This window comes from Pongo abelii, chromosome 19, assembly GCF_028885655.2.
Source record: "Pongo abelii isolate AG06213 chromosome 19, NHGRI_mPonAbe1-v2.0_pri, whole genome shotgun sequence".
Taxonomy (NCBI): Eukaryota; Metazoa; Chordata; class Mammalia; order Primates; family Hominidae; genus Pongo; species Pongo abelii.
In genome coordinates this window covers 75,917,350-76,137,700 of record NC_072004.2, presented here as the reverse complement: position 1 = coordinate 76,137,700, position 220,351 = coordinate 75,917,350, and the positions used below count along the sequence as shown (strand labels likewise).

The 220,351-nt window shown below is 41.6% G+C and overlaps 2 protein-coding genes across 21 annotated transcripts; one reads left to right on the top strand and one right to left on the bottom strand.

The window, feature by feature from the left end:
* Nucleotides 1-5,132: 5,132 nt before the first annotated feature.
* On the bottom strand, nucleotides 5,133-198,074 carry KANSL1 (KAT8 regulatory NSL complex subunit 1). 20 transcript variants are annotated; one of them, XM_024234493.3, is made up of 16 exons: nucleotides 197,992-198,073; nucleotides 196,323-196,456; nucleotides 145,588-146,965; nucleotides 69,810-69,951; nucleotides 57,606-57,707; nucleotides 42,904-43,022; nucleotides 41,895-42,090; nucleotides 25,787-25,958; nucleotides 14,922-15,104; nucleotides 14,247-14,435; nucleotides 13,758-13,906; nucleotides 9,397-9,521; nucleotides 8,641-8,698; nucleotides 8,318-8,430; nucleotides 7,283-7,535; nucleotides 5,133-6,939 (listed from the first exon to the last, which is right to left on the bottom strand). In XM_024234493.3, the coding sequence occupies exons 3-16, from the start codon at nucleotides 146,874-146,876 to the stop codon at nucleotides 6,712-6,714; spliced, it is 3,318 nt and encodes a 1,105-aa protein (XP_024090261.1). In that variant the 5' UTR covers nucleotides 146,877-146,965; nucleotides 196,323-196,456; nucleotides 197,992-198,073; the 3' UTR covers nucleotides 5,133-6,711. The 20 variants fall into 20 exon arrangements, with proteins under 20 accessions (XP_024090261.1, XP_024090262.1, XP_054393124.1 ...); XM_024234494.3 differs by having other exon boundaries at nucleotides 9,397-9,518; XM_054537149.2 differs by lacking the exon at nucleotides 197,992-198,073 and adding an exon at nucleotides 197,212-197,642.
* Nucleotides 198,075-215,964: 17,890 nt separating this feature from the next.
* LOC100441261 (C-Jun-amino-terminal kinase-interacting protein 1-like) lies at nucleotides 215,965-218,617 on the top strand (the record flags this gene model as incomplete). The annotated part of the gene is given in 2 exon segments (XM_063719067.1): nucleotides 215,965-216,645; nucleotides 216,647-218,617. Coding segments are annotated over 2 exon segments (1,908 nt in total), but the record flags the coding sequence as incomplete, so codon positions are not given.
* Between the last annotated feature and the right edge of the window lie 1,734 nt (nucleotides 218,618-220,351).

Genomic DNA, 220,351 nt, shown 5'->3' with positions numbered 1-220,351 from the left:
CACTGGGAGGGCCAAGGCCTATGCCACCTGCAGCGACTGAGCGGCCGCCTGTCCTTGGTGGCCGGCGGGGGGGCGGGGGGGGGGGTGCCTGCTGTGGGTCAGTGTGCCACCCTCTGCAGGGCAGCCTGTGGGAGAAGGGACAGCGGGTAAAAAGAGAAGGCAAGCAGGCAGGAGGGTGGCACCCCGTGGATGACCTCCTTGGAAAAGACTGACCTTGATGTCTGAGAGCGCTGGCCTCTTCCTCCCTCCCTGCAGGGTAGGGGGCCTGAGCTGAGGGGCTTCCCTCTGCTCCACAGAAACCCTGTTTTATTGAGTTCTGAAGGTTGGAACTGCCACCATGATTTTGGCCACTTCACAGACCTGGGACTTTAGGGCTAACCAGTTCTCTTTGTAAGGACTTGTGCCTCTTGGGAGACGTCCACCCGTTTCCAAGCCTGGGCCACCGGCATCTCTGGAGTGTGTGGGGGTCTGGGAGGCGGGTCCCGAGCCCCCTGTCCTTCCCACGGCCACTGCAGTCACCCGTCTGCCCCACTGTGCTGTTGTCTGCCGTGAGAGCCCAGTCACTGCCTATACCCCTCATCACGTCACAATGTCCCGAATTCCCAGCCTCACTGCCCCCCTTCTCAGTAATGACCGTGGTTGGCTACGGGAGGCACCTACTCCATACTGAGGGTGAAATTAAGGGAAGGCAAAGTCCAGGCACAAGAGTGGGACCCCAGCATCTCATTCTCAGTTCCACTCATCCAACTGGGACCCTCACCACGAATCTCATGACTGGATTCAGTTCCCTGCCTCCTCCTCCCGTCACAGATGTGAGCCAGGGCACTGCTCAGCTGTGACCCTAGGTGTTTCTGCCTTGTTGACATGGAGCGAGCCCTTTCCCCTGAGAAGGCCTGGCTCCTTCCTGTGCTGAGCCCGCAGCAGGAGGCTGGGTGTCTTGGTTGTCAGTGATGGCACCAGGATGGAAGGGCAAGGCACCCAGGGCAGGCCCACAGTCCCGCTGTCCCCCACTTGCACCCTAGCTTGTAGCTGCCAGCCTCCCAGACAGCCCAGCCTGCTGCTCAGCTCCACATGCATAGTATCAGCCCTCCACACCCGACAAAGGGGAACACACCCCCTTGGAAATGGTTCTTTCCCCCCAGTCCCAGCTGGAAGCCATGCTGTCTGTTCTGCTGGAGCAGCTGAACATATACATAGATGTTGCCCTGCCCTCCCCATCTGCACCCTGTTGAGTTGTAGTTGGATTTGTCTGTTTATGCTTGGATTCACCAGAGTGACTATGATAGTGAAAAGAAAAAAAAAAAAAAAAAAAAAAAAGGACGCATGTATCTTGAAATGCTTGTAAAGAGGTTTCTAACCCACCCTCACGAGGTGTCTCTCACCCCCACGCTGGGACTCATGTGGCCTGTGTGGCGCCACCCTGCTGGGGCCTCCCAAGTTTTGAAAGGCTTTCCTCAGCATCTGGGACCCAACAGCGACCAGATTCTAGCAGTTAAGGAGGCCATTCAGCTGTGAAGAAGGCCTGAAGCACAGGATTAGGACTGAAGCGATGATGTCCCCTTCCCTACTTCCCCTTGGGGCTCCCTGTGTCAGGGCACAGAGTAGGTCTTGTGGCTGGTCTGGCTTGCGGCACGAGGATGGTTCTCTCTGGTCATAGCCCGAAGTCTCACAGCAGTCCCAACGGAGGCTTACAACTCCTGCATCACAAGAAAAAGGAAGCCAGTGCCAGCTGGGGGGATCTGCAGCTCCCAGAAGCTCCGTGAGCCTCAGCCCACCCCTCAGACTGGGTTCCTCTCCAAGCTCGCCCTCTGGAGGGGCAGCCCAGCCTCCCACCAAGGGCCCTGCGACCACAGCAGGGATTGGGGTGAATTACCTGTCCTGGATCTGCTCTAGAGGCCCGAGCTGCCTGCCTGAGGAAGGATGACAAGTCAGGAGACACTGTTCCCAAAGCCTTGACCAGAGCACCTCGGCCCGCTGACCTTGCACAAACTCCATCTGCTGCCATGAGAAAAGGGAAGCCGCCTTTGCAAAACATTGCTGCCTAAAGAAACTCAGCAGCCTCAGACCCAATTCTACCACTTCTGGTTTGGGTACAGTTAAAGGCAACCCTGAGGGACTTGGCAGTAGAAATCCAGGGCCTCCCCTAGGGCTGGCAGCTTCGTGTGCAGCTAGAGCTTTCCCTGCAAGGAAGTCTCTGGGCCCAGAACTCTCCACCAAGAGCCTCCCTGCTGTTCGCTGAGTCCCAGCAATTCTCCTAAGTTGAAGAGAGCTGAGAAGGAGAAGGAAATGTGGGGTAGAGATTTGGTGGTGGTTAGAGATATGCCCCCCTCATTACTGCCAACAGTTTCGGCCACATTTCTTCACGCACCTCGGTTCCTCTTCCTGAAGTTCTTGTGCCCTGCTCTTGTGCACCATGGGCCTTATACGGAAGGCTCTGGGATCTCCCCCTTGTGGGGCAGGATCTTGAGGCCAGCCTAAGATCATGGTTTAGGGTGATCAGTGCTGGCAGATAAATTGCAAAGGCACGCTGGCTTGTGACCTTAAATGAGGACAATCCCCCCAGGGCTGGGCACTCCTCCCCTCCCCTCACTTCTCCCACCTGCAGAGCCAGTGTCCTTGGGTGGGCTACATAGGATATACTGTATGCCGGCTCCTTCAAGCTGTTGACTCACTTTATCAATAGTTCCATTTAAATTGACTTCATTGGTGAGACTGTATCCTGTTTGCTATTGCTTGTTGTGCTATGGGGGGTGGGGGGAGGAATGTGTAAGATAGTTAACATGGGCAAAGGGAGATCTTGGGGTGCAGCACTTAAAGTGCCTCGTAACTCTTTTCATGATTTCAACCACATTTGCTAGAGGGAGGGAGCAGCCACGGGGTTAGAGGCCCTTGGGGTTTCTCTTTTCCACTGACAGGCTTTCCCAGGCAGCTGGCTAGTTCCCCATTCCCTCCCCAGCCAGGTGCAGGCGCAGGAATATGGACATCTGGTTGCTTTGGCCTGCTGCCCTCTTTCAGGGGTCCTAAGCCCACAATCATACCTCCCTAAGACCCTGACATCCTTCCCTCTAAGCCGCTGGCACCTCTGTGCCACCTCTCACACTGGCTCCAGACACACAGCCTGTGCTTCTGGCAGCTGAGATCACTCACTTCACCCTCCTCATCTTTGTTCTCCAAGTAAAGCCACGAGGTCGGGGCAAGGGCAGAGGTGATCACCAGCGTGTCCCATCTACAGACCTGTGGCTTCATAAGACTTCTGATTTCTCTTCAGCTTTGAAAAGGGTTACCCTGGGCACTGGCCTAGAGTCTCACCTCCTAATAGACTTAGCCCCATGAGTTTGCCACGTTGAGCAGGACAATTTCTGGCACTTGCAAGTCCCATGATTTATTCGGTAATTGTGAGGGTGGGGGGAGGGACATGAAATCATCTTAGCTTAGCTTTCTGTCTGTGAATGTCTATATAGTGTATTGTGTGTTTTAACAAATGATTTACACTGACTGTTCCTGTAAAAGTGAATTTGGAAATAAAGTTATTACTCTGATTAAATAAGGTCTCCATTCATGGATTCCAAGGACAAGAAAGTGATATAACATGTCTATTTTTTAAGTTCTTTCCCACCCACCCTTATAGATAATTTAGCTCAGAACAGGAAATGACAGTATTAATAAAAGCTGGACGTCAGGATTAACAGCGCTCTCTGGGGCCCTGAAGGTGAGAGTTTTCAGACTTGCTCATTTGCAGTTGCTTCTCATTGTGATGCTGGCAAACCATCCTAGTCCAATTCAAAGGGCAACACAAAGCCTTGTGACTGACCTCACGATGCAGCACTCAGTTTGCAAGACCGGTACCAGTGTATGCAAACCTGAGAAGGTTGGGGATGAGGATATGGGATCTTTCGTCCCTGGAAATTTAGTCCAGAGGCCTGGGGCTGGAGCAGAACACTAAGCCAATCAGCTTAATGAATGGCTTAGATTCCTGCTAGGTTTACAGAGCTGCCTTCTTTCCTTTACCACCTTATTAGAGATTGAGGAGTATTTCTGCTAAACCAAGATAGGGACACCAGATAGCGTCTTCGTAGCAATGCCACAAAGGAAAACAAAAACAAAAGAGCAATCCATCATATTATTCCTTAGTAACTATGCCAAGGTCATGATACTGAATCCTTAGATTGTTTCAAAATATACTACTTTTCTTTGCTCTTCCTGACGTATTTGCCACTGCAGGCAGATGTTTAAGTAAAACAGATTTTAACTGCAGCTACAAAAGCAGCAACAGGCCCGCAAAAGAGAAGTGCTATCTCAGAAAGCATGGTTTTCAGAGCCACAAGAGACAGCCTCACTGGCTGTTTCAGCTTGACTGCCATGCAAAGAAGAGAGCAGAGGGAGAACCAGCCCCACCCACTTATTCATCTTGGACAAAGAAAAGTACCTACCAGCCTAGGCTACATAGTGAGACACTATCTCCACAAAAAAACCACGAAAATTAGCTGGGTATGGTGGCACATGCCTACAGTCCCAGCTACTGGTGAGGCTGTGGTGGGAGGATCTCTTGAGCCCAGGAGATCCAGGCTGCAGTGAGCCAAGATTGCACCACTGCACTCCAGTCTGGACAATCGAGCAAGATCCCATCTCAAACAATAAAAAAAAAAGAAAAGAAAAGCATGTAACCTCCTCAGAAGAAAGATGCTATAATCTCAGGCAGCAGGCAAGAACCAATCCAGGCTCTAAGCAAATTATGTATCTCACTGACCCCACCAAACCTCAGAAAAATTTAACGGTGAGAAGCAAAATCTCCTTTAAAGAGCAACTTAGAACAGACAGAAAATATGATACAGCTGGCTTCACTAGAGAGAAAGTAGATCAACTGCTTTCACTCAACAAAAAGAAAAAGGAGATGATCAATGCAGATCCCCTGGCAGCCCTTACCCTCAGTGAAAAGCCACCACCATTCTCTCTCTGGTGGCCATCAGATGAACCTGCAGCATTCCCACAAGACAGAATGGAGATTTTCCAAGGTATAGAGCAAGTCAGAGTACCCAGTACCCCAAAGAATGGCGGCAGAGAGCCAGCTCTGGAACTGCCAACGCTACCATGCATACACAGCTCCGTGCGTCAAGAAAGGCTGGCACACAGCATTCTGTAACTTTTTTTTTTTTATTTTTTTCAATTTTTCCTTCTTTTTTTTTAAGCACTAGTCTGTGCTTTGCGAACAGAATCAAGACATTAACAAAGATCAGCTTCTCTGAAGAAAAGCATTTCTATAGAACAAAGACAGCTACATGTTTCGCTGCCATTACACAGCTCCAAAGCAGGAAAAGAAAATATTTACAAAATACAAGGGTTTTTTTTTTTTCATTTTTTGTTTTTGTTTTTTTTTTTTCAATGCTAAAAGGGTTATTCAGAATTTTCAACCTTATAAATAGAAGAAGCACTTTATGCATAGGGATATGGTGCATTATTGTATTTTTTTTTTTAAAGAAACAATGACAAACCCTTTAACTTGCAAACAGAAAAAAAAAATCACTAATGTTGAAAATTGTGAAAAAACCCCAACCATTAAGCAGTTGTCTACTATTTTTATACGATTACAAAATGGCCAAAAAAAAAAAAAAAAAGTCTTCTCCCCCCTCCCCCTTTTTGGTGATGTGATCATACAGGAGACAGGCACAAGGTTAACAGAGAAGGGTGAAGGGGGAACAATGGGAACCACAGCTAGGACCAGACAATGTTCCACAGGCAAGGGGAGCGTGAAAGACCAAGAGTGGAACTAACACCGACAGGGATCTGGATGTGAAGGAAACATGGCAAAGTAAATCAGAGGGGAAAAAAAAAAAAATCACACAGGGAGATGGCTGCTCACTTCCCACAACCCCCAGTTTGCAGGGGAGTGGGAATAGAGGTTAAGTAGTCCTAACCCTACCTTCAAACATCAGGATAGGTGGTAAAAACATTCCAAGTGGAAGGACGGGTTGTGGGTGTGTACATGGCATGAGAGAGCAGACAGGGAAGGGTACCAAGGGGCATGGGGAGGGGAACCTGAGCAGCCACAGCCAGGTTACTGCAGTGAAAGAGTCAAAACAGAGAAGACCAAATGCAGATGAAACAAAAAATCGGTCTCTAAGTTCTGGGTGAGAAAGGAAAGGTGTTCTGCCAGCTGAGCACTTGGGGAGAGCAGCTGGCAGTTATGGCAGAGAGGCTCTGGTGGGGATGTTCCAGCACGAAAAACCAAGGGGACCCAGCCAGGAGGGCCACAGCAGAGCCAAGCCACAGATGGGAGGGGAGGGGGTAAGAGTCCAGAACACCCTGCCCCATTCCACCCTAGCTCAAGAAGGCCAGGCTCAACTGTAGCCCTCTGACCGCCAGGCTGTTCTGCCCTGCCCACAGGTGTGAGGGAGGGGGTGGTCATCTAAGATCCGTAAGTCCAGTGATTCAACAGTGCAGAGGATGTGCCAGGACCAGGCCAGCAGGGTCTCATCCTGAACTTCTGTTTGCCAACAGGAGGAAGTGCTCAGGTGTGTGACAAGAAAACATGGAAACAAAAACAAAACAAAAATTAAAACAAGAAAAAAAAAATACCAAAGTAGGATCTAAATTCCTTAAGTTCACTAAAAACTGTGAAAATTTCCGGCATATGATGTTTGAATATCAAACGCAGAGATTTCTGAAGCTTTAATGCCAATAGTTAGTGAGTCTGTTTAGATGCCTGTCTCCCGCTCATCTGTGAGTCGGGCGCTGAGCTGTGGCTGCTGCCACCAGATGCCGACTCTTGAGGGGGACAGTGGGAGGCGAGGTGGGCGCTGCCTCTGTCTCCCGGCCAGTCTTGCTGCCTGAGGTGCGTCGAGTGCAGCGGGCTGCTCGCTCCTGTGCATCCAGCTGGTCCTCACACTCCGCCTGGGGACTGTGCGCCAGGGGGAAGGTCCGCCGCTCCCAGGGCTGGACAGACTGTAGGCAGACAAGTTGCTCTTTGAGGACCCAGTCCCAGCCAGCCTGCTTCCTGCTCCAAGGCCCTGCCACAAACCTTGTGGCCTGGAGCCTAGGACCAGTCTATCTAGTGTTCCTGGGACAGTCTGGGAACACTCCTTCTAGGGTGTACCCAGACAACTGTATTGATCATTTAGCAATGATCAATACAGTTCCACTGAACGTTGAGGAGATCAATGTAAGTGCAGCCCTTTGTCCCTTCAAAAGGGGGAGGGGATGGCTAGGTCCCCCTTCAGCAGATGCTGTCCCTTCCTGGTTCCATCCCCCAACCATGCCAACCCCACCCAAAGGCTGCGTCCCTTACCTGTTCATCCAGCCCCAGCTCTGGCGTGGAACAACGGGTATCCTCACTGGCTAAGTGTCGCGGAGTGTCCCGAGCCACAGGGGTGAGGGGTGCTGAGTGCAGTTCCGGGCTAATGGGGCTCCTAGGGGACTGACCATGGGAGTATTCTGACAAAGAGTGGCTACTGCTGACATCAGGGGAGGCAGGCTGGGGGGTGGAGGGGTTGGCACTGCCCAGCTGGGGGGTTGTCCGGCCGTCTGATGACCTGTAGGACCTGCACACCAAGGAATACAAATCTGAGTGCCTGGGAAATGTTTACTTATGTGGGTAGAGGGCATGGAAAAAGCATCCCCACTGGAGGAGTTGAGGCAAACAAAGACCAACAGATTTTCCTTAGGATCCAGCAACTCCCATTTCTTCCCACTACTCTCTGGAGGAGTAGGTATACAACATCTACCATCCCAAGAAAAAAGCATGGCTGAACAATGCCAGGGGTGAGTCCATAGCAAAGTGCCTAGTGAATTCAGGAGGTTAGGGAGATTCATGTAGACTTTGAAAACTGTAGTCAAAGAAAAAAAAGTAAAAGTAAGAGCTCCCAAAACTTTCTACTTGAGAATCCAGAGGGTTTCTGCCACTGTTAACAATAAATGGAGACAGGGTAGTGATGGACGTTAAGCGGGGGCAGTTTCTTCAAGTGGCATCACAAAGCCACTGTCCAAAGGAAGGTTAACTTGTAGTGAGGCCTTCCGAGCTCCCCTGGTTGAATCACCATGACCCCCCAACTGTCTTCCAAATGCCACAGATCATGGGAATTCAGAATTGAACAGTGACTTCTCAGCAAGGATCTAGCACTTGGCTCCTTATATCTCCACTAGTTCCATATATCTCCACCAGTTCCAACAAACACCAAGGAAATTCTGAGCTCTTTGCCACAGCCAGTAGATGAGTATGATGAGTAACCAAGAGGCAGTAGTAATTCCATGGACTCAAGTAGGGCCCAAACTCCCTATCCACCCTCTCTCCACAGGCCCTGGGGACCCAAGCCTGCCCCATCACCTGCTACCCCGCCGCTGGGGTGGCACACTCGTGGTCCACAGCCACCGTGCCCTCTCCATCTCCTCACATTTGGCATGCAGGGCGGCGAAGGCTGCGTCGGATAGGTCCTCAATCTGCAATAGAGCAGCTTCATCAATCCCCTTTTCTCCAGGAGTTAAGAACCAGTCCCACCCCATTCTAGGTTCTTCCTGGTCACGGCAGGAATACAAGGAGCTTGCACTTGACACCCACAAGTCTTCAGGCCATTTAGGGTGTGTGCACTCATATGTGTGTGTGTGCATGTGTACACACGTGTTCTTCTAACAGAAGAACCAGGCCATTACCTCCTCATTCTCCTCATCAGGACTCCCCTTCAGAGACTGAAGATCAACCTCCCGCCAGCTGCAAAACCAAGAACAGACAATCGTGAGATGGCAAGCAGGCTAAAACTGGGGGCAGGGTCAAAGTGTCCACACAAGGATGAGAATCCTGCACCTGTGGGTGACACTGCTCCCTGCCGGGTAGGCTCTGCCCTATCACAGCTCAGTCTCCTTAGCCTGTCAAGGCCTGTGAAATTGGCCACCTACTCAAATGCCCAAGAAGGCCTAATGAGAGAAGTGGCCTAGGGTAGGGCTGAGGCTGAGAGACTGTGACAAACACAAGAAAAGAAACCTGTTTAAAGGGGACCACCACTGTTCAGGACTAGCTGATTGCTCCCATATGGAAATGCATATCCAGGGTTGCCTAATCTTCTGTTTGGCAACAAAAGCTGGAAACAAAGATTTTTATGTGAAATCCAGCTTTGATGTTGACAACAAATTCAGTATTTTAAAACATACTGTATGTGTTGACAAAACCGGTCTCTAGACCAGTAAGTGAATGGCCTACCAGGCTGTGACTGCTGGTTCGTTTGGTGTATTCCTATAATGGAATGAGAGAGAACTATATACAGAAATAATTTCGTTCTTATCAGATAAGAATTTCTCTTAATGAGAAGACAGAACCAAAGACTAGGGCCCAAGTCTTGGTCAGAAGAGAAGAGGGAAAAAGGGCAATAGCAGGAAGAATGGGGAGAGGAGCCAACTATTCTGAGCTTCTACCTGGGAGTAAGGATTTCCTTGTATTGCAGTTTCTCTACGCGAGTTGTTGCAGCAACAGACATTGGGATGACAATGTTGTTAATATCGAATGAGCTCTCTCCCCTTCTCCTCCTTACTGGCTGCTGCTGTAAGATAAAAATTAAGTTTAAAAGGGAGGTACAGTTTTACAGACATCAAATAATTCATCTAAGACTTAAAGCAGGATCACCAATAACCAGGCATCTGGGTCCTTGGGTTGAAGCTGAGTAATGACCATAGCAGCTGCTCCCACCTAGGAGTCAGTCTCCAACAGCAAAAAACCTCGTGGAGAAATACTAGGTGGTCATGAGGAGTTATTCCCATTCATAAGTTCCACTGGTCACCCTCTTCCTTTAAGGGCTCATGCATAAATTTCATAGGGGTGGGTACCTGGGATCTTAACTGTTGGGGTTCCTACTCTATATACACCTCTATTAACCTCCTCTCCTTTTACAATCTTCATTTCCTTCCTTTATCCCTGTTTATGACTTAAGACTCATAGTGGCCCCTCCCCTAAAAGCAATGCTTGAAAGCTTATCCTGAAAGAGGCCCAAAGGATAGGCCCATCTCAATAGATCATCTAACCTTGGTTGTCATGAATGCATCTCCTTCTCAAAGATCTGAACTCTTCGGCTAAATCTGCACCCACCATCTGCCCAGTCTTTATGTGATTTCCCCTCTTTTGATGATTCTTGGGGAAAGAGCTGAGAACTTTCTAGCTGTATCAAAGGAGATGAATGGAGGGAAACTGAAGAGGAGAACCTGACTATACCTCACATTCCTGGTGAAAGGAAATTTGCTTCTATAGGAAATAGCTGAGAAGACCAAACTCTTGGAAAAATAAGACTTCCAGGAATCGAATATCAGAGGCAGAGGTAAGCATCTACAGTAGCTGGGAGACTAGGGAACTAAATGGCTTAGTCTCTTGGATGGAGGAAAAAGTCTACTAGCTGCTGCTGCCCAGATAGTTAATACCCTATCCTGAAACAGAGACTAGCAACTGAGCTGTGAGAGGCCAGAAGGAAACAGTGGCATAACAAACACACTGCCATGGCAACAAAACAGCTGGAAAACACCTAAGAGGCTGCATTTACACCTAAACCACCAAGTGTGGTCAGTCCACAGGGAAGGGGCTGGTGGCGTAAGAAGTCCCCTACAACCAACCCCTCTATCCTCTGTTCCTGGATGGTGAGATACCATTTATTCATCCTATCATCTTAGGACATTCTCAAAGAATGTTAAAAGTCAGCACTTCCTGGGCCAGAGTTTCAGTCACTGTCATTTATAACTTCAGATGACCACAATGCCCTTTTCACTTCTATTTCTTTCCCTATCAAATCAGATGACTGCCATTGACCTCAGAAATTTAGGATATCTGGTTAACCAAAATGGTTAAACAGACTTTTGGGGATCTTGCCTGAGTTCTGTAGCTGAGGATTAGTGATCTCATACCCAGAGACCTCTGCCACTGTCAGATCTCTGCTGAAATTATACATCCCACTACAAGAAATGCATCTTAAGAAAGCCTCAAGAGAGATAGCCTTCCCAGTATCTTGGTCAAGAATAAATGTGAAACTGCTGGCAGAAACAGGTATACACTTTCCCTGAAACTTCTTGGGCTTGTTGTTAGTACCTTCAAGAAAAAGATACTGGAGCAGGTTGTGGGATGGTTCAACGGGCTCTGTATCTCATCCTCCACCTAGACACACCCCCTATTCTGTCAGCTACTCATTAGGTCTAAATTAACTACTATCTCCTATTTAGAGCCAGAGATAGAGAGCAGGTGATGAGAATAAAACTGGTTCCCAAACTTGGTTGTGTAACAGAAGCAACATTAAGGAGTATTTAAAAAAAAATAAAAAATAAAGGTTCTAGGACTCCCCCTGCTCTTTTATAAAATCAGAATTTTGTTTGTTTGTTTGTTTAAGAGATGAGGTCTCACTATGTTGCCCAGGCTGGACTCAATCTCCTGGACTGAAGAGATCTTCCTGAGTAGCTGGAGCTACAGGCTTGCAATATCACAGCCAGCAACAAATCAGATCTTTAGAAGTGTTTGGTTGGTTGGTTTTGTTTTTTAAAGCTGCTGAGGTGATTCTCATGCAGCTACTGGCCTTTGGGAAGCTTTGACAGAAACATTCGCTCTCCTCCCTATCTTTCTCCAGTGTCCTCTGGCTTCTTTACTTGATTTCAAGGACAGCTGGCCCTTTGTATCCATGGGTTCAACCAATCGTGGATTGAAAATATTTGGGGGAAAAAAATTGTGTCTGTACTGAAAAGGTACAGATTTTTCTTTTCATTATTCCCTGAACAATACAGCATACTATTTTTATAGCATTTACATTGCATTAGGTATTATCAGTAACCTGGAGATGATTTAAAGTATATGGGATTTAAAGCATACACATAGGTTATATGCAAATACTATGCCATTTTATATTAGGGACACTAGCAACAATAGATTTTGCTATCTATGGGAGGTCCTGGAACCAATCCCCACTGCAGATACTGAGAGCCTGCTGTTATCTGGCCTATCTTCTTTCTTTTTTTTTGAGACGGAGTCTTGCTGCGACGCCCAGGCTTGAATGCAATGGCTTGATCTCTGCTCACTGGAATCTCCGCTTCCCAGTTGAAGTGATTCTCCTGCCTCAGAGTAGCTGGAACTACAGGCCCATGCCACCACGCCCAGTTAATTTTTGTATTTTTAGTAGGGATAGGGTTTCACCTTATTGACCAGGATGGTCTCGAACTCCTGACCTCAAGTGATCCACCCGCCTCAGCCGCCTCCCCAAGTGTTGGGATTATAGGCGTGAGCCACTGCGCCTGGCCTATCTTCTTTTACGTAAATCCAGAGTCTTTGAAAAAACTTGGCAATGAGAGCCTCAGGGGTTAGCATAGTGCTATGAACAAAATTTTTACTCAATAAATGGTAAAAATTTCAAGTGATCCAGGCCTAAGTTAACATTCTCCAGACACAGAAATAATGAAGTGCTCACCAAGTCCTGAATCTCTGAGTTCAGATTTTCTATCAGAATTAGTTTAGACTCTTTTTTATAAATACTTTGGTTATCTGAAACCCTTTGCTGCTGGATAACTGAGTATGTGAGGGACACTACACACCTATTTAGATAAAATTTGTGGGTTAGGGGGGTAAAGAAAGGGCAAGAGCAAACAGACCATTTGGAAAAGATTGATTTGTAATAGCAAAGTGAGAACAATGTGAATTCCTACCTGATCACAGGAGCCTAGTGAGTCCATTTTATGAGCTTGGAAGTTTCCTGATCTAGACTCTGAAGGAACTTCCTAAGTTGCCTCTGCAATACCCTCATACAGGCTTAGCCTGTGTAGTGTAATGGTAAAAGAGCTGGCTCTACAGTCAGGCTGCCTGAGTTTGAATCATAATTATAACCCTCACAAGTTACCTTGACAGTTTTCATGCATATAAAATGAAATCCACAGTACCAACCTACATCTCAAAAGGCATTATAACATGTAACACATGTAAATCACTGATCACTGGCATGTAGTAAATGTTCAATAAACATTACAGTTGTAGAGTTTTACATTTACCATTACATTACATTGTAATTATTATACCAAAAGGACCCTTTGAGTAGGTACATAGCAGCTACAGGTATATATGTTCCAAGAGGGCACACTTGAGGAATTAAAATATTAGAATGAAATTAAAGGAAATGTGTCTGGAATAGCTGTGCAAACTGCTTCCAGATGGAGTGTGGTATCGTAAAATCTGGTGTGTGCATGCCAAATGTCCTGCCATGGGGGCCTGCTGGATCTGTAATTCTGCTCTGTATACCTAAAAAGCATGGACTCTGCCTTCTCCCTTCCCTTCTCTTCTGGTACCCTCACGCCTAGTGTTTATTCTCAGTAATTCACCTCCACTCACCCGGAGAGTAAAACCAAGGAAATCAAACACTGCTTCCAACGCCCATGGGAATCTCCCCTCTACCCCTCCTCTCTTGTTCACTTCTTGGGCCAACAGGATTAGGGCCACGGAATTGTTGAGTCCTGTGTGAAACTTAGTCCAACAGATCTTGAATAGTCACAGATCACCTTAAGAGTTTGTCCCTGCATCAAGCTTTCTATGGATGGCTCAGCATAAATCCATCTCTGCTATGAAAAACAACTCAAGAAAAACAACAGAAAGTCAAGCACCATGACTTTGACTTAAAAATGGTACAGACATACATACATACGTCATGATGAGCTGAGATCCTATAAATGCCCTGGGCTTTATAACCCACCCTCACACTGTCCTCTGGAGCCACTTGAGTGAGCTGTGACCTGCAGAGGGGGTGTCCGGCCAACCCCACACAGGTACTTACCGATGTGCTGGCTGTAACCTGTGAGCTAGAGCTGGCGGGTGCAGGGGAGTCTGAGGAGGTGGAGAGCTGTCGCACCAAGGGACTGTGTGGAGGATGGTGGGTGGCTGCCAAGTAGCTCGAACTGCTCATGTCTGTGTGATGCTTCAACACTGCAGAAGTCAACAGAAAAGAGAGAAATACATGGCTATCTTAACCAGAGTTACTTCTAACACAAGCTTGGAATGGCAGCAGTACATACTAAAGGCAAAAATGTTTTCTATGCCTAGAGGATAAAAAGGTGAAGCACACTAGTTGTGGGAAGTAGGGGCAGGGCAGAGGTTGCTGTAGCCATTAAGAAGTGACCTCCATTTAGAAGCAGTAGTGTCCCTCTACTCTGCTTTCCTAGAAAGTGAAGGACAAAGCTGGGGGCAATTAAGAGAAGCCTAGGCTGCCCCAGAAAGCCCTAAGCAGGTGCAGTTGCAGGTAGAGGTGCCATGGGCCTGGCCCTACCTTCACTTCTCTCAGATGAATGGTCTCGCAATCTCATTTTGCTGTGGTTTGGGTCATGCACGGGTGGCGGTGGGTTGAGCAAGCGCTCTGCTTTTGGCGCTGTCACTCGCTCCACCATGGGCACGGCCCCCACATCGTCTAAGTGCTGCCTGTGGGTCCTGTCAGGCCGGGTTTGGTGATGGGACAGCTCTGAAGAGGGGAACAGAAAAAGAGCTGTGAAATATGTCCTCTCAAATATTTTCTTATTCGAGTTCCAAGCTCTCGAGTTCTCTCTAGGCCAACGCTGTATACCCAGGGCAGCAGGACAGTCCTTCAGGACTGAAGTTTCTAGTAATTTGCACAATGGCTAGGTAAGGCACAGGGAGCCCAGAACCAGAGAAACATGTCACCAGGATACAGAAGACACCTGACCGTAGATGAACTCAATGCCATGCCATTGCTGGCTGTTCACTGAGCATTTTGGGTCTTGCTCCAAGATCCATGGTGTCTAGAATAGCTCCCGAAGTCCATCTGAGAGCATCCAAGACAAGCAGAAGCAGTCACTGTGAGCTGAATTTGTTATCAGTCAACTGCCTCTCCCAACCCCGACATGCATGCAAACTACAAATTTGAGAATATAAAAGGAATGAAAAGTCACTGATACTCTGGGGGACTTCCCGGCTCCCTGACACTTACTGGCTGTTGTTAGGAAGGAGCTGACCAATTTGTGCCTGTCCTTACGAGCTGGATCTGGCAGACTGCCCGGCATGGGTGCTCTGTGCTTAAGCGATAACTTTTTGGGAGGTTTGATTTTGTCAAAAGGCTTGTTCTGCCACTGAGATTTCAGCATGCTCTGGAAATGCAGGCTTGTGGGAACATCTGCAAGAAACATAAAATGCTACAGATTAGTCCAAACACCTGGCCTCTCTAGTGTTCAAGACCTACACTCCACCCTCCTTTTATTTGCCCAGTGACCTGACACTTGGCAGGGCAAGTGCTGTCATATGGAAGATCTGTTTATGTGAACATTACTGAAGGTCATTCTTCCATTTGCAAGCAGGTCACTTTAGCTTTTTACTTTCAAGTCCCAAGGCGAAACAAAACAAAACAAAACACCTTTTTGTTTTGGTTGATGGAGTTTTTGTTCTTGTATCCTTGTTTGTTGAATTTACTGGTTTGAAAACATCCTGTTTCTATTCTAGAGATTTAAAAACATATTTAAGCCTACTTCTTTTCTATCAATATAGAGTTAATCGGGATGCAATTATTCAACAATATTCATTATCTTTTATCAGGCACTGTACTGAGTACTACATACTCTCTCCAAATAACAACTACACACCATTCTCCTTCCTTCCCCTGCGGCTCTGCCAATTCCCATCATGAGATTATCGGGGATTTTTAGCTGACTGGTTCATGTTCAGTATCACAAATCAACACCTTTTGGACTGAATTTTTTATGCTGTTTCTTATCTTTCAATTTTCTTAGATTTTTCCCAAGAATATATCCTTGAGCAATTCCTCTAGAAAAGGAATTTCTAGATTTAAGCCATTTTCGTCTCAAACATTTAAAGCTATTCAATTCTTCCGTGTATTCTAATATCCAGTGCTGTATTTAAGAGGGAATCGGATTCTTTCTTACTTGTAGGTGGTCTGGTTTTTGCCTTTTAAGCTTTTGCAAAAAACAGCAACAAACTTGTGGTATTACACTGACTATACAGATCAATTTGGGGAGAACTTCCATCTGTTCCACCACCAATACTGAATCTTTCAATCGACTGACGTGGTATCTCTCTCTCCATCTATTTACGTTTGTCTTGATTTTCTCTTGACAGTGTTTAGTTATTTTTGATATACCGGTCTTAAATACAATTTGTTAAGTTTATTCCTAAGAATTAATGTTTTCTGATGGGCAGAAGTTGGAAGAGTTTGCAGGGTTCAGAAGACAGGAAGATGAGGGAAAGTCTGGAACTTCTTAGAGACTTGTTAAATGGTTTTGACCAAAATACTGACAGAAATATGGACAGTGAAGGCCAGGCTGACAAAGTCTCAGATGGAAATGATTAAAGACAGTACCTTTTAAAATTTCAATTTCAGTTCTTCATTACTAGTATATAGAAGTGCAATAAACTGCTATATAATGACCTTGTAGCCTGTGAAACTACTTCATTATAGACTTTTTATTGTTTATTCAGTAGGATTTTCTATAGACATAAGTACGTCATCTACAAATGAAGACTGTTTTACCTTTTCTTTCCAATCTGTATTCCTTTTTTACTTCTTGCCTATTACTCTGTCTTGAACCTCTGGTGCTGATGTATAACTTTTAGATTTTCCTTTTTATGTTTTCAACATTCTGACATTTCACCACCATGGATAGCGGTGTGAGTCTATTTTCAGGCTTCTGCAAAGCTTTCCAGGGATATTTAAATCTAAAGGCCAGCACATTTTTCCTCACCTCCCAGTTCCTCCTGGGAATCGGTAACCACTTGGGGCATGCTCAGAAGTTCCTGCCAGAGTCCCTATCCACTGCTTCAGAATAGAATGAAACACCACTACTTCAAGGAAGAAGGCTCTGGTGGGGTAAGAGGACAGGAAAGGAAAATCTAACCTAGCTATTCCAAAATGAGTCCAAATTTATCACCCACACAAATGCCCAGGTCCTATCACTACTCCTTCTGCCCTTTAATTCTGGGTCAAAAACCTCCTCTAATCAGTTCCCACCTCACAGCAACTTACTCCTGGCATGCACTTTGGGCTATCTTTCTATTTATTTCTCCAGTTATCTTGTCTTTATCCATCTTTCAAAAATAATTATAAATTCGTCACTGATAGCATGTCTTCTAGAACTATTAGAAATTTATACTGTTTTTTATATATATATATATATATATATATATATTTTTTTTTTTTTTTTTTTTGAGACGGAGTCTTGCTGTCACCCAGGCTGGAGTGCAGTGGCGCCATCTCGGCTCACTGCAATCTCTGCCTCCCGGGTTCATGCCATTCTCCTGCCTCAGCCTCCTGAGTAGCTGGGACTACAGGCGCCCGCCACCTCGCCCGGCTAATTTTCTGTATTTTTAGCAGAGACGGGGTTTCACCGTGTTAGCCAGGATGGTCTCGATCTCCTGACCTCGTGATCCACCTGCCTCAGCCTCCCAAAGTGCTGGGATTACAGGCATGAGCCACTGCGCCCAGCCTGTTTAATATATTTTCTAAAAGCTTATGGGGTTTTGGCTCCCATAGAGCACATAGGATATGCTCAATCTGAACTGGGGATAAGAAGGCAGGGAAGAGACGTCTAAATTAACATTACTGAACCCATTATTATCTGCCAGGCACTGTGTGTTTATCATCATGCGTGTGCCACTTAATCTTTGTAACAGTCCCATGAGGCAAGCACCATTATGCTTATTTTAAAGATAGGGAACAGGTGCAGAAAGGTACATTAACTATGTCCAAGGTTACATAGTTTAACGAGTAACAACCAATTTTCAAACTCAGGATTATACAACCCTAAAGCCCATACTCTTAGACAATATAATATACCTTGAGGCTACTCACTGATCCAGAGGATGGAGAGGATTCTGTAGTAAAGTCAATTATTTCTCAAATTACTCCTAAGAAATAGATAGTACAAAATATTTTCCAAGCCAGTTCTGCAGAGTAAAAGAAATTTAGCCATTCCTGCCTATGGTATAGATGATGAATTTCATGACACTGAATGTTATGCCTTCCAGGACTGAATGTTAGGCCTTCCAGGACTGGAATAAAAATCTGAGTTGGGAAAAAAAAAAAAAAAAAGCTAATATTCTCAGGGATGATTTTTCCCAGTGGGTAAGCAGCCTCAGCTCCATGATTTCTCTAAGAATAGACTGCTGGACTTTATGACAGTGAAACAAATTAGGAAAACTATTGAAGTTTTAATGAAAACAAACATTTGCTACCTGTCCAAGTGTAAAGACACAGTCTCTGAGGACAGTGCTGTCTTCTCAAGCATTTTTCATAATCACTCTTTTCCACACTTAAAAACAAACTCAGCCATACCAAATCCTAGGAAATAAAGCATTGTCTAGAAGCACTCAGCCCTGTAGAAGAATCTGAAAGCTGGGCTGAGCTGAAATGTATAAAAGAGGCTCAAGAAAGGAGAGGAGGTCACTTCTGGCCATCCCACAATACCCCTTTGTCAGCAGAAGAGTTACTCTCACTTGGCAAAGGCTGTGTATATTTTGTATATATACGTAATGGAACTCCAAAAAGCACAGATTTTATTTTTTCCTTTTATTTTCCCCCATCGTTCTCCCAAATCTGAAAATGAAGCCAGGAAAAAAAAAAAGGGACAGGGATATGAGAGACCTGGTTATAGTGAAAACAACAATGACTAGAAACAAGTAGGCCTGGATTCAGGTCCTGGTTCTATCTCGAGTAGACGGAGAAAGCAAGAACAAATCATTCAGCTGGGCTTTAGTTCCACCTGTGAAATGAGGCAGTGGGGCTAGATCAGGGCTGGCAACATTCTAGCATTCATTCTCTAAACCTCCGCTCCAAACACAGCTGTCTTTCCTGTTGTACTGGACACCTCAGATTCTTCCCAAACAATACATTAAATAACTCCAGACAGTTACTGTCAATTCATTTGAATAGGCACAAGAAAGGACATCTATTTGTTACTGCTAGATTATATGACTGCTGTGAGTCTCTCAACTCTAACATGTTGAGTCAATGACTCTTCAACTGGAACTCCACTCCTAAACCCTTCCCCTCAACTAAATGCTCTTAAGTGCAAGTTGGCACGTTGTAGAACCCAAGTCATGGAACACTACCTTGTATTCTCCAGTTGACGTATTAAGCGGAATCAAGAGCAATTCCTCTTTAAACCCAGTATAAACAGTTTAAGGAACTCCAGCTGCTAGACTTTGTTAGAAGTTTGCTGTGTTGCCTTTTAATTGCTTCCATGTTAAGAGTGAACAGGAACCCAGTTAGATCCTCCAGTCAGTAAAAAAAAAAAAAGATCTCTTAGGAATTGCTGGTCGAATTCACATACTAACTAGTAAGTGATAATACCTAGGTTCTGTAAAGAGTTGAAAATCTAAAACAGACTGGATACGGGACCTGAAAGTAAGCAAAAAAAGGGATTTGAAATGGAAGAGAACACACTAGAGATCCATTCAGCTAGAGGTCTCCTACATTCCATACCCACATAGGTAAACTACTATTTTCAGAGAAGAGGGTGCAGATCCTTATCAGGTAAATAACAGGAAAATAAGATGAATTACCAATGTCATCCTTAAGTTATTGTTTCCTCAAACAAAATGAAAGATGAATGAGAAGACCCTGACTTCAGGATGACTAGGGTCTGACATTCCATGATTCACCTGGCTGTCTGGCTCCTTACTTTCCACCATTTTCTCAGGCGCGCTTTTTCCGGGTGTTTTGTAATGCTCACTTCTTCCTCCTGCTGGGAAGTTGCTGTAGCCTCATATGCAGGGTTTGGCAAGCTCTCTCAAAATACCACAGATCTTCATGGCCAGCAGGTGGTGCTCTTACTAAGCCCCTTTTACAAAGTTAATAAGCTTTTCTCCAAGGTTATATATCCTCTACATTTCCAACTAAGGATTAACTGGACTTGATTACTTGAGGTGATAAAACAAAGCCCCCTTCCTGCTGGAATACTAACAGGTTATTATACCCTAGTCTCTCCACCTTCCACGGCCAGGCGTAGAGTTGGCTATAACACAATCCCTCAATTTCTATCACCCACACACACTTAATGAGAGGGGCTGAGGTACACAGTCAAGGTGCAAGGCACAACTCCAGGATGAAAAGTAGCAGTTGGTTGTTGCCATTCTAACAAACTACACAAACTGGTTAGGAAACAGCATTAAAACTACTTAAAAAAAAATCTGTCATATGGGGCCAGAAAACTGCTAAGTATCACATTCAAACAATTTTCTGCCTTTATGTCTGGTATAAATGTAACTATATGGAATTAATGAGTCAAAATCATTTTTAACCTTGTTATGAAAAAAAAAAAAAAGTTGGAAATCCTGCCACTTTAAAACATCTTCTAGAAAAGAGATTGTAAAGGGTGGCCCAGTAGTAAAATCTACCACACAAATGTTTGACCCACACAGTAGTATGCCAAGCTGCTAGCCTTCACTGTTACTGCTATACAATGATGTACAGGGAATCCCAATACTTCAGGGGGTGTGTTATTTACACAGGATATTATGTGAATGGTGCCCTTTGGAGTTGGCTATCTCTGCAACCATGGGAATCTTCCGATTTCCAAATGGATTGCATTCTGAATGTGGCAGTTGTTTGGGTCAAAGCAAAATTATTCCAACAGGAATAATATTAGATATGGTAATCAGGTCTTCAGGTCAACCAACTAAGGTGTAATTAATCCACAAGCAAATACAGTAGTTAATAGAGCCTACATGTAAAAAAAAAAAAAAGTGTATATATATATATATATATATATATATATATATATATATATATATCTCTCTCTCTCTCTCCATAGTCTCATAAGGAGAATTTAGTGACCAACTTTTTCGTCCAAACCCCAGGGCCATAGCTAGAAGCTCTTTGTATGTGTGTGAGACATAGACAGAAAAACAAATAGGATTAGATGCAGGAAAATAAAAATCATAAAGACCAGAAAAGGGGGAGTGTTCCCTATCTTTCTTTCCATTCCCCCTCATTGCTGCCTGTAGCTGCTTTGAATGATGCTGTGGGAGGTATAAGGTATGAGGCAGGGCAGCATTCATGTCAGATCTATAGTGTCCCGCAGTCAGCAGGACAGAAAATGTTCAAGGGAAATGGAACCTCTTAGTAGAGATGCTGAATGATGGAACAGGAGCTGAGAGACACACAGTCTGGGTATATTTGAGGGTGGGGGAGATTATTTGCAACCGTATATGGTAATGCTGTTGACAAATGACTGTTGTGTTTAGCAGGTGATATCCAATGAGTGTGCTTAAGTGTCCGGGCTTCCTGTCCTTCTTCAAATATGAGACTATACAATTCAACACGGTAATTCAGAGAGTAACCCAACAAACATTCCTAAGTCTTCCTAGTGGCGCTGTTTGTAGCCAGAATCCCAGAAAGGGTAAAAATCTGACTCCTCTTAATAATCTGTCTGGAAAGGAACTTGAAATATAGCAAAAGGAAGGACAGGCATCAGATAATCTTGGTCTGAACTGTGAAGGCATTCAAACCCATTAGCCATTTAGTTTTAGATAAGCCACAACCTTACCAAGCCTGTTCCTTGAGCACTAAAACTGAAGTAACACCTTACAAAATTTCTGGGCCGGGCATGGTGGCTCATGCCTATGATCCCAGAACTTTAGGAAGCCAAGATGGGTAGATCGCTTGAGCCCAAGAGTTTGAGACCAGCATGGGCAACATGGGGAAACCTCTTCTCTACTAAAAATGCAAAAAATTAGCCAGGCATGGTGGCATGCACCTGTAGTCCCAGCTACCCACTGAAGTGGGAGAATCACCTGATCCTGGGAGGCCGATGCTGCAATGAGCCAAAAACCATACCACTGCATTCTAGCCTGAGTGACAGAGTGAGACTCTGTCAAAAAAAAAAAAAAAAAAAAAAAAAAAGCCAGGTGCAGTGGCTCACGCTTGTAATCCCAGCACTTTGGGAGGCCAAGATGGGTGGATCACGAGGTCACGAGTTCGAGACCCTCCTGGCCAATATGGTGAAACCCCCCCGTCTCTACTAAAAGTACAAAAATTAGCCGGGTGTGGTGGCGCGTGCCTGTAGTCCCAGCTACTCAGGAGGCTGAGGCAGGAGAATTGATTGAACTTGGGAGGCGGAGGTTGCAGTGACCCGAGATTGCACGACTACACTCCAGCCTGGGCGACAGAGCGAAACTGTCTCAAAAAAAAAGAATTTGAAAGCAGCATATGAGACAAATATGAGAAGAGTACTACAAACTTTAAAATGCCATACAAATAGTAACTGCAGTTACATGGGCTATATAAATCCAATGGCAAGGGAAGGTAAAAGTCAGTGACTCTGGAATCTGAAGCACAGAGGAAAATGTTTTAGTGTTTTCCACTCATTGTGTTCAAGTTTATTTATTGCTCCACCAACTCCTGACTATCCATGTGTTCCAGGTTTTCTGTTTCCTTTCTCTTACAAGAAATTACATGGCCGCAGGAATATTACACCACATCCTTATCACAGTCAGGGGGTTTTGGTAACAAAAGCCAAAAATCCCAATATCTACTGGATTTAGGTGGCCAGAAATGCAATCATTTGGAGAACAGATGCAGAACAGGGGATTATAGTTATCTAATGTTTGATCAACTGTCAATTAGAAGGATTCTCTCTAGGACAAGGGTTAGCAATGATTGTTTTTATAAATAAACTTTTGTTGCAACACAATCAGGTTCACTTGTTCACATATTATCTATGGCTGCTTTTGTGCTACAATGACAGGGTTGAGCAGTTGTGACATGAACTGACATCAATTATACGGCTTGCAAAGCCTAAGGTATTTACCACACAGCCCTTGAAGAAAAAGTTCAGGCTGGGCGTGGTGGCTTACACCTGTAATCCCAGCACTTTGGGAGGCCAAGATGGGTGGATCACTTGAGCTCAGTTCAAAACCAGCCTGGGCAATATAGCAAGACCCCATCTTTGTGGGGGGCGGGAGGCAGGGAAGCAGGTTGTGGTGGTACACACTTGTAGTCCCAGATACTTAGGAGGCTGAAGTGGGAGGATTGTTTAGAGCCCAGGAAGTCAAGGTTGCAGTGAGCTGTGATCACTCCACTGAACTACAGCTTAGGGCACCAAGCAAGACCCTGTATCTAAAAACATGAAAAAATAAAAAAAACTTACAGACTACCTGGGAGATATGAAGAACAGCATGGAGCCCTTATCCTCAGGGAGATTACATCCCATCCCTTCCCCACCCCCTAGCCGCCAAGACAGGGTCTCACTACCATTCCCCAGGCGGCAGTGCATTGGCTCAATCATGGCTCACTGCGGCCAAGACTTCCTGGGCTCAGCTGATCCTCCCACCTCAGCCTCCTGAGTAGCTGGGACGACAGGCGTGTGCCACTACGCCCAGTTAATTTTTGTATTTTTAGTAGAGATAGGGTTTTGCCATGTTGCCCAGGCTGGTCTCAAACTCCTGACCTCAGATGATGAACCCGCCATGGCCTCCAAAAGTGCCGGGATTACAGGTGTGAACCACTGTGCCTGGTCCCTAAAATTTAAATAACAGAAAGCAAATACACAAACAGCCATAACATAATTCATTAACATATTGATAAAACACAATAGGGTAGGCGCAGTGGCTCATGACTGTAATCCCAGCACTTTAGGGAGGCCGAGGCAGGTGGATCACCTGAGGTCAGGAGTTGGAGACCAGCCTGGCCAACATGGTGAAACCCCATCTCTACTAAAAATACAAAAAAATTAGCCAGGCGTGGTGGCATACGACTGTGGTCCCAGCTACTTGGGAGGCTGAGACAAAACTGCTTGAACCCAGGAGGTGGGGGTTGCAGTGAGCCAACATCACACCATTGCACTCCAGCCTGGGCAACAAAAGCGAGACTCCGTCTCAAAACAAAAAAACAACAACAACAAAAAACCCACCAGTGATTTGAGAGGAAATTCCTACCTTCTGTAGGCTGGGCACAGATCATGAGATTACGTGAAAATTCAATGAAACCTATCCAGATTATGAAAGCGCTGGCTTCCATCTAGAATAGTGGTTTCAAAATGTTTTTGCTCACGCACCCCCATTTGATATGTAATTTTTCAAAAATCACAATTTCAGATAGTTGTAAAGATTATATTTGCTTGAATACTACATATGCTTTAAAAACACTTTTATCAAAACTTTGTCATGTAAATATATTTAGCTTAATTGAAAAAAAAACTTTTTTTAAACTTATTTAGCTAATCAGACTTTAGGTATTAACTCAGTATTTATTCTAAGACAGACAAGGAACAGAACCATGTAACTGAGCTCAGACCCATCCTAGCCACTTGAAGAGTTGGAGGGAAATCTCTTAGTTGCAATCTTTTAGTGGCACCCTCTGGTTTGGTAGATCTGTTGCAGTCTTTTGGAGAATTCTAAGAGAAGACTTGGTTGATAGAACTCCTGAGTTATCTCTATTTTATTTTTAAAATTCAAAACTTTTTTTTGCTTAATACCTGGGAGATTCTCCTTCAGGTGCTGAGAACTCTTAGAAATGATCTCTTTATTTGTTGTCCCCACCATCCAAGACCTTTTTTTTTTTTTTTTTTTTTTGAGACAGTCTTGCTCTGTCGCCCAAGCTGGAGTGCAGTGGCGTGATCTTGACTCACTGCAACCTCTTGCTTCCGGGTTCAAGCGACTCTCCTCCCGAATAACTGGGATTACAGACATGTGCCACCACGCCCCGCTAATTTTTGTATTTTTAGTAGAGATGGGGTTTCACTATGTTGGCCAGGCTGGTCTTCAACTCCTGACCTCATGATCCGCCCGTCTTGGCCTCCCAAAATGCTGGGATTACAAGTGTGAGCCACTGCACCTGGTCTCGAACTCCTGACCTCAAGTGATCTGCCTGCCTCGGTCTCCCAAAGTGACGGGATTAAAGACGTGGGCCACGACACCCAGCCTCAAGATTTTTACACTCTGGGGCAAGACCCATAGTGGGACTCAATATGGCCAAAAGGAATGCTCTTCTTTTGTCAAGTGGGAGAGGTACAGGTATGGGAAGGGAGATGGGAAAGGAGGGCTGTCAGACACAGAGATTTAACAGGAAGGCAAACTTTAGAAAGACAGTACAAGCTAACAACGAAGATTTGTGCTTATCTACACCCTGCAAAGCTGTCACGTTACCACATAAATGCCAGTATGAAGATATTTTCCTAGAACACTGCCGTCCATCCTACATTATATCATGGCACACACAGACAAAACTTTTTTTTTTTTTTTTTTTTTTGAGACGGAGTCTTGCTCTGTTATCCAGGCTAGAGTGCAATCGTGCAATCTTGGCTCACTGCAACCTCTGCCTCCCAGGTTCAAGCAATTCTCCTGCCTTAGCCTCCCAAGTAGCTGGGATTACAGGCAAGCACAACCACGACTGGCTAATTTTTTGTATTTAGTAGAGACGGCGGTTTCACCACGTTGGTCAGGCTGGTCTAGAACTCCTGACCTCAGGTGATCCGCCCACCTCAGCCTACCAAAGTGCTGGGATTACAGGTGTGAGCCACCACACCTGGCCCAGACAAAACATTTCTAAAGACATACTAAGCGTATTTTGGACCAGATTACTGTGGCTAGAGGCAACTGAGCCCAGTTCCCTCCTAGCTACTTGAAGAGTTAGAAGGAAATCTCATATTAAGTTGCAACCTTTTAGTGGCACCTTCTGATTTGGTGGATCTGCTGCAGTCTTTTTGCAAAATTCTAAGAGAAGACTTGGTTGACGAAAGTTGTACCTTGAAAGTATCTGAGTTGTAACTGGACCTTGGCTGATTTTCTTTCACCTAGAAGTCTCTCAAGTCTCTTTCATTAGACTTTCTAGTCTGTGGTCTTTCTTACCATCTGGAAATGCTAGAACAGGGTGAACACAAGAGTCCAACTGGGAAAGACGTTCCAACAGAGGGGCTTCATAGTGAATTTCGGGAGGCATGGTGTTGATGCTGCCTGAACCACACAGTGCACAGGAGGGATTCACATCACAGCCAGGGCGGATTGTGCTGTTCCGGTGAACCTGTGAAAAAAGCCAAACAAAACTGACAATTCAGCATCTGATAAAAAGCCAGCTCCCCATTTGTTATCCCCATTTGTTATTGAGAAGTTAGCTCCCCATTTGTTATTGAGAAGACCTTTCTAGATACTTGTGTGACACTACTAAAAGGCTGTTTGATTAGTTTGTTAAAAGATTTCCATTTGTCTAACACACTGACCTTCAAAGTGGGTAAGGAAACTTGCTTCCTTTTCATTGATGAAATCTACCTACTTGAAGCTCTAAGTGCTTACCTAGGTATCAAACTTCTGACAGTTTAAAAAGATACTAAAACTGTGCTTTCTGAGAACACTATAAAATCTGCATGCTTTCACGACCTTGATGGTCCGTCTGCTAAGACGAACAGTTGGTTCTTGATTCCCAGGTGGGACATTACTTGCTTTCTTCGGCAAATTTATCCACCTAGGAGCCTTCAATTACCAACCACACCTCTTCTCTTCTTTTCACACCTCTTCTTCAAAAGACTTTCAGGTGGTCTCAAGCCAGGTGGCAAGCTTCCCTGAAGCTTGTAACTTAAAAGTAACTTAGTAACTACTCTTTAACCTGGCCTAAAATCCACTGTTACAAAGCTCATACCTAAGTAATAAAATAACATTTTGTACAACAAATGCTCACTTTCACAGTCTTCATGTTAGATTAATTCCAAAGGGACGGAAATTATTTCCACTGAACTTCCTTTGTGCACATGTGGGCAGAATAATTGATAACCTCTCCAGGTAAGTCCAGAATTAAATATGAACTAATTTAAGTCTTCAAAAGATTGAATTCTGTAAAAAAAACTGAACATCTACAATTTTATACTTTGAGCAAACTTCAGGTCATGCTGAATGCAGGATCCCTACATTCTAGTGTTAGGATGAACAAGTCTGGCATTTGCCAAAGCCTAACTCATAAAGTCACCTGGACACACAGCCCCGGAAAAAGAAACTTGCATGTTGAATGGCACTATAAGAAGGCATCCTAGGAGCAAGCTCAGTCGTGGAACAAAGACAAAAAGTATCAAAACTCTACTAGCAAAAACTCTAACATTTACTAGAGCTCCATTTATTTTCAGCAGAGACATCTCGAAAGCCTTTTACGGATTTGTGTAAGAGAAAGATATACATAAGAACAATGTGGTCTTTATCAACATTCTGCCGACATTCTATTGCAACCACATAGAGAGGTGGCACGCAAATAAGGTCTTTTAAAGGTTAGACTGGGCAAATCACACAGAACTAGAAGCCACTGAAAGGGAGTGATACCAACTAGGCATGCTACTTTTGTGTAGACAACATTAACTGGTATTGTTTTGGGAAAAAAAAAAATCCCTGTATCTATGTAATCAGAGCTGGCTTTCTGGAGAGGATGACATTTTGAGGTAAAGAGAAATAAGTAGGTAGAGATGAAAATGAGATCACACAGTGGGTGAGTGGGAGGATTTAGGAAAATTGGTTAGGATCCAAAAATTACACTGAAACTTTCAATATTCAAAAGAGATTATCTCACTTCAGTAGGTATAGCAAATAAAAAATAAAAAGAGAGAGACTAGAAACCGACCCATGACATCAACTAGCTCTCCATATGGGACATTTAACAACACTACATTTTATGGCTAGAGTGTATCACTTAAGTCAAAGTCAATATTGGGAGGCAAGGCGGGTGGATCACTTGAGGTCAGGAGTTTGAGACTAGCCTGGCCAACATGGTGAAACCCCGACTCTACTGAAAATAGAAACATCAGCTGGGCGTGGTGGTGGGAGCCTGTAATCTCAGCTACTCGGGAGGCTGAGGCAGGAGAATCGCTTGAATCTGGGAGGCAGAGGTTGCAGTGAGCTGAGATCACACCACTGCACTCCAGCCTGGGCGACAGAATGAGACTAAGTCCAAAGACAAACAAACAAAAAAACAAAACAACAACAATAAAAAAAACTCAATAGATGTGGCTAGGCATGGTGGCTCACAACTGTAATCCCAAAACTTTGAGGTGGGAGAGAGGACTGCTTGAAGCCAGGAGTCTGAGACTAGCCTGGACAACATAGTAAGACTCTCTTAAAATAAAATTAAAAATTAAAAAAAAAAAAAAATTTAGCCCAGCATGGTATTGCATGCCTTCAGTCCCAGCTACTCAGGAGGCTGAGGGAGAAGAATCGCTTAAGCCCAGGAGTTCAGGTTATAGTGAGCTATGATCGCACCACTGCACTGCAGCCTGGGAAAAAGAGTAAGATCCTGTCTCAAAAAAAAAAAAAAAAAAAAAAAAAAAGGCTGGGCATGGTGGCTCACGCCTGTAATCCCAGCACTTTGGGAGGCCAAGGTGGGTGGATAATCTGAGGTCAGGAGTTCAAGACCAGCCTGGCCAACATGGTGAAACCCCGTCTCTACTAAAAATACAAAAAACTGGGCGTGGTGGTGGGCACCTGTAATCCCAGCTACTCGAGAGGCTGGTAAGAGAATCACTTGAACCTGGGAGGCAGAGGTTGCAGTGAGCCGAGATTGCACCACTGCACTCCAGCCTGGGCAACAAGAGCAAACTCCGTCTCCAAAAAAATTTAAAAATTTTAAAAAATAAAATAAAATAAAGGGTAGAAATCCTACTTATAACTTGACAAAAGGGTAATGTGCACACATGTAACTTAAACAGTAATCTCATTTTTAAATTAAAAACTGTAAAGTACTAATAGAACCCGAGGAGTATATAAAAATATATTTAATACTTCTTTTTTTTGAGATGGAGTCTTGCTCTGTCACCCAGGCTGGAGTGCAGTGGCGCGAGTCCACCTTCCAGGTTCACGCCATTCTCCTGCCTCAGCCTCCCAAGTAGCTGGGACTACAGGTGCCCGCCACCACACCCAGCTAATTTTTTTTTTTTTTTTTAGTAGAGACAGGGTTTCACCATTGTTAGCCAGGATGGTGTCGATCTCCTGACCTCGTGATCCGCCCGCCTCGGCCTCCCAAATGCTGGGATTATAGGCATGAGCCACCGCACTCAGCCAAAAATATATTTAATATTTATTAAAGGATACATTTTGGAAAATTTTTGAAAGAAAACTTGAATTCATACCCATGTTGCACAAATCCACACCAAGAATCTATCCTGCAGACAAACTTAAGTGTACACACGCACACACTCTTTCACTGAAACAAGATGCCAAATCATCTGCACGAATTCATTTAAGTTAAAAACAACAAGAACACACACAATATTGTGTTTTACAATAAGAAAACAAATTTTTAAAAATATCACAACAGGTGGTGTGCACGTGTAGCCCTAGCTATTTGGGAGGCTGAGGCGGCTCACTTGAGCTCAGGAGTGAGGAGCTATAGTGATCATGTCCACTGCACTCCAGCCTGGGAGACAGAGTGAGTCAGTCTCTTAAAAGAAAAAAAAACCAAGGATCTCCTGGGCTCAAGAGATTCTTCTGCCTTAGCCTGCTGAGTAGCTGGGATTGCAGGCGTGCACCACCACGCCCAGCTAATTTTTTGAATTTTTAGTAGAGACGGGGTTTCACCATGTTGGCCAGGCTGGTCTCAAACTCCTGACCTCAGATGATCCACCCATATCAGCTTCCCAAAGTGCTGGGATTACAGGCCTGAGCCACCATGACCGGCTCCAATCATGAAACCCTATTGGCAGAATCCAACCACTTCATACCACCTCAACTACACTCAATCTAGTCCAAGTCACTATCTTTTCTCAAATGGGTTTCTTCAAGCCCCCTAACTGATCCTCCTCCTACTGGCTCTTACTTCCAAATCAATCAACACAGTAATCAGTGTAAATCTTGTTTGAAAATCTCAATCACATCATACCAACCTCATAATCTTCCAAATGACTTCTCATCTCACGAGGAACAGAAACCAAACTTCTTGCATGGTTCCCACAAGGTCCTATAGTATTTGTCACCTCTATCCCCTCTCTCTGACTTCACCTCATTTTTTTGTTACTCTCCTAGCTGACACTATCAGTTACTCTGATTTCCTTGCTATATTTCTCCAAGATAGCAGGCAACCTTCCAGATCACAGGCCTCTGCACTTGGCTCTTCAACTACTAATTCCATGGTCATTCTCTCACATCATGTCTTTTTCTTTAAATGTCAGTATTCAAAGTAACTTTTTTTTTTTTTGAGACGGAGTCTTGCTCTGTCACCCAGGCTGGAGTGCAGTGGTGAAATCTCAGCTCACTGCAAGCTCCGCCTCCCAGGTTCATGCCATTCTCCTGTCTCAGCCTCCCAAGTAGCTGGGACTACAGGCACCCGCCACAACACCTGGCTGATGTTTGTATTTTTAGTGGAGATGGGGTTTCACCATGTTAGCCAGGATGGTCTCGATCTCCTGACCTCGTGATCCGCCTGCCTCAGCTTCCCAAAGTGCTGGGATTACAGACATGAGCCACCGTGTCTGGCCCAAAGTAACTTTTATTTAGAAATACAAGTGAAAGGCCAGGCGCGGTGGCTCACGCCTGTATTCCCAGCACTTTGGGAAGCCAAGGCAGGTGGATCACCTGAGGTTAGGAGTTCAAGACCAGCCTGACCAACATGGTGAACCCTCATCTCTACTAAAAATACAAAAAATTAGCCCGGCGTGGTGGCGGGCGCCTGTAATCCCAGCTACTCAGGAGGCTGAGGCAGAAGAATCTCTTGAACCCAGGAGGCGGAGGTTGCAGTGAGCTGAGATCGCACTATTGCACTCCAGCCTGGGCGACAAGAGCAAAACTCCCTCTCAAAACAAACAAAACAAAAAAAAAAGTGAAAAAAGATTATATTCTTGACTATAACAACAAAAAATGCCCTGGAATAAGTTTAACAAGAAATTTAAGCACAAAGTTTAAAGATACTGATATTCTACAAATTAATGCAGAATCTTAATAGACTTGAGGGGGGAGGGAAGACAAGGCAAAGGGGATTTAAACAAATAATCTAAAAGATACAACTGAAAGAGTGTGAGGAACCATTCCCCAAAATTTCTGATAAGCAAAAATACAGGGGAGTGATCTGGCCTATTACATGTTTTACAGTTACAGTAATTAAAATAATCTGCCCTTGGTTAAGAAACAGAAAAATTAAATAAAAACAAAAATTGACCAAAATATATATGATAGTTTATTGTTTAACTAAAATAATACTTTTAAATCAGTTTCAAAAAAAAGGAGATATTACTTTCTCAACAAATGAATCAGGAAAACCAAGAGGTCATAAAGAAGAAAACAGCTGGATTTCTGCCTCACGCCAAAATTAATTCTAAATAAAGATTTATTCATTTTCATTTTATTTTATTTTTTTGATACAGAGTCTCACTCTGTTGCCCAGGCTAGAGTGCAGTGGTGCGATCTCGGCTCACTGCAACCTCCATCTCCGGGTTCAAGTGATTCTCCTGCCTTAGCCTCCCGAGTAGGTGGGATTACAGGCACCCGCCACCAAGCCTGGCTAATTTTTGTATTTTTAGTAGAGATGGGGTTTCGCCATGCTGGCAAGGTTGGTCTCAAACTCCTGACCTCAGGTAATCCACCCACCTTGGCCTCCCAAAGTGCTGGAATAACAAGTGTGAGCCACCGTGCCTGGCCCCAAATAAAGATTTAAATATAAAAATAAATATTACACTCAAATCTAAAAAAAAAAAATTGTGCAGCAATATATAGTGGTTAACAGTATGAGCTATGGAGCCAGACTGCCTGGGTTTGAACCTTGACTCCGCCACTTACTAGCTGTGTGGCCTTAGACAAGTTACTGTGTCTTCATCTTTACTAACAGGATAGTACCTGATAGAGTTGTTTTAAAGATAAATAACTCACAACAGTATCTGGCTCTCGACTCTTAATCACTTTTGTAAAACCGTAAGAATAGCTATTGATAGAACATTTACCATCAAACTTGATAGAACATTTACCATCAAAGATCTTGATTTCACAATTCTAGCCTCTTAACACCATATAATATGATCATTGATAAGTCACATGACATCCTTAAATTTTCTCACTTGTTAAAAAGGACTGATAATACCAATTTCATGGGATTGTAGGAAAGATCAAATGACTATGTAACTGTTAAAACATTACACAAATGTTAGCTAAATTAGTATACCGCATGATTTCTCAACAGCTGGCACTTCTTTGTTGTGGGGGACAGTCCTGTGCACTGTAGATATCTAGCAGCATCTCTGTCCTCCTGGTGCATGTGCCTCCCTACTCCCCCAATTTGTGAAAATCAGTAATTACTACAGACATTGCCAAATGTCTCCTGTGAGGACAATATCATTGAGAACCATGAGGTTCAAATTATGGTCATCCCTTCTAGAAAAATTCAAAGCACAGGCTCCCATTAAATATTAGTGGTGAGTCACAGTAAACATCAGACTCAGTAAAAAAGGAAAACAAAAAAAATAAAAATTAATAGTGAGAACAAAGCTCTCAAAGACTACTGCAGTCAAAGCAAAAGGACTCAAGAACAAGCCTGAAGAGAGCTTCCACTACCAAAGATCAGATAACATTAGCATCATAAAGAAAAGACTACAATGGCTTGAAATACCTCAAATATGTTTCAATCAATGACTCACAGCCCCTTCATGAAAAACTTCAGTGACTGTCCTTAGAGGATAGTAGAAAACTAATTTGTTATTTTGAAAATTGGTTAAAAAAAAAAAAAAATCATGCTTTCTTCTGTACGAACTGTACCTCAGGGTAAACAAATACTTGAAAAGGACAATTTTCCCCTTATAAACATATTCTAGCTAATAAAAGAAAAACAGAAATGATACAAGCAGAATATCACCATTCTTCAACTTCCAATTTAACAATGGGTCCAGGCAATGATCACCAGTGGTTGATAACGAACAGTTTAGTCATTACGTGTCTTCTGATACAAGCATAATAAGGCCACCTTGTGTTTTCTCACAAAACTAAAACTGGACTTATTCAAGTTTCTACTAGTTTTCAAGAAACACAAGGGACAGAAAAACACTGTTTTTTAAATGCACTAAAAATAAGATGGATTAATAAATGGAAGGATGACTGTATGCTAAAATGTTAGTGTTACCTAGGGAGTAGCTACGTAGGTGTTCACTGTAAAATTCATTCAACTTCGTATCTGAATAATTTCATAACAAAATTTGGAAAAGAAAACAGTGACACCACAGGACTTCTGCTTCTAGCAGAGTAATAGTGATCAGATTTACCTTTCAGTCATAAACCAGAAAACTGGACAACAGGCAGTGTAACACTGAGAAATAAATGGGGTGGTCTCTAAGACTGCCCTGGTTTTCCGCCTGGAAGTACATTCCAGACTGCAGGGCAGGGAGAGAATCTGAAGCAGAGTATAATAGCCTCACTAAGTTGAGGAAGCAAATTCTCACTAGATCAGAATTCAGAGACTAGGGAAACTGAAAATTGCAAGGCAGAATTCTGAGAGGAGGAAGCTTTACAGAAAAAGAGCCCCAGAAATCTTCATTAGATCCCCCTGAGTGTTTGCTAAATATTAAAAGGTGCATGTAAAGGGTGAAACTATCAGGCCAGGCAAGAGCAACTAGGGAGCTGTAAGCTGAAATGGTTTCCACAGCTAACACAAGCCTGAGAGGCTTTTAAACTGTGACCAGTCAAAGTTGCACAGAGAATTCAAGACAGAAGATCCTGCTTTAGTTGTGGAGCCAGACTACTAAGGTGACCAACTCCTCACCTGACCTAACAAATGAGAAGGAATTTACCTGCCAGCAAAACAAAGCCTCTTTAAAGGAAGATGGCACAATCCACATGCTACAAGCAGGGAAAATTATTAATTGGATTTTCAGCTTAAAACATAAATAAAACATTGTTAGATATGCCAAGAAGCAAGAAAATACTACTATAGGGATAAAATTTTTAAAAGAAAGTAGGCTGTGGGAAACTAAGCTATCGGATAAATGAAGTTTTCTCAACAAATAAATCACCTAGTATGGATAGCTTATATCAAACCAACACTCTCACTAATTGGAAAAGCCAGATTTAAAACACACACACACACACACACACACACACACACACACACACACTCTCTCTCTCTCTCTCTCTCTCTCAAAACATAAGAAAAATGCTGACATAATGACAATATTGAAAGCTAAGATTCCAGAGAGGAAAAGAACCTGGCCATCATGGCGAAAACCCGTCTCTACTAAAAATACAAAAATTAGCTCGGCATGGTGGCACGTGTCTGTAATCTCAGCTACTTGCTGAGGCAGGAGAATTGCTTGAACCTGGGAGACAGAGGTTTCAGTGAGCCAAGGATGTGCCACTGCACTCCAGCCTGGGCAACAGAGCGAGACTCCATCTCGAAAAAAAGAAAAGAAAAGAAAAAAAAAGAGCAGAGCTTTTGGTGGTCTTGTGGGGCTGAATGGATAACACTAGAGACTTGAAATGTCAAATTATCAATAAAAAGAGAGGACAGGGAACTAAGCATGACACATTTCCAAGTACCCACTCTCCCAAAGAAAACGCTGAAGCTGTGAATGGTAGGAGGCTACAAAGCTAAGTGGAAAGTCTCTGAAAAGGACAGAGATGCTTCTAGCAGTCTCGTGAGGAGACTAGAATTAGATCTCAGGATATGCTAAGAGGAAAGGAGGCTGGGCGCAGTGGCTCACGCCTGTAATCCCAGCACTTTGGGAGGCTGAGGCGGGCAGATCACCTAAGGTCAGGAGTTTGAAACCAGCTTGGCCAACATGGTGAAACCCCGTCTCTACTAAAAATACAAAAATTAGCTGGGCATGGTAGCATGCGCCTGTAGTCCCAGCTACTTCGGAGGGTGAGGCAGGAACGAGAATCATATGAACCCGGGAGGCAGACGTTGCAGTGAGCCAAGATCATGCCATTGCACTTCAGCCTGGGCGACAGAGCGAGGCGAGGCTCTGACTCAAAAAAAAAAAAAAAAAAGAGAGAGAGAGTAAAGGAAACTGATCAACACATGTTCTCAGCTGGAACTAAGAGAGAGAAACAGACTGTTATCTTTTTGAGACAGAGTCTAGCTCTGCTGCCCAGACTGGAGTCCAGTAGCTTGATCTTGACTCACTGCAACCTCTGCCTCCCAGATTCAAACCATTCTCCTGCCTCAGCCACCTGTGTAGCTGCCACCACAGCTGGCTAATTTTTTATTTTTTTAAGATGAAGAGATTGCACCACTGCACTCCAGCCTGGCAACAGAGTGAGACTCCATCTTGGGGGAGGGGAGGGGGACAAAAAACAAACAACAACAAAAAATCAGCCTGTGCAACACAGTGAGACCTCCATCTCAATAAAATAATAAAATAGAGATAAAATACTTGATACATGAAGAAATTCCCATGTTCTCTTAATTAATACTGCAATGCTATCAATTCTCTTTGAAGGAACTCCCAAGAAATACTCAATTTAATACTTATGAAGGAATTAATACCAAAGTAAAACTCTATTCACCATTTTCTGTTAATCATAGCATATTCGTCCAAAACACTAAAAAAATTCTTTTGGCTCATGGACAGGTTATAATCATTTGCTTTTGCTTTGCATTTGATATTCGTTATCTAACTCATCCATTGTTAACATTTGGAAAGATTTTCATAGGTTTGGCAACTCTATCACAATCAAGCATATCCCACAACTGGCTCTTGAAGATCCATCAGAGTGAAGAAACAAAACGTGTAAGCTTCTACTTTATCTCAGTCTTTCAAAATTTATTTTGTATGTGTTTTATAATGTATATATAAAACACCCTTATAACAGTTTAGAGGTAACTGTTCCAAGCACAGAGTGATTTCTGAGTATTCTTTTAATAGCTTTATGTCCTAAGGTACAATTTTCTACATGGCACGCTTGCTCCCTTCCAAATGTCTAACTAGTATCAAAAAGTTGGTTGGGCCTCCAAGGTCTATTGCACTCTGTCAAGGAAGAACGTATCAAATTATTAACTTTTAATACTGACTCATATTCTAGTTCATTAGTCCTCAATCATGGTGTCATGAAACTGGATTTAAATAGGTGGAATCAAAACTAGGAGGCCTAGAATTATATATTAACACCTTTATTTACCCTGATGTCTACAGGAAACCTGGTCATAGCCATAAGAGAATGCCCTGTACAAACATGCCACTCTTCAAGTGTGATACAATGGGAAGAAGAGGAGGACTACTCGGAATTCTATGGAAGCCAGCTTTAAAATTTAGCCCAGAGCAATCCCCCCTATGATAACACAGACTACAAAATTCTAAAATGATGCCAGAACATTGCCAATTTGTTAGGAAATTGCTACTTTTTAAAAAATTGAAAAGAAATGCTATTAAGGGCAATAAAAATTTCAAGGGTATGTTAGTAATAAATGTAGCCATTACCTATTCTACTGGTTATTAGTACAAAAAAACCCAGCCTTTTCAACCATTCATTTCCAAACACTGATGGTTTCCACTGCCAGACTATACACAAGTTTCTAATGGTCCACAGTAAATTGAGAATGAGAACAATGCAGTAAATTATTAATAAAACTACATTCCTTTCTTTTTAAAAAAAAATACTATTTGTCTTATGGTTTAATTATAAACACAATTTTACTTAAAAAATAAAAAGCAACCTTATTTGAAAATTGGCTGGTACCAATTTTATTATAATAACTTTATTGATCTGAAATCTTGGTACGTTTAGGTTAAGTTATAAACACCTACTTCACTTAGGCACTGGGCCAGGAAAAGAACATAATGGCATATAAGAACTTTCCACTGGAGTGCTTCTTCATTCACTTAGATAATTACTAACATCCACCATACTAGACCCCTAAAGTGATGAAACACACAATAAATAGCAATACAGGCTATTCAGTAATTACAACTAGTAATTCCGTCATTTTATAATAAAATTATGATTTAGGAAGTACTCCATGTTCTCCATGAGCCTTACTCTGATATTCAGTTACCACACCCTAGTGGTTATTCCTTAGATTACATTTAAAATATTCCACATTCAGAGTTGTAGAGGCCTTAAGACTATTATCTCCTCCAGGATTACTACTGTTAGTCTGTCTTTCCACCTCCAGTCTCTTGTGACAATCCATCCCAAACATAATAGTAAAAGACTGGCCGGGCGTGGTGGCTCACGCCTGTAATCCCAGCACTTTGGGAGGCCGAGGCGGACAGATCAGCTGAAGTCAGGAGTTCGAGACCAGCCTGGCCAATCTCATCTCTACTAAAAATACAAATATTAGCCAGGCGTCATCGTGGGTGCCTGTAATCCCAGCTACTCAGGAGGCTGAGGCAGGAAAATTGCTCGAACCCGGGAGGCGGAGGCTGCAGTGAGCTGAGATTGTGCCATTGCACTCCAGCCTGGGTGACAGAGTGAGACTCCGACTCAAAAAAAAAAAAAAAAAAAAAAAAAGAAAAAAGTTACAGATTTACCTCCCCCAAAATAGCTTACAACACTTCTCTGCTCAAAACATTAAAACTTATAGACTGAAACCCAAATCATCGGTTTGGGCATTCAAGGCTTCCTATTTATTTACTGATAGATCTCATTTCTGTTTATTCCCAACAAGTTTAACTTACTGAACTCCTTGTTTTAGTCATTGATTTTAAGAAGTACAAGTGATATAACAACAGCCTTTTTTTTCTTTAGACGGACTCTCGCTCTGTCGCCAGGCTGGAGTGCTGTGGCGAGATCTCAGCTCACTGCAACCTCTGACTTCTTGGTTCAAGCGATTCTCCTGCCTCAGCCTCTCGAGTAGCTGGGATTACAGGCACGTGCCACCATGCCCAGCTAATTTTTGTATTTTTAGTACAGATGGGGTTTCATCATGTTGGCCAGGGTGGTCTTGATCTCCTGACCTCGTGATCTGCCCACCTTGGCCTCCCAAAGTGCTGGGATTACAGGCAAGAGCCACCGTGCCTGGCCAGCCTTTTTAAGGACAAAAGAGTTACTGCACTAAATGTGCATCTCCATTTTAAGATATATTCCAGCCATAATTCAACTAAGCTGACAGCCCTTTAAAAACACAGTAATTGGGCTGGCTGCGGTGGCTCACGCCTGTAATCCCAGCACTTTGGGAGGCCAAGGCGGGTGAATCACCTGAGGTCAGGAGTTTGAGACCAGCCTGGCCAACATGGTGAAACCCTGTGTCTCTAAAAATACAACAATTAGCCAAGTGCGGTGGTGCATGACTGTCTGTAATCTCAGCTACTTAGGAGGCTGAGGCAGGAGAATTGATTGAACCTGGAAGGCGGAGGTTGCAGTGAGCCGAGATCGCGCCACTGCACTCCAGCCTGAGCAACACAGGGAGACTCCGTCAAAAAAACACCAAAACCCACAGTAATTGGGCCGGGTACAGTGGCTCATGCCTGTAATCTCAGCACTTTGGGAGGCTGAAGCGGGCGGATCACTTGAGGTCAGTAGTTCGAGACCAGTCTGGCCAACATGGTGAAACCTCATCTCTACTAAAAATACAAAAAATAGCTGGGCGTGGTGGCATATGCCTGTACTACTCGGGAGAATGAGGCAGGAGAATCGCTTGAACCCGGGAAGAGGAGGTTGCAGTGAGCCGAGATTGCGCCATTGCACTCCAGCCTGAGCAATAGAGCAAGACTCCCTCTCAAAGAAAAAACAAAACAAAAAAAACCTCAATGAGTTCCCTCACGTATGTTTTATTTGGTTCTGGAATGCAGTAGAGATCATTTAAGATGTAGGTAAGGAAAAAATATTAATCACTTGCTTTGTGTGTTCTGTACTCTGTACTCACAATAAATGTGAACTCACTGTCATGTAACATTAGAACATAATTTACCTGTTAACTTCTTTGCTGTCATTAGAAAGTAAGCTCCATGAAGGTAAGGGCTTTGTTTTCCTTACCAATGCAACCTGGCTGCCCTGAATAATACTGTGGGCATTCAAAAATGCTGTTGAATAAATCTGCCTGGAAAACTGAGCAATTCAAGATTACAGAAGACAAGATGCTTGCTCATCAGCAAATACCACTGAGGTCATGTCATGAGCGAGGAGCCATGTGAGACACAGAAAACAACCTAGACAGAAGGAATGGGGTGTGTCTCCAACTCTGGAAGAACTCCAGCTTTCTGCTAGATCTAGTACATGGTATATTTCCCAAAGTCAACTAATTTCTCTGTCTTATTTTTCATGCAGCTTTTGTGTCAGGATGATTCTGTTTTAGAAACTGGCATTGGAACAAAAGGATATTTAGTTTTATGCCTATCTCTTGCCTAAGCTACCTTTTATAATTTTATATGTATATTCAAAACTACATTCGTTCATAGGCATGGATCAGAAGAAGGTTGGCTACTTCACATATTAAAAAACAAAATGCAGGAGGCCACCACATACTTCAGAAAATTTTTATACGACTCCCAGATGTCACGCCATAGTGGCTGGTAAACTGCCAAAACAGAGGAAGGGTGCTTTATTTTCATGAGGTGGTGCTTTTTAATGTAAAAGCATTCTGTGTTAAATTCATCAAGGAATTGACAAAAAGCTACTTTCCTACACTTGACAGTAACATACTGTTTTCTGACATTCCTGTTATCAACTCCTCTGAAAATCTTTTAGAGATATACGACTATTAGTAAAAAAAAAAAAAAAAAAAAAAAAAAACTGAGAGACTGAAATGTCAATATGAAAATCCTGCCAAATACCTTATTGTTGTCTATTTCTGCTATTTTGATATTTCAGGTAGAGTCCGAGGAATAGACAGGAAGAAATGGTATCGCCTGACAGTCAATTCTAACAATTCTTTTCTTTAAAGAGAACATGGCAAACTTACACAGTACAACTGCATACTAGAATAAAACAAGGAAAGTACTGAAAATTCACCATGCAAATACTAATTGTTCCAGCAATTCTCTCATCTCCCTTATTTGTCATTAGCAAATATGTTGCTAGTGGCTCTCTTAAGAAAAATTCCCATTCTCTGCTCTCTTTCACAGCAACATTCTTTGAAAGTGTTATCTACAATGGTTCCCTCAATTCCTTCTGTGGCCTTCTCTCCTGAAACCACTCCAACCATGCTTTCATTCACCTTTCTCCCTCTACCAAAACTGCTCACCAATGTCTGCAACAACCCCACCCCACTAAATTCAATGGTCTCAATTCTCAGCCTTCATCTTACTGATCCTGTCGTTAACAACTGACACAGACAATCCCTCCTCCTCCTCCTTCTCCAAAACACTTTCTCCCCTTGCCTTTCACATACCACACTCTCTTGGTTTTTCTTCTACTTTATTGGTCACTCCCTTCCCAATCCTTTCCTCATCTTTCACAGGAATGAGGAGGAATACCTAAGCTCTGGAATACATCAAAGGGCTAATCCATATACTTCTTCTTTATCTGAGCTCTCCAGCACTCTCTATTCCCTCCTCTATTGCATTTCTCTCTCCAGGATTATTATTATTATTTTTTTTTAAAGACAGAGTCTCACTCTGTTGCCCAGGCTGGAGTGCAGTGGCACAACCATGGCTCACTGCAGCGTTGACCTGGTGGATTCAAATGATCCTCCCACCTCAGCCTCCTGAGCAGATGGACTACAGACGCTCGCCACCACAGCAGGCTTTTTTTTTTTTTTTTAAGACATGGGGTCTCACTATGTTGCCCAGACTGGTCTCAAACTCCTGAACTCAAGTGATCCTCCTTCCTCAGCCTCCCAAAGTACCAGGATTACAGGTATGAGCCACTGTGCCTAGCCTCTCTCCAAGATTTAATGCTATAGGACACACTGCAGAGTTCATTTATTATTTTCTTTCTCTAACAACTAGAATATTTCATAGGGTAAGCACTTTTGTCTGTTTTGTTTAGTGCTGTATACTCAGTGACTAGACAGATTCAGCTTGTTGCAGGAAGCCAATAAATATTTGTTGAAAGAATGAATGAACAACAACAAAAGTGGTAACAGTAACAGCCACTTTGTACTAGGAATTTATCAACCAGACATCCCAATAAGCATGTTACACATATTTCATTTAATCCTCAAACAACCCTATGAGATCTCTGAGGCTTTGGAGAGGAGTGGAAGTCAGGGTGGTTAACATGCACCAAATTACCAAACTACTAAGTGGTAGTACCATGATTCAAACCCAAGTTTACCATCTTCAAAGATAATGCTCTTAATTCCTGCATAGTACCAATTTTACTGGAATATTATTATTTCATTAGTTTTGGAATAAAGGCAACTGCTATTTGAAGAGTCAGCAATCTAAAATTCCCTACAGTTTGTGAATTAATCTCCATTTCCTTTGTGAAGACAAACTTTTTTTTAGTAATATCAATTTAAAAACTTTAGTGAAGATTACTTTTTTTCTCAGGCAGGGTCTCAATCTGTCACCCAAGCTTAAGTACACTGGCACAAATACAGCTCAAAGCAGCCTCCACCTTATGGGTTCAACCAATCCTGCCTCAGCCTCCTGAGTAGCTGGAACTACAGGTGTGCACCATCATGCTTAATTTTTAAATACTTTGTAGAGATGAAGGTCTCACTATATTTTCCAGGCTGGTATTCAATTCCTAGGCTCAAGCAATCCTCCCACCTTGGCCTCCCAAAGTGTTGGGGTTAGAGGCATGAGCCACTGCACATGGCCAAGATTCTTTTTTAGGGCAAAGGATTCTATACTGCCATTTTCAGTGATAACAGTGAAGGTGAGAGGGCACACTATTCTCCATCAAAGTGTTAATGGCAGTACTTAAATCTCTCCCATTTCTATTAAAAAGCTCAAGACAGTGGTTTTCAAAACTAGCTGCAGAGTCACCTAGGAGCTTTGTGTTTTCTGAAAAAAAGATTCCAACACCCAACTCCACAGCAAACAGGGCCCAGGAACCTAGTATTTTATAAAGCTCCCCAGAAGACCTTGGTGGTTTGCCAAGTTTAGAAAACACCAAAGTGGCAAGAGACTAACTCTATCTGAGCATCTGGCTCACTGCTTGACAATGACCAACTCTCATCTGTACCGACCTTCTTGGAAAGAGGAACGATGCTGTTGGGTCGAACAAGCCTCCGTTTCTTACAGCTCAGTACAGGACGTGTCCGGGCTGCCACACAGGTGCCATCAGATGACGAAGAGACGAGATTCAGTCGTTGCTTCTTATGTAATTGTTCCTCAGCATCAGAGCTGTCACCTGGAATGTGGTCTGCCAAGACAGGCTGAAGACTATACAAGGGGAAGGAAGAGTATTCTCAGAACATACAAAGAAACAAAATAAATAAACAACAAGAAAACACAAAGAAACAAAGCCTCTTATACTGGTTCAACCTCTATTTGCTAATGTTCAGACACGAAGCATTCTAGAGCAGAAGCAGGTCTCCTCTTGATGTCTGCTAATCTACCTGTGTGTGCTTATGTGTAAGGTTCTTGGTGCACATTAACTACATCACGTCTGAAAGATAAAAAAGTCAGTAAATAAACTCAAATTCTAGTGATTGAGTTCTCCTCTACATCAAACACATGAGTAAATAAAGTCTAGAGAACTACAATTGGTTAGAAAATGACGAATTTTGCAAATGTTAATGAGCTTCCTTAGAATCAGTTCTATGAAACTTGAATTTTAAGGGTGTTGTACACATCATTCACTTGTACAGGATCTCCCTGAATCTTTTGTTCTCTCCCTTGAATCTTCATAAATACAGATTTACAAACATAGCCCTTGGAGATCTAATCTGTCCTAGAGCAGAGGTTAATATAAACACTTCTGAGAAATTCCTGCAAGATTAAAACAATAATAATTCATAGTAACTGTAGTGTCTTTTATTTTACTCCATGCCCACTCCATTTTAGTAGGTAAAAGGAAAATACACAATTAATTAAAATGCACTGCTTCATTATACAGTGAAGATTAAAAATGTTACTAAGTGATAAGGCTTCCGCTTCTTTAAACCAGGGTCAGTCCTGGCTAAAGAGAACTAAGAGCTCCAAAACACCTTTACAAGTCTACTAAGTGTAGGAAGTAGAAGAGCTACAACTTACGTGTTAATAACTCCATTGACAGGTCTGAGTGCTCCACATGATTTGGTAGACAGTGACTCTGAAATATGACCAATAATAGGGGCACCATGGTTTTCCAATGGCTGAGAAACAGACTCAATCTGAGTAAGAAAAAGGAAAAAAAAAATTAACATGTACCCAACAGCACCCCTGCCTGAAAAGCACCACCACTTCATTTGTACAAAGCACCTAAAACTTCTGATGATCAATTTGAAAAACAAAACTTGAATGACTGAGGAAAAAGAAAATAAGAGAATCAGTGGTCAGGTATGGTGGCTCGCAACTATAACTGCAGCACTTTGGGAGGCCAAGGCAGGAGAATCACTTGAGACCAGGAGTTTTGAGACCACCCTGGGCAACACAGCGAGACCTCATCTCTAATTAACGAGAGAGAGAGAGAGAGAGAGAGAGAGAGACGTTGACAGAGAGAAGGAGAATATGACATTAGCTTTTGCTTTGGGGGAAAGAGGGATGAGGAATCCAAATGTACAGACTAAAAGTAAGTACCTATTGACAGGAAAATGACCTGAACAATTCTATGGAACAGAAGCTTAGCAGAACAATTACACAGTAACATAAGCTTTCAACTAATGATCAAGAAGGATATACTAACATCAGTATCAAGATGACTAAGAGGAAATTTAAATGTAGTTAGTATCTGCTTAACTCTAACACGGTATGCTAGAAGCTTCTTTTCTAAAAACTATGCTTTGCTTAAAAATATACACACAGACCGGGGATGGTGGCTCATGACTGTAACCCCAGTATTTTGGGAGGCAAAGGTAGGAGGATCTCTTGAGCCCAGGAGTTCAAGACCAGCCTGGGCAACATGACAAAACCCCATCTCTACAAAAAAAATACAAAATTAGCCGGGCATGGTGGTGCATGCATGTAGTCCCAGCAACTCAGGAGGCTGAAGTGGGAAGAGGATCACCTGAGCCGGGAAGCAGAGGCTGCAGTGAGCCATGATCATGCCACTGCACTCCAGCCTGGGTGACAGAGTGAGACCCTGTCTCAATGAATAAATAAATAAATAAATAAACACACACACACACACATTTTTCCCTGACAGAAAACAAAGTTAATATAAATCTCAATGAATCTAATTATCTGATGCTATCAGGTACTATTGTCTTTAGAGTATTCAAATCAAATATGTTTAGAATATAAAATGAAATAACAGATGAGAAAGAATATTAAAAGTCTGATTTGCAGTATTCAAAACAAATTATATATTTACTAGGCTCAAAAGGGATAGGAACAGTATGAATGCCAGTCATATGGCACTTCTGAGGTATAGGCAATAAAGCAACAGATGCAGCCATCCCTCAGTTCTAGCAATTGTTGAAATATCCCAGAAAGGCTATGGGTCTTTGACTCCTTACTTTATTTTTTTGAGATAAAGTCTCGCTCTCCCGCCCAAGCTGGAGTGCAGTGGCATGACAGCAGCTCACCGTAGCCTCCACCTCCCTGGTTCAAGTGATTCTCCTGCTTTGGCCTCCTGAGTAGCTGGGATTACAGGCACACACTACCATGCCCATGTAATTTTTATATTTTTAGTAGAGACGGGGTTTCACCATGTTTGCCAGGCTGGTCTTGAACTTCTGACCTCAACTGATTTCAGGGTAAATATTTTGAGGCTGAAATTCTACTTTTCAATACTGATTTTTTTTTTGTCTTTATACCACCAAGGAGAAAACACCAAAGGACTGAACCTGAAAGTAGTCCTAGACAAGCATCAAAAAAGAACAGATTGAGGCTGGGTGTGGGGGCTCATGCCTGTAATCCCAGCACTTTGGGAGGCTGAAGCAGGCAGATCACCTGAGGTCAGGAGTTCGACACCAACCTGGCCAACATGGTAAAATCCCATTTCTACTAAAAATACAAAATTAGCTGGGCATGGTGGCGCCTGTCTGTAATCCCAGCTCCTCCAGGAGGCTGAGGCACGAGAATCCCTTGAACCCAGGAAGTGGAGGTTGCAGTGAGCCAAATCACGCCACTGCACTGCAGCCTGGGAGACAGAGAGAGAGACTGTCTCCAAAACAAAACAAAACAAACAAACAAAAAAAACAGATTGGGAAGATAATCTAAAAGTTTTAATACAAATTATCCTAAAATACAGATCAAACTATATACACAGACAAGTCACGTAAGTATGCTACAATGAGTGAACACTGAGAAAAGGCTGTCTTTTTTGTTGGATAACCTGTACATCTACTAAGATATCACAAACATCTTGAACAATGGTCAATGCTATCAAAAATTACAGTAAATCTGGCATAGACACATTGCCTTAAGCTCTATGCAGATTTCCCTTGGAAAGCAACACAGTATTAAGTAGCAAGAGCTATAAGGATATTCCTATCTTCTGACAAAATATTCTAACCAATTTTTAAAAATCTACCCTAAAGGAGTAACTCAACAAACACACCCCCAAAAATCTTATTCACAAAGGTGGTCACTGCAATGATATCTATCAATAATCTAAATGTTATAAGCATTATAACTATAGTTATCAGTTGTGGTACACCAAATCAAAATACAAAAAAGAACCATAAAGGATATTTTCTCCTCTTATGCAAGAAGAGATTTCAAGAGAAAAAAATAATAGTTTAATACAGTTGTAGTGACTAAAAATATACATACACAGATAACAAGACAAAGAGTGTTACAGTTGTAAAACTATTCTGAAATTTCTTTACATTTTAGGTAATAGTTTTATATTAAAAAGAAACCCCCATAAAACCAAATACCCTCCTGAATGCTAGTAAGGATTTACTACACAGGGGAAACCTCAAAAAGGCTAAATAAATATGGTATGACAAAGAACAAGAAAAATCAAAAGAATTTAAGATTTAGGTTGGTATTAACTAACAGATGTATAACTTCAGGCATGTTATAGGTTTTCTAGATTTCAGAAGTTCTGGTTTAGATTAAAAAGTTTCCTTTCAATAGAAAAATGCTGTTTAAAAATGCTGTTTGTTTTTATTTCGGCATTAAATTATGGCAGTGATTTGATTTATATATCCACATGTTCTAGAAGGCACTACGTTTAAGTAATGGGCTGAATGACTCCATTTGATTAAGTTTTTCTGGTAGGGATTATGAGATTTAACTGCAAGGACACTTGTCAAGATAAAATGTTGCCATTCTCTAACAAAGTCTCATTTCAAAACATTTATCTTTCTTATAGAAAGTCTAAAGAAAAATATGTAAAGTAAAATCACCAGTAATGTCACCATCCATATAGCTAACTACTACTGCTATAACAGCCTGTCTTGTTTCTCATGTCTGCAGGTGTATATATAAATGCTATTCAGCTTTAACATGAATATTATTGATTTTCTTATAGAAACCTGAATCTTCCTGGAGTAATTCAGCCCCCAAATCAAAATTGAAGTCAACAGGCAACACATTATTAACATGGAAATGTTGTCAAGAACATAGAAGTATACAGAGATCAAGAGCATAAACATCAGAAAGGGACTGTGGCTGGCCTGCATTCCCAGCCACACAAAAGGAAGCACTGGATACTCAGGAAGGATCTACTTAAGATCTTGGGAAATTCTGTAATCAAGCTAGTATCCAAAAGCAGGCATTTGGACATGTCCTGCAACCCGTCATCAATGCAAAGAGCTTAAAATATTAATCCCAATCATAGTGTTCCATTTGGAAAAAGAAAAACATAACACACAAACACATGTAATTTCACCTAGCTCCTTAAACGCAGGCACTCTCCCTTGAGAAAAAATGAACACTTCCTATCCTGCAGTCTAAAAGGCTGCAAATGCAGAGGACAGAGAACATTAACAAACACTTCAGAAATATTAAATCCGCATACTAATTTCAGCTTCATTACTACTACTGCAGTGGTTTACATCATTAGTGTTTTTAGAAAACTAAAGCATGACTGAGATATCTGCTATCCAATAGGCAACTGCAAAAAGGATGAAAGGACTTAAGACTCTCCTACCTAGAAAATAGGGATTATCACTGAAGCTTCCATTTGAATTTTATTTGATGTTCAGATGAACTCAGGGTTTATGCATCCCACAGCCAGAAAGAAAAGAGTAGAAAAGCTAAAGTAGTAGACAGAGTGCCTCTGTAATCCCCTCCTCTCCAAAGCAGGGCCCTAGGGGATTATCTTTTGGAGTAATCTTACAGTTAAAGGTAGCAAGGAGGGTTGCTGAATTGTTTTTCCTCCTGATTGAAAGGGCCAGGTGTACAGCATAAAATTACTAACACAGCAATGAGATTCAAATTTGTTATTCACATAAAGCAGGCATCTGATTCATTACTCCACTCTCTGGGCCAGATCAAGTAAGCGTGACAAACAGGCCTTGAATGAAAAGCTAAGACTAAATAGTTTTTATGGGGGTGGTTTTTTCTAGGGTCTAAGAACCAACGTCTACTAGATTTGTTTTACCAAAAAGTAGAGAGGGTTAAGGGGTAAAAAGAGAGAGCCACACACTTAAAAGCACACAATAAAATTAAACTCTACCTGCAAATATGTATTTTTACTTTAATCAATTAATGCCATGTGACACCTGCTTGCAATGTCATTTTTTAAATGTATCACATTCGTCTGGCTAGAAAAGTCAACAGTTCAGTTTTGGTTAGTTATTCCCTTTCTGACAAACATTAAAATGGAAAGAAAATGCTAACTGGGTGACAGGAATTTAACTTTTATTCCTGGCTTAAAGTAGTTTTTGATTTTGCATGATTGATTTCATGTCTCAAGCCCACCCCACCACCATTTCAATGATACTGAGCATAGTTTCGCTTAAATTCACCAAGATATCGCTGGCCTATAAACAGTATACTAGCCATTTCCATTAGCTAGCACCATGGCCATAAAATTATACTAAACAAGGAGTGAAATGTTCTGAAAATTCCATTTTCACCAAGTTATTGCCTAGGCTTTAATTTCTGCCTATGTGGGGCTATGTGCCTCACTTTCCTGCTTCTGCAGGTTGAAGATAAAAGAAAATCTATACAATTACATGAGAACAATTTTGAACTCATTTTTTTAAAGTTTTGATTAGCATAATGCTGTTCCTAATCCAATGGTTCCTAAACCTAAGATTTATGTTTACCAACACTTGAAAATAACTATCTAGGATTTAAAGAAATATAGCAAATGCAAAAAGGCATCTTAAATTCTTATTGTTCAACTTATTTATCCATAGCCCAATTTATTATAAAAGACCTAACTTGTCAGTGTTTTCTAACACTGTGGGTCAAATATTTCTCGGCCAATATCTATCCCTTTACCTTCTATCCCAAAACTCTTGTCAGGCCAATGAACCACTCACTGTCCCTAGTGACTGCAAAACTTCAAAGAAAGGAAGAGTATTCCTACTTAAACCAATGGAATTAAGATGTATCTTGGACTGTGTAAAAAGAAACAGCAATAGCTTACATTTTTAGCATGCCTTTCTTCTGAGAAAGCATTAGCTCTTCACTTAATAGTACACTTGTTTTTCTCATCACTTCTGTGAAGTAGGATGAGTAAGGAAAGGGTAAAGGAGCAGGATCATTTTACAAACAGAAACTAACACACAAATAAAGTGTTACTTGTTAATTGCCACAGAAGCAATGCTTTTGGCTAAACAAAACCCTCCTTAACATCAAATCTAGTATTTTAAAAAATATTTATCCAAGAAGGAGATTTTAAAAAATATATACATGTGTCTGCTCATCGGTGCAAAAAAATACAGGAAAGATAATCCAAAACGCACTGAAATTGCTAACCCACAGGAAGTTGAGTGAGAAAAGGATATAAAGAAGAGAGAATGTATAGCTTTTTAGAACCACAGTAATGTTTCCCATACAAAAATAAAAATTAACAATGCGGGGTGGGGAAAACAGGGAAGGCTAGAATTGAATATTGTAGTAACAAATGAACCTAACCGTATTACAAAACAACATAACCATACTGAAAGATTTGGTGGAAGGAAATAACTAACCTACGTAACTTCAGAAAACTGTATATTTTGACTGCCTAACAGTTAACATACTGTACAAAAATACTGTACTCTAGTTAGTAAATGTGTTTTTCACAGGGGTACTAGATGACAACTGTGAGACTATATGGGTACTAGGATTAAAAGAGCATCAATAAGGAAGGGGGAGGCTGCTGTGTTGAACTGGTATGAACTTACGGTTTTATATATATATACACAGGTTAAGTAGATACAGAAATATAGATGTGTGTGTATGCATGTGTGAGCATAGATACATTTGTTTCCCTGCTTTGCCTTTTGAGACATCCTAGAAGCAGTGACACAAAGTCACAATGAGCACAACTAGTACTCAGATTTTAGTTTCTAATAAAAGGAACCTGAGCTGAAGTAGGCAAAATACAAGAGGAACCTGGAACATCTAGTAGTAGAAAGTATTTCAAAATATAAGTGGTACATGCTAAAAGGACACAGGAGCCAATCTGAAAGAGCGCCCAATACCCAAAGTTGAGATAACTGGAGCAACTGTATAACAGTAACAGGTTATAATCTATTAAATAAAATAAATATCCATGGGTCCATCCTGATATTCACAACAGAGTGAATGAATGAATGAGTAAATAAATGAGGGGGGAAGACATCTCTTCCTAACAGAATTCCATTTAATACAGGTAGGAGGTAGAACAACCACCCTTTAGTAAACAACACAGCAATAATTGCTGTAGGAAAAAGTCATCAGTGAACAATAAAATTACGGGTAAAAATATAATGAGCAACAGAATATTTACATAGTGTCTCCCTATAAGACAGTCATTTATTCCAGCCGGGGCAAAATGGCAAAATCTTGTCACTACAAAAAACATAAAAATTTGCCAGGCACGGTGGCACATGCCTGTAATCCCAGCTACTTGGGAGGCCGAGAGATGGGAGGATAGCTGAGCCAGGGAGGTGAAGGCTGGAGTGGTGACTGCGACAATGCACTCCAGCCTGGGTGACAGAGTGAGACCCTATCTCTAAATAAATAAATAAATCTCTCTATTGTCATTTATTACAAAGGGAAAAATGCTAATTTTACAGAGGAGAAACCTGTCAGGCACCACCTTAACCAAGGGAACAAACCTATCATCACTATTAGAAAGACAAGTCAACATCATGAACCCCCTGTGGTGTAGAGAAGGGTACAGTATCTTCTGTGGCATTCCTGTAAAACAATGCGTAACTTCTTTAATAATGAGAAAACACCAATTTGTGGAACGCTATACAAAATAACTGACCAGATATCTTGTATCCAAGTAATGAAAGACAAAAACTGAGAACGCTCACATATTGAAGGACATTTAGAGACGCAAAAACTAAAAGCAATGATAGATTCTGGACAACAGAAAGGACATTAATAAGAAAACTAATAATACAGAAATTCAAATAAAGTATGTCTATTACTTTGTATAAGTTCAATGTTAATTTCGTGGTTCTGATAATTAACGATTATTGTGACAAGATGTGTTAAGATTAGGGAAAGCTCGGTGAAAATTATACGGAGACTCTGTACTACTATTTCAACACACACACACACACACACACACACACACACACTCTCTCTCTTTCTTTCTGACACAATCTCGCTCTGTTGACCAGGCTGGAATGCAGTGGCACAATCTTGGCCCATTGCAACCTCCGCCTCCTGGGTTCAAGTGATTCTTGTGCCTCAGCCTCCCGAGTAGCTGGGATTACAGGCGCACACCACCACACCTGGCTAATTTTGGTATTTTTAGTAGAGACGGGGTTTCACCATGTTGGCCAGGCTGGTCTCAAACTTCTGTCCTCAGGTGATCTGCCCACCTCTGGCTCCCAAAGTGCTGGGATTTTAGGTCACCGTGCCCAGCCTAAAATCACATTTTAAAGGAATGAAGAAAAAATGTATCTAGCATAAATAAAACAAACTTCATTCATACATAAATCTGTACAGTCTACAGGTTCCTATCAGTTACAGTACTCACTTAAGATAAATATAGAATCCATTCTGAATTGGCCGAAATATCCAACACTCCATCACAGAAAAGTATTTGCAGTTCCCCGATAATGCCAGGCTCTTTCAAGCCTATGCTGCATTACACGTTACTCCCTACACCATCCTTCAGCAAGTCCATAAGACTCAGAAAAAAGTACATCCTTCCCTAAGAAGCTGCCTTTACTGACTCCCTCCAGCACTCCCATTATATGCTTGTTGGAAGAACAAGAAGCACTCAAGAAAAGATAGATACCTGGTTCTACTTAAGAGTCTTTCAGACACAAAGTGCAGTCTGGAACAATAACAATTAGCTTTTACTAACTTTCATTATCTATCGAATATTGTTAAGAGCAAATTATAAATTTTAAATTAACTTTGTAAGAAGGCTGGAAATCAGGTAGTGGGAGGGGAGTGTGACTCCTTCAATTTGGTTCTTGTTTTTAAAAATTGTTTTGGCTATTGGCCAGGTGCAGTGGCTCACGCCTGTAATACCAGCACTTTGGGAGGCCCAGGCAGGCAGATCACTTGAGGTCAGGAGTTCAAGACTAGCCTGGCCAATATGGTGAAACCCCCATCTCCACTAAAAATACAAAAACTAGCTGGGTGTGGTGGCACACGCCTGTAATCCCAGCTACTCAGGAGGCTGAGGCAGAAGAGTCACTTGAACCCAGGAGGTGGAGGTTGCAGTGAGCCCAGATCACACCACAGAACTCCAGCCTGAGTGACAGGGAGAGACTTCATCTCAAAAAAAGAAATTGTTTTGGCTCTTGAAAATACTTAACGTTTCCATACATACTTGAAAATCAATGTTCAATTGTTACCAAAAACAACACAACATAAACCAAAAAATCTTGCTGGGATTTTTCACTGGGTTTGCATTGAATCTGTGTGTCTAACATTGACTCTTCTAACACATAAATACAGCATACATCTCCATTCACTTACCTATGTAATCTTTTTCAGAAGTTTTATGGTTTCAGCAATAAAGTCATTAATGTCTTTTGTTAGATTTATTCCTAAGTATTTTATGTTTCTTGATGCTACTGCAAATGGAACTGTTTCTCCGGGTTATTTTTCAGTTGTTTGCTCTAATAAATAAAAATAGAATTGACTTTCATATATTGACCCCGTATCTGGAAACCTTGGCTAAATCTAATTCTCATAGGTTTAGGCAATTCCATGGGGTTTCTATGTATCACATCTTCAAATACAAGCAGTTTTGCCCTACCTTTTCCAATTTCCATGCCTTTAATTGCTTTTTTCTTGCAGTATTGCATTAGCCAAGACAGAGTATAATGTTTTTGTTTGTTTGAGGCAGGGTCTCACTCTGTCGCCCAGGCTCAAGTACAGTAGCATGATCTCAGCTCAGTGCAACCTCCACCATCTGGGCTCAAGCAATTCTCCCACCTCAGCTTCCAGAGTAGTGAGGACTACAGGTGCACGCCCCCACACCAGGCTCATTTTTGTATTTTTTGTAGAGATGGGGTTTCGTCAGGTTGCCGGAGCTGGTCTTGAACTCTGAGGCTCAAGCGGCCCGCCAACCTTGGCCTCACAGAGTGCTGGGATTACAGGCGTGAGCCACTGTGCCCAGCCTACAATGTTTTTAGGATATATTTTTTTCCTAATTGTAGGCCAACAAAAAAAGCACTTTCACCAAGTAGTGTGATGTCAGGCGTTAGTTTTTTTTCCTAATTTTTAAACAGCATCACAGCTCAGGAATAAGGTTGTCTTCACCTTTGATTTTCACGATTTTTACTACAATGATGTGATTCTCATGGTTATTATTCTCGAAGTTTCATGATTTTTTAATTTTATTTTTCAGACAGAGTCTCACTCTGTTGCCCAGGCTGCAGTGCAGTGCCACGATCTCGGCTCACTGCAACCTCTGTCTCCTGAGTTCAAGCGATTCTCCTGCTTCAGCCTCCTGAGTAGCTGGGATTACAGGTGTCTGCCACCATGCCTGGATAATTTTTGTATTTTCAGTAGAGACAGGGTTTCACCATGTTGGCCAGACTGGTCTCAAACTTCTGACCTCAGGTGATCCACCCACCTCAGCCTCCCAAAGTGCTGGGATTACAGGTATGAGCCACCATGCTCGGCCTAAAGTTTCATACATTTGTAAACTGACTTTTTAAATTCAAAAATCCAGCCATTAAGTTCCTCAATTTTTTTCCACCTTTTTTTTTCTTTTTCCTCATGACTAAGAATCATATTCTCGTGTTTATTCATATGTATGGTAATTTTCTATTGTATACAGACAATGTATGCAATACATTATAGAGAATCTGAATTTAGTTAGCTTTTCCTAAAGAGTGTTGATTTTTGTTCTAGCAGGCATACTACTACTACCTGGTTACCTTCATTTTGTGGAGCTAGTTTTGTTTTTATAAAAGCATACTGGAGTCTATTTTGGTTCCCTCCTTAATCCTATGGTGAATGCCTTCGTCCTGGGAAACATTCTTTAACTCTTTAAGTGTGAGCCTTTATTGGTTTCAATCAAAGCCCTCAGGTTTTTGCCAAGTCTAGTTGGAATTCAAACTCCAAATTCTGCCTTCCCTGCATTAGGCAATGATGATCTTCTCTGATCAGCTCTTTCAGCCTTCCAATTACTGCTTTCCACTACGCCCTATAAAATCTTCCCTAAACATGTGCAGGTCAGGGGTGAGTACAAAGATCTGAAAGGGGCTCAAATAGATTGTGGGCCTACGCCCCTCCCCATCTCCCATAGCTCCCTCTTTGCCACTATTCCCTCCTTCAATTTCTACCTACTTGGCAGCCCTGAACTCCATCCTCTGATAATATACAAGCCCATGAAGCTGTGACTATTGAATTCTAGAAGCTCTGGGGCACATGGACTGAGAATGCTCTCATCTCTTCCTGGCAATACTTTCTGTCTGAAATTTTGCTGACACTGTTGAGTAATTTACCTAGTAATATGCACAGGTTCCAAGCTTGCCCTTCTTTGCTCATTACCTTTTCTTAAGCAGGGGAAAGCAGGCTTCTATTTATTGAAGAGAGAGAATGAGAAGGTGGGGAAGATAAAAGGCATGTTTCAGAACACTAGAGAACAACTCTCAACCGCTTTTTACATGCTCTCTTTCCAAGGGCACACCCTCTTTGTTCAAAAGGAGTCTTAAATTTCACAGAAGCATTTATCTGTACACACGACTTATCGGCAGCTACCAAGCTAGAGGCCCATAAGTTTTCTCTCCCTCAGCTAGCTTTATACCTTTAAAAGTGCCTTTGAGTCAGAAGTCAGAATGAAGAGGTTAAAAAAAAAAAGACGCATTTTTCTAGGCATTCCTCCTTAGGCCTTCCCTTTCTATAACCCACTACTCTGTGGTATAAAAACAGTACCCACTTCCCTAACCCAGAAAATATTCCTTGATTTCCTCCATGACTCAAAAAAGGTTCACCCATGCATTCAGTCTCCAGTTCTTTTGCTCATAGGTTGGGTCCTTTTAGAACAACTTAGTTCAATAATATCTGTACTGTATTCAAGACCCAAGCAGATATATACTAGTTCTGTCAATAAACAATCATCCTGTTTGGAAATAAAGCAAAAAGACTATGTATCCTTGCAGTGTACCACTGGGACATTACCTAACAAGCCCACCTAGGAATCATCTGACTCTCCATAAATTATTTAACTTTGTTTTACCTACTATCTATAATTGATTAGGGCCCAGAAGTGTTACTGGATGTTTATTTTAGAATGCTGACAAGTTAAAGTTGGTTTGCATCTTGTTGAAAACAATGTCCAAAGTTACAGCTTTATTGTTCTATAGGATATTAATAACTTTCGTATGCTGTGTAATCATATTCCTGCATTCTTCCTTTTTATCTGGTATTAAAATACTGTTAACAATTTGGCCACCATCATGATTCCCTCGTTATTCAGTAAATCACTATATATTTAGGAATTATGTCTAGGCTGGTGCAGTGGTTCACACCTGTAATCCCAGCAGTTTTGGAGGTCAAGGCCAGCGGATTGCTTGTGCTCAGGAGTTTGAGACCAGCCTGGGCAACTTGGTAAAACCCCATCTCTACAAAAAATACAAAAATTAGCCAGACGTGTTGGCACATGCCTGTAGTCCCAGCTACTTGGGAAGCTGAGGTGGGAGGATCGCTTGAACCTGGGAGGTAGAGGCTGCAGTGAGCCAAGGTCGCACCACTGCACTCCAGCCTGGGTGACAGAGTAAGACCCTGTCTAAAAAGATGGAAAGAAAGAAACGGAGAAAAAGAGAGAGAGAGGAGAGAGAGACAGAGAGAGAGAGAGAGAGAGAAAAAGAAAAGAATTATATCTAATGTTTTGAAACTATATTTTGACAATTCTAAAGACACTGATTTTTTTGTTAATTCCAGCTGAGTTTCAGAAATGAGAATACAAAAATTAAACATAACAGAAAATACCTCTGACATTATTATTTTTAAACTACAAGTCTTCAAATATATTTTTGGGTAATAAACAAGCGCAGTCCAGGAGTTTGAAGCTGAAGCGAGCTATGATTGTGCGATTACACTCTTACACTCCAGCCTGGGTGACAGAGCAAGAGCCTGTCATAAAAAAAAAAAAAAAAAAAAAAAAGGAATAAATACACCTACCTCCATTTGGGGAAAAATTTAACAAAATGGAAAACAGGCTGGTTACATGTGGGTATGAAAACTTACAGTTGCTCTCTGTCCCGGGCAACCTAATTTTTTTTTTTAAGCAAAACTGAGAAAAGTCACTTTCCTAAAATTTAAAACAAAACAAAACAAAAAAACCTGGGGAACAAACAAGCAAAGTTAAATACTGCCTTCTTATACAGAAAAACTTTGCCTGGCAATTGACATAGGCACAGCTTTGCAAATATTTGGCATTTTAAAAATTTAAGTCAATAGCTTTTAAGAAACATATGCTCTGCGCCCATTCTACTAATAATAAACAATGGAAATGTATTGTCCCTGCTCCCCCCCACCCCACCCCCTAGCCCCCGTCTTCTCTTAACACTTTCTGAACGCTTTTCAGAAAGCATGAATATATTCATAAAGGGTAGATAATTCATGAAAACAGGGAAGGGGTAATCTCTCCTTGACAAAATAGTGACAGTGTATACTTAGTTGCTTTCATTATTTATTTTACTCAATCCAAAAAGCATTCTATTGCACAATGTAGAAACTAGTATGGCCAACACAAAGGGAAAGACGGTCTTGACCTTCAAGAATCTTACAATTTAATACACACACAGGAATCTTACAATTTAATACACACACAGGCATCTTACAATTTAACACACAAGTAAATGAATGAAGGGTAGGGAAAGGAACAAGCTCCTAAAGAGTGTGTATGTACAAGTGAATCTGTATAAACTGTCTCACAATCACTGTGGATTTTTTAAGACAATGAGAATCAGTAACACAATGGAGGACTGTTATGCCCTGTCCCTCAGAAGTGCTGAGGTGAGAGAAAACATGACTATAGGGAGATTACTCAAAAAAGTTTGGAATCCCTAAATTTTATATACAAATATATAAGTATCTACATAGAACTTAACTCCCCTATCACATATGCCTCATGTTTCATGTTTCCTGTACCCATACCACCAATTTATCTATGTTTCCTTTCTCACTTAACAATTTTTACCCTGATTAGACCATTCACTAAAAGTTTCATTAATAACTTAAAAAAATTCTGTAAACAGCATGCAATGAACTTATATTACGACTTAAATAGTGGCAAAACTTGGCATTCTGCTCTTTAATTTATTCAAAACTACTTTCCAGTTAAGAAATATCAATCTTCTAGTGTCTTCACATTTATCTCTAGCAACAGTGGCTGGCTTGCAAAATTAGGTGAGAGATCTTTCCAAGTTCTAAACATCTCCAATATCTGCCTCAGAGAAAATTTAGTTTCCACCACATCATGAGTTCCTGCTAACAATGATTAAAATAAATAAAAGAACTATAAGGCTGGTTTATTTGCAGATAGAAGAACAGCTTGCTTAACTCACCATTTAAAAAGCCATCACTTCATACTAGCTTTATTATCTGAAGAGTAATCAAAATAATAAACTACTGTTGTGGGACTCTGGAATTTCTAATTAAGTTATGGAGACTTAAATCAAGAAATATGAATATTCATAAAACCCAGTAACCTTTTAGGCAAAGTAAAAAAGTGAAAGAACAAGTGCTCTTGGAATTCAGAAAGAAAATTAACTATGGTATTGAGAGAAACCAGGAAAGAGAAGGAATCACAGTAGAGCTAGGATACAGAAGGAAACAGAAAATAACAGTTTAATGCTCATTATAGAATAAAAGTGAGTCACCATAGAGACCATTTTCAATGTTCTTGTGAATTTAACCTCTAGTCTAACCTTTTAATGAGAAGGCTATAATATATTAGAGTGGCCCAGAAAGGTGACCTTATGTCTCAGGTGTCAGAGCCACACCCAGGTCTCTTGATTCCCAATGATACTCCCTAATGCCTTACTTGCTCTGGCTGTAGTGTCTTGAGAGTTGGAGCTGCTTTTAATCCTATGGTCAGCTACACAGCTGCAGGAGGGGCCCTAGGTTCCCTATTCAGGAATTCAGATCTTAAAATGCCAAAAGTGATAAAAGTAGATATAGTTCCCCTCCTTCAGCCAATGCAAGGATCCTAGTTACAGAGAAGAAACGGTGTGCCAACACCCTTAATTCTCACGCATGTCACCCTTTCTATCTTTTATACTTACCAATTTATCAGTCCCATGATCTGTCTTCACCTCAGAACTAAGTGGAAGAAATAAGTCTGTTGTATGCTCTGGGGGAGGTACCTCCCCAAGAACTATCAACCCCTGCAGGATAGAGAGGAGAAAAATAGCATAAGTGAGCAGTATAAATTTCAAACTTAATTTAGGAGTTAGTCTCAAAAGGACTGTTGGTGTACTAGAGGTCCCCTCTTCCTTACCCTATGGTTCAGAAACAAACTACACCAGCAGCAGCTTTGTTTTCCCAAAGTGCTATTTCAACAAGAAGCAGACCCAGGCTCCCCTCTCTGCCACTTGACTGCTCTGACCTACATGGTTCATCAGCCATTTAGCATCTTTATTCATATCTTTCAGATATGAAATCTTTACCAGATTATGGCATTTATACCATATTACTAGACTCCACTAGATTAACAGCAGCAATGCAGTTTTTGTAGCCAACAAATGCAGTTTATGACTTACTAAGCTGAAAATGCTACTATTCTTAATCATGTACTCAACCCTACACCTGCACAAACAAAACTGAATGAAACAAATGTGGAACAGTCCCCTACAATTTATCAGAAACCAACAGCTTCTTAAAAGCTGGCCCAAAGGAACCTACTTTTTTCATAAGCATAAATATTACTTCGGATTAAGTTCCTGCTTGACAATTTCAAATTCAGACCTTTGGAAATTCATTCCAGGAAACAATTTACATAAAAAGAAATTAAAAATGAACCCATAAGTCCTCCCCATTGTAGGTATAATGAGCCAGGATGGGTAAAGGCAGAAGTTATCTTATTATGAAAAAAACAAAATACTACGTATGAATCCCACCATGTATACAAGAAGAGGTGACAAAAACAAGGCTATGACACTATATAACCGAAAGACTGGGATGCAAGTGATCAGGGTTCCCAATCTCTTTCTCTGGCCTAAAAAATAGAGAACTAGATTAAGAAGCTCTTAACGGAAATTTAATATCAGAATCACCTGGGGAACCTTATCAAATTATACTGGCTTAGGTCCAACATCTACTCAGTACCTCTGGGGGTGGGGCCAGGTAGTCTACCTTTTTATGGGGGGAAGGGGGGCAGGACATGGTGGGTACATGGAGGTAGGTGTCTCTCTCTCTCCTCCCCCACCCCCCCATCCCCACTATGTTACCGAGGCTGATCTCAAACTCCTGGCTCCAGCAATCCTCCCACCTCAGCCTCTGGAGTAGCTGGGATGACAGATGCCTACCACCATGCCCAGAGGTGTATATTCTACTATTCTTTAAAATCTCCCCTGGTAAGTCCTAAACTCGCAAAGTTGAAAAACACTAGACTTGATTAGTTTGGGCTCAAAGAACATCCTAAAGAATAGATTTGGGGGACTAGGGATTGTGACTATTAGTCTGAGCTCTCTAGGCCATACAACAGACTCTTATGAGCCACTAAGCCAGATGATCCATCCCTGGGGTCCTTGTAACTAAAAAACCAATATGAAATACGAGCTGCAGAAAAGGGGGGAAAACATTAAGAAAGAAAAATGGAATTTTATTTCAGTTTTTTAAAAAGAAGTATGTATCTCTTTTTCTCTTGAAGCAAAAGAAGCACTGCCTACCTATTCTGGAATACGACTACACTTAGCCCATATCAAAAATGAATTGGAAAGTCCCAGCATGGTGGCTCACACCTGTAATCCCAGCACTTTGGGAAGCTGAGGCGGGTGGATCGCCTGAGGTCGTCAGGAGTTCAAGATCAGCCTGGCCAACATGGTGAAACCCCATCTCTAATAAAAATACAAAAATTGCCCAGGCGTCGTGGCACATGCCTGTAGTCCCAGCTACTCGGAAGGCTGAAGAAGGAGAATCGCTTGAACTCAGGAGGCAGAGGTTGCAGTGAGCCAAGATCGCACCATTGCACACCAGCCTGGGCGACAGACCAAGGCTCTATCTCCAACAACAACAACAACAACAAAAATGAACTGGAGGCTGGGTGTGGTAGCTCACACCTGTAATCCTAGCACTTGGGGAGGCTGAGGTTAGGAGTGTGAGACCAGCCTGGCCAACACAGCGAAACACCGTCTCCAGTAAAAATACAAAAAATAGCTGGGCATGGTGGTGAGCCCCTGTAATCCCAGCTACTTGGGAGGCTGAGGCAGGAGAATCGCTTGAACCTGGGAGGTGTAGATTGCAGTGAGCCAAGATTGCGCCATTGCACTCCAGCCTGGGCAACAAGAGCGAAACTCCACCTCAAAATTTAAAAAATTAAAAAAAAAAAAAAAAAAGAATTGGAGTCTCCTCAGAAACAAGAGAAAGGCCATTAACTAGTAAGCAAGAAACATTAACCCTAGCCTTTAAAATGAAGTTTCTCTGGTTAAAAGAACTTCTGCTTCAAAATATTTTCTTCCCTAAATCAAAAGCATAAAATATACCTTACAAACTTTATCACGTCCAAGTAAAAACTATTTGCAAAAGACAGCTATCTTGTACACCACTGCCTTCTCAAAATGTATTCAACAGATATTCCCTACTTAAGGGCCCAAACTGCCTTCCTGCTTCCTGTACAAAGCAAGCCAAAAATCATTTTATTATTCAAATTTTCCCATAACCGGTTCCTAACATTTTAAAGATCAATTTCCAACTACATTCCCCAATTATTTCTGTTAGTGTTATACCAATCTCATCATCTCCTAGACAAATGTTTCAATGTATGTGAAGCTGTTGCTGCTGCTGGAGGTAGGGGTTATTAGTCAGCAGAAGGTTTAAAAAAAACTGAATTAAAGGTTAAAACATGAGCTGTTCATCTTTATTTATACTGATTTTTATATTTTATCAGTCCAAATTGCCATTCGTCCTTCCAAAGAGATTTTCAACAAGTCCCACCTCCTTCCAAGAAAATGTCCCAGGTTAATGAGTTCCTACTTGCTTTATCCACACTGCCAGACCTCCTAAAGCATGGTGATTGTATCTTACTTTCTGTGTATTTAAATCTCATTTCCAGAGCATTCATAATTTTATGCCACATTATTTATTTCACTTATTATTGCCTCAGTTTCTTGTTTGTTGAGACAGGGTCAAGCTCTGTCACCCATGCTGGAGTGCAGTGGTGTGGTCACGAATCACTGTAACCTCCCCCTCCCGGGCTCAAGTGATCCTCCCACCTCAACCCCATAAATAGCTGAGATAACAGGTGCATGCCACCATATCCAGCTAATTTTTGTGTTTTTTTGGTAGAGATGGGGTTTCACCAAGTTGCTCAGGCTGGTCTCGAACTCTTGGACTCAAGTAATGCACTTGCCTCAAACTCCCAAAGTGCTGGGATAACACGTGCAAGCCACCACACCCAGCTAATTATTCTATTTTTTGGTAGAGATGGAATTTCACCATGTTGTCAAGGCTCGTCTCAAACTCCTAGACTCAAGCAATCCACCTGCCTCAGCCTCTCAAAGTGCTGGGATTACATGTGCAAGCCGCTGCACCCAGCCTTTAATTGTTAACTAATGTTAGTTTATTGAAGATGTGGACAAAATACAAATATATTTAAATGCCCCATGTCCCTTAGCAGAGTCATACACCAAGAAAATAAATGCACAGCAAATATTTGTTGAGTTGTATAATTTTTTTCCTAACAGGAAAATATTAACTTTATAATAATTATCGCCAGAAGACAGATAAATCTAACAATTAGATATAAAATTACTCCTTCAATTTTTCTTTTTCAGTTATATGAAAGTAAGGACACAGTCAGTATTTTCCAAAGGGAAGAATTTTTCCTTAAACTACAGAATAATTTCTAAATACAACCCTCAGATAGATTATAAAGACACCTTCTCCTAAGAGAGTATAATAAAACTTGGTAGGGACCATCTATTCATTGACATAATTTTATAGACCCACAGAGGATGTAGGTCAAAGCTTATGTCTCTACAGGCCAATACATGGCAGAACTGGGGCAAAAGTCTGGATCTAACTAATATTTCATTTCTCTTTTGTTCAGTTAATTCAATCATTTATCCACTCATCAGCATTTGTTAGGTGCTAAGGATACAAGAAAAAATGAGAGACCTATCCCTCTCCCCTAACCCATCCTTCAAAGTGCTTATTACATTCTAATACTGGGGCAAAGAAAAACAATGTAAATAGGTAAATGTTATGTACTACATTAGAAAGTATTAAATGCTAAAGAGAACAAAATATAGGATAGTGAGGGGATTAAGAAGTGGAAATGGTGGGGTTGGTAGTGACGGCTCATGCCTGTAATTCCAGCACTTTGGGAAGCCAATGCAGGAGGACTGCTTGAGGCCAGGAGTTCAGGACCAGCCTGGGCAACATGGCAAAACCCTGTCTCCACAAAAAAAATAATTAAAAAAATTAGCCTGGTGTAATGTCACACCTGTAGTTCCAGATATTCAGGAGGATCACTTAAGCCCAGGAGAGAGAGAGAGAGAGATACAAGTGGGAGGGGGTACTACAGGCACATGCCACCACGCCTGGCTAGTTTTTTGTATTTTTAGTAGAGAAGGGGTTTCACCATGTTGCCAAGGCTGGTTGCAAACTCTTGGGGCCAAGAGATCTACCCGCCCTGGCCTCCCAAAGTGCCGGGTTGCAGGCATGAGCCATCGTGCCCCTGCTTGAATGTTTATTTGAAGACAGAATCAACCAGCTATGCCAATGTGCTTACAAGATAGGAGGGAAAAGAGTCAGAGACACTGCCAAGGTTTCTAGCTTCCACAACCAGAAGAATGGAACTCCTCTTAATTTGTTCAGAGGACATTTGAATACACATTAGTTTTAATTAAACCTACTTTTGAAAATATGTGCTCAAGTGTTACACTGAAGCAACCAACAATCATCTATACACTGTCCACTGCCCCCAAGATATGTAAGTTCACTACGGCATTCAAAACCAAACACTGGATCCTCTAATTTAATACTGTAACTCACACCAAAAAGGATGAAAACAGCTAAAAAGAGGCTGAGCAAATAAAAAGCATCCAAGTAGGTAAGAGTCATTCATGCAGGTAGCATCTATTGAGTGGCTACCATGTGCAAGGTAGTGTGAAAACACAGTAATAAAATAAAAACAGATTCTACCATAAGGAGCTTATGTTCATCCAGCCTTGAACAGACAAAGAGACAAAGTATTATGACAGTACTATAACAGAAGTTGAGAGAAGGTGATGTCAGAGCAGAAAAGAGCCTAACTGAAGAGACTGATGGAAGTGAGGCTTTAGAGAGGAGGTCTACATAATTACTTAACATTCCCCGAAATATATTTAATATATTTTGAGCTATACTTATTCATTAACTATATACTTAATGACTTTGCCCTTTTCTGTATACAATGTTTCATATGCCACAATAACATTTATTTCAGATAAAGTTTACTCATGTTTAATAACCATGAAAAGAAAGGTTAGCATTAGCTGAGAAAACTTCATAATGTTCTACTCCACACCTGTCATGGCTACCCCAACGTGGGCTTCCCTAACATTCCAGGTTTAAACTGGGTCAATGTTGAATAGCTGTGGCATTAGCCTGGGGGCAATAAACTTAGGGCTGCTGTACTATGAAATAGCAACCGGTAGAAGCCGAAGAAAAAGGTCAAGAGTCTCCTTTTCCTTCACCATGTCCCGAGTCAGAGCCAGGATCATGCTTAGGCTGCACAGGCCTAGAAAACTCCAAGAGTGAAGCAAGCTTCTGCTTTACACAAGGACCAAAGGAACTGGAATGGGTCACAATTACATGCAGCCTTAATACCTCCTAAGTGATTCGTCTGTGGATGAACCCTGTCTTAACTGTATTTGCAATACAGCTAACAGGCAATTTCACACACTTCCTTACATCACTCTATCAGGTCAATCTTCCCTATGCATCTCAAGATAAACCAGTGAGCCCACTGCAGACCAGTTCCACAAGAATCACCCTGGGCTACCTGGAAAAGATAAGTTGTCTAAAGCGCTTTAAAAACCCTATTAAGATGAGAACCTCAACAACTTTACAAAAATTTTGAAGAGAAAGGTGTTCTAAGCTTCTGCGGTTCCCATTCAGCTCCTTCCCTATTCAAAAGTTTCAATGCTCTTCCACTTCCCATCCTCAATAACATTTCCATCCTCAGCTACAGCTGTGTAATCTCAAAGAGCAGTCAGAAGAGGAGATTTTAAAAAACAATGTAGAGTCAAGCCAGTGCTTCTGGGAGGCCAAAGCAAGGAAGATCATTTGAGATCAAGAGTTTGAGACCAGCCTGGACAACACAGCGAGACCCCATCCTTTAAAAAAAAAAAAAAAACCTTTAACCATTAGCCAAGCATGGTGGGACTTGCCTATGGTCCCAGCTACTTGTACTTGCAAGGCTAAGGTAGGAGGATAGCTTGAGCCCAGGAGTTTCAGGTTACAGGGAACTATGATCTGGCCATTGCACCTCAGCCCGGGCAACAGAGCAAGACCCTGCCTCTTAAAAACTGCTTAGTCCCTATTCTTTCCCCTTATTTACCAGGTGTGAAATTTCAATAAACATGTTTCAGTGAAATGATGAAAAGGACACAACAGCAAAGTATGTTAGAAAAAAAAATGCTTTGGAATCAGATAAAAAGTCCTGAGTTTAAATTTAGCTCTGCCTTTTACAAGCCTCTGAAGATTTATTCTGATCATTAAACAAACATACATGAGTAAACCTTTAATTAGTATACACTCAAGGTACATATATTGTTTTCCTTTCTCCTTCTAAAGCATGGAAGAGTTTCTTTTTAAAAAACAAGCTGACAAACTATGAAAATTAAAAGAGCACAACAGCATGCAGAAGTAGTACAGAGGAGTTCCTAGAAGTTATATTCTTTCTCCAGAGAGCAATATTATTCCCAAAAGGGACTCTACTCACTTCACAGCTTGGAAGGTAATACCTACCTTCTGACAGAACAGAAACTGGTGTCTGGATCCTAGAATCTCCTAGCAGTAGTCACAAATATATATATATTTTTGGTAATATGCCACTTAAATAAAATAAATGTTAATAAGCAACAAAGTAAATCTTTAAAAAGACAAAGCCCCACCATCCCTCCAATCTCCCACCCAAAGACAAATTATAACTCAACAGCCTATCACCAAGATTCAGCCTGTCACCTAGGTTCATCTCAAAATAAAAAGACCTGCACAACCCAGGAAGCACTGGGAAATCTTGGTGCAGCATGGAAAATATGAACACCAACCCACTTAACCAAAACACGTAGGAAAAAATTTCTTCCATTTCAGTAACTAAAAAAAAAAAAAAAACCCAAGCACTTAAAGTGATTACTAACTTGAGCAACAGCTCTGCAGCCTGATACTCAAATCTGAGCTCTGCACTCACTTGGATGTATAACCATGAACAAACTACTTGACTGCTCTGACCTTCCACGATTGAAAATCGTGAATGAGAGTAAAATGCTTAGCACAGTGCCTGACATATCACAAGTGCTCAAAAACTTCTGTTAATTACAGTGTTACATAAAGACTAAATGCATGTGAATATATCATTGGGGAAAAATTCCATGGCTTGTTAGAGCAAGTTGAATATTGTCTCTTCCAAATTTATGTTCACCCAGAACCTGTGAATATGACCTTGTTTGGAAAAAGGGTCTTTGCAGATGTAATCAAGTTATGAAGATGTAATCAAGTTATGAAGAGCCATATGAAGCCCCATTTAGTGTGGGCCCTAAATTCAATATGACTGGTGTCCTTCTAACATGGAAATCTGGACACAGACGCAAAGAGAAAGATGGTCACGTGAAGATGGAGGCAGCAACTGCAGTGATGTAGCTACAGGCCAAGGAACACCAAGGACTAGCACAATATCAGAAGCTGGAAAAAGACAAGGAAGGATTCTTCCCTAGAGCCTCCAGAGAGACCATGGCCCTTTTGACACCATGGTTTCAGACTTCTGGCCTCCTGAACGGTGAGAGCACACATTTCTGATTTTTTAAGCCATCCCATTTGTGATAGTTTCTTATGGCAGTCTAGGAAACTAATCCGTTTGTTGAAAAAGAAATATATAAATACAACAAGGAAAGCTGTGAATTTTCTTGATGCATTACTTATTGGAACTATCAATCTAGTTTTATTCTTCCTATCGGAATTCTGAGAAGTAAAAGATTATCTATGATGTATTTTACACATCAAGAATCTGAAGCTCAGAAATGTTAAGTGACTTTTCTTCTCAAGGTTCATGTAAGCAGCTGGTAGCAAAGCCACAACTAGAAGCAAAAATTTACCAAGTCCAAGTATAGGTGCTTAATACAATACTCTTTGAATGATGAAACTCTTGGATAATCAACATACATTCATGTGCCAAATAGCATTATGGTCAATGACAGACCACATATACAATGATGGTCTTATAAGATTTTAATACAGCTGAAGAATACCTGTCTTAGCACAAAGCACTACTCCTGTGTTTGTGGTGATGCTGGTGTAAAGAAACCTACAGTGCTGCTATTAGAAGTATACCACATACAATTATGTACACTAAGAATATGATAGTTGATAATAAAAAGCTATGTTACGGTTAAAAACACTTATTTCTTATGATAATAAAGTGTTATGTATTTACTATACTATACTTTTAATCGTTATTTTAGAGAGTACTTCTACTCATTAAAAAAAGTGAACTGTGAAACAGCCTCCAGCAGGTCCTTCTGTTGGCACTGTCACAGGCAATGAAAGCTCCGTGTGTGTTGTTAGCCCTGAAGACCTAACAGTGTAACAAGATGCAAAGGTGGAAGACAGTAATATCGACAAACCTGACCCCGTGTGGGCCTACGTTCATGTGTGTGTTTGTGTCTTAGTTTTTAGCAAAACAGTTTAAAAAATAAAACTTTCATTTTAAAATGGAAAGTTTTAAAGATAGAAAAAAGCTTGTAGAACAAGGTGCGAAGAAAATATTTTTGTACAATTACAATGTGTTTGTGTTTTAAGCTAAGTGTTATTACAAAAGAGTCAAAAAGTTTTAAAAACTTAAAAGTTTACAAAGCAAAAAGTTACAGTAAGCTAAGGTTAATTTATTATTGAAAAAAATATTTAAAATAAATGTAGTGTAGCCTCAGTGTACAGTGTTTATAAAGTTTATAGTAGTGTACAGTCATGTCCCAGGCTTTTCACATTCAGTTACCCTTCACCCACCGACTCACCCAGAGCAACTTCCAGTCCTACAATCTCCATTCATGGTAAGTGCCCTACACAGGGGTACCATTTTTATCTTTTCTACTATATTTTTACTGTATTTTTTCTATGTTTAGGTATGTTTAAATACATAAATCTTTACCACTAATTGCCTACAGTATTCAGTATAGTAGCATGATGTACTGGTTTATACCCTAGGAGCAATAGGCTATACCATATTGTCTAAGTGAATAGTAGGCCACACCACCTCAGCTTGTATGTATTAAGTATGTATGTATGTAAGTATGTATGTATGTATTTGAGACAGAAACTCGTTCTGCCTTGCCCAGGCTGGAGTGCAGTGTCACAATCTCAGCTCACTGCACCCTCCGTCTCCCGGGTTCAAGTGATTCTCCTGTCTCAGCCTCCCGAGTAGCTGGGATTATAGGCACCCGCCACCACACCTGGCTAATTTTTTTGTATTTTTCATAGAGACAGGGGTTTCACCATGTTGGCCAGGCTAGTCTCGAACTCCTGACCTCAGGTGACCCACCCACCTTGGTCTCCCATGCCTCGGCCTCCCAAAGTGCTGAGATTACAGGCGTGAGCCACTGCGCACGGCCCTCAGCTTGTATTTAAGTGCACCTTATGATGTTCACACACCAACGAAATCACCTAACAACACATTTCTCAGTTTCCCTTTCGTTAAGCAATGTGTGATGGTATACACAAAACTCCAGATTATTTTCCAGATATTTAGAAATACTTTTCAGATATTTTGATATTTTCAAAGTTTCTGAAAACTGCTCTGTCATTACTTCTGAGTGATGAGCTGAAGAATAAAGCATGAACCAAATGAGGTGAGTATCTTCTTATACACAGCTAGTGAGACTATAAACTGGCACTGCCAAAATACTTCTCTAAAGTATGCATTAAGAACATAAAAGAGCATTCATACCTTTGACTGAGATAAAGATATTTATCATGGCATACTTAATTTTAATAATAAACGTAACTTAAATAGTCAACAAGGAAAGCCAATAGCATGCAGCCATTAAAAATGTTTTCCAAAAACCAACTGGGAAATATTCAGGGCACATACGTAACATGACTGTATTTGAACAAATTACTTATGTGCTAGGAAAATGTACCATAATGTTGGTAGCGAGATAATTTTGAGCTGTTGGGTTTTTTGTTTTTTGTTTGGTTTTTTTTTGGGGGGTGGGGGGGTGGGTGTCTTTTATACTTCTATGTAATTTCAAAGTTTCCTGATAATTGATACACAGTATTTCATCAATTCTAAGAGGTACTCTCCCCACATGTCAACAACTTTTAAATCAAGATGCATTTTACCATTTCTGTTATGCCCTAGTTTAACTGAAATAACTTCTTTGTTGTACTTAAAATAATGGTACATCTTACAATCAATAGCATCTTAAGTTATATGAAATGTGGCAGTTTTATAACAGGGAACTAAGATGATATAACATATACACATATATAAACCCACATATATATTTATGAATGTATATAAAAAGATGAAGCAACACTTATGACTACTATTGTACTAATCTCAGTTGTTACTAAGAGACTCTAGTTCTCAAATATAGAAATTCCCACTTAACTACTGGCTATAAAAACCTAGAAACAGACACTGAAGAGGTGTCTCTGATAGAGAAAGACTTTGTTTTTCTCCTCAGTATAGGCATATCCAGTCACCTCCTAGTTATTCTTAGTCACCATTCCAGTTCAAGTTCTACAAATCTCACTTTAAAATTTCCTTTGTGAAGACTTGGGAAAGCAAAATATTCACCAAATCTACAATGTTTATTAGTTTTGTTCCAGCTAATTTTTAAATAAGTAAATCAGGATTTAATTTGTACGCTACCCTAAGGGAACAAACTAGTAAGAATAAAAAAGTGAGCCCTCTGGACTGTGTCCTCAATTAAAGTATGCTCTATTGAACTTTTGGGGGGAGGGGGAAATATATATATACATATATATATGTATGTGTGTATGTATCTCCAATCTGGAAAGAAGCTAAAGTCTGCAGTGACATTTTTAGAATAAAAGTTTAATGATTAGATAGCCCACAGAACTTTCACTTCAAACCCTGATTATTCTGTTCATTTTATCAGTTGATCAACCTTTAACTTCTGGCCTACTAATTAATTTAATGGATACTGATCACAGTAAAGCCATTTTCTTAAGGTTTTGACTAGTACTAAGGTCAAAAAGGCATTTTGACCCTTATTTTTAGTAGCAATAGACTTTTTCTAGACACGAGTCTAGATAAAGACAGAGTTCAGCCACACCAAGCTAATATAAAAAATACTTTGCAAGAATGTAAGCTTCATGAAGGTAGGATTTTTGAGAACACTGCTGAGACACAGTAAGCACTTAAAATAATGGTACATCTTACAATCAGTAGCATCTTAAGTTCTACGAAATGTGGCAGTTTTATAACAGGGAACTAACAAATATAAATCTAACAAATATGACAGTTAACATCAATGGCTTGTTTGCATTATTCAGTCTGTTTTCCTTGTTTCCTGTTAGCTCAGATACCCACACAGTTTTGTTCTAAATACACGTTCAATTAACCATTATATTCTAATAGTGTTTTCCTTTTTATGAGACAGGTCTTTCTTAGTTGTCCAGGATGGAGTGTGGTGGCACAATCTTGGCTCACTGCAACCTCCACTTCATGGGCTCAAGCGATCCTCCCACTTCAGCCTCCTAAGTAGCTGGGACTACAGGCACATGCTATCATGCTCAGCTAATTTTTGTAATTTTTGTAAAGACAAGGTCTCACTATGTTGCCCAGGCTGGTCTCGAACTCCTGAGCTCAAATGATCCTCCTGCCTTGGCCTCCCAAAATGCTGGGATCACCACAAGAGTGAGCCACCACACGCAGCTGCATCAGGTTCTTAAACAAATTAAACCACTATATCAGGTCATTAAACCATTTACTTTGCAATTGTTAAGAAGGGGGTTATGGGGGTTATGAGGTGGAAGGGGATGTGAGAAAAGTGATATTGATAGTTTCCGGCAGCATTTAAAAACACCAGATACTTATCCCTTACCTTATTAGCACGTATCTGTTTGTAAATGTCTGTTTGCTGACGAATTCGATATTCCAAGTCAGAAACATGAGCCTGAAGCCAGTTCCAGCGGCTGACAATAGCTGCCCGATCTGCAGCCCATTTCCATTCTGACCTGCGTCTCCTAAAAGGAAATAAATTGAGTGAAATCCAAGAGTAGCAGTAATATCTATACCAGATTGGGGGGTGGGGAGTGGAATTTAACTTTTAAAGGCCCTTGGAGACTAACTCTAGTGTCAAGAAAAACCCAAGAGAGAGACACACACCTCCCACTCCTCAGGATGCACATGGATATAAACTTCCAAATAGGTATTTCCCAAATTAAGTGGAGCTGCCTTCTAGCATCCTGATCCTGTGGCACACAGTTTCTCTGAAATCTCATTAATTTCTCTGGGACAATAAAACTATTGTTGTCTGGGACAATAAAACTATTGTCCATGCCAAAATAAAACATACATTAAGAATAATCTATACAGGAAATCCAACCGACACTAAGAATTATTAAAACTAATAAAGAATTCAGCAAGCGTTCAGTAAAGAATATTTAAAAACTAATAAAGTAGAAAATATTCATTAAGTACCATTCATAACACCAACAAAACTAATGATATATTAAATATCTTTACAGAGAAAATAACACCTGAAAGCATGAAGATCTATACAAATGGTAGGATACATTTTTTCAGGATGGCGATTCTCATAAACATCTATAAATTCAAAGAAATTCCAATCAAATTGCCTACAGTATTTTTAATGAAAGCTGAGAAACAGATCTAAAAGTTCACATGGAATTAAGGACCAACAGCAAGAAATTTGGAAGAAGAAGGCATGACGCAAATACACATTACCAGATAGCCAGATTTGCTGCAAAACTATAGACAGCCTCAAAACGTAGAACTAGATACATAAAAGATACCAGGAAATTTTTTAAAAATCAGATCACTGCAGAAAAGATTAAACTACTCAATAAATAGTACTAAACTGGCCAGTTCTTTAAAGGAAAAAATAAAATTAGTTCCCTTCTTCATGATATAATTACAAAATTTTGGCATTTCAAATTGCTAAATACGAACAGTCAAACTTAAAAGAATATCTTCGGGACTTAGAGCAGGGAGCATTTCTTAGATAAGACACAAAGATATCACCTACTTTTCAACATACAATAGAAAATCTAATAAAGTTAAAAGGCAAACTACATTTTGGTGGAAGATATCTAACACATATAACTGACAATTAAACATCAGAATATGTAACAGAACTCTCAGAAATAGGTTAAAAGAAAAAAAGACAATCTTAACAGAAATAGGAAATTCATATAAAAGGCAAATAATAAATATATAAAAATGTGTCATCTCGTTAAAATTTGGTTAAAATATCAATATTAGGTAAAACATTAAGATGCTGTTTGAAATCTGGATGGGAAAACGCATAGTCTGATAAAGCCAACAGGTGGTGAGAAATGGAAAAGAGCAATTAATATATTGCTGGTAACAGTTAAAACTGGAACCACCATTTTTGAAAAATAATTTGAAAATACTTGGCAAGGTGTAAAATGTGCATACCCAACCATCATGATATTGTATTTTTTTTTTCCTGAGAGGCAGGGTCTCACACTCTATCACTGAGGCTGGATTATGGTGGTGCAATCACAGCTCACTGTAACCTAGAGTTCCTTTGCTTAAGCTATCCTCCCACCTCAGTCTCCCAAGCAGCTAGGTTCAGGAGCATACTACATACCTGGCTTTTTTTTTTCTTCCTTTTTTTTTTTTTTTTTTTGAGACGGAGTTTCTTTCACTCTGGTTGCCCAGGCTGGAGTGCAATGGCGAAATCTCAGCTCACCACAACCTTCGCCTCCCGGGTTCAAGCGATTCTCCTGCCTCAGCCTCCCGAGTAGCTGGGATTACAGGCATGCGCCACCACGCCCGGCTAATTTTGTATTTTTAGTAGAGACAGGGTTTCTCCATGTTGGTCAGGCTGGTCTCAAACTCCCAACCTCAGGGGATCCACCCACCTCGACCTCCCAAAGTGCTGGGATTACAGGTATGAACCACTGCACCCAGCCCTGACTAACTTTTTTTTGAGACGGAGTCTTGCTCTGTCGCCCAGGCTGGAGCGCAGCGGCAGGATCTCGGCTCACTGCAAGCTCCGCCTCCTGGGTTTACGCCATTCTCCTGCCTCAGCCTCCCGAGTAACTGGGACTACAGGCGCCCACCACCACGCCTGGCTAATTTTTGTATTTTTAGTAGAGACGGGGTTTCACTGTGTTAGCTAGGATGGTCTCTATCTCCTGACCTCATGATCCACCCAACCTCGGCCTCCCAAAGTGCTGGGATTACAGGTGTGAGCCACTGAGCCTGGCCCCACTGGCTAATTTTTAATAAAAAATGTTGTAGAGATGGGGTCTTGCTATGGTGTCCAGGTTGTTCTCAAACTCCTGACCTTTAGCCTCCCAAAGACAAGAGCCACTATGCCCAGCCATGAAATTCTGTTTCTGAGAACATAAACTACACATTCCTCTGCATGAGGAAACAGGTTCACTGGAGGAGAGTCTGTAATAGATTAAAACTAATTATATTCTAATTCTGCTGAAATTGGTAAATTATAATTTATTCATTTAATAGTTCTATAGTAATAAAAATAAAATTTAACGGTATCTATATGTATCAACATGATTAAATCTAAGAACACAATGTTGAATGAAACAACTACAAAAAAAACTAAACAAGATTAAGTACACACAAGTAGTAAAGGAATTTGATGAAATACTATCTAGCAATTTACTATATGTATCAACATGACCTAATCTCAACAATGGGGAATGCAAAAGCTGCACAAAAACAAATAAGCAAATAAACATTAATAAGGATTGTTACCAATACAGATAAGTGATGAATATATTTCAAAATGCACAAAACTGATATACAACAAATTTACAATCAAGCTCCTCATTAGCTCTGGAAAGGGGATGGAGAAGTTGGATTTTAGCTCTACCTATAATGTTTGACTTCTCATGTAAAAAAACAAAGATGGAAATGTGACAACATTAACACTGTTTAAATATTAGACTGGGGATACATGGTGTCTACTATATTCTGTAATCTAAATATTTCATAATCTACCACAAAACTATTTTCCCAGAAAGCAGCAGCAGTCACACAGCCCTCAGTCCCACTTCCCATCAGGATATACACATTCACTGCTAAAACTTATGACTACAGGTGAACTTGAACACAGTCTCCCATAGGCGCAAAATACAAAATGTCAAAAATAAAGAAGAACAAATCTGACCACGACAGAGTAAGACATTAATTAATACTTAATCATACCATAATAATTAAGACCAAGGATCGTAATGGTATTTTAACTTTTGTATGGACCAAACATAAACCATTCAAATCAACCACTGTGATAATTATCAATTATGTCTCTTCTTTTAGAAAGAAGACATTTTACAGTTCCCTAATTTTGATGGAACCACTTCAAGATAAAAAGATACTTTTAAAGTACAGTTATTTGCTTCAATGTTGGCTGCAGGTCCAGCTCTACCCTAAATCCAGGAAATGATCTCAAGAGATGAATAAGAACCTAGGGATCATTCTTGAACAAGAAAAATGCCCCCTACCCACAAAGAGACAAAACTAGTTAACCCTTGTATTTTATTCCCACCTTTGCTTACTCTTCAAGGCTTACCACCTTTCTATCCTGCAAAATCTTTTGGATTTATAGATTCCTTTCATTCCTAAAACTACCACCACACCAGGTCCCCATCTATCACCACTGGGCAACCCCAACAGCCTCCTTAGTTGCTCTTCCCAACACCAGTCAATCATGCTACTATTCCTCAATCAACTCCCCTCAAACCTTTTTCATCCTGGCATTCTAATGTTTAAGGAACCATGCAGCTCCTTTGTTTGAAAATACAAAAGGAAAAGAAAATTACTTAAAACATTTTAGTTCACAAGAACTTTGATAAATACACTTTTTCTTGGATATTAATGAAAGTCTTATGTCCCCTACACAGGTATTTACCTAAATAACAATACAAAGTGAGCCTCCTGATAATATGTTTTGGATAATATGGTTAATAAACTAATTAAAGAAAGGCAAGGCAGCACTAAGGAATACTAACAATTCCCAATTTATGAACAAGTTTCATTTTACAAGTGTATCTGTGATATGATGGTTTAGAACTCGAAGTGATTTCCAGGAGAAAGTTGTTACAACATTGTTCTTCCATAATGCTGCTCAAACTCTGATCATCTCCAATGAAAAATGGAAAACCTCAACTCAAGCGTCCAAAAAGTATCTTGTTCAAAATACCAGCAATATGAGCAGAAAGCTAAGCTGTTATTAAGCGTGAGAGGTGTACAGTTAACAAGTCTGGATAAGATATGAAGATGTTACCATACTCCAGTGGCAGAGCAGAGCACCACAAAACAGTAACACAAGAATAAGAGCTTCACATCTTTTGTTCCTTAACAAAAACAAGCTATATAAACTCAGCTTATCAGAGGTAAAGACAGACTTCCTCCTCAATATTCGAAGTGTAAATTTATCACTCTGACAATTTACACCTCAAAACAAGGGACACAGATTGAACATTAGGGACATGTTTAATGTTATACCATACAGACTTCAGGAAAGAACACAGGACTAAGGTTGCAGAACGATACTTTAAATACAATGAGGACTTGGTTTCTAATACAGTCATTATCAATAATGAAGAAAATCACGTGGATTCTAACACTGATAAGTCTACTCATTCCTGTTGCTTGTTTCTGTGCTATTAGTGAAATAACTGTTTTAACTATGTGTCTGAGTAGGACACTAGAATGCCTTAGAACGTTTGATTTTAATGTGTGCTTTATCCTAGTCCATACAAAAATATGCACTATATATACTGTAGTTATCACCTGAGTGGGAATTCTTTTCCACTCGTATTTTGCTCCTTGCTTTTATAAACTTTTTATTGGTAAAAGTGGCTTTGTCTGCATGTGCTGTACAAAAATTCATTAAAATGTTACACGATGAATTACTTTTTGGTTACCTAAATGCAGTATCAATATTTGCTTTTGTGACACCACATGAATAGTACATCTTAATGTTAACCAGCTATGTGCTAGTATTGGTTTACATAAGAAATATTTGTTGTATATAAATATTTCATTAGCTATGAACTTATACTTTAATCGTTCTTTTTACACAGACTATTACCACAGAGAATTTAGAATGCTCTGTTGACTCTAAGAATATAGATCTTTCCTGTGTTTGTTTCACACTGCTTTTGAGCTAGGTAGTGAGTACCTGTGAGTGGTTTTTTGTTGTTTTCTTCATGTGACTCAACAATTTTAAGATTTCTCTTTGGTGAAATCTATGGTGAAACCCCATCTCTACTAAAAATAAAAAAATTAGCCAGGCGTGGTCGCGCACGCCTGTAATCCCAGCTACATAGGAGGCTGAGGCAAGACAATTGCTTGAATCCAGGAGGTGATGGAGGCTGCCGTGGGCCGAGATCACACGCCACTGCCCTTCAGCCTGTGCAACAGAGTGAGACTCCATCTCCAAAAAAAAAAAAAAAAAAAAAAAGCACCCTCTATAAACACACTGAAATCATACAGTAAAAGTAATTATTTTTTTTCTTGCAAATTCAGGGTTCAGCTTACATGTTGGCTAAAAATTAATTTTTCTTTTTAGTTCTTTAAAGTTATTAATAGTCAATGGCTTAAAAGGGATTATCAATATATCAACTCTTTTGTATTTATTAGATAAGTAACACCAAAAGCTAGACATTGAACCACATGGAACACCACATGTTGACTACCAGGCCTAGTGCCTCTAATTAAGTCACCTAACTCTATTCTAAGATGGGAAATTTGTATGTAAATCCAGTAGAACAGGGCTGGTGGATTATGCTTCTCTTCCCTGATGTATTAAAATAAATTTTTAAAAATCTCATTAAGGCAACAAATATGCCAGAAAAACCCAAATGGTGGTAATTTCAACTTTGATTCTGATTTCAGTCCCATCTCGATTCTTTCCTTTTAATGAAACAAAGGTTCTATTAGCCAACTAAAGTAAAATGACTGTTCACAGCGAGCTACACAGTGCTACATTCAAACTGGTAGATAAATTGACAAAGGATTATGTGCTACTTCCAAGTGTGCAGGAAATCCTGAGACATCTAAGTTCTGAAATCTCCAGGTTATTTAGATAACTTTTAAAAACCAAAAGATTCAAATAAAACTGAGATCATCCCAGAGCGTACAATTGCCAGATTAACAGTTTTCAGGGAAAGAGTTAGGGTCACTGTGGGACAGGAATGAGAAATCTTGAAATTGCTGAGTCACATGAAAAAACACTCGCAAGTACTCACTACCTAGCTCAAAAGCAGTGTGAAACAGAGGAAAGATCAGGAGACAAGTTCTCACTTTTACTTACTTTATGTGATCCTAAACATATAAACTGACCTCTGGAAATAAGAACAACATCTGCTTCCAAAGTTGTGATAGCCATACAATGATGTAATCCTAACTGCAACCTAAAATGTACGTATTAGATAAGAATAACAATTTAGTCAGCCGGGCACAGTGGCTCAGGCCTGTAATCCCAGCACTTTGGGAGGCCGAGGCAGGCAGATCACGAGGTAAGGAGTTTGAGACCAGCCTGACCAACACAGTGAAACCTCGTCTCTACTAAAAACACAAAAAAAAAATTAGCCAGGCTTAGTAGCATGCACCTGTAATCCCAGCTACTCAGGAGGCTGAGGCAGAAGAATCACTTGAACCCGGGAGGCAGAGGTTACAGTGAGTCGAGATCGTGCTACTGCACTCCAGCCTGGGGGACAGAGCAAGACTCTGTCTACAAAAAAAAAAAAAAAAAAGGAATAAAAATTTAGTCATTATAACCATGGATTTAAATTCCATATCAAAAAGGTACAAAAAAGGAAGAAAAATAGAATAAGATTAAAGAAAAACCTCTCAGATAAATTCAGGAAACAGAAGTGTTTTCAGTTAGCAACAAGCCATATTCTGAGAGTTTCTTGAGCTTTGAACTTTAGAGTTATCTAAAAGTTCCACTCTAAACAGAAAAATCAAAGTAGTCTATTAGAATAGACATTGCATTATCAATGACATTACCCCCAAATTTAAAAAGATGGAGGTAATAAAGCATAAGGAGAAGAGAACCAAACTGTCCAGAGTTAAATATCCCACATTTTAGTTGTAAAGTAAAACCCAGGAAAAAACTCGGATACATGCTTTGTCTTAACCCATTCTCATCTGTCACATGACCTAGGTTGTGTCAGCTTTCTACAGATATCTGTAGTAATGTGGAACAAATGTATCAGAGCCAATACTTTTTTTTTTTTTTTTTTTTTTTGAGATGGAATCTCGCTCTGTCACCCAGGCTGGAGTGCAGAGGCACGATCTCAGCTCACTGCAACCTCTGCCTCTCAGGTTCAAGTGATTCTCTTGCCTCAGCCTCCTGAGTAGCTGGGATTACAGGTGCCTGTCACCATGCCTGGCTAATTTTTGTGTTTTTAGTAGAGACGGGGTTTTGCCATGTTGGCCAGGCTGGTCTCGAACTCCTGACCTCAAATGATCCGCCTGCCTCAGCCTCCCAAAGTGCTGCAGTTACAGGTGTGAGCCACAGCACCCAGCCCCAGAGCCAATTCTATCTAAACTGCCAATTCATCCTGACAGACCCTTGAAATTGAACACAGCACTTTTGTCTTACTGCTTCAACTAGATTACCTCTAATATTTAAATGAAATTTGTGTATTTTTGGTAGTTTATTTCAGGCAAGCATTTAGCCCACCATGAACTCACTCTATCCTTCTTCCTTCCATTTAACAAATATTTAAGCAACTATTAGTTACCAAGAATTAGACTAGGTTAGGGATGCAAAAACAAGAACTGTGGCTCAAGTTTACAATTTAATGGGGCAGATAGATGTTAATAATCAAATAATCATATAAAATATAAGATAAGAGATCCTAACTATGTCAGATTTAGACTGGGGGATCTAGAAAGACCTGTGATATAAACATTTAAACAGACCTCCAAAGCATAAATTAGGACTTGGATGCGCAAACTGGTAGGGCTTGGGGATGTGGAGCAGAAGATACTAGGTGGAACTGTGGTATGTCACAAAGAAACGACATGTATACAATGGTTAGGTGGTTAGAGCTCCAACAGTGAACAACGAAAAGAATGCATTCAACTTGACAATGGATACAGGTAGGCAGGGCCAGGTCACACAGAACCTGGCAATCCATGTTAATCTTATAAAGCAAAATAAGCAATCCTCATCTTCCCTCACACTCTTTTATTTATCTCAGACCCTGTTTGAATGAAAATTTACAAACACAAGCTAAAAGATAATAAACTCCCATAAAACCATCAACTATCAACTTTTGGCAAATCCTACCTCATCTATAATATCTATCTCCCATCCCTATGAATTATCTTTAAGCCAATTCCCAACATCACATCACCACCTCTAAATATTTCGGCATGTTTCTAAAATGTAAGGTCTTTAAGAATATATACCAGTATATTTTATAATCTAAAAAACAATAATTCCTTAATGTTAAATATCCAGTTACTGGTTAAATTTCCTGGATTGTCTCAGTTTTCTCCAAATCAGAATCAAATAAGATCCACACAATTCATTTAGTTAATACATCGCAAGCTCATAACACGCTCCTCCTCATTTTCTTTCCTCACAATTTGTGGAAGAGACAGCACCATCTGTCCTTTAGAATTTCCTCCATTGTGGATTTTACTGACTGTGCCTTCAACACAAAGCCCATACTTCTAAACTTGATAATTTGACACCTCTAGGCTGGCCATGCTGGCTCATGCCTGTAATCTCAGCACTTTGGGAGGCTGAGGTGGGTAGATCATTTGAGGTCAGGAGTTCGAGACCAGCCTGACCAACATGGTGAAACACTGTCTCTACTAAAAATACAAAAAAATTGGCCGGGCGTGGTGGCCTGGGCCTGTAGTTCCAGCTACACAGGAGGCTGAGGCAGGAGAATTGCTTGAACCCAGGAGGCAGAGGTTGCAGTGAGCCAAGATCACGCCACTGCACTCTAGCCTGGGCAACAGAGTGAGACTCTGTCTCAAAAATAAACAAACAAACAAACAACCTTTAGTAGTTTGATACATTTCATTTTCTGTAGGCCAGGTGATAAATTTTTTTTATACATTAAATTTTTACATGTTTAACATTAAGACTGAGATACGTTTTAAAATACACTCAATCTTTTAAAAATCATTTAAGGTACTTTAAACTCCTTTCAATACCCATCAGTCAGATTTTTCATCAAACATGGTAAACATATACATATTATATACTCTGTCTAGCACAATAAAAGAAATGTAATTGTTTGTCATACCCTATGCAAATTTCCAACTAGAAAATACCCAGAAGTATCTTCTAACACTAAAACCCACGTCTCTCCAGGAAAGTTTTTCCTTGTGCATCGTACCTCACAATTCACTTTGTCCTCTTCAAGCTTAGTTGGATCCTCTTATTTTGTTATTTGTATGTCCTATTATTTCCAAGTCATGTCATATATATAACTGGTCTCCAACTAGATTATCCATGCCTCCTTATGGGAACTACCATGTGTTTTAACTGTAAAACAATTTTTAATGATGTCTGCACACATGCAGTTTACAAGTAAATTTGCAAAAAATATAAACAATATGGGAGAGTTTTAGCTGATGCCTTATCCTGTTTTAATTCTCAAACGTTTATATTTTAAAAACACTTAACTGAAGTATTCTAATGGAGGAAAAAATGGCATGATGAAGAAGTATGGAAATGGCTTACAGTTCTTGACTGGCTGTAGGACTGAACATGGAATTTGAGCATGAAGATTTTAAGCAAAATACTAGGCTAGTTACTGTGTCTTTTTACTTTTTTTCTTTTTTTTAGACAAAGTTTTGTTCTTGTCACCCAGGCTAGAGTGTAATGGCGCGATCTCGGCTCACTGCAACCTCCGCTTCCCGGGTTCAAGCGATTCTCCTGCCTCAGCCTCCCAAGTAGCTGGGATTACAGGTGCCCGCCACCACGCCTCGCTAATTTTTTGTATTTTTAGTAGAAACAAGGTTTCACATGGACAGGCTGGCTAAAACTCCTGACCTCAGGTGATCCACCCACCTCGGCTTCCCAAAGTGCTGGAATTACAGGCGTGAGCAACCGCACACGGCCTACTGTGTCTTTTTTAGAGAATAAGACTGTTATGTTTCAAGAATAAAGCAAATGACAAATAGTGAAAGGCTCTCAGTTATTCAAAGTACTGCCATTCCAGAGTAGCTCCTCCAGAGCGAATTAATTTTCTGTCTACTTTTCTTCCTTTCAAAAGTTAAACTGAGGTTAGAATGTTAAAATTCTATATGTGATACTAATTTCTCTTTCAAAGAGATCGCTTGAGGCCGGGTGTGGTGGCTCAGGCCTGTAATCCCAGCACTTTGGGAGGCTGAGGCGGGCAGATGACTTGAGGTCAGGAGTTCAAGACCAGCCTGACCAACATGGTGAAACCCCATCTCTACTAAAAATACGAAAATTAGTAGGGAATGGTGGTGGGTGCCTGTAATTCCAGCTACCTGGGAGGCTGAGGCAGGAGAATTGCTTGAACCCAAGAGGCAGAGGCTGCAGTGAGTGAGATCACACCATTGCACTCCAGCCTAGGTGACAAGAGTGAAACCCCATCTCAAAAAACAAAAACAAAAACAAAAAAACCCAAAATGATCACTTGAGCTCAGGAGTTCGAGACCAGCCTGGGCAACAGGTGAAACCCCATCTCTACAAAAAAAAATACAAAAATTAGCCAGGAATGGTGGTACAAGCCTAGGGTCCCAGCTACTCAGCAGGCTGAGGAGGGAGGATCGCTTGAGCCTGGGAGGTCAAGGCTGCAGTGAGTCGAGACTGCGTCACTGTATCCAGCCTGGGCAGCACAGCAAGACCTTGCCACAAAAAAAAAAAAAAAAACCCAGAAGGGTGAAGGAGCAGAAAAGTACAGTGTATTGAGACAGGGTCCCCCTTTCATCCCTACCCCAGTCCCACATATTCCACATGGAGAACTTGCCTCTGGCTATCTCTAGAAGAATGAGAGAATTTTAATACTAAATCCAACAGAAAAACATCTTCTTTCTCACTTTGAAAATACAGTTTATTGGAAAAGAGTATGGTGTCTGGAGTCAGTGAACACTGAGTTCCAAATCCTGGCCCCACCACTTAGCTAGCTATTATCATTGAGCCCCCAGTCAGCTACTGAGAAATCAAAAAAGTTCCAATGCACAATCTCCAGGAATAATGCTCCACCTTTAGTTAAGTCTAAGAATTGCCTGACAGAGTTAAGTCTCACGTACCTTTATGAAGAAAAAGCCTCTTAGTTCTTATGTAAGATATGTATGAGACCATACTTTTCTTTTTTGTTTTGTTTTGTTTTTGAGACGGAGTCTCACTCTTTCGTCCAGGCTGGAGTACAGTGGCGCGATCTCAGCTTACTGCAACCTCTACCTCCCGGGTTCAAGCGATTCTCCTGCCTCAGCCTCCCAAGTAGCTGGGATTACAGGCGCCCGCCACCACACCTGGCTAATTTTTGTATTTTTAGTAGAGACGGGGTTTCGCCACGTTGGCCAGGCTGGTCTCAAACTCCTGACCTCAGGTGATCTACCCACCTCAGTCTCCCAAAGTGCTGGGAATATAGGTGTGAGCCACTGCGCCCAGCTGAGACCTTATTTTCAGAAATAGTCCTTAAAGACACTGAGGTTTAGCAACAGAACCCATCTTCAAGAAAATGAGTTGAACCAAAAATCAATTTGTTAATAAACTTATCAGTTCTTAAAAATAAATGTGGTAAAAAAGAATTGAGGAGATATGGAAACAAAACAAACAAAAAAGTGAATAAATAGAAGAAACCCTGGTACAGGCAAGGTGGTGTAGACTCCATTCTTTCTCCCAGCTCATCCCTGTTCTAAGCACAATTATAAATCCTGCAAATAACACAAGAGGCAATCGAAGGAAAATTCTGAAAGACAGAAAAGGGAAGGCAAACTAGTTAAGGGCCCCAGGACTAAAGGAACAACACAGTGACAAAAGCATCTAAAAAACACTATCCAACCGAAAGAAAGTAACCCAAGTTTGGCATTTCCTGGCTTCCAAGAGAGCAATAAAGAGCATCTCAGACAGGCTCATTCCCTGCCTCCATAGAAGGGAAGTATTTCCTTCAATACCAGAGAAGCACTGTAGCAACAGCAAGGCGGATGGATCGGGAGGTCTGCTAATAATAGGAAGCCAGAGGAAACGTTATTGCCCCATTTCTCAATTTCTTTTTATGGCAAATACTCATTATGTCTAATTTGTCTCTTCTCATTATTTCTTTAACACAGGGTTTCAACCCACTATTGCACCAAAACTGCTGGTCAAGGTCACCAATGACCTCCACTGTACTAAATCCAATGTCCACATTTCAGTCCTTACCACCCTTGATCCATTAGCAGTATCCAACACAGGTGATTACTCCCTCCTTCAAATACTTTCTTCACTTCTCTTTCAAGACATACTAACCTGGCTTTTCTATTGTCTTTCTGAATTCCTTGTAAGACTGCATATGCGAAATCACTAAATCTTCTTTCCTACACTTCCTTCCTAGGTGATCTTACCCAAACTCATGGCTTTAGGTATCCAACTATGTTTCTGACTCCCAAATTCCTACCTCTAGCTGAAATCACTCCCCTCAACTCCAGATTCCTATTTCTACCTGCCTACTCAACATTTCTATTTGAATGTCTAAAAAGTGTCTCAAACTTTACATGATCAAAATGAAGTTGATACTTTCCCCTCCCCAACTCCTATATGCCATCCCAAACCTGCTTCAACTAGATGGATCTGTTCAGGTCAAAAACCTCCATGTAATCCTTAATTTCAACCTTAATTACACCTCTCTCTCTCTCATAAACACAATCAATCGGCAAATCTTATTGGCACTGTCTTCAAATATACCCAGTATTCAGCCACTTCTTGCCACTTCATTGTTAGTACTTTGGTTGAATCTTTCTAGATGAGTCCAAGAGCCTCTAAACGGGCTTCTAGCTCTCACCCTTGACCACTTTCAGGATATTATCATGAACATAGCAGCCAGTCTAATATTGTATAAAAGGATAAGTTTGATCATGTCACTCCTCTACCCAAAACCTAGCCTAGTTGTTTACCATCTCTAAAAACCCAAGTCCTGACAACAACCCTGTAAGGCTTCAAACAGAGGGCCTCTATCACCCAATCCCTGCTACCTCTCTGGCCTCATCTCCTGTTCTCCTCCTAGCTCATTCCATTCCAGTCACCGCTGTTTGCTGAACATGTTAGGCAAGCTGTCACCCACAGGACCTTTTATTTGCTATTCCTAATGCAGATATCCTCACTTTCTTCAGGTCATTTCCTTACATGACACTTTATTAAGGCTTTCCCTTAACTATCCTATAAAATTGCAATCCCTCTCCAAACACCCCCTACACACCTTTCTTTCCCGCTTCCTGGCTTTATTAATAGAACCTTCATGAAAATTATTTTTAATTATCTATCTTTCTGTCTGTTTCCACCTCTAGAATCATATCCGGAAAACAGAGATTTTTGTCTTGTTCACCATAATATCTCTGGTTGCTTGGAACAATGCCTAGCAAATGGCAGGTACTCAAATATTTGTTCAAAGGGAAGGAAGGAAGCAGGAAGAGAGAGGGAATGAGGATAACAGGTTGGAACTATGATCCTAACTTTTCCTTACAAAAGATTAAAACCAAAGTAATTCCAGACTGAAGCTAACCCCTTTTCTCATTTGGTGCCAACAGACCTCATAAAACTAACTCTGGCCTCCTCATAAAACTAACTCTGGCCTCTAATGCTGAAAGCAGAAGTCAAGCAATTATAGTCCACACTCTTAGTCCAAGTACACACAAACCAGGGAAAATAAAGCTATATTACAAAGTGAAAACTACCAACAAGATATTTGAGAGCTTTTCTTTTTTTGGAGACAGGATCTTGCACTGTCACCCGGGCTAAAGGGCAGTGGTGCAATCATAGCTCATTACAGCCTCTATCACCTGAGCTCAAGCAACCACTCTCACCTCAGTCTCTGCAGTAGCGGGGACCTCAGATGTGCGCCATCACGCCCAGCTAATTTTATTTTTTCATAGAAATGGAGTCTCACAATGTTGCCCAGGCTGGTCTCAAACTCCTAGGCTCAGGTGATTCTCCTGCCTCAGCCTTCCAAAATGTTGGGATTACAGGCGTGAGCCACTGCACCCAGTCAAATCCCAACCATACACAACTTGAATGGAAACTTGCTGAGGGTACTACAGATATTCCAGAGTAAAAACGTTTCCGCTTTCACACGTAGTAAAATACAAAATTCTCACATCTCAATTTCTATGCTTTTGCAAACCACTTACTAACACAATCGTGAATTATATGATACACGTAAGATAGTTTGTTTTATTGGCAGATTTCGATTCTGCCACATCAAATTGAAAAATATTCTGTCATGTTCATCACTATATATTATATAAATTTGCCTCCCTCAAAAACCAACCCCCCCCACCCCCGGCCGCCAAAAAAAAAACCCTTAAGAAATAATTTTTAATGACACAGACCTCAAAGGTCGAGCTAGTTTGCAGTTAAAGAATGACTGAGGGCACAAAGATGGACATTTTCACCATCCTAAAAATTGGAAGATATCACTCCCAGGGTTGCTGTGATTTCAATGCATTCCATTATAAGTGCTCAGTAAATAGGAAGTTGCTGCTGCTCTTACCAGCTTCTGACTACCATACCTGGTTGAACTAACTCAGTTACCACAAGGTACTCTATGCCCTTACATCTAATGACAAATATTTGTTTTGAAAAACGTATACTCCTTAAACACACTTGAGAAACAGGAACCGGAGACCCAAATACATTTTGTTCTGAATCAAGTTCCAGTATGCACAGCAAAGTGCATGTAGAGGGGTGAGAGGGTGACTAGGGAGACCACTTCAATGGGAGATTATTCTGCAGTAGTGCCTCAACTGTAGAACAGTGATGATGATAAACTCATCCTAAATTTAGGACTACTGACAGGATCAAGTGACCATAGTAACTGTTCATCTTAAGTCGTAAAAAGCTTTCTGGCAATACTCGCCTTCAAAAAAAACCTCACATGTAGGAAAAATCTTTTATGTGCTTGAATAAGGGTAACATAGTTACGCTAAAGGCTTAGACTTTTAACTGGTCTAATGAGAGGAAGCACAGTGGTCATATAATAAGAAGGTTCATGTTTTACTTCATTTTACTAGTGTTTCCTCATGAGAATTAAATAACAGAAACTATAGGAATCACAAATGAAGTGCTTACTCCATGCAAAACACTGGTCTGGCACATTACAGATATTAATTAACATAATCCTCATTAGAACCCTGTCAAGTGGGTATTATGATCATCACTGCCCCATTTTATAATAAGGAAACTAAGACAATAAGGCTAAGTAACTTGTCTAAGGTCACACTACTAACCAGCAGAGCCAAGACTTGACATAGGTGCTCTGGGCCAGAGTTTTTAACAGTTGGAATATACAAATTTACAAGTATTACTGCCAAATCAATTTTCTCAAAAATAAGTCAAAGTGGAGGAAGGGGGGAGATGACCCTCTGAATTCACTAAGGTTCTGTGAAAAGATGCTGAAACAAATAAAAAGAGTATTTGATTGTCAAATATATGCTATTTAGAAATACTAATGGTAAAGAATACTGTGGGCAAGAAAAGAATCACAAGTATTTGTGCTGAGTTTTGAAAGGAGGAGAGAAATAAGGTTGGGGTGGGAGGTGGGGAAAGCAGGTCAAGCATCGAATAGAGCATGAATAAAAATGCACAGTCAGGAAAGTAAAAAGCAATGTCCTAGATACAAAGCAGTAGTAATAGGTAGAAATAGTATTACAAAAACAGCAGTGCCACTAGGTATCAGGAACTCAATGCATAACTAAAGAGAACATAAAAATAATTAAAACTATAGTGAAACAAATAACAAGAACATGTCATATTCTTGGTTGTGATAACTACCTATCATAATTGTAGTTTTTTTCCCTTAAATTATTAAGTTGGAGCAGTTATTTTACATCTGATGCATTTCTTAAGCGGTTTTAAAGAATGGCATAGAATATGTGATGATAAATTTGACATAATAATTTGAGTTCATGTGAATGAGTGTTCAAACATTGCCAAGAAAACACTGAAAGATAATTTTTAAAGATGGAGTTTCACTCTGTCGTCCAGGCTGGAGTGCAATGGCGTGATCTCAGCTTACTGCAACCTCCACCTCCCGGGTTCAAGCCATTCTCCTGCCTCAGCCTCGCAGGTAGCTAGGACTACAGGAATGTGCTGCCAAGCCCAGTTAATTTTTTGTATTTTTAGTAGAGATGGGGTTTCACCATGTTGGCCAGGCTGGTCTCAAACTCCTGACCTCAGATGATCCCCCTGCCTCCACCTCCCAAAGTGCTGGGATTATAGGCGTGAGCCACCGTGCCCAACCGAAAGAGAATATTAAGGAAGACTCTGCCCAACCAATTATTAAAACTGCCATTATACAACAAGTATAATCAATAGATATGGCTGGTATTTGAACGAGACTAGACAAAGAGATCAACAGACCACAAAATACAACATATACATCCAAGTATACATAGCAACGTAATATGCAAAGATAACATCTCAATTCTCAGAGGAAAGGACATTGTATTTAATTATTGATATTGATATAACCAACTACACATTTGGGAAGAAGGGAGAGGAAATTCCTATCTTACACTACACACAAAAATAAATCTGAAGTGTGTTAAAGACTTTAGCATTATCACTGCATTGGGAGGCATTCTTAAAGAACAGAAGAAAAGCAGAAACTAGAAAAGTTTATTTTTTTGAAAATTATCTAATTAAAAATTCTCATGCTCTCTGATCCACTTTTCAAGATTCGATCCCACAGAAACGAGAGCACCAATACAATAATGTTTACTATCAAGGTAACTGAAAGCAATTATATTTCCCAAAGGAGAATGGCTGAGTATATTATTGTACACCTCTATAGGGAGTGTTATATAATCATTAAGAATGAAGACAGACACGGTGGCTCACACCTGTAATTGCAGGGCTTTGGAAGCCCAAGGCGGGTGGATCGCCTGAGGTCAGGAGTTCAAGACCAGCCTGACCAACATGGTGAAACTCCATCTCTACTAAAAAATACAAAAATTAGCCGGGCATGGTGGGGTGCACCTGTAGTCCTAGCTATTCAGGAGGCTGAGGTAAGAAAATCGCTTGAACCCAGGAGGTAAAGGTTGCAGTGAGCCAAGATCAAGTCACTGCACTCCAGCCTGGGTGAAAAGAGTGAAACTCTGTCTCAAAAAAAGAATCCAGACCGGGAGTGGTGGCTCATGCTTGTAATCCCAGTACTTTGGGAGGCTGAGGTGAGCGGATCATCTGAGGTCAGGAATTTGAGACCAGCGTGGCCAAGACGGTGAAACCCCATCTCTACTAAAAATGCAAAAATTAGCTGGGCATGGTGATGCGTGCCTGTAGTATCAGCTACTCAGGAGGCTGAGGTGGGAGAATCGCTTGAACCCGGGAGGCAGAGGTTGTAGTAAGCCAAGATTGCACTACTGCATTCCATCCTGGGTGAGAGTGAGACATTGTCTCAAAAAAAAAAAAAAAAAGAAAGTAAACTGGGCAGATAATTTTTTTTTTTTTTTCTTTTTGAGATGGAGTGTCGCTCTTGTTGCCCAGGCTGGAGTGCAATGGCACAATCTCGGCTCACCACAACCTCCGCCTCCCAAGTTCAAGTGATTCTCCTGCCTTAGCCTCTCGAGTAGGTGGGATTACAGGCATGCACCATCACGCCAGGCTAATTTTGTATTTTTGGTAGAGACAGGGTTTCTCCATGTTGGTCAGGGTGGTCTTGAACTCCTGACCTCAGGTGATCCGCCCACCTTGGCCTCCCAAAGTGTTGGGATTACAGGTGGGAGCCACCACCCCCAGCCGGGACAGATAGTTTCAGACATCAATTTAAGTGGGAAGAAGGCTACAAAGACGACAAACTAGCAATGCCTGAAGACATTTTTCATTGTCACAACTGGGGGAAGGGGGATGGTACTTGGTAGAGGCCAGAGATGCTGCTAACCATACTACAACACAGGACAGTTTCCTACAAGAAAATGTCAGTAGAGCTGACATTAAGAAACCTTGCTGTATATGAACCATTGATAAGAATAAAATCTTAGCTTTCCAAGGTCAATCTTTCCTTTTAGCCCCATCATGGTCCCACGTGTTTGCAGGTTCTTTGGCTAAGCCACCAAATAGCTGTTATGGTCTGTTAACAATCAAATGAATGGCAAGGGAGAAGTTTAAGCTGTGACCCAACATTTAAAAAATAATGGAAAAGAATATAACAGAAAATTAATTAAGAGTATGTAGCATGCAAAGTACGTGGGAAAAGTAACTTTTGTTAAAGTTAGGCATATGCAAGCCTGTGTGTCTCTCAAATTTACCTGTAGGTATAAGAAGTGGGGCAAACTGTTTATCGTACTGTAGATCATGCTCAAAGAAAGTCATTCAAGATACTCCTCAGTCCTCTCATCCAAAAAACTCCTGAGTTGGACTTAAAAAAAAAAAAAAAAAACCTACGAGGCACTTTCTTTATAAAATGTTAATGAATTTATGATCATCTGCATGAAGTATACCCTATATGTACAGATGTAACCTACATGGGAGGGGATACAGTCCTTATAGGTAGACACCTGAAAGGCTCAATTCATTTTAGATGTTTCAAGAAAATTCCTTCATCAATAACACTCACACAGACTTTGTAAGATCTTGATTAAGCCATGAGGCCAAATCTAAATCTAAATCACCCACTCAGAAAGTGCCAAAAACCTTAAAACCGAAAGAAACATTAGAGATTATCTATCTCTAAGCATCTTAATTTTTAAATGAGTAAAATTAGCCCAAAATGGGGCCCAAAGGATTAAATGATTTGCCCAGAGTCATAGGCCAAGTTAGACTGTCAAACCATTAAAGCAAACTGATAAGAAAAAGATGCTCAGGGCCAGGCATGTTGGCTCACGCTTGTAATCCCAGCACAATGGGAGGCCGAGTAGGGCAGATCACAGGGTCAGGAGTTCTAGACCAGCATGGCCAATACGCTGAAACCCCATCTCTACTAAAAATACAAAAATTAGCTGGGCATGGTGGCAGGCGCCTGTTGTCCCAGCTACTTGGGAGGCTGAGGCAGGACAATCGCTTGAACCCAGGAGGCGGAGGTTGCAGTGAGCCGAGATCGCGCCATTGCACTCCAGCCTGGGCAACAGCGAGACTCCCTCTCAAACAAAAACAAAAACAAAAAAACTAAAACATCTAACTGAATCAGACTGCTTAAGTATCAAAATAATCTTAAATATCTGAAGAGGAAGAAGGATAAAGATTCCCTAACATGCGGAACTAAAACTAGAAAAACTTTGTTCTAATGTTCTTAGACTACTATCAAATTCTCCCTAGGACTTCTACACTGCTGATAACAGCTTACAATATTTTTCCCAGTTTAGTTAGGACCACACGTCAGTATTTTATTACAATCTTTTAAGCAAGAAAGAAGGTCTCTGATATACTAATTTAAAGACATCTACACTCTTGATAGAGCTATATTAGGAAATGGCAATGGCTAATTCGTAAACTAGATTTTTAAAAAATGACAATATCTTGTTAAAAGTTATTAGACTATGACAGTCATCTGAGTGGGGAGGTAACTAGTTCCCCAGCAGAAGCCTTAATCCCATTAAGGTTTATCGGACAACTGTATAATAGAAATGTTCATTTCTTCTCAGAAGGTTGTTATGAATTATATCACACAGATTCTGTTTAAATGAGGTTTAGAACAATTTTTCTTTTTAACAGTTTCTCCTTTTGATTTAGACAATCTCTAAAGATCTGTCCAGATTTAGGTCCATTTCACTGAAATTTTGTACTAAAGTCCATGAATTTTTTTCATTTTTTCTTCTGCAAACAGGTATTTTTGTAAAGCCAAAACTTTTATTTAAATTTATTTATTTTGAGATGGAGTTTTGGTCTTGTCATGCAGGCAGGAGTGCAATGTGCAATCTTGGCTCACTGCAACCTCCACCTCCTGAGTTCAAGCGATTCTCCTGCCTCAGCCTCCCGAGTAGCTTGGATTACAGGCGCCCGCCACCACACCCAGCTAATTTGTTTATTCTTAGTAGAGATGGGGTTTTGCCATGTTGGCCAGGCTGGTCTCACACTGCTGACCTCAGGTGATCCACCCATCTCGGCCTCCCAAGGTACTGGGACTACAGACGTGAGCCACCGCATCCAGCCTGTAAAGCAAGAATTTTTAAAGAGCAAAAAGAAAGTGCAGATTTTCTGTCTCCTTACTACAGATGAGAAAATAGTATAAAGCTATCGAGTGTCAATAGTTCTATATTACCCCCGTCCCCACCCCCACTGTACTGCTCCTGAAAGCTAAACAGAAATCCCAAGGAAAGTATACATTCAAGGAGTGAAGATAACTTTAGATATGTATTACATGATGCATATATGGGTTTTCAGCGAACTATATGTGATTTCAAACTAAATTAAAAACAAGGCTTTACTATGACATTATGAATGAAAAACAGCTTATTTATAGTATACTTTGACTCTACTCAAAAAGTATGCTTAAACAATCCAACAACTTTAGGAAAGCCAACAGATAAATCTTTGCAATCAGGCAGAAATACTAAGGCATTTAAAAAACATACACAGATCGCTTTTAACATTTACCCCAGGGATCTCTAGGGTCATCACAGAGGGTAACCACAAAATGCTTAAGCTGCATACAGACACCAGGCAAATGCCATGTAACTGCTGGACAGTAAGTTATCACCACAGTAGTTACCAATGTGACAAAGCAGAGGATAAGGAGCATTCAGAGTTGGAAACTACGGCGGAAACGTTTTCATTTATGGCATATTTTCTGATTGGTTTTATAACTCATGTTACTAACTACAGAATCACAGACGAGAAGAATCCCCGGAACCAAGCCTCTTATAAATGAGTCAACTGACCTGAAAAACTTACGACGGAGTGAAAACTAGACCTAACTTCAAACTGAGATAGGATTTTATACTTCACAAAAATTAAACCGTTACTAATTTAGATTTTATTAGAAATAGCTCAGCACGTAAAGTCCTCAAAGGAAACAGACATACAGTCAAAAAAACCATTACTGCGGGGCGCAGTGGCTCACGCCTGTAATCCCAGCACTTTGGGAGGCCAAGGCAGGCGGATCACCAGGTCAGAAGATCAAGACCATCCTGGCTAACACGGTGAAACCCCGTCTCTACTAAAAACACAAAAAATTAGCCGGGCGTGGTGGTGCATGCCTGTACTCCCAGCTACTCGGCATGCCGAGGCAGGAGAATGGTGTGAACTCGGGAGGCGGGGCTTGCAGTGAGCCGAGATGGCGCCAATGCACTCCAGCCTGGGCAACAGAGCGAGAGTCCGTCTCAAAAAACAAAAACCAACAACAACAACAACAAAACATTATTAAACTATAATAATGTTTTCTATCAAGACACAAAATATTAAAAGTAGATCAGGAAGGAATAGTAAGTCAATTCATTATCAACCCTGTGACTCTTCTGTCCAACCTCTTCCAGTGGCTCCCTTTAAAGTGCAATGCAATCTTTAACCTTAACTCTAAAAACTCCTCATTTAGAGTCCTCCAATTTCTTATGAGTTTTCCAATACAGCTCAAGAACTTTTCCAACAGTGAATAACAGTTGCATTACTTTTCCCTTTCACAGCTTGTTGGCAGGGAATTATTTTAAATGTACAACAAAAATCTATAAATTTGTAGCTTCCAAAAGACTGTTTGAAAATATATTTTAAATGGCAAAATAATCTCCGTAATCAACAGTAATACTGAAGCAATGTTTGAAAATTACATTTTTAGAAAGTATAAAGTTACATTTATTACAAGTGAAGAAAAAATGTATATGAGGGAATGTTTTTTAAAAGGGCTACAAATTCTTTGACACTTCTCCCAATGAGAGGCAGATTTCTGTCAATTCCCCCTCAAATCTGAGGGAGCTTGTGACCACTTTGGTCAACAGAATATGGTGGATGTGGTACTGGATGACTTTCCAGGACAGGTTATAAATGGGCATGCAGCTTCAACTGAGCACAGAGACTTCATGTAAGAGATATTATAACCCTGAGACTTCCATGTTGAACAGCCATGTGCACACAGTACTTGACGAAGCAATCCAGCCAAGCAAAGCTTTCTAGCCATTCCTTAAAAGCTGCCAGACTTATGGGTGAAGAAACTATCTCAGAAATTTGTGTATTGACTCTCCTTCCAGTAACGTAAATTCCAAGAGTAGGAATTCGTCGTTGTTTTATTCACTGATGTATCCACACCATTTTAATAGTTTCCTTTTATGTATGCAGTAAGTATTCAATAAATGTCTGTTAAATAGATATTAGTGATGGTGGCAGTGGCAGGTGGAGAAGGGAATATCCTATTCATAATAGTTCACAGCAGTAACCATGTGCATACCTGGCAAAGCATCCAAAGATCTTCAGAGAGTCTATCTAATTCCAATGAAAAGCCTGGGCTCTTAAAAGGGTATTTTACAAAGACTGATGGATCTGACCAAAGAAATTTAAAACTTCTATCATTCAAAAACCATAAAAATTAAAACGTAAATAAATAAAAAGCTAGGGAAAACAATTTGCATTTTAATAAATTATGCTTTTAAAATGCAAAAAAACCCTTTCAAATAACTCAAAAAGACACAAAGAATTACAGATTTCTTTATATAAAAAAGTGACAAATAAATACAAAAGAAATACACTACTAAATCAACCAAATAAAATATTCCAAGGATGTCTTTTTTGTCTATTAAATTGGAAATTCCTTAAAAACTACTATCTGTTAGGCTTGAGAACACTGCTGACAAAACAGCAGTTTCATTCTGGAGAACATAACGTTTCTCAAAAGCCTTAAAATTGTCATTATCCCATGACCACCCCCCCCACCCCCTCAAAAAAAAAAGGTCCACATCTAGACATTTAACCTAAGGTAATAATCTGTGATATGAAGCAAGCTTTACGCACAATGTTTTTAAACTCTTACATAAAAGAGAACTAACTGAGGGTCATGTTCCCGACGTTAGTTTTATTTGCTTGTAGTTGGGTTTTCTTTGGCCTTCACAAGTGTGTCAAAAAAAATTCAGTAAGTTGCCAGCATTTTAAAATCTACTGCACACAAACACAAGATCTGCCAGCACCGGGTCTGCAAGCCTCTTAATGACTATTAGCTAAACAGTAGCCAATCCCTTCAGATGTGGCACATGATCCACAGTTCAAAATCACCTCTAATCTGAAAGCTTAGTTCATTTACATTAGATGCTTTATCTTCTAAAGTTATCTCAGCTGGAAGCCCTACACTAGATACCAAACTTTAAGCATGCAGGGCTTGCTAAACACTGATTGGTGGGCCCCACCCCCAGAGTTTCCGACTCAGGACATCTGAAATGGGGTCCCAGAATTTACATTTCTAACAGAGTTCTAGGTGATGGTCCAAAGACTACACTTTGGTGGTCTAGAGACCACATTTTGATGTAGTTTCCTTGCTGAAGCCAGAGAGAGACCTAGCATCCTTTGAATTACACAATTACAGGATACTTACACAATACTGGAGATTCCATTAATGGGGGAGGGAGGCAAGGAAGAGTAGAAAAGCCGACGGATAAACAACCAATAGTCAGTGCCCTGCTTCCCTCTATCAGAGGTGGAAAACCATTGCCCTACACTAAATTTAAGAATAATCCTAGATTAAGTTGCTAGTGCAAATTTTCTGTTCTACATTCTTTCTCATGGGCCTTATCCATTTCTCAAGGTTTAACGATCTCTTCTACACTTCATGGATAAAATAACGGGTAAACAAAAATTGTGGTAAAAGATCCCACATAGCTCCAATATTTATGACTAACAAAAGTGTATCACCAGCCTTAATATTTTCTACTGAATTTGCTTTCTCCAGCTGGATCCTATACATAGTAGCTTTTGCTGAATGCTTCCTTTGTTCTGGGCACTGTGCTACAACATTACATGACTTTTCATCATTTCATCATTATAACAACTCTAAAACAGTGCCTACTATCTCCACACTACAGATGGAGAAAAAGAGGGACCAAGGGGTTAGGTCATTTGTCAGAGAAGCAAGCACAGGTAAAATCTACATCTGTATACAGGTAATCTGGCTCCTGAGTCCTCAATTTTTTATTTTTTTTTTTATTTTTTGAGATGGGGAGTCTCGCTCAGTTGCCCAGGCACAATCTTGGTTCACTGCAACCTCCGCTTCCCAGGTTCAAGTGATCTCGTACCTCAGCCTCCCAAGTAGCTGGAATTACAGGTGCACACCACCACATCCATCTAATTTTTGTATTTTTAGTAGAGACGAGGTTTCACCATGTTGGCCAGGCTGCTCTCAAACTCCTGACCTTAAGAGAGCTGCCCACCTCAGCCTCCCAAAGCGCTGGGATTACAGGCGTGAGCCACCACACCCGGCCCAGAGTCCTGAATTTTAACCGCTACACTTCATCATCTAAAATTGAACTTGTACAAATTCCAATCTTTCATCTAAAACTAGCTCTTCCTCTAAACTTGCCTATTGTCAATGTTCTCACCTTCCTACTCAGGCTGTCAGGCTCAAAATCACTAAGTTCCTACCATAATTAAGCCCTTTTACATTTCACATCTGTCTTTTTCTTTTTATTTCAATTGACCTAAATGTCCTTATTCACCCTTCATCTGGCCTCTAAAATGCCTAGTATTTCTGCTGCTTCTTCTAGTATTACACCCAACGGTGCTCCTCACTCATTGTCTATGGGTCAAAGGCCAGCTTATTTAACAACAAATTCAATTTAAGACCTTACCTACCTCTTGGATCCATTTCTGTGGTTCCACAAACAGATTAAAAATTATACCTAAAACACACCAACACACATGCAGAGCTTTATTTCTGAAGGAGAGAGAGGGGTGGAAAAGCAAAAACTTAAGAAACAATGTTCAATCTGAAAGTATCACTTCTAAGTGGAAGACTAGAAGGGGTAATTAATAGCTACCAAAAGCGAACACTGAAACATCACATCCCTCTTTCATGGAGCCATGTAAGTTAAAAAAGAGTCTTAAATTGTTGAGGTATACCAACATAGACAAAATCTGAATGCCAAAGTGAGTTTCACTCTAGGATCAGGTTATCTGGCAGCTCTTCAAACAGGACAGTTTCAGGAACCCTGTACAAACCTCAGTGAAATGAAAGAACTTCAAGCTGTTTGTTACAGGGGACTCTTGTGTCTTTTAGTCTAAGTAAAAGCAGCACAATTTTCTATAATATATTTATATAAGCTGTGCATTTCCATGAATCAAAGGAGGTCTACTGTGGTCATACTTGGTATGAAATTATGTCAGAAACAAGTGAGAGCGAGGGGCAAGTCAACATGCTGTCACTAAGTAAAAGACAGACCCCCAGAAATGACCTCAACGATCAAAGAAGACATGATAGTGTAAGTTAACATGATTAATTTTTTAAATTAATAGACTATATTTTAAAGTAATTTGAGGTTTAATGAACTGAGTAGACAGTAGAGTACCCATATACACTCCCTTCCATTTCCTTTGCACATTTATTATACTTAATGAGCCAATACTTACATATTCTTATTAACCAAAGTCCATTTACATCAAGCTTCACTTTGTTTTGAATTTTGACAAATGTAAAACACGTACTTACCATGAAATTTTAAAATATGCAATACCAAAAAATACAGCTAGATTCAAAGAGAGAATGTTTCAGCATCTCATTATCTTTATCACAGTAACATAAACTGAACTCCGATCTTCTCCCCTGCTCCCACCTAGTTTTCCCAGTCTTCCCATCTCAGTAAAGAGCAATACCTTCCATCCACTTGCTGAGATCAAAAATTCCTTCCTCTTTTATAACCCATACATCCAGCCCATCAGCAAATCCTACCTGCTCTAACTTCAAAATATATCCAGAATTGAACCTTAATTCTCACACTCTACCACCACCACTGGAACCCAAGACACCATTCTCTCACTAGGTTATTATAGCAGCCCCCTAACTTTTTTTTGCTTCTGTCCACAAACTAATCAGATCATGTCACTCCTCTACTCAAAGCAGGAACTGGCTTTCTACCTTAGAGCTAGGGCTACAATCCTCACAACAGGTCTACTAAGTTCCACACAACCTGTCTCCACCTACCTCAGTTCCCTTTTATGTCTATGACTTCACCTCCTGTGTCCTCTTCACCACTTGCTGTTGAAGCTACACTGGCTTGCTTGCCGGATTACTCCAGGCAGTCTCTGTCCTTAAAGCTTTGGCACTGGCTGTTCTTTTTGTCCAAAATATCTTCCACAAATGCTCACACAGCTGACTTCACATCCTGACACAAATATCACTTTCATAGTTAGGCCTTCCCTGATGACCCTATTTATCACTGCATTGTTTTCCCCTGTACTCCTTATCCCTCTTACCTGCTTTATTTTTTTCTGCATAGCATTTGCTGCAATCAAATATATATTTTACTTTGTTATTTTATTGACCCCCCCCCCACCCCACTAGAAAATAAATGCAGCAAGTGAAGTTTCTGGCCTTAACAAGCACTTAGTAATTATTTGTTGAATGAATAAACTACGGTGTACAGATTCTCCTCAACTTACAATGGGGGTTTTGTCCCAATAAACCCATCATAATTTGAAAATATAATAAGATGAAAATGCATTTAATGCACCTAACCTACTGAACATCAAAGCTTAGCTGGGCCTACCTTAACGTGCTCAGAACACATACATTATCCTACAGTTGGGCAAAATCATCTAACACAAAGCCTATTTTATAACAAAGCATGAATAACTCATTTACTGAAGACTGTACTGAAAGTGAAAACAATGGTCGTGGGTACTCAAAGTAGTTTCCAGTTTTCACATGATAATAAAGTTGAAAAACCATAATTTGAACTATAGTAAGTTGGGGACCATCTGTCAAGGTTCCTAAAGGTGACATACAGGTGCTAGGAACTACAGTCTAAAAAAATAAAGCCCCAATTCTCAACAAATCAGTAACTGATTCTGGAAACAGAAGTTCCTTTGACTCTCTTAAAGGCTTCAAGCCCCTCTGTCAGAAAAAAATGTCTACAGTTTCAGGAGACTAGCCTGCTGCCTTCGGGATGTCCCCATCTATTTTCTAGCCACTAACACAGCCACAAAGCATACCACACTTAGGAACAGATCTATGGGTAGGACACAAGCATATTTAGGCTGCTATCATAAAGACAAAGAGGCATTCAGCCATAAATACTTAAACAAGTATTCATACTGGAAATATGAAACACTTTTAATCATATTCCTAACAAAAGTACCACGAGATAAACTGGCTGAGAAATACTGGGGGTGGTCTCCTATCAACTACAAAAGTGGGTTAGAAACTGAACTAATCTACCCTCATCAAGCAAGTAAAGCTTCACTTTACTGCACTTTGCAGATGCTGTTTAAAAAAAAAAAAATTCAATGTTTATGGCAACCCTGCATCAAGCAAGTCTGTCAGCGTCATTCTTCCAACGGCATGCACTCACTTCATGTCCATGTGACAGATTTGGGTAATTCTCACAATATTTCAAATGTTTTCATTATCTCTTATGATGATCTGTGATCAGTGATCTCTGACACTGCCACTGTAATTTCTGGAGATACCACGAACCGTGCCCATAAAAGATGGAAAACTTAACTGATAAAAATGTGTGTTCTCACTACTCCACTGACCGGCCATTCCCCTGTCTCTCTCCCTCTCCTTTTGTTTCCCTATTCCCTGAAACACAACAATATTGAAATTAGGCCAATTAGTAACTCCACAATGGCCTTTAAGTGTTCAAGTGGAAGAGTCTACAGCTCTCACTTTAAATCAAAAGCTAGAAATAGACACTTGCTGATGTTTTCTGGTAAAATAGCTGAAAGAAAAGAATATTTTTTTAGAGAGGAGGCGCAGTGGCTCATGCCTATAATCCCAACACTTTGGGAGGCGGAGGCAGGTGGATCACGTGAGGTCAAGAGTTTGAGACCAGCCTGGCCAACACGGCGAAACCCCATCTCTACTAAAAATACAAAAATTATGTGGGTGTGGTGTTGCGCACTTGTAGTCCCAGCTACTCAGGAGGTTGAGGCAGGAGAATCACTTGAGCCTGGGAGGTAGAGGTTGCAGTGAGCCAAGACCGTGCCACCACACTCCAGCCTGGGCGGCAGAGCAAGACTCCATCTCAAAAAAGAAAAAGAATATATATTTTTTAAAAGCTAGAAGTGATTAAGCTTCTGAGAAAGGTATGTTAAAAGCCAACATAGGCTGAAAGTAAGGCCTCTTGCACCAGTTAGCAAACTTGTAAATGCAAAAGTTCTTGGAGAAAATTTAAAAAGTGCTACTCCAGTGAACACACAAATGGTAAGCAAGAGAAGCAAATGGTAAGCAAGAGAAGCAGCTTTATTGCTGATATGGACAAAATTTCAGTGGTCTGTATAGATCAAACCAGCCACAACATTCCATTAAACTGGAAGCCTAATCCAGAACAAGACCCTAATTCTCTTCAATTCCATGAAGACTGAGAGAGGTGAGGAAGCTGCAGAAGCAAAGTTTGAAGCTGACAGAGGCTGGTTTACGAAGTTTAAGGAAATAAGCCATCTCCAATAACCTAAAAGTGCAAAGTGAAGCAACAAGTGCTGATGGAGAAGCTGTGGCAAGTTATCCAGAAGATCTAGCTAAGATCATCGATGAAGATGGCTCCATTAAACAATATGTCAGCAATGTAGAAAAAACAACATTCTATTGGAAGACACAATCCCAAACTTTTGTGGCTAGAGAGGAGAAAGGAGAAATCCTGGCTTCAGAGAGGAGAATGCTTGATTTCAGAGCTTCAAAGGACAGCCTCTCTTGTTAGGAGCTAATGCAGCTGGTGATTTTAAGGTGAAGGCCAATGCTCCTTGACCATTATGGAAATCTAAGGCCCTTAAGAATTACACTACATCAGCCAGGTGCAGTGGCTCATGCCTGTAATCCCAGCACTCTGGGAGGCCAAGGAGGGAGAACTGCTTGAGCCCAGTAGTTGGAGACCAGCCTGGGCAACACGGCAAGACCCCGTCTCTATGACATGACATGACATAACATAACATAAAAACAAATTATGCTACATTTACTCTGCCTATGCTCTATAAATGAAACAACAAAGCCAGGATGTCAGCACATCTGTCGACAGCGTGGTTTACTGGACATTTTAAGTCCACTATTGAGACCTCATGCTCAGAAAGATTCCTTTCAAAATATTACTGCTCACTGACAATGCACCACTGCCCAAGAGGTCTGAAAGAGATGTACAAGGATATAAATCCTGTTATCATGCCTGTTAACACAACATCCATTGTGCAGCCCACAGATCAAGCAGTAATTTCCACTTCTAAGCTTTATAATTTAAAAAATACATTCTGTAAGGCTATACCTGCCATAGATAGTGATTCTTCTGATGAATCTGGGCAAAGTAAATTGAAAATTATTCTGGAAAGGATTCATCATTCTATTGAGTCACTCATGATTCATGGGAGGAGTTCAAAATATCAACCCCAACAGGAGTTTGGAAGAAGCTGATTCCGACCCTCATGGATAATCGAGAGGTTCAAGACATTGGTCAAAAAAGTAACTACAGATGTGGAAGAAACAGCAAGATAACTAGAATTAGAAATAGAGCCTGAAGATGTGACTGAACCGCAATCTCGTGATAAAACTGAAACAGATGCAGAGTTAAGTTGACTCTGACTCTCATGGATAACTGAGAGGTTCCAGACATACGTCGAAAAAGTAACTGCAGATATGGAAGAAACAGCAAGATAACTAGAATTAGAGATCAAGAATTGGAAGGAAAGGAAAGAAAGGGAGGGGAGGGAAGGGGGGGAGGGGAGGGGAGGAGGGGAGGAGGGGAGGGGAGGAGGGGAGGAGGGGAGGGGAGGGGAGGAGGGGAGGGGAGGGGGGAGGAGGGGAGGGGAGGGGAGGGGGGAGGAGGGGAGGGGAGGGGAGGGGGGAGGGGAGGGGGGAGGGGGAGGGGGAGGGGGAGGGGGGAGGGGAGGGGGAGGGGAGGGGAGGGGAGGGAAGGAAGGGAGGAAGGGAGGAAGGGAGGAAGGGAGGAAGGAAGGAAAGAAAGAAAACAGAAAAGAAAAGAAAAGAAAAAAGAAGAGAAAAGAAAAAAGAAAAGAAAAGAAGAGAGAAAAGAAAAGAAAAGAAAAGAAAAGAAAAGAAAAGAAAAGAAAAGAAAAGAAAAGAAAAGAAAAGAAAAGAAAAGAAAAGAAAAGAAAAGAAAAAGAAATTGCCACAGCTTCCCTAACCTTCAGCAGCCACTACCCTGGGCAGTCAGCAGCCATCAACATGGAGATAAGACCTTCCACCAGCAAAAAAGATTATGACTCACTTCATGAAGGCTCAGATGATTGCTGGTATTTCTTTTAGCAATAAATATTTTAAAATTAAGGTAGTCCACTGTTTATTATGACATAAGCCTACTGCATACTTAACAGACTACAGTATAGTGTAAATGTAACTTTTATATGCAATAGGAAACAGAAAAAGCCCATGTCTCTCACTTTAGTGTGATATTGACTTTATTGCAATACTGTGGTCATCCAGAAATGAACCTATGATATCTCTGAGGTATGGCTGTATTTTCATACAAAAAGGCACTCCCCCTAAATCTAGAGTCTAGATCTCAAATACATCTGTCCATATAGGGGGTACCACTCCCAAGACCAAAGGGGTGTATGGCTCCTATCTCCAGCCATACCAAATCATATATACAGTGTAATATCTGGTTACTCTTTATTCAGGACAGCTACATTCAAAGGAAACATAAAATGGGCAGAATAAGGACTCCTTGCTCATTAACAAAACAAAGCCAACTCTTATGTCAGAGTACCCTTTTGATCAATTAGCGTGATTATGTTCAGTAGTAACAGATTCTACCATCATTGTCCATTTCATTTCCATTCTCAAGCTTTAAAACCCCAAAAGGACAGAAAGAGATACTACAGGTTAGTATTAGTAATACTAAAAATAGTTACCTCTTACTGAAACCTGAAGGACCTGGTACTTGACATATATCATTTTCTAATCTTTATATGAACTCAATAAAACAAATATTGTTATTTCAACACTATTACATATTAGAGACTGAGCACTCTGGACAAAGTCACACAGCTTATCAGTACCAGTAGGAATTCAAACTCAGGTCTGACTCAACAGTCTGCATTCTAAAATATACCTCAATAAAGCTGTTGAAAATGTAAAAGTCAGCCGGTTACAGTGTAATCCCAGCACTTTGGGAGGCCGAGTCAGGCGGATCACCTGAGGTCAGGAGTTTGAGACCAGCCTGGCCAACGTGGTGAAACCTGGTCTCTACTAAAAATACAAAAATTAGCTGGGCGTGGTGATGGGCGCCTGTAATCCCAGCTACTCGGGAAGCTGAGGCAGGAGAATCACTCGAACCCAGGAGGCAGAGGTTGCAGTGAGTCGAGATCGCGCCATTGCACTCCAGCCTGGGTGACAAGAGTAAAACTACGTCTCAAAAAAAAAGTAAAAGTCTCCATCTTTCCACTAGATCACACTGCTTTTCTCAATCAATCTTTATGACAAACATGTAAGGCATATCGGGTTCTGGATAATATGTCAAGGACATATACTATTTTGGAATATTTTGGCAAATAAAGGGGGGCTTTAAAACATGAAATTTTTTTTTCTTAATAAGAACTGTAATCTATTTCCCCAACTTCAGTATTAAATGAGTTTTAGGCCTAGGTCTTCCAGAACACTTTCCTCCAAAACATACAGTGTAATATCTGGTTACTCTTTATGTGTGCATAAGAAATGTCACTGTGACAAGTGTTATAAAGAAAAAATTTGATTACCCTAAAAGCAAATACATAAACAGCCCGCATGTTTAGCTCCTAAAGTAGGAAAGAATAATGTGAAAATGTTTCTGGCTGTACCACTCAACAAAATTTGCCCGCCAATAAGGAATCCCGTCTTCAAAAATTGGTCATGATCATTAGCCAAACTGTAACCAGTAACATCCAGCTGGATTATGGAGCTAATAACAACAGAGGGGATCCACAGGAAAGTCAACAGGTAATTTACAACTGGCTCTCATCAGACTGGCAGACTGGGTCTAATCCGAGGTCAGATGACATGGGGGATTATGGAAGCCAATAACAATCATATTTAAATAAATGTCCTTTACAGAACACCACCACTTTCCTCATAAAAAGTTCAAAGGACTATTTTCACCCCTCACAATTACAGTAAGGATAAGAAGCCCAAGCACAGCTTGAAGCAGCAAAATTTTCTGAAAAGGAATTGAATTCTGTGTTCTCTTCAGGATCTTCCTTTCCCAATAATGGGGGTATTAAATTTCACTTATAAATCAAACTGAAAGGGAAAAAAAGAACAATAAAAAATGAACTGGAAAACCTACATTCATCATCTTCAAATCAACATCAAGTTAGAAATAGTTTTAAAGCAATGTTACAACTCCTTTAGAATCTGGCAGGTTTTCAGGTTTTTACCAGATCCCGCTCGGGCAACAACAAAAAAAGAAATAGTTTTAAACAGTTTTATGGGCATAGTGGCTCACACCTGCAATCCCAACACTTTGTGAGGCCAAGGCGGGTAGACTGCTTTTGAGCACCAGAGTCTGAGACCAGCCTAGGCAACATGGTAAAACTTTCCCTCTATAAAAAAATACCAAAAAATGCCAGGCATGGTGGTGGCACACTCCTGTAGTCCCAGCTATTTGGGAGGCTGAGGTGGGAGGACTGCTTGAGCCCAGGACAGCAAGGGTGCAGTGAGCCGAGATCGCGCCAATGCACTCCAGCCTGGGCAACAGAGCGAGACCCTGTCTCAAAAAATAAAAAGTTAAATGCTGATGACTGAATAGAACACAATTCTCTGTAAATTCTTCACTATGATAAAGCATTTCCTACACCAGTTACCAGTGGCAGCACCTAATAAGACTTGAGAGCAACTTAATACTTCACCCTCATGTACGTATGAATTTAAAATAGAACATCACAATAACTACGAAGATACCCAAACACCCTTTCCCTAATTTTTTTTTTTTTTTTTTTTTTTTTTTTGGTGCAAACAAAGTCTCGCTATATTGCCCAGGTGGATCTCAAACTCCTGGGCTCAAGTGATGCTCCTGCCTGGGCTTTCCAAAGTGCTGGGGTTACAAGCATAAACCACTGTGCCTGGTCGCTTCCCTAATTCTTAACATGTCCCACAAAAGGTTCTGCTTGATCTTGGCCCCTGCTATATCATCACTATCTCTAGTAAACAGACTCAAAGCCTCTGCTTTCTCCGTGGCTCTAGCCACACTGGCAGAGACCAAAGGAGAGTTTAATGATAGGCCCTCTCACAGAACCTTGTGCCTTGCCATACTTGTCAGTTACAATTTTATTCACTTGATTCAAGCATTTTTTGGATGCCTCATATGTTTCAAGGTACCTTTGTTATAGCAGTGAACAAGGCAAAGCCCCTAACAGGAGGAAATTCACATTCCAGAGGTAAGAAGAGAATTAAAAAACAAGTGTTATAAAGAAAAAAACACACAGTAAGAGGACAGAGAGTGAAGTTGTCCTTGTACAGTTGACAGTCAATAACACCTCTTTTAACAGTAGTAGAGACCTGAACAGGGTAAAGAACAGAGCAAAGCTGACAGGAGATCTGGATTAAAGCTTTCCAGGCAGAAGGAATTGAAAATACACAGGCAGGAATATACTTAGCTTGTTGAGCAAGGCAAACAGTATGGCTGGAGCACAGAGAGCCAAAAGAGAGGTGATAAAGACACCACCAAAGAGGTAAATAAAAGCAGACAGAACTTGGATCTTCTAGAGCCTGCAGCTCACAATACGGAGTTTGAATTTTAGTCTACGTGTGACAGGAAGCCTTTGAAGAAATTTGAGGAGGGACATGGATGTGTTATCGACACACTATAAATGACCAATAATTTCAGAAGCAAGGAGACCAACTGGGAGGCTGCAAAGGTTGACCAGGCAAAGGATGATAATAGCTTAGACTAGGGTGATGGTAGCAGTCAAATGAGGAATGTTATTTATTTTCAGAATGTAATCTGAAGGTGGAGCCAAGATTTGCCAATGGAATAGAATGTTGAGATGAAAGAAAAAAAATCTAATCATCTCTGTATCCCCTCAGAGAATGTACCCGACCGCCATGAAAGCAAGGGCCATGTTTGTCCTATTCAGGTCCTTGAACAAAGGAACAGTGCAGTATGTTCTAGCTGAATTAATAAATGACCTATTTCTTTCCCTACAGAATCACAATATTGGCATTTATTTTGGCTGGCAAATACTGGTACGATGTCAAGCATCGAAATTAAGCACCTTAGGAGAAGAAAAGGGAGTTAAGAAAAAAAAAGATCCATGTTTCACTGAACTTGCAAATTCAACTCAAAGCACCACCTGTCTGAAAATGGAACGTATATATATAAAAAAACTGCTCATTAAGGAAAATAAATCACAGTATCTGAGCAACAGTGCTTTGTCGTGAGTTACAAGATTGGCTACACCATCTGACAGGATTACTTAAATTGACAAAGACCTGCCTCACCAAACACAGCTAGAGGTCCTTGGGTCCTTGTGGTACTGGTATCAGGAATCTGATAAATCAGTCATACAGAGTGTGGAGTGTTTTTAAAACACAGACAAAATATATTTAGCAAGCAAAGTCTGTTAAAGGGAAGATTGGAGATCACTTTAAAAATAACTTAAAGCCTACTCTAAGTATTTGCAAAATTATAAGATTATATTTCTGTGCTTTTGAATAAGATTCAGATTGGACAGTCTCAACTCTCCCTTGTGGGAGAGGGTAGGGGTGGGGGTGGACCTGTTTTCTACTAAGAAATTTATAGGACTCTCCAAAAACAGAACTTAGGGCAGTGACTCCTTAATAGTGACCATACATTAGAATCATCTAGGGAGGGCTGGGCACAGTGGCTCACACCTGTAATTCTAGCACTTTGGCAGGCCGACGCAGGCAAATCGTTTGAGCCCAGGACATCAAGACCAGCCTGGGCAACATGGTGAAATCCCATCTCTACTAAAAATACAAAAATTAGCCAGGTATGGTGGCGTGTGCCTTTAGTCCCAGATGCTCAGGAGGCTGAGATGGGAGAATCACTTGTGCCCAGAAAGGTAGAGGGTGCAGTGAGCTGAGATGGTGCCACTGAACTCAAGCCTGGGCGAAAGAATGAGATCCTGTCTCCAAAAAGAAAAGAATCAACTAGGGAGGCTTTTAAAACATGAATGCTGGAGACCCACACCAGATAAATTAAATCAAAATTTAATCGGGGGTGGGTCCTGGGATTTTCCCTTTAAGTGTTTCCCACGTGATCTGAATGTGCAGCCCAAGTTGAGAATCACCAATTTACAGCAATAAAGTTTAAAGTAGAGGATTTAAATAAAAGTCTTTTAAAGAGACAACACTTTCAGAGTCAACAAACTTGAGCCTTCATGTTAATAACACATGGGGGTCACAGTGGGCATTTTGGAGCACAGACTAAAGGACCTGGTTTGGAATTGTAAAAGGTTGTTTCATACATACTCAAACAGCTCAGGAAAGGATAGAACGAAAACAAAAACAAGAAACCTTGATTAACCCCACCACATTCCTTCCCAAGGGCTTGAATTTTTTAACCGAACGCTACAACAGCAACAAACCTAGAGAGTCAGTTCAAGACGGCTTCTCCCTGTAATGCTGCCTTAGAACTCTACAGAACAGCAGTTACTGCTGCATAGCTAAATACATCTCCAGCCAAGGAAATCTAGACATAGAAGATAGAAAATAACACCCCAGTTTGTCCCTCCTCTTTCCCCTCCCTCATCACATATCAACAGCTAACTCCGAACACACCTGTGGTTCACTGTACCACTTACAGGGGTACAGAGGAATGAAATTACCAGTCCTCACTGTAAAATCAACACATTTCTTTAAGAAATTCTATAAAGCACAAGAGTAAAGCAAAACCTCAGTAAACTGACAAATGTTCCCATTCTCCCAGCACATGAAGAAGACTGCCACAGTCTTTTTCAATTACACTTTGAAACCCTCTGTCCTGGTTTTCAAGCACAAGCTGATCTTCACCTCGTTATAGATATTCAAACTGCCACCCGTCTTATTTTTAAATATCAGAGAAGTGACAAAATTCTATCTATGATCAAGGATGTATTATAGAAGAGAAGAAATTTTGCCTGGTTTTTACACTTATTTAAGTCCCTTCTACAATGAATAAAAATGGTTGTTCAAATCAATGGGTGAATGGGAATACAAATAAAATATGAGTAGCATTTTAAGGCATAGTATTAAGGCTAACATGATTTCCATCTAACATCCAGTTTCTGAAAATCTGAAATCAGAACACAGGACCTTTTTATTTCAAATTTACATTAAAGTTCAGCTCACTGATTAAGCATTTCCCTCAATAAAATTACGTTTGTCATACCTTAATTGTGCAAAAGCTGCAAACTGGTAAAAAAAAAAACTTGAATGCCATGGCATGGTTATTCAAAAATAACTGGTACACTCTATGCCTGAAACCTGAGTGCCTACTGTGAACCTGCCAAAATGATTACAACGACAACCCATCATCTTCATCACAGGAATTACTGCAATGTGAACAGTATTCTGCTGAGCACTATACAGTAATCAAAAGACAAGCTCCGCATCCTCAAGAAGCTTGTAAATTTGACTGAGGAGATAGGGCTGATAGGCAAGACAGCAATACAACACATAATAAGGGCCTAAATCAGGCAGTACAAACTAAGTTTTGAATACCAGTTCCCAGCTTGCAGTCTCAGACATAGATAGCAACACCACCACCACCACCCTTCCCAAGACAAATAAGTAAAAAGTAAAATGAGTAGGCTAGGCACAGCGGCTCATGCCTGTAATCCCAGCACTTTGGGAGGCCGAGGCGGGCGGAACACAAACTCAAGAGACTGAGACCATCCTGGACAACATGGTGAAACTCCGTCTCTACTAAAAATACAAAAATTAGCTGGGCGTGACGGTGCGTGCCTGTAATCCCAACTACTCGGGAGGCTGAGGTAGGAGAATCACTTGAACCTGGAAGGCGGAGGTTGCAGTGAGTCAAGATCGTGCCATTGCACCCCTGCCTGGTCCAAAACAGCGAAACTCCATCTCAAAAAAAAAAAAAAAAAAAAAAAAAAGTAAAATGAGTATACAGCAGTCCTAAAAACTTGAGAAACCAAAGGAAGCAATTCATTTGATCAAGAGAAAGGTCAGGGCAGTTTCAACCTTCCCATTTATTTAGCTGTGTGACTTTCAACAATTTACCTAACCCTTTGAAGGAAGATAATACCTACTAATTACCATGAGAACCAAATGAGATAGTGTATATAATGCGCTTTGCACAATGCCTGGCACACAGTCTCAAATACTGCCTATTATCATTACTGTTAGAAACAGTAAAATCCTAGTGTTGGCAGGGACCTTTCAATAATCCAATTTTCCAGTCACATAGTTCTCAGGGTGTAGTTACCATCAGCATCATTTGGGAAATTGTTAGAAGCCCACACTCTAGGGCTCCACTCCAGACCCACTGAATCATAAATTATCAAGTCTGCACCCAGTAATCTGTGTTTTAACAGCACTCCAGGTGATTGTGATGACCATTAACGTTAGAGAACTGCTGCCCTAATTAAACACTCTAATTTTACGTATAAAGAAAATGGAGGCCAGGTTCAGTGGCTCTTGCCTGCAATCCTGACATTTTGGGAGGCCGAAGTGGGAGAACCACTCGAGTCCAAGAGTTTGAGACCACGTAATATAGTGAGACCCTGTCTCTGTAAAGAATACAAGAATTAGCTGGGCATGGTGGCATGTGCCTGTAGTCCTAGCTGCTCGGGAGGCTGAGGCAGAAGGATCACTTGAGCCTGGGAGGTTGAGGCTGCAGTGAGCCATGATCATAGTCCTAGCTGCTCGGGAGGCTGAGGCAGAAGGATCACTTGAGCCTGGGAGGTTGAGGCTGCAGTGAGCCATGATCATACCACTGGACTTCCAGCTTGGGCGACACAGCAAGACCGTGTCTCAAAAAAAACAAAAGTAAGCAGATGGAAACCTGAAGAGATAAAATGACCTGCTCAAAACCACAATCATGGAGACTATTTGTTTAGGGTCCATTATATGCCAAGTACCAGGGTGACCACTTTTTACATTTTTAACATCAGGTCCTCACAACAGCCCAGCTGGGCCCCAATTAACAGAAGAAAAACTGAGGTTCAGGTGTGAGATGGATGGAGTAATTTGTCAAAGGCTGCTCAATTTTTAATGGGCAAAATCAACATTCAAATCCAAGTAGTATGTGATCCCAAACCCTTACTGAAACCAGGACCACTGAGTGTTCTGAGGGAACGATACCAAGAACACACCCAGACTTCCCCACCCAAGGGCATTGTTCTTTTCATTCTATCATACCACCTTAGCTGCAGTGATTTTATCATGAAACATAATCAGAAATTAGCACTTTAAAGCAACTCTCAGAAGACAGGTGGTAAACTATTCTTCACTCCAACTAGAAAGGAAAAAATGACAACATACTATGAAAAAAGCTATGAGGCAGGAAAAAGCACACGTCAAGGCATAGGGATATGGATATAGACTAGGTAATTTTGCAACCACATAAGTGAAAGAAAATAATTTGCTATCCAATCGTCCTGTTCTCTACTCCCCAAGAGCCTAGTGCTTTTGTATAGTTTTCAGCTCAGTAAGGTGACTACAGATTTATAAGAGCTCAATGACAGTAACAAGGTATCTTTATTAGAAAATAGTTGTTAAAAGTTTGATTCGAAAAATTTTAAGGAACCTTTCAGGTAATTGAAAGTGGAGGGTAGGGGGGCGACTCATGAAGGAGTTTTTTAACCAAAGAAATGATATGATACATTTTTAAATGACCACTTCAGTTGCAATATAAAATAACAGATTTTGGAGGAAAATGTCAATACAAGGATATCAATTATCAATTATTAGGTTACTATATTGGTTCAAGGAGAGATGATGGTGGCTGTGGAGATGAGTGAAATCAACAGATCCAAGATATATTTTAGAGAGTATTGTAGAAGACTAGGAATGGGAGTGACCAGACAGGAATGAAGGAAGACTTCTAGACTTACTGCACACTGTCATGAGGAAGGATGGGGATGGAAGGGTACACAGTGGAATAAGCTGGGTTTTAGCAGAAGGAATCAAGAGCTCCATTACAAACACATTAAATGGCCTGGCATGGTGGCTCACGCCTGTACTCCCAGCACTTTGGGAGGCTGAGGTGGGCAGATCACCTGAGGTCGGGAGTTTGAGACCGGCCTGACCAACATTGAGAAACCTCGTCTCTACTAAAAATACAAAACTAGCTGAGCGTGGTGGTGGGTGCCTGTAATCCCAGCTACTCGGGAGACTGAGGTGGGAGAATCGCTTGGACCCTGGAGGTGGAGGTTGCAGTGAGCCGAGATCGCACCACTGCACTACAGCCTGAGCAACAAGAACAAAACTCCATCTCAAAAAATAAAAAATAAATAAAAATAAACACATTAAACGTTTATAATGTATTTACAAGACTAACAATCAGATATAAGTCTGAACTTCAGAAAGGAGATAGAGCTGACCTGAAAATATAAATTATGAACTATTGTTATATGGATGTTACTTAAAAGACGGGGAGGCCAGGCGTGGTGGCTCATGCCTGTAATCCCAGCACTTTGGGAGGCCGAGGCAGGTGGATCACTTGAGGTCAGGAGTTCAAGACCAGCCTGGCCAACATGGTGAAACCCCACCTCTACTAAAAAAAAAAATACAAAAATTAATCGAGCATGGTGGCATGCACCTGTCAGCCCAGCTACTCAGGAGGCTGAGGCAGGAGAATCACTTCAATCTGGGAGGCGGAAGCTGCAGTGAGCTAAGATGGCACCACTGTACTCCAGCCTGGGCAACAGACTGAGACTCGGTCTCCAAAAAAAAAAAAAAAAGGGCGAAGATGGGGCAGGAAGAATAGAGATAGGAAAGAGGAGGATGGTGAGAACTAAACCCTGAGATACTTTTAGTATTCAAAGTGTAAGGGGGTCTGGAAATCTTGTAGAGACCAGTAGGGGTTGGAGCATGACATCTTCCAATAATGAATTCTGGTTGCTGTCCCCTTATGGATCTGGGTCTACCTGATAGTCTCTTCTGGAAGTCGGTATCACTTGTGCTTAATTTCTACTCTTTTGTGCCCTCTATACAGCCTTTACTACAAATCTTTTTTGAAGAAGCACAGGGAGAAATAACTTGGGGAAAAAAAAAAGCCTATCTTTTAGAAATAGATTCTCAAATATTTACAGATGAAATAATACGTTGTACAGAATTGGCTTCAAAATAATCAAAGTAAGGGGTGGTCTAAATAAAAAAAGAAAGCTCTGAGTAGATGCCTGTTACAGTTGGGCAATGCACACATGGGAAGGTTCACTGCACTGGTCTCTCTGAATATTCCACAATAAAACATAAAACATAGTATGGAAGGTTGGCAAACACTACTCCATGAGAAACCTCTCCATCTTACCCAGATTAACGAGAGATACAACCAAGGATCCACAGGTTTGATGCAGACATTCTAAAAGATTCAATTATACCAAGACTTTAAAGGTGAAAGATTTTTTTCCCCTCAACTATACTTTTTTTTTTTTTTTTTTTTTTTGGGACAGAGTCTCAACTCTGTTGCCCAGACTGGAGTACAGAGCCATAATCATGGCTCATTTCAGCCTTGACTTTACTGGCTCAAGCCAGCCTCACAAGTAACTGGGACTACAGGCATGCCCCACTATGCCTGGCTTTTTTTTTTTTTTTTTTTTGGTAGCGACAGGGGCCTGCTATGTTGCCCAGGCTGGTCTCAAGCCTCAGCCTCCCAAAGTGCTGGATTATAGGTGTGAGCCACTGCACCTGGCCTATATTGTTATCTTAAAATGTCTCAGTGACCCAACAATTTGCCAAAGAGCGCGTAGAGCAAACTAGGCTCTACTCAGCATTTCCATTTCTTAACATATCTATTTGATTTCAATAAAATTTCATCATTTTGAAGATCTCTCACATTAGCTTGGGAAACTACAGAAACATGCACATAACTACAGAGAAGGTATCAAGTGCTCCTACACTAGTTTAAAAAAATCATTCAACACCCACATACATTCTGATATGCACTAGGCTGAACAGCTGTTAACCATTGAGAAGCTGGGCGCTGCATGCTCTCCCTGGGTCAAAACTCTATATGCTAATCAAACAGGGTCATGTATTTGGGAAAATAATAATCCATGGTAAAAGTCACAAAAAGACCTTAATTTTAAAATGAGAATTCCTAATCTACACATTCTTTAAAAAATCTAGGGTATATAGGTTGATGTACCTTCCTTGATCAAAACTCTTACTTCTCTGAAGCCTGTCAGAGTATTTTCACCACAAGGCTTGGATTAGGTTTCATTTTACATACGCATGCACATGTTCACATACCCATAATCATCCTTCTTAGTAGCATATAGAGACGAACCATATTGTTACCCTCTTCTGCTCAAATAAATATCTTCCCCTACAAATGCTAAGGAGTAAAATGATCTGGAAAAAGTAGAAATTTGGCATAATCAGCATTGACTTCCTCAATGGTAACATACATGACATAAACACATTAGGTAGACTGGATGCCCAAAGGCCAATCCGTCCTCATGTCTTCCTGGCATTTCTCAGGCCTTTCTCATCACCCGCCCCACCTAGGTTCCATGTTTCCAGAAAAGTTCCATGAAGATTCAGGAAAAAACAAAAAGGGAGGAAAACTCATTTTATTAAATTTACATAGTATCCTTCTTCCCAGGGTTCAAAATTAAATAAAACCAAAAGAAGAAAACCAGAAAGACAAGAGCATTTTTGTCCAAGGTGGCAAAACACAAGGACAATTTAACAGCCATTATGAACCAACTTATACTAAAATAGTATTTCCTGGAATGTGTGTAAATTAAAAAACAAAACAAAATGTTCATGGTTACTTTTACTTTCGCGGTTGGGAACTGAGTCCCACAAACAGCAGTTAAACCTCAAAAAAATCCTAATTCCCTAATTATTTCCAGATTAAAACACTTCTCTTGAACACGTGTTTCTGCTGTTCTTTGGGGTGAGTATAGGGCAGAGCTGGAGTACAGTATAACACAGAAACAGCAAGTGCACTAAGAGCATCAAACCCTTCTCCCCAAAATTATTTATCTCTTCCAGACTCCTATTCACACTTATTCCCCCGGCTTAATTTTAATTCTGCCTCTTGGCCCTCTTACCTTGTCCCTTTCTACCCTACTCACTTATTCTCTATTCATCCTCATTCTCTGAAATGATAGTCAAAATAATACTTCATGCTAAAGCATTTTCTTAAATATTTCCAGATATTCCAACTTGCTATGATCTCCCACTTCTTTAAACCAGAAGCTATTACTACTTTTAGAATGCATACCTATTTCTGCCCCATATTTATCACATACAACTTACGTATGATTTAGTTAGCATCCTCAAACTTAGAAAATGATTCTCGGAGCCCAGCAAAAATCCTTACTGTAGCAGCCAATCAATATCTATTGAAAAATACATGTACCCCCTCGATACAATTGTCATAAAAGTTTTCAGTGTGCACTTAATTTGAAAATGTCACTTCCATCTTTCTGTTTTGAAAACTGTTTCGCCGGGCACGGTAGCTCATGCCTGTAATCCCAGCACTTTGGGAGGCCAAGGCAGGCGGATCACAAGGTCAGGAGATCGAGACCACGGTGAAACCCCATCTCTACAAAAAAATACAAAAAATTGGCCAGGTGTGGTGGCGGGCGCCTGTAGTCCCAGCTACTCAGGAGGCTGAGGCAGGAGAATGGCGTGAACCCGGGAGGTGGAGCTTGCAGTGAGCCAAAATCACACCACTGCACTCCAGTCTGGGCGACAGAGCGAGACTGTGTCTCAAAAAAAAAAAAAGAGAAAACTGTTTCATAAGAATGACTCATCCTTCAAAGGAAAAATTCAGATGAAAAGGTGTCTGCACTATGTAGTGTGTTAAAATTTGTTCTCAAGCTTCTTGAGCTGCCCTCAGGAGTGAACAGTGGCAAACTGCAGCTTAGGCTAGTGAAGTGATCTGCCCTACACCAGTCAAGTTAGCCAAGAATAGAAGCCACATTTCCTGACTCCTGCCTTGACTCCTGATCTCCTTCCACACATGCAAATACAAGTTCAGCATCCCAAACCCAAGATCCAAAAAGTTCCCAAAATCGGAAACTTTCTGAGTGTCAACATGACACTCAAAGGTAATGTTTATTGGAGCATTTTGGGTTTCCAGATTTGGGATGTTCAACTGGTAAGTACAGGTGACCCTCTGTATCCATGGATTCAATCAATCAAACAGCAAAAATATCTAAAAAACAATGTCTGTACTGAATATGTACAGACTTTTTCTTATTATTCCCTAAGCAATACAATATAACAACTATTCACATAGCATTTACACTATATTAGGTGTTATAAGTAATCTAAAGATGACAAAGTATACAGGAGGATGTGCATAGGTTATACACAAATACTATCCCATCTTATATAAGGGATTCGAGCACTGTCAGATTTGGTATCCACGGAAGTTCGTGGAACAAGTCATCCAAGAATATTGAGGGATAACTGTATAATACAAAGATTCCAAAATCCAAAACACCTCTGGTCCCAAACATTTCAGATCAGAGAGACTCCACTTGTAATGGTTTTCAGTTCTGTAAATCAACAGCACATCTAGTTGTGTGAATACATACGTGGCTAAGGTTCAAAGTACTTTAAAAGTATTAAGTCCAAGACAAAGATGAGATAGTATTCCTCACTTGATACAAGGGTCACATCTGACAGCAAGAACTGGAGTCGAAGGATCATCACTGTAACCCATCAACATAGGTACAGTTCACAATATTAGGAGAAGTCATGAAGTAACATACATACAGGACACACATAAATTTCACCTCTAACCAGGAATCCTGTGATAGAATTCATTAAACCTATTCTCATTCAACTACCCCCAGTGGCTTATGAATCAATCCTAAAGGCATCAGATACAAGACTATTATCATTACAAATTTCTAATCTGTTAAGTCATGAGTTTTGAGGAAGAAACTAGTGCCAATTCATTAAAAAGGAAGGCAGAAAAATGGAAAACCAGAAGTCTTTCATTGCTGCTCTATCCCCGTAATCTAGAATACCTAGGACATCACAGGAAACCAATGTCTATTTACTAATGTCTATTTACCTCTCAGCCTTTATTAAAGTGAACTGATAGTAATGACATTATTTTCTCATCCTCATAGGGCATTTGACCACGTTTTGGGCATTTGACCACATTTTGGAACCAAGTTTAAAATCTTTCATAGGCAAAAAAAAAAAAAAAAAAAAAAAAATGTATATAATGACTAATATGCTTTAAATACCACGACAAATATAATTAAATACTTGCTCTCACTGAATTCAAAATTTTTAGTTCCCTCAAGATGAAGTTACTCATTTTCCATTTTCCATTATTTCTCTCTAACATCAGTTTCTCCACCAGATTTCCTCCACTTGTGCCACTACTCACCCATCTAAATGTGCACATGTGTACTCAAGCATTCAATGAATTGCTTATTATGTACTAGTCAGCATGGAGGAGCAGAGGAAACCCAGCCTTTGGAGTGATGTGAACCTGACTCTACTCTTCTTGCTTTTAACCCATTACTAAGCCTTGTGACCTTGGGAAATCAATCATTATGTCTAGTACTCCTGTTTCCTAACTGTAAAAATGTGAAGGATTATTATGTACATAAAAGCATAATACCAAAAATAGGCACTAAGTGATTGTTAGTTTCCTTCCCTCTCCTACAACAGCACCCTGACTTTGGAAACTAACCCTCCAGCAACTGAAAGCATTCTCAGAATATACTGTCCTTAAAAAAAGAGGAAGGAATGAAGGGAAAGAAAAGAGAAGAAAAAGGAGAGAGGGAAGGGAAAAGGCAAAAATTTTTTTAAATACTTTTGGTCCTGGTCTACAAGCCACCACAATAATTCAAGTAAATTAGCATAATCCAGAGAGACAAAACCTTTTTGTATTTTTTATCACACCAAAAAAGCTCATAATAAAATTTAAAAGTATTAAATAATAAACGAAAGTAATCCCTTCCCCTTCCTCCATCCCACCCCATCCCATCCCTCAGAAATAATCATTGTTAGCGCTCTGGTGTGCACATATATACATACACATACATACATACATATTTTTGTTGCCAAAATTTTACTGCAGATATCTGGAAAATAAAGAGTAGCATAAAGAAGAAAAATATATAACCTATACAACCGTGAAAAATTTTAAGCCACAAATAAGTTTCCACAACTAAATTTACATTGTAAAACACATGATGGAGAAAAAAGGTCTTTACAATAAATATGGTACAAGGACAACTTAACATCCACTATCCACAGGCAAAATAAAATTGGATTCCTACCTCACACCATATAGAAAATTAACTTAAAGTGGATCAAAGCCCTACTGAAATGTAAGCACTGAAACTATAAAACTCCTGGAAAAAAGCATAGGAGTAAATTCTTCATGAACTTGGGTTAGGCAATGATTTCTTATGCTGTGACACAAAAAGCAAAAGAAACAAAGAAAAAAACATAAATTGGACTATGTCAAAATTTAAAACTTCTGTAAATAATAATCAAGAAAATGAGAATACAATCCACAGAATGGAAGAAAATATCTGAAAATCATCTATTTGATAAGAGACTGGTCTCCAGAATATATACAAAAAACACAATTCAACAATTTTTAAAAACCAAATAACTTTAGAAATGAGCAAAGGATCTCCAAAGAAGATATAGAAATGACCAATTAAGCACCTGAAACGATTATCAGCATCATTAGCCATTAGAGAAATTAAAATCAAAACCACAATGACATATCACTTCACATTGACTAGCATGGCTATAATTAAAAAGACAATTAGAAGTATTGGCAAGAATGTGGAGAGAATGGAACCCACAAATATTGCTCATGGTAATATAAAATGGAAAACAAGCAGTTCCTCAAAAAGTTGAACACAGGGCTACTCTACGTGTTAAATGCTGAGAATGCATAAAGGATCAGAAATTCAGATAAAGCATTCCCAGAACAGTGATTGATCCTGAGTGTTTGTTTAAAAAAAAAAAAAATAGACAATGTACTCAACAATTAACTAAAGTACCTGTATTTCTCTTTACAAAACTAAGTTATGTAAGAACTAAACATTTTAAATTGAAAATTGTTTATCTGGTTCTTTGAACTGAAAATCCTTTTATATTCCCACCTGTGAGTGTACACAACAAGGTGAAGCAAATGCATTAAATCCAGTAGGTCTCAGGACAGGAAGCATTTACAGAGCAAAATCCACACTGAAGACTAAATCATTTCACAGAACCCTAGATTTAGATAAACTTGGAGACAGGAGAGCAGCTGAAGAGCCCTTCTCTTTCCTCAAGGTTGTCTACACATCTAAATCAACTTCACTGGGGGAGGATAGGGGCTGCTTAAGGGTCTAAGACAAATAAATTCTTCTATGCAATACTTTACATTTACTTACAAAGGGTCTATCTTACACTAAGCTCAAAATATTCCACTGAGCTACTGTAGAAAATCTGGGTGCAAAATAAGAAAAGACAATGAGAGAGTGTATACTCATAAAAGGAATTAAAAAGTACAAAATGCCCAAGAATACAATATCCTCACAAAAAATACCCTAGATGAATATGGTAAAAATTTGGCAACCCATATTCTGGAAAGATATTCTTTACAAGTTAACCCGTATGTCTTATGCAACTTCCAAAGTCCCAAAGAAAGTAATACAAAATTAAGTGGTTTTGAGATACTAGTCAGCTTTTTGGGAAAGAGGGTTAGAGAGGACTTCCTTCCTTCCTTGTATTATGAAACAAAAAATGCTCTCTGATGAATCAAAAGCATAGTTTCTTTCTTTATTTCTCTTTTTTTCAGACAAGTCTCACTCTGCGTGCCCAGGCTGGAGTGCAGTGGCACGACCTTGGCTCACTGCAACCTCCACCTACCAGGTTCAAGCGATTCTCCTGCCTCAGCCTCCTGAGCAGCTGGGATTACAGGTGTGTGCCATCACACCTGGCTAATTTTTTTGTATTTTAGTAGAGACAAGGTTTCACTATATTGGTAAAAGGGTAGTTTCCAAAAATAAAAACATGTACAAGGAAATTTAAAATTCTCCTATTAATGTCTGGAAGGATGAAGAATTTCTACTATTTTAGGTTGAGAAAGAAAGCTAAAGGCAAAAGATCAATAGACAAAAATTTAAACAATTTATAATTTCTATCTTATCCAAGTTTGACTCCAATATTTTTACCAAAGGATAAATATCTCTGCTTCAAAGAATCATAAAAACATTACAACAGCCTGGCACAGTGGCTCACGCCTGTAATCACAGCACTTTGGGAAGCCAAGGCAGGAGGACTGCTTGAGTCCAGGAGTTTGAGACCAGCCTGGGCAACAGAGCAAAATCCCATCTCCACAAAGAAAAAAAATTTTTTTAATAAGGCGGGCAAGGGGGTGCACTCCTGTGGTCCCTGCTACTTGCGAGGATGACTTGAGTCCTGGAGGTTGAAGCCGCAGTGAGCTATGACTGTGCCACTGCACTCTAGCCTGGGCAACACAGCAAGACTGTAGACTGTATCAAAACAGAACAAAACAAAACAAAACATTACAACATATGAGAATGTTCAACTTCACTAATACTTTCCCAATGCAAATTTAAGTAAAGATAGTATTTTTTATTTATCAGTTTAGCAAATATTTTTAAAGGATCCTCCATGCTAACTGGAGTGTGGTTAAACAAAAAGCCTGTTAGTTACACTGCTGGTATGACTACAACTGGGAACCTTTTGGAAAGCAACCTAACAAGATATATCTGTAGTCTTCTGAATTGTTCACACTCTCTTTTATTCTTAGATTCATACAATATAAATAAATACAAAAAGCAAAGCCTATGTGCACAAACAGCAAGCATCAGAAAGTCCATGAAAAGAATAGTACAAGTATATAGTAAAGGAATTAACTTATACTTTGCTTTTCATACTATGTTCAATCCAATAGATTTCTAAATATGGCAAGTTTCTAAAAATCCAACTCCTTAAGTACACTGTAAAGACATTTATGCACACAGCTAAAATATACTCAAACTAAGAAGTCCTCAAAGGCCGTTAAGATACACTAAAAATATAATACCTCCCAGTGAAATAAAGGGAAAAGCAGAAGTCAGGTGAGAATATTTACATATATGTACCCATTCAGCAGTCCTTATCTTCTCTGGGAGGCCGAGGCAGGTGGATCACCTGAAGTCAGGAGTTCAAGACCAGCCTGGCCAACATGGTGAAACCCCGTCTCTACTAAATATACCAAAATTAGCCAGGTGTGGTGGCAGGCACCTATAATCCCAGCTACTGAGAAAGCTGAGGCAGAAGAATCGCTTGAACCCGTGAGGCGGAGGTTGCAGTGAGCTGAGATCGCGCCACTGCACTCCAGCCTAGGCAACAAGAGCAAAACTTCGTCTCAAAAAAATAAATAAATAAATAAATAAAAAGGCCGGGCACGGTGGCTCACGCCTGTAATCCCAGCACTTTGGGAGGCCGAGACAGGTAGATCACAAGGTCAGGAGATTGAGGCCATCCTGGCTAACACGGTGAAACCCTGTCTCTACTAAAAATACAAAAAATTAGCTGAGTGTTGTGGCGGGTGCCTGTAGCCCCAGCTACTGGGGAGGCTGAAGCAGGAGAATGACGTGAACCCAGGAGGCGGAGCTTGCAGTGAGCCGAGATCACGCCACTGCACTCCAGCCTGGGCAACAGAGTGAGACTCCGTCTCAAAAAAAAAAAAGAAGTTGTTATCTTCCCAGTAGAAGAGATGAGAAAATTTGAGGTCCAGATTGGTTGAGTGATATCCCAGGACCACAGAGCTAGTAAAATTATGGAGCTAGAACTTGAAGTCTGATTCCAAATCACATGTTTCCTATGCTACCCCAAACAAAGGTAATATTTTCTACAGTGGCATTACAACAGACCAAGTAACATCAGAGGTAAAACAAGTTTCACATGCCTGCGGCTCTTTGTTTTTTTACAAGTTTTTATTACTTTGTCATTGGGGGGGAAAAACGAAAAATTATAATTAGGTCAAGGAAGGATATAACTATACTACTACTATCATTTTGAAGGAAGGGAAGGTGTATACCTTCTAAGTCCTGCATAGTTTCAAAATTCCCATTACTTGCGAGACCAGGTGAGACCGCACACTTCTAGACTTCCTATCGTGTGCCAAAACTCTAGGGATAATCAAAAAATGTTTGTTGAATGAACAAATGCTAATTTAAAATAGAAAAAGAAATTCCAGATTTCCTCCTCAGTACAAGAGACCTACAACAACAAACTTCTGAAACACCAGCAGTCTACTAATTGCATATTCAAATTTAAACCACAGAAAGTTGAACCAACTCTGCCAATTTCTGGGACTCTCTAAATGAACTCTTAATACAAAAATACATACTCAGGCTCAGCATTTTTTCTAATCATTTACAAAAGTAAAAGGATGTCAGGACAAGTTCTGGTGAAATTTTATAAACAGCCATGAATTGCAGGTGTAGACTGCCAGATACATAACCTATATATGACAGGGGGTACCATGTGGAAATTAGAGACATCCCCCTTCACCAAAAATCTACACAATAAAAAAAATCTGAAAAATGGAATGGGATTAAGATCCTTTAGAATAGGCTAGTGGTGATGATTTTGCTTTTACAGTCCCCTCCTCACAAACGAATGATGATGACACAGCCCTTAGCTTTCTACGTGCAAAGGACAGTATTAACCTTCCCAGGCCAAACTTACGACTACACCTTTTCCACACAAAATGGAAGGCATTTCTAACTCCCCAGATTACCTCACATTAGTTAGATGCCACACAATAGATGATAAAGTATCAAGATATATATTAATTTTTAAAAGTTCACCAGGAGTTGGATATTCTAAATTGGGTTTCTGATTCTTAACAGTGAGAATGAAGTCAAGCTCCTTATTTGGTGGTTAGAGGAGAGGATTTGGCCACAAATAATTCTTTTAGGACTGACAGACAAGTACTACATAAGTTCTATCATCTCATCCAAAAACTTGCTTCTTATATTCTGCTTTTAACCCAATCTACACAACGAAAAGCCACGGAGGCTAGTTTTGCATGAAAGCAAAGGACTTTTCTAATATGACTTGAGAGCATGCCATGCTTTTAAGTCCATGTTCAACCACTTACTATCATTTTCCAACTCACTCTCTATGGGCCCATCCCATATTTCAACTACAGGTATACCTCCTGGCCCTTTCTATTTCATAAGCTTCTTTGGAAGACCAATCTACTGATTTATGCAATAAACTTTCTACCTCTACTTAACCAATTTGATAATTTAATAGCTGGAGATAATTCTAAATTCCCCAAACCCTAATCAAGAATTTTGGAAAAAAAGAGCTATCTAGAACAGTTATCTTTCTGAAAACACTGTTGCGCTAAACTGAAACACAGCCTTTTCTCAAGAGCTAAGCAGCTACTTGGGTCTACATTTTAATGCACTAAATAATTTTATAAGATCATGTTTAAAACAAAAAAAAAAAAAAAAAAAAGAATTGTCAAGCTAGGACAGCTTACAAAACCCCTTCTGTTATGAACTAGGAAATCAAACAACAAAACATAAGCTCTAAGAAATGAGCATGGAGGTGCTCCGTCCATACTAGCTTTTCCTTGTTTTTTTCTTGAGAGGAGTGACTCTCTGTCACCCAGGCTGGAGTGTAGTGATGCAATCCTGGTTCACTCCAACCTCCAACTCTGCGTTCAAGGGATTCTCCTGCCTCAGCCTCCCGAGTAGCTGGGATTACAGGCATCCACCATGACACTCAGCTATTTTTTGTATTTTTAAGTAGAGACAGGGTTTCACCATGTTGGCTAGGCTGGTCTCAAACTCCTGACCTCAAGTGATCCTCCCACCTTGGCCCCCTCAAAGTGCTGGGATTACAGGTGTGAGCCACCGTGCCAGCCCATACTAGCTTTTCTGAAGCCTCTTTACTCATTCTTTTGTTCTCTACTCTAGCAGCTAAAGACACCTCCTAAAGAGACAACTAGTGTGCCTCCATATAACCCCTCAGTAAGCACTCGGTATTGAGACTAAACTGTGAAAAGCACTAAAATAAATGCATCATTCATCTACGACCTTCTGAGAATACCACCACCTCATATTTGAATAGGTGTCTAGTTTTCATGAGAACTTTCACGCACTCATTTGATCCTCTTTAAAAACCACAGGAAACAGGGCAAGCCATCTTATCAGCTCTATTTAGAGAGAGGGAAATCAATTTGAAAAGGTTACATAGCTTAATCAAGGTCACAAAGTGACTAACTGGCCAAGCTGGTACTCAGTCTTATGACAGTCCAGGGCTCTTTCCTCTATACTGATCCTAAATTTAAAAAAAAAATTTTTTTTGGACTGCTCCTACAAGGTAGGGCTACCCCATAGGCAGAGAGTAGCTGAAAAATTCTGCATGTGTCTATCACAAGAAGTTGACAGGCCTAAAAGGTTTCACATTTAGGTGTTTCTTTTTTTGAAAAAAGTGAAGATCTGGCTGGGCACAGTGGTGCACATCCTTAGGTAGTTCCAGCTACAAGGAGGCTGAGGCAGAACTGCCTGAGCCCAGCCTGAGCAATGCAGTGAGACTCCATCACTAAAAATAAGTAAATAAATCATATAAAAAATAAAAAGTTTTAAAAACGGGTAAAAATCCAATGAATCAACTAAGAAATGTGTTGTTTCAAATCAGAATGACCTTGAAAAGCCATAGTACTTGCATGCAAAAATATGATCCGATTTAAAAAGTGAATATATGCTTAAAATACAACAACAAAAAAATCAACCAATATATGTATTTCGTATTACTGGTTTAAAATTTCTGAATATGCTGTAAAGAGAAGGAGGTGAAAAACATCAACCAGACTGGGGTGGTGGCTCATGCCTGTAATCCCAGCACTTTGGAGGGCCAAGGTGGGCAGATCACTTTAGTTCAGGAGTTCACGACTAGTGTGGGCAAGGTGGCAAGATCCTGTCTCTACAAAAAATACAAAAATTAGCCAGACGTGGTAGCATGCGCCTGTAGTGCCAGCTACTCGGGAGGCTGAGATAGAAGAATTGTTTGAGACCAGGAGGCAGAGGGTGTAGTGGGCAGAGATCATACCACTAACCCCTCCAGCGTGGGTGACAGAATGAGACTCTTTTTAAAAAAAAAAAAAAAAAAAAAAAGAGAGCGAGAAAGAGGCAGAGAGAGAGAGAGAGAAAGCTACATAATCACATTATCTCTTGCTTGACCAACTTAACAAATATTTCAAAATGTTTATAAAATTCAAAATGGGTCAGCATTGGAAGAAGTTGTTAAGTAAAATTTAGGTGTTCTCCACATAAGGCAACTGCTGTTAATAGAAGACTATATGATGGTATTTTCTCGAAGTTCGGTACAAAGATCAAAAATAGAATCACAGGCAAAACCCTTGAAAGGCCTAGGAATCTGAATTTTTAAGTACTAGGTTGTTGATGAATATAAAATTTAAAGATGTGTGTTTAGGGTAGAAATAACCTTGACCTTGGTAGCTGTGGAACTTGTGTGGTTACTTGCTCTGGGCCCTGGTTTTCCCAAAGGTAAAACAGAGGAGGTAGGGACACAAACGTCCTACTTCATAGAAAAGTTATAAGAATTTAAAGGTGATGGTTTATAAAAAGTGATTAGCACACAGTTTTGACACACAGTAAACAATAATTAGCTACTATGGTGGAAATTTTATTTCCATTTAACACTTCTGACATTAGCAAACAGTGTACCAAACAGATACACTTTTTACATAGTTACATGATTCTTCTCAACAACCACTCCCCATGATTTTTAAGAGGGCCACTCTCATGATTTGAAGAGAACTGGGAGAGGAGGAACATAAATCAGTTGTGTCACATTTTAAGGCTTAGAATTTAGACATTAAGAACAATTTTAATACGTTCACATATATAACTATCACCTGGTTGGACCATGACAAAAACCCACCCCTAACCATAAACAAGGGTAATTTATCATTTATCAAAAACAGGAAATGTTCCTATCTCTGAAGATCAGCGCTCTGAACCAATTATTTAACATAAGGTCTTTTTTTACGAGTTCACACGCTGAATGGCTTACAATTAAAAGCCTCTTCTAACCCAAATCACCATCCTCCTTCACTTACCTTTTTTTTTTTTTTTTTTTTGAGATGGGAGTCTCCCTCTGTCGCCCAGGCTGAAGTATAGTGGCACAATCGCAGCTCACTGCAACCTCTACCTCCCGGGTTCAATTGATTCTCCTGCCTCAGCCTCCTGACCAGCTGGGTACAAGCACCCACTGTGCCTTGCTAAATTTTTTTTGTATTTTTAGTAGCGACGGGGTTTAACCATGTTTGCCAGGCTGGTCTGGAACTCCTGATCTCAAGTAATCTGCTCACCTCAGCTTCCCAAAGTGCTGGGATTACAGGCATGAACCACTGTACCTGGCCTATTGCTTACACTTAAAAAAAAAAAAAAAAAAAAAAAAAAATTCCTCCCCTCTCCCTAGACTCCTAACCTAATCAAGTTACCAGATTCAAAAAATTTTATCTCACCCCTTCTTGCCTCTTTTTTTTTTTTTTTTTTTTTGAGATGGAGTCTCACTCTATCACCCAGGCTGGAGTGCAGTGGCGCGATCTCAGCTCACTGCAAGCTCCGCCTCCCGGGTTCACGCCATTCTCCTGCCTCAGCCTCCCAAGTAGCTGGGACTACAGGCGCCCGCCACTACGCCCAGCTAATTTTTTGTATTTTTAGTAGAGACGGGGTTTCACGTGTTAGCCAGGATGGTCTCGATCTCCTGACCTTGTGATCCGCCCGTCTCAGCCTCCCAAAGTGCTGGGATTGCAGGCGTAAGCCACCGCGCCTGGCCCGCCTCTTTTTTTCTACTAGGGCTATCACAATTCTGGCCTTCATTTCATTTGACAGGAAGGCACGGGTTTATACCCTAACCAGAACAACAATGAACAGGATTTCTGCCTCCACTCCTCTAATCCACTCCTCTAATCCAGGGGTTGGCAAACTTTTTCTGTAAAGGGCCAGATGGCAAATATTTAGGCTTTGCAGGCCACACAGTCTCCGTCTCAACTACACAACTCTTGCCATTATAGTACTAAAGCAGCCACAGACAATATTCAAGTGAATGAGTATGACTGTGTTCCAATAAAATTTTACTTATAATAACTTGCCTTAGACTGCATTTGGCCTACAGGGCATAGTCTGTTGATTGTGCTAATCCAACCAACTAATAACAACTTTCCTAAATTCCATCACAGATCATGTGATTTCTGATTTAAAAGTCACTTTCCTTGGTCAGGCATGGTGGCTCACGCCTGTAATCCCAGCACTTTGGGAGGCCAAGGCGGGTGGATCACGAGGTCAGGAGATCGAGACCATCCTGGCTAACACGGTGAAACCCCGTCTCTACTAAAAATACAAAAAAAAAAAAAAAAAATAGCTGGGTGTGGTGGTGGGCGCCTGTAGTCCCAGCTACTCGGGAGGCTGAGGCAGGAGAATGGCGTGAACCCAGGAGGCGGAGCTTGCAGTGAGCTGAGATCGCGCCACTGCACTCCAGCCTGGGCGACAGTATGAGACTCCATCTCAAAAAAAAAAAAAAATTAAGAAAAAAATAAAAGTCACTTTCCTTACCCAAAAAATAAATAAATAAATAAATAGAACTCAACATTTCTTGGCCTGATACTCAAAGGCTTCCTCCATGAGTATAAGCTTCATTATCCTTGGTCAGTTCCTTTTTCCCATACTAGATTCCAAATTGTATTCCATGATTGTGGCTCCTTATACTGCTCTAATTCCAAACTTTTGCTCAATTTGTATACAGAATGTCCTTCCTTCTTTCCCTCTAAACACCTACATCTCCCTTGCTTCCCACACTACCACCTAGAACTAAAATCCATCTATCCTCTAAGAAGTCTCCTTCCCTTTACCCAGAAATTCTTCTTCAGCAGAACTTCTATGGCACTTAATCTGTATCTTTTCTGACAATGATTGCTTTGTATCTTTTACCACAGTGAATTATATCTTAGATCCCGTAAGCCTGTGGGCAGAATTTATTTACAAGTCATCTCTGTATTTCCCACAGCACTTTACAATCAAGAGATAAAAAAACAGGTATTATTGTTTCAAAGAAAATATTCCTACAATTAAATTCCTTTACATAACATAGCACTGTTAATAAGACCAAGACACTTATTCTGTATTAAAATGTTACCTAAAAACTAATGACACTGGCTCAACAAATTAAGCCTTCAAAAATTAGTCTCCATCTTATTACCCAGAAGGCAGCATGGCAAAGTGGGAAAAGGAAAAAAGGACAAGACTGACATCCTGATTCTGACATTGTTGTTAAAATTTCTGCTTCCTTCCTTATCTTGTGGAATAGATGTTACCACTGCCTACCTGGGAAAACTAGGAATAACTACTACAGTAAATTATTATGCATTATGGCTTTTATAAATAGAAATTTAAGAACAGCTAAGTTAACTGCAAGATCCCTATTCTGTCAAAAAAAAAAAAACGAGTATCTTGTGTTCAGCATTATGAATATAAAGAATAAAGACATGAGTGGTCTCATAACATAGACAAGTTCAGTCTACTGTAGATCCTTTCACAGAGAAGTAATACAACATACTGAGTGCTAACCTTCCAGCTATTTCTAAAAAGATGGAAGTCCAAGGTTATGTCTAAATTATTTTAAGCATAAAGCTAAATATTTAAGAATGAGTTATAACTAAGTTTCTACCAAATTAAAACATCGATGCTTACAACAGCTTACAGGGCTCCTGATCTCATCTCCTACCACTCATTCTATACCTGGATCACCATGCATGCTCCTGCCACTCTGGGCTTACTGATGAAAATCCAACAAACCGGGCTCAGTCCCATCTTAGGGCCTTTGCAAGTGTTCTCCACACCTTGAATGCTCTTCCTTCAAGATCTTCACAGGTCTTGCTCACACACTTCATACAGATCTCGTTCAAACTGTCACCTCCTCGGAGAGGCTTTCCCTGACCACCCTATTTAATATAGACATCTCTCTCCCATAACCATCACTTTCAATCTCCTTAGGCTCTTTCCTTTTTATATCTCTTTATAGCACTTGTTAACTAGCCTTGGGTCATTATTTACTTATCTGTCTTCCCTAGTAGGATAAAACTCCCTGAAAACTGTAATATCTTATTGGCTGCTGTACTCCTTGTAACTAAAATCATGCCTGGAACATACTGAGTACTTCATATATATTAATTTTTAAATTGATGAATAACATTTGTGAGTGACGAGGAATATTCATCATTGCAACCTAAGTAATTTCTTAAACCAGCTGCTTACAATTAAATCTAGCATGTTGAGGCTACCCCTAGAACAGGGGTTCTTAATTTGGGGCTTTAGGGAATCATTAATACCCATGTTTCTGGAAGGAAAATCTACAGCTTTTTTTTAAATGGTCCCTAATCTGAAAAACATCCTAGACCAGTGATTTATGACTTTGGCTACACCATGGAATCTCCTGGTGAATTTTAAACATACAGATGCTTGGATCCCATCCCAGAGGGTGTATTTTTTTCTCATCTGTGATACAACCACAGGACTTCTAAAAAATTACCCAGGTGATTCTAGTGTATAACAAAAGTTGAGAACCATGCAATCTGAACACAACAAGTGTTAACTGGGTGAGAGTCCTCAAAGGTACTTACAGTGGGAAGAAAACAAAAATTGAAAACTACGAATTTTCAGGGAACTGGCATTGCTGGCAAACAGATCAATACGCAAGTTCCTGAGTAATTCTGTATCATAAAAACATTTTAAACAAAAACTAGTAGCTCTACCTCCACTTAAATACTAACCTGACATTGAGATTTTAGAGCTTACTCCCAGAACACAAATAACATCTTTCACTTAAAATAACGTATTTCAGACATTCACTTCTTAATAACTTACTTATAAAAACCTAAAACTATCAAGAAAACAACAGAATACTTTTTGAAGACGAATCAAGAGCTATATTACAACTATGACGCTCTTTGTAGTTTTATTCCTAAAAATGCCTTTGAAGCAACACATTTCCACCAATTAATGTCCTCATTTAGCCTCAACTGTTACACAGGATGACAGGCCCTGAATTTAGCTGAAACTAATACTGACAACAGACACAAAGCGGGGGGGGGGGGGATTTCAGAGATTTATTTAGATCGTGCCAAAAGGGTTTGAAAAGAGCAGGTGTCAGACTGACCCAGGTGGTAAATTGTTTTCTTTTTGAAGTCAAACAAGCAAACATTGAGTAATAAGCCAATTCACTGATACCAACCTAGGGTTTCATAAGTTACTGGTTTCTAGACCTTCATCCAAGTAGCCCTTTTAAAAAAGTGATTAGCAAGATAGAGAGCAAAACAACAAAATGCTAAGTATTTGTAAAATAAATAAATCCAGATGTTTAAATCCACAGTGATAAATAATTTTATTCCTGGATACTTAGAATCACTATGGAACTCATTCCATCTATCCCTTTCTTTCTTTATTCTTGGCTGTATGGAGATATCTGCTGACACGGAAGCACCAGGTCATGAGCACATCTGACATAAAACATTACAAACTTAAAGCAGTATTTTTTAAAATCTAAAGGGCTTAGGGAAGAAAGCCATACTCCTAGCTATGAAGTCTCTGTGGCTTGACTTCCTGGTCATATCGCAAGGATTTTTTTTTAAAGTATTATTCAGTTCCCTTGTTCAGTAAGTTAATTTACTTAAAAAGTGCAAACAAAGACATACATGCAGGTACGCAGCTCATCAACGCATTTTAGTTGTGGGGAGAGATCAGGCTTAGGAGACACGAATAATTATAAAACTATTAGAGTCGGAAGAGCCCTCTTTAAATTTCCCTTCTAGAAAGATGGGCACAAGGAAATCTTTAGCTTTCTATGTCGTTTTACTCGGTAAAATAGTACACTCTTATTAGTAACTTTATCTTTTATCAAAAGCCTGTGGAAATAAATGTTCTGGGATTAGCTAGTAAATATATAAATAAAGCCACAGAAACATATTCCCAAAATGTGGGCTAGAAATGAAAACAGAACAGCACGGGATACAAAACCCCACTGGTTGTTTACAAAATGTTTCGTGTACATGACTTTTATGTAATAGGAACAGAACACTAGTATAGGAAATGAAGACTACATGGAAGGGTTGGCTACTCGGAGGTGACGGAGTTAAAGATTTCATGAACCATCAAAAGACCAGGTCATTTATACACTAGATTACCAAACCAGAAAAAGTCTGAGTCCCCTCACTCCATCACATTGGGAGAAATGAGAATCACCAAAAAAACAAAATATCAATACAAAGAAGAGAGAGAAACTAAGACAATCTGACCCTGAAGGAACTGCAATGTGGAGGGAAAACCCAGCCCTAGGAGTTAATTGTCTAAGTCAGGTAAGAAAAGAGCAAAAAAGTTGAACAGCACAACAGACTATTTCATGAACACCAGATGCCTCGATATGTAAGGGCTTTAAAGAGAAAACACTCCCCTCATGAGCTGCTGCTTCAGTGCCTAGTTCTTCACTCAACTATACCCCCCTCTAAATCACATGCAGCATTTTGAAATAGACCTCACTCCCTTAACCACACTTAACTTTTGGAGTAGAGGTTAATGAACACACCAGGATATAACGATGTCTAGTTTGGCAAGAGTGGGAGTACAAAAGTAAGGGGAAAAAGACAAGAAAGAACAAAGCACTGGTTCGCACACCTCTCTCCACCCCAGCTAAGCTGTGGAAAGCTGACTGGCATATCCACATGCTTAAATTATACGTTACTGGCAATGAGGGAGGTGGGGAAATGCTAACATTCTCATTTGTCCCTTGACAAATGAGGGAGGATATTCCCCCCTCAGGGTTGCACTTTAAGAATTTCTACTTGCAATGCTCACTGCAGCCTCGACCTCCCAGGCTCAAGTGATCCTCCTATCTCAGCTTCCCGAGTAGCTGGGACTACAGGCATGAACCACAACATCTAGCTCATTTCTTGTGGTTTATTGTACAGATGGGCGTCACCACGTTGCCCAGGCTGGTCCCGAACTCCTTGAGCTCAAGTGATCCCCCTGCCTCAGCCTCCCAAAGCACTGGGATTACAGGCCTAAGCCACCGTGCCCGGGTTCTCACCACAATTATAAAAAGAGAGAGAATGAAGGGAAGGGTAGAATTTCCTCTTTAAAAGTGGTCTGACTCACCAAACCATCTTCACTGCAAAGCCTTAAACAGTACCAGAATACAGGAAAAGGATATTGTATGCTTTTCTTAGAGCTGGGACAAAGAAATGAGAGGGTGTGGTGGGGGGAAGGAGTAAACAATCAGAGCAGAAGTAACCCATATTGTACATGGTTTATATGATGCCATCTCCAGGTTTAATCTTTCCCTTTTATTATTTTATGATTATTTTAATGGAGATGGGGTCTTGCTGTGTTGACCACATTGGCCTCAAAGTCCTGGCCTCCTAAAGTACTGGGATTACAGGTGTAAGCCACCACGAGCAGCCTAATCTCTCAATTTTAGTTTCCTTATCATAAAACAGACACAATGCTTACTATACAATTAAAATATGCCATAAAATAGTAAGTGAAATAACTATACTAAAAGGCATTCCTGGCATTCAGAAAAGTTGATGGTAGCATCCTTTCCCCCTCAAAGATAGGTACAGGAGGCCCTAATCCAATAGTTCTCAGCCAGGGATTTTTTTTTTTTTTTTTTTTTGAGACGGAGTCTTGCTCTATTGCCCAGGCTGTAGTGTTGCCATCTCGGCTCACAGCAACCTCCACCTCCCGGGTTCAAGCGATTCTCCTGCCTCAACTTCCCAAGTAGCTGGGACTACTGGTGTGTGCGACCATGCACGGCTAATTTTTCTATTTTTAGTAGAGACAGGATTTTGCCATGTTGGCCAGGCTGGTCTCAAACTCCTGGCCTCAAATGATTCGCCCACCTTGGCCTCCCAAAGTGCTGAGATTACAGGTGTGAATCGCTGCTCCCAGCCTTGGGGATTATTTTGACCTTACCCCAACCCCCAAAAGGGCACATATAATAAAGTCTGGAAAAATTTTGTTGTCTCAACTAGGGTGAGGGAAGGTCCTACTGGCATTTAGGGGATAGAGGCCAGAGATGCCATCAGACATCCTTACAGTGCACAGAATAGCTTCCCATGACAAATAATTATTAGGCCCAAAAGGTTAATGGTGCCTCTGTTAAGAAAACCTGCCTAAAAAACATTCATTTTTGGAAAAACCACATAAACACAGAAGAGGAGAATAACACACTCTAGTTCCTACAGTCTATTAAAAAAAAAAACAACTATTTAAAAGATATTACAGGCTAAGAGCATGTGGCTCACACCTATAATACCAACAATCTGGGAGGCTGACGCAGGAGGATTACTTAAGCCCAGGAGTCTTAGGCTGTAGTAAGCTATGATCACGCCACTACACCCCAATGTGGGTGATAGAGTGAAATCCTATCTCTAAAAAGAAAACATAGTCCAAGAACAATCCTTTCTTGTGATAGCTATTACTCAAATGACAAAAGCTGGGGGAAATAACTTGTAAATATCAGAAAAAAAACTTCTCCTCCTAAGAGGTTTAAAAATATGCAGATAGCCGGGCACAGTGGCTCACACTTGTAATCCCAACACTTTTGGGAGGCCAAGGTGGGTGGATCACCTGAGGTCAAAAGTTCGAGACCAGCCTGACCAACATGGTGAAACCCCATCTCTACTAAAAATACAAAATTAGCCGGGCATGGTAGTTCGTGCCTGTAATCTCAGCCACTTGGAAGGCTGAGGCACGAGAATCCCTTGAACCCAGGAGGCAGAGGTTGCAGTGAGCCGAGATGGCACCACTGTACTCCAGCCTGGGGGACAGACCGAGACTCTGTCTCAAAAAAACATTAACAAAGAATACTCCAGATCATCCAGAAAGTCAGTATCTGATAGTGTTTATATGGAGAACTCCCGCACTGGAATGTAAACTCCTAACTCTAGATCCATCTCTTCTCAGGTCTTCCTATCACCTCAGCCCACAGCAGTCAATCCTTCCCTCTAACCACTCCTTCCTTCTACGATTTCAGCATTTAATGCCTGTACCATGTATCTAATACTTAGTACACAATGCCTAATTCTTGTTTTTTAATTTTTATTTAAAATACTAAAACGAAACAGAGATGGGGTCTCGCTATGATGCCTATTCTGGTCTAGAACTCCCGGGCTCAAGGGATCCTCCCAAGGAGCTCGGCCCACAAATGTCTAATTCTAATGCTTCCTCTTTTACTTGAAAGTGGAGAGTGAGACTATCTCAAAAAAAAAAAAAAAAAATCAGTCACATAAATTACTCATTGAAGACAGGAACCAAGTTTTCAATTCTTCTTAAGTGTTTTCATCATTCCTGATCTAATCACCAGAGAAGTGTTTCCTTGCCCTTTGGTGGCAAGGTTAATCTTGGTGATAAATGATCCTGAAAGGCTAGTCTCCAAATAATTAGAACCTTGAAAATGTTTATATTTTTCTCTGTTCGGAAAATTCTGAACTCCTTTTCTAGGACTGCCACAAGGACACTTTTGACTATCCGCAATGATGACACATTTTAGTTTCCATTAGATTACCAACTATGGTAACTCCCCTGATCACTGTTTAAGTACTATTTATTAAAGGAACAAACATTAAGCTATTGCTCTTGGAAGGCTGGCCTGCTAGGAAACACCCAAGAGCAATTCTGTACCTTATCCTTCCCTAAATTAGTCAGCCAATCTTACCATTCAAGGATGAAATTAAAGGCATTTATCTCACCTAGTAATACCATCAGTAAACCATGGAAGCTTAAATAATCTAACACTGCTTTGGACATTATGGAAATGACAACCTCAGCACCTAATAAAATGTAAAACCAAATATAAACATATCATGTCAATGTCTTGAATGTACAATTACCTTGAAAATTTCAAAGTCACCTCACATTTCTCAACTCTTGGACCTGAGACCTGCTTACTATCAAGTTATCATTGAGAACAAATTAAGAATTCTCAATTGAGAGGTCACCTGTTGCACTAAGCAAACTGCCTGCAAATACAAAATTACCCTTTCTACTTACACTATCAAGTCAAATTACTTCTGGCAATGCTTGAGTGTATTTGCATGAGATCAATTTCATATACAGTTAGGCAGAAGCAAAATGAGTCTTAAGCAAGCTTCATTCTGTTTTCATCTTACAAAGAGAAGATTGGCCTGTCCTCCCAGCCTTTTGAATAAGGATCTTGAAAAATTCACTATGCACAGGGTGTGCCCAAAGAATACTTGCTGGAAAAAGCTGCTGGGAGAGTGCCAATTTAAAAAGAAAAACATTTTCGCCCAGTTGGAAATCTAGAGAAAGAATAGTTGTAGCAATTCAGCTGAAAACTCTCAAGACCTGAAGAAAATTTTAGAAAAACCCCAGATCTTTTTGTTATTGGAGTAAAATTCTATGAAAGGCAACTAAATGAATCAATGAAGTATTCAACTATGCTAATTTTATGCACCTAAAAAGCAATAACTGAAATTCTGCCTTTGACATTTGACAGTGCAGAAGGCACTAAACTACCTTATTTGTTCTACATAAATGAACTTTATAATCTGCAGTAGTTTTTAAATCAACTGTTTCTGGGAAATAATGAAAGCATTTTATTTTGCTTTTTAAAAAAGCAAGAATAACAAAACTTCTTTATTGTTTTGCTTTTTGGGAGGGAGGGGTTGGGAGAATTGGGATAAATTTTTGTTTTCCAGTAGAGACTTTTTTTTTTTTTTTTTTGAGACAGTCTCACTCAGTCGCCCAGCTGGAGTGCGGTGGCACGATTGATCTCGGCTCACTGCAACATCCGCCTCCCAGGTTCAAGCGATTCTTGCACCTCAGCCTTCCAAGTAGCTGGGATTACGGGCATGTGTCACCATGCCAGGCTAATTTTTGTATTTTTTGTTTTGTTTGTTTTTGAGACTGAGTCTCGCTCTATCGCCCAGGCTGGAGTGCAGTGGCACAATCTCAGCTCACTGCAACCTCCACCACCCGGGTTCAAGCGATTCTCTTGCCTCAGCGTCCCGAGTAGCTGGGATTACAGGCGCCCGTCACCACACCCGGCTCATTTTTGTATTTTTAGTAGAGATGAGGTTTCACCATGTTGGCCAGGCTGGTCTCAAACTCCTGACCTCAAGTGATCTGCCTGCCTTGGCCTCACATAGTGCTGGGATTACAGGCATGAGCCACCACACCCGGCCAAGAGACTTATTTCTGAAGCATAACACTCCAGCAATAGCTTGATTAAGCTAAAAAGATACCCATCTGTTAGAGGCCTTTGTCTTCAGTCTCTCACTACAACACCAACCCCTTTCCAGGTCCACTCAGAACCTTACACTCAGATTTTTTTTTCACTGCAATAAGTGAACACAACAAAAAATTACAGTTACTACAGGGACACACTAGTCCCAGGTCGCCTCATGAGAAAAGCAGGTGAGTGGGCCTGCTGGAGCTTTGCACTAACTCTATGGACCCTGTGGAAACTGCATGCAATGCAGGCTACATGGAGGGTCACCCGGCTGCTCACTATACCTCAGCAAAGCAAAAGGCCTGCCTATGCCTATGACAGCCTTTCCCATCACAGCCTGGTCCCACCACAAAACAACAAGCAATATTCTTCCAAAAAGTACAGTCCTAATTTTAAAAGTGAGGAACTCGAGCCTAGGAAGACAAAATGTAACAATTCTCAACAGTTGTCCGGAATTCTTTCTACTCTATTACTCCCCTTTTAGTACTAATACCACAAATGCTAAGAAAAATAACCTCTAGTTCATCCTTCAAGTTTTCTGGTACTTGCCAAATCAATAAAAATAACATGTGAAATGTTAATCACAAACCACCTACTCAGACACTGAAATGACACAAATGCAGACTAAGTGGATGAAAACCAATCAGGATAGTCCTCAACTATTCTTTCAATATCCTTTCAAGTTCTATGGTAACTAGATTTACCAGCAAGAGTTTTCTTGAGGAAAATACTAAACACAAAGCACATACTTACAATTCACCTGTAAGCACAAAGAAAGAATAATGGAGAAAGAACATAAAATACCTTCATATCTCAAAAGAGCTCTTTTTCCAACAACTGGGGAAATAGTTGTTTGGGGCTTTTCCACATAAGATATAAATCACCCCTTTCGAATGTCAAAAATGTTTAATTTAGCCATTTGATGGGGAAAAACCTTTAATAGTTCACTTCTCTAGAGTGTTTATTACAGTAAAGGAAAGCTATTTAAACTTCCCACCATCCCTCCTGGTCAATGCTGGTGTCCACCCACGTACTGTGTGGTCAGAGAGCTGTCTAAAGGAGTTACAGCAAACAGCAAAGCTATGTGCCTTCACGTTGCTCCATTTCTCAAAATAGAATCTTTTTCTGCCCTCTCCCTATCAGTTCCAGGAGTTATCTTCTATTCAGAAGATAGAACATGTACAACCACAAGCAAATTATTTAACATATCTATAGTCTTGGGTCGCAACTGTAAAATGGGGTATCATCATCATATGGAAGATTTAAAGACACCAAACCTAAACCACCTAACATACAGAAAGGTGTGATCAATAAATACTAATTCCTTCCTTTTCTTCCTTTTTTCAAAAAAATAACTTCAACCACTTCCTAGATGTTAGTCTGCCCTAGCAAAATGTCCCTCCTCTACCCATTCAACTTTTTTTTAAGACAAGGTCTCACTCTGCTGCTCACGCTGGAGTGCGGTGGTGCAATCTCGACTCACTGCAACCTCTACCTCCCAGGCTCAAAGCAATCCTCCTACCTCAGCCTCCCATGTAAGCTGGGACCATAGGCGCGTGCCACCACGCCTGGCTACTTTTTTTTTGTAGAGAAGGGGTTTCGCCATGTTACCCAGGCTGCTCTAGAACTCCTGGGCTCAAGGGATCTGCCCGCCTTGGCCTCCCCAAGTGCTGGAATTACAGGAGAGAGACACCACGCCCATATAACCCATCCAACTTCTACTCCACAAAAGAAAATGGTAATAGGGTATTGCAGGCTTAAGGATGTATCTGGTTAAGATACATATGGCCATTATACCTTTCCGCAAAAAAATATGTATTACCAAATTAATTTATAATAGTCTTCTGAATATAAACATAAACGCCATATTTTACATGATGGTTGGTAGACCTCTTTTCATCAACCAAATCTAATGAACAATTTGATTCTGTTTCCACTAAAAAAGCTAGTGCTTATGCCCAGGAGATAGGTAAAGAGCCTAGATTATTATCTTGATCTCTTATTAGCTGTTTGACATTAAGTTACTTAAACTTTCCATTCCGCAGTTTGAGTCTCTCAAATTAAAATTATCTACCTCATTGTACTGTTGGAGAATTACATAAGTTAATTTGTAAAAAGCTCTTTATAACTAAAGAACTAAAAACAATTCAACAAATGTAGGCTATTATTTCTCTACCAGAATGTCTCAACTCTGTTGTCTGATTAGGCAAAGTTGGTTAAAAACGTTGTTCCCGGCAGGGTACAGTGGCTCACACCTGTAATCCCAGCACTCTGGGAGGCTGAGGAGGGCTGATCACGAGGTCAGGAGATGGAGACCATCCTGGCTAACATGATGAAACCCCATCTCTACTGAAAAAAAAAAAAAAAAATACAAAAAATTAGCCGGGTGTGGTGGCAGATGCCTGTAGTCCCAGCTACTTGGGAGGCTGAGGCAGGAGAATGGCGTGAACCCGGAAGTTGGAGCTTGCAGTGAGCCCAGATCATGCCACTGCACTCCAGCCTGGCCGACAGAGCAAGACTGTCTCAAAAAAAAAAAAAAAACCTTGTTTCCTAACTCACCCAAATCAGTTCAGTCAAAATCCTTCTGCGTTCTCAGGTTTCAGACTAATTCAGTCCCAAAGGCCCTAAACTCTGCCACCCTGTTTCTTCCCAGGATACATCTCTCATAAGTACCAGAGAAACAAACCGGAAACAGCAATTAAAGGGAGAGCAAGGAAATGGCACTACATATACAAGGGTGTTCAATTCCCTGGCACATGCCCTCTATTCTATTAGGCCTCAGTAAAACAACTTATAAGAACATGATTTTAAATGAACTTTGACACCTCTCTCTGGTTGCCATTCCCCAATTTCCCCATTTCCCTCACCCCCAAAACAATTTTCTCTACAATTCCTCTTACCTGAGTTCTGAATATAATCTACATTGATTACTACAATGCTACTAAATAGGCTGCTAGAGCAAACCACAACATTCACAATTTAATAGCAAATTTTCAGTATATTCTGTTTGCAGAGCAGACCCTACAGAAACCTTCATCAGGCTTAAAATAATTTCAAAGCAATTTTGTCTACCATGGTGCAAGAAACCTTTCTTCACACTTAAAGAAATATAAAAATCAAACAGGATACAGTTGCCACAAAGCCTTAACTAATGAGAATCAAAACTGGTAAGATTTATTCTTATGTTTACTATATACTAAACCCCCTTGGTTTCAAATCTATATAAACTCAATGTTTTCTTTACATTGGATATGTAAGCATAATTTTCCCAAATGCACAATAGAAAATTGGAAAAAGATAATTCACTGGTAAACATGAAAGGACATGACCTTAGGCATGAATTTCTACCCAGCTTGCAAAATAATCTTGTCCACTTTGGTCCATGTTTAGGGAGGTGGGGAAATGAATGAAAGTACCATCCATTTATAACAGAATGTGGACCCATGCTTTCCCTTTTCTAGTTAAAACTATTTCTTTTATCACACTGACAGAGCCTAATCAGGGGCTCTGCAAAGGACACTCCAGGTATACCCAACAAAGGAAAATATTTAAATAAAAATTAATGAATGCCTACCTCATCTGCTCCTTCTCCATCTTGACATATCCATCCAATGTAGTTACCCCTGCCAAACAAAAATCTGGGAATCACCCATGGCACCTCTTCCCTTTTGCTCACCACATGCAATTAGTCACAAGCCCTCATCACCCCTACTTCCAATAACCAATTCTCTTAAATCTTTCCTGCCAAAGGCTGAGTCTACCATTCAGCTAACTGGTTAGCCTAAATTCACCTCTATTCCCCTTCTCCACACAAGCGGGGTCTGAAAAATACAAATCATGTAAGCCATGTCAATGGCTTCACGATAAAAATTTTAACTTTATATAATCAACAAGGCCATCTGTATGATCTGGCAACTAGCTACCTCTCTGGTCTCATTTCTCACTACTTGTAAAATACACTATACTTTGCTCTGTTCTTTGAGAGTGACGCACCTTCCATTTCCAGGACCTTAGCATGTCTTGTTTCCTCAATCAGCAGCAAAGCCCCTTCTCACTTACCAATTCCCTCTTGCTTCAGGTCTCAGCTTACATGTCACTTCCTTCAGAAGACTCACCATCACATCCCTACCACATGCTGCCTAGATATATCCAATATGCACCCTCAGATCACTCTGAACTTTGTTCCTGTAGCACCCACAACAATCATAAATATATCATCATCTATGTAATTACCTGCTTAAATATTAATCTCTCTCTAATCTATATTCCCCATGAGGGCAAGACAAGGATTGTATCTTTCTTACCACTGTATCCCTAGCATCCCAGCATGTAGCAGGCATTCAATGTAGAGTTAATGAATGAATTAATCAATCAAATCCAAACTCCTCCAATGAAGGTTTTCAGGTCTCTGTACAGATCAACTCCTCCCCCATTTACAGAAGATTATTTGGAAGCTTATTTCCTCACTGTTTTTTATTTTTTCAGAGACAGGGTCTCACTTTGTCGCCCATGCTGGAGTTTAGTGGCACGATCATAGCTTACCCAAGCCTTGAACTCCTAGGCTCAACCCATCTTCCTGTCTCAACTTCCTAAGAGCTGGGATTACAGGCTCAAGCTACTGCACCCGGCCATTTCCTCATTTTTAACACTTGCTGGAACTTGTAAGGAATACAGAAACCTTCATTTTTAAGACTCTAGTAAAGAACGTGGACTCTCATGAGCTATTAAGATTATTTTGCAAACTGAGTACTGAAATGCTTCTGGTAACCATCTATTGCTGTAGTCAGCCAGGCTTGAAACTTCAATCACCTATGATGATCCCTCCTGTCATTGCCCCCACACATCACAGTTATTAAGTCCCATTCAACTTACCTCTACATCATTTCTGGAATTATCTCTTTTTCTTCTCACATTACATTTATCATCTGTACCTATAATACTATGTCCTCAACATATCCCATTCCCATGGTGCCACCAAAGCCCTGTACCTTTCAACTTGTCTTCTCTGTGTGCCCTGTGCCTTCTGCCTATAATGACCTCTCAGTAGGTCACAACCAAAAGAAAACTGTCTATCAAAATCTTTGCCAACCTTCAAGGTTCATTTCTAACATTACTAAGTGCCAGGCACTGTTCTAAACATTCATCTTTGTCTTACTAAGTTCTTCACTCCCTTCACTCTTTAAACTTCTTGAGGATACAAACTTAGCTTATTCATCTGTTATCTCTTGTGTCTTACTTACACATTTACTCACTCAATAAGTACTTATTATATGACTACTTTAACACTACCATAAAAGAGGACGTTCACTTCAGAGAACAAAAACAATCACAAGGTGGCAGAAAACACTATAGCAACTATACCTACGGTAAATGGGTAACCCCCAAATTCCTGATGCCTAAGTTCCTTTCTTCAGAATCCCACAACAAGCACTAAGAATGATTTTCACTACCTATGTATCTTCTCAGGAAAAAAATGAGAAGGGAATAGAAGAAAAAAACACAAGTTCCTATTTCTGCCACTTGACATCATGTGCAGATTAGGAGAAAAGCCAAGGGGCATTAAATCAAAGGTGTTCAACAAATGAAAGTTTACTCAGCTCTGAAGTAAATTTCTGTAAGAATACAATGAAATTATTCCCACATTTCTATCCCATACATCAAGAAATAAGATAATCACTTTAATGGACTATGAAAAGTAAATCAACCAAAGAAATGAATGAAGGCATTCGAAGAACCAAAGCTTTAAGTCACAAGTCAAGAAACCTGTTTTGTTTCAACTTATATCAGTGCTTTGCTAGGCCCTTTGCCTCAGCATCCCCCAATGCAAAAAATGGTGATGAGAATAGTTCCATTCATGTTATTTAAAGATAAACAGTCACACTTCAAAGTAGTTTGAGACCTAAAGGTCTTGTAGGGTCAGCTCCCTCACTTTAATTAGAAAAATGGTTACATGATTAGTCCTATAGCTAGTTTTTAGCAGAGAAGGGTTTAGCTGAAAAGACTTGGGTATCCTGGCTGATGTTCCTCCCAACCCACCACTCTATGAAATGATAAAGAGTAGAAAAATGATAGCCGAGTGTTTGGTGCATGCCTGTAGTCCCAGCTACTCCTGAGGCTGAGGCAGGAAGATCACTTGAACCTGGGAAGCAGAGACTGCAATGAGCTGACATCACGCCACTGCACTCCGTCCTGAGTGACAGAACGAGACTCTCTCTCAAATATATACATACATACAAACATACATAAAAAGTAAAAAATAACAAACCAATTTGATTGCCACTTTGGCAACATCATCTGTGTGTTCTTAATAAATTCAAGTAAGAGTTACAATTTTTTTTATTTTTATTTTTACTTATTTATTTGAAATGGAGTCTCACTCTGTCGCCCAGGCTGGAGTGCAGTGGTGCGACCTCGGCTCACTGCAAGCTCTGCCTCCTGGGTTCTGGCCATTCTCCTGCCTCAGCCTCCTGAGTAGCTGGGACTACAGGGGACTGCCACCACGCCCGGCTAATTTTTTTATTTTTAGTAGAGACGGCGTTTCACCGTGTTAGCCAGGATGGTCTCGATCTCCTGAACTCGTGATCCGCCCACCTCAGCCTCCCAAAGTGCTGGGATTACAGGTATTTTTATTTTTTTTTTGAGACACAGTTTCACTCTGCCGCCCAGGATGGAGTGCAGCGCTGAGATTTCAGCTCACTGCAACTGCCGCCTCCCGGGTTCAAGTGATTCTCATGCTTCAACCTCCCAAGTAGCTGGGATTAAAGGCGTGCACCACCATGCCTGGCTAATTTTTGAATTTTTGGTAGAGACGGGGTTTCACCATGCTGGCCAGGCTGGTCTCCAACTCCTGACCTCAAGTGATCCACCCGCCTTGGCCTCCCAAAGTGCTGGGATTACAGACATGAGCCACCAAGCCCGACCAAGAGCAACAATATAGAACATTCCAGAGTATCTAAAAAGCAAAACCTATAAGCACACTAGTAATTCATTTTACCATGAGGTCTTCATAAACTCCAAGAGGATAAAATTCCCCAGGAGGGGCTAGGCACGGTGGCTCTCGCCTGTACTCCCAGCACTTTGGTAGGCCAAGGTGGGTGGATTACCTGAGGTCGGGAGTTCTGAGACCAGCCTGGGCAACATGGTGAAACCCCGTCTCTACTAAAAATACAAAAATTAGCCAGGCATGGTGGTGGGCACCTGTAATCCCAGCTTACTCAGGAGGCTGAGGCAGAAGAATTGCTTGAGCCTGGGAGGTGGAGGTTGCAGTGAGCTGAGATCATGCCACTGTACTCTAGCCTGGGTGACAGAGTGAGACTCTGTCTCAAAATTTAAAAAAAAAAAAAAAAAAAAAGGCTGGGCACAGTGACTTACACCTGTAATCCCAGCACTCTGGGAGGCCAGGGTGGGTGGATCACCTGAGGTCAGGAGTTCGAGACCAGCCTGAGCAACATGGCGAAACCCCACCTCTACTAAAAGTACAAAAATTAGCCGGGCTTGGTGACAGGCACCTGTAATTCCAGCTACTCAGAAGGCTGAGGCAGCAGAATCACCTGAACCCGGGAGGCAGAGGTTGCAGTGAGCCAAGATCGCGCCACTGCACTCCAGCCTGGGCAACAAGAGCAAGACTAGGTCTCCAAAAAAAAAAAAAAATTCCTGAGGGTGAGAAAACTCACTGCAATCAAGACCATCCAAAATTCAAATAAGCGCTTTAGTGTCACTGAACTGCATCTATAGTTTATTTTTACCCAACCCTGATCTGAAACAGACTTCAGGAGACTATTAGACAAAACACAGGTTAGCATAAATTCAACCAGAAATAAAAACATGAAAATAGGGAAACAAAACGAAGCTATTAAAAAGGTACAAGCTTAGCTCTAAACTTCCAGATGTCAATAGGAAAAAAGAAACCTAGTGAACAATTACGGCACCCAGGTAATAAAAACAGACTAAAAGCTTAGACAAACATACAATTATTCTTGGCTGCTCATCTTTCTCCCTGAGGTCTTATAAAGAAGGCATTGCAGAATACAGAGAATATCCTCAACAATATTTCAGTAATGACAATGAAATGTTTTACGAGGTTATTTTTATACTGAACTTCAAGATAAGCCTAGAGTAACAGTTGGGAGAAAAAAAAGAAAAAAAAAAAAAACTTCAGGGACAGAGAGAAAAAAAAGAAAGGAAAAAAAAAAAACTTAGGAGAGACCTACATAATGTGGTCCAGGTACCCAGAACACTGCTGATTTAAGAGGACAATTAAGAGAATTTCTGGAAAAAAAATTTTATTTTAACAACAAGTACTTACTATATAGAAGTTTATAAGCATAGGACCCAGAAAACGAAAACCAAATTTAGCAAAATGTGGAATGGGTCCAGAAATTAAACAAAATTGCAGGGAAAAAAAAAAAACAACTCTAAGGGAAAAACAATATAAAAGAAAGAGCAAGCACAACTCAGCAAGTACATTACATACATATGATAATTAAATGCTTTTATTTCTACATCTACAATTAAGAATTAAACATTAAGATATTTATGGAAGCATGCAGCTTCCTTCTTAATCCCATAATCAAGGAGATAAAATTTAAATTCCTGTACCTTGCACAGTGATGACATATCATTGTTTAGTGACATCACATCAAACCCAACGTACTGCAGAATTTTCAAAGAAGCAGTTATGTCCACGGTACCAAGAAAGGAAGACACATGAAATATTTCATGAAAATTTTCCAAAGAGTTTAAACAAAAAGGGTAAGAGTTTTTAAACCAGACATAAAATCAGTCAACCATAAAAATTAATTTAAAAAACTCTCTCTAAAGTCTCATTTAGCAATATAGTTTACTGTCAAGCATAATACAATGATAAACATACAATTTGCTAAACATTCAACAACATAGAAAAATTAATCATTCTATAGCTAGCATGTACCAACGACACAGAATGGATCACTGTTTCTCCTCTGGGAGGTGGGAAAGAAAAAAACAATTGAATTCTTAGAGAAGAAAGGGATTATAATTTCCACAGAACTATCCACTTGTAATTTAAGCAACATCATTTAAAAACAGCTCATTCCAACAGTCTCCTCTAAATATTTTCATCAGGGCTGCCTAGACGAAACCTAGCCCACCACTCTATCTTGGGCAAAAGAGTAAAATACAGACCAGCTACTGGAAGGGCGGGGGGAGCCAAAATTCACCAGCTGGGTCAAGTTCCTGAAGAATTAACTAACTACATTCTAGGATTCATTTCTCAGCATCGAAGAACAACTTTTTCTTCTTCTTTTTAAATTAAAGCAATGCCTCCATTCCCATTGTCTCGTCAACTGCTGAAACCCTTTAAAACACTCAGAAGATCAACAAACACTTGGCTGAATAAATACCAGCCTTAAGAGTCAACCCGGTGATATTGCTCAACAAGAACTTTAAAGTATTTATGCTTTACTGGTGGTTTTAGTTTAAATACAATTTTTTTTTTTTGAGACAGAGTTTCGCTCTTGTTGCCCAGGCTGGAGTGCAATGGTGCGATCTCGGCTCACCGCAACCTCCACCTCTCAGGTTCAAGAGATTCTCCTGCCTCAGCCTCCAGAGTAGCTAGATGTAGAGGCATGTGCCACCACGCCCAGCTAATTTTGTATTTTTAGTAGAGACGGGGTTTCTCCATGTTGGTCAAACTGGTCTCGAACTCCCAACCTCAAGTGATCCGCCCGCCTCAGCCTCCCAAAGTGCTGGGTGGGATTACAGGAGTGAGCCACCGTGCCTGGCCCTAAATATAATTACAATGTGCAAAAACAACATGTACTTCAGAGTACTTTCAGTACCCAAATATGATCTAACGCATGAAAATTCAACTTTTTAAAGTATCATTCAGTTGATTTAATTTCAAGAGGATTCAACTGATCCCAAAATGTTTCCTAAAAGCCATCCTTTGGCTGTTCTTATGCACTTCACACCCTTCCAAACGATAAACTATTATGTGAGAAGAATGCTCAGAACTAAGTAGTGAATGAATGGCCTTAAGGTTTTTCCAAGTCATTAAATTATCCTACAGAATAAGAAAAATTCTCAGGTATTTTTATTTCATTGGTTTGTAACACTTACCTACAACAGTACCAAAACTCAGAAATGTTTTCAATGCAATGTATCCTGAAAACAATAAGCTTATAGTGTCTAGGTGCTTTTCTGTTACTCAAAGTAAGTGCATGCAATTTAAAATCCTTTAACTACAGTGTTTATTATACCTCTAAGCACAAAATATTTAATGTTAATCAAGACATTTTTAAAGCAGTGATTTAAACAGCAAAGTTAGTGGGGATAATGCCATGAATATTAGCAAGCTGAATTAAGCTACTAATCCATTTAAAGAAAGATGGGTTATGGAAGAAGCAAGCCTCTGAAGCATTTGCTTTAAATCTAAACACAGAAGTGGACTTGAGCACAGTGAACTAACAAGTGATAATGGAACTAGGTCTACAAGGAAGAAATTCAGCAAAAATTATCCATTTCTTCCTTCAAAATAGAAAAAAAAACAAAAACAAAGTTTCACTTCAGATACAATATCCATGCAGATAATATAAACAAAATTGGGAAACCAGAAAATTTACTTTTAAAAATCACAGCTGTCTCAACAACCAAACACTCCAGTGAAAATCTTTATCACCTTTTAATACAGTCAAGGAAACACCAACTCTTCCCACATATTTACCCTTTTCAGCCTTCTCTAGTAAGCCAGCCTCTAGCAAAGAGGAAATGAAAGAAGATCTACTAGTCAATTATCCTGCCCCTCTTTTCCAACTCCTCATGCTATCTCTCAAATCTGATATTCCTAAGGAGATAAATGCACTTATTTAACATTTATCTTTAAGTATGTTATAATATAGTACTGCTTTATTTAAGTACACAGATGCTGAATTGGGAGTGACAGGAGTGAAACGTCTCTGTTTCCACCATGCCAATTTGGAGCGCCACCCATAAAAAGCTTATATAAAATTTTCTCAAACCAACAGATTTAGAAAAACCAGTAAGATGAGGTGAGCAGATCACGAGGTCAGGACTTCGAGGCCAGCCTGGTCAACATGGTGAAACTCTTAAGAAAAGAAAAGAAAAAAGAAAAAAATTAGCCTGACTTGGTGGCGGGTGCCTGTAATCCCAGCTACTTAGGGAGGCTGAGGCCCGAGAATCGCCTGAACCCGGGAGCCAGAGGCTTCAGTGAGCTGAGATCGCACTACTGCATTCCTGCACTCCAGCCTGGGCGACAGAGCAGAACTGTCTCAAAAAAAAAAAAAAAAAAAAAAAAAACCCAGTAAGAATTTATTCCAAATACATCAATACATTTAACTCAGCTTAACATATCTGATTAAAATGGGCTTTTTTTTTTTAATAGGAAGAGAGTCAGGTTGTGAAAGTGGACTGTGCTTGGAGGCAATGTATTAAATATTCTGAAGCATTTTCTAATTGTCAGTCCTTAAAATGTAAGAAAATCTCAAGTGTTAAAATTGAAGACTGGGTATGCTCTCTGCTGCAAGTTCAATCAAAAGCAACTGTAATTTCCTACAAAGGTAACTAGGTCAACTCAGCATTTGTCCCTGCTTACTGGAAACAACAAAATCTCAACAATCAGGCCATTAACTTATCATTTCCTATATATAGTTTCAAAAGAAATCTAAATTCACTCTTAGAGAGGTACTAGTACAATTTTACACATAAGATGTCTCCTAGTTATTTTCCTTAGTAAGACTTCAAAAGGAAATTACCACCATTTAGACTACAACGACACAACACTACAGCAAAAATATCTTCCCTTTCTTCACTAGCATATATACGCACTCACCTACCCAACATCAGGGAAAAAACAAATGGAACCTAGACTCCTATCTACAAAGAATCACATTCTCTCCATAAAGGGGATTCATTCATTCTTCCTTGTGCCAACATTTATCAAGAATGCTATCATGCATGAGGTCTACTCACAGGGGTACATGGCGCTGCTCGGGATCAGCTCTGGTCAGTTCTTCCTCTTCAATATCAGACTCCCCTCCTGAACTACTGTCAGTGACATCTGAATCAAATGCCTGTTCACTGCACCTCAAGTTGGCTATGCCACTAGCTGTAAATCTCTCCAATTCTTCTGAAATTGAATTGCTTTTCAGAAAGTTGCTAAGTCCCTCTGAAGTGGTGGTCTCACTGGCAGCTTTTCTCAAGGCAGCTTCAGCCTTTCGAGTCAGCATCAACTGGCTCCGTGGTCTCAAGGATTCCAAGTTTGGCAGTTTGCTCAAAGTCTTCTCCAAAAATCCACCCAGCTGATGTTGTATATGCCTCTCAACCTGCTTGGCTTGCACAACCTGTAAGCGCTTTTGTAATCTGCGGGCACGGCTCTCAATGTCAGCCTGTCGCCGCAGTAAAGCTGTTATCCTTGTGTCAGAATCTAAAGCACTGAAAAGTATGGAAGACAGGGGAGACTTTTTACCCTCTAATTTGACACCCCCCAAGTTAGAGCTGGAGTCTGTACCAGGTGATAACCTACTGCTTCCTTGAAGTGCCGGCTGTTCCATGGAATTGACAGAAGATTTGTTTGCAGTGCTATTATTGCTATACAAAGTTGTGTGTTCTACATCAAGGCTTCTATGTGGAAGAGTGCAATTGGTCATACCCCCCTTCAAGTCCCCAGATTCAGATCCTCCCATTTCACCCCCATGAAGAGCAGATGAAGTGAGAGCCCGTTTTCCCTCATTGAGGGAAGTGGAATTGTCATGATCAGAATGTGTTGAACTTTTAGTCAATTTCTTAGCCAACCCATTTACAGGTGCTTTTGGCAGAGCTGTCTGACCACTCGTATTCATGGTTCTAAGATTTTCTAAGGAAAACTCCAAAACTGGCTGTCTCCCCAACAGCTCAGCTCGGAGTTCATAGGACTGAGATAAGAGAGGATGAGATTTAAGGACTGTCTGCTTGCTGAAGACCCCTTGCAACTTCAAAGACTCCTTTGAGGGAACAGATGTTACATCAGAGCAGAGATAAGATGCCACCAGTGGTTGCAGCTTTCCCAAGTCTTCCTTGGTAGGATTATTTCGGAAATCTAGGCTGGGATCCTCTGCAGCAATGGCTTTTCTTTTGGTTCCGTTGGCAGCAATAAGGATGTTGGCGTTGCCGTTATTTTCGGCACTGCCAGGGGACAAGGTAGAGGATGGGGGAGCCAGTTTGAACCGGATATGGTGTGCTTCAGCTGCTGCGTCAGTGAGAGCGGGCGCCATCGCAGCCATTCAGCACAGAGAGACAGGAAGTCCAGCCTCTCCCGATGCCGAGGCCGAGGCCAGCTCCACGGCCCCTTACTGCCTCCCCAGAGAACAGACTAGAAGAGAAAGGAGAAAAGAATATTAGAAATACAAGCACATTTAAAAACATGTATATTTTTAACAAAAGCACTACTTGAGGCTGTTGTCTAAACTGCCTCCAGAAAGAAAACACTCTGGAGCTAACTGTACCACAGTTATTCTAGAGACCCAAATATCTTTCATCTGGGAGAAAGGAGGAGGCAAAATCCCTGCACAAGAGAAGGAAGAATTGCACCCTTCTTCCTGTCAATTATTACCACAGATTGAAAGGTGCCAAAACACAAGTTCGATTCAGAGAAAATCACAGATTGTTAAAATTAAATCATCTGCATTAAAAAAAAATCTCTTTAAGCTTGTTGAAATAAATGGATTTAAAGCAAGACATATCAAACTAAACAATAATTAAACAGAAAAAAATTAGTAAGGAATTCCTATGTTCACTAAAAAAAGTATGCCAAATATCACAGGTCTGTGCATTTTTCTGGCCAGGGAATCCAGTGTTCATCAGCTTCTCACTTCTCTAGAAGTACAGATTATACTACAAAGCTAACTGTACCACATCTGTAATACCAACTTGTTTCATCAGTTTTCTTTTCTTTCAGATCAAAGTGGTCATCAATATCTTCTCTACTGGCTTCTTCCTCTCAGCCTAGGAATTTACTCAAGTATCTTCTGCCCTCAGTACAGCCTCTCTCTCATATTTAATTGCCCAACATCTCTCTTTCCCTTTACTCCAAAACTTCTCTAAGAAAGTATAAATAACTGTCTCTGCACTCTTCACTCTTCCATAATCTGGATTTCACCCCCTACTGCTCTGGCAAAGGTCACCAGTAATCTTATTATCAAATCCAACGGTCAAGCCTCAGTCCCCATTCTATCTGACTTCTCTGAAGCACTGAACAATACCAACCTTCTTCTAATTCTTTCCTGATGTCCTTGTACTATCATCCTCTTCTCTTCCTCCTGGACCCTTAAATGCTGGTGCTGCACAAGGTCCCTTCTGCCCTCTTCTCTCTCAACAACCACTAGTATGGTGAGGTTTCCTAACTCTAAGAAAAACTTCTGAGCTGCACTAATCAAGATTCCCATACCTCTATGTTCCTCAAGCCCCCGAAGCTCAGAATTCACTTTCTCCTTCCAGCACACTATTCAGCATCCTGTTTCATTACCTTAAGTAATGGCACTGCTTTTATTTAGTAACCAAGCTAAAAACCTCAGTCATTTGCCTCTGTTTGATCCCCCTTGATCTATGTGGTCTGGGAGCCAAAGGAAACATACGTAAAGAACTAAGCCAGTTGTTCTTTAAACTATGGTCTCTGGACTTCTGGGGATCTCACAGGCTATTTTGGAGGTTCGTGAAATCAAAGGTATTTTCATAGCAATACTAGAATATTATCTGCCTTTTACACTGTGTTGACATTTGCAATCAGAGTACAAAAACAAAGGTGAACAAAACTGCTGGTACATTATTAGCACAAATCAAGGCAGAGGCACCAAACTATACTAATAGTCATTATACTCTCCACTCAGTTTTTCTTTTTTTAAGGGAGTTCCACTTAAGATGTCCTTGATGAAGCAGCAAAAATTATGAATTATCTTGAGCCTTTAGTGCATTTTTAAAAAGTATTCTTTGTGATGAAAGGGAAAGTATGCATAAAGCACTCTGCTGCTTTATGAATTCTCAGGAAAAAGCACAGTACAACTGAGTTGCAAAATGAACTAGAGCTTTGTTCATGGAACACGATTTTTACTTGGCAGAACTACTGACAAACATTATTTGAAACCTGCTTCACTAGCAGACATTTCCTTGCAAATGAACAAAGTGAACTTGTCACTTCAAGGAAAACCACTGACGATATTTGCTGCCAATAATAAAATCTGAATTTAAGCAAAGATTAGTGTTTTTGAAAACTTGTATCAACAATCATGAACTTAAACGTTTTCCCAATATTTTACTTGGGGTGTGTGTGTGTGTGTGTATGTGTATGTGTAAGAGTCTCGCTCTGTCGCCACACTGGAGTGCAGTGGTGCGATCTCAGCTCACTGTAACCTCTGCCTCCCGGGTTCAAGTGATTCTCCTGCCTCAGCCTCCCGTGTAGCTGGGACTACAGGCACATGCCACCACGCTCGGCTAATTTTTGTATTTTTAGTAGAGACAGGGTTTCACCATGTTGGCCAGGATGGTCGCAATCTCCTGACCTCATGATCTGTCCACCTCGGCCTTCCAAAGTGCTGGGATTACAGGCATGAGCTGCCACACAGACTTTCTGAATATTTTAAAAGCCATTTCTGATTTAACAGACTTGCGACAATATTAATGAATGTGAATTTTTGATTCCATATAATGGAATGTGTAACATTTGGAAGATCTGCATAACCCAGTGAACAATAAAATGTCCAGTGAATGTCAGGAAATTATGCATGGGTAAAAAGTTTAAGTGCAAGACAGATCATTTATTTGTTGCTGTTATTTTGAAACAGGGTCTAGCTCTGTCAACCCAAGCTAGAGTGCAGTGGCACAATCATGGCTCACTGAAGCCTCAACCTCCTGGGCTCAAATGATCCTCCTGCTTCAGCCTCCCAGTAGCTGGGACTAAAGGTGTGTGCCACCATGCCCGGCTAATTTTTTGAATTTTTGTAGAGATGGAATTTCATTGTGTTGCCCAGGCTGCTATCAAACTCCCGGCTTCAGCCTTCCAAACTCCTGGATTATAGGCATGAGCCGCCATGCCCAGCCTGAATTACTTATTAAATATTTTTTAAATTTCTCAAAGTTTATAAGAAAAACAAGTTATTTGCTGTTCTCAACAAATTTTAAGAGTGAAAAAAGGGTCCTGAGACCAAAATGCTTGTGAAATCACTGGACTAAGCACCACCCCCCAGCCCCAAATGAGGGCAATCTCCAATTTAATCAAAAATGTTTATCTTTGGAGCAATATCAACATAGGATGGTAGGCCCTACAGGACCACAGTAAGCTTCCTTATAGTATGACAATTTGAATCATTAACATAAAAATACTCAAATAAATGACTGAGAAAACATTATTCATAAAAGCACCAATACACATATGGGTCGAATCTGTCTTATTGCTCTGTGTGTATTTTTTTTTTTTTTTTGAGATGTAGTCTCGCTCTGTCGCCCAGGCTGGAGTGCAGTGGCACGATCTCGGCTCACTGCAACCTCCGCCTCCTTTGTTCAAGTGATTCTCCTGCTTCAGCCTCCCGAGTAACTGGGACTTCAGGCATGTGTCACCAAGCCCAGATAATTTTTGTATTTTTAATGGAGATGGAGTTTCACCATGTTGGCCAAGCTGGTCTTGAACTTCTGACCTCAGGTGATCCGCTTGCCTCAGCATCCCAAAGTGCTAGGATTACAGGTGTGAGCCACTGTGCCTGGCCTCATATAATTATTAATACCAAAAGTTTCTTGTTCCAGGGTTGTATTTTAACCAACATTCTTTATGAACTAGATTTTCAGGGCTTATGGACTTTTCTCCTGTGGGCTTTCTGGCATATGGCATTCTGTGTGGCACAAATTATTCTATGTTGTCTTTCCCCATTTCTAATTTTAAATATAATACTAATTCCTAGTATATTATTAAACATTGTGTTACAGACCAGTCGACAGTACTAATTCCTGTTATTAAACATTGTGTTATAGACCAGTTGACAGCTGAACCAATACAGTTGTTCAAAATATTTTGAGTCACTTTTATAATATGCAAAGGGTTTTTCCCATGGACAGACAAAAATCACTACCAGATAATTCCCATCAATTCAATCTCCTCCCCTTTTGAATGTCAATATGTAGTTGATATGAGCAATGCAAGGAGGCATATTATCAGTGCCAGATGATTAATACATGTGAAGAGTAATTGTACCCTACTGCCTGACAGCACTACAGTAAGACTTAGCAAGGGCAGGAAACAGCTTCCCTCTGAGGACCTAGGCAAGGGCACAAACATGCTTTATATGACTTACATAAAACTTAGGAAAACCCAGGCTCACTCCAGCACAAATGAAAAAGAGAGTCATAATTAACATCACATCACAGAAGGTGCTTAAGTAGTAAACTTCTCAGTTATTCTGAGATTATTCAATTCTTTAAAGCTTACAACTTTAAGAAAAATGCCGGCTTAAATCCCATCTACTCCAGCTGGGCACAGTGGCTCACGCCTGTAATCCCAGCATTTTGGGAGGCCAAGGCAGGCGTATCACCTGAGGTCAGGAGTTCAAGACCAGCCTGGTCAACATGGTGAAACCCTGTCTCTACTAAAAATACAAAAATCAGCTGAGTGCGGTGGCAAGCACCTGTAATCCCAGCCACTTGGGAGGCTGAGACATGAGAATCACCTGAACCCAGGCAGCAGAGGTTGCAATGAGCCAAGATTGCACCACTGCACTCCAGCCGGGGCAACAAGAGCAAGACTCCATCTTAAAAAAAAAAAAAAAAAAAAAATCCCATCTACTCCAAGACTTCTCTGAAATGATGTCTATGAACCTGACATTAACATATACACTTCAAAGACAATAGTTTATTTGACTTGCACTTTCTCCTTGGTCTCAATATCCCCACAGGATACACAGCATAGTGTAGTTACTAAAACAATCATTTAAATAAGGGGGTGGGGGAGGGGAAAGAGTGCAGAGAACAGGAAGAAGTGACCACTTTTTCAGAAAAAATTCCCATTCCTAATTCCTAAATCTTGAGATTTCTATACCAAAGAAATACCATTGTGAAGAAAGAAAAAAAAGACTTAACTCCATATCCCTCTCCCTTTACTGACCTGAAATATTATGCTAAGATTCAACATTACTCCCAAAGATATTCATAAGTAAGAGGAGCACTGGCTCAAGTGAGCAAATCTCAGTTCCCATCCTGGCTCCACCTCCTGTAGGTTACTTAACTATTCTGTTCTTTAAGTCTCCTCATCTACAAGTAACAGAGCCTTCCCCACAAGGATGCTATGATGATGAAATAAGATACTTTCAATTACTTGGCCATGTACCTGGCACAAACACCCAGTATTATTTGCACTTTTATTACACTGGAAACAAAAAGCTAACATAGAAGGAATAAATTTCCATGGCTTTTTAATGCACAGGAAAAATGCACCTAGTTTGCAATTAGCTACAATTGCCATAAACCACCACCTAAGTTTAGTACTTTCATCTTTTCCCTGTTATGTCTAGACTTACTTTTAATATTTCATGATGTTGTTTATAATAAAAAGAAAACTGAATGCCAAAAACTCGGTTAAATTATTAAATATCCATACAATGGAATACTGTGCAATCCTAAGTGTGGCAGAGCTATATTTACTAACATGGAAAAGTGCTTGCTTCTTCATTATTAAATGAAAAAAAGTTACGAAACAAAACACAGTATCATCTCAATTTTGCTTTAAAAAATCATTGGTAAGATTCTTTTGTCTTTTGTTTCTTGGCTTATGTAAAGTCTCCACCATAAACATGTATTACTTCTACAATAAAATGGAGAGAAACAAAAAGAAAACAATGGAAATTCTTAAAGAGCCAATAACCAAGTAAAACAAAATCACAGTAACATTTTTTTTTTTTTTTTTTTTTTTGAGATGGAGTCTCACTCTGTCACCCAGGCTGGAGTGCCGTGGCGTGATCTCAGCTCACTGCAAGCTCTACCTCCCAGGTTCATGCCATTCTCCTGCCTCAGCCTCCCGAGTAGCTGGAACTACGGGCGTCCGCCACCATGCCTGGCTAATTTTTTGTATTTTTAGTAGAGACAGGGTTTCACCATGTTAGCCAGGATGGTCTCCATCTCCTGACCTCGTGATCCACCCACCTTGGCCTCCCAAAGTGCTGGGATTACAGGCATAAGCCACCGTGCCCGGCCCATAGTAACATTCTCAAATTTAATATACAGAGCAAAACAATGATTCCTATCTCACTTGACCCCTACAAAATTCAAAAAGCTTCAATCTTCGACAATGTAAAGCAGGGAAAGACTGTCAAATTTAAGCAGTTCTTAAGAGAAGCAAGCTCAGGGCTAAAGGAAAAAAAAAAACAAACAAAAAAAAGAAGCAGTTCTACACAAACAGCACAACAGCCTATCTGATAAATCATCTTTCTCCAAAGAATACAAAGCCTTAAAAGCTATAATTAACTGATTAATCCTCATAACAACCTGGGCAGTAGAATTAGGGCTGAGATTATAATTTCTAATTTACCGGTGGGGATAAAGTCAGGCTGTACACTCAGAATAAAAATTCAAGCCCCAAATATCCCAATTTTTAGTTCATTCAGTTAGTAAACTATAATGTGACAAATAAATACAGATGGAGCTGCTACACCTGCTGTCACTCACACAAATTGAGATTCTGCAGTAAGCTTGTACAGATAAAAGAAAAGACTACCTATTCAAGGTCATTTAGCTATAAAAGGTTGGGCTAGATAATCAATAGTTTCTCAGTTTCAAGGAAGTATTTTAGGGACTGGAAGATGTTAAATGCACTCAGCAAGCAAACACATTTCGGAAAAACTTCCCAGATAGAGACTCACAACGTATTGCATCATACTGAATATGCAAATGTTTACCTTTAACAAACTTTTTTAACAAGCACCTTTTCCCATTACATCTATTAATATCAAGCAGAAACATCATTGTGAGAAATACAAGTTGGGATAAAGTTCAAATATTGACCTCTAGGGTCCCTTCCTATGTTAATTCTATTATTCTAAATTGCACCATCGGTCCAAGGACAAACTTCTACCTAACACAAGTGGCACTTGGGAAGCAAAAATATACTTCTAGGATAGAGTTTCTCAACCTAACCACTACTGACATCTCACGATGAGTAATCTATCACAGGGGGCTATCCTGGCAGTAGCATGTTTAGCAACATCTCTGGTTTCCACCCACTAGATGCTAGTAGTGCCCTTCTGAAAATGATGACTATCAAAAATGTCTCCAGACATGTCAAATATGGGAGTTGGGGGGTTCAACATCATACCTCCCAATAGAGAACCATATCCTAGAGATAAAGATTATACACACACATATACATACTCTTTCAAAAGCAAAACGTATCCAGCTGCTTCAAATACTTAAGTCAGAACTCCACACCCACAAATGAAAACCTCATTTATTCCCAGTAAATTCCCAAGACAAGACTCCAGATACACAAGAATAACCTGGAAGCATCCACCTTGCAAAAATATTTAGCTGCAGAGAACAAAGGGGAAGGGATAGGTCATCTGGGTGGCCAACAAGACAAGTATTACAACCACACTTGCACTGAAAGCAAAAGCAAAAATCAGATGGGGAAGAAAAGTTTGCCCATAATGTGGCTTCTACTAACCTCTTCCTTCACCATTACCTCATTTCTCTACACAAAGGAAGGAAAGAAACAGCAGGAAGGATGATTAGGGAAGTGTCCATGAAGTTGCCGCAATTTTAGCTGAGACTTGAAAATTAGCTAAAATGTCATTATGCAAAAGGCTAGGAAAAGAGAATGGTAATGTGGCATTCTAGTGAGAGGAAATGGCATAAGAAAAGGCAAGGCTGTGTGGGAAAAGGCGACATTCTGAAGGTTAAAAGAAATGAACAATTTGGGCCAGACGCAGTGACTCATGCCTATAATCCCAGGACTTTGGAAGGCTGAGGTGGGTAGATCACCTGAGATCAGGAGACCAGCCTGGCCAACATGGCGAAACCCCATCTCTACTAAAATTACCAAAAATTAGCCGGGTGTGGTGGCAGGCGCCTGTACTCCCAGCTACTTGGAAGGCTGAGACAGGATAATTGCTTGAACCCAGTGAGCTGAGATCGGGCCACTGCACTCCAGCCTGGGTAACAAGAGCAAGACTCCATCTCACAAAAAAAAAAAAAAAAAAAAAAAAAAAAAATTAACAATTTGCTTAAAACACAAAGCACATTTTAATAGAGAAAATAGTAGAATGAAGGTGGAAAGGCAGTTTGAAGCCAGATCCTTAACGGACAGCCTTAAATAGCCTTAATTCAGACTTAAAGACAGTAGAGGGGCCAGGCACAGTGGCTCACGCCTGCAATCCCAGCACTCTGGGAGGCCGAGGCGGGTGGATCACCTGAGGTCAGGAGTTCGAAACCAGCCTGGCCAACGTGGTGAAACCCCGTCTCTAATAAAAATACAAAAAAATTAGCTGGGTGTGGTGGCGGGCACCTGTAATCCCAGCTGCTTGGGAAGCTGTGGTAGGAGAACCGCTTGAACCCGAGCGGCGGAGGTGCAGTGAGCCAAGATCGCACCATTGCACTCCAGCCTGGGTGACAAAACTGAGACTCCATCTCAAATAAATAAATAAATAATAAAAATAAAAATAAAAAATTTAGCCGGGCATGATGGCAGGTGCCTGTAGTCCCAGCTACTAGGGAGGCTGAGGCATGAGAATCACTTGAACCACGGAGGCAGAGGCTGCAATGAGCTGAGACTGAGCCACTGCATTTCAGCCGGGGCGACAAAGAGAGGCTCTGTCTCAAAAACAAAAACAAACAAACAAAGACAGCAGAGGCCAGGTGCAGCAGCTCAGACATGTAATCCCAGCACTCTGGGAGGCCAAGGCAAAAGGACTGCTTGAGGCCAGGAGTTTGAGACCAGCCTGGTCAACATAGCGAGATCGAGTCTCTGAAAAATAAAAATTTTATATATATACACACACACACACACATATATGTATATATAAAATAATGACAGCAGAGTATCATTAAACACTTTTTAAATGGGAGTGAAACATCAGACTGTGCTTTAGAGAGACCAGTTGGGTAGGATGGATTAAAAGTAAGTAAAAAAGCATCTATAGATGTCAAAGACCAATAAAAAAGCTACCACAATAATCCAGATAGGATGCAATGAGAACTTCAAACAGAAAATAATAGTCAAAGTCTCTACCAAAGCTTAAATCCAGAAATGTGAAGGTGCCAAAGTCTAACAAAAAGGCCACATATATGACAAACAAAAACGTGACGGCTTATAAAGAATGGAAAGAAAGCTCTCTTTTCCTTCACAATTTCATATCCTTTGTTTCTCACGAAGCTTTTCAGGTTTGGTATATCCTCTCTATATTTCTAACATATCAATCCAGCCCAGGTCCTCATCAGCTCCTGTCTAGATTATCACAACAGCTTCCTGACTAGTGCCTCAGTGCCCCAAACTATCCTTTACCTTTTTATCATCTCACTTTCCTACTCTGAACGAGTTCCTCACACCTTTTTTTTTTTTTTTTTTTTTGAGACAAAGTCTCGCTCTTGTCCCCCAGGCTGGAGTGCGATGGCGCAATCTCGGCTCACTGCAACCTCCGCCTCCCAGGTTCAAGTGATTCTCCTACCACAGCCTCCCGAGCAGCTGGGATTACAGGTGCCTGCCACCACACCCAGCTAATTTTTTTGTAATTTTAGTAGAGACCGGGTTTCACCACGTTGGCCAGGCTGGTTTCGAACTCCTGACCTCAGGTGATCCACCCGCCTCGGCCTCCCAAAGTGCTGGAATTACAGGCGTGAGCCACCGCACCCAGCCCCTCACACCTTTTTAATGAGTTCAAACTCTTCAAGATGAAACTTAACGTCAGGGCAAGTACATCAATTGATACGGACCCAGAACTCCCCACAGATTCCCAACTCCGTATCTTTGCCTATGTTGCTACCTCTACCTGGAAGGTCCTTCTTCTATTTTTTTTTTGTCCCCAAACTTACTGATTTTTCAATACATAGCATCTCCACAAAAACTTCTTAGACTCTTCGAATTCATATCACTTTCTTCCTGCTTGAATTGTATAATGCACTTAAAGTCGCTGTCATTCAGTTCAAATTATCTGAATTTTCCCTAATTGTTAACTAATTCTATTTCCAAGACAAGCAAAATTCCTTAACAGCACCCTTCTTTAGCGTGCTAACTTTATCGAGAGCTTGGTACATAGTAAGCGCTGTAAGCCCTAAATGACTGGACTAGAGAAGTCAAAAAGGCCTCGTGGGGGTTGCCCTCAAGTGTAAGATTTTACTAAGAAGAGAAAAAGGAGGAAACACGAATCAAAAAATTGACACAATCAAAATAATGGGAAAGACGTGGGGCATGATCCATAAAACAACTTGCATGAATCAGGTGGTATATGTACAGCTTCTCAAGAGAAAGAGGAAAAGAACAGCTATACAGTGATCTGTGATGAAGTACTGCAAGCTACATTATGGAATGCACTGCAAAGTATTTATTTTACATATAAACAAAAGTAGATTTGTTGTGGAATACAATGGGGAAGGAGAGACAAAATTTTTACTATAAAACAAAGAGATAATGTGTGTCACCCACAACACCATTATCAATTTCCTTGGCCAACAGGGCTTCTTAACTGAAAAAGCTTTATATTACCAAAGGAATCATTCTTCAGTGCAGGATAGGTTATTACAAATGTTGTTCACTAGCATTAATTAGCCTTTTACTATGTCAACCACTAGGCTAAGTATCTTACATATATTCTCTTAATCTTCACAATAACAATATAAGGTAAGTACTACTGTCCTCATTTTATAGATGCTCAAAGAAGTTAAGTAATTTGCCCATGATCACACAACTATGAAGTTGCAGGGGCAGGATCCATAATGCTAAAGCCGATGCTTTTAACTACTACACTAGATAGTTTAAGGCTTAAACTGAAAGGGTCTTAACTGCCTGACAGTAAATTCTGAATTTTAGTCTTTAGAGGAAAGTCAGTCAAAGAACACCAACTACCTACTGAGTATCTCCAATAAATATTGAAATGCCTAGAGTATTCAAAGCACCACGGTAAGTACATACAAGGATGACAAGCAGCAGTAAAGACAGACACTACTGTGTGATTTGGGGGAGGGAGGCAATCCTCATACAGGCTGAGAAGTAGGTGGAGTCAGAAAATGCTTTTCAGAAAAAAAAACATCTAGGCTGAAACCTAAAGAATGAGTAGGAGCTGGGTGCAGTGGCAGGCGCCTGTATTTCCAGTTACTCAGGAGGCAGGAGGATGGCTTCAGGCAAGGAGTTCAAGGCCAGCCTAGGCAACACAGCCCCCATCTAAAAAAGCCACCCAAACAAAAACACTAATTTTTTTTTTAAAATGATGGCCTAGCATGGTAGCTCACACTTATAAGCCCAGCACCTTGGAAGGCCAAGGCAGGAGGATCGCCTGAGCCCAGGAGGAGTTTGAGACCAGCCTAGACAACACACTGAGTCCCAGTCTCTAAAAAAATAATAATTAGCTGGGCATAGTGGGAGGGTCACTAGAGCCTGGCGGGTGGAGGTTGCAGTGAGCTGTGATCACGCCACTGCACTCCAGCCTGGGTTACAGAGCGAGATTCTGTCTCAAAAGAAGAAAAAGAGGAGAGGAGAGAGGAGACAGGGGAGAGGGGAGAGGAGGGGAGAGAAGAAAAGGAGGGAAAGAAGGAGGGAGGAGGGAAGGAAGAGAGGGAGTAGGGCCGGGAGAAGTGGCTCACGCCTGTAATTCCAGCACTTTGGGAGGCCAAGGCAGGAAGATCACTTGAGGTCAGGAGTTTGAGACCAGCCTGGCCAACACGGCAAAACCCCGTCTTTGCCTGTAATCCCAGCTATTCAGAAGGCTGAGGTACGAGAATCACTTGAATCCGGGAGGCAGGGGCTGCAGTGAGCTGAGATGGCACCACTGCACTCCAGCTTAGGCAACAGAATGAGACTGTCTCCAAAAAAAACAAAAAGAAAGAAAGAAATTAGTAGAATTCAGCATTGCCTATAAAACTACTTCAAGCATCCCATATTCAAAACCCATTCCATGCCCCAACACCAAATCCAAAACCTCCTCCTGCTCCTCAACATTGTCTACTTGAGTGAATCATGACCTCAAATCACCAACTTACTTTTTACCATAAATATTTAATTTAAACATCTACTAAATGCCAGATACAAGATAGTAAAATATAAATTAGGTGTGAAGGTAGCCTAGCTTGATAAAGTACTGTATTTCACCTGAAGGAGTCAAGGAAGGCTTCTAGAAAAGATGACATACTGACTGAATTTTGAAAGGTGAGGTGGTGCACAGAGGGTGAGGGTTGGCAACACACAGAATGATAGGCACATTCATTCCATCCTTAGTGCCAATGCCCTAGTGCAGAACCTCATTATGTACAATAGTAATTCAGGCAGTAATAATCTCCCAACTATTCTTCCTTCTTCCTGTCTCAGCAAGCCTCTAATCTAGCATCCACTACCAAAATGATTATTAGAAAGGGAAGAAAAAAGGAAAGGAGGGGGTAAACCTAAATCTAACCGTTTAAAATCTTTCACTGACTCTAGAGTAAGGATGAGTCCAAATTCCCCACACACCATTATCTGTCCCCTTTTTACATTCGACCTCATCTCCAGCCTGTCCTCACTACAGCCACCTGAAACATATGTTTCCTGGCTCTTCTATGTCCCTGCACCTTTACTCATGCTACTCTTTCACGGTTCAGCTCAAGGTTACACGCTCTTTCAAGTATTCCCCATTACTCCCAGGTTTAGGTGGGGTCTCTCCCTCTAGGATCTTACCTGCACCCCCATGACACCCTGGCTATTACTCATGGTACAATATAAACTCACAATTTTGTCTTGTCTCTTTCCTCCCCAGACTATGTACTTTTTGTTTTGTTTTGTTTTTTGTTTTTTTTTTTGAGACACAGCCTCTCATTGTCACCCGGGCTGGAGTGCAGCGGCACAATATTGGCTCACTGCAACCTCCACCTCCTGAGTTCAAGCGATTCTCCTGCCTCAGCCTCCTGAGTAGCTGGGATTACAGGCATCCACCACCACATCTAGCTAATTTTTTGTCTTTTTCAGCAGAGACAGGGTTTCACCATGTTGGCCTGGCCTGACCTCGTGATTCGCCAGCCTCGGCCTCTCAAAGTGCTGAGATTACAGGCATGAGCCGCCACGCCTGGCCAACTATGTACTTCTTAAAAAGGAGGGTTATAGCTTGTTTTATCTCTGTCCCCTACAAGCAGCACAATGCCTGGCAGACAGCAGACCAACACACGTTAAGCAACCTGAGCATTCTATGCTAAACCCATCAGATGAAGAAGATCCATTAGGATGTTAATGGGGATGTCTGAAGTGATCAACCACCTAACAAGAAGAGGCATCAACTGAACCTAGGATAGGCTTCACCCACCACAAGTTCCAGTTATTTACTTGACCAAGCACCTGTACCCAGACTAGGAAACTTTTTAACTACACTTTTTAAGCTATTATTAAATTGGTTACACAGCATTATAAAGGTAATAGCCATCAAAATCACAAATGTAATTGCTCAAACTTTTACCCAGCAACTGCATTTCTAGAAATCTATCCAACAGAAATATTCTCATAGATACTCAAAGATGTATACACAATGCTTTCACTAAAGAACTGGAATACAAAAAAAAAACCCTATTTAAAAAGATCAAGCCATATAACAAGTATGATCCCATTAAATACACACACATACACACACACACACACACACACACGGATAGGCTAGGCCCCATGGCTCATGCCTTAATACCAGCTACTCTAGAAGTCAAGGTGGGAGGACTGCTTGAGCCCAGAAATTCAAGACCAGCCTAGACAACACAGCAAGATACCATCTCAAGAAAACTTTTTTTTTCTGAAGGATGTCTATATATCAAACTATTAATGGTGTTTATCCTATTTCTATGCTAGCACTGAATTCAAATTTCCTACCAGTCTTTAGCTGACAAAAGACAAAGAGGAAAAAAAATCGTACTTTTTATCATATCTTTTTCCAACAAGCCCTAATGGTTGGTGTAAGTGTTCCTGAACAATCCTAAAATCAGCGACTTCTGGAAGATTTTAAGAATTCTAAAGGAGGCCGGGCGCGGTGGTTCTTGCCTGTAATCCCAGCACTTTGGGAGGCCGAGATGGGTGGATCACAAGGTCAGGAGATCGAGACCATCCTGGCTAACACAGTGAAACCCTGTCTCTACTAAAAATACCACAAAAAAAAAAAAAAAAAAATTAGCCGGGCGTGATGGTGGGCACCTGTAGTTCCAGCTACTCCGGAGGCTGAGTCAGGAGAATGGCGTGAACCCAGGAGGCAGAGTTTGCAGTGAGCTGAGATCCCGCCACTGCACCTCCAGTCTGGGGGACAGAGAGAGACTGTGCCTCAAAAAAAAAAAAAAAGAATTCTAAAGGAAACAGGTTATTCTGGGAAGGTCCATGGCCAAATTCCTGAGTTCCCACTGAAACCTACCTTATACCTTTAAAGTCAATTAATGACTTTTAAAAGTACATTTTTCCAATGCCAATAAAATGTTAAGTCAATACTAATATCCATTTTTCATTATCTTGGGAGGCAAGGGATAAGGAGTAAATCACTAAGTGCAAAAAAATACAATCCAATTTTTTGGAGACATGCTTAAGGTCTTCAAAGAGCTTCAGTCACATACGGAGAGTTTAATGAAACTTTCCTGACAGTTCACCTTATCAGACTGGTATTTCTTTTCTCTTTTTCTTGAGACGAAGTCTCTCTCTGTCGCCCAGGCTGAAGTGCAGTGGTGTGATCTCGGCTCACTACAACCTCCGCCTCCCAGGTTCAAGCAATTCTCCTGCCTCAGCCTCTTGAGTAGCTGGGGCTACAGGCATGCGCCACCATGTCCAGGTAATTTTTGCTGTTTTTTTGTTTTTTTGTTTTTTTCAGTAGAGACAGGGTTTCACCATGTTAGCCAGGCTGGTCTCAAACTCCTGACCTCAGGTGATCCGCCTCGGCCTCCCAAGGTGCTGGGATTACAGGCATGAGCCACCACGCCCAGCCCAGGCTAGTATTTCTATGAAGTGTGTCTCCAATACTAGAAACCAGAAACTAGCTACAGTACTTAGCTTTGAGCCTCTTTCCCTTCACACCCTCTGGTGGAGGTGCTAACAAACAGTCACAAAGGCCAAATAACAAGCAGCAAGAGGAAAGTCTGGATATGAGTTCTTAGCAATTTTTGGTTTAACATCCTAACAACAAAATTGTTATTCATCTTTTTTATTCCCTAATACTTACCTTCCAACTGAATTTAACCAAGTCTAACCTTAAGCTGTCCCCTTTTTAAAAAGGAATTAAAAGTGAGGGACTCCATTAAGTTTGATGTCACTCAAGCAACTTTTTCCAAATAAGAGCAGAATCTGCTGTAATTAAAATTCAGAGTAAGATCTCATTTTGGATTCCTGGTTCAAGTTACAAGAACCAGAGTTTTTAAAATAACATTTAGATAAAACTGCACTCAATCTACCTCCACTTTACATTTCCTGACCCTCAAAATCTTGGAAAGAAACTTTAATTCTAAAAAAATTACAGCCAGGGAAAAAAAGGGCAAGTTCACAGTCAGCAACAATAAAATACACAGCTAAATAATTTCCTGGTAGAGGGCTTTCAAATGTTAACACTCTGTGGAAGCAGCTTAAAATCTTGGAAAAGCAAGGCTTGCAGAAAGTAACATTTATTAAACAACTATTTTGCCGCATTGTGCTACTAAATGGGGAAGGTCTCTATTTAAAAGGTCTCTTCCACCTTAAAGGGACTCTTTGCATAAAGGTTTAAAATCTTCATATAAAATGTTTGATTTTTTCTTTCAGACTGCCCAAACTCATTTGTTTTTGATTCATAAACATGAGCTGTGTTTTCTACTATGGTCAAGTCAGTTTCCGCACTCTATTTTAGCTTTACCTTTATTCTACCAAAGACAAGAAAATGCTTAATAAAGAAAAATATATATTGCAGCTCTTTTTGGAGTCCAAGTATTTTGGCAAATCACACCTTTTGGCTTATTTTCTCCTATGTATTTTGTTCTACATCCTAAAAGGCACATGGCTTAAAAAAGAAACAAATAATAGTTACCCCCTGCCATACTAGTCATCTCCTACGACCCACAATCCTCCCCTCAATCTGCAAGTGACACCCAAGGATATCACTTACCTCCTATATCTTCTGATAGCCTTCAAACGCTGGTGAACTCTAGTACAGTGGATATTTGTCTTTTCTAATTCATACTGTCTTCTACAGCCATAGCGTGGTTCAACTGAGTTTTGACCTCACATTTCAGGGGATGGGAAGTACTGATGAGGGAAATCTTATCTTGTGTTATAAACTATTGTTCTGCACAACTTTTAGTATGCCCAGAGGTGTATACGCAACTTATCAGCATAGAAACTGTAATTTAAACAGACGTCTTCAGAAGCAACATGAGAACTAAAAAAGTCTTAAAATAGACTTCCAAGAAACAGTTATGAAGTCCAATTTTAGGAAAAAGACATGATCCAAGTGTTCTTTGCACTGACACAGTAGGCAAGCCAGGTGTCTGGGGCCATTTTACTTAAGAACCTGCCCTGTACTCCTTTCTTAAGGTAAGTAAGTAAAGAGGCACTAAGGTAAAATACGCTTCCCAAGACGTAGAATAATCAAATCCATCAAGGTAGGAACATTTAAAATGAAGAAAGAGTACAACGAAAGCTGCCTTAAAACTCTAAATAAGACAAGGGGCCAGGCCCGGTGGCTCATGCGTATAATCCTAGCACTTTGGGAGGCTGAGGTGGGTGGATCACCTGAGGTCAGGAGTTCAACACCAGCCTGGCCAACATGGCAAAACCCCATCTCTACTAAAAATAGAAAAAAATTAGCCGGGCATGGTGGTGGGCACCTGTAATGCCAGCTACTCGGGAGGCTGAGATACGAGAATCGCTAGAACCCTAGGGGTGGAGGTTGCAGTGAGCCGAGATCGCACCACTGCACTCCAGCCTGGGCAACAGAGCGAAGATTCTGTCTCAAAAAAAAAAAAAGACAAGCAAGGTTATATGCTCCCGTTGCTCAAGCTATTCAGGAGGCTAAGGCAGGAAGATCACTTGAGCTCCGGAGTTCAGGCACTCTAAACTGTAGCGCACAATGATTACATCTATGCACGCCAGCCTGGGAATCACAGCAAGACCCCGAGACCTTGTCTCTAAAATGAAAAAAGAAACAAAATCTCTAAACCACTCAATAAGATTTACTCTGGGGCAATCAACAGACAACCACTTATTCAGTTTACCCTAGTCCCTCCCCTCTAAACTCAAGGAATGGAACGGAGAGGTCCTTTGTTGGGGGGTGGAGAGGGACGATAAAACGTAAAACTATATACATCTATCTAGAAAGAAAGTCGCTTATTTGTGTGTCTTAATGGACTCACCAAGAAGAAAAAAATAGTCCCTACCCATCTCCCCACAAGCTGAAAAAACACAAAAGGAATAAGCATTACTCTTTAAACATGGCGTTTACTATTACTATGTTTAGAAAATCCAGTGTGGATTAGTTTGGTGTTTTATAGCACATTTTAAAAATTCCTTGTCTAGGCTAGGCGTAGTGGCTCATGCCTGTAATTCCAGCACTTTTGGGAGGCCGAGGCAGGTGGATTACCTGAGGTCAGGAGTTCAAGACCAGCCTGGCCAACACGGTGAAACCCTCATCTCTATTAAAAATACAAAACTTAGCTGGGTGTGGTGGCACACGCCTGTAGTCCCAATGGCACATGCCTGTAGTCCCTGCTACTCAGGCGGCTGAGGCACGAATCGTTTGAACCTGGGAGGCGGAGACTGCAATGAGCTGAGATGGCACCACTGCACTCCAGCATGGGCGACAGAACGAGACCCTGTCTCAAAAAAAAAAAAAAAAAAAAATTGCTTGCCTGATACAACAAGGTAACTAAGCTTTATTCGCAAAGGGGCCTAATCAGATCCTCTCAATACTAAAATACCTTCTCAAACAACCACAACACTCCTATGTTTACAGAGTACACAAATCAGGTCATAACAAACAGAACAAACCTAAAACTTCTTATTCACTTTAAAATGCAATTAAAATCTGTGGTCAACTCAATACTCTACAGAAGACGCAGAGACACTGGTTACAATGTAGCATTACTACAGATGGAAGAGTAGCCTTAGTGACAGTGAAGAAAAAAGTTTAGTATAATTACTTCACTTTCTTCTCACCTTGATGTAAGTTCACAAGTGAACTAAGGCCTACTCATTTTCTAACTTCCAGAATTTTCCTCAACAGGAAACACTCACCTAACAAAGAGTGCTCTGCAGGTTTAACCAGAGAAATAACATGCGTAGGCAGGAAGAAAGAAAATCAGACAAAAATTTAACATTTCACATTGGTAAAGCACCAAAGTCAAATACGAATGTTCTGAACGTGGCTTTCAGAAAAGATGCAAGAAAACTTCTAAAATACTTCACTTCAGTAGATTCATACAGATGGAAAGACCGAAAATCCCACCCTACCACAAAGGCTCTAATAATTCTTAACTGATCATTCTTTTAACTGGTCACAATCACAGACACTGGTATATACTCAAATGAGGTGGTCATCAGTGACTACCATCTTCACCATAATACAGACATTAAGAACCTTTGTAGCATTTAATGTTTCCCTCCAAGTAGTTCAAAAAATAAAAAGTCAATCACCTCAAATTATGAGGTACTAACAAATACACCAAATATGCTAAAGGTCAAAGAAACGGCACACTTTGTTGCATAAACCTAGTGGAAATCCAATTCAGAATTTCATGACTGAAGGTAGTTATTCCACATTTATAATACATTTTTTAAATTCCCAAGGGATGAGCATTTTTACCTTGCCTTATTTTTAGAACTACACATCACACTGCACATATCACATGACATGATGTAACTGTTAGCAAAGAAAATGGTCCAAACCATTGACAATGCACATGGTAAATCAGGATCAATGCATACTCAAGAACTACATTTCATATTTACTTTAAAAAAAATAAGTTTCTTAATTCACAATGTTTTTTTAAATTGAAAAAATGTCTAGTAACCTATGTAGAAAAAACCAGAAATGTACTTTTTATTTTATAAAATAGGAATTTACCCAATTATGGGAAAAACTGATATAAAGAAACAGATAAAGGAATAACATACTTCTAAAACTACAGGATTAAAAGTAAAAATTTTCTAGATCAAAACCGAAATGTTAATACACTTAGCATTAGGCAGAAAACAATTACTACTCAAAAGTATTCACTGTTGATAGAAGGTTAAAACAAAAGTTTTAACTGACAACGCCTGTAGACAATTGAAATTTTCTAAATTGGTCAGACAGCAAGCTAGAAAAGGAACCAAGTAGAGCCTATAGGAAAGGGGAAAGGGAAAACACACCCACTTAAGCCTTTGTAAATAGTGGTCCTTTAACTGACCCAAAAAACAGAGAAAACAGAAATTACAGACCATCCTGACAAATGGAAAACATATTCTAACGTACTAGTTTCCATACTTGAAAGGACTTTCAAGACGAAGTTCAGTAGCAATCTATATCATGATTATGCAAGGCAAAGATTATGTAATTTTATCGTTTATTTTAAAATGTTCTCCGACTCTAAAACTAAAACAAGTAAAACGTTTTGATCTCTCCAAAGCGAAAAGGAAAGGTTCCTCTGAGCTGCAATTTAAAAATATAAACACACACCCCAAAACAAACAAAAAAACACAATGATTGCTAGCCACGTGACAAAGGAGATGGCAACACCAGGATTGTGAATGGAGGGGAGGGAGGCGAGGCTGGAGGAAGAGAGATTTCTCGGAACTTTGGGGACCGCGGGAGTCGGTCTGTCGACCCTAGGGGCAGTAAACTCCAGCCCCTACGAGTTGTGCTTCTAACACCCTCAAGTACAGTTTTATTAATAAGTCACAGAAAATGCTCCAGTGACCTCCAGGATAAAGGGGGGCGGGGGGGACCGAGCAAAAGGAAAGAGAGCAATTTAAAGTGGCGCCATCATGTCACCCCTTCTCCCCTAAAGCAATCAATAAGCAATAGTTAAGTAGCACGTTTCTCTATAAATCCACATTGGGATTCCAACATTGGAAAACGAGGATTTTTAAGTAAAACACGGGAGTAGGGTTGTTTATCGTATGGAAAACAAACTATTTGCTAAGAATCAAAAGACCGTCAGCCGGAAAACAGGCCCCCAAAAAGGCAGTTAAGATTCCAACTCACTTAAAAGCAAATAAATGCCTCTTCCTCTTTAGTTTAAAAAAAAAAAAGTCCGCCTGAGGGAGACTACATCTGAAAACCTAAGTGACCTGAATTTACAGGCAACAAAATAATAAATGAAACAATCAGAGTTGTGATACAAACCGTGCAACGCGCCAAGATGTGTGTTTCGAGCAGAGAGAGGCCTTCTGCAGTCAAGAGAAGTTCAAGGCGAGAGCCAGAGTTTGTTTGGGGGGTTCTTTTACGGGAATAAATCATGTTCTCCAGGCCGCCTTTTTAAATAGAACGCCAAAGGAAAAGCTGGCGAACGAGGCGGCAGCTGCTGGGGAAGGGCCCCCGCACACCCCCGCCCTTGGGGCGACTCCCAGCCCGGACCTGCAGCAGGGAAGCCCGGAGAGGCCATTTAAAGTTCCGGGGGTTTTTTCTACCCTGCCCTGCCTTTCTAGTTACAACTAACAAAGAGAGAGAGAAATGGGAGCCACAGGGAGAGCGAGGAGAAGGAGAAAGGGCAGCAGGAGGAGGAGGAGAGGAGCAGCAGCAGCACCTACCACGTGATGGAGGAGCGTAGCCCGGGCGGATTCAGCCCCACAAAATGGGCGCAGTTTGCAAACAGCCCCCCGGCCTGGGCGCCGAGGGCCAGCGGCGGACGGGGGCGCGCGACGGCTGCTCCGGCCCGGGCCCGCCGCTCTCCTCCCCCCGACGCCCGGAGCCGCCCTGACTTTCCGGGCGGGGGGGCGAGGCGGAGGGGGAGGGGAAGGCGGCGGCGGGGAGCGGCTGCTTTTTCTTCTCTTTCGGGCCCTTTCCCGGCCTTCCTCCGCACCGACGGGGCCCGAGCACGGCTAGAGACCGCAGCCCGGCCGGGAGGGCGGGCGGGCGGGGGCAGAGAGTGAAGCCGCCCCCCCGCCCCGCACAAACAAGCACCGCCGTCTGCAGCCCGAACCCGCACCCAGGCCGCCACCCCCGGCCGCCTCTTTCCAGCCGGGGAGCGCGCTTCAGCCGCCCCCCGCGCCGCCGCGGCGAGACGAGTCGGCTTCGCTACGGTGCTCGGTTCTCCCGCCGGCTCGGCGAGCGGTGGCGGCGGTGGCGGCGGCACTGGGAAAATGGCGGCCGAGCTCCTTTTCCCTCCCCCCCTTTAATCTGAAGCGGAGGGAGAATGGAGCGAGCGAGCGAGCGGGCGAGCGCCGGGGACACGGGGAGGAGGGACAGCAGCGCCTCCGCCGGCTGCGGCTGCGGCGGCGAAGGGCCGCTCCACCCCGGCGCGCCGCCAGGGGGCGCCCGCCGCGCCGCCCCCGCGGGCCGCCAGGAGGTGCGGCCGCCGCCGCCTCAGTCATGGCTCCTCGCCGCGGCCGATGTTTTTGTACCTCCATCTGCGGAGGCCGCAGCGCCCGGCCCCAGCTGGCCCGGACGTGCGGCGACGGCACGCAGCACTGCGGCAGGGGGAAGCCAGCCCTCGCTGCGGCCGAGGTGAGTCTAACCTGAGGCACTGACGCCGTCACATTCCCTCCGTGCTGGGGCCGGCGGTGCGGCTCGCCGGTTGAGGGGCAGGGCGGGCCGGCGCCGCGGAGCAAGAGGACGTGAGCGAGGAACTGTTTGCACTGTGTAGTAAAGAGGGTAAGGCCGTCGGCACCACACTATTCCAGGGCTAACCCTGCAGAAAGCTCCCTGACCAGTGAAGCAGCTTCCGCCGCCCGCCCTTTGTCCCTAGCAGCCAGCCTCCGTACACTGCAGCACGGCTGGGCACTAGCCCCAGCACCGCACTCTGCAGCCACCAGAGTTGGGCGGGGTGGGAGGACGGGGTGGTGCACATAGTCACTGCGCAGGCCCCAGCCAGGGCCCGCGCCGGGCCAGCCCGGGAAGGGGCAGCCGGGAGCCAGAGGGGAAGTGGCCCCGCCGGCGCCGGGCCCGCTGGGAACTGTAGTTTTCGTGAAGAAACACGCGTCTTGTTTTGGGTGTCATGGCTTGGCAGATCCGCCAAAACAGGCAAATGGCATTACACAATGAGTATTTATGCTTCCTGCCGCCACCAAAAGGAAGTTCACTGCCATGCTAAAAGTTTAACAAAGAACTCCATAAAGAAACACAAATCTCACAACAAAAAGCCAACTTCCCACCTCGTTACCAGAGTTGGTTTAAAGTGGTGGCACCTTATCATTTCTCATGACCAGTTTATCAGTACAGAACTTTATATTGTCCCCAAAATAGGACCTTAAAATAATGGAACCTTTCCTAGACTTAAAGAATTCAGAAACATAATGTAATACAAAGTGTAATTCTACCACCCTTTAAAGTTGCCAAAAGATGAGTGGAGTATCTTGAGATTTAAAAGACTAATCTAGGATTCATCAAAACTAGCTTAAATGACTGAAGAAAAAATCGTTCAAATCATTAAATAATCCAATTCGGCAGATAAGAAGGGTATGTATGCTCTACTACCAAAAAGGAAGACGCAAAATGCTTCACACTTTTTTGTGGCTTACCAGAACCAATATCCGGCATTATACGTCACTTCTGCTTATCAAAAAACACCCTCACAGTCGTTACAGAACGGTTTTAGTCTTCCCACAAAGTTACACTAACTCACCTGCCGCTGCAACATCTGCACCTAGGTTTCTGCGAGTTTCCATTTGTACTCCTAAAATCACACTCTCAAGCATAGTCATGGTTCTCAAATATCAAAAGCAGGCAGTTTGCAGTCAGAGGGTCAAATTACACAAAGAATAAACTAATATTTATATGCACATCCAAAAGAGGTCTTTAGTCTTGGATTTTTAATTTACAACCCTGGGGAAAAACTTTAATTGACTTTTTTATTGTACACACATACACACATAAATAGTAATTCCACAAAATACAGTAGAAGGGTATTGGACCAACAGATGGCGAACTAGAGCCCCAATCTGAGGCTTCTGAAATCTAAATTAGCAGAATGAAAAACACCAAATAAGGCAAAGCCCTTTGCAGCGTATACTTAAATATTAAATTCAGACACACCATAACAAAATAATCTTACTGCTGCTCCAAATTTTTAAGACTCAACTGTCAGATTTAATTAGGCAACCAAATAAGCAAGATTATATGAAATACATTTTTCTAATGGATTAGGAGAAAACTGGAAAATGCTCATTTTTAAAACCATGTATTTGGGGGAACTATAAATTCCAGCTTCCCCTTTCTCTCATTGCTTAGTGCAAGAGTCAAGAGTTCACAGGGTTTATGGCACTTAAATCAGTCAACCTGTTGTATATTCTTATCTAAAATCAGACATCTTTCTTCCTAGGCACCAACTTTTATTTTGTTGACAGCGTCCTGCTCGGTCGCCCAGGCTGGAGTGCAGTGGTGCAATCACAACTCACTGCAGCCTCCCAGGCTTAGGCGATCCTACCTCAGCCTCTTGAGTAGCTGGCACTACAGGCATATGCCACCATGCCCAGCTGTTTTTTTTTTTCATTCCGTTTTGTTTTGATAGATACAGAGTCTCCCTATGTTGCCCAGGCTGGTCTCAACTCCTGGACTCGAGTACTGGCATTACAGGCATGAGCCACTGCACAAAAATCTTATGAAGAGAAATAAATTTTCTTAAATTTCCCCCCAAAAAATAGTGGATGTCCAAAAGGCTGATTGAAAACACCTACATACAAAATAAAACAAACAAACAAAAAAAGATTTAAAGAAAAAGGCCTGGTGCAGCAGCTCACTCCTGTAATCCCAGCACTTTGGGAGGGTGAGGTGGGAGGATCACTTGAGCTCGGGAGTTAGAGACCAGCCTGGGCAACAAAGTGAGACCTTATCTCCACAAAAAAAATTTTTAATTAGCCAAGTGTGGTAGCATGTGCCTACAGTCCCAGCTACTCCAGAAGCTGAGGGGATTGCTTGAGCCTGGGAGGTCAAGGCTGCAGTGAGTCATGATCATGCCATTGTAGTCCAACCTGGGCAACAGAGCGAGACCATCTCAAAATGAAAAGTGATTAAAAAATAAAAACACCAATACATTTCAAATCACTCTTGGAATAGTCATGTTGACTCTCCAATATCCACTCTATTCTGATTAGTTTTAACCCATTCTCTTTGCCAATGATTGGTTAGGAATGGCCATGAGATGTGAGTAGAAGCCCCCTGGACAGCCTCCAAAAGAGAACTGTAAGAAAAGGTTCTTCAGTCCTAAAAATGATGGAGGAAAAAACAGTCCCTCTTCCTCAGACAGTGACACCTCAAACTGCTACAGTCACCTTTGCAGCAAGCCTGAAGATGCCACCAACATCAAAGGGAATAGAGAGTTGGTCCTTGGTGATAGCATTAAGCCACTGTATCAACCAATCCTGACAATTTGTATGACTTCTGGATTTCCAGCCACATTAGAACAATGTAACAATAAACACTTATTAATTGTTTAAGCCAATTTGAGTTAGGTTCCTTATATAATAAATGAAGTCAAAAAACAATGATTGAGTTCTAATGTTTTTTAGTATTTGTATCTTACTTTATGATTACAGTATTTTATATAACTAATCTTATTATTTCTTCCTCAGAAAAGACATGGTGGCTCACACCTATAATCCCAGCACTTTGAGAGGCCAATGTGAGAGTACTGCTTGAGGCCAGGAGTTTGAGAACATCCCGGGCAAAACAGCAAAACCTCATCTCTTCAAAAAATAAATAATAAAAAAATTTAGCCGGGGGTGGTGGCATACGCCTGTAGTCCAAGCTACTCAGAGGCTGAGGCAAGAGGATCACTTGAGCCCAGGAGGTCAAGGCTGCAGTGAACCATGATCACGCCACTGCAAACCAGCCTGGGCAACAGAGCAACACCCTGTCTCAAAAAAAAGAAAAAGAAAGGAAGGGAAGAAGGAAAGAAAGAAAAAATGAAAAGGTATTCCCTCTTACACACAGCTCTGTACCCATCCATCTTTGTCTATGTTCTCTCTACCTAGAAAAAGAGGACCATCCCTCGTTACCACCATTCCTTGTTAATTCCTCTCTCCAATCCACCTACAACTCATGTTATCCTCTTATATTCCACCACACCACTGTTATCATCTACTCATTTCACTTGACAATAATGTAGGCTGGGCACGGTGGCTCACGCCTGTAATCCCAGCACGCTGGAAGGCCAAAGCAGGCAGATCACCTGAGGCCAGGAATTCGAGACCAGCCTGTCCAACATGGTGAAACCCCGCCTCTACTAAAAATACAAAAAGTAGCCAAGCATGGTGGTGCAGGCCTGTAGTGCCAGCTACTCGGGAGGCTGAGGCATGAGAATCACTTGAGCCCGGAAGGCAGAGGTTGCAGTGAGCCAAGATCACACCACTGCACTCCAGCCTAGGTGACAGAAGGAGACTCTGTCTCAAAAAAAGAACCAATAATGTACAGAATTGGCACTACATTACCCTTGGTTAAATGCTCTCTGTAATTCCTCTGAGGTTGTTTTCATATACCAGTCTTGCCACCTCAAGCCAGCCTGAAAGCCCTTGCAGGCAGGAACTGTGGTTGTTCTAATTTAAGATCTGTAACTCTCATCTATAGATAATAAACATATTCCAAAAAGGCACTCTCTACCTTTCCTACCACAGACCTTCTAAACAAGCCAGAAATTCCTAAACAGAATAATCTCACAAATTCAGTACCTTGTATGTCCAAACTAATCTCAAAAGGACAATGAATAACTTTTTTTGCACTTAAGAAAAAGCAATTATTATATATTAACTCAGGACAAGTCCTAAAGCCTAGGCCATTTAGTTTCAAAAGCACAGGGACCCATTTTTTTGGTTACTTACCTAGGACCTAGCCCAGGGCGTGGCACAAAAGAGACACATCATAAGAACTGACTGAATAAATGAAAAAGGTAGAGTGTAGTACTTAAGCACACAGGACCTAGGTAGCCCCAGATTCTAATCCTGCCCCCTCACTTATTCTTTGTGTTACTTTGGGCAAAGTACATATTCTGCTCTGTAAAATGGAGATAGTAATACCACCTACCTCTTAAGTTTAACTATTATTATTAGTAAATGAAGCTATTTTCCACAGTTCTAAACTTCAAAGGTTAAAATCTGAGTGAAGCAAAAATCAGCACCTCTTTCCTAATTCAAACTTCAAACACCTATCTACTTAGGACTTGGACCTAATTTAATTTAAAAAAAAAAAAAAAAAGCTTGGATGTGGTGACTCACGCCTGTAATTCTAGCACTCCAGAAGACCAAAGCAAGTGGATCACCTGAGGCCTGGAGTCTGAGACCAGCCTGGGCAACATGGTGAAACCCTGTCTCAACTAAAAATACAAAAATTAGCCTGGCATTGTGGCACATGCCTATAGTCCTAGCTACTTGGGAGGCTGAGGCAGGAGAATCGCTTGAACCCACAAGGTGGAGGATGCAGTGAGCCAAGATCGCACCACTGCACTCCAACCTGAGTGACAGAGCGGGACTCCGTTTCAAAAAAAAAAAAAAAATCCCTGTCTAGACTCTAGCAAACAATGTTTTCATTCATGAACTTAGATAACACTATATATAAAAATACTTTTAGCTCCCTAAAAACATTCTGAGAATGATTATTTACAATCATAAATCTAATGCCACATTAAATACTTCAAATACATTTAATTCAACAAAAATCTAGTGAGTACCTATTAAGCTCAATAATTTATTCTAGATATCACAGAAATGAACACATAAACCTATGTAAAAACCCATATTAAAATTATGAAAGAAACATCTTTAAGCTGAAACTGAGGCATGTTCTCACATTAATATTTAACCAGCTAAATATTAAATAGAAAGCCAGAGTCAACTAAACCAAAGTTAAGAAATTTAAGTCAAAAAATTTAGGATGTAGAAGGAATATGTTCAGCCACTACATTTTATTAGTGTGAAAATGAGGCCAACAGAAAGAAGCCAGTTAAGAGACTGCCAAAGCATCAAAGCTGGGATCAGGTTCTCTCAGTCTTCAATTCTCACTTTTCCCGCTTCTAATTCACCAGTGCTACTCACTTGGTGAACTGGACATGCAATCATGCTAAAGGCATTAAACCTAAACAATACTACCTATTTCACAGTGTCACAAGTATAAAGATTTAGCCAAATGCAAGTAGAAGAAAATCCTCATACTGATTACAATGACTACAAAGCTCAGAAATCAAGATTTTTTTCATTAAATGGAGGCCTTAACTGATTCAAAATATCATACAGTATTTTTATGTACTGACTGAATCCAGTAGAAACAAACTTTCAGTAAGATTAAACAAAAGCATTTCATAAATGGCAAAGTATTACAAGAATGCATAGCATTCCTTCATTTCAATCCAACCTAACAAGGTATTTTCTGCCTCATACTACTGATACAAACTGCAGGATTTACATAAAGATATTATTTTACCATCTCACCACAGAACTGACCCAATAATTCACACAAAAGAAAAACTAATTATTAGGCAGCCTCCTGATTTAACTGTGTTAGTAATGAGAACAATACTGTTGTAGGTTAAACCTATATGTACTAGTAAGTCTAGAAATAATTTACTTTGGGATAATTCAGAAGACAACATTAAAGCTCAGCTGAATACAACTATATCACTGAAAGAAACAAGTCAGGTCCTCTCAGGCCATCAGCTATTGTTAAAATCTAACACCCAAGATTGTTGGTCTTCTCCACAGTGGTGGATTTAATAGCAGCTACCAGCACTCATTTCTAGTGCAAGCAGTTTAACCAGGATTTTATACGAACATTTTAATAAAGTTCCTCAATGAGTTTACACACACATACACACCCTGATTATTTTGGTGAATTTTAGTTAATTCTAATGCTTTTAACTTTAGTTTAGAATATTTTAAAATTCTCAAATAACTAGAATGTGTGGTTAACCTTGAACGTTCAATGACCAAACATAGAAGGAGTATTCTAATATACTGGTTTTGCAGATTAAGCAATCTACGCAGGACCCAAACGTTTTATCAGATAATAAAGTTGAGTGTCAGAATTTGGCCAAAATGTACCAAGAAACTACCTGAGTTCTTTTCCAAAGGAAACATAAAGGTAAACATGCAGAACTTCAAGGCAGCTGTGAGCAGCCAAGTTGTGGAGGGCCTGATAAAAGTGAGTCAGAAGGAAAAATGTTCAAAGAGAAAAGGAGGCAGCAGGTGGTACAAGGCAAAACACACCTTAAAAAATGTTTTCACAGGCTGGGTGCGGTAGCTCATGCCTGTAATCCCAGCACTTTGGGAGGCCAAGGCGGGCAGATCACGAAATCAGGAGATCCAGACCATCCTGGCCAACATGGTGAAACTCCGTCTCTACTGATACAAAAAATTAGCAGGGCATGGTGGGGAGCACCTGTAGTCCCAGCTACTCGGGAGGCTGAGGCAGCAGAATGGCATGAACCTGGGAGGCGGAGCTTGCAGCGAGCCGAGATCGCGCCACTGCACTCCAGCCTAGGCGACAGAGCGAAACTCCGTCTCTGTCGGAGTTTTTTTACGTCAGTTGCTGATTCTAAGTTATGATGCAACTTGTAAAATCTTGTTCTGATGGCATGGCAAACCTAGGGACTTTGGAAGATGGCAGACCTGTTTCCTCCAATGAAGCGGCATACCATTCGTGGAAAGGGAATTACTTTTTTTTTTTTGAGACACAGTCTCACTCTGCTGCCCAGGCTGCCAAGCTGGAGTGCATGGCACAATCTGGGCTCACTGCAACCTCCACCTCCTGGGTTCAAGCGATTCTCCTACCTCAGCCGCCCAGGTAGGTGGGACTACAGGCGCGCACCACCATGCCCGGCTAATCTTTGTATTTTTAGCAGAGACGGAGTTTCGCCATGTTGGCCAGGCTGGTCTCAAAATCCTAACCTCAGGTGATCCGCCCGTCTCAGCCTCCCAAAATGCTGGAATTACAGGCGTGAGCCACCACGCCCAGCCTAGAACATTATTTTTAACCCACTAATTCTTGGATTCTTGAACTTGTTTCTATGTACACTCAGGAACATACAGCTACAAACGGGGAGGAACCAAAGCCACTGAATATATGCAGGAGCAACTTTTTTGGAGTATCAATTTAATCAAGGGTTATAGTAAAATCCGATGTACTTTTGTTAAACACAAATATATTACAGGTTGACCATCCCTAATCTGAAAATTCAAAACCCTCCAAAATCTGAAACTTTTTGAGTGCCAACATGACACCTCAAATGGAAAATTCCACACGTGACACCTTTGCTTCTGATGGTTCTCTGAACCATCAGAAACACTGTTTATTTCAAGAACAAAATTATTTTAAATTTTGTATAAAACTGGTCGGTTGTGGTAGCTCATGCCTGTAATCCTAACACTTTGGGAGACCAAGATGGGAGGATCATTTGAGCCCTGGAGTTCAAGACCAGCCTGGGCAACATAGTGAGACCCTATCTCTGAAAAAAAAAAAATATATATTAAGGCCAGGTGCAGTGGCTCAGGCCTGTAATCCCAACACTGGAAAGCCATGGCAGGTGAATCGCTTGAGCTCTGGAGTTCAAGACCAGCCTGGGCAAGGTAGCAAAACCTCTCTCTACCAAAAATACAAAAAGTTAGCCAGGCATGGTGGCATGCACCTGTGGTCCCAGCTACACAGGAAGCCAAGGAGGGAGAGTCGCTTGAGCCTGGAAAGTGGAGGCTACAGTGAGCAGAGATGGCGCTACTGCACTCCAACCTGGGTAACAGAATCAGACCCCATCTCAAACAAACAAAAAAATTAGCTGGGCTTGGCACCATGCATCTGTACCAGCTAGTACCAGCTGCCTGGGAGGCTGAGGCAGGAGAATGACTTGAGCCCAGGAGTTCTAGGCTGCTGTGAGCTAGGATCACGCTACTGCACTCCAGCCTGGGCAACAGTATGAGACATCATCTCTTAAAGAAAAAGGTAAAAAAAAAGAAATTATCTTCAGGCTATGTGCATAATGTGTACATGAAACATAGAATTTCATGTTTAGATTTGGATCCCATCTCCAAGATAATACATTATGTACATGCAAACATCCCAAAATCTGAAAAATCTGAAATCCAAAAAACTTCTGGTCCCAAGCATTTCGGATAAGGAATATTCAATGTATACGGAGCAAAATGCAAAATTCTCACTGTTTCAAGATAGAAAAGGAGTCCTCAGAGAGATATGTCCTGCTTGTAACAAACTGCTCCAAACAGCCCTAGACCCTGAAAAGTACTTTAAGGAAAGATAAAGAGGCACTGGTTTAGACCATTTATAGATAAATATGCATGGCTAAAACCCCTGAATGTAATCCTTCCAGGCAGAAGATAAAACCTGAAATCTAACGTATAAATTGTCATGGGTACAATATTATAAAAGAGACCATAAGTTACTGAGAACATGACTGGAATTCAGGAAATGCTAAAGGTCCTGTCTTATCTCTGTAACTCATTTACAAAGAAATCATGTATGATTTTCTCAACTGCAATCTTTTTTGTTTCTGAATTAGACTGACAAAAATTATAGAATCTAATATTCAGTATTTTCCACCATATTCCAAATTCTCACAATCACATTTAGACACAAATTTATCTAATGAAATGTGTCCCAAATGAACCAACTTTAACCAGTATTAGAAAAAATAAAATAAAATAGTTAGATGAAACTGTATCTTCTTTGGTATAAGAAGTCCTTCAGGCCAGACGTGGTGGCTCACACCTCTAATACTAGCACTTTGGGAGGCTGAGGCCAGTGGATTGCTAGAGCTCAGGAGTTCGAGACCAGCCTGGGCAACATGGTGAAAACTCATCTCTACTAAAATACAAAAAATTAGCCAGGCGTGGTGGCATGCACCTGTAGTCCCAGCTACTCGGGAGGCTGAAGCAGGAGAATTGCTTGAACCCGGCAGGAGGTAGAGGTTGCAGTGTCAGTGAGCTGAGATCGCGCCACTGCACTCCAGCCTGAACGACAGAGCAAGACTCTGTCTCAAAAAAAAAGAAAGAAATCCTTCAGCACAGAGGGTAGGAAAAAACAACTACTCACACTTCCCAGAATACCTACCGTGGCAATACCAAAATATGACCATGCTTGTTAATATTTGGGCTAGGGCATTAAATGTTTATAACATAACACAAACACTTGTAATCCAAATGTGAATGATTATCTTCAATTTTCAGTAAAATAAGACCCTATAAAAGCCCTACCATTAATATATACTCATTCATAAACATACTGAGCACCTAATGAATGTTAAACACTGTAGAATCTCTAAGGAAAGAATACTCGGTCACTTTATAAGCTAAGTGGTAGTCAAGAAAAATCCTTTCTACTCATTGATAAGTTAAATGATCAAAAAATCCAAAGCTAAAAAATGATCAGAGAACAATGAAAAAATTTTAGTGGCTTTATGCTTCCAATTCCATTTTCTTCTGGCCTCTTTTCTGAAGCTTGCCTAAATCATCCCAGGAATGCTAAAATTGGGTGTTATTTATGGCATAACCAAAATGAAATAATGAAGTAAGTACCCCAAATAAAACCAGGAGAAAAAATCCAGGGAACCAAGCAGACAGTAAGGATCTAAAGTTCTATACTTGGAACCTCTACCCTGAATGTTAAATAATAGATGTTTTTTAAACAGTTGACTGCCAAGTGTGGTGGCATGTGCCTGTCATCCTAGCTACTTGGGAGGCTGAGGTGGAGAGAATACTTGAGCCTAGGAGTTCTAGACTAGTCTGGACAAATAGCAAGACCCTGTCTCACGGGTGAGGGAGCAGGGGGAAGGCAACCAAGCTGAGTGTGCCATGTGCCTCTTGTCCCAGCTACTTGGGAGGCTGAGGCAGGAGGAGTGCTTGAAACCATAGGCCACTGTACTCCAGCCTAGGCAACATAGGAAGACCCTATCTCTAAAACAAACATAAACAAAAAGGCCAGGTGTAGTGGCTCACACCTGTAATCCCAGCACTTGAGGAGGCCAAGTTGGGAGGATCACTTGAGGTCAGGAGTTCGAGACCAGCCTGGCCAACATGATAAAATTTTTGTATTTTTAGTCTCTACTAAAAACAAAAATTAGCTGAGTGTGGTGGCAGGGGCCTGTAATCCTAGCTACTTGGGAAGCTGAGGCATAAGAATCATTTGAACCTGGGAAGTGGAGGTTGCAGTGAGCTGAGATCACACCACTGCACTCCAGCCTGGGCAACAGAGCGAGACTCCATCTCAAAAAAACAAAAAAACAGTTATACCTTTAATTATTATCTTCATTCAGTAATTAGGCAATTAGAATTTACAATTGCTAAATGAATGTTCAAAGTTAAACCAAAATTAGTTCCAGATGAAGCCAAGAACACATCTCAACTCATTCAATAAAGCCATTATTACTCTGATGCCAAAACCAGACACAGATATCACAAGACAACTACAGACCAATATATCTTATGAATACAGATGTAAAAGTCCTCAACAAAGCAAAATGACTCCAGCAACATATAAAAAGGCTTATACACCATTGCTAAGTATGACTTAATCCCAGGGATTCAAGGTTGGCTTAACTTCTGAAAATCAATTAATGTAATACACCATATTAATAAAGGATACAAACCACATGATCATTTGAATAGATGCAGAAAAAGCACTTAACAAAATCCAACATGCTTTCATGATAAAAACACTCAACAAAGTAGGAATTGAAGAAAACATCTTCAATCTAATAAAAAATACCTATAGGGGAAAAAAAGAATACCTACAAAAACCCCATAGCTGAAATCATACTTAATGGAGAAAGCCTGAATGCTTTCTCCCTCAGGTCAAGAACAAAACAAGGATATCCACTCTTACCACTCCGTTCAACACTGCACTGAAGGTTCTGGCCAGGGCAAATAGGCAAGAAAAAGAAATAAAAATCACTCAGGCTTAAAAAAAAGAAGTAAAACTACCTTTATTTACAGATGATATAATCTTGTATATGGAAAATCCTAAGAAAATCCCACAAATTAACTATTAGAGCCAATAAACACATCCAACACAGTTACAGGATACAAGCTCAATATATAAGTAGTAATCATATTTCTATACACAAGCAATAAGCAATCTGAACATTAAAAGTTTTTTAAAATGCCAATTACAATAGCATCCCCCCCAAAAAACAAGACTTAGAAAGCCAAGCACGATGGCTCACACCTGTAATCCCAGCACTCTGGGAGGCCGAGGCTGGCGGATCACTTGAGGTCAGGAGTTTGAGACTAGCCTAGCCAACATGGTGAAACCCCGTCTCTACTAAAATACAAAAATTAGTTGGGTGTGGTGGCAGGTGCCTGTGATCCCAGCTACTCAGGAGGCTGAGGCAGCGGAATCGCTTGAACCCAGGAGGCAGAGGTTGCAATGAGCCGAGATCGCACCACTGCACTTTAGCCTGGGTGACAGAATGAGACACTGTCTCAAAAAAAAAAAAAAAAAAAAAGGCTTAGAAATAAATTTAACAAAAGCAGTGAAAATCTTATACTCTGAGACATATAAAAATTGCCAAAAGAAGTTAAAGAAATCCTAACTAAATGGAAAGGCCAGGTGTGATGGCTCACACCTGTAATCCCAGCACTTTGGTAGACTGAAGTGGGTGGTCTGCTTGAGCCCAGAAGTTCAGGATCAGACTAGGCAACATGGCAAGACCTCGTCTCTACAAAAATACAAAAATGAGCTAGATGTGGTGGCATGCACCTGTAATCCTAGCTGCTCGGGGGCTGAGGAGGGACGATCACTTGAGCCTAGTAGGTTACAGCTGCAGTGAGCCGTGATTGCATTACTGTACTTCACTCCAGCCTGGATGACAGAACAAGACTGTGTCTCAAAAAAGGAAAGACATCCCATGTTCATGGATGAGAATGGATCAGAAGATGTAACACTGTTAAAATGGCAATATTCCCTAAATTGATCTACAGAATCAATGTGATCCCAGCATACCCGAAAGAAATTTGAAGAGGAAAAACAAAGTTGGGGGACTCACACTTCCTGATTTGAAAACATAATTCAAAGCTACGGAAATCAAGACAGTGTGGTAGTGGCATAAGGATAAACATACAGATCAATGGAATATAAGTGTGGGTTCAGAAATAAACCTTTACACTGACAGTCAATTGATTTTTTGACAAAAATGCCAAGACAATTCAGTGGAGGAAAGAATGGTCTTCTTAAGCCAAGTGCTGTGGCTGACACCTGTAATCCCAGCATTTGGGGAGGCTGAGACAGGAGGATTGCTTGAGGTCAGGAGTTCAAGACTAGCCAGGGCAACAAAGCAAGACCCCATCTCTACAAGAAACAAACAATGGTCTTTTCAACAAACCATGCTGGGACAACTGAATATTCACATGCAGTAGAATGAAGCTGGACCACTATATCTCACACCATACACAAAAATTAATTCTAATTAAATTTAAACATGGATTATAGACCTAAATGTAACAGCTAAAACAATAAAATTCCTAGAAGAAAACAAAAGCTAATCTTCATTTCATTTGGTGACTTGACATCAAAACCACATGCCACAAAGAAAAAAACAAGTAAATTTGGCTTCATCAGAATTATAACATTTTGTACATTAAAGGACGCCATCAAGAAATTGAAAACACAACCCATAGATGGGAGAAAATATTTGCAAATCATGTATCTCACAAGGGATTTGTATCTAGTATATTTAAAGAACTCTTAAAACTCAACAATAAAAAGAGAATCCAATTTTAAAATGGGCAAAGGCTGAGCACGGTGGCTGACACCAGAAGGAGAGGATCCCTTGAGGCAAGGATTTTGAGACCTGCCAGAGCAATATAGCAAGACCCTGTCTCTACAAAATAAATTAAAAAAAATAAATAAATTAGCCAGGCATGGTGGCACACACCTGTAGTCCTAGCTACTCAGGAGCTTGAGGCAGAAGGAACCCTTGAGTCCAGGAGTTTGAGGTTATAGAAAACTATGATTGGGCCGGGCGCAGTGGCTCACACCTGTAATCCCAGCACTTTGGGAGTCCAAGGCGGGTGGATCACGAAGTCAGGAGTTCAAGACCAACCTGGCCAAGATGGTGAAACCCCGTCTCTACTAAAACTACAAAAATTAGCCAGGTGTGATGGTAGGCGCCTGTAATCCCAGCTACTGGGGAAGCTGAGGCAGGAGAATCGCTTGAACCCGGGAAGCAGAGGTTACAGTGAGCTGAGATCACACCACTGCACTCCAACCTGGGTGAAAGAGCAAGAGTCTGTCTCAAAAAAAAAAAAAAAAAAGTTTCAAAGATAAAACAAAAATCTTGTTAAAGGTAAATACATGAGACGCTAAAGAAATAATCTACTTCTTTAAGTCATGCTATCAATTTACACCAAAATTTTCATTTCCTATGTGTAGGTGTTGAGGGTCTTGTACCCATGATAAATGACATACACCTGTTCTGGGCTGACTTTTGTTCCCCAAAAGAGATATGTAGTACTCCAGGGGGCTGGGCACAGTGGCACATGCCTGTAATCCCAGCACTTTGGGAGGTCAAGGCCACAGCATCGCTTGAGCTCAGGAATTCAATATCAGCCTGGGCAACATGGCAAGACCCCGTCTCTACTAAAAATATAAAAAAATAGCCAGGTGTGGTGGTGCGCACCTGTAGTCCCAGCTACCTGGGAAGCTGAGGTGGGAGGATTGCTTGAGCCTGGGGTTTAGGGGGCTGGAGGTTGCAGTGATCCAAGTGCCACTGCACTCCAGCCTGGATGACAGAGGGAGACCCTGTCTCAAAAAAAAAAAAGATATGTAGTATTCCTAACATTCAGCACCTCAGAATGTGATCTGAGAGACAGGATCTTCAGGCCAGGCGACTCCCCTTCCTCTCCACGTCAGTCTGTCCCACCTCAGCTCAGCCCACCGGAGATGGAAAGTGCAGGAACTGGAGGTGGAGGTTGCAGGAAGCCGAGATCCTGCAACTGCACTCCAGCCTGGGCAACACAGCAAGACTCCATCTCAAAAAAAAAAAAAAAAACCTTACAACAAAATGATGCAGGCCAGGTGCAGTGGCTCACGCCTGTAATCCCAGCACTTTGGGAGGCCGAGTGGGGCAGATCATTTGAGGTCAGGAGTTCGAGACCAGCCTGGCCAACATGGTGAAATCCTATCTCAACTAAAAAAAAAACAAAAACTACAGAAATTAGCCAGGCGTGATGGCGCATGCCTGCAGTCTCAGCTGCTTGGGAGGCTGAGGCAGGAGAATTGCTTGAACCCGGGAGTCAGAGGTTGCAGGGAGCCAAGACTGCACCATTGCACTCCAGCCTGAGTGGCAAGAGCAAAACTCCATCTCAAAAAAAAAGAAAATGCAAAGTCACCTAAGAGACAGTTTAAATATATAAAAAGCTCGATGCCAAATAAAACTGGATGGGTCACTTGATAAGCGGGATTGATAAAAAGCAAGACAGCTGATATTATATAATTCTTATTTGCTTCAATATTTACTGGGGAAGGTAGAGGGGAAAAGCTATCTAAATTACTCTTAATAAGCATACAAATCTCTAATAGTGAATCAAATGCATCATTAAATATACTAAATTCCTCAAACTGATATGTCAGATGTCAGGTAGTCATGAAGACCCAAAATAGTCTCTATGGGTTTTTGTTGTTGTTTTTTTGAGACAGAGTCTCACTCTGTTGCCCAGGCTGGAGTGCAGTGGCACCATCTCGACTCACTGCAACCTCTGTCTCCCGGGTTCAAGCCATTCTCCCACCTCAGCCTCCCAAGTAGCTGGGATTACAGGCGTGTGCCACCACATTCGGCTAATTTTTGTATTTTTAGTAGAGACAGGGTTTCACTATGTTACCCAGGCTGTTCTCAAACTCCTGACCTCAAGTGATCCACCCAACTCGGCCTCCCAAAGTGCTGGGATTTCAGGTGTGAGCCACCACAACCGGCCCCTTCTCTGTGTTTTCAAGGCATTTAAGTATAAATTATTAAACTGCAGGGCAGAACATATTAGCTGACGGTCATATGAGTGACCTTCTCTAAATGCCAGGAGGATAGAATCCACTTTTCCTTTATTAATATTTTCCTTGCTCAACTTCTGGCATATTAGGTACTCAATATGTATGTGCTGAACCAAAACGAACAAAAAAATGCTGTCATCAAAGTAACTCCCATCTACTCAAGTAGGCTGCAACTTCAAACTGCCCAAACTAGCAAATCTCTAATAAAGATGGGCTCAGAAGACATATCAGCATGAATAACCTTCTGAGGAAAAGACAACATGGATTCTAAAAGTGGGAATCACACCACACCAGTTCATCCAAATTCTCTGAGAAAATAAATATGTGTGGCTGGGTGATGGTGGCTCATGCCTGTAATACCAGCACTTTGGGAGGCTGAGGCGGGTGGATCATCCTAGCCAACATGGCTAGGACCATCCTAGCCAACATGGTGAAACCCCGTCTCTACTAAAAATACAAAAATTAGCTGGGTGTGGTGGTGTGCACCTGTAGTCATAGCTACTCGGGAGGCTGAGGCAGAAGAAACGCTTGAACCCGGGAGGCGGAGGTTGTAGTAAGCTGAGATCGCACCACCGCACTCCAGCCTGGGCAACAGAGTGAGACTCCGTCTCAAAAAAAAAAAAAAAGAAAATAAATATGTGAATATAATTTATGTGAGCTTTCACAAAACTCTTGATAAGATTCTAAATTAAAGATTTTTTTTTAAAGACCTGAGTGGCAACAGGATGAGAACATTTACTGTAGACTGGACATAACTGAGACACAGAAAACTATAGGTAGATGCTGAGGTACTTCCCCAAATGAAGAAGTATAAACAGAAGATTGAAAATTTTTTTAGAAATGCTATATTTAACATTTTAATATATTGTACAAAAAATATACAGAGAATTCCCCATTTTGCAGATGGGATGATGAGATTCCTAATAATGAAATACCACACGAGTTGGAAAAATAAGGGAACAGAGAGATGGAAAGGGTTTCTAAATATATTAAATGAGAAATATTTGCAAAAACTAAGATTTATATTCAGCTTAGAGAATGCTTTGGCAAGTATAAAAGCTGTCTAAATATGTGAAGGGTTATCTAGCAGAAGACAAACCAGACTTGCTCTAAGCAGTTCCCGTGTAGACAAAATTGGGCCCAAAGTGGCAATTCCAGAAGGGCACGCTTCAACTCAAGCTTTCTAACCATCAGACCTAACTAAAAAGGTGGTTCTTACCTTGGATTACCTCTAAGAGCCCACTGAGATATGAGAGTTAAAAAATTACATGCCAGGAAATGGCAAGTATGTTACAGCATGGACAAATGAAAAGTAAGGCATTTACAGGAAAAAAAATCTAAGCTATACTTAAAAGACTCATGCCTTTGAGTCAAAAAAGGAATTTTTGAATAATTATAGAATATTCCCTAAAGACAATGTGATGTTCTATGCAAAAAAAAAAAAAAAAAAGGAAAGAAAGAAAAAGAAAAGGGAGGGAGGGAGGACCAAATCCTATTAGGAAAAAACTGTAAATCAAGGGTGCCCAATCGTTTGGCTTCCCTGAGCCACACTGGAAGAAGAGCTGTCTTGGGCCACACATAAAATACACTAAAGTAACAATAGCTGATGAGCTAAAAAAGAAAATCTAAAAAAAAAATCTCATAATGTTTTAAGAAAGTTTACAGATTTGTGTTGGGCCACATTCAAAGCTGTCCTGGGCCGCATGCGGCCTGTGGGCCACGGGTTGGGCTTGCTGTAAATAGAACATATTTTCTTATCCTTCTACCAAATCACAGTGTAGTTATAACTAAAATGCAGTTCTGAGTAGTTATCATAAATCCAGAAAGGGAAAGCAATGCTGACAAAGATCCAGGAAGGAGGTTTCACTGGAGATTAAATTAAAAAGTCAAGCATCTTCAATTGAGAAACATGAAAGCAAAGGGGCAATGTGATCAAAATCAGAAAACGTATCAATATGGTAAATACTAATTTATTCACCTTTTATGCTTGAAAAGTCTTTCTTTCTATAACAGATAAAAGAAACTTGTGGATTGTGTTACCACAATCTACAAGTTAAAAATAGATTCAAGTGCTTGGATAAATGTATGTATATTAGGTCCATTCAGGTCCTACAGGATAGAAGTGCTATCAGACGTGAGGCCCTAAATTTCTGAAGTTAACATCTTAACAGATAACAATGTTTCACCTGAAAACATCACTTGGTGCCAATTTAGACAGAACAGTTGGTTGGATGGACCCCTGACAGACTCAAGGAGGCTGGTTGGTATAGACTTCCTTCCATTCTTTTACCTCGGTATGTATGTGTGTGTAATATATACATACATATCCGCCCGCCTTGGCCTCCCGAAGTGCTGGGATTACAGGCATGAGCCACCGCACCCGGCCAGAAAAATTCTTTCAAATACTATTCCATGGTTGTAAATGTCCATCCTTAAATATACCATGATTTATTTTCCTATAAATCTTGCTGCTCATTTAGGTTTATTCTCAATTCTCACTAATATGAATAATGTTACAATGAACACCTTTGTTCACGAATCTTTCTATATATCTTAATTTTTCCCCCTTAGGATAAATTCCTAGATGTGCAATTACTGAATTAAACAACGTTTTTAATTTTGCCACTATATGTTGCCAAAATATCTTTCAAAAAAACTAGGCCCAATGCATACTCCACTAGCAGTTTCAGAGATTGTCCCCTCACCACCTTTGGCAGCACAGTCAACTGTAAATCTGATAGGTTAAAAGAGTCTGTCATTTAATCTGCATTCCTTTGATTACTTATGAGAATAAAAATGTTTCTCATATGCTTCTTGGTCATTTGTATTTCCTCCTTATGAACTCTGATCATGTTCTTTGCCAGCAAAACTTTTCTTTCTATTGGCCGACAAACCTTCTGTGGAAAACCAGTTGAAATGGAATCACTTAAATATCAGCAACTGCAGCTCCCCCTGCTGACCGATAAATTACCACCACCATCAAGTGCCCAGTAAAAATAAAACGTGGGCTAGAACCATACGCTTGCCTGTCTTCTGGGCTGCTGCTACAAATACAAATTATACACGGTAATAAAAAAGAAAATACTGTGTATCTAAACTCATACTTAACAGAGCTGTGATGGAGAAGGCAAGGGAGACAAGTGTTTTATTTGTTTTATTTTTTTTTGTTTTTTTTTTTTTTTTTGAGATGGAGTCTCGCTCTGTGGCCCAGGCTGGAGAGCAGTGGCGCGATCTCAGCTCACTGCAAGCTCTGCCTCCCGGGTTCACACCATTCTCCTGCCTCAGCCTCCCGAGTAGCTGGGACTACAGGCACCCAACACCACGCCCGGCTAATTTTTTTTTTTTTTTAGTAGAGACGGGGTTTCACCGTGTTAGCCAGGATGGTCTTGATCTCCTGACCTCGTGATGGGCCCGCCTCGGCCTCCCAAAGTGCTGGGATTACAGGCGTGAGCCACCATGCCCAGCCAAAACGTTTTCTAATGTGCAGGAACTAGGTGGGGTGCAGTGGCTCACACCTGTAATACCAGTACTTTGTGGAGGCCGAGGTGGGTGGATCACTTGAGGTCAGGAGTTCAAGACCAGCCTGGCCAACATGGTGAAACCCTGTCTCTACTAAAAATATAACAATCAGCCGGGTGTGGTGGCACGTGCCTGTAGTCCCAGATACTCAGAAGGCTGAGGAAGGAGGAATGCTTGAACCCGGGAGGTGGAGGTTGCAGTGAGCCAAGACTGTGCCACTGCACTCCAGCCTGGGCAACAGAGTGAGACTCCATCTAAAAAAAAAAACTAATATGCAAGAACTAATGTCACAAACAATTCTAAAAATCAATTCCCTGCCAAATATACTACCTGGCATATATAAATATCACAGGCCTAAATATTCATTTCCCTATACTTTATGTGAAAACATTCTAAATTACCAAATGACACTGGGTGGTCAGCAAACTAGTTCTCTTTTTCCAAAAGCAAAAACAACAAAAACACTTCTGCCCTTTAGCATTCAAAGAAAGATTATTAAAAATCTTAATTCTTGGCAATCCTTATTCCAAAGTTGCTTGCACTTATCAGACTGGGACCAATAGATCCAAAGGGTAAGGCCAAGATTGGCAAATGCATGTGACTCTCAGCTTTTCCACTGATACCCTCCTAAAGACGCATGTCCCAAGTCCAGCAATACAGTCTTTAACACTCATTTACTAAGTGCTATCAAGAGCAAGCAGTGATGGCCGGGTATAGTGGCTCACGCCTGTAATCCCAACACTTTGGGAGGCTGAGGCGGGTGGATCACCTGAGGTCAGGAGTTTGCGACCAGCCTGACCAACATGGTGACACCCTGTCTCTACTAAAAATACAAAAATTAGCTGGGCGTGGTGGCATGCACCTGTAATCCCAGCTACTTGGGAGGCTGAGGCAGGAGAATCACTTCAACCTGGGAGGCGGAGGTTGCAGTGAGCCGAGATTGCGCCACTGCACTCCAGCCTGGACAACAAAGAGCGAAACTCCATCTCAAAAAAAAAAAGAAACAAAAACAGCAAGCAGTGAGGATAAAAGACAAGAGCAAGTCCTCACTGTCAAAGAACCTAGAGACTAGCTGGGTTCAAAGTGGAGCAAACCAGCAATCAGTACAATAGAAGTGCTAGGTCTGCATATGCACACACACATGCACACACACTAACAGTTTCAGAGATTGTCCCCTTACCACCTTTGACAGCACAGTCAACTGCAAATCTGATAGGTAAAAAATAGTATATCATTTAATCTGCATTCCTTTGATTACTTATCAGAATAAAAATGTTTCTCATATGCTTCTTGGTCATTTGTATTTCTTTATGAACTCTGATCACAAAGTGATAATACCTGGGTCCAGAGGAAGCACTCAGTGTCAGCTACTGTTATTACTATTATCACTACTGTTATTTTGTTTTAAGGCTAATCAAGTGAAGCAGTGGGAGTGGAGAAGGAACAAAGAAATCTGTAACTGGCTGTGATCAATTAATAGTAAACACCACTATACTTGGACCAGCCACTACTGTTATTAAAGACTAGGGGGAGTAAGTTTCCAGAACAGGGTAGAGTCCATCTTAAGCAGAGGTAACTGCTTGTGTGAAGACCCAGAGGCAAGGAACAACCGGGTACACAGAAGGAACTGGGCACAAGCAGTCTGTACTACTGCGTACAGGATGCTCAGGAAGAAGTGGAGAGATGATCTGGCAAAACATTTCAACTCTACCTTCAAAGCTAGGAGAGCCATGGTGGAAGAGGGATATGATCATATGCTTGAACATGCATTTTACAAGGATCATGTTGGCAGCGACTTGGAAGAGAGAAAGCAGTCAAGGAGAATGATTACAAGGCAACAGAAGGTCATGCAGCCAAAAGGGCGATGAAGGTCTGGACTCAAAAAGGAGAAGTAGGATGACTAGGAAAACATTATGAGCTAGGATCTCAAGAATGTGGTGACTAGAATGGCGCAAGAAGGAACCCAGAGGCCTCTCAAATCCCTGATTTGAGTGACTGGCTGGGTGACACTACTGCTCACTAAGATATGAAGATAGGAAGAGGTTGGACTGGGGAAGTGGATAAGATCATTTTAAAATGCCCATAGGATGGCCGGATGCAGTGGCTCACGCCTGTAATCCCAGCACTTTGGGAGGCCAAGGCCACAGGATCACTTGAGCTCAGGAGTTCAATATCAGCCTGGGCAACATGGCAAGACCCCATCTCTACTAAAAATATTTAAAAATAGCCAGCTGTGGTAGTGCGCACCTGTAGTCCCAGCTACTCGGGAAGCTGAGGTGGGAGGATTGCTTGAGCCCAGGGGTTAGGAGGCTGGAGGTTGCAGTGATCCAAGTGCCACCGCACTCCAGCCTGAATGACAAAGGGAGACCCTGTCTTAAAAAAAAAAAAAAAAAAAAAAAAAGAGATATGTAGTACTCCTAACATTCAGTACCTCAGAATGTGATCTTAGAGACGGGATCTTCAGACCAGCTGCAGTGGCTCACACCTGCAATCTCAGCACTTTAAGAGGCCGAGGTGGGTGGATCACTTGAGGTCAGGAGTTCGAGACCAGCCTGGCCAATGTGGTGAAACCCCATCTCTACCAAAAATGTAAAAATTAGCTAGGCATGGTGGCGAGCACCTGTAACTCCAGCTACTTGGAAGGCTAAGGCAGAAGAATCACTTGAACCTAGGAGGAGGAGGTTGCAGTGAGCTGAGATCCCCCACTGCACTCCAGCCTGGGCAACAAAGAGAGACTCCGAAAAAAAAAAAAAAGAGATAGGATCTTCAAAGAGGTCATAAAGTTAAAATGAGGTCATCAGGGAGGACTCTAATCCCAATATGACTTGTCCTTATAAAAAAGGGGAAATTGTGGACACAAAGAAATACACACAGGGAGGCTGGGCACAGTGGCTCACGCCTGTAATCCCAGCACTTTGGGAGGCTGAGGTGGGCAGATCACTTAAGGTCAGGAGTTTGAGACCAGCCTGGGCAACAAGGTGCAGCCCTGTCTCTACAAAAAATACAAAATTTAGGCTGGGTGCTGTGGCTCATGCCTGTAATCCCAGCATTTTGGGAGGCCGAAGCAGGCAGATCACCTGAGGTCAGGAGTTCAAGACCGGCCTGGGCAACATGGTGAAACCCTGTTTCTACAAAAAATCCAAAAAATTACCTGGGCATGGTGACACGTGCCTGTAATCCCAGCTGCTTAGGAGGCTAAGGAAGGAGAATCACCTGAACCTGAGAGGCAGAGGTTGCAGTGAACTGATATTATGCCACTGCACTCCAGCCTGGGCAACAGAGCAAGACTCTGTCTAAAAAAACAAAAGAAATACACACAGGGAGAACTCTACATAAGGGCTGGAGTTATGCTGCCAACAGAAGCTAGAAGAGAGGCTTGAAACAGATCCTGTCCCAGTTGCTTCAGAGAAAGCATGCCTCTGCCCTTAGATTTCTAGCCTCCAGAACAGTGAGACAATAAATTTCTGTTATTTAAGCCACTCAGCATATGTCACTCTGTGGCAGCAGCCTTAGCAAACAGATGTCATAAGAAAATTCGCAGCTCAGGTTTACTAAGTACCTACCAGGTGCTGTTCTAAACACTCTGCATCAATAAACTCATTTAATCCTTATAAAGTCCACTCTAGGATCTAGGTACTATCATTATACCCTTTTTACGGTGTGGACGCCGAGGTTCTAAGAGGTTAATGAGCTTACCCAATATCACATAGCCAGAGCCCTCTCTCTCACCACTAGGCTATGAGGAACTATTATTAATAGTAATTACAATAAGAGCTGGCGTGGTGGCTCATGCCTGTAATCCCAGCACTTTGGGAGGCCAAGGCGGGTGGATCACCTGAGGCCAGGAGTTTGAGACCAGCCTGGCCAACATGGTGAAACCCCGTCTCTACTAAAAATAGAAAAATAAGCCGGGCATGCTGGCATGCGCCTGTAATCCCAGCTACTTGAGAGGCTGAGGCAGGAGAATTGCTTGAACTCGGGAGACGCAGGTTGCAGTGAGCCGAGATCGTGCCACTGAACTCCAGCCTGGGCGACACAGCAAGACTCCGTCTCAAAAAAAAAAAAAATTAGTAATTACGATAAGAACAGTAGTAGTTCACTGAGCCAAACACTGCCCTATGTCCTTTACAGATATAATACAAAAGTCCTCTGAAGTAAGTGTTATTATTTCCAGTATGAAGGAAGAACCTGAATCTCAGAGAGATTAAGAAAATCGCCCAAAGTCACACGGTTAAGAGTGCTGAGATTAGGCCGGGCACGGTGGCTCATGCCTGTAATCCCAGCACTTTGGGAGGCCGAGGCGGGTGGATCACCTGAGGTCAGGAGTTTAAGACCAGCCTGGCCAAGCTGGTGAAACCCCATCTCTACTAAAAATAAAAAAAAAAATTAGCTGGCCATGGTGACAGGCGCCTGTAATCCCAGCTACTTGGGAGGCTGAGGCAGGAGAATCACTTGAACCCAGGAAGTTGAGGCTGCAGTGAGCCAAGATCACCTGGACAACAAAGCGAGACTCTGTATCATAAAAAAAAAAAAAAAAAGGAAGAATGCTGAGATTATATCTAATTGCTAACCTAAGGGGATATACAATGAAAACCTTTTTCACTAAAACTTTAAGAACAAGTTAATTTTTTTTTTCTTTAATAAGACAAGAGACAAGGTCTGGCTCTATCACCCAGGCTGGACTGCAGGGGCGCAATCACAGTTCACTGCAACCTCCACCTCCCAGGCTCGAGCCATCCTCCCACCTCAGCCTCTCAAGTAGCTGCGACTACGGGTGCACACCACCATGCCTGGCTAATTTTCTTCTGTATTTTTAGTAGAGATGGGGTTTTGCCATGTTGCCCAGGCTGTTCTCAAACTCGTGTGCTCCAGCGATCTGCCTATTCAGCCTCCTAAAGTGCTAGGATTACAGGCGTGAGCCATCGTGCCTGGCCAAGTTAAATTTTTTAATGCCCGACTTTGCAGTTCAATACTAGAAATATACATCTATAAATTAAAAATTCTTGAAGATCCCAAGAGAACACATGTCCTAGATTATGGGCCCTTTTGCATGTGTATCCCCTCAACCACTGTTCAAGAACTATTCTCTCGGCTGGGCAAGGTGGCTCACGCCTGTAATCCCAGTACTTTGGGAGGCCAAGGTGGGCAGATCACAAGGTCAGGAGATCGAGACCATCCTGGCTGACACGGTGAAACCCCGTCTCTACTAAAAATGCAAAAAATTAGCCAGGTGTGGTGGCGTTTGCCTGTGGTCCCAGCTACTCGGGAGGCTGAGGCAGGAGAATGGCATGAACACAGGAGGCGCACTTTGCAGTGAGCCGAGATTGCGCCACTGCACTCCAGCCTAGGCGACAGAGCGAGACTCCGTCTCAAAAAAAAAAAAAAAAACTATTCTCAGTTAGAACCCTTGCCATTTCTCTGACTTCCAGACACAGAAAGAGAAGAAAAGAAGGATTGAGATGCTGTTCTTTAAAATTTTTTTTTTTTTTGAGACGGAATCTCCCTCTGTCACCCAGGCTGGAGTGCAGTGGCGCGATCTCGGCTCACTGCAAGCTCCGCCTTCCGGGTTCACACCATTCTCCTGCCTCAGCCTCCCAAGTAGCTGGGACCATAGGCGCCTGCCACCATGCCCAGCTATTTTTTTGTATTTTTAGTAGAGACGGGGTTTCACCGTGTTAGCCAGGATGGTCTCGATCTCCTGACCTCGTGATCCGCCCACCTCGGCCTCCCAAAGTGCTGGGATTACAGGCGTGAGCCACTGCACCCGGCTAAAATTTTCAATTTTCTATTTAATTTTTAAAATCTGATACAAACATCAGAAAGTATAAAAAGATATAATGCAATGTGAAGTCTCCTTCCTACTCTGTCCTCTACCTGAACAATTCCTAGACCTAACAGGTAACCAATGCAACCATTTTCTTATTTATTCTTCTAAAGGTGTTGTTGTTGTTGTTGTTGTTGTTGTTTGAGACACAGTCTCGCTCTGTCGGTCAGGCTGGAGTGCAGTGGCATGATCTTGGCTTACTGCAAGCTCCGTCTCCCGGGCTCAAGCAATTCTCCTGCCTCAGCCTCCTGAGTAGCTGGGATTACAGGTGTGTGCCACCACGCCCCAGCTAGTTTTTATATTTTCAGTAGAGGCGGGGTTTCACCATATTGGCCAGGCTGGTCTCAAACTCCTGACCTCAGGTAATCCACCCACCTTGGCCTCCCAAAGTCCTGGGATTACACATGTAAGCCACCGCGCCCAGCCCTGAAGATCTTTTTTTTTTTTTTTTTTTTTTTGCATACATACACCAATGCAAATTATCTTTTTCTCCTGTTTTTTTTTTTTCCAAAAAACACAAAGGTATCAAATCATACATACTGTTCTGTATCTTGCTTTCATCACTTAACTGTCTGCCTTGCAGATCTTTCTATATCATATTAAATTATGTTTTCTCTCGTTTTGCTTGTCAAGAACAGTTTTTACTTGATTTCACCATAGTTCAGTCTAGCACACAAGGCATCCAGCAGCCCTAAGAACTACCTGAGACAACTGATGATGGCTCTATGCTACACACTAAAGACCCTGTATCTTTTCTCTCCTCCTCATCTTCATTTCACTCTTTTCTCCAACTCACTCAATTCTCCTTCCTTTCCCTATTCCTCTCCCATCTCACCCACTCCTTAGCCCTAACCCTGACAACTAGACCCTAGTAACATCACTGACATTGCTTAGTCGTGGCTAGAAATATTCAGGCTTTAAAAAGGTACAGACGCCTAACATAGAGAAAAAGGGATAAATAATAATTTCCATGAGAACTTCTAATTAACGAGAGTGCCTTAAATTGAGGAGTTTTGGTTTGGAGTTATTCTTCCTTGTTACTTGCCTCCTCTGGCATTTTCATTTGTGAAGACTGAGTGAGTGTGACGCTATTTTCTATATGCATGGAAACAAGCACATACTCAGTCTAACATTTAAGCAATGCCTGACAGAACGACAGAGTTCATTCTACAATAAGATAATTGGAAACAAAATATAAGAGCTATATAAAATAAACATTTGGGCTCCAAAATATGCACTTTAATTAACCTATCATTTCTTTTTACTTAAATTAAGTAGCTCCAATCTGAAACTACATCTTAGAAATGTTTTAAGGATATTCACCAATGAAAAAGAGAATAAAGATCCCTCTCCCCGCTTTTATTTTCCAGCCCACAAACTCAATGCTATCCTCCCCGTAGAAAGGACCTTTTTTTCTGACCAGACGAACGCTGTAATTTTTAAGGTTTCTTAGTAATAAAAATAGGAAGAAAATATTACCCCCAAAAATTGGTTTACACTTAGAAGATGTTTCCCACTGAGCAAAGGATTGGTAAGGAACATAAAATTAAGGCAGCCACCTAACTGCATTCTTAAGTAGTAACAGGTGGTAACTCACAGTATGGAGCTGATTTCCTTTCTCTATTCCTGCCATGCCAGAGACCTCTAGTAGAACTTCTGAGGTTACTGTATTACAACCCAGGTTCAGAGAGATTTAGAGGTAAAACCTTAAACACTGGAAATATCTTTAAAAGTAGGGCTTTGTGTACCAAATACATTCGTTAAAACCTAGGAAACTATAAAATCAAATCCAATATATTGATCTCAATCCCCTTGCCTGCTTCCTAAAGAGGACAGAGGCCACCAACACTGGTGCTCAACACTTGCTAAGTCGAAACACTCTTACACAGGTCCTCCGATTCTTAACGGGTTCAGAACTTCTGGTTGCATTCCCCATGCAACCCCTCCAACTCTACAGGGAGAATGCTGGAAAAATTGTGTCACTTTGGCTTCCTGTATATTAATATAAGCACTCTTATCCAGCAATAGCAGCTGAAACATAAATGAAGATGAGAACTCAGTCTACATGACCTAAGATTTCCCACAAGTCCAGATATTTAGGTTACACACACTGCATTATTGCCTGATTTCTCCTCTGCATCAATCTGGAAGTCCACAGAGCAGATTAGCACACAATAGTCTTAACTAAGCTAGTATCCAACTCTGAAGAAAGGCGAGCTGGTGGAGGGTTTCCAAGACTCCTTATCCTCTGTCCTTCCTCCCATCCCCTCCTTACGTCTTTTCTGTTTGTTTTTATTTTTTTAATGTATTTTTAGTCACAAGAAAATCAAAGAAGCCACCTACTTAAGTCTTAAGCTCTGCCCTTTGCTTAGTCCTAATGGAGAGTTCTTTGGCCATCTATGTACAAGAGATTAGAGGAGCCAAAGAGACTGGAGAACCGCATCAATGGGAGCTTTTTCATCTAAAGGTCATCTGTCCACACTGTCCAAATGAGGTTTACCCTGTGAAATAAAACTTGGTGTAAGTACTACCTGCTGAGAAAAATAGTATGAAATGTCACACAAAGGACTGGGGTGCAGCAGGAGGACTCTGAAAGAGTCATACATGTAAACCAGCAGGTCTTAGAATGGCCTAATATACTATATGAAGTTTCAGAGTAAACAAATGGTTAATGACACATCTTTTGTAACACATGAATCAGCTACTGATTTGCAAGAGTGGGACACACCCTAGTACCTATGACTCTAAAGTACCTGTTTGAAAAGTGGACCTAGATGTTTGAATTGCCAACCCATCCTAAGATTGGAACATAATTTTACAACTATGTAAGTTGCCATAATTTAAAGTTAAAAAGATCACTGCCTTTCATTATAATGGAAGTTAATTTGAGAACTTCATTAAAACGTTCACACCGATAATCAAAGAACAGTAGCAATACAAAGTAAGATATAGCCAATCAATCCTAGGAAGCAAACACAAGAGGCAAGAGAAATGGCAGGTAAAGGAAGTGAAGAATAGCAAATTCAAAAATTACAATATTCCCAATTCTAAAGAAAAATGAATGAGGCTGGTAATGAAAAAATAACACATCTTACCTTAAGAGGCATCCAAGTAGCATTCATAGTGTCAGGATATAAAGACAATACTCAGAAATGAGCAAGAAGTCTTAGTAATTCCCTCGGTTACCAAGTATAAGCAGGTAGGAAAACCTTTTGTTTCGAAAAGGTATCTGAAAGAGAGGATTTTCATTTAGACTAAAAAATAATCAAGACAATGCAAATAGTTTAAGCTACCTGGGCAGGGATTTTGAAGTACTATTTGCCTCATCGCACTAAAAAAGTATAGAAAATACAGTCCCCTTTAGAAAAGGGCAAATGTGTGTCTCCATATATATGTATAGAAACATACTTTACATAAAAAGAGAAATAAATATGTAACACGTATTTTAGATAATGTAAAATTGCTTATCAAACAATTAGCCAAAATCCCAGAGAGAATAAAGTAATTTTCCAGGGTACTTCATAAACACTAAACGTGATTTGTTAACTAACCGTCTAAAAAAAGACCCTGGCCACATTTAATTATATTTAGTAAAGTAAAACCTCTCTAATCATCCCGACTGTCCCAAGATTATGCTTAAGTTTCAGAGTCAATTCCACATGAAAAGTAAAACCTATTCTTGACTGAAGTACTAGAAACAAATAAAAGACCCTTCTTCCCCAGAGATCGTTCAAAGCAGACGGAGCAACTTAATTTTGAGGGTGGGAGGGAGGTAAATTTGCCTGGAGGCAGGAGGATGGACTAAATGACCTCTGGTAGGATCCTCGTTCAAGTCCTGGGCCTGTATACAATTCCAGCTTAACCAGTTACTGCTTCGCTTAAAATGGAGGCTTGCCCGCGTAGGGACAAAAATAACAGCACCCACTTCGTTAAAAATAAATGTCGAAAAGTACCCCGTTTTAAATAAAAATAAAAAATAAACACCTCAGGAGTGGATGTGTTCTTGCTATGCGTTTGTCACTGAGGCTTCGAAGACTTGGCATCACTTTCCTTACCGCTCACCGGATTTTGGGGGAGGAGCGGGGGGCGGCAGTTTGACTCTTGACCCAAGTCTCAGGCGGGCTTCAGAGCCCCACAGGGGCCCCCAACTCCAGAGCCAGAGACAGCGGAGAGGCGAGAGCCCGAGATCGCACCTCCCCCCACCGCGGACCCCAGTCCCAAACCTACCCCTCACCTCCCCGCAGTGGGGCGCCTCCTTCTGCCCCATTCCCATTGTTAGGGAGGGGAGAGCGCGGGGTGGGCTCAGGGCAGAGGCGCCCGTGGCCGTTGCCCGGCTCGCTTCAGGAGGGGCGGCCCGCGGGATGCGGCTTCCCTTCCTCTCCGCGTCGGTCCGTCCCACCTCGGCTCGGCCTGGCGCCCCGAGCTCCGCTCCGCGCCCCCGGCCGCGGCCCCGGCCCGCCCCCCGGGCAACCAGGCCCCCAGACCACTCGGCCGGCAGCCCGCGGCCCAGGCCTACGAGTGGGCGCTGGGCGGGGGTCCCCGTGCCCCACACACGCGTCCCCTCTCCCCCAGCCCCGCCGCTTCCAGGGCCCTCGGCGGCGCCCGCTCCCCGGGCCCCGCGGCCACCCGCCTCCCAGCCGGGCCGCTCCCTCGAGCTCGTCGGGTCGGGGACGCCACCTCTACCTCACCATCACCCTTGCCCACTCCTGCCCCCACCCCCAGGGGCACCAGTGCCAAAGGCAGCTCCCCCAGCCCCGGACCTACCTGCACGGTTCAACCAAGCCTAGAAGTGGGGGCGGGGAATCTTCCGCCCTCCTATGGCGCTCATTGGCCCTTCAGGGGCATATCGTGAGCGCCATTGGCTGAGCGATGGTGTCCGTCAGAGCGATGGGGCGGGACAGAAGGGGGAGAGGGATGCTGGTGCCTTGGCGTCTCTGTCTCTGTGTATCTCGCTGTCTCTGTCTCTGTCTCGGCCCTTGGAAACGAGAGGCTTTTGGATGAGAGGACTAGAAGGGGGCCTGAGGTGGGAGGAATAGGAATAGGAATCCTGACAGAGCGTCACGCCAGTTGGCCACTCTGAACCCCCTACCTAAGTCGCCTTTAGGTTCTCTTCTCCATCACCCCCAACCCCTGCCCCTCACCCCTCGAGGTTCCTTCATCCAGGAAGCGACGTGATGAAAACTCCAGGCCGGAAGGCCATAGGGAGAGATGTTATATATGTATATAAAATATACATATATAAATATTTATGTATAAACTCAACCAGATATCAGTTCACTAGGGCCTGGAAAGGAAAGGGCACACATCTCAGACAGGGAAGGACTTGGGATAGAGCTGGTAGAAGAAGGAATCAAAATCACTCTAAGAGCTGGCAACAGTGGTTACCTCCTGGGAGAGGAACTGAGTGCCTAGGGAACCGGTGGGCGGAAGACTTACACATCTCGGCATATCCTTTGTATCCATTGATTTTTGCACCATTCATCAAGATTCCAATTTAAAGAAAATGATTTAAATGTTTAAATAAGGTCGCAAAACCAGGGGACAGACAAGATAATTGGGCAGGAAAATTGGTGCAACATGCAGATTTGGGGAGGAATCTTAGCTTTTAATATGTTCAGTTCCTGGTAACAGGGTTTTGTAAAACCCAGTGAAGGTGTCCCAGAGGCAGCTGAAGGTATGGAACCTGAGAGAGGGTAGACAATCAGGACTAGAGAAGATGCAGGGTCCTCTGCCTAAAGATAGTGATCTATGACATGCTAAAGGATAAACTCCCAAAGAAGGGTAATAAGACACCCACAGTAAAAGGTAGGAGGACGAAAAAGAAGGTCAGTGAAGTAAAAGAAACAATATTAAAGAGGCGTGAAAATTAAGGGAGCAAGGGTCTGTGGAAAATAGAATAATACAATTATGAGAGAGGCTGGGCACGGTGGCTCACGCCTGTAATCCCAGCACTTTGGGAGGCCAAGGCGGGTGGATCACCTGAGGTCAGGAGTTCGAGACCAGCCTGCGCAGCATGGTGAAACCCGATCTCTAATAGAAATGCAAAAAAAATTAGCCAAACGTGGTGGCGCGCCTCTGTAATCCCAGCTACTGGAAAGGCTGAGGTGAGAGAATTGCTTGAACCGGGAGGCGGAGGCTGCAGTGAACCAAGATCGCGCCACTGCACTCCAGCCTGGGCGACAGAGCGAGACCCTGTTTCAAAAAAAAAAAAAAACTATGAGAGCCTCATAGATCTTACCTCTTTAGGCTCTGGTAACCATGGGACAATAAGAATGAAAGCCAAGGCCGGGCACGGTGGCTCACGCCTGTAATCCCAGCATTTTGGGAGGCCAAGGCGGGCGGATCATGAGGTCAGGAGATCAAGACCATCCTGGCCAACATGGTGAAACCACAGGCATGGTGGCGCGTGCCTGTAATCCCAGCTACTCGGGAGGCTGAGGCAGGAGAATTGCTTGAACCAGGGAGTCAGAGGTTCCAGTGAGCCGATATCACGCCACTGCACTCCAGCCTGGACAACAGAGTGAGACTCCGACTCAAAAAAAAAAAACCTTTATCAATTAAGAATCTTTTTTCTGAGTTTATTAATTCTATTTAAATCAACCCCAGAAAACACCTTCAACACAGCCTCTCATTTCATATCTGTAAAATGGGGCAAAAAAATAGTTCCTACCCCTTAGAGTTGTTGTGAAGATTAAATTAGTGAATACATATGATGGATTTTTTTTTCTTTTTTCTTTTTTTTGAGACAGAGTCTCGCTTTGTTGCCCAGGCTGGAGTGCAGTGGCACGATCTCGGCTCCCGAGTTCATGCCATTCTCCTGCCTCAGCCTCCCAAGTAGCTGGGACTATAGGCGCCTGCCATTGTGCCCGGCTAATTTTTTATATTTTTGGTAGATACGGGGTTTCACCATGTTAACCAGGATGGTCTCGATCTCCTGACCTCGTGATCCGCCCGACTCGGCCTCCCGAAGTGCTGGGATTACAGGCCTGAGCCATGGCGCCTGGCCCGTATGATGGATTTTTTTAAGAGCCTGACTGGCTGGGTGAGGTGGCTCATGACTGTAATCGCAGCACTTTGAGAGGCTGAGGCAGGTGAATCACTTGAAGCCAGGAGTTCAAGACCAGCCTGGGCAACATGGCAAGACCTTGTCTCTACAAAAACACACACAAAAAAATTAGCTGGGCATGATGGTGCATGCCTGTAGTCCCAGCTACTCAGGAGACTGAGGTGAGGGTCACTTGAGCCTGGGAGGCAGAGGTTGCAGTAAGCCGAGATCTCACCACTGCATTTCAGCCTGTGTGACAGTATAAGAACCTGTCAAAACAAACAAACAAAAGACAAAACAAAACAACAACAACAACAAAAAAATGCACGAAAAAAACCACATAAGCTCCTTGAGGGCAGAAACTGTCCCCTAGTCTTCTATATTTTATTTCACACAATGTACAGAAGACTAAATGAATAATTGTTAGCCGGTTTTTTTTTAAAGGCGATAAGATCAGTTACAATGTCTTTTTCCTCAGTCAATCACATAGGTATCGAAAATGACATTCCAAAGTAAGGACAGGAGTTTAATCCTAAACTACAGTATCTAAAGTAAATTTGAACTTTCCTTATTTTTTAAAAATTTTGGCCGGGCGCAGTGGCTCACACCTGTAATCCCAGCACTTTGGGAGGCTGAGGCGGGCAGATCACAAGGTCAAGAGATCGAGACCATATTTGCCAGCATGGTGAAACCCCATCTCCACTAAAAATACAAAAATTAGCTGGGCGTGGTGGTACGGACCTGTAGTCCTAGCTACTCGGGAGGCTGAGGCAGGAGAATCGCTTGAACCGGGGAGGCAGAGATTGCAGTGAGCCGAGATCACGCCACTCCAGACTGGCGACAGACTGTCTCAAAAAAAAAAAAAAAGAAAGAAAGAAAGAAAGAAAAAAGAAAAGAAAAAAATTCCATACATAGAATTCTGTGTGGCATTTTAGAGAAAATTATGGTGACTAGAGACACCAGGTGAATTTTTTTTTTTTTTTTTTTTTTTTGATGACACAACCCCAGGAAATCCTGTGAACATGTGTCCCTTGACCAGGTGAATTTCAGGAGCTTGCACCAGTCCCAGGTTAGCTGGCACCAGGTTGGCCCTAGTTTGAGTGCCTTCCACATACCAGGTACTGTGCTGGAGAAGTAACATCAAAAAGGAAAATCAAATTTCATCTTCAACAAGTAATCACAATACACTGTGATGAGAGTTAGGGTGACGGAGGTTCAGGTTACCATGGGCTTATATTGGGAGAGCAAATTCTGTCTTCAAGTCTTTTTGTTTCAACGTAGCGTTTAGATCTTGTGGGCTGGGCATGGTGGGTGGCTCAAGCCTGAAATCCCAGCACTTTGGGAGGGTGAAGTGGGCAGACTGCTTGAGCCCAGGAGTTGCAGATTAGCCTGGCAACATGGCGAAAGCCCGTCTCTACAAAAAATACAAAAGTCAGCCAGGCATAGTGTTGCCTGCCTGTAGTTTCAGCTACTTGGGAGGCTGAGGTAGGAGGATAGCTTGACCCCAGGAGTTCAAGGCTGCAGTGAGCCGCCATCGAGCCACTTTACTTCAGCCTGGGCCACAGAATAAGACCCTGTCTGAAAAAAAAAAAAAATCTTGTGATATAATAACAGCTTGTGCACCCTTCGATAGCTCAGCTGGTAGAGCAGAGGGCTGTAGACTGCATAGATAATAATAACAGTTTGTGTTTTTGAGTCAAAGATGATACCCCAGAATCATTATAAAAAATAATGCTTGATCCATTCACCTGTGCCTATGACTGTGAGCCACATTGTGACCAATCTGTGAGCAACATGGGTGAGAATGCAGTTTGGGGCCATGGAACTCACTTAACAGGAAGTTCCAAGGCTGGGCGCGGTGGCTCACGCCTGTAATCCCAGCACTTTGGGAGGCCGAGGCCAGCGGATCACGAGGTCAGGATATCGAGACCATCCTGGCTAACATGGTGAAACCCCGTCTCTACTAAAAATACAAAAAATTAGCCGGGCGTGGTGGCGGGCGCCTGTTGTCCCAGCTACTCGGGAGGCTGAGCCAGGAGAATGGCGTGAACCCGGGAGGCAGAGCTTGCAGTGAGCTGAGACCATGCCACTGCACTCCAACCTGGGCGACAGAGCGAGACTCTGTCTCAAAAAAAAAAAAAAAGCCAGAAGTTCCAACAGCAGTGGATTTACCATGTTGCAGCTGTAGGATCTTGGACAAATATTTAATGACCTCTGTCTCTCAGTTCTCTCAATAATAAAACATCCCTCCCAGAGTTGCTGTAAAGGTTAACATAGGGGGAGTCTTGCAAATAGTAGGTGCTAAGATCCTGTCTTGAAAAAAGAAAAAAAAAAAATATATATATATATATATGAAGAGATGAGATCTTAAATTGTACAGACTGTCCCCATACCCATTCATTTGCATTTCTTTTCCTTTACAATAATACATATCTATGATTTCCTTTCATTCCCACTGTCATCAATTTAGTTAGATTACTCGGCAGAGATCACCAGTGGGGCTAGAGTAAAATGAAAATAAATATACATTGACTCTAGGTATTCCTAAGTAATAGCACAGTTGACTGTGTTCTCCCTCATAAATCCTGGTAGCTGAATGTTGCCTGCTTTTAGCAGTTATGTTTCTGCTCATCTCACCCTCAATGTTCATTAAGAAAATAGTTATTGAACGGCCTGTAATAGATTACAGGCGTGAGCCACCGCACCCAGCCTCGGCTATCATATTTCTAATTTATAATAGTTTTTCTTGTTTTCTTATTGTTCATTTTTTATAGCATCCTGTTCTTATATTATGGATATATATCTTCAGGTCTCGCTGAAGAAATAAAGAGATGTATGTGTATATGTGTGTATGTATTATCTCTATTTTTATTTTTTGAGATAGAATCTTACTCTGTCGCCCAGGCTGGAGTGCAGTGGCGCTTTTGGGAGGCTGAGGTGGAAGGATCACTTAAGGCCAATATTTGGAGACCAGCCAGGGCAACATAACAAGACCCCCATCTCTACAAAAAATTAAAAATTAGCTGGCCATGGTGGTGAGTGCCTGTAGTCTCAGCTACTTGGGAGGCTGAGGCAGGAGGATTGCTTGAGCCCAGGAGGTTGAGGGGGAGGTGAGCCATGACTGAGCCACTGCACTCCAGCCTAGGTGACAGAGTGAGACCCCGTCTCTAAAAAAAAGAGAGAGAGAGAGAAATAAAATAGTTATTGAGCACCTACTGTATGTCAGGTCCAAGCCCCTAAAGATGTAAAGATGAATAAGGTGATGACCCTGCCTTCCAGTTTCCACAGAGGTGGGGAACATGGATAAAAGTAGACAAAGCCATGGGATGAGGGCAGAGAATAGCATGTGCAAATTATAGAAGGTGAGGGATAATATACCACTTTCCGGAAACTGATGGTTCAATGAGGCTAAAGCATGGAGTTCAAGAAAGGAAACCAGATGAGATTAACTGCAATGTGGTTCTCAAACTTAAATGTGCATAAAAACTGGCCTTGTTGGCTGGGCGCAGTGACTCACACCAGTTATCCAAGCACTTTGGGAGGCCAAGGCGGGCAGATCACTTGAGGTCAGGAGTTCGAAACTAGCCTGGCCAATGTGGCAAAACCCCATTTCTACTAAAAATGCAAAAATTAGCTGGGTGTGGTGGTGCACACCTATAGTCCCAGCTGCTCAGGAGGTTGAGGCAGGAGAATCACTTGAACCTGGGAGGTGGAGATTGAGTAAGCCAAGATCAAGCCACTGCACTCCAGCCTGGGTGACACAGCGAGACTCTGTCTCCAAAAAACAAACAAACGAACAAAAAACTGGCCTTGTTTACATAGTCTCGCAAGCTCCAAGCCTAGAGATCTTGATGTAGCAGGTCAGAGTGCTGCTGCTCAGAGGGCTACACTCTGAGAACCACTGATGGAGAAGAAGGGTGGGGTCAACTTGCAGAGCTGTGCTGGGAGGTGTGTGCTGCAGCCTTGAGAGGGTGAAGAACCTTTAAGGGGCTTTAAGCCTGCAAGAGATGTGGTCACATTTACATTTTAGAAAAATTACCCTGTGTGCATTATGAAAAATGGAACAGAGAGGGCAAGACTGGAGTCAGGGAGAGCAGTTTGGAGGCTGCTGCAAAAACCCAGGCAAGAAATCATAAAGACCTGAAATAAAACAATGCCAGTGGGGAACGGGGAGGAGAGGCCAAATCCAAGGGGTATTTAGGAGCCAGAATTGAGAGGGTGTGATGAGTGTTGATGGGATACAGGACAGGATCCTGAGATGGCTTGCAGGTCTTCAGCTTTGAGTGACCCATGGAAGCGAAGGAAGATGGGAAGGAGGGTGCCTATCACACCGAGAGAATCAAGATTTGAGAGGCAAGTGTAGCTTTTGACATTTTGCTTTTGAAATGTCTATGGGACATCAGAAATAATCTCAAAAGACCACAAGTCAGGCAGGGCACGGTGGCTCACGCTTGTAATTCCAGCACTTTGGGAGGCCGAGGTGGGCAGATCATGAAGTCAGGAGCTTGAGACCAGCCTGGCCAACATGGTGAAACCCTATCTCTACTAAAAATTCAAAAATTAGCCAGGCACGGTGGCGGGCACCTGTAATCCCAGCTACTTGGGAGGCTGAGGCAGGAGAATCACTTGAACCTGGGAGGCGAAGGTTGCAATGAGCCGGGATCGAGCCATTGCACTCCAGCCTGGGCAACAAGAGTAAAACTCTGCCTTAAAAAAAAAAGAAAAAAAGACCACGAGTCACTGGTTAACAGCCTGAGCAGCAGAAATCTCACAGATCTGAGTCTGAATCCTATCTAGCCTGGCTCTGAAACTCACAATCTGGAGCTGGGGCTTGGTGCAGTGGCTCAGGCCTGTAATCCCAGCACCGTGGGAGGCTGAGGCAGGTTGATTGCTTGAGGCCAGGAGTTTGAGAGCAGCCTGGCCAACATGGTGAAACCCCATCTCTACTAAAAATACAGTTAGCCAGGCATGATGGTGTGCACCTGTAATCCCAGCTACTTGGGGGGCTGAGGCACGACAATCGCTGGAGCCCAGGAGGCAGAGGTTGCAGTGAGCCGAGACTGTACCACTGCACTCCAGCCTGGGCAACACAGCAACACTGTCTAAAAAAATAATAATAATAAATAAAATAAAATAAAATTTAAAAAATGCTGGGCGCGGTGGCTCACGTCTGTAATCCCACTTTTAGAGGCTGAGGTGGGAGGATCACCTGAAGCCAGGAGCTCAAGACCAGCCTGGCCAACATAGTGAAACCCGCCATCCCCTCCCTGCCATGCCCCATCTCCCTCAACACTCCCCTCACCCTGTCTCTACTAAAAATACAAAAATTAGCCGGGTGTGGTGGCACACACCTATAATCTCAGCTACATGGGAGGCTGAGGTATGAGAATTGCTTGAACTCGGAAGGTGGAGGTTGCAGTGAGCCAAGATCGCACCACTGCACTCCAGCCTGGGTGACAGAGCAAGACTCCCTCTTAAATTAAAAAAAAAAAAAAAAAAAAAAAAATTTTTTTTTTTTATAGAGATGGGGTTTCTGTGTTTCCCAGGCTATACTCAAGCTCCTGGGCTCAAGCTATTCCCCTGCCTCTGCCTTCAACCAACCTCAATCCTCCGATTTTCTTGTTTTTTCTATTTTTCAACACCTTTTAAATTCTACATTCTGGCCAGCTGCAGTGGCTCATGCCTATAATCCAGCACTTTGAGAGGCTGAGATATGAGACTTGCTTGAGGCCAGGAGTTTGAGGCTTGCAGTAAGCTAGAATGGCGCCACGGCACAGCAGCTTGGGAGCCAGAGCAAGACCTTGTCTCAAAAGAAAAAGAATTTAAATACTACATTCTAGGAGATTTCTTCAACCTTCAAATTTTTTATTGAATTTTTAATTTTGGCTTTTTTTTCTTTTTTTTTTTTTTTTTTGAGATAGGTTCTCACTCTGTCACCCAGGTTGGAATGCAGTGGCTTGATCTTGGCTCACTGCAACCTCCACCTCCTGGGTTCAAGTGATTCTCCTGCCTCAGCCTCCTGAGTAGCTGGGATTGCAGGCCTGGGCCACCATGCCCAGCTTATTTTTGTATTTTCAGTACAGACAGGGTTTCACCATATTGGCCAGGCTGGTCTCAAACTCCTGGCCTCAAGTGATCCACACGCCTCAGCCTCCCAAGGTTACAGGTGTGAGCCACTGCACCCAGCCTTGGCTATCATATTTCTAATTTATGACAGTTTTTCTTGCTTTCTTATTGTTTATTTTTTATAGCATCCTGTTCTTATGTTATGGATATATATCTTCAGGTCTCGCTGAAGAAATAAAGAGGTGTATGTGTATATGTGTGTGTGTATTATTTTTATTTTTATTTTTTGAGACGGAGTCTCACTCTGTCGCCCAGGCTGGAGTGCAGTGGCATGATCCCGGCTGGCTGCAACCTCTGCTTCCCAGGTTCAACTGATCCTCCCACCTCAATCTCCCAAGTAGCTGGGATTACAGGCACCTGTCACCATGCCTGGCTAATTTTTCTTTCTTTCTTTTTTTTTTTTTTTTGAGATAGAGTCTCTGTTGCCCAGGATGGACTGCAGTGGTGTGATCTTGGCTCACTGCAAGCTCCACCTCCTGGGTTCAAGAGATTCTCCTGCCTCAGCCTCCCAAGTAGCTGGGATTATAGGCATGTGCCACCACACCCAGCTAATTTTTGTATTTTTAGTAGAGATGGGGTTTCACCATGTTGTCCAGGCTGATCTCAAACTCCTGACCTCAAATGATCCACCTTCTTCAGCCTGCCAAAGTGCTGGGATTACAGGCGTGAGCCACCGCACCAGCAAAATTTTTGTATTTTTAGTAGAGACAGGGTTTCGCCATATGTCTGTGTGTTTTAAGTTTTTCTGTTTTCATTTCTCTTGCATATATACCTAGGAATGGAATTACTGGGTCATATGGGAGCTCTGTGTTAAACATTTGTGTCGTATCTAAGAAAACTTGCTAATCCAAAGGTCATAAAGATGTATGTCTATGTTTTCCTCTAAGGCCAACATGGTGAAACACCGTCTCTATTTAAAAAAATACAAAAAACTGGGCTGGGCACGGTGGCTCACGCCTGTAATCCCAGCACTTTGAGAGGCCGAGGTGGGTGGATCACCTGAGGTCGGGAGTTAGAGGCCAGCCTAATCAACATGCAGAAACCCCGTCTCTACTAAAAATACAAAAAAAATTAGCCGGGCATGGTGGCACATGCCTGTAATCTCAGCTACTTGGGAGCTGAGGCAGGAGAATCGCTTGAACCCAGGAGGCAGAGGTTGCAGTGAGCCAAGATCGTGCCATCGCACTCCAGCCTGGGCAACAAGAGCAAAACTCGGTCTCAAAAAAAAAAAAAAAATACAAAAAATTAGTTGGGCGTGGTGGCGCGCACCTGTAGTCCCAGCTACTCCAGAGGCTGAGGCAGGGGAATGGCTTGAACCCGGGAGGTGGAGGTTGCAGTGAGCTGAGATCATGCCACTGCACTCCAGCCTGGCAACAGAGCAACAGAGCAAGACTCCATCTAAAAAAAAAAAAAAAAAATTCTACTTTTCAGTCTAACAAATGTTTTATAAACAAAGGCTTTGTTACATTTTGAGTTAATTTTTATAGATAATATGAGGTGAGGGTTCAACTTCATTCTATTGTGTGTAGGTATCCAGTTGTCCCAGGACCATTGTTTGAAAAGACTCTTTTTTCTACACTTTCTCTCATTGAATTGTCTTGGCATATTTGTTAAAAATCAGTTGACCTTGGCTGGGCACCATGGTTCACACCTGTAATCCCAGTATTTTGGAAGGCCAAGGCAACAAGACCATTTGAGCCCAGAAGTTCAAAACCCGCCTGGGCAATATAGGGACACTCCATTTCTAAAAATAATAATTAAAAAGATTAGGTGGGTGGGCCAGACATGGTGGCTCACGCCTGTAATCCCAGCACTTTGGGAGGCCAAGGCAGGTGGATCACCTGAGGTCGGGAGTTCGAGACCAGCCTGACCAACATGGAGAAAACCCATTTCTACTAAAAATAAAAAATTAGCCGGGCGTGGTGACTCATGCCTGTAATCCCAGCTACTAGGGAGGCTGAGACAGAAGAATCACTTGAACCCAGAAGGCGGAGGTTGTGGTGAGCCGAGATTGCACCATTGTACTCCAGCCTGGGCAACAAGAATGAAACTCTGTCTCAAAAAAAAAAAAAGATTAGCTGGGCGTGGTGGCACATGCCTGTGGTCTCAGTGACTTAGGAGGCTGAGGCAAGGGGATCGGGAGACGGAGGCTGCAGTGAGCCTTGATCACTGCACTCCAGCCTGGATGACAGAGTGAGACCCTGTCTCAAAAAAGAAAAAAAATCAGTTGACCGTAATGTGAGCACTCATTTCTGGACTTTCAATTCTATTCCATCGATCTATATGTCAATCCTTATGCCAGTGTCCAGGGGCTCAACTACTGGTACTTTGAATTAGATTTTGAATCAAGAAGTATGAGTCTTCCAATTTTGTTCTTATTTTTCAAGATTGTTTTGTCTATTTGAAGTTCCTTACAATTTAATGTGAATTTTAGAATCAGCTTGTCCATTTTTGCAAAAAAGGTAGTTGGGATTTTGATAGAGATTGTGTTGAGTCTGTAGATCAATTTGGGAAGCATTGCTATGTGAAGAGTAGTAAGTCTTTCAATCCATGAACACACAATGTCTTTTCATGTATTTAAGTTTAATTTCTTTCAATAATGTTTTGTAGTTTGCACTTCCTTGGTTAAATTTATTCCTAAGTTTTTTTTTGTTTGGTGCCATTATAAATGGAATTGTTTTATTAATTTCATTTTTGGATTGTTCATTTCTAGTGTATAGAAATTCAACTGAGCCAGGTGTAGTGGTGCACCACCTGTAGTACCAGCTACTTGGGAGGCTGAGTCAGGAGGATTGCTTGACGCCATAAGTTTGAGGCTATAGTGCTTTATAATTGTGCCTGTAAATGATCACTGCATTCTAGCCTCGGCAACATAGTGCAGCTTTGTCTCTTAAAAAATAAATAAATAAGCAACTGATTTTTGTACGTTGATCTTGTATCCTCCAACTTTGCAAAATTAATTTATTACTATTAAGATTTTGCGGCCGGGCGCGGTGGCTCACGCCTGTAATCCCAGCACTTTGGGAGGCCGAGGCGGGCGGATCACGAGGTCAGGATATCGAGACCATCCTGGCTAATACGGTGAAACCCCGTCTCTACTAAAAATACAAAAAATTAGCCAGGCGAGGTGGCAGGCGCCTGTAGTCCCAGCTACTCAGGAGGCTGAGACAGGAGAATGGCGTGAACCCGGGTGGCGGAGCTTGCAGTGAGCCAAGATAGCGCCACTGCAGTCTGGCCTGGGCAAAAGAGTGAGACTCTGTCTCAAAAAAAAAAAAAAGGAAAGATTTTGCTTTATTTTGTGTTTGGTGTGGATTCTTTAGGAACCAAAAGATAAATAAATAAGAAAAAGGTCTAGCACTTTGGTCAAATTTATTCGTGTGTGTTTGTAAACAATATTGTAAATGAATTTTCTTAGTTTCATTTTCAGCTTGCTAATTGTTACTGTATAGAAATACAATTTATTTATTTATTTACTTTTTTTTTTTTTTTTTTTTTGAGACAGAGTCTCGCTCTGTTGCCCAGGCTGGAATGCAGTGGTGTGATCTCGGCTCACTGCAACCTCTGCCTCCCAGGTTCAAGCGATTCTCTTGCCTCAGTCTCCGAATAGCTGTGATTACAGGTGCGTGCCACAACCCCCAGCTAATTTTTGTATTTTTAGTAGAGATGGGTTTTCACCATGTTGGTCAGGTTAGTCTCAAACTTCTGACCTCATGATCTGCCCACCTAGGCCTCCCAAAGTGCTGGGATTACAGGCGTGAGCCACTGCGCCAGGCCAATTTTTTTTATATCACTCTTACACCTGCAACTTTGCTGAATTTGTTTACTTGTTCTAACGGTTTTGTGGATTCCTTAGAATTTCCTACATACAAGATCATGTCATATGCAAATACAGATGGTTTTATTTCTTCCCTTCCAATTTGTGTGGCTTTTATTTCTTTTTCTTGCTAGTTTCCTGGCTAGAAATTTAAGTATAATGTTGAATAGAGGTGACAAGAGTGAATATCCTTGTCTTCTTCCTGATCTTAGGAGAAAAACTTATAGTCTTTCATCATTAAGTATTACCTGTGGGGCCAGATGTGATGGCTCAAGCCTGTAATCCCAGCACTTTGGGAGGCCAAGGCAGGTGGATCATTTGAGGTCAGGTGTTCAAGACCAGCCTGGCCAATATGGTGAAACCCCATCTTTACTAAAAACATCTCTACTAAAAATATAAAAACTTGACCGGGTGCAGTGGCTCACACCTGTAATCTCACCACTTTGGGAGGCCGAGGTGGGCAGATCACGAGGTCAGGAGATCAAGACCATCCTGGCTAACACAGTGAAACCCCATCTGTACTAAAAATACAAAAAAAAAAAAAAAAAAAAATTAGCCAGGTGTCATGGCACACACCTGTAGTCCCAGCTACTTGGGAGGCTGAGGCAGGAGAATCGCTTGAACCCAGGAGGCAAAGGTTGCAGTGAGCCGAGATCGCACCACTGCACTCCAGCCTGGGAGACAGAGCGAGACTCCAAAAACAAACAAACGAACAAACAAAACAAACAAAAAAATACAAAAATTAGCTGGTGCTAGTGACATGAGCCTATAATCCTAGCTACTTGGGAGACTGAGGCAAGAGAATCACTTAAGCCTGGGAAGCAAAGGTTGCAATGAGCAGATATCACACCACTGCACTCCAGTCTGGGTGACAGAGTGAGACCCTGTCTCATAAAAAAGAACTATTAGCCGGCCCGGGCGCGGTGGCTCATGCCTGTAATCACAGCACTTTGGGAGGCCGAGGCAGGTAGATCACCTGAGGTCAAGAGTTCGAGACCAGCCTGACCAACATGGGAAAACCCTGTCTCTACTAAAAATACAAAAATTAGCAGGGCATGGTGGCACACGCCTGTAATCCCAGCTACTCGGTAAGCTGAGGCAGAAGAATCGCTTGAACCCGGGAGACAGAGGTTGCAGTGAGCCAAGATTGCACTACTACACTCCAGCCTGGGCGACAGAGCAAGACTCCATCTCAAAAAAAAAAAAAACGAAAATTAGCCAGGCATGGTGGTGCACACCTGTAGTCCCAGCTACACAGGAGGCTGAGGAAGGAGAATTGCTTGAACCTGGGAAGCAGAGGTTGCAGTGAGTCAAGATCATGCCACTGCACTCCAGCCAGGGTGACAGAGTAAGACTCTGTCTCTAAAAAAAAAAGAGATTTATGGGAAGTAATTAAGGTCAAATGAGGTCATAAAGCTGAGCACTGATCTATTAGAATTAGTGTCTTTATGAAACGAGAACCCAGAGAGCTCCCTAGCTTTCTCTCTGCCACATGAGGCCACTTCAAGAAGGCAAGCCAGGTAATAAAGCCCACGCTGAGGTAGGAGGTGGAACTGGGCTCCAGAGATGGGGCTTGGACACCAGACCAAATTGATGACTAGCTGAAACAGGGACAGGGTGAAAGCAGCTTTCCGTAAGAAACGCTCACCAGTGCGCCATGTCAGTTTACCATTTCTATGACAGAACCCAGAGTTACCAACCCCCCGCCTTTTTTTTTTTTTTTTTTTTTGAGACAGAGTCTCACTCTGTCACCCAGGCTGGAGTGCAGTGGCGCAGTCTCTGCTCACTGCAAGCTCCGTCTCCTGGGTTCAAGCAATTCTCCTGCCTCAGCCTCCCGAGTAGCTGGGATTACAGGCGCCTGCCACCGTGCCAAACTGATTTTCGTAATTTTAGTAGAGAAATTGTTTCATCATCTTGGCCAGTCTGGTCTTGAACTTTTGACCTCATGATCCACCTGCCTCGGCCTCCCAAAGTGCTGGAATACATGCATGAGCCACTGTGCTCAGCGTACCACCCCTTTCCATGGCAACAACTTGACAACCCAGAAGTTATCAGCCTTTTTCTAGAAACATCTGTATAGTCTGCCCCTTAATTTGCATATAATTAAAGGTCAATGTAAATATGACTGCAGAACTGCCCTGAGCTGCTACTCTGGTCACACTGCCTATAGGGTAGCCCTGCTCTGCAAGGAGCAGTCCCTCTGCTGTTGCTGTAGGCCACCGCTTCAATAAAAGTTGGCGTCTAGGCCAGGTGCGGTAGGTAATGCCTGTAATCCAAGCACTCTAGGAGGCTGAGGTGGGTGGATCCCTTGAGGCCAGGAGTTTGAGACCAGCCTGGTCAACATGGTGAAACCTCATCTCTACTAAAAATACAAAAAAAATTAGTTGGGTGTTTTGGCGTGCACCTGTACTCCCAGCTACTCAGGAGGTTGAGGCGGGAGAATCACTTGAACCCAGGAGGCAGAGTCTGCAGTGAGCCACTGCACTCCAGCCTGGGTGACAGAGTGAGACCCTGTCTTGAAAAAAAAAAAAGTTGGCCTCTAATACCTTCGGTTTGCCCTTGAATTATTTCCTGGGTGAAGCCAAGAACCCTCTCAGTCTAAGCCCCAGTTTTGGGGCTTACTTGCCCTGCATCAACACCAGAAACTTAACCCTTTGGGAACCTCGATCTTGGACTTTCTAGCCTCTAGAACCATGAGAAAATGATCTGTATTATTAGGCTACCCAGTCTACGATATTCTGTTGTAGCCTGGGGTGACTAAGACATTGAGCCTGTATGCCTTGAATTTTGTTACCTGCTTGGCCCCTTGATGGCATTTCAGTTTGTGACTCTTGGTTTACGTGATCACAAAGCCAAAACTGTTTAGGAAGGAAGCACAATCAAGACAGATTAAAAATAAAAATAAAAAATAAAAGGCTGGGCACTGTGGCTCACGCCCTCCCAGCACTTTGGGAGGCAAAGGTGGGCAGATCATCTGAGGTCAGGAGTTCAAGACCAGCCTGGCCAACATGGTGAAACCACATATCTGCTAAAACTACAAAAATCAGCCAGGCGTGGTGGTGGGCACCTGTAATCCCAGGTATTCGAGAGGGAGGCAGGAGAATCGCTTGAACCTGGGAGGTAGAAGTTGCAGTGAGCCGAGATCATACCACTGCACTCCAGCCTGGGTGACAGAGCAAGACTCTTTCTCAAAAAATAAAATAAAATAAAATAAAGAGCCAAGCACGCTGGCTCACACCTGTAATCCCACACTTCAGGAGAAAGAGGTGGCAGGATTGCTTGAGCCCAGGAGTTTGAGACCAGCCTAGGTAACATGGCAAAATCCCATCTCAATTTTTAAAAAATTTTAAAAAAGAATAATAGGGCTGGGCACGATGGCTCATGCCTGTAATCCCAGCACTTTGGGAGGCCAAGATGGATGGATCACCTGAGGTTGGGAGTTCGCAACCAGCCTGACCAACATGGAGAAACCCCATCTCTACTAAAAATACAATATTAGCAGGTCATGGTGGCACATACCTGTAATCCCAGCTACTCGGGAGGCTGAGGCAGGAGAATCGCTTGAACCTGGGAGGTGGAGGTTGTGGTGAGCCGAGATCGTGCCATTGCACTCCAGCCTGGGCAACAAGAGCAAAACTCCATTTCAAAAGAAAAGAAAAGAAAAGAAATAAGGTATTTTACATAAGGATTAAAAAGAAATTAAAACCATTATTTGAAGATAATGGCTTAAACAGAAACTCTGCAAATCCTTAGAATAAGAAAGTTCAGGCCAGGTGGAGTGGCTTGTGCCTGTAATCCCCGTGCTTTGGGAGGCTAAGGTGGGAGGATTGCTTGAGCCCAGGAGTTTGAGACAAGCCAGGGCAGCATAATGAGATCGCATCTCTACAAAAAATTGAAAAATGAGCCGGGTGTGGCGGTGCATGTCTGCAGTCCTAGCCACTTGGGAGGCTGAGGTGGGAAGGTCACTTGAGCCTGAAGAGTTCAAGGCTACAGTGTTACGATCATGCCACTGCACTGCACTCCAGCCTGGGAGACAGAGCAAGACCCTAAGACCCTGTCTCAAAAAACAAAATAAAAAACCCTCACTATACTGAACACAACATCAATGTTCAATAGCCATTCCCCTTCTCCTTTTCTAATAAAATTCCACTTTTTTTGTGTTCCATCCCAGGACCACAATTTATCTAAACTGGTCATTCTGGGTCAATAAGTTTGGCTAAAAATAAATAATATCGAAATTGGTCACAGGAAACCTATTCTTTTTTTTTTTTTTTTTTTTTTTTTTTTTTTTTTTTTTTTTTTGAGACGAAGTCTCACTCTGTTGCCCAGGATGGAGTGCAGCGGCATGATTTTGACTCACTGCAACCTCTGCCTCCCAGGTTCAAGCAATTCTCTGCCTCAGCCTCCCAAGTAGCTGGGATTACAGGCGCCTGCCACCACGCCTGGCTAATTTTTGTATTTTTAGTAGAGATGGGGTTTCACCATCTTGGCCAGGCTGGTCTTGAACTCCTGACCTCGCGTTCTACCAGGCTTGGCCTCCCAAAGTGCTGGGTCTGTCACCCAGGCTGGAGTGCAATGGTGCAATCATGGCTCACTGCAGCCTCAACCTCCCTGAGCTGAGATGATTCTCCCACCTTAGCCTCTCAAGTAGCTGGGATTAAAGGCATGTGCCACCATGCCCAGCTAATTTTTCTATTTTTTTTGTAGAGACAGGGCATCCCTACCTTGCCCAGGCTGGTCTTGAACTCCTGGCTTCAAAGGATCCTCCTGCTTCAGCCTCCCAAAGCACTGGGTCTATTATTCCCTTTCGTATTCAAACTTAATTCTGCATTTTCAAGGCCTTGAATTTTCAAGTACAGCTTTTTCTGTCCCTGAACTTAATCTTCAACTCCTCTCACCTTCTGGGAGGTTGAGGGGTGAGGAAGAAAATTCCCAACCCTCTAATCCTGCTTTGGTCTTTTGCTGCCAGCCCCCATCCTGAAGCTACCAGTCAATTTGTTTGCATACAAGAAGATATCACTTTGGAGTGTATATGAGGAAATAAGGTCAAAGACCAAATATATATATTTCACTATATCACACTTCAAACTTTTGTTTACTGTTTCCCTTCTCCTACTCTATTATAAACCTTTGAGGGTGGGGACTGTGAGTTATTTATCTTTATATTCCCAGTGTCAAGAGTGTTTAGCTATAATGGGAATGAATCTCAAAGTTTCTTGAATAAATGACAAGAAGAATCATAGTTGCATAAAGTAAATTCATTATTCTCAGTCCTTGAGGTAAATGAATATATTGATACTATGTCTTTGCTTACTCTTTTTTGCAAGAGGAGAGGCAGAAAGAGGAGGGAGGGAGGGAAGGAAGGAAAAAAGGAAGGAGGGTGAAAAGAGAGAAAGGAAAGACAGAAAAGAGAGAGAAAAAGAGAGAGAAAGAAAGAAGGGAGAGGGAAGGAAGGAAAAGAAGGAGGGAGGAAGAGAAAGGGAGGAAGGGAAAGGAAGAAAAGAAAGAAGAAGGAAGGAAGGAAAGAAAGAAAGAAGAAGAAAAGGAGGGAGGAAGGAAGGAAGAAAGGGAAAGAAGGAGGGAGGAAGGGAAATGAAGGAAAGAAAGAAAGAAAAAGAAGAAAAGGAGGGAGGAAGGAAGGAGGGAGGGAAGGAAGGAGGGAAGGAAGGAAGAAAGGGAAAGAAGGAGGGAGGGAGGGACGTGAAGAGAATAAAGAAAGAAAGAAAGAAGAAAAGAAAAGAAAAGGGAGGGCTCTGCGGGCGGCGGCGGCGCGGGGAGCCGGTTGCAGGCCGAGATGCTGCAGATGGACCTGATCGACGCGACGGGGGACACTCCCGGGGCCGAGGAAGACGAGGAGGACGAAGACGAGGAGCGCGCGGCCCGGCGGCCGGGAGCGGGGCCGCCCAAGGCCGAGTCCGGCCAGGAGCCCGCGCCCCGCGGCCAGGGCCAGAGCCAAGGCCAGAGCCAGGGCCCGGGCAGCGGGGACACGTACCGGCCCAAACGGCCCACCACGGTCTACCTCTTTCCGCAGGTGCCGCGGTCTCAGGACACGCTGAATAATAATTCTCTGGGCAAAAAGCACAGTTGGCAGGATCGGGTGTCTCGATCATCCTCACCTCTGAAGACCGGGGAGCAGACACCACCGCATGAACACATCTGCCTGAGCGATGAGCTGCCCCCCCAGAGCAGCCCCGCCCCCACCACAGATCGAGGCACCTCCACCGACAGCCCTTGCCGCCGCAGCACAGCCACCCAGATGGCACCTCCGGGTGGTCCCCCTGCTGCCCTGCCTGGGGGTCGGGGCCACTCGCATCGAGACCGAATCCACTACCAGGCCGATGTGCGACTGGAGGCCACTGAGGAGATCTACCCGACCCCAGTGCAGAGGCCCCCAGACCCTGCAGAGCCCACCTCCGCCTTCCTGCCGCCCACATCGGAGCTGGATGTGGGTCAGCTCCGATCTAGACCCTGCCGCCTACCTCTCCACGGCAGGGCGGCCGCACCCCTCCATCAGTGAAGAGGAGGAGGGCTTCGACTGCCTGTCGTCCCCAGAGCGGGCTGAGCCCCCAGGCGGAGGGTGGCGGGGGACCCTGGGGGAGCCGCCGCCACCTCCACGGGCCTCTCTGAGCTCGGACACCAGCGCCCTGTCCTACAACTCTGCCAAGTACACGCTGGTGGTAGACGAGCAGGCGCGGCTGGAGCTGGTGAGCCTGCGGCTGTGCTTCGGAGATTACAGTGACAAAAGTGACTCGGCCACCGTCTACCACAACTGTGCTTCCGTCTCCTTGCCCTATGAGTCAGCCATCAGAGAGGAATATGAGGAAGCCCCCCTGCCCCAGCCTCCTGCCTGCCTCTCCGAGGACTCCACGCTTGACGAACCCGAGGTCCATTTCTCCATGAAGTTCCTGAACGTCTTCATGAGTGGCCGCTCCCGCTCCTCTAGTGCCTAGTCCTTCGGGCTGTTCTCCTGCATCATCAACGGGGAGGAGCAGGAGCAGACCCACCGGGCCATATTCAGGTTTGTGCCTCGACACGAAGACGAACTTGAGCTGGAAGTGGATGACCCTCTGCTAGTGGAGCTCCAGGCTGATGACTACTGCTACGAGGCCTACAACATGCGCACTGGTGCCCAGGGCGTCTTTCCTGCCTATTATGCCATCGAGGTCACCAAGGACCCTGAGCACATGGCAGCCCTGGCCAAAAACAGTGACTGGGTGGACCAGTTCCGGGTGAAGTTCCTGGGCTCAGTCTGGGTTCTCTATCACAAGGGCCATCACGTCTTCTGTGCCGCTATGCAAAAGATTGCCACCACCCACCGGCTCACCGTGCACTTTAACCCGCCCTCCAGCTGTGTCCTGGAGATCAGCGCGCAGGGTGTGAAGATAGGTGTCAAGGCCAATGACTCCCAGGAGGCCAAGGGGAATAAATGTAGCCACTTTTTCCAGTTAAAAAACATCTCTTTCTGCGGATATCATCCAAAGAACAACAAGTACTTTGGGTTCATCACCAAGCACCCCGCCGACCACCGGTTTGCCTGCCACGTCTTTGTGTCTGAAGACTCCACCAAAGCCCTGGCAGAGTCCGTGGGGAGAGCATTTCAGCAGTTTCACAAGCAGTTTGTGGAGTACACCCGCCCCACAGAAGATATCTACCTGGAGTAACCGCGCAGCCCCGCCCTCTGCGTCCCCCGGCCTTCAGGCCAGTGCCAGGACAGCTGGCTGCTGACAGGATGTGGCACTGCTTGAGGAGGGGCACCTGCCACTGCCAGGGGATGAGGAAGTGGGGGCCGCTGGCCCAGGGTAGGGGAGGGTGGGGCGATGGGGAGAGGCAAATGCAGTTTATTGTAATATATGGGATTAGATTCATCTATGGAGGGCAGAGTGGGCTGCCTGGGGATTGGGAGGGACAGGGCTTGGGGAGCAGGTCTCTGGCAGAGAAGGATGTCCGTTCCAGGAGCACACGGCCCTGCCCCATCCTGGGCCTTACCTCCCCTGCCAGGGCTCGGGCGCTCTGGCTCCTGCCTTGATGAAGCCTGTGTCCTGCCTTGATGAAGCCTGTGCCACCTGCAAGTGCCCGCCCAGCCCCTGCCCCAACCCCCACCGAAGAGCCTTAGCTCAGGCTGAGCCCAGCCACCTCCCAAGGACTTTCCAGTGAGGAAATGGCAACACATGGAAGTGAAGTCCCTGTTCTCAGCTCCGTCATCTGCGGGGCTTCTGGGTGGCTCCTGCCACTGACCTCACTGGCATGCTGGCCTGTGGCAGGCCTAGGACCTCAGCGGGGAGGAGGAGCTGCCTCAAGGCCCTGTCCCAGCAGGAGAGGGAGGCTTCCTGACTGACACAGGCTAGCCCCATCTTGGTCCTGTCACCCTGGCCCCAACTATTAAAGTGCCATTTCCTGTCAAAAAAAAAAAAAAGAAAAGAAAAGGGAGGGAGGGAGGCAGGAAGGAAGGAAGAGAGGGAGGGAGGGAAGGGAAGAAGAAAGAGAAAGAAGGAGGAAGGGAGGGAAATGAAAGAAAGAAAGAAGAAAAAGAAAGAAAGAAAGAAAGAAAGAAAGAAAGAAAGAAAGAAAGAAAATAAAAATTAAAAAACCATAAGGTTAAAGTAAACCCTTTTTCTTCATACAGAATAAAACACATGACTTCAAATTACAGCTTTGCTTCTTAATAGTTTGGTGATGTAGGACAAGTTATGTAACCTCTCTGTGCCTCAGTTTCCTCATTTATAAAATAGGGCAATAATAATATCTAGCCCATAAGGCATTGTGAGGATTAAATGTGAAATGCTGATCACAAATACCTAGCAGCCCAATAGATACTCACTGTAATAATTATTATTTTTATAATTTCTGCAAAAGTATAGTGATGATTCTTGGGTTAACCTAAAGGCAGATTTTCTTTTATTTCTTCCTGTTTCTTTTCTTTTCCTTGTTCACTTTAAAGAATTAAAAAGAAAATCGATTCCAGCATTTTGGAATAAAAATTTGTATCAAAATGAATTTATTCATTTTATTGACATACAAATAAAATGTCATTTGTTTATTCAATAAACATTTATTAAATGTCTAGTAAATTTCAGATGTCATGCCAGGCACAGGAATGACAATGATAATAAGATGTGGTCTCTGCCCTCAGGGAGCTGACAGTCCAGGAGACTGACAAGTAGGCAGGTGATTACATGCAATGTAACAAAGGCTATGATGTCATACAAGAAGGCAAGTGGAAGTATGTGATGGGAGTATGGTTTTGACCAGTTCCTCCTCTTAGATTTATCCCTTTTTCTTTGGCTATAAAGCAAAAGAATTGGTCCTATTTTTTTCTTAACTCTGCAAACTAAGCCATAAATTTTAATAACTTTATAAAGATAAAAGGCAAGCGGTCAAATGCAGTGGCTCATGCCTATAATCCTAACACTTTGGGAGGCCGAGGCAGGTGGATAACCTGAGGTCAGGGGTTCGAGACCAGCCTGGCCAACATCGCAAAACCCTGTCTCTACTAAAAATACAAAAATTAGCTAGGTGTGGTGGCAGGCACCTGTAATCCCAGCTACTCAGGAGGCTGATGCAGGAGAATCGCTTGAACCTGGGAGGCGGAGTTTGCAGTGAGCCGAGATGGAGCCATTGCTCTCCAGCCTGGGCTACAGAGCAAGACTCTGTCTCAAAACAAAACAAAAACAAAAACAAAAAGATGAGCAACCTGAATTATGGAGGACACTAGAAATAGTGTTTCCTACAGAATCAGGGCTTCCTACCAACATAGTCACTTCTAGGGTTTTTGACCTGAAAAGTTCTGTGGCATATTTTTTCTTTGCTATCCACTTTTTTTTTTTTCTATTTTTTCCCCTCTTTCTCTCATCTACTTTATCTTCTAGAGACCTAGGTAGTTCCCAAAGGAATAATGCGTTATGGAGTCTAATGTTGATTTATTAGGTAAAAACAGAAAATGATTTTTTTTTTTTTACCTACAAGTTACATACCAAAAAATGAATGTAAACTTCTTATGCAGTTTCACACACTGAAAATGCAGGTTATTTTAATTCCATTGCATTTTTCAGAATTCTCAATCCCAATCCTCTGACAACTGTTGAAGATCCATATCTCTTTAAATTACTGGCATTAGAATATCTGTAAGTACTATAGTACTC

What these genes read in the sequence shown, in the direction of transcription:
- KANSL1 (XM_024234493.3), bottom strand. Translation starts at nt 146,876, where the DNA reads ATGGCTGCGATGGCGCCCGCTCTCACTGACGCAGCAGCTGAAGCACAC. An exon ending in TCGTTCCTCTTTCCAAGAAG is followed by an intron (nt 25,959 to 41,894) that starts GTCGGTACAGAT and finishes CTTTTTTCACAG; the next exon opens with GTTCACCGGAACAGCACAAT. An exon ending in TGTTCTAGCATTTCCAGATG is followed by an intron (nt 15,105 to 25,786) that starts GTAAGAAAGACC and finishes TGTTTCTTGCAG; the next exon opens with ATGTTCCCACAAGCCTGCAT.